This window comes from Pseudophryne corroboree, chromosome 1, assembly GCF_028390025.1.
Source record: "Pseudophryne corroboree isolate aPseCor3 chromosome 1, aPseCor3.hap2, whole genome shotgun sequence".
Classification (NCBI taxonomy): Eukaryota; Metazoa; Chordata; class Amphibia; order Anura; family Myobatrachidae; genus Pseudophryne; species Pseudophryne corroboree.
The window spans coordinates 613,711,039-613,999,396 of NC_086444.1; the positions used below are offsets into that span (position 1 = coordinate 613,711,039).

The following is a 288,358-nucleotide window of genomic DNA, read 5'->3' on the forward strand; positions in this document are numbered from 1 at the left end:
CGGATCCTAAGGGAAAAAGGCATTCCGGAAGAGGTCATTCCTACCCTGGTCAAAGCCAGAAAGGAGGTGACCGCACAACATTATCACCACATGTGGCGAAAATATGTTGCGTGGTGTGAGGCCAGGAAGGCCCCACAAAGAAATTTCAACTCGGTCGTTTCCTGCATTTCCTGCAAACAGGAGTGTCTATGGACCTCAAATTGGGGTCCCTTAAGGTTCAAATTTCGGCCCTGTCGATTTTCTTCCAGAAAGAATTGGCTTCAGTTCCTGAAGTCCAGAAGTTTGTCAAGGGAGTATTGCATATACAACCCCCTTTTTGTGCCTCCAGTGGCACTGTGGGATCTCAACGTAGTTCTGGGATTCCTCAAATCACATTGGTTTAAAACCAGTCAAATCTGTGGATTTGAAGCATCTCACATGAAAAGTGACCGTGCTCTTGGCCCTGGCCTGGACCAGGCGAGTGTCAAAATTGGTGTTTTTTTCTCAAAAAAGCCCATATCTGTTTGTCCATTCGGACAGGGCAGAGCTGCGGACTCGTCCCCAGTTCTCTCCCTAAGGTGGTGTCAGTGTTTCACCTGAACCAGCTTATTGTGGTGCCTTGCACCTACTAGGGACTTGGAGGACTCCAAGTTGCTAGATGTTGTCAGGGCCCTGAAAATATGTTCCAGGACGGCTGGAGTCAGGAAAACTGACTTGCTGTTATCCTGTATGCACCCAACAAACTGGGTGCTCTTGCTTCTAAGCAGACTATTGCTAGTTGGATGTGTAATACAATTCAGCTTGCACATTCTGTGGCAGGCCTGCCACAGCCAAAATATGTAAATGCCCATTCCACAAGGAAGGTGGGCTCATCTTGGGCGGCTGCCCGAGGGGTCTCGGCTTTACAACTTTGCCGAGCAGCTACTTGGTCAGGGGCAAACACGTTTGCTAAATTCTACAAATTTGATACCCTGGCTAAGGAGGACCTGGAGTTCTCTCATTCGGTGCTGCAGAGTCATCCGCACTCTCCCGCCCGTTTGGGAGCTTTGGTATAATCCCCATGGTCCTTTCAGGAACCCCAGCATCCACTAGGACGATAGAGAAAATAAGAATTTACTTACCGATAATTCTATTTCTCGGAGTCCGTAGTGGATGCTGGGCGCCCATCCCAAGTGCGGATTATCTGCAATACTTGTACATAGTTACAAAAATCGGGTTATTATTGTTGTGAGCCATCTTTTCAGAGGCTCCGCTGTTATCATACTGTTAACTGGGTTTAGATCACAAGTTGTACGGTGTGATTGGTGTGGCTGGTATGAGTCTTACCCGGGATTCAAAAATTCCTCCCTTATTGTGTACGCTCGTCCGGGCACAGTACCTAACTGGCTTGGAGGAGGGTCATAGGGGGAGGAGCCAGTGCACACCACCTGATCGGAAAGCTTTACTTTTGTGCCCTGTCTCCTGCGGAGCCGCTATTCCCCATGGTCCTTTCAGGAACCCCAGCATCCACTACGGACTCCGAGAAATAGAATTATCGGTAAGTAAATTCTTATTTTTAGTTATCCCTTACTTGGACGATTCCCTGATAAGGGTAAGATCCAGGGAACAGTTGGAGGTCGGTGTAGCACTATCTCAGGTAGTGTTGCGGCAGCACGATTGGATTCTCAATATGCCAAAATCGCAGCTGATTCCGACGACTCGTCTTCTGTTCCTAGGGATGATCCTGGACACAGTCCAGAAAAAGGTGTTTCTCCCGGAGGAGAAAGTCAGGGAGTTATCCGAGCTAGTCGGGAACCTCCTATAACCGAGCCAAGTCTCAGTACATCAATGAAAGGGTTCTGGGAAAAATAGTGGCTTCCTACGAAGCAATCCCATTCGGCAGATTCCACGCAAGAACTTTCCAGTGGGACCTGCTGGACAAATGGTCCGGGTCGCATCTTCAGATGCATCAGCGGATAACCCTGTCACCAAGCACAAGGGTGTCTCTCCTGTGGTGGTTGCAGAGTGCTCATCTTCTAGAGGGCCGCAGATTCGACATTCAGGACTGGGTCCTGGTGACCACGGATGCCAGCCTGCAAGGCTGGGGAGCAGTCACACAGGGAAGGAATTTCCAGAGCTTATGGTCAAGCCTGGAGACATCACTTCACATAAATATCCTGAAGCTAAGGGCCATTTACAATGCTCTAAGCTCAGCAAGACCTCTGCTTCAAGGTCACCCGGAGTTGATCCATTCGGACAACATCACGGCAGTCACCCACGTAAACAGACAGGGTGACACAAGAAGCAGGAGGGCAAGGCAGAAGCTGCAAGGATTCTTCGCTGGGCGGAAAATCATGTGATAGCACTGTCAGCAGTATTCATTCCGGGAGTGGACAACTGGGAAGCAGACTTCCTCAGCAGACACGACCCCCACCCGGGAGAATGGGGACTTCACCCAGAAGTCTTCCACATGTTTATAAAACTCGACAAGTATTGCGCCAGGTCAAGGGACCCTCAGGCAATAGCTGTAGACGCTCTGGTAACACAGTGGGTGTACCAGTCAGTGTATGTGTTCCCTCCTCTGCCTCTCATACCCAAGGTACTGAGAATTATAAGATGGAGAGGAGTAAGCACTATATTCGTGGCTCCGGATTGGCCAAGAAGGACTTGGTAACCGGAACTTCAAGAGATGCTCACAGAGGATCCGTGGCCTCTACCTCTAAGAAGGGACCTGCTCCAGCAAGGACCCTGTCTGTTCCAAGACTTACCGCGGCTGCGTTTGACGGCATGGCGGTTGAACGCCGGATCCTGAAGGAGAAAGGCATTCCGGATGAAGTCATTCCTATCCTGATCAAAGCCATGAAAGATATAACCGCAAAACATTATCACCGCATTTGGCGAAAATATGTTGCGTGGTGCGAGGCCAGTAAGGCCCCGACGGAGGAATTTTCAACTAGGTCGATTCCTACATTTCCTGCAAACAGGAGTGTCTATGGGCCTGAAATGGGGGTCCATTAAGGTTCAAATTTCGGCCCTGTCGATTTTCTTCCAAAAAGAACTAGCTTCAGTCCCTGAAGTTCAGACGTTTGTGAAAGGGGTACTGTATATACAGCCTCCTTTTGTGCCTCCAGTGGCACCTTGGGATCTAAATGTAGTTTTTGGGTTCCAAAAGTCACATTGGTTTGAACCACTTAAATATGTGGAGTTAAAATATCTCACATGGAAAGTGGTCATGCTGTTGGCCCTGGCCTGGGCCAGGTGCGTGTCAGAATTGGCGGCTTTATCCTGTAAAAGCCCTCATCTGATTTTCCATTCGGACAGGGCGGAATTGAGGACTTGTCCTCAGTTTCTCCCTAAGGTGGTTTTCAGCGTTTCACCTGAATCAACCTATTGTGGTGCCTGCGGCTACTAGGGACTTGGAGGACTCCAAGTTGCTAGACGTTGTCAGGGCCCTGGAAATATAGGTTTCCAGGACGGCTGGAGTCAGAAAATCTGACTCGTTGTTTATTCTGTATGCACCCAACAAGCTGGGTGCTCCTGCTTCTAAGCAGACTATTGCTCGTTGGATTTGTAGTACAATTCAGCTTGCACATTCTGTGGCAGGCCTGCCACAGCCAAAATCTGTAAAAGCCCATTCCACAAGGAAGGTGGGCTCATCTTGGGCGGCTGCCCGAGGGGTCTCGGCTTTACAACTTTGCCGAGCAGCTACTTGGTCAGGAGCAAATACGTTTGTAAAATTCTACAAATTTGATACCCTGGCTGAGGAGGACCTGGAGTTCTCTCATTTGGTGCTGCAGTCATCCGCACTCTCCCGCCCGTTTGGGAGCTTTGGTATAATCCCCATGGTCCTTACGGAGTCCCCAGCATCCACTAGGATGTCAGAGAAAATAAGAATTTACTTACCGATAATTCTATTTCTCGTAGTCCGTAGTGGATGCTGGGCGCCCATCCCAAGTGCGGATTGTCTGCAATACTGGTACATAGTTATTGTTACCAAAAAAAAAAAAAATCGGGTTATTGCTGTAGTGAGCCATCTTTTCTAGAGGCTCCTCTGTTATCATGCTGTTAACTGGGTTTAGATCACAAGTTATATGGTGTGATTGGTGTGGCTGGTATGAGTCTTACCCGGGATTCAAAATCCTTCCTTATTGTGTATGCTCGTCCGGGCACAGTATCCTAACTGAGGCTTGGAGGAGGGTCATAGGGGGAGGAGCCAGTGCACACCAGGTAGTTCTAAAGCTTTACTTTTGTGCCCGGTCTCCTGCGGAGCCGCTGTTCCCCATGGACCTTACGGAGTCCCCAGCATCCACTACGGACTACGAGAAATAGAATTATCGGTAAGTAAATTCTTATTTTTACAGAATCATGCATAATTATGTCCTGTCTTTCCAATTTCATTGGGTAGGAGGGATCTAGGTTGGGCTATGATGGGATGTGTAGTTCTACAACAGCTGGAGGGACACATATTGTGGATTATTTCTAGGATTGCTAAATCAAGCACATAGGATATGTACAAGTATTCTTATGGAGTTAGATAATTCAAATGCATGCAGCAACTGAAATCATAGAGATGTTACTTTTGCCACCAGGCCTTTAAAAACAAGACTTTGTGGTAGTTTTATAATTAAGGCATAAAGAAAAAGCTACAAAACAATATATGCAGCATACACTTAATCAGTTTTCAGTGCAGCATGAGCATTTTATAAGCACATTATGGGTTACAGTGGCTGCAGAGTATCTCTCTCTATAGTATAAATTATTACAAAGTACAATATTAAGTAGTTTACTTTGACTTTTTAGGTGATCACAGTACAGGGAGCGGGCTTATACTCAGAGCTACTGGTGTTTCCATTGGAAATCTGACATGCATCACCTGCGGATTACAAAACACCATGCAAGCCTTCAATTAGTAAATCTAGCAATTTTGAGTGGAAGTCTAAACCACTGGTGGTGCACAATGGGGGTCATTCCGAGTTGTTCGCTCGCTAGCACATTTTAGCAGCATTGCACACGCTAGGCCGCCGCCCTCTGGGAGTGTATCTTAGCTTAGCAGAATTGCGAATGAAAAATTAGCAGAATTGCGAATAGAAATTTCTTAGCAGTTCTTGAGTAGCTCCAGACTTACTCCTACACTGCGATCAGCTCAGCCCGTTTCGTTCCTGGTTTGACGTCACAAACACGCCCTGCGTTCGGCCAGCCACTCCCCCGTTTCTCCAGACACTCCAGCGTTTTTCCCTGACACGCCTGCGTTTTTTAGCCAACGCTGGGAAAACGCCGAGTTGCCGCCCAGAAACGCCCCTTTCCTGTCAATCATTTACAGAACACCAGTGCGACTGAAAAGCGCCGCAGACGCTACAGCAAAACAGCTAAGTTTTTAGTAAAATAACTAAGCGCATGCGCTCTACGTACCATGCGCATGCGCAGTTAGCGACTAATCGCAGTATAGCTAAAATCGGCAATGAGCGAACAACTCGGATTGACCCCCAATGTTTCAAGCCACCGCACAAAAGATGCTTAGTAAATTTACCCATAGGAAATGCTAAAGTCATGATTCAGCTGGGGGTCATTTATGAATGCTTGGAACTACCGTCAGTGCTTCCTTTATAGGGCTTAAATCAGGGGTGGCCAACCAGTCAGAGACAAAGAGACAAAAAATCATGTTAGGTATGTCAAAGAGCCGACATCGAGGCGAAGGCGTGCATATAAAAATAGGGTGTGACCTTGTGCCTGCTAGGCCTTGCCCCTGGTATAAAATACATTTAAAAAACAAGATCCCCATAAAATAAATCTTTAAAGATAGATCCAACATAAAATACATTGAAAAAAATAGGATTTTAATACCTACCAGTAAATCCTTTTCTCTTAGTCCGTAGAGGATGCTGGGGACTCCAAAAGGACCATGGGATCCGCAGGAGTTGTGGGCACTTTAGGACTTTAAATGGGTGTGAACTGGCTCCTCCCTCTATGCCCCTCCTCCAGACCTCAGTTATAGGAACTGTGCCTAGAGGAGACGGACATTTCGAGGAAAAGGATTTTGTTAAACTAAGGGTGAGATACCTACCAGCTCACACCGTACAACATGGTCTGTAACTACAACCAGTTAACAGCATGAACCAAAACGATCAGCAACAGGCTGACCTAAACCAAAACACAACCATTGTGTAACATAAGCAAGTACTGCAGATAGAGTCCGCACTGGGACGGACGCCCAGCATCCTCTAGGGACTAAGAGAAAAGGATTTACCGGTAGGTATTAAAATCTTATTTTCTCCTTCGTCCTAGAGGATGCTGGGGACTCCAAAAGGACCATGGGGTTTATACCAAAGCTCCAGACCGGGCGGGAGAGTGCGGATGACTCTGCAGCACCGATTGAGCAAACATGAGGTCCTCATCAGCCAGGGTATCAAACTTGTAGAATTTTGCAAAAGTGTTTGAACCCGACCAAGTAGCTGCTCGGCAAAGTTGTGATGCCGATACACCCCGTGCAGCCGCCCAAGACGAGCCCACCTTCCTAGTGGAATGGGCCTTCACTGAATTCGGTAACGGCAATCCAGCCACAGAATGGGCATGCTGAATCGTATTACAGATCCAGCGTGCAATAGTCTGCTTAGAATCAGGAGCCACAACCTTGTTGGAAGCATACAGGATAAACAGCGCCTCTGTTTTCCTAATACGAGCCGTTCTGGCTACATAAATTTTCAAAGCTCTGACCACATCGAGCGACTTAGAATCAGCCAAGGTTTCAGTAGCCACAGGTACCACAATAGGTTGGTTCATGTGAAACGAAGAAACCACCTTTGGGAGAAATTGTTGACGAGTCCTCAATTCCGCTCTATCAACATGGAAAACCTTGCGGACGCCAAGGCCAATAGCATGACCACTTTCCAAGTGAGAAATTTCAACTCAACCTTTTGTAAAGGTTCAAACCAATGTGACGTCAGGAACTGTAACACCACGTTAAGGTCCCATGGAGCCACCGGGGTGCACAAATGGAGGTTGTATGTGCAGTACCCCTTTCACGAAAGTCTGTACTTCTGGAAGCGAGGCCAATTCCTTTTGAAAGAAAATAGATAAGGCTGAAATCTGCACTTTAATGGAGCCTAACTTTAGGCCCACATCCACACCTGCTTGCAAAAAATGGTGAAAACGACCCAGCTGAAATTCTTCCGTAGGCGCCTTCTTGGATTCGCACCAAGACACATATTTTCTCCAAATACGGTGGTAATGCTTCGCCGTTACCTCCTTCCTAGCTTTCAGGAGAGTCGGAATGACCTCTCCGGGAATACCCTTTCGAGCTAGGATTTGGCGTTCAACAGCCATGCCGTCAAACGGAACCGCGCTAAGTCTTGGAACACGCACGGTCCTTGCTGTAATAGATCCTCTCTCAGAGGAAGAGCCAGGGTTCTCCTATGAGTAATTCCTGAAGATCCGGATACCAGGCCCTCCGTGGCCAATCTGGAACAACGAGTATCGCCTGAACCCTTGTTCTTCTTATGATCCTTAACACCTTTTGGATGAGTGGAAGTGGAGGGAACACATAGACCGACTGAAACACCCACGGTGTCACCAGAGCGTCCACTGCTATTGCTTGAGGGTCCCTCGACCTGGAACAATATGTCTGAAGCTTCTTGTTGAGGCGAGACGCCATTATGTCTATTTGAGGCAGTCCCCAACGACTTGTCACTTCTGCAAAGACCTCTTGATGAAGACCCCACTCTCCTGGATGGAGATCATGTCTGCTGAGGAAGTCTGCTTCCCAGTTGTCCACGCCTGGAATGAAGAACGCTTACAGAGCCCTTGCATGTTTTTCCGCCCAGCGAAGAATCCTTGTGGCCTCCGCCATCGCCGCTCTGCTCCTTGTTCTGCCCTGGCGGTTTATGTGCGCCACCGCTGTTATGTTGTCCGACTGAATCAGGATGGGTAGGCCGTGAAGGAGATGTTCTGCTTGTAGGAGGCCGTTGTAAATGGCCCTTAATTCCAGAATGCTTATGTGCAGACAAGCTTCTTGGCTTGACCATTTTCCCTGGAAATTTTCCCCCTGTGTGACTGCTCCCCAACCTCAGAGACTCGCATCCATGGTTACCAGGACCCAATCCTGGATCCCGAACCTGCGACCCTCTAGAAGGTGAGAACTTTGGAGCCACCACAGGAGAGAAATTCTGGCCCTGGGGGACAGGCTTATCCTCCGGTGCATGTGTAGATGGGACCCGGACCACTTGTCCAACAGGTCCCACTGAAAAGTCCTGGCATGAAACCTGCCAAACGGAATGGCCTCGTAGGCCGCCACCATTTTCCCCAGCACTCGAGTGCATTGATGAATCGACACTCTTGCCGGTTTCAGAAGTTCCTTGACCATGTTCTGGATTTCCAGAGCTTTTGCCAATGGAAGAAAAACTCTCTGAAGATCCGTGTCCAGAATCATGCCCAAGAACGACAGCCGTGTTGTCGGAATCAACTGTGACTTTGGCAAATTTAGGAGCCAGCCATGTTGCTGCAGAACCGTCAGGGAGAGCGCAACGTTTTTTCTTAACTGCTCCTGTGATCTTGCCTTTATCAGGAGATCGTCCAAGTATGGGATAATTGTGACCCCTTGCTTGCGCAAGAGCACCATCATTTCTGCCATTACCTTGGCGAAAATCCTCGGGGCCGTGGAAAGACCAAACGGCAACATCTGAAATTGGTAGTGACAATCCTGAACAGCGAACCTCAGGTACGCCTGATGAGGAGGATAAATGGGGACATGTAGGTAAGCATCCTTTATGTCGACTAACACCATAAAATCCCCCCCCCTTCCCTCCAGACTGGAGATCACTGCTCGGAGAGATTTCATATTGAATTTGAAACTTTTCAAATACAGATTGAGGGATTTTAAGTTCAGAATCGGTCTGACCGAGCCATCCGGCTTCGGGACCACAAACAGGCTTGAATAAAACCCTTCTCCCCGTTGTGACGGGGCTACCTCGACAATGACTCGCTGCTGATACAGCTTTTGTATTGCCGCACACACTACCTCTCTTTCCGGAAGAGAAACTGGCAAGGCCGATTTGAAAAATCGGTGTGGAGGCACGTCTTGAAACTCCAGTTTGTATCCTTTGGTCACAATTTCCAGCACCCAAGGATCCAGGCCCGAGAGAACCCAGACCTGACTGAAGAGCTGAAGACGCACCCCCACCGATGCGGACTCCCGCAGGGGAGCCCAGCGTCATTCGGTGTACTTGGCAGAAGTCGGGGAGGACTTCTGCTCCTGGGAGCCTGCCACAGCCGGCGATCTTTTTCCTTTTCCCTTACCTCTTGCCGCAAGGAAGGATGACCCACGTCCTTTCCGGAATTTTTGTGACCGAAAGGACTGCATCTGGTATTGAGGCATTTTCTTTTGCTGTGGAGGAACAAAAGGCAGAAAAAAGGACTTACCCGCGGTAGCTGTAGAAACTAGGTCCGCGAGGCCTTCACCAAACAAACTCCATCCTTATAGGGCAGAGCCTCCATAGCCTTCTTAGAATCAGAATCACCATTCCATTGATGAGTCCACAACGGCCTCCTAGCCGAGATTGCCATGGCATTGGCCCTTGATCCCAAGAGGCCAATATCTCTCGCAGTCTCATTTAGATAGACTGAAGCGTCCCTGATATGACCTAGTGTCAAAAGCACGCTATCCCTATCCAGGGTGTCCATTTCAGATGACAAGGTATCTGCCCACTTTAGGAAACGGATATGCCATAGCAATTCTCCTGGGAATCTGCCACCTCCTGTATGGAGTTTCCCAGGCCCTTTCAAAAAGAGCGTTCAGTTCATGAGAGGGAGGAAACGTTACCTCCGGTTTCTTCCCCTTAAACATACAGACCCTTGTCTCAGGGACAGCGGGGTCTTCCGTAATATGTAACATGTCTTTTATCGCCACAATCATGTATTGAATACTCTTAGCCACCCTAGGGTGCAACTTTGCATCATTATAGTCGACACTGGAGTCGGAATCCGTGTCGGTATCAGTGTCTGCTATCTGGGTAAAAGAACGTTTTTGGGACCCCGAGGGGGTCTGAGTGTGTGGCACCACCTCGCCCATCGATTGTCTCCATGCTTGGTTCTGAGACTCCGATTTGTCCAACCTCTTATGCAACAATGCCACACTTTTATTTAAAACACTACACATCTCAACCCAATCAGCAGTCGGCAGTGCCGACGGAGTCACTCCCTCATTCTGTTCAGCCCACACGCGAGCCTCCTCCTGGGGAGAGCATTCAGCTTCTGACATGCCGACACACGCGTACCGACACCCCCAAACACACTGGGCTAAAGGGGACAGACCCACAGTAAGGCCTTTCAGAGAGACAGGGAAGGAGTTTGCCAGCTCACACCCAGCGCCCCAAGAATTAAACAATGCCCCAGACCTATAAGCGCTGTTTTACAATAATAACATTAATAACCAACACCAAATTTTCGTGCCCCCCCCCCCCTTGTTTTTAACACCCTGTTTGTGACAGCAGTGAAGGGCCAGGAGCAGCGTCTCTGCAGCAAGCTGTGTAGAGAAAATGGCGCTGGTCAGAGCTGGAGGACAAAGCCCCGCCCCCTACATGGCACGCTTATGTCCCGCAATTTTTTTATACTGGCGGGGGTCTCCTAACAGTGCCTCCGCACTGTATATACATGCCAGTCCTTATTTTTGAGGTTTTTATTGCTGCCCAGGGCGCCCCCCCTGCACTCTACACCCATGTAGTGCCTGTGTGTGCGGGAGCAATGGCACGCAGCGCGACCGCTGCACGTTACCTCAGGAAGGCTGAAGTCTTCTGCCGCCTTCACTGAAGTCTTCTTTGCTTCGGTTACTCACCTGTCTTCTTTCTTCAGGCTCTGTGAGGGGGACGGCGGCGCGGCTCCGGGAACGAGCAGCTAGGTGACCCAAGTGATCAGACCCTCTGGAGCTAATGGTGTCCAGTAGCCTAAGAAGCAGAGCCTTTCAACTCACAGAAGTAGGTCTGCTTCTCTCCCCTCAGTCCCATGATGCAGGGAGCCTGTTGCCAGCAGCGCTCCCTGAAAATAAAAAACCTAACAAAAGTCTTTTTAGAGAAACTCAGTAGAGCTCCCCTAGTGTGTGACCAGTCTCCTCTGGGCACAGAATCTAACTGAGGTCTGGAGGAGGGGCATAGAGGGAGGAGCCAGTTCACACCCATTTAAAGTCTTAAAGTGCCCATGTCTCCTGCGGATCCCATGGTCCTTTTGGAGTCCCCAGCATCCTCTAGGACGAAGGAGAAAGCCACTTCTACATAAAAGAATAAAAAAAAGACAGGTCCACATAAAATATATTGAAGAAGCCAGATTCACATAATACCTTTCAGCCAGCATTCTCCTGTCACTTCAGCCAGCACCCTGCTCTGTCACTCCAGCCAGCTGCCCCATGTGTCAATCCTGCTAGCACCCTCCTATGTCACTCCAGCCAGCCCCCTCATGTGTCACTCCAACCAGCTCCCCCTTCTGTCACTACAGCTCACCCAACCCAACTTGTGCCATTGCAGCAGCCACTTGTGTGTCTTCTGTATGTCTCACCTTTAGTATCTGGCACCCTCAGTTCTCAGTCCCTTTAGTGCTGCTGCATGTCTGTCTAGAGGGCAGTGGTTTCCAGATCTGTTGTGGTCAAGTGACTTTAGCGTGTCGGGAGCCACCTTTGAATAAAGAAAGAGCCGCATGCGGCTCAAGAGCCACAGGTTGGCCACAGCTGGTTTAAATGGTGCCTATCTGCAGTACTGAATAAAGGTAATGTGTGCATTGGTTAGAAAGAAAAAAAATAGGATTTTGATAACCTACCGGTAAATCCTTTTCTCCTAGTCCGTAGAGGATGCTGGGGACGACGTCAAGACCATGGGGTATAGACGGGATCCGCAGGAGACATGGGCACTCTAAAGACTTTTCATTGGGTGTGAACTAGCTCCTCCCCCTATGCCCCTCCTCCAGACCTCAGTTGTAGGAACTGTGCCCAGGGAGACTGACATTTCGAGGAAAGGAATTACTTAACTAGTGGTGAGATATCTACCAACTCACACCCTCAACCATGCCGCACACATGGCATTCAACATAACACACGCCAACAGGCATGAACTAATTGCAGCAACATGCTGAAACCAAGATAACACAACTTGTGTAACTGTAATAACTAAACTGCAGGTAAAGTATGCACTGGGACGGGCGCCCAGCATCCTCTACGGACTAGGAGAAAAGGATTTACCGGTAGGTTATCAAACTCCTATTTTCTCATACGTCCTAGAGGATGCTGGGGACGACATCAAGACCATGGGGTCTATACCAAAGCTCCAGTACGGGCGGGAGAGTGCGGATGACCCTGCAGCACCGATTGACCAAACTTTAGGTCCTAATCGGCCAAGGTGTCAAACTTGTAGAACTTAGCAAATGTGTTTGACCCTGACCAAGTAGCTTGCTCGGCAAAGTTGTAATGCCGAGACCCCCCGGGCAGCCGCCCAGGATGAGCCCACCTTCCTAGTGGAGTGGGCCTTTACCAACGTCAATAACGGCAATACAGCCGTAGTATGAGCTTGCTGAATCGTATTTATAATCCAACGTGCAATAGCCTGCTTGGAAGCAGGACAGCCAATCTTGTTGTGATCATACAGGACAAACAGAGCCTCTGTTTTCCGTATACGAGCTGTTCTAGCAACATAGGTTTTCAAAGCTCTAACCACATCTAGAGACTTTGAATCAGTGAATGTGTCAGTAACTACTGGCACCACAGTAGGTTGGTTTATGTGAAAAGCAGAAACCACCTTAGGAAGAAAATGTTGTCGAGTTCGCAACTCTGCCCTATCTTCATGGAAAATCAGGTAAGGCCTCTTGTGAGACAAGGCCTCTTGTGAGACAAGGCCCCCAATTCAGACAGCCGCCTTGCGGATGCCAATGCCAAAAGCATCACCACTTTCCAAGTGAGAAACTTCAACTCTGTCTTTTGTAAAGGCTCAAACCAATCCGACTGAAGGAACTGCAAAACCACGTTAAGGTCCCATGGTGCCACTGGAGGCACGAATGGAGGCTGGATGTGCAGAACCCCTTTCACGAAGATCTGAACCTCTGGAAGAGAGGCCAATTGTTTTTGGAAGAACACTGACAAGGCCGAAATCTGGACCTTGATTGATCCCAATCGTAGGCCCGCCTCCACACCATCCTGCAAAAAATGGAGAAAACGTCCTAAGTGAAACTCTTCCGAAGGAGCCTTCTTGGATTCACACCAAGACACATATTTTATCCAAATACACACACGGCCCCTGCTGCATCAGGTCCTCCCGAGGAGGAAGAGGCCGAGGATCTCCTATGAGTACTTTTGGGATCAGCGGAAGTGGAGGGAAAACATACACTGCCGGAAACACCCACTGGGTCACCAGTGCATCCACTGCTACTGCTTGAGGGTCTCTCGACCTGGAACAGTATCTCTGAAGCTTCTTGTTGAGACGAGACGCCATCATGTCTATTTGAGGAAATCCCCAAAGACTTGTCACCTCTGCGAAGACTTCTTGGTGGAGACCCCACTCTCCTGGATGGAGATCGTGTCTGCTGAGGATGTTTGCTTCCCAGTTGTCTACTCCCAGAATGAATATTGCAGACAGAGCTTGTAGATGTTTTTCTGCCCAGCGGAGGATTTTTGTTGCCTCTGCCATTGCCGCTCTACTGTTCATTCCGCCCTGCCTGTTTATGTATGTGACTGCTGTTACATTGTCCGCCTGGATCTGCACGGGACGGTCTTGAAGAAGATGTACCGCTTGTTGAAGGCCGTTGTAAATGGCTGTTAGCTCCAGAACGTTTATGTGAAGGCAGGCTTCCTGTTGTGACCAACGTCCCTGGAAGTTTTCTCCCTGAGAGACTGCTCCCCAGCCTCGGAGACTTGCATCCGTGGTTACTAAGACCCAGTCCTGAATCCCGAACCTGTGTCCCTCTAGCAGGTGAGAGCTGTGCAACCACCACAGAAGCGAAATCCTGGTTTTTGACGACAGGATTATCTTTCTGTGCATGTGTAGGTGTGACCCCGACCATTTGTCCAACAGGTCCCACTGGAATACTCTTGCATGGAACCTGCCAAACTGTATAGCCTCGTAGGCCGCCACCATCTTCCCCAACAACCGAATGCACTGATGGATCGACACACTTGATGGTTTCAATATCTGTTTTACCATTTTCTGGATTTCCAGAGCCTTTTCCAGCGGAAGAAATACTCTCTGAACTTCAGAATCATCCTGAGGAAAGACAACCTTGTCGTCGGTTCCAACTGTGACTTTGGGTAATTTATGATCCACCCGTGTTGTTGGAGTATTGACAGGGAGAGGGATATGTTTTGTAATAACTGCTCCCTGGATCTCGCCTTTATCAGGAGGTCGCCCAGATAAGGGATTATATTGACTCCTTTCTGACGGAGGACCATCATCTCCGCCATCACCTTGGTGAATACCCTCGGCGCCGCGGAGAGACCGAAAGGTAACGTCTGGAATTGGTAATGGCAATCCTGAATCGCGAATCTCAGATAAGCCTGGTGAGGAGGATAAATGGGAACATGCAAGTAAGCATCCTTTATGTCCACCAACCCCAAGTAGTCCCCCTCCTCCAGACTGGCAATCACCGCCCGAAGTGATTCCATCTTGAACTTGAACCTTTTCAGGAAGAAATTCAGATCTTTTAGATTTAAGATCGGTCTGACCGAGCCGTCCGGCTTCGGAACGACAAAGAGGCTTGAATAAAAAAACCCCGCCCTTGTTGTGACAACGGTACCAGGACTATGACCTAGTCTTGACATAATTTTTGGATTGCCGCTGTTACTGCTTCTCTCTCTGGCGGAGAAGCTGGCAAGGTCGATTTGAAAAATCGGCATTGGGGAACATCTTGAAACTCTAGTTTGTATCCCTGGGATACTATTTGCAACACCCAGGGGTCCAGGCCAGATAGAATCCAATCCTGGCTGAAGAGTTTGAGACGTGCCCCCACCCGAGCGGCCTCCCGCAAGGGAGTTCCAGCGTCATGCTGGGGATTTGGCAGAATTAGGGGTAGACTTTTGCTCTTGGGAACCTGGAGCCGGTGTGGGCTTCTTACCCCTTCTCCTACCTGCAAAGAAGGGTGAACCTCTCGTCTTTTTGCATTTATTGGGCCGAAAGGACTGCATTTGCGGGTGATAGGTCTTTTTTGCCGCTGCAGGCAAAAATTTTGACTTACCTGCGGTAGCCGCCGAGACTAACTCATCTAGGCCATCGCCAAATAAGGCCTCACCTTTATATGGGAGAGCCTCCATGTTTCTTTTGGAATCTGCATCCGCGTTCCACTGGCGAATCCATAAGGCCTGCCTAGCCGATACTGCCATGGTAGCAGCTTGTGAACTCGAGTCCAATATCCTTCATTGCTTCCAGCATGTAGGCGGCAGCGTCCTTGATATTCCCTAACCTAAGGAGTATCTCATCTTTATCAATCGTGTCAATTTCTGATGACACGCTTTCTGACCATTTTTTAATAGCGCGACTCACCCATGCGCAGGCAATAGTGGGCCTGAGCAGTGTACCATTGGTAACATAAATGGATTTCAATGTCGTTTCCATTTTGCGGTCTGCCGGCTCTTTAAGAGAAGCCGTGCCAGGAGCAGGGAGAATTACCTTCTTTGTCAACCTGGAAAGTGCACTGTCTAATACAGGGGGTGACTCCCATTTTTTCCTGTCTTCAACCGGGAAAGGATGAGCTATGTGAATCCTTTTGGGAATACGATTTTTTTTATCAGGATTCACCCACATCCCTTCAAACAGAGCATTTAGTTTGTGTGAAGGAGGGAACGTGACTTTGGATTTCTTTTCCTTACATAAATAAGCTTTCTCCTGAGGTACAGGAGTGCTTTCTGTAACCTCCAACACGTCCCTTATAGCCACAATCATATATTGTATACTTTTTGCCAATTTATGATCTATCTCTCTGGATTCACTATCGTCGACACAAGGATCAGAATCCGTGTCGGTATCAGTGTCTACAACATTTGCAAATGGTCTCTTATGTGACCCAGAGGGGCCGCCCGCATAAGGAATAACAGTATCCTGAAAAATCACATCTTCCACAGATTTTCTCCAGCATGCAGCCTTAGATTCAGACTTATCCAATCTATGGTTAATCAGATGCATACTGTCACGTAGCTCTTTCATCCATGCAGGCTCTTGGTGTGCCGGTAGCGCCACCACATTACAACTCTGTGTCCCTAAAATGGCTTCCTCCAGGGAGGAACTCCCTGCCTCAGACATGCCTCACGCTTGTACAGCACTCACAGACACACTGGGACTTATTTGGGGACAGACCCACAGTAAAATCTGTCAGAGGGACACAGTATAGGAGCAGCCAGCTCACAACCCCAGCGCCTGTATTTAATGTCTGTGAACACAGAATGCCCACTGACATGCAGCGCTCTTTACACAATAAAACACATTTGTAAAGCACCCAAATCGCTTTGTGCCCCCCTTATTTACACCCTGAATACTTGTAGTCAGAAGTGGAGGAGGACCAGCTATATCTCTGCAGCCTGAGAGAAAATGGTGCTGAGCAGTGTGCTGGCTGCCTGAGGAAGAAGCTCCGCCCTTTTTACCTCAGAGACTGTTTGTAATATTTATACTGGCGGGGGTAGGGCTGTGCCTGGGCATCTTATGCCCCCTATTAGCCAGTTTATAGTGGTATTTTGCTGCCCAGAGCGCCCCCCCGCACCGCCTGTGTGTGTGGGCAGCAATGGCGCGATGCGCTCCCGCCAGCCGCGTCGTACCTCAGCCGTCACTTACTTGATTGAAGTTCAATCTTCTGATACTCACCTGTCTTCTGGCTCTGTGAGGGGGTGACGGCGTGCTGTGGGAGTGAGCACCTAGACATGGCTAGCGTTCAGTTCCTTTCAGGAGCTAATGGTGTCCTGTCAGCCAGAAGCAGAGCCATAAAACTCTGAGGAAGTTGGTTCTGCTTCTGCCCCCTCAGTCCCACAAAGCAGGGAGTCTGATGCCAGCAGATCTCCCTGAAAATAAAAAACCTAACATACAGTAAGTCTTTTCAGAGAAACTCAGTAGAGCTCCTCAGAGTGCATCCAGTCGACCTGGGCACATTTCTAAAACTGAGGTCTGGAGGAGGGGCATAGAGGAGGAGCCAGTTCACACCCAATGAAAAGTCTTTAGAGTGCCCATGTCTCCTGCGGATCCCGTCTATACCCCATGGTCTTGATGTCATCCCCAGCATCCTCAAGGACAGGCTTTTTCAACCAGTGTGCCGTGGCACACTAGTGTGCCGCGACCAGTTGCAAGGTGTGCCGCGGAGCCAGAGCAGCTTCCTGCACCTTCAGAGTGAACTGTTGGCCCAGTCTCTTCTTAGAGGATCAGTCATGCTTCGACCGTGACCTATGCCTTGAAGACGCGGCAGTGTGATATCATAGGTCACGGACGCTGTGTCTCACCACCCAGCCAGCCCACCCGTCTGCATACACATCTTCCAGTTCCTGTCTGCATACATAGCTTTCCTTGCCCACCTACGTCCACACTTGCCCGACCGTCGACTGCTCAGTATTCGCAGAACTCCACTATGAACAACCCCCGCCACTGAGGGACAGGGAGGAGGACAGCTGAAAGGTAGGGACTAATATTTGTTATTTTATTTCTCCTGTGGGGAGCAATAGGATTTATGTGAGGAGAATAAGGATTTATGGATTTATTGAGGGAATAATGTGAATAATTCATGTGGGGAGCAATAGGATTTATGTGGGGAGAAATGTGATTGATTTATGTGTGAGCAACATGATTTATGTGGGGAGCAATGCGATTGATTTATGTGGGGAGCAATAGGATTTAAGTAGGGAGCAACATGATTTATGTGGCGAGCAGTGTGATTGTTTTTTCTGTGTAGGCCAATGTGTGTTTTTTTCTGTGGGGAACTGGTGGTGTGCCTTGGCAATTTTAAAATATTGTTTGGTGTGCCGCAAGTAAAAAAAGGTTGAAAATCACTGCTCTAGGACGTATGAGAAATAGGAAATAAAGAGTGAAGCTGGGCATACACTATACAATTATTTGGCAGATCATCTGCCAGATTCGTCTGGTTGGAATGAAAATCTGGTAATGGATGATAGCAACTGACAATCGACCATTTGCTCCCAAACACTGGAAAACGGACAAAACCTGTCATTGTATTAATGACAGTTTTTGTCCATTTTTCTGGTGTTTGGGAGCAATTGGTCGATTTGTCAGTTGCTCTTATCCATTACCAGATTTTCATTCCAACCAGACAAATCTGGCAGATGATCTGCCAAATAATTGTATAGCATACCTCCCAACATGACCCTCTCTAGGAGGGACACTATGCTCTGATTCTGGACTTTTCTCTTAATGTAAGATTGCCATCACCTGTGTTGAGCAGGTTACTGGATAAGAAAGGTGGTTCAGCACAGGTGATGACAATCATATATTAACAGTGAAGTCCAGGAGCAGAGCATTCTGTCCCTCCTGGAGAGAGTCATGTTGGGAGGTATGGTATAGTGCACAGGTTCTCAAACTCGGTCCTCAGGACCCCACACGGTGCATGTTTTGCAGGTAACCCAGCATGTGCACAGGTGTATTAATTACTCACTGACACATTTTAAAAGGTCCACAGGTGGAGCTAATTATTTCACTTGTGATTCTGTGAGGAGACCTGCAAAACATGCACTGTGTGGGGTCCTGAGGACCGAGTTTGAGAACCTGTGGTATAGTGTATGCTCAGCTTTAGTCAATAGCTATAGGGCAAAGGTTCTCAAACTCGGTCCTCGGGGGCACACACACTGCATGTTTTGCAGGTCTCCTCACAGAATCGCAAGTGAAATAATTATCTCCACCTGTGGACCTTTTAAAATGTGTCAGTGAGTAATTAATACACCTGTGCACCTGCTGGGTTACCTGCAAAACATGCACTGTGTGGGGTCCCCCCCGTCCCCTCGCTCAGCACATTGCGCTGTGCTGAGCGCTCTGTTAAGATCGCTCAGCACACATCTCTCCCGTCAGTACCCCCTCTTTAGTTAAACTGGAAACCTGGGCGTCTAAATGGGGAATGAGGTTTAATATAGACAAATGCAAAGTTGTGCATTTTGGAAAAAAAAACCACACATGCTTCCTACACTCTAGATGGGGAAAATATAGGGGTAACTATGGTGGAAAAAGATTTGGGGTTGCTCATAGATAATAGGCTTAATAACTGTACACAATGTCAAAATGCAGCAAAGAAGGCAAGTAAAGTGCCTGCGTGCATAAAACGGGGCATAGAGACAAGGGACAAAGATGTAATCCTGCCACTGTACAAGTCATTGGTACGTCCGCACCTGCAATATTGTGTTCAGTTCTGGGCACCGTATTATAAAAAAAGATATCGGGGAACTAGAAAGAGTTCAAAGAAGAGCTACTAAACTGATAAAAGGGTTAGAGTCTCTGCAGTACGAGGAAAGGCATGCTAGGTTAAATATGTATACACTAGAAAAGCGGCGTCTAAGAGGAGACATTATTAATATCTTCAAATATGTAAAGGGTAATTACAAGGAGCTAGCAGCGGATTTGTTTATTAAAAGAACTCTATATAGAATGCGTGGGCAACTCGCTTAGAGGAGAGGAAATTCCGTACACAACATAGGAAAGGGTTCTTCACGGTAAGGGCAATAAAGATTTGGAACTCCCTGCCGGAGAGAGTACTAATGGCAGACTCTGTAAATGTATTTAAAAGCAAATTGGACAAATTCCTGACTGGTAAATGTATCCAGGGCTATAGCATTTAACGTATTGACATTACATTATCCGGGAGTGGTAAGAATCAGTGTTTTCATTTGGTACTAAGCCATTACTTCAGCAGGCACATAATATGAATAGATTAACGCAGAATACAGGTTGAACCTGATGGGCAGTTTGCATCTTTTCAACCTCACTGACTATGTAACTATGTATGGTTTTAGTTTTCATGGGGAGGGTGTGGATACTTCTCCAGTCAATCCAATTTAAAGAGAAATAAGGGCCTACAAATGTCTATTTCTAAAGATGTAGAAATATTATGGATCCTTCACAGTAAAATGGTTTTCCTACCCAATACTGCAAGAAGTGAAGAGTTTTCTAGTATAGAGACCACAGATTGCTCTGTGCGTTAACCCAGAACTGCCCACGGTGGTGGGCTGTTAAAAGGTAGGCCTAGGTCAATGAATTAATAAATGTACTTATGTGTTGCCAAAAGGGAAGAAGAAAAAAAATAAGAATTTACTCACCGGTAATTCTATTTCTCGTAGTCCGTAGTGGATGCTGGGTACTCCGTAAGGACCATGGGGAATAGACAGGCTCCGCAGGAGACTGGGCACTCTTTAAAGAAAGATTAGGTACTACATCTGGTGTGCACTGGCTCCTCCCTCTATGCCCCTCCTCCAGACCTCAGTTAGGGAAACTGTGCCCGGAAGAGCTGACATTACTAGGAAAGGATTTGGAATCCAGGGTAAGACTCATACCAGCCACACCAATCACACCGTACAACTTGTGATAACTTTACCCAGTTAACAGTATGAATAACAGCTGAGCCTCATTCAACAGATGGCTCAGAACAATAACCCTATAGTTAAGCAATAACTATATACAAGTATTGCAGAAGTCCGCACTTGGGACAGGCTCCCAGCATCCACTACGGACTACGAGAAATAGAATTACCGGTGAGTAAATTCTTATTTTCTCTGACGTCCTAGTGGATGCTGGGTACTCCGTAAGGACCATGGGGATTATACCAAAGCTCCCAAACGGGCGGGAGAGTGTGGATGACTCTGCAGCACCGAATGAGCAAACTCAAGGTCCTCCTCAGCCAGGGTATCAAACTTGTAGAATTTTGCAAACGTGTTTGATCCCGACCAGGTAGCAGCTCTGCAAAGTTGTAAAGCCGAGACCCCTCGGGCAGCCGCCCAAGAAGAGCCCACCTTCCTCGTGGAATGGGCTTTTACTGATTTAGGATGCGGCAGTCCAGCCGCAGAATGAGCCTGCTGAATCGTGCTACAGATCCAGCGAGCAATAGTCTGCTTAGAAGCAGGAGCACCCAGCTTGTTGGGTGCATGCAGGATAAACAGCGAGTCAGTTTTTCTGACTCTAGCCGTCCTGGAAACATAGATTTTCAGGGCCCGGACTACGTCCAGCAACTTGGAATCCTCCAAGTCCAGAGTAGCCGCAGGCACCACAATAGGTTGGTTCAAATGAAACGCTGATATCACCTTAGGGAGAAATTGGGGAAGAGTCCTCAATTCTGCCCTGTCCATATGGAAGATCAGATAGGGGCTTTTACATGACAAAGCCGCCAATTCTGACACACGCCTAGCCGAAGCTAAGGCCAATAGCATGACCACTTTCCACGTGAGATATTTTAGCTCCACGGTCTGAAGTGGCTCAAACCAATGTGATTTTAGGAAATCCAACACAACGTTGAGATCCCAAGGTGCCACTGGAGGCACAAAAGGGGGCTGAATATGCAGCACTCCCTTGACAAACGTCTGAACTTCAGGCAGTGAAGCCAGTTCTTTTTGAAAGAAAATAGACAGGGCCGAAATCTGGACTTTTATGGATCCCAATTTTAGGCCCATAGTCACTCCTGACTGTAGGAAGTGCAGAAATCGACCCAGCTGAAATTCCTCTGTTGGGGCCTTCATAGCCTCACACCAAGCAACATATTTTCGCCATATGCGGTGATAATGTTTTGCTGTCACATCCTTCCTAGCTTTTATCAGCGTAGGAATGACTTCAACTGGAATGCCCTTTTCCATCAGGATCCGGCGTTCAACCGCCATGCCGTCAAACGCAGCCGCGGTAAGTCTTGGAACAGACAGGGCCCCTGCTGCAGCAGGTCCTGTCGGAGCGGCAGAGGCCAAGGGTCCTCTGAGATCATTTCTTGTAGTTCCGGGTACCAAGTTCTTCTTGGCCAATCCGGAACGATGAGTATAGTTCTTACTCCTCTCTTTCTTATTATCCTCAGTACCTTTGGTATGAGAGGAAGAGGAGGGAACACATAAACCGATTGGTACACCCACGGTGTCACTAGAGCGTCCACAGCTATCGCCTGAGGGTCCCTTGACCTGGCGCAATATCTTTTTAGCTTTTTGTTGAGGCGGGACGCCATCATGTCCACTTGTGGCCTTTCCCAACGATTTACAATCAGCTGGAAGACTTCTGGATGAAGTCCCCACTCTCCCGGGTGGAGGTCGTGCCTGCTGAGGAAGTCTGCTTCCCAGTTGTCCACTCCCGGAATGAACACTGCTGACAGTGCTATCACGTGATTCTCCGCCCATCGGAGAATCCTTGTGGCTTCTGCCATTGCCATCCTGCTTCTTGTGCCGCCCTGTCGTTTTACATGGGCGACCGCCGTGATGTTGTCTGACTGAATCAGCACCGGCTGGTTTTGAAGCAGGGGTTTTGCTTGACTTAGGGCATTGTAAATGGCCCTTAGTTCCAGAATATTTATGTGTAGGGAAGTCTCCTGACTCGACCATTGTCCTTGGAAGTTTCTTCCCTGAGTGACTGCCCCCCAACCTCGGAGGCTTGCATCCGTGGTCACCAGGACCCAGTCCTGTATGCCGAATCTGCGGCCCTCGAGAAGATGAGCACTCTGCAGCCACCACAGCAGAGACACCCTGGCCCTCGGGGACAGGGTGATCAGCCGATGCATCTGAATATGCGATCCGGACCACTTGTCTAACAGATCCCACTGAAAGATCCTTGCATGGAACCTGCCGAAGGGAATTGCTTCGTAAGAAGCTACCATCTTTCCCAGGACTCGCGTGCAGTGATGCACCGACACCTGTTTTGGGTTCAGGAGGTCTGTGACCAGAGATGACAACTCCTTGGCCTTCTCCTCCGGGAGAAACACCTTCTTCTGTTCTGTGTCCAGAATCATACCCAAGAACAGCAGACGCGTCGTAGGAACCAGCTGCGACTTTGGGATATTCAGAATCCAGCCGTGCTGTTGTAGCACTTCCTGAGATAGTGCTACTCCGACCAACAACTGCTCCATGGATCTCGCCTTTATAAGGAGATCGTCCAAGTATGGGATAATTATAACTCCCTTCTTTCGAAGGAGTATCATCATTTCGGCCATTACCTTGGTAAATACCCTCGGTGCCGTGGACAGACCAAACGGCAACATCTGGAATTGGTAATGGCAGTCCTGTACCACAAATCGGAGGTACTCCTGGTGAGGTGGGTAAATGGGGACATGTAGGTAAGCATCCTTGATGTCCAGTGATACCATATAATCCCCCTCTTCCAGGCTTGCAATAACCGCCCTGAGCGATTCCATTTTGAACTTAAACTTCCTTATATAAGTGTTCAAGGATTTCAAATTTAGAATGGGTCTCACCGAACCGTCTGGTTTCGGTACCACAACATTGTGAAATAGTAACCCCGTCCCTGTTGGAGGGGAACTTTGATTATCACCTGCTGGAGGTACAGCTTGTGAATTGCCGCCAGTACTACCTCCCTGTCCTTGGGAGTAGCTGGCAAGGCTGATTTGAGGTAACGGCGAGGGGGAGACGTCTCAAACTCCAGCTTGTATCCCTGAGATACCACTTGTAGAACCCAGAGATCCACCTGTGAGCGAACCCACTGGTCGCTGACGTTCCGGAGACGGGCCCCCACCGCACCTGGCTCCACCTGTGGAGCGCCAGCGTCATGCGGTGGACTTAGTGGAAGCAGGGGAGGATTTTTGTTCCTGGGAACTGGCTGTCTGGTGCAGCTTTTTCCCTCTACCCCTGCCTCTGGGCAGAAAGGAAGCACCTTTGACCCGCTTGCCTTTCTGAGGCCGAAAGGACTGTACTTGATAATACGGTGCTTTCTTAGGCTGTGAGGGAACCTGAGGTAAAAAAGTCGACTTCCCAGCTGTTGCTGTGAATACGAGGTCCGAGAGACCGTCCCCAAACAATTCCTCACCCTTATAAGGCAAAACCTCCATGTGCCTTTTAGAATCAGCATCACCTGTCCACTGCCGAGTCCATAATACTCTCCTGGCAGAAATGGACATTGCATTAATTCTAGATGCCAGCCGGCAAATGTCCCTCTGTGCATCCCTCATATATAAGACTACGTCTTTAATATGCTCTATGGTTAGCAAAATAGTGTCCCTGTCAAGGGAATCAATGTTATCAGACCATGCTGCTGCAGCACTACACATCCATGCTGAAGCAATAGCAGGTCTCAGTATAGTACCTGAGTGTGTATACACAGACTTCAGGATAGCCTCCTGCTTTCTATCTGCAGGCTCCTTTAAGGCGGCCGTATCCTGAGACGGCAGTGCCACCTTTTTTGATAAGCGTGTGAGCCTAAGGGATGTCTCCCAGCGTAACCTATCCGTTGGCGGGAAAGGGTACGCCATTAGTAACCGCTTAGAAATCACTAGTTTCTTATCTGGGGAACCCCACGCTTCTTCACACAATTCATTTAACTCATCAGATGGGGGAAAAGTCACTGGCTGCTTTTTCTCCCCAAACATAATACCCTTTTTTGTGGTAACCGGGTTAATGTCAGAAATGTGCAACACATTTTTCATTGCCGTAATCATGCATCGGATGGCCCTTGTGGATTGTACATTTGTCTCATCCTCGTCGACACTGGAGTCAGACTCCGTGTCGACATCTGTGTCTGCCATCTTAGGTAGCGGGCGTTTTTGAGCCCCTGATGGCCTCTGAGATGCCTGGGCAGGCGCGGGCTGAGATGCCGGCTGATCCAAAGCTGCGTCATCGAACCTTTTATGCAAGGAGTTGACACTGTCGGTTAATACCTTCCACATATCCATCCACTCTGGTGTCGGCCCCGCAGGGGGCGACATCACACTTATCAGCACCTGCTCCGCCCCCATGTAAGCGTCCTCATCAAACATGTCGACACAGCCGTACCGACACACCGCACACACGCACAGGGAATGCTCAGACTGAGGACAGGACCCCACAAAGTCCTTTGGGGAGACAGAGAGAGAGTATGCCAGCACACACCAGAGCGCTATATAACAGAGGGATTTACACTATACACAAAGTGAATTTTCCCCCAATAGCTGCTTATATCACAATTTGCGCCTAAATTTATGTGCCCCCCCCTCTCTTTTTTACCCTTTCCGTAGTGTATACTGCAGAGGAGAGCCTGGGGAGCGTCCTTCCAGCGGAGCTGTGAAGAGAAAATGGCGCTGGCTGTGCTGAGGAAGATAGCCCCGCCCCTTCAGCGGCGGGCTTCTCCCGCTTTTTTAATAATAATAATGGCGGGGGATTAGGCACATATACAGTTTAGAACTGTATTATGTGCATTTTGCCACTTAAGGTATACAAATTGCAGCCCAGTGACCGGAGCAAGTGGTGTGCTGTGGGAGCAATGGCGCACAGCTGCAGTGCTGTGCGCTACCTTATTGAAGACCGGAGTCTTCAGCCGCCGATTTTCTCCGGAATCTTCCGTCTTCTGGCTCTGCAAGGGGGACGGCGGCGCGGCTCCGGGAACGGACGATCGAGGTCGGGCCCTGTGTTCGATCCCTCTGGAGCTAATGGTGTCCAGTAGCCTTAGAAGCACAAGCTAGCTGCAAGCAGGTAGGTTTGCTTCTCTCCCCTAAGTCCCACGTAGCAGTGAGTCTGTTGCCAGCAGATCTCACTGAAAATAAAAAACCTAACAAATACTTTCTTTTTAGTGAACTCAGGAGAGCCCACTAAGTGCATCCAGCTCTGGCCGGGCACAGATTCTAACTGCGGTCTGGAGGAGGGGCATAGAGGGAGGAGCCAGTGCACACCAGATGTAGTACCTAATCTTTCTTTAAAGAGTGCCCAGTCTCCTGCGGAGCCCGTCTATTCCCCATGGTCCTTACGGAGTACCCAGCATCCACTAGGACGTCAGAGAAAACAAACTGGTTACACTGGCAAAGGATTGCTAAAGCTCTCAATCAGCCATCCTGCATATTGGCTAGGAGCTTGAGGGATTTTAGGTGCGAGGTATGCAAGGGGAATTAGACCGATCGATATAAACACACACAAATGTGTTCTCATGCACGCAGCCTCAATATAGCATGTGGCGCAAAAAGTGCCAGGCGCAAACTGCACAGCATGGTGTAGTGCAGTGACTCTTTCTTCAAATTTGCATTGCAGATGTAGCGAAATATCACTTACTCTATACCAGAGGGGATCCGGTCTGAAGATCGACAGTATCTAGGTCGACAATGTTTAGGTCGACCACTATAGGTCGACAGTCACTAGGTCAACATGGATGGAAGGTCGACAGGGTTTCTAGGTCGACATGTGCTAGGTCGACAGGTCTAAAGGTCGACATGAGTTTTTCACTTTTTTTTTTTTTTTTTTTATACTTAACGATCCACGTGGACTACGATTGGAACGGTAATCTGTGCAGAGCGAAGCAGTAGCTGAGCGAAGGCACCATGCCCGAAGCATGGCGAGCGAAGCGAGCCATGCGAGGGGACGCGGTCCACTAATTTGGGATCCCGGTCACTCTACGAAGAAAACGACACCAAAAAAAACAAAAGCCCTCATGTCGACCTTTAGACCTGTCAACCTAGCACATGTCGACCTAGAAACCCTGTCAACCTTCCATCCATGTCGACCTAGTGACTGTCGACCAATAGTGGTCGACCTAAACATTGTCGACCTAGATACTGTCGATTTGATGAACCACACCCATACCAGAGACACCGGGCTGTGACTTAAGACACAGGAATTAGTTTTAAATATGTACAAAGTATCAGATGAAACACATCCGAACTTGGCAGTAAAAAAAAACTTCAGCGGCTGCATTGTAGCACGTATACAGATTCAGACACAGATTCTCAAGTGTTGCATAACAAATTAATCAGTGCAGATTCATGAAGCAGCTTTGTTACATCACATTGCGACCAAGACGCACATTTGAGCAAAAAAGATGCTCAGCACAAGCCAAGTTGTACGGCTCCTGGCATGTTGAGAAGGGCTGCTTGGCGTGACTGCGGAAAAAGTGTATGTGGACACATCTGTATACTGCATATTTTATGATGACCTTTCATTGATTTTATTAGGTTACCATTTTGCTGCTGTCATTAAGAAAACACATTGCATAGAGTAGGATTTACAACGGACATGGTAAGCAGTGCCCCACTGCCACCAGCACTTCTTACCTTAGCAGGCAGAATGCTTATCTCAGACTGAGGGCCATATGTACTAATAGGGTGCAACTTGGCAAAAACGTTGATTGTCTCAGTGATTTTTCTTTAAAAATTTTTTTTTAAATCCTGCAGAATTACAAAAAAATAAAATAAAAAAATCTTCACTTTTGCCAAACTGCACCTTTGTACCACTAAACTATAGTACATTTCGGTGCGACATCATAGACGCGCCATAATCCCAGCGTAATACTGACATGGAGGGGCAGCAGCCAGCAACTTCACATGAGAAGCTGCTGGCTAATTATCCTTCATATCTGTGGCCAGATTTCCTTATGAGGGTGCCACAGGGCCATTAGAAACACTGGATGAGGGATATTATGTTACTCCACACGGAGAGATCCGCGTTTAAAATCTAAGCAATCTGACTAGATTGCTTAGATTTTGAGCATGGATCTGCCGTGTGTATGCCCCCAGCGATAGCGATGTGCAGGGCTATCGCCGGTGCTAGATTGAGCCTGCACCACACATCTCTCCTGTCAGTACCCCCCTTAAGTGTTGTATGCACCACTAACAAATGGAACACTATAGGCTTGCCTTACAGTAGTACCAACATTGTCTAGAGCAGTGGTTCAAACACTTTTTACTACCGTGATACAATGACAAGTGAAATCCACACACGCAATATTAAAGATATAAAACTAAATGTAAAATTACCTGATTGTATTAATAAAAACACCCGCTTCCTTTCCCTGTACTCTTCACCTACCCAAAACCCAGCAGTTTTTTTTTTTTTTTACATAACCCCAACACACACACACACACACAAAACCCGCATCCAAGACAACTGCGGGAAGATGCAGTCAGTGGAGTGGGGTGAGAACATGGAAACCAGAGCATGAAACCCTTGACAACAAGCCAATAATTTTAAATCAGAAGCCTTACTGTGGGGCATAATATATAATGGGCATTGCGGTATGTGGCATAATGTATCACAGGCATTGCGTTGTGTGGTAGTGTTCCTTCTAGGCTGTTTCAGCAGGGTGCTGCACCCTGCCCATTTTTGAAATGTGAAAAAGCACCCTGCCCTTTTTCAGTGCACCCTGCAGGATCATAAATCGCCCCCTTGTATACAGAATGCAACAGTCAGAGTGCATGTTACAATGTTGTCGTCTACTCCTTGCCTACCTCTGAAATTAGAACACAATTTCTATCCTTAGCCAATTGGATGGCAGAGGAGTCTCTGATCAAGAGGGAAAGAACAGGGTAGGCAGTGAGGCATGTACTACAATAAAAAGAAAAAGTGAAAAATGTAACTTATCCTGCGCTTGTCTTTGTTTCCATTGACAGTAATCAGATGCTCAATGCAGATTTTGTTGAAGCATAAAAGAATTAAAAAGAGTGGATATAGTGAAGCACAATTTAATACATATAAAATTCATATGACACACTTATAAAATCCAAACACATAATCATAGCAGCAAAAAGTTGAATTAAAATGTATTGCACAGAAATCCCCATGAGCAAACAAGACTGGTGGATAATTACCAATGTGTATAGAACTGTAAAAACAGTTCTAAACCAGCATGCAGGTTTTTGTTTTGGAGGATCCCGGGAATCCCCTCAGTCCTCGTATGACTGGAACCAAATGGCAAGTCCTCCAGTATGCTGTCCCACGGCTTCTAAGCATTCCACCGACGCGTTTCTACTCCGAACATGAGTCTTTTTCAAGGTGTAGTGTTCACAATACTGCTGCCTCAGTACTGATATTTAAACTTTCAATTAGCCAGTCAGAACGTCACCCACTCAGCTGGACCCTATACACAACTGATTCTATAAAGTCCCATGGTCCTTTGTGGTGGGTGACGCTCTGTTGTGATTCCCGGCTGCATCATCCGTCTAGCGCTTGTTTTGTTTCCATAGCGACTGACACTTCCGCGCCGTCTAGCGCTTGCTTATCTCAATAGCGACGGTCACTTCCTGTATTACTTCCGGGTCGCGGTAGCGCTGTGGATCTTCACCGCACGGATTTTCTCAACCTCTGCTTAGCAGATAGACATATCGTTCCAAAGTTCTACTGGCCGCATGTTTTGTACTCTCATAATTATTTAAATAATCCAGAGGGAGTCGGAACACAGGTCTCACCTGGGGTTCGTCCCGGAGCCGCGCCGCCGTCCTCCTCACAGATGCCGAAGATAGAAGCCGGATAGAGAAGGCAGAAGACATCTTAGGCGGCAGAAGACATCAGATCTTCATGAGGTAAGGCGCGCAGTGGTAAGCTGCGCGCCATTGCTCCCAGTCACACACACAGAGCAGCACTGAAGGGTGCAGGGCGCAGGGGGGGGGGGGGGAGGCGCCCTGGGCAGCAATAAACCTCACATTTTGGCACAAATACAGTTGGATTAGACTGCGGAGGCAGTAAATCTATGATCCCCGCCATTTTATGAAAAAATCACTGGGACCGAAGCCCGCCGTCGGGTGGGCGGGGCTTGATCCTCAGCACTAACCAGCGCCATTTTCTCCACAGAAGCTGCATGAGGAAAACGCTGGCTCCCTGGTCTCTTCCCTGCTGAACTCACAGGCTGGAAAAAAGAGGGGGGCACATTAGCGACGCAGTGAGTGGGAATTGGTATATTATATATAAAAAAAGCGCTATCTGGACATATTTTTTCCAGTGTTTTTAAGCGCTGGTGTGTGCTGGCATACTCTTTCTCTGTCTCTCCTTAGGACCTGGTTGGGGTTTTGTCCCCTTATAGGTTAATCCCTGTGTGTGTCGACATGTCTGAGGCAGAAGGCTTCTCCAAGGAGGAGGTGGAGCAAATAAGTGGTGTGTCCCCGTCGGTTGTGCCGACTCCAGATTGGATGGACATGTGGCATATGTTGAATGCAAGTGTGGCATCTTTACATAAAAGGCTTGATAAGGCTGATTTAGGGGGGACATCAGGGGGTCAATCCTCAGATTGGACCGACTCACAGGGCCCATCGGGGTCTCAAAAGCGTCCCTTAACACATGATTCCAGTGTCGACTATGACGAAGTAAAATTGCACCCTAGGGTGACTAAAACCATTCAGTGTATGATTGTGGCAATAAGGGATGTGTTGCATATTGTGGATGAACCCTCGGTCCCCGACACAAGGGTACACATGTTTAAGGAAAAGAAACAGATTATTAACTTTCCCACATCTCATGAATTAAATGAATTATTTGGAAAAGCTTGGGGGACTCCAGATAAGAGACCGCAGATCCCCAAAAGAATTTATATGGCATACCCTTTCCCTAAGCAGGACAGGGAGATTTGGGAATCACCCCCCACTGTGGACAAAGCTCTGACGCGCTTGTCCAAGAAAGTGGCGCTACCGTCTCCTGACACAGCAGCCCTTAAGGACCCTGCAGATCGCAGGAAACTACCTTAAAGTGTATTTATTCTCATACGGGTGCTGTGCTAAGACCGACAATTGCGTCGGCATGGGTGTGTAGCGCAATTGCAGCTTGGACAGATGAGCTGACAGATCAATTTGATAATATGGATAAGGATACTATATTCCTAACTCTAGCCCATATTAAAGACGCAGTCTTATTTATGAGGGATGCTCAAAGGGACATTGGATTGCTATCTTCTAGGGCCAATGCCATGTCTGTCTCAGCGAGAAGATCCTTATGGACTCGCCAATGGACGGGTGATGCGGATTCCAAGAAACATATGGAAGTACTACCCTATAAGGGGGATGTATTGTTTGGGGATGGGCTGACGGACCTGGTTTCCACAGCTACAGCAGGTAAATCAAATTTTTTACCATATATTCCCCAACAGCAAAAGAAAGTAACACCCTATCAGATGCAGTCCTTTCGGTCGCACAAGTCCAAAAGAGGTCGGGGATCCTCTTTCCTCGCCAGAAGTAAGGGCAGAGGCAAGAGAGCACCTGCTGCGGCAGGTGCCCAGGAACAAAAGTCCACACCGGCTGCTCCAAAACCCACAGCATGACGCTGGGGCTCCCCTGAGGGAGTCCGCACCGGTGGGGGCACGTCTTCGACTTTTCAGTCAGGCCTGGGTCAGTTCGGACCTGAATCCCTGGGTGTTGGAAATAATTTCCCAGGGTTACAAATTGGAATTCGAGGAGGTGCCCCCGCGCCAATTTTTCAAATCGGCCCTACCAGCTTCCACATCGGAAAGAGACGTAGTGTTAGCTGCAATTCAAACGCTGTGTATACAGCAAGTGATAATCAAGCTTCCCCTGCACCAGCAGGGAAGAGGTTACTATTCAACCCTATTTGTGGTCCCGAAACCAGACGGTTCGGTCAGACCTATTTTGAATCTGAAATCCCTAAACCTGTACATAAGAAGATTCAAATTCAAAATGGAATCTCTCAGAGCGATAATAGCCAACATGGAGGAGGGGGAGTTTATGGTGTCTCTGGACATAAAGGATGCGTACCTTCATGTCCCCATATATGCCCCCCATCAGGAATACCTGAGATTCGCTGTACAGGATTGTCATTACCAATTTCAGACGTTGCCGTTTGGACTCTCCACGGCCCGAGGATTTTCACCAAGATAATGGCGGAAATGATGGTGGCCCTGCGCAAGCATGGAGTCACAATTATCCCATACTTTTATCCTGATAAAAGCGAGATCAAGGGAGAAATTGCTGAACAGTGTGGCGCTCTCGTTGAGAGTGCTCCAGCAACACGGTTGGATTCTAAATCTACCGAAGTCACAGTTGATTCCGACAACTCGACTACCGTTCCTAGGTATGATACTGGATACGGAACAAATGAAGGTCTTCCTCCCAATAGAGAAAGCCCAAGACATACAGAACATGGTCAGAGACCTGCTAAAACCGAAAAGGGTGTCAGTTCATCAATGCACTCGAGTTCTGGGGAAAATGGTGGCGGCCTACGAGGCCATTCCCTTCGGCAGGTTCCATACAAGGACTTATCAATGGGACCTTCTGGACAAGTGGTCCGGGTCCCATCTGCACTTACATCGGAAAATAACTCTGTCCCCAGGGACCAGAGTGTCCCTCCTGTGGTGGTTGCAAAGTGCTCACCTCCTGGAGGGTCGCAGGTTCGGAATTCAGGATTGGATCCTGGTTACCACGGACGCGAGCCTCCGAGGATGGGGAGCGGTCACACAGGGAAAACATTTTCAGGGTCTTTGGTCAGACCAGGAGTCCTGTCTACACATCAATGTGTTGGAACTCAGGGCCATTTACAACGGCCCTCGACAAGCGGAGAGTTTTCTTCGAAACCTACCGGTTCTGATTCAATCAGACAATGTCACAGCAGTGGCTCATGTGAACCGCCAAGGTGGGACAAAAAGCAGAGTCGCGATGGCGGAAGCCACAAGGATCCTTTGCTGGGCGGAAAATCATGTAAGCGCTCTGTCAGCTGTCTTCATTCCGGGAGTGGACAACTGGGAAGCAGACTTCCTCAGCAGACACGATCTCCATCCAGGAGAGTGGGGACTTCATCAAGAAGTCTTTGCAGACGTAACACGTCTTTGGGGAACTCCTCAAATAGACATGATGGCGTCACGCCTCAACAAAAAACTTCGGAGGTATTGCGCCTGGTCTCGGGACCCTCAGGCAGTAGCAGTAGACGCTCTGGTAACACCGTGGGTGTTCAAATCGGTCTACGTGTTTCCTCCTCTTCCTCTCATCACAAAAGTGTTGAGGATCATAAGACGAAGAAGAGTACAGACGATACTCGTTGTCCCAGTCTGGCCTCGAAGAGCCTGGTACTCGGATCTACAAGAGATGCTCACAGGAGATCCCTGGCCTCTTCCTCTGAGGGAAGACCTATTGCAGCAGGGGCCCTGTGTATTTCAAGACGTACCGCGATTACATTTGACGGCATGGCGGTTGAACGCCGAATCCTATCGAAAAAGGGGATTCCGGAAGAGGTCATCCCTACTTTAATAAAAGCTAGGAAGGAGGTGACGGTAAAACATTATCACCGTATCTGGCGAAAGTATGTGTCTTGGTGTGAGACCAAGAATGCACCTACGGAAGATTTTCATCTGGGTCGTCTTCTCCACTTCCTACAGACAGGAGTGGATATGGGCCTGAATTTAGGCTCTGTTAAGGTACAGATTTCGGCCCTCTCGATTTTCTTTCAGAAGGAATTGGCTTCTCTTCCAGAAGTCCAGACGTTTGTAAAGGGAGTGCTGCACATCCAGCCCCCTTTTGTGCCTCCAGTGGCACCATGGGACCTGAACGTGATGTTGCAGTTCCTAAAATCACACTGGTTTAAACCGCTTAACAAGGTTGAGTTGAAATTTCTTACCTGGAAGGTGGTCATGTTGTTGGCCTTCGCATCAGCAAGGCGAGTGTCAGAATTGGCGGCTTTGTCACACAAGAGCCTCTACTTGATTTTTCATGTGGATCGAGCTGAATTGAGGACACGTCCGCAATTTTTGCCTAAAGTAATTTCTTCGTTCCATATGAATCAACCTGCTGTGGTGCCTGTGGCTACAAGTGACCTGGAGGATTCCAGATCCCTGGACGTAGTCAGGGCCTAAAAAATTTATGTAGCCAGGACGGCTAGAATTAGGAAAACAGAGGCTCTGTTTATCCTGTATGCGGCCAATAAGATTGGCGCTCCTGCTTCGAAGCAGACTATTGCTCGCTGGATCTGTAATACGATTCAGCAGGCTCACTCTACGGCTGGATTGCCGGTTCCAAATTCGGTTAAGGCCCATTCCACTAGGAAGGTGGGCTCTTCTTGAGCGGCTGCCCGAGGCGTCTCGGCTTTACAACTTTGCCGAGCGGCGACTTGGTCGGGGTCAAACACTTTTGCTAAATTCTACAAGTTTGATACCCTGGCTGATGAGGACCTAGCGTTTGCTCAGTCGGTGCTGCAGAGTCATACGCACTCTCCCGCCCGATTGGATGCTTTGGTATAAACCCCATGGTCCTTACGGAGTCCCCAGCATCCTCTAGGACGTAAGAGAAAATAAGATTTTAAACCCACCAGTAAATCTATTTCTCCTAGTCCGGAGAGGATGCTGGGCGCCCGTCCCAGTGCGGAAACTCCAAGACTTGTATATAGTTGTTGCTTACATAAGGGTTATGTTACAGTTGACATCGGTCTTGGACAATTACTGTAGTTTGTTCATACTGTTAACTGGTTATGTATGTTCCAGGTTACATGGTATGTTTGGTGTGGGCTGGTATGAATCTTGCCCTTGGATTGCTAAATCCTGCCTTGTATTGTCCATCTCCTCTGGGCACAGTTCTCTAACTGAGGTCTGGAGGAGGGGCATAGAGGGAGGAGCCAGTGCACACCCATAGTCAAAGTTCTTTTTAGGTGCCCTATCTCCTGCGGAGCCAGTCTATACCCCATGGTCCTTACGGAGTCCCCAGCATCCTCTACGGACTAGGAGAAATAGATTTACCGGTAGGTTTAAAATCGTATTTTTTTGCCAAGTACGTGGATTACAAAACAGAAGAGGACAGATCTACACTGGATTTTGGCGAGTATAATTTTATTTTCAGGTACCCCGTGGATTCTACTTGGAGAAGTGGACAGAGTCGGCGTGTGAACATAGGTAAGTATGTGTGTGTCGGCATGCATGTATGTAATAAAGTTTTACTTTCACGGTGTCTGTGTACTGTTTTTATTTGGGTATTTTTTTGCAGTAGAACTACAAGTACCAGCGGGCCCGTTTCCCCCCCGCATGCTCCAAGTACCAGCTTGCGGGGGAGGCTTGCTGGGACTTGTAGTTCTGCTACAAAAAACAATATTCTTTTATTTGACACAAGGCTATCAGCCCCCCATCCGCAGCCCTTGGATGAGGGGGGACAGCCTCGGGCTTCACCCCTGGCCCTTGGGTGGCTGGAGGTGGGGGACCCCTTGATTTTTATGGGGTCCCCACTCCTCCAGGGTACCCCGGCCAGGGGTGACTAGTTAGTGATTTAATGCCACGGCCACAGGGACCGATATAAAAGTGTCCCCCGGATGTGGCATTATCTCTGACTAGTGGAGCCCGGTGCTGGTGTTAAAAATACGGGGGACCCCTATGCTTTTTGTCCCCCGTATTTTTTGCACCAGGACCAGACGCAGAGCCCAGTGCTGGTCGTAAAAACACGGGGGATCCCCTGTCAATTTCCCCCCCCGTATTTTTACAACCAGGACCGGCTCAAAGAGCCCGAGGCAGGTTATGCTTAGGAGGGGGGACCCCACGCAATTTTTTTCTGGGTTTTTTAAACACTTTTGTGCCGTCCAAAAAGTCGAATCCAGGACGCAATTGTTCCGTTTTTCTGACAGCGGGACTGTCGAATCCGTTTTTTATTGAATATGTCGAATTCGGGTCCCGGCGGGAGGGTATGTGACTTGTCGAATTGTGTCGAATTTAAAAATGGTCGAATTCCAGCCGGAATTCGACCGCAATTGCATATACCCCATAATGTATCATGGGCACAGCAACAACACTGTACTAATTAAATCCATTGTTGTTTTTCATTAAATGACCTTCAATTTTTCAATTATGAGCCAACTTTTTTTTTTTTTTGCCAAACATTTTAGTAGCTTTTTAGGCAGATTGATTTTTCTCGAGTAGCTAACATCCTAATTAAAAGTTTGGAGATCACAAATATAAGCATAAAAATGTTTTAGTAACCAGTCATGGAAATTTAATATTTACAAATATGTTTAAATATTTTTTGCAGATAACCTACAGATTTTTCAACCACATAATCATCTTTTTTTAAAATATTTTTCCAGCTTTTAAAACTGTAATTTGCTGATGCTGTAGACATGCCGCAGCTTACAATAGAGCAGTGGTTCCCAAACTTTTTTTTAATCATGGCGCCCTAGAGTATTAACATTTTTTCATGGCACCCTGAGGTCAAAAGTTTCTTTGAGAATTTTAGAAAATAATAAGTAAATTATGTTTGTGTGTCATCCTCAGTTTCCTTAGTGCGTTGCGGGACAATATTTGCTTCTGTATGTCCTCATATTTTATTATTGGCAGCTACCAGCACTGGTTTTGTCTGTTACTTTGCTCAAAAATAGTTTGAATTGGTCTTGGACTACCAATCCAAGGCACCCCTGCTAGTGTCCTGAGGCACCCCAGGGTGCCTAGGCACACAGTTTAGGAACCACTGCAATAGAGTATTACCGCTTCAGCAACTCCTTGGCTAAAAAGTCTTGGTTCAACAAAACATTATCTGATTTATCCGTTTCCTTAAGACAATGGTGGTCATTCCGAGTTGATCGTAGCCCTGCAAGCTACGATCATGTCCATAGACATGCGGGGGGACGCCCCACATGTCAGTGCCGCCCCCCCCCCTGCAGAAGTGCAAAAGCATTGCACAGCGGTGATGATATTGCACTTTAGGAGTAGCTCTCGGCCAGCGCAGCTTTAGCGGACATGCGCCGACGCAGTTCTGACCCGATCGCGCCGCTGCAATAAACTGCAGCGTGCGATCGGGTCAGAATGACCCCCAATGTCTAGGTGAACTGAGAAAAAGAGGAAGATAATTTATCTAAAGCAGGTAGCAATTTTAGAGATGAAAGTATAGTCAAGATCAGTAAGGTGAGGGGAAAGCAGAATATCAAATAAAAACACATTTATGGTGGCGTATACATCCATTTTAATGGCACGCTATCACAACCCCAACCCCCTCCCTCATTTTACTTAAACAGGTCAATGTATGTGAAACACAGAGTGTTTTTTGTATCTAGAAAATAAGCCTAGTGTTGTGAGGTAGTCTTCATGTATGGCACCATACTTACTGAAACGTACTTGTTTCTGACCTTATCTTACCTCTTGTGTTTCCCCCTTAGCACAGCCTTCTTTTGCATATACACACAATAAATTGTAAGTGAGTGTGAAAGGGGATTAAACTGTATGGGAAAGATAAAACCAGGTAGGGCTTTAGTTCGAGTTAACTGCCCTAGGCACTGTAAATAAATCTGACAAATTAATAATCATACAATCCCAGTCCTCAGTTATTTCAATTGGGAAACACAGGCAGTTGGTAATGACCAACTAAAAAGGAAATAAATGAACAAATAATTCTATACTGACTTGATGAAAAGTGCGGTAATGGACACACCACCTCTGACAAAGTTTAAACGCTGTAAATATTCTGCAGAATATAAAAAGCAGCAGTTTTTCTACACTTCTATTGCTTATAAAAGAGAAAAGTCAGATGGAATGAGATTATTAGTTATTTCTAAGCATCAATGGTTATAGCTGTGCTAATAAATAAGTGCTTTGACCATGATATTTATTGACAAATCAGTTCTGTAATTATGTCTGTTAAATAATTTGCCATGCTCTCTTTGCATGAGAGCCTTGGACATTTTAACCAACTCCAATACCAATGGTAGCCTGGTATGAAAAACTAATATTTTATACATTTCAAAATCACATTAACAATAATTAATTTTCCATCACCGTTTTTGTCATCCACGTGGCACACACAACTTTTTTTTTTCTTTCTAAAAGCTCATTTTCCATGGTGCTTTATGTTAACATGAACAAATATCACCCCCCCCCCCCCCCCAAAAAAAAAAAAAAAAAAAAGTCTTCCGTTCAAAGTACAATCTACATATCCTACACATACTCCAGCTTCCCTGAGAGGTGTGTCCAGCTACTGTCTTCTCTCTTTGGAGTGGTATGAAGAAGGGTGAAAGCGCCTCAAGTCCAAACAGCATCTGGTTAGGGAGCATTGTAGGTGGCATGTCGTTGGTTCATGGGATTCTCAGGAGACTTCATCCATTCCTTCTTTAAAAGTTGTTTGAGCTGGGACAGCCTCATATTAGGATTCTCTTGCTTCAGACGTGGCAGATTTAATTCCTCAAATGCTGTGAAGGCAGCTTTTAATCGTCGTTCAGGGTGACGGTCAAGCTCCTTGCTGACACTTTGGGCAGAAAGAGAAAGGCATAGTTCACAGATGGCTTAGACTTCGTATCCCTACTTATAAAGCAGTTATAATAAGAAAAATTCTATTCAATGACAGAGAAAAAGCCTAGAGAAAAAGTAATTGAACATCATATGGGAGAAAGTGTTTCCTTTTCAAGCTGTCCCAAGTGTTAAGATGTATTGCACAGGGAATAGTTTGAATTCTAATTATTTCCATGTGAATACTATGCTTAGCACAGAGAAAGCATCTGTTTTAGCAGCATCTGGAAATAAAACATTTACATTATGAGCAGTAAATGAGGAAAACCATTATATACACTACCGGTCAAAAGTTTTAGAGCACTCATTTTTCCAGTTTCTACTACATTTTTAACCCAGTGAATTACCAGAAACAAATAAATAAATAAATAAATAAAAATCACATACACACACACCTGTTCAAAAGTTTGGGGTCACTAAGAAATTTCCTTTTTTTTTTTTTTTTTTTTTTAAAGAAAAGCACTTTTTTTCAATGAAGATAACAGTAAAGTAATCAGAAATACACTCTATGCATTGTTGATGTGGTAAATAACTATACTAGCTGCAAAAATCTGTTTTTTAATGGAATATCTACATACAGTAGGTGTATAGAGTCCCATTTCCAGAAACCATCACTCCAGTATTCTAATGGTACATTGTGTTTGCTAATCGCGGTAGAAGACTAATGGATGACTAGAAAACCCTTGTGCAATTATGTTAGCACAGCTGAAAACGGGTTTGCTCGCTACAGAAACTATAAAACTGGCCTTCCTTTGAGCTAGTTGAGTAGTATCTGGAGCATCACATTTGTGGGTTCGATTATACTCTCAAAATGGCAAGAAAAAGAGAACTTTCATGTGAAACTCGACAGTCTAGTCTTGTTCTTAGAAATGAAGGCTATTCCATGCGAGAAATTGCCAAGAAACTGAACATTTCCTACAACGGTGTGTACTACTTCCTTCAGAGAACAGCACAAACAGGCTCTAACCAGAGTAGAAAGAGAAGTAGGGGGCCCTGGTGCACAACTGAGCAAGAAGACAAGTACATTAGAGACTCTAGTTTGAGAAATAGACGCCTCAGAGTTCCTCAACTGGCAGCTTCGTTAAATGGTACCCGCAAAACGCCAGTGTCAACGTCTACAATGAAGAGGCGACTCCGGGATGCTGGCTTTCTAGGCAGAGTGGCAAAGAAAAAGCCATATCTGAGACTGGCCAATAAAAGGAAAAGATTAATATGGGCAAAAACACAGACATTGGGGGTCATTCCGAGTTGTTCGCTCGTTATTTTTTTCTTGCAACGGAGCGATTAGTCGCTAATGCGCATGCGCAATGTCCGCAGTGCGACTGCGCCAAGTAAATTTGCTATGCAGTTAGGTATTTTACTCACGGCATTACGAGGTTTTTTCTTCGTTCTGGTGATCGTAATGTGATTGACAGGAAGTGGGTGTTTCTGGGCGGAAACAGGCCGTTTTATGGGTGTATGCGAAAAAACGCTACCGTTTCTGGGAAAAACGCGGGAGTGGCTGGAGAAACGGAGGAGTGTCTGGGCGAACGCTGGGTGTGTTTGTGACGTCAAACCAGGAACGAAACTGACTGAACTGATCGCAGATGCCGAGTAAGTCTGGAGCTACTCAGAAACTGCTAAGAAGTGTCTATTCGCAATTCTGCTAATCTTTCGTTCGCAATTTTGATAAGCTAAGATTCACTCCCAGTAGGCGGCGGCTTAGCGTGTGCAAAGCTGCTAAAAGCAGCTTGCGAGCGAACAACTCGGAATGACCCCCATTGGACAGAGGAAAATTGGAAAAAAGTGTTATGGGCAGGATGAATTGAAGTTTGAGGTGTTTGGATCACACAGAAGAACATTTGTGAGACGCAGAACAAGTGAAAAGATGCTGGAAGAGTGCCTGGGGCCATCTGTCAAGCGTGGTGGAGGTAATGTGATGGTCTGGGGCTGATTTGGTGCTGGTAAAGTGGGAGATTTGTGCAAGGTAAAAGGAATTTTGAATAAGGAAGGCTATCACTCCACTTTACAACGCCATGCCATACCCTGTGGACAGCGCTTGATTAGAGCCAATTTCATCCTACAACAGGACAGTGACCCAAAGCACACCTCCAAATTATGCAAGAACTATTTAGGGAAGAAGCAGGCAGCTGGTATTCTGTCTGTAATGGAGTGGCTAGTGCAGTCACCAGATCTCAGCTGTTGTGGGAGCAGCTTGACCGTATGGTACGCAAGAAGTGCCCATCAAGCCAATCCAATTTGTGGGAGGTGCTTCAGGAAGCGTGGGGTGAAATTTCTTCAGATTACCTCAACAAATTAACAGCTAGAATGCCAAAGGTCTGCAATGCTGTAATTGCTGCAAAGGTAGCATTCTTTGACGAAAGCAAAGTTTGAAGGACAAAATTATTATTTAAAAAAAAAAATAATATTTCTAACCTTGGCAATATCTTGACTATATGTTCTATTCATTTTGCAACTCATTTGATATATAAACTGCTAGAGGTTTAAAAAGTAAAGTTTAGATTAGCAAAAACTAACTAGGATGCAAGTAATGGGTTAAGGACTTTGCAGATGTTCAGCAGCAATGAAAGAGAGACTTGAATGGGCACTTAAACACCACCAGTTTAATAATGAAGACTGGAAGGTCGTCGTATGCAACAATGAATCATTGCGCATCGGGTTTGTACGTCGTTGAGTAAGCAAAAGGATGGTTCCTCAGTGTGTGGGTTTTATATATTAAGTATGTTTACACCCAAATTTAAATGGACAATGGTTTTAGTAGCATAACTCCTCTTTTATGTTTCGGGCTTGAACACACTCGAGGGACACCAACAGTCAAATATGGAAGCGTGTGGAGTTAGGGCTCTTTTGCTGGATCCCAGTTTGGCGACTTGCATATACTGTAGTGACTGGAACCCTGATCCAAAAAGGCTACCATAGCATTCTGCAGTTCCATGCAATACCCTCTGATCAATTCCTAGGTGGTCAAAAAACAGCAAAAAAAAAAAAAAAAGACCCAAAACATACCTCCAGGCTATATCAGAACTACAGTACCTTAGAAGAAAAGATCAAGATAGTAGAAATCAAATCAAGTAATGGCACAGTCTCCAAACTTAGGGGGACATGTACTAAGCAGTGATAAAAGTGGAGAAGTGAGCCAGTGGAGAAGTTGCCCATGGCAACCAATCAGCATTGACGTAACATTTACAATTTGCATACTATAAAAATATACAGAGCAGCTAATTGGTTGCCATGGGCAACTCCTCCACTGTACCTCGCAGAAAAAGATTTAACAAAGGTAAGTTCTTACCATAAATCTCCTTTTCTGCAGTGGGGTACACTGTGATTCCACAGGGAATTACATTGGGGATGTCCTAAAGCAGTTCCTCATGGGAAGGGAGGCACCGTAGCGAGCACAAGAACCCAGCGTCCAAAGGAGGCATCCTGGGATGCGGAAGTATCGAAAGCATAGAACCATATGAACGTGTTCACTGAGGACCACGTAGTCGCTTTGCACAATTGTTCAAGGGTCGCACCACGGCGGGCCGCCCAAGAAGGTCCAACAGACCAAGTAGAATGGGCTTTGATGGTAGCAGGAGCTGGAAGGCCTGTGCAATAACCATTATAATCCATCTGGCCAAGGTCTGCTTATTCGCAGGCCAGCCATGTTTGTGAAAACCAAAGAGAACAAAGAGGCAATCATATCTCCTAGGCGAAGCCGTTCTCTTCACCTAAATACGGAGAGCCTGTACCACATCCAAAGACCGCTCTTTGGAGGATAAACCAGGAGAGACAAAGGCCGATACCACAATCTCTTGGTTAAGGTGGAAAGATGATACCACCTTAGGAAGATAACCAGGGCGAGTTCTAAGAACTGCCCAGTCACGGTGAAAAATCAGAAAGGGTGACTGACAGGATAAGGCACCCAAGTCGGAAACCTGTCTAGCAGAGGAAATAGCCAGCAAAAACAAGACCTTAAGAGTAAGCCACTTATGGTCCACACACTCAAGATGTTCAAACGAAGACTCTTGTAAGGCATCCAGAACAATCGACAAATCCCAAGGAGCCACAGGAGGAACATAGGGAGGTTGAATCCGTAAAACACCCTGAGTGAATGTATGAACATCAGGCAGAGTCGCAATTTTGCTCTGAAACCATATCAACAAGGCAGAAATATGAACCTTGAGGGAGGCCAGACAAAGGCCTAAGTCCAGGCCCTGTTGCAGGAAAGCCAAGAGTTTGACAGTACTGAACTTGTATGCATCATAATTCTTAGCTGCACACCAGGTGAACTAAGAATTCCAGACCCTATGATAAATCCGAGCAGAAGCTGGCTTACGGGCCTTCAACATAGTTTGAATGACCGCCACAGAAAACCCTTTGGCCCTCAGAACTGAAGCTTCAAGAGCCACGCCGTGAAAGCCAGTCGGGCCAGATCCTGGTAGACACAAGGGCCCTGAACGAGGAGGACTGTGCGTTGCGAAAGTAGAAGAGGACATTCTATCGAGAGACCCTGTAGGTCTGAGAACCAATGCAGTTTGGGCCACGCCGGAGCGATTAAAAGTAGTATTCCTCCTTCTTGCTTGAACTTCCTTATTACCCTGGGCAGGAGTGACACCGGAGGGAACACATACGGCAGCCGAAAGTTCCATGGAATTGCCAGCGCGTCCACGAACGCTGCTTGAGGATCCCTTGTCCTTGCTCCGAAGACCGGAACCTTGTGATTGTGTCGAGATGCCATCAGGTCCACATCTGGTAGGCCCCACTTGTCCACTAGAAGTTGAAAGACCTCTGGATGAAGGCTCCACTCTCCGGCGTGCACGTCCTGACGACTGAGGAAGTCCACTTCCCAGTTGAGGACCCCCGGAATGAACACTGCCGATATGGTTGTTAGATGGCGTTCTGTCCAAAGAAGAATCTTTGACACTTCCATCATTATCATGTGGCTTCGAGTGCCGCCTTGATAATTTATGTACGCCACCGTGGTGGCGTTGTCCGACTGTACTTGAACAGGCCTGTTCTGTACCAGAGTCAGGGCCAGTTTCAAAGGATTGAACACTGCCCGCAACTCCAGAATGTGTATGGGGAGGAGAGATTCCTCCCTGGTCCACCGACCGTGAAGAGAGTGCTGCTCGAACACCGCGCCCCAACCCCGCACACTGGTATCCATCGTTAGAAGTACCCAGTTGGAGATCCAGAAGGGACGACCCCTGCTCAATTGCTGGTCCTGTAGCCACCAGGTCAGTGACAGGCGAACCTCCGAAGTCAAGAAGATCATGTGCGTCATGATCCGGTGAGGCAGGCCGTCCCATTTGGAAAGGATTAATCTCTGCAGAGGGCGGGAATGAAATTGAGCGTACTCCACCATGTTGAAAGCCGACACCATGAGGCCTAGTACTTGCATCACCAAGTGTACCGACACACGTGGACGAGATAGGAAGCATCTTATCTTGTCCTGAAGTTTCAGGACTTTCTCTGGAGACAAGAACAATAATGCCCTCAGGTGCACAATGCTCTGAGCAGAGACCAGTGAGGATTTCTTCCAGTTGATGAGCCACCCGTGGGCTTGCAGGAATTGAACCGTCGGTTCCAGGTGACGGAGGAGAACCTCTGGAGAGTTCGCCAGGATCAATAAGTCGTCCAGATACGGCAGGATCCTGACACCCTGACGGCGGAGCAGAGCCGCCATGACCTTGGTGAAGATTCTTGGAGCCGTGGCCAGACCAAAAGGTAATGCCTGGAATTGAAAATGTAGTTTGCCAATAGCAAACCGCAGGTATTGCTGATGCGACATGGCAATAGGTATATGTCCATTAGGGATTGTACCACCAAATGGAGTGTTTTTGCTTTTACCAGATCCGAAGGGATGTTTGTTGATCAAAACTTGCGAGGGGGACGTTTCTAGAAAGATATGGCGTATTCGTGAGTGACGACTTCCTTTACCCAGGCGTCTGAAGTGGTCTGTAACCATACCTGAGCTAACCCCAGAAGTTGGCCTCCCACCCTGAGGTCCCCCAGGGGGAGGCTCGCCCCGTCAAGCAGCAGGCTCGTCTATTTTGGAAGCAGGCTGACGGGCAGCCCAGGAACGTTTAGGTTTGGGCTTAGTGGATTTGGAAGTGTGAGCCTGTTTCGTGTACGCCTGACCCTTTGCTTTACTTGGAGGTCGAAAGGAGTGAAAGGAAGTACTTTTAGCCTTCAGAGCCGAAAAATTAGTACTAGGCAGACAGGCCGTCAGCAACAATCTTGTTGAGATCTTCCCCAAAAAGGATGTTTCCCTTAAAGGGGATCACCTCCGAGGTCTTTTTAGAGTCCAGATCTACAGAACAAGACCACAACCAGAGAATCTGGCGAGCCAGAAAGGACGTAGTAGACGCTTTAGCCACAAGGACACCGGCATCAGATGCCGCCTCCTGAATATAATGAGAGGCTGTAATAATAAGATTTTACTCACCGGTAAATCTATTTCTCGTAGTCCGTAGTGGATGCTGGGACTCCGTAAGGACCATGGGGAATAGCGGCTCAGCAGGAGACTGGGCACAACTAAAGAAAGCTTTAGGACTACCTGGTGTGCACTGGCTCCTCCCACTATGACCCTCCTCCAGACCTCAGTTAGGATACTGTGCCCGGAAGAGCTGACACAATAAGGAAGGATTTTGAATCCCGGGTAAGACTCATACCAGCCACACCAATCACACCGTATAACTCGTGATACTATACCCAGTTAACAGTATGAAATATAACTGAGCCTCTCAACAGATGGCTCAACAATAACCCTTTAGTTAAACAATAACTATATACAAGTATTGCAGACAATCCGCACTTGGGATGGGCGCCCAGCATCCACTACGGACTACGAGAAATAGATTTACCGGTGAGTAAAATCTTATTTTCTCTGACGTCCTAAGTGGATGCTGGGACTCCGTAAGGACCATGGGGATTATACCAAAGCTCCCAAACGGGCGGGAGAGTGCGGATGACTCTGCAGCACCGAATGAGCAAACTCTAGGTCCTCCTCAGCCAGGGTATCAAACTTGTAGAATTTTGCAAATATGTTTGACCCCGACCAAGTAGCTGCTCGGCAAAGTTGTAAAGCCGAGACCCCTCGGGCAGCCGCCCAAGAAGAGCCCACCTTCCTCGTGGAATGGGCTTTCACTGATCTAGGATGCGGCAGTCCAGCCGCAGAATGTGCAAACTGAATCGTACTACAGATCCAGCGAGCAATAGTCTGCTTTGAAGCAGGAGCACCCAGCTTGTTGGGTGCATACAGGATAATAGCGAGTCAGTTTTCCTGACACTAGCTGTCCTGGAGACATAAATTTTCAGGGACCTGACTACGTCCAACAACTTGGAATCCTCCAAGTCTTTAGTAGCCGCAGGCACTACAATAGGTTGGTTCAAATGAAAAGCTGATACCACCGTAGGGAGAAACTGGGGACGAGTCCTCAATTCTGCCCTATCCATATGGAAAATCAGATAAGGGCTTTTACATGACAAAGCCGCCAATTCTGACACACGCCTGGCCGAAGCCAAGGCCAACAGCATGACCACTTTCCACGTGAGATATTTCAAAGCCACGGTTTTAAGTGGCTCAAACCAATGCGACTTTAGGAAATCCAACACAACGTTGAGATCCCAAGGTGCCACTGGAGGCACAAAAGGGGGCTGAATATGCAGCACTCCCTTAACAAATGTCTGAACTTCAGGCAGTGAAGCCAGTTCTTTCTGGAAGAAAATCGACAGAGCCGAAATCTGGACCTTAATGGAACCCAATTTTAGGCCCATAGTCACCCCTGACTGTAGGAAGTGCAGAAAACGGCCCAGCTGAAATTCCTCTGTTGGGGCCTTCCTGGCCTCACACCACGCAACATATTTTCGCCATATGCGGGGATAATGGTTTGCGGTCACTTCTTTCCTAGCTTTAATCAGCGTAGGGATGACTTCCTCCGGAATGCCCTTTTCCTTCAGGATCCGGCGTTCAACCGCCATGCCGTCAAACGCAGCAGCGGTAAGTCTTGGAACAGACAGGGCCCCTGCTGCAGCAGGTCCTGTCTGAGCGGCAGAGGCCATGGGTCCTCTGAGATCAGTTCTTGAAGTTCCGGGTACCAAGCTCTTCTTGGCCAATCCGGAACAATGAGTATAGTTCTTACTCCTCTTTTTCTTATTATCCTCAGTACCTTGGGTATGAGAGGAAGAGGAGGGAACACATAAACCGACTGGTACACCCACGGTGTCACCAGAGCGTCTACAGCTATCGCCTGAGGGTCCCTTGACCTGGCGCATTATCTTTTTAGCTTTTTGTTGAGGCGGGACGCCATCATGTCCACCTGTGGCCTTTCCCAATGGTGTACAATCATTTGGAAGACTTCTGGATGAAATCCCCACTCTCCCGGGTGGAAGTCATGCCAGCTGAGAAAGTCTGCTTCCCAGTTGTCCACTCCGGAAATGAACACTGCTGACAGTGCTAACACATGATTTTCCGCCCATCGGAAAATCCTTGTGGCTTCTGCCATCGCCATCCTGCTTCTTGTGCCGCCCTGTTGGTATACATGGGCGACCGCCGTGATGTTGTCTGACTGGATCAGCACCGGCTGGTGTTGAAGCAGGGGTCTAGCCTAACTTAGGGCATTGTAAATGGCTCTTAGTTCCAGAATATTTATGTGTAGGGAAGTCTCCTGACTCGACCATAGTCCTTGGAAGTTTCTTCCCTGTGTGACTGCCCCCCAGCCTCGAAGGCTGGCATCCGTGGTCACTCTGCAGCCACCACAACAGCGACACCCTGGCCCTTGGAGACAGGGTTATCAGCCGATGCATCTGAGATGCGACCCGGACCACTTGTCCAACAGATCCCACTGGAAGATCCTTGCATGGAACCTGCCGAATGGAATTTCTTCGTAAGAAGCTACCATCTTTCCCAGGACTCGCGTGCATTGCTGCACCGACACCTGTATTTGTTTTAGGAGGTCTCTGACTAGAGATGACAACTCCTTGGCCTTCTCCTCCGGGAGAAACACTTTTTTCTGTTCTGTGTCCAGAACCATACCCAGGAAGGGTAGACGCGTCGTAGGAACCAGCTGCGACTTTGGAATATTCAGAATCCAGCCGTGCTGTTGTAGCACTTCACGAGATAGTGCTACTCCAGTGATACCATGTAATCCCCTTCGTCCAGGCTTGCAATAACCGCCCTGAGCGATTCCATTTTGAACTTGAACCTTCGTATATAAGTGTTCAAGGATTTCAATTTTAGAATGGGTCTCACCGAACCGTCTGGTTTCGGTACCACAAACATTGTGGAATAGTAACCCCGGCCTTGTTGAAGGAGGGGTACCTTGATTATCACCAGCTGGAAATACAGCTTGTGAATTGCCGCCAGTACTACCTCCCCTTTCTCCGAGGGCAGCAGGCAAGGCTGATTTGAGGTAACGGCGAGGGGGAGTCGCCTCGAACTCCAGCTTGTATCCCTGTGATACTACTTGCAGAACCCAGGGATCCACCTGTGAGCGAGCCCACTGGTCGCTGAAGTTCCCGAAACGCGCCCCCACCGCACCTGGCTCCACCTGTGGAGCCCCAGCGTCATGCGGTGGACTCAGAGGAAGCGGGGGAAGATTTTTGATCCTGGGAACTGGCTGTCTGGTGCAGCTTTTTTCCCTCTTCCCTTGACTCTGTGCAGAAAAGAAGCGCCTTTGACCCGCTTGCTTTTCTGAAGCCAAAAGGACTGTACCTGATAATACAGTGCTTTCTTAGGCTGTGAGGAAACCTGAGGTAAAAATTTTTCTTCCCAGCTGTTGCTGTGGATACGAGATCCCAGAGACCATCCCCAACAATTCCTCACCCTTATAAGGCAGATGTGCCTTTTAAAGTCAGCATCACCTGTCCACTGCCGGGTCCCTAATACCCTCCTGGCAGAATGGACATTGCATTAATTCTGGATGCCAGCTGGCAAATATCCCTCTGTGCATCCCTCATATATAAGACTACGTCTTTAATAAGCTCTATGGTTAGCAAAATAGTATCCCTGTCCTGACAGGGTAACAGACCACGCTGCAGCAGCACTATCCATGCTGAGGCAATTGCAGGTCTCAGTATAGTACCTGAGTGTGTATATACAGACTTCAGGATAGCCTCCTGCTTTTTATCAGCAGGCTCCTTCAAAGTGGCCGTATCCTAAGACGGCAGTGCCACCTTTTTTGACAAACATGTGAGCGCCTTATCCACCCTAGGGGATATCTCCCAACGTGACCTATCCTCTGGCGGGAAAGGGTACGCCATCAGTAACTTTTTAGAAATTACCAGTTTCTTATCGGGGGAACCGACGCCTCTTCACACACTTCATTCACTAATCTGATGGGGGAACAAAACACTGGCTGCTTTTTCTCCCCAAACATAAAACCCCTTTTTTGTGGTACTTGGGTTAATGTCAGAAATGTGTAACACATTTTTCATTGCAGAGATCATGCAACGGATGTTCCTAGTGGATTGTGTATATGTCTCAACCTCGTCGACACTGGAGTCAAACTCCGTGTCGACATCTGTCTGCCATCTGAGGTAGCGGGCGTTTTTTGAGCCCCTGATGGCCTTTGAGACGCCTGGGCAGGCGCGGGCTGAGAAGCCGGCTGTCCCACAGCTGTTACGTCATCCAGCCTTTTATGTAAGGAGTTGACACTGTCGGTTAATACCTTCCACCTATCCATCCACTCTGGTGTCGGCCCCACAGGGGGCGACATCACATTTATCGGCATCTGCTCCGCCTTCCACGTAACCTTCCTCATCAAACATGTCGACACAGCCGTACCGACACACCGCACACACACAGGGAATGCTCTGACTGAGGACAGGACCCCACAAAGTCCTTTGGGGAGACAGAGAGAGAGTATGCCAGCACACACCAAAGCGCTATATAATACAGGGATTCACACTACCCACAGTGATTTTTCCCTTATAGCTGCTATAATACACAATTTTGCACCTAAATTTAGTGCCCCCCCTCTCTTTTTAACCCTTTGAGCCTGAAAACTACAGGGGAGAGCCTGGGGAGCTGTCTTCCAGCTGCACTGTGAAGAGAAAATGGCGCCAGTGTGCTGAGGGAGATAGCCCCGCCCCTTTTTCGGCGGACTTTCTCCCGCTTTTTTATGGATCTCTGGCAGGGGTAATTTTCACATATATAGCCTCTAGGACTATATATTGTGATTTTTTTTGCCAGCCAAGGTGTTAATATTGCTGCTCAGGGCGCCCCCCCCCCCCCCAGCGCCCTGCACCCATCTGTGACCGGAGTGTGAGGTGTGCATGAGGAGCAATGGCGCACAGCTGCAGTGCTGTGCGCTACCTTGTTGAAGACCGAAGTCTTCTGCCGCCGATTTTCAGGACCATCTTCTTGCTTCTGGCTCTGTAAGGGGGACGGCGGCGCGGCTCCGGGACCGGACGATCGAGGTCGGGCCCTGTGTTCGATCCCTCTGGAGCTAATGGTGTCCAGTAGCCTAAGAAGCCCAAGCTAGCTGCAAGCAGGTAGGTTCACTTCTTCTCCCCTTAGTCCCTCGTAGCAGTGAGTCTGTTGCCAGCAGATCTCACTGAAAATAAAAAACCTAAAAGTATACTTTCTTTTCTAGGAGCTCAGGAGAGCCCCTAGTGTGCATCCAGCTCAGCCGGGCACAAGATTCTAACTGAGGTCTGGAGGAGGGTCATAGTGGGAGGAGCCAGTGCACACCAGGTAGTCCTAAAGCTTTCTTTAGTTGTGCCCAGTCTCCTGCGGAGTCGCTATTCCCCATGGTCCTTACGGAGTCCCAGCATCCACTTAGGACGTCAGAGAAAATATATGAAAGACACTGTCTAGCATTATCAGGAAAATCAGAGGGTACCTCCGCTTCAACTTCCTGAACCCAGGCTTCAACAGCCTTTGCAGCCCAAGCCGCAATAGTGGGCCTATGCACAGCTCCTGCAAGAGTGTAAATAGACTTCAAGCAACCCTCCACACGCTTATCCGTCGGTTCCTTCAGAGAGGTGATGGTAGTGACAGGCAGAGCAGATGACACCACCAGACGCGCGACCTGTGAGTCCACCAGTTGCGGTGTTTCCCAAATTTTACTTAACTCCGCAGCGAGGGGATAACGAGCTAGCATCTTCTTAGACGGGGAGAATTTCTTTCCTGGATACTCCCAGAATTCCTGACGCATGTCAACCAAATGGTCAGAATGGGTTAAAACTAATTTAGTAACCTTCTGACGTTTGAACTTATCAGGTTTTAGAGGTATCTGGAGGTTCTGCGTCATCATCAATTTGAAGAATCAGTCTGATAGCCTCCAAGAGGTCAGGAACATCCACCTGTGTAATAGATTCCCCATCAGAAGCATCTGTATCAGTGTCTGAGGGTTCAGTATATACGCCATCTTCATCGGATGAAGTATCAAAAACGTGTGGATTGTGAGGAAGTAATGGCCCGCTTAGAGGACACCTTGGTCCTAGGCGGGCAAGGGTTAGGTTTTGTTTAGCCAAAGATTGAATTAATTGCTGTAACTGAGTGGACATATTATCTGCCCATGGCAGATTAACTGCAGGGACAATATGTGGCTGTAATGGCACAGGAGGTCCCACAGAGGGCGCAAGTCTAGTTACTAGCGTAGTCAGTAAATTAGAAAAAGCAGCTCAAGGTGGGTCTTGGTGTGCCCCTGGTGCTGCAGACTGACTCAGGGTATAGAACCCCCGGTACCTGGACCCTCAGCTGCAATGCTTTCCTCAGATAAATCCGTGGCACCAGCACTTCATGACATAGGATCACCCATGGATCTACAGCCCTGTTTAGCAAGTAACCTCAACCGCTGACCGCAAAGTTCCCACCATTGAATATAATGGAGCGGCATAGTGCTATGCGCCGCCTGACAGCTCAGATGCGCACAGCCAATCAAGAGAGTGTTACGACGTGGCGCTCCCTGATTGGCTGAAGGAACCCTCTGTGACAGGAGTCACGGGGTTCCCGGCATTCGGGGAAAGGAGTCCCATGTGTAAACATGGGACCCCTTTCAGTGCGTGGATCGGGTTTTGCGTTTTCTTATTTTGCCAAGTACGTGGATTACAAACAAGAAGAGGATAGATCTACACTGATTTTTGTGAGTATAATTTTATTTACAGGTACCCCGTGGATTCTACGTGGAGAAGGGGACCGACACTTCGTGTCAACATAGGTAAGTATGTGTGTGTCGGTGTGCATGTATGTAATAATAAGAATTTACTCACCGGTAATTCTATTTCTCATAGTCCGTAGTGGATGCTGGGAACTCCGTAAGGACCATGGGGAATAGACGGGCTCCGCAGGAGACTGGGCACTCTAAAAGAAAGATTAGGTACTATCTGGTGTGCACTGGCTCCTCCCTCTATGCCCCTCCACCAGACCTCAGTTAAGGAAACTGTGCCCGGAAGAGCTGACACAACAAGGAAAGGATTTGGAATCCAGGGTAAGACTCATACCAGCCACACCAATCACACTGTACAACTTGTGATAACCATACCCAGTTAACAGTATAAACAACAACTGAGCCTCAGTAACAGATGGCTCATAACAATAACCCTTTAGTTAAGCAATAACTATATACATGTATTGCAGAGAGTCCGCACTTGGGACGGGCGCTCAGCATCCACTACGGGCTACGAGAAATAGAATTACCGGTGAGTAAATTCTTATATTCTCTGACGTCCTAGTGGATGCTGGGAACTCCGTAAGGACCATGGGGATTATACCAAAGCTCCCAAACGGGCGGGAGAGTGCGGATGACTCTGCAGCACCGAATGAGCAAAGGCAAGGTCCTCCTCAGCCAGGGTATCTAACTTGTAGAACTTAGCAAATATGTTTGAACCCGACCAAGTAGCAGCTCGGCAAAGCTGTAAAGCCGAGACCCCTCTGGCAGCCGCCCAAGAAGAGCCCACCTTCCTTGTGGAATGGGCTTTTATCGATTTAGGATGCGGTAACCCTGCCGCAGAATGAGCTTGCTGAATCGTGTTACAGATCCAGCGCGCAATAGTTTGCTTTGAAGCAGGAGCACCCAGCTTGTTGGGTGCATGCAGAATAAACAGCGAGTCAGTTTTCCTGACTCCAGCCATCCTGGCTACATAGATTTTCAAAGCCCTGACTACATCCAGTAACTTGGAGTCCTCCAAGTCCCGAGTAGCCGCAGGCACCACAATAGATTGGTTCAAATGAAACGCTGATACCACCTTAGGGAGAAATTGGGGACGAGTCCTCAATTCTGCCCTGTCCATATGGAAGATCAGATAAGGGCTTTTACATGACAAAGCCGCCAATTCTGACACACGCCTAGCCGAAGCTAAGGCCAATAGCATGACCACTTTCCACGTGAGATATTTCAGCTCCATGGTCTTAAGTGGCTCAAACCAGTGGGATTTCAGGAAATCCAACACAATGTTAAGATCCCAAGGTGCCACTGGAGGCACAAAAGGGGGCTGAATATGCAGCACTCCCTTAACAAACGTCTGAACTTCAGGCAGTGAAGCCAGTTCTTTTTGAAAGAAAATAGATAGGGCCGAAATCTGAACCTTTATGGACCCCAATTTTAGGCCCATAGTCACTCCTGACTGTAGGAAGTGCAGAAATCGCCCCAGCTGGAATTCCTGTTGGGGCCTTCCTGGCCTCACACCAAGCAACATATTTCCGCCATATGCGGTGATAATGATTTGCTGTCACATCCTTCCTAGCTTTTATCAGCGTAGGAATCACTTCATCCGGAATGCCCTTTTCCGTTAGGATCCGGCGTTCAACCGCCATGCCGTCAAACGCAGCCGCGGTAAGTCTTGGAACAGACAGGGCCCCTGCTGTAACAGGTCCTGTCTGAGAGGCAGAGGCCATGGGTCCTCTGAGATCTTTTCTTGTAGTTCTGGGTACCAAGTTCTTCTTGGCCAATCCGGAACGATGAGTATAGTTCTTACTCCTCTCTTTCTTACTATCCTCAGTACCTTGGGTATTAGAGGAAGAGGAGGGAACACATAAACCGACTGGTACACCCACGGTGTCACTAGTGCGTCCACAGCTATCGCCTGAGGGTCCCTTGACCTGGCGCAATATTTTTTTAGCTTTTTGTTGAGGCGGGACGCCATCATGTCCACCTGTGGCCGTTCCCAACGGTTTACAATCTGCGTGAAGACTTCTGGATGAAGTCCCCACTCTCCCGGGTGGAGGTCAGGTTTGCTGAGGAAATCTGCTTCCCAGTTGTCCACTCCCGGAATGAACACTGCTGACAGTGCTAGCACGTGATTCTCCGCCCATCGAAGAATCCTTGTGGCTTCTGCCATCGCCATCCTGCTTCTTGTGCCGCCCTGGCGGTTTACATGGGCGACCGCCGTGATGTTGTCTGATTGAATCAGCACTGGTTGGTTTTGAAGCAGGGGCTCTGCTTGACTCAGGGCGTTGTAAATGGCCCTTAGTTCCAGTATATTTATGTGTAGTGAAGTCTCCTGACTTGACCACTGTCCTTGGAAGTTCCTTCCCTGAGTGACTGCCCCCCATCCTCGGAGGCTTGCATCCGTGGTCACCAGGACCCAGTCCTGTATGCCAAATCTGCGGCCCTCGAGAAGATGAGCACTCTGCAGCCACCACAGCAGACACACCCTGGCCCTTGGGAACAGGGTGATCAACCGATGCATCTGAAGATGCGATCCGGACCATTTGTCCAACAGATCCCACTGAAAGATCCTTGCATGGAACCTGCCGAAGGGAATTGCTTCGTAAGAAGCCACCATCTTTCCCAGGACTCGCGTGCAGTGATGCACCGACACCTGTTTTGGTTTCAGGAGGTCCCTGACCAGAGATGACAATTCCTGGGCCTTCTCCACCGGGAGAAACACCTTCTTCTGTTCTGTGTCCAGAATCATGCCCAGGAAAAGCAGACGCGTCGCAGGAATCAGCTGCGACTTTGGGATATTCAGAATCCAGCCGTGCTGTTGCAACACTTCCCGAGAGAGTGCTACGCTGACTAACAACTGCTCTCTGGACCTCGCCTTTATAAGGAGATCGTCCAAGTACGGGATAATTATAACTCCCTTCTTCCGAAGGAGTATCATCATTTCGGCCATTACCTTGGTAAATACTCTCGGTGCCATGGACAGACCAAACGGCAACGTCTGGAATTGGTAATGACAATCCTGTACCACAAACCTGAGGTACTCCTGGTGAGGTGGGTAAATGGGGACATGCAAGTAAGCATCCTTGATGTCCAGCGACACCATAAAATCCCTCTCTTCCAGGCTTGCAATAACCGCCCTGAGCGATTCCATTTTGAACTTGAACTTCCTTATATAAGTGTTCAAGGATTTTAAATTCAGAATGGGTCTCACCGAACCGTCTGGTTTCGGTACCACAAACATTGTGGAATAGTAACCCCGTCCCTGTTGAAGGAGGGGAACCTTGATTATCACCTGCTGGAGGTACAGCTTGTGAATTGCCGCCAGTACTACCTCCCTTTCCCTGGGAGCAGCTGGCAAGGCTGATTTGAGGTAACGGCGAGGGGGAGTCGCCTCTAACTCCAGCTTGTATCCCTGAGATACAATTTGTACAGCCCAGAGATCCACCTGTGAGCGAACCCACTGGTTGCTGAAGTTTCGGAGACGCGCCCGCACCGCACCTGGCTCCCCCTGTGGAGCCCCAGCGTCATGCGGTGGACTTAGAGGAAGCGGGGGAGGATTTTTGTTCCTGGGAACTGGCTGCCTGGTGCAGCTTCTTTCCTCTACCCCTGCCTCTGGGCAGAAAGGATGCGCCTCTGACCCGCTTGCCTTTCTGAGGCCGAAAGGACTGTACATGATAATACGGTGCTTTCCTAGGCTGTGAGGGAACCTGGGGTAAAAAAGTTGACTTCCCAGCTGTTGCTGTGGATACGAGGTCCGAGAGACCGTCCCCAAACAACTCCTCACCCTTATAAGGCAAAACCTCCATGTGTCTTTTAGAATCAGCATCACCTGTCCACTGCCGAGTCCATAATACTCTCCTGGCAGAAATAGACATTGCATTAATTCTAGATGCCAGCAGGCAAATGTCCCTCTGTGCATCCCGCATATATAAGACGACGTCTTTTATATGTTCGATGGTTAGCAAAATAGTATCCCTGTCGAGGGAATCAATGTTGTCTGACAGGGTATCAGCTGTCACATCCATGCTGAAGCAATAGCAGGTCTCAGTATAGTACCCGAATGTGTATACACAGACTTCAGGATAGCTTCCTGCTTTCTATCCGCAGGCTCCTTTAGGGCGGCCGTATCCCGAGACGGCAGTGCCACCTTTTTTGATAAGCGTGTGAGCGCCTTGTCCACCCTAGGGGATGTTTCCCAACGTAACCTGTCCGTTGGCGGGAAAGGGTACGCCATCAGTAACCTCTTAGAAATCACTAGTTTATTATCGGGGGAACTCCACGCTTCTTCACACAATTCATTTAATTCATCAGATGGGGGAAAAGTCACTGGCTGCTTTTTCTCCCCAAACATAATACCCTTCTTGGTAGTAACCGGGTTAACATCAGAAATGTGCAATACATTTTTCATTGCAGTAATCATGCATCGGATGGCCTTTGTAGACTGTACATTTGTCTCATCCTCATCCACACTGGAGTCAGACTCCGTGTCGACATCTGTGTCTACCATCTGAGCTAGCGGGCGTTTTTGAGCCCCTGATGGCCTCTGAGACGCTTGGGCAGGCGCGGGCTGAGATCCCGGCTGTCCCAAGGCTGCTGCGTCATCGAACCTTTTATGTAAGGAGTTGACACTGTCTGTTAAGACCTTCCACATATCCATCCAATCCGGTGTCGGCCCCGTCGGGGGCGACACCACACTTATCTGCCCCTGCTCCGACCTCCACGTAACCCTCCTCATCAAACATGTCGACACAGCCGTCCAGACACACCGCACACACACAGGGAATGCTCTGACTGAGGACAGGACCCCACAAAGTCCTTTGGGGAGACAGAGAGTATGCCAGCACACACCACAGCGCTATATAACACAGGGATTTACACTATAATGAGTGATTTTTCCCAATAGCTGCTTATTATCCTATTTGCGCCTAAATTTATGTGCCCCCCCTCTCTTTTTTACCATTCTCGTACAGGATACTGCAGGGGAGAGCCTGGGGAGCGTCCTTCCAGCGGAGCTGTGAAGAGAAAATGGCGCTGGTGTGCTGAGGAAGAAGGCCCCGCCCCCTCAGCGGCGGGCTTCTCCCGCGTTTTGTATAGCTTAATGGCGTTTTTTTTTTACACATATACAGTTTCCCAGACTGTATTATGTGTATTTAGTGCCAAAAGGTATTCTTATTGCTGCCCAGGGCGCCCCCCCCCCAGCGCCCTGCTCCCTACAGTGACCGGAGTGTGTGGTGTGCAGTGGGAGCAATGGCGCACAGCTGCAGTGCTGTGCGCTACCTTAATGAAGACCGGAGTCTTCTGCCGCCGATTTCATTTCTGGCTCTGCAAGGGGGACGGCGGCGCGGCTCCGGGAACGGACGATCGAGGTCAGGCCCTGTGTTCGAACCCTCTGGAGCTAATGGTGTCCAGTAGCCTAAGAAGCACAAGCTAGCTGCACGCAGGTAGGTTTGCTTCTCTCCCCTCAGTCCCACGTAGCAGTGAGTCTGTTGCCAGCAGATCTCACTGAAAATAAAAAACCTAACAAATACTTTCTTTCTAGCAAGCTCAGGAGAGCCCACTAGGAGCACCCAGCTCTGGCCGGGCACAGATTCTAACTGAGGTCTGGAGGAGGGGCATAGAGGGAGGAGCCAGTGCACACCAGATAGTACCTAATCTTTCTTTTAGAGTGTCCAGTCTCCTGCGGAGCCCGTCTATTCCCCATGGTCCTTACGGAGTTCCCAGCATCCACTAGGACGTCAGAGAAAAAGTTTTACTATCACGGTGTGTGTGTGTACTGTTTTTATTTGGGTATTTTTTTTGCAGTAAAGCTACAGGTACCAGCGGGCCCGTCCCCCCCCCCCCCCGCATGCTGGTACTTGTGGTTCTCCAAGTAAAAGCTTGCGGGGGAGGCCTGCTGGGACTTGTAGTTCTGCTACAAAAAACAATATTCTTTATTTTGGTACTTGGCTATCAGCCTCCCATCCGCCGCCCTTGGATGGGGAAGGGGGGGGGGGGGGGGGGGGGGACAGCCTCGGGCTTCACCCCTGGCCCTTGGGTGGCTGGAGTGGGGGGACCCCTTGATTTAAGGGGTCCCCACTCCTCCAGGGTACCCCGGCCAGGGGTGACTAGTTGGGGATTTAATGCCACGGCCGCAGGGACCAGCATCTCATTATCTCTCCAGCTAGTGGAGCCCGGTGCTGGTGTGAAAAATACGGGGGACCCCTACGTCTTTGTCCCCCGTATTTTTTGCACCAGGACCGGACGCAGAGCCCGGTGCTGGCTGTTAAAATAGGGGGGATCCCCTGTCAATTTCCCCCCCGTATTTTTACAACCAGGACCGGCTCAAAGAGCCCGAGGCTGGTTATGCTTAGGAGGGGGGACCCCACACATTTTTTTTTCTTGATTTTTTTAAAACACTTTTGTGCCGTCCATGAAGTCGAATCCAGGACGCACACTATCGTCAATTGGTCCGTTTTTCGACAGCGGGACTGTCGAATCAGTTTTTTATTGAATATGTCGAATTCGGGTCCCGGCGGGAGGGTGTCTGACTGTCGAATTGTGTCGAATTTAAAAACGGTCGAATTCCAGACGGAATTCGACCGCAACTGCATATACCCCATTATTGGGAAGCGTAACCTTAGGGTGTAATATACAATATAACCAAAGTACCTGACAAATAGGAAACCCTGTATAGTGTGAGTGCAAAGCAGAGCACAAACAGAGAATTTAAGAGGTATATGGTGACTGAAACACACAGAGAAAAATACCAAAGTAGTATATCCTGTGAAACACTATATTATATAAGAACCCTGACGCACTTAGCAGAATATAGCGATATGTGTGAGATACACGGAATAGAGACCACACAGCAGCTATTGGCACACACAGTCACATGTACAATGCAGAAATTATTACAAACAACAATAAAACTGCACTGGACTAGCAATACTAAGTAACTGGACTACTAATTAAAGCTATTTATGTATACTGATATAACAATGCACAAGTATCCTGGATGTATATCATAGGATACTTGTACTAAATATCCCTGTAGTTATGCACTTGTTCTCAACTAACACTGTCTAAACGACATGTAGAATATTTAAGTGTCCTTTAAATGCACAGTGCTGATGAGGCAGGAGGCTTTACCGAGGAGACATTGCCCAGCAGTCCCAGGATCAGCGCAGCTCTGTGTAATGGTGCCAAAACGCTGACATGGAGTGAGGGAGGAGAGAGAAGCAGCTCCAGGGCGGGAATATTTGCAGTAAATGGCGCCTGGGGCTGGGGGAGAGGCTACAGGTCAGCGCCCTTTCCCATCTGCTGGCCTTCACCACCAGGTACTGCGGGACCTATTGAAAACGGACTATGAGAAATCCGACCTGTGCCCCTTGCCCTGGTGGTCTAGTGGGGTCCCTGTACGGTCACGCCAGCGCGCTGTCCATCTCCGGAGACCGCGCCGGATCGAGATTTCAGCGTGTCCCGCCTGGGGGACCCTCTTACCTTCTCCCAAAGATGCGGCCACGCGATCCAGGAGAGGGTGGGTATGTGCCTGAAGTGACCGGAGCCCTCCACTGTAAGTACCCAACAACCAGGATGCGGGAGTATATAGCGCCGCTGAGGGAGGTGAGGGAGCCGCAGCACGATATGTCAGACTGACATATAGCACTTCTAAGTGCCTGTGCTGCGGCCCTTGAAGTCTTCTTTTCGTCAAAAAGCTCTTTCCAGGGCTGCCTAGTGCTGCCCCCCGTTAGCAGCCTGCACTGCAGGCACCAACTTACAAACTGAGCTCCAGTGCCTGGAGGCGGGGATATAGAGGAGGCGGCGCTATGCATCCTGGGAACAGTCAAAGCTTTTAGCCTGTTGGTGCCTCGGATCAAGATCCAAATCTACACCCTGATGTAATTCCCTGTGGAATCACAGTGTACCACGCTGCAGAAATATCTCTATCTATCTATCTAGGTGTGTGTATATATCTATAAATACATATCAATCTATGTGCTGCCAAAACAGCTCTGACCCATAGAGGCATGGACTCCACAAGACCTCTGACGTGCCCTGTGGTATCTGGCACAGAGATTCTTGTAGTCCTGTAAATTGTGTGGTGAGGCCTCCACAGCTCAGTTTTGTTGTTTCAGCACATCCCACAAATGCTCAATCGGATTGAGATCTGCGAAATTTGGAGGCCAAAACACCTTGAACTCTTTGCAAAATAGTCAGGAATGGTTTGAGGAACATGACAGTGTTGCAGGAAGCGCATTATCTCGCTTAAAGAGGCCAGTTCCATTAGCGAATTCCATTGCCACAAAGAGGTGTACTTGGTCTGCGACAGTGTTTCGGTAGGTGGTCTTGTATGTGTCAAAGTAACATCCATATGAATACCAGGACCCAAGGTTTCCCAGTAGCATACTGCACAGAGCATCACACAGTCTCCACCGGCCTGACTTCTTCCCGTAGTGCATCCTGGTGCCATCTTTTCCCCAGGTAAACAACGCACACACACCTGGACGTCCACATGATGTAAAAGAAAACATAATTCATAAGATCAGACCACCTCTTTACTTTGCTCCATGGTCTAGTTATACGCTCACTTGCTCATTGTAGGCGCTTTCGATGGTGGACAGGGATCAGCATCGGCACACTGATTGGCCTGTGACTATACAGAAAGCTTTAATGCACTCTGTGTTCTGACACCTTTGTATCACAACCATCAACGTCAAGTACTAACTTCACTTGCTGCCTAATATATAGCACCCCTTGACTGGTGCCATTATAGCGCGATAATCACTGTACCCACTTCACTGTCAATGGTTTTAATGTTATGGGTCATCTGTATGTATGTATGTATGTATGTATGTATGTATGTATGTATGTATGTATAGATAACTATACACATAGTGGAGCCCGGATGGCTATAATTAAACTTTTTCAGAGCTGTCTGTAGCTTGTTCTAACAATCAGAATGGCACCAAATTTGGTAGGAAGACCAATTAGGACATAGGAAACCGGATCCGCCAAAAAAAGAGCAAAAAGTTGCAAATAGAGGGAATATGACGATGTGCAATGTGAAAATAAGTTATACTGTAATATAAAGACACATGAACAAGACTAAATTGTAATGAATGATTACCTTTATTGCATTACATTAATAACAGCAATAAAAGGTCTGATCTGCAACTTTCCACACTATTTTTTGATAAAAGAGGTTTCAATGGCAAGCTAAACCCCAAAAACTTGAGGCAGCAGCCACATAAGTGATGCATGTGGCTTCAAAAAAAGGTTGATAATTCAATTAAAATAAACCAGATCACTATTATTTGGTAAGATGACTGCTAACTTGCCTGTGCATCCCATCTTATTCTAACAGACCAGAGACAGAACAAAATTCTATTTCTTGGCACAATCAAATCTGTGCACGTTACATAGTCTATATGAACACAGACCATGGGGTAAATTTACTAAGATCGGGGTTCTATTTAAGATGTGAAGTTGCCCATAGCAACCAATCAGATTTTACTTCTCATTTATGTAGCACCTTCTAGAACATAAAACTTGGAATCTGATTGGTTGCTTAGGGCAACATCCCATTTTAAATAGAACTCCCATCTTAGTAAATGTACCCCCATAAGTGCACTACTGGGGCAAGTAGGAGAATTGGCCTGTGCACAGACAGCATTAGATCAATGTCTAATTGTAGACTAAGGGCCGTATTCAATAGCTGTCGGAAAGAAGGCAGCTTCCAACAGATTTCTGTCGGAAGGGGTTCCGACCTATTCAAAGAAAGCATTTTTTTTGGACATGTCGGGAATTTCCGACTTGTCGGAAAACACGTTGATCGGCGGAATAGGCGCCGATCCACATGCATTTTATAGGCCCCCTTTCCCACAATCTCAATCCGACTTTAAAAAAAAGTCGGATTGAGCAGGGCGTCCCCCAGGCAAGGCTCCTTACTCCTGGCAGCGCCTCCCCCCGCCGCTGCTGACATGTCCCCCGCCGCCAGCTGCCGCAGTCAGCTGCCCCCCTACCGCCGCAGTCAGCCCCCCCCCCCCTTCCCGCCACCACTGTCAGCACATGGGGGGGATAGGTGTCATCTGGGGGGTCCCCCTGGCTACCTGATGAAGGGCAGCTGCTCCGGTCCCGGGGAGGAAGAGCCATGCTGCTGCTGACCCGGGCGCCGTCAGCAGCAGCAGCGGGGATCTGGGTGGGCAGCAGCAGCAGTGGACAAATCTGACAGTCGGATTTGGGAGCATATTGAATAGGTCATTGTTGGATCCTTTCCGACAATGCTTGTCAGAAAGGATCAGATACCCTAAAGGTGGGTACACATGGTACGATGTGTACCCACCCATGCGTCTCATTCTCCTCGGCCCGACATATCGGGCGGCCATACACAAGGAACGATCCCGTACAATACCGGCCCGCCCGCCCCCGCATAGCGCTACATGGGATCAGCAGCTGCTTCCCTTGATCGTTTGAACATGCAGAAACATCAGGGGAAGCGACAGACGACCCCACGGGAGCACGCCATGCACAATATTGTGCATACACATGTAACGATTGGTTATCTGATCGATCGGGAATGCCCTGGGAACGCTGCGATCACTGGACAAATTGTTCCATGTGTATGCACCATTACTCTTGATGGCTTGCCGGACAATCAAATTAAGGATTAAGAAACCGTGCTCTTGTACGAAAGTGTACTACCAACCTTAGTGCAGCAATGGCATCGTCTACAGATCGTGCTTCAACCTCCCCTTCTTCCAACATGCGACGGTTTACATTTTCTTCCAGTGGCATGTCTAGGTGTGTCTTGGGTTTTTCGACAGGTACTAGGAAAAAAGTTAGCTACAGTAGTTAGCTTTAAGACTTTGAATGCAAAGATAGGACAGTTGTGTCCTCACTATATTATTCTAACCTTTTTCTTCCTCCTCTTTGTGCAGAGTTTCTTCTATCTGAGCCTTTGTCACCTTAGTGGGTGCTGCAGCTTTTGCCTGTTTACTCTTAAGCCTGGCATCCTCCTCATCTAACAAGCGTTGGCTTTCCTTCTTTCTCTCTAACTGCTCCAGACGACGTTTTTCCTTTTCCTCCTGACAAAATAAAAATACTGTATTTTAATACCGTAATCATAATAAAATAAAACCAAAGAAATCACTCAAAAAAACTAAGATGAAGTATCATTTCTCCAAACTTCCTGTTTCTATAAAAAGTAATATATCTAGCAAAATTTCTAAATAACTAACGGATATGACGCTTCATAGTAAACTTACAGGGAGAATTTATTTTACATAAGGGTCATGCCATGTCAATGATGCAATAAAAATTACCTTACCATTTGCTTTTATTCTCTGCACAAATGAGCCGCGATAACACATGGGTATGGGCACTTATTTCAAAAACCCATGTGTTATTGCCCACAAACGGGATTTTTTCAACCAGAAAAAAAATGGGCTTTAATAGGATAGCCTAATAAGTCACCATCGGGCGGCAAAAAATGAACAAGGCTAATAGTATACCTCCCTTAGATGGATATTCCAGCTTTTACATTAGACAAATAATTTATAAGGATTTATTTTTTCAATTTCAGAGAAAAAATAATTCCTATTGTAATCTAATATACCGTAAATGAAACCAATTTATAAAAAAATATATATTTTTTTGTGCTTGGCAGTGTGTTGTTTTTATACTCTTATTTGCATCCTTATAAGACTATTAAAAATAAAAAAGTGTTCAAATACACATATTATATGTCAGTTAACCACTGCATATATCTGGTTGTATCGACCAGCAATTTTCCAAGCATCTTTTTCTCATGAATACTGCAAAGAGCAAATTCACCTGGAATTTAGCAATTGTACACTGTAATAAGTTATTAAAAAAAAAAAAGAAAAAAAAAAAGAAAGAAAGAAGCTTTTGACAGCATTCAAGTTTCTTAAAACACAGAGCCTATGTAAGAGAGGTCAAACTACTACATTCTGTCTCCTTTCCACCATTATAGAACAAACTAAGTGCCTAATTCAGACCTGATCGCAGCAGCAAATTTGTTTTCTAATGGGCAAAACCATGTGCAGTGCAGGGGAGGGGGCAGATATAACATATCGCACCAGCCAATCATTATGGGTTTGAAAAATGACAGTTAGGAGCTGATTGGCTGGTGCGTTATCACCTTCCACTTATAACTGCTTTATCACTTCTCCAGGCTTCATATATCTGCCCCTCAGTCCTTGAGGCACCCTAGCTGTCCAGGTTTAAGGCTATCTATGCTTGTGCACAGAGGGTAAAAACAAACTGACTGTGGCACTAATTAAGCCACCATTGCTTAAAAATTAAAACCTGTAATCTTAGGGTGCCATGAGAACGGAGTTTGGGAAACTATGGTGTAAGGAATATGTGCTAGATTTTGATATTAGAATACTGCTGCACAATACAGGAATGCGGGACTAATCCTGCTAACAATTAATGGACACTGGATACACACGAAAAGGATATTTATAAAACAGTAACTAAACTTGGTAATGTATTGTACCATATATGCTAAACTGCTTATGTTACATGTAAGACTGTCATTAAAAAAATGCTGTTAGAGACTCTTTATAGTCTTAAAATGATGCATTCACATTCAATTGTCTCGGATGTAAGTACAGTATCTTGATCCCTGTGTTGTGTTGAATGCATAAATGTATAGCAGTTATAGCAGTCAGCAAGTGAGCTGGAAGGAAATTATGTGTACTGCAAATGTGACTGAAGTCTCATGACTATGATTCATACAATGGTATGATTGTGAATATATAGTGATATATACATCTAGCTCAAAGTCCAACTGAATAGTGGGCCTGATTCAGAGTTATACACAATTTTGATGTTTACACAGTTGACTATTGGCCGACTGCGGATGCATCGCAGTCGCACTGTCCACGCACCAAAGTACCTTTGCGATATCGCTTGCAATGAGGATTTATTCGCAAAGTGATTGACAGGGAGCGGTTATGGGGAACTGCAGCAAAAATGCAGGTGTGTTGTGAATGTTTTGGGGGCTTGTCTCTGCCTATATCTGCACTCTCCTATGCAGAAAACATGGCTGCAGCCTCTTCGTTCCTGTGGCTATTCTGCCTCACCATAGGGTCACTCAGATGGCGTTTATCAGAGGATCTGCGAACACCGATGTGCATGGGTAGGAAGCTAATGATATATGCGAGGCCGCTGGTTGGCATCTCGATCCCTTTCCTTCCGACTACAGCATCACCATATTTTTGCACATGCGCTGCATACGGGATTGGAGATGTAATAGGTGGGCGTGTAAAGACACATCCCTGAGTGGTCTGGAAGCGTAAAGGTACATGCATCTGAGACACATATAAGGGCAAGACCGGTTCACAGGAAAGAGCTTACATTCTGTGATATGGTTACTTACTGTATGATGTGTGCTGTAAATGTTTACATCCTGCTATGCTGCCTGTTAATGTGCATTTAGGTATTCCCTCATCACGTCAGTGAAGATACACAGAGGCGTAATGGTAAGACTTATGCTGGCCATACATTGGGACGACCAGCATCCGATCCCTCATACGATTTCCTTCAATACCACTGGGAGCCCCTGGCATACGATTTGGAGTTTTACGTGTATACAATGAAGCATACAATCTATCAATCGACTGTGAGCCTCACAAAAGCACAAGATCACCTGGAAGGAAATGCCACTCAAAAATGATGCTGATCGTATACAATGTATTGTATGTGCATAAAACAAGGTACTATGTGCATACGATTAGGACTGATAATATGGGCTACACATATGATCCGAGGATGTGACATTCGACCCATGGGGCTGCGCATTGCATCGTAATGCTTTTGACACTGTTGACCACTCTCTTCTCATACAAACACTACAATCCCTAGGTCTTCAGGACACAGCCCTCACTTGGTTTTCATCTTACCTATCTAATCGCTCTTTCAGTGTTCACTTCTCTGATTCTACCTCCTCTTCTCTACCTCTATCAGTTGGAGTACCGCAAGGCTCAGTCTTAGGTCCTCTGCTTTTCTCAATCTATACCTCCTCTCTTGGTAAACTAATCTGCTCCTTCGGATTTCAGTATCATTTGTACGCTGATGATACTCAAATCTACCTAACCTCCCCAGATTTGTCACCATCTGTATTGGCTTGTGTCACTGGATGCCTGTCTGCCATTTCATCTTGGATGTCATCTCGCCACCTCAAACTCAACATTTCCAAAAACAGAATTATTTTCCCACCAGCTAAGGGTAGTTACCAACCTGATATCTCCATAACTGTTGACAATGCAACTATCCACCCTACCCCACAAGCTCGTTGCCTAGGTATCACCCTTGACTCTGAACTGTCCTTTGTTCCACACATTCAATCTGTCTCTAAATCATGTTACATGCACCTTAAAAACATATCCAAAATACGCCCTTATCTTACACAAGACACTGCAAAAACTCTAATCCATGCACTCATCATCTCCCGCATTGATTATTGTAATAGTCTCCTTACTGGTCTTCCCAAACATAGGCTCTCACCACTTCAATCCATTTTAAATGCAGCTGCAAGGCTAATCTTCCTCGCCAGACGTTCTTCGTCTGCTGATCCGCTCTGTCAGTCCCTCCATTCGTTACCGGTATTCTACCGTGTCAAATATAAAATACTTTTACTTACATACAAGGCTATTAACCAAACTGCACCATCATACATCTCTTCACTCATCTCAAAATATCTCCCTACCAGACCTCCCCGCTCTGCACAAGATCTGCATCTCTCATCCACATGTATTACCTGTTCCCACTCAAAATTACAGGACTTTACCCGGGCTTCACCCACTCTGTGGAATGCACTCCCACGCACAATAAGACTCTCCTCTAGTCTCCAAACCTTTAAACGTTCCCTGAAAACTCACCTCTTCAGACAAGCCTACCAAATTTCAGACCCACACACAACCTTCAATGGTTCCCTATCCAGTTACATCCCTTCTGTACAGTCCACATAACCTCACATTTTGTCGTCCAACATTGCTGGGTGATCATATCATACAACCCATTAAGAATCTAGCAATCTGGGGAACCATTATGTAACAGGTAGCATCTATCCTTGTGTATCAATGCCTATTTCCCTATAAATTGTAAGCTTGCGAGCAGGGCCTTCCTACCTCTATGTCTGTCTGTCTTTGCCCAGTTTTGTTCTATAACTGTTCTAATTGTAAAGCGCAACGGAATATGCTGCGCTATATAAGAAACTACTAATAAATAAATAAATAAATAAAATAAGTAATCATACCAAAAAGATGTACGAAGTGCACACAATGCATCATATGACTTAAATCCCATTCCCTACGGTCCCGTAGGAAGCTTCCAAAAGAAGAAAGCCTGGTGACATCCCAAAGGTGTATAAGAGTTTAAACTTGAGAGGTTCCTTTAAATTGCAGAAGCCGGAAATCCTTGTGACCCCATATCAGCAGTGGGTAAGGGGATAATAATTTTAGCAAAGATGCTCTGATCAGACCCTTTATTTGAATAAGACAATAACGTCATCTGAAACAGCCATTCATACAGCGTGTAAGGAGTGATACAAAAATATAAGTTTCACTATTATCAATCTCATGCTTTCATGTGTTTTAGCACCAAATACAAAGAATTATATGAGTGCTTTATGTTATATCTTTAGAAAGGTGGTTGGTGTTTGTTATGAATATAATATGGTGTTTTTAATAGGACAAGAATGGGGAAATAAATCTATATATATATATATTTATTTTTTAATTCAAGGGAAAGAAAAAAAAGAAATTTTTTATATATATATAAATATATATAACAGATATGTTCCGTGTGTGTCAGTATTCCTGATGGGATCCGGTCTGAAGATAGACAGTATCTAGGTCGACAATGTTTAGGTCGAACACTGTAGGTCGACAGTCACTAGGTCGACATGGATGGAAGGTCGACAGGGTTTCTAGGTCGACAGGTCTAAAGGTCGACATGAGTTTTTCACATTTTTTCTTTTTTTGAATTTTTTTCATACTTAACGATCCACGTGGACTACGATTGGAACGGTAATCTGTGCCGAGCGAAGCGAAGGCACCATGCCCGAAGCATGGCGAGTGAACGCGGTGCACTAATTTGGGATCCCGGTCACTGTACGAAGAAATCGACACCAAAAAAAAAATAAAAAAAAAAAATCCTCATGTCGACCTTAAGACCTGTCGACCTAGAAACCCTGTCGACCTTCCATCCATGTCGACCTAGTGACTGTCGACCTACAGTGGTCGACATAAACATTGTCGACCTAGATACTGTCGATTTTATGAACCACACCCTTCCTGACATAGGTATATTTTACAAGCAAGGGTGTATAGATTGTAAGCTTGCGAGCAGGGCCTTCCTACCTCTATGACTGTTTGTTATCACCCATTTTGTTATTGTTATTTCAAATTGTAAAGCGCAACGGAATTTGCTGCGCTATATAACAAACTGTTAATAAATAATGTTTGCGTCTTCATATTGAGACAATGGTGTTTCACCTTGTGTGTTAAACTATATAATCCATGTTACACATTGGTATTTTTAAGTTATTTCTAAAACTCAAAATTGAGGCAACAGTGCCCCCTGCTGTTTCTTAGCATTTATGTACAGGTTGTAATATGAACTTTGTACATATGAAATATGTTTACTCAGGAGTTCTCCAGCCTAAGAGAAATTTTCAATGTAAAGCAGCCTAGACAGCCTGGATGAAACACGGACTGCAGAAGTGCCAGGATGATCTGAATATAACTCAGCCTCTAGACACAGAGGGCGAGGTTCCTGAGTATGCTGATGTGATTGCTGTATTGAACATCTGCTGAATTGATCAATAATCTTAGTTAAGTATACAATAAATTCATATTTATATATATTCAAGTTATTTGTTGGAAGTACTTTTCTGGGAATCCACCCATTTGGGTTAACTCAAACTTAACCCACCTGTAACAGCGTGTCACTGTACTGAAAATAATTTGACGAGGAGCAGAAAGGAAGGAGGGAGACTCTTGGGTTGTTAAACATTTGGAAAGAATTGGAGTTGGAGTTTTGGCTTCTGTCAGATTCTAGGACGACTATTTACGCAGCTTGCTCCATCATGAGCCACCAGTTGTTCGGCGGCCCACTTTATCCACGGCTGTAGGGTGTCTGGCAGCCATACCGTATCACACTGCTAGAGGGTTCATGGCCAAGCGGTTGGGATCTGCAAAGCTGTCACTGTGAAGATACATCACATCCAGCTTGGCCCAGGATAAAGAACGTTAAGAAATAACAGGAGTTGCATCCTATGGAAATCCTGCTTGTACTACAGGTCTGAGTAGACATCACAACTGAAAAGGGGGTGAAGGGCACTCTGGATGTATTGATATTATCTAGCATTAATGTATGTAGTGAATATATCTGGATATAAATCAGTTAATCTTTACATTGATACTCTGAGTACTGTGTAATAAAGGTATCTGAGCACAAAGTGGGTCTACCTCATCAGGGGAGAAAGTGCACATTTATGTCCACAAAGCCTACTTGTACACCTGAGGAAACAAACCATGAAACTTTATAAGTAGTGACAGTACAAGTCACAGAATGGTACGCTTAGTAGTTTCACCACACACAGAGTGCCACTTACTGAATAAAACTCATCTATATTATTACATTGATTTGCTTAGGTATAAAATCTGCTTTTGGCTTGCCTTATTACCAGTTATACAGTCGGTTTCTTATGTCTATGCTACATAGACATAAGATTGTATAAATTGATTTTCTTGAAAAATATTTTTTTCCTTAATAAAGTGTCAAATGTGGTCCCGATGCTTTTTTTTTTTAATGCAAAATTCAACTATACATGCTTCAAAACTGACTTCTGTCAGGCAAAGTCCCTTTTAAAAAGGGAGTGATTATTTGGTTTGCAGTTATAAAAATAAAATTTGTTTGCTGTAAGCTGTGAAATTACATCAATTACAGCATTTTAAACTACATTTTCCAGACTCCCTATTTATAAACACACTCCCCACACAGTGAAGTTTGCAGTTTTCTAGATTTCTAATTTTCAATCCCTGTAGCACAGAACACTTGTGTGATGTAAAAAAGGTATAAAATTGCAGACAAAAGCAGTTTTAGAAATACCAGATGTCACTCTCAGGGTTTGGGAAATGCCAAGGACAACCATTCAAGCGGTACATTAGTGTCTGGAAGCTGGGGAGGAGTTCTGGCCCTGGCCCAAAACCGGAAAGTAGCGATTCCATGTCTGGCTTTAACACTATATTTCACTTGGTCTATGTACTGTATGTCCAATAATGCACGGATAATTCATATCCATGCTACAGGAATGTACCTAGTATCTGTTGTAGCACTAGTGTGTCTGCTTGTAGAGCTCAACAATTCGTACAATTCTAGTTTCTGATCTTTCTTCAACAACTCACCAAATACTCCTTACAATCTAAGTGAGGTATGGTCATACATTCAACATACAGTAGGTTTGGAGACAGGCTTGCTGCCAAGACAAATGTGATGTTGTGATGGGATGCAATAATAAGATTTTAAACCTACCGGTAAATCTTTTTCTCGTAGTCCGTAGAGGATGCTGGGACTCCGTAAGGACCATGGGGAATAGACAGGCTCCGTAGGAGACATGGGCACTTTAAGAAAGACTTTGGATCTGGGTGTGCACTGGCTCCTCCCTCTATGCCCCTCCTCCATACCTCAGTTAGAGAAACTGTGCCCAGAGGAGACGGACAGTACGAGGAAAGGATTTTTGTTAATCTAAGGGCAAGATTCATACCAGCCACACCAATCACACCGTATAACCTGTGATATACTATCTAGTTAACAGTATGAACAACAACATATCATCGGTCCAAAACCGACGAAATTATAACATAACCCTTACGAAAGCAATAACTATATACAAGTCTTGCAGAAGTAGTCCGCACTTGGGACGGGCGCCCAGCATCCTCTACGGACTACGAGAAAAAGATTTACCGGTAGGTTTAAAATCTTATTTTCTCTAACGTCCTAGAGGATGCTGGGACTCCGTAAGGACCATGGGGATTATACCAAAGCTCCCAAACGGGCGGGAGAGTGCGGATGACTCTGCAGCACCGATTGAGCAAACAGGAGGTCCTCCTCAGCCAGGGTATCAAACTTATAGAACTTTGCAAAGGTGTTTGACCCCGACCAAGTAGCAGCTCGGCACAGCTGTAGTGCCGAGACCCCTCGGGCAGCCGCCCAAGGCGAGCCCACCTTCCTAGTGGAATGGGCCTTAACCGATTTTGGTAACGGCAATCCTGCCGTAGAATGCGCCTGCTGAATCGTGTTACAGATCCAGCAAGCAATAGCATTGAAGCAGGGCCGCCAACCTTGTTGGCTGCATACAGGACAAACAGTGCTTCTGTTTTTCTGATCCTAGCCGTTCTGGCCACGTAAATCTTCAAAGCCCTGACCACATCAAGGGACTCGTAATCCTCCAAGTCACGTGTAGCCACAGGCACGACAAAAGGTTGGTTCATATGAAAGGATGAGACAACCTTTGGTAGGAATTGAGGACGGGTCTGCAATTCCGCTCTATCCATATGGAAAACAAGATAGGGGCTTTTATGTGATAAAGCCGCTAATTCCGAAACTCGCCTAGCCGAAGCCAAGGCTAACAACATGACCACCTTCCAAGTGAGATATTTCAACTCCACTGTTTTAAGTGGTTCAAACCAATGTGACTTAAGAAAACTTAACACCACGTTAAGGTCCAAAGGCGCCACCGGAGGCACAAAAAGAGGTTGAATATGCAGTACTCCCTTCACAAAAGTCTGTACTTCAGGTAGAGAGGCCAATTCCTTTTGAAAGAAAATGGTTAAGGCCGAAATCTGAACTTTAATGGAGCCTAATTTTAGGCCCAAATTCACTCCAGTTTGTAGGAAGTGAAGAAAACGGCCTAGATGGAATTCTTCCGTAGGAGCATACCTGGCCTCACACCAAGAAACATATTTTCGCCATATTCGGTGATAATGTTTAGATGTCACGACCTTCCTAGCCTTTATTAACGTAGGAATGACCTCATCCGGAATACCTTTTTCCGCTAGGATCCGGCATTCAACCGCCATTCCGTCAAACGCAGCCGCGGTAAGTCTTGGAACAGACAGGGACCCTGTTGCAACAGGTCCTGTCTTAGAGGAAGAGGCCACGGATCTTCTGTGAGCATTTCCTGCAGATCCGGATACCAGGTCCTTCGTGGCCAATCCGGAACAATGAGTATTGTTCTCACTCCTCTTTTTCTTATTATTCTCAACACCTTGGGTATGAGAGGAATAGGAGGAAATACATAGACCGACTGGAACACCCACGGTGTCACTAGGGCGTCCACAGCTACCGCCTGATGATCTCTTGACCTGGCGCAATACCTTTGTAGCTTTTTGTTGAGACGGGACGCCATCATGTCTATTTGGGGCAGTCCCCACCGACTTGCAATCTGTGCGAAGACTTCCTGATGAAGTACCCACTCTCCCGGATGCAGGTCGTGTCTGCTGAGGAAGTCTGCTTCCCAGGTGTCCACTCCCGGAATGAACACTGCTGACAGTGCGCTTACATGATTCTCCGCCCAGCTAAGAATTCTGGTGGCTTCCGCCATCGCCACTCTGCTCCTTGTGCCGCCTTGGCGGTTTACATGAGCTACTGCGGTGACGTTGTCTGACTGAATCAGAACTGGTCGGTCGCGAAGTAAGGTCTCCACTTGACGTAGGGCGTTGTATATGGCCCTTAGTTCCAGGATGTTGATGTGAAGACAAGTCTCTTGACTTGACCAAAGGCCTTAGAAATTTCTTCCCTGTGTGACTGCTCCCCAACCTCGGAGGCTCGCGTCCGTGGTCACCAGGATCCAATCCTGAATGCCGAATCTGCGGCCCTCTAGAAGGTGAGCACTCTGCAGCCACCACAGGAGAGATACCCTGGCCCTGGGGGACAGGGTGATCCGCTGATGCATGTGCAGATGTGACCCAGACCATTTGTCCAATAGGTCCCATTGGAAAGTCCTTGCATGGAACCTGCCGAAGGGAATGGCCTCGTATGTCGCCACCATTTTTCCCAGGACTTGAGTGCAATGATGTACTGACACTTGTTTCGGCTTCAACAGGTTCTTGACTAGAGTCATGAGTTCCTGCGCTTTTTCTATCGGAAGAAAAACCCTTTTCTGGTCTGTGTCCAGAATCATGCCCAAGAAGGGCAGGCGAGTCGTAGGATTCAGCTGCGACTTTGGAATATTGAGAAACCATCCGTGTCGCTGTAACACCTTCAGTGAAAGGGATACGCTGTTCTGCAACTTCTCCCGTGATCTCGCTTTTATGAGGAGATCGTCCAAGTACGGGATAATTGTGACACCCTGCTTGCGCAGGAGCACCATCATTTCCGCCATTACCTTGGTGAAAATTCTCGGGGCTGCGGAAAGCCCAAACGGCAACGTCTGAAATTGGTAATGACAATCCTGTATCGCAAATCTCATATACGCCTGATGAGGATATATGGGAACATGCAGGTATGCATCCTTTATGTCCAGCGATACCATAAAATCCCCCCCTTCCAGGCTGGCGTTGACCGCTCTGAGCGATTCCATCTTGAACTTGAACCGTTTTAAGTAAAGGTTCAGGGATTTTAAATTCAAAATGGGTCTGACCGAACCGTCCGATTTCGGGACCACAAACAGGGTTGTGTAGTACCCCTTCCCTCTCTGAAGCAGGGGAATCTCGGCCACCACTTGTTGAAGACACAATTTTTGAATCGCATGTAACACTATCTCCCTTTCCAGGGGAGAAGTTGGTAGTGCCGATTTGAAAAACCGGCGAGGAGGCAACTCTTCGAATTCCAGCTTGTATCCCTGGGAAACAATTTCCAGTGCCCAGGGATCCACCTGTGATTGAACACAGATGTGGCTGAAAAGTCGAAGACGTGCCCCCACTGGAGCAGACTCCCTCAGGGGAGCCCCAGCGTCATGCGGTGGATTTTGCAGAGGCCGGGGAGGACTTCTGTTCCTGGGAACTAGCTGTGTTGTGCAGCTTTTTCCCTCTGCCCTTACCCCTGGCAAGAAAGGACGATCCACGTACTCTTTTGCTTTTATTTGAACGAAATGACTGCATTTGATAATGAGGCGCTTTCTTAGATTGTGAGGGAACATAAGGCAAAAAATTCGATTTACCTGCCGTAGCTGTGGAGACGAGGTCCGAGAGGCCCTCTCCAAACAATTCCTCACCCTTGTAAGGCAAAAACTCCATATGCCTCTTTGAGTCGGCATCACCCGTCCCCTGTCGGGTCCATAAGACTTGCCTAGCAGAAATGGACATAGCGTTTATTCTGGAACCCAGTATACTAATGTCTCTGAGCATCCCTCATATATAAGACAGAATCTTTTATATGCCCTAGGGTCATTAAAATGGTATCCTAATCAAGGGTCTCAATATCCGCTGATAAAGAATCTGTCCATGCTGCTACAGCACTACAAACCCAGGCAGACGCAATTGCCGGTCTGAGTAACGTACCAGAATGTGTGTAAATGGACTTCAAGGTAACCTCCTGCTTGCTGTCAGCAGGATCCTTGAGGGTAGCTGTATCTTGGGATGGGAGCGCTATCTTTTTGATAAGCGTGTCAAAGCTTTGTCTACCCTAGGGGAGGATTCCCACCGTATTCTGTCCTGTGACGGGAAAGGATACGCTATTAGAATCCTTTTGGGAATCTGCAGTTTTTTGTCTGGAGTTTCCCACGCTTTTTCGCATAATTCGTTCAGCTCATGTGAAGAGGGAAAGGTGAGCTCAGGTTTCTTTCCCTTATACATGTGTACCCTCGTGTCAGGGACAGGGGGTTCCTCAGTGATATGCAAAACATCTTTAATTGCGATAATCATATATCGAATACATTTAGCCACCCTTGGCTGCAATTTTGCATCATCGTAGTCGACACTGGAGTCTGAATCAGTGTCGGTATCTGTGTCAACTATTTGGGATAGTGGGTGCTTCCGAGACCCCGAAGGTCCCGGCGACATTGGGACAGACATGGGTTGACTCCCCCTGACTGTACCCTAGCTTCAGCTTTGTCTAATCTCTTGTGCAATAAATTAACATTAGCACTTAAAACATTCCACATATCCATCCAGTCAGGTGTCGGCGCTGCCGACAGAGACCTAATATTCATACACTCCCCCTCCTCCTTAGGTGAGCCTTCAACCTCAGACATGTCGACACAAGCGTACCGACACATCACACACACACAGGGAAGCTCTTTTCTGAAGACAGGTTCCCCACCAGGCCCTTTGGAGAGACAGAGAGAGAGTATGCCAACACACACCCCAGCGCTATATGACCCAGTACAAAACACAGAATGTTTACCCAGTAGCGCTTTTGTAGAATGTATTTGTGCCAATTATGTGCCCTCCCTCTACTTTAAAACCCTCTTTCACCGTGTGTCAAGCAGGGGAGAGTCCGGGGAGCTTCCTCTCAGCGGTGCTGTGGAGAAAAAATGGCGCTGGTGAGTGCTGAGGGAGAAGCCCCGCCCCCTCGGCGGCGGGCTTCTGTCCCGCTCAAATTTCCTAACAACATGGCGGGGGCTCTTTTTATACATGTATAGTGCCCAGCTGTACATGTATATATGTGTATTTGCCACAGGAGGTGTTTATTGCTGCCCAAGGCGCCCCCCCCTGCGCCCTGCACCCTTACAGTGACCGAAGTGTGTGAGGTGAATGGGAGCAATGGCGCACAGCTTCACTGCTGTGCGTTACCCCTCTGAAGATCAAGGTGTCTTCTGCCGCCTCTGAAGTCTTTTCCTCACATACTCACCCGGCTTCTCTCTTCCGGCTCTGCGAGGAGGACGGCGGCGCGGCTCTGGGACGGACGGCGAGGGTGAGACCTGCGTACCGATCCCTCTGGAGCTAATGGTGTCCAGTACCCTAAGAAACAGAGCCCTGAAACTCAGAGAAGTGGGTCTGTTTCTCTCTCCTCAGTCCCTTGATGCAGGGAGCCTGTTACCAGCAGGCATTTACCTGAAAATAAAAAACCTAACTAAAATACTTTCTTTTACAGGAAACTCAGGAGAGCTCCCTGAAAGCACCCAGTCTCCACTGGGCACAGTATTAAACTGAGGTCTGGAGGAGGGGCATAGAGGGAGGAGCCAGTGCACACCCAGATCCAAAGTCTTTCTTAAAGTGCCCATGTCTCCTGCGGAGCCCGTCTATTCCCCATGGTCCTTACGGAGTCCCAGCATCCTCTAGGACGTTAGAGAAAATAACATAATGCTGACATTTACAATGTTGGCATTCATAATCAACACATTGTCGATAGTCATGTCATCATCTGCAGAATGCTGACATTCTGTATGGAACAGAGGGTTAGGGTTCAGCCACGGGAGGAGAGCTTAGGAACTAGGGGGAGGGTTAGAGTTTAGTGACATTATTGCTGGGCCCGAAATACACCGCTAGAGCTGCCGGACCAGGTAAGTCGCCACTAGACTACCAAAGAATGTTCTCAACATTCTAATCATGTCAACATTATGGGTGGAATTCAAATGTTTGAAAAGTCGGTTGGGTGTCTGTTTTTTCCTGTCTATTAGATAGAAAAAAACAGACACCCAGCTGACTTTTCAAACATTTGAATCTCCCCCTATGAATGCTAACAAAATATACAAACACCCTATTGTGATATTGTGGGTAGAGTATGACAAGAGTTAAAGGCGTAATCTAGTTAAAAGCAGCATTTTCACTGCTACAGTGATGTAGAATGGCAAACATATTCATCATACATAAGATATTATTGTACCACAGAAATATATATGGCAGAGTCACATTATTATAACCACCTCCTACATTTGAAGACGGCAACGCGTAGCCCATGAAGTATGTCACGTGGCGTGCGCTGGCTTGGTGGGTATATAAGGTGTGCGAAAAGCCGTCTGCACACATCACTCGTTGCTGTCTTGAGTAAAAAAGGGACAATTTATCCAAGTTGCAGGAAGGGATAATTATTGGCTTTCAGGCCAAGGGTTGCAGTATTCCTGAAACAGCGCAGTTTGTGAACTGTTTGCGTGCTGCTGTGGTGAAGGTGTATCGTGACTGGACAAATAGCACCATTGCGAATAACAGACGTGGAAACTGCGGTGCACCACGTGCCACTGATGCGAGCTACGAAGGTGCATGAGAGCTGACTGTCTATCTATATAATAGATATGTCTTGAAAAGCTTTAGTGCAGCTAAAATGTGACTCATATAGAAAGAATAGCCACACATAGGGAAGTATCCAATTAGACCAGAAAATTTTTCGCCCGCGCAAAAAGGAGGGGTTTTAGCAATTTAGGATTTGTTTTTGTGGCCAATTGGATAGTCTAAGGAGCAGTTATATAAGATACCGCCCATAGCTAATAGGATACTTCCCGTAGCTTTATAATGATGTGAAAGAGAGAGAATATACAGTAAAGCATTAAGGCACAGAGGTGCTGTTAGAACCTGTAGACAGTATGGTAACTGCTGGAAACCCCATATTATGCAGGCAATTTCAAATACAAAACCCAGAAAAACATGGGGAGCAGCTGGAACTGAACTAATGAAACTGCGTGATAGAGAAACACCAGCAGCAAATACAGCTAGCAACTTGCAGAAACTGTTTATGACAAATTTAAAGAGCTTCTGAAACTAAGATTTCATACAAACATGGGAGGAATACATTATTTAAAAGATGCTTTTAAGTTAATACCAATTAAACAGGTCACTGTCTGTAGAGCACATTGCAGTCTGGTGGACCTCAAGTGATTCAGCGTCCATCTGTATCCTGGTGTCAAATTGCTATGCACACTTAATGATGTGTCTTTTGCATTATTAACACCAGTTCTATAGCTGTCTGATCAAGTGTTTAATAAACGCTCCACTCCGAAAGAAGACAAAAGAAGCGATGACACGGGTAATGTGGTAAACAATGTTCAAAGCGGAATGTAGTTTACCCACACATAAAAGTATATTGTGCAAGTTCACCAAATAAAAAAAGTAACCAAACGGCAACAGCATATTTACCATATAAACAAAATATTGAGGGTAAGTGTTGTCGTATATAAACAGAGCAGTAAAAACAAAGAGGAATTTTGCTACTATGTATTCCCATTAGTTGTTGTGAGCCAATGTTTTCCAAACTATAAGATGGTGTCCCCAGAAGCATATATGGGGATTATCCTCCAGCCATTTTATTAATTGCTGTGTATAATGAGATAGTGGAAAGAAGAGATCCCACTTAACTCAATTTCCATGTATCATATTGAGTAAAACATTACCATGAGAGCAGGTTTAAGTTTTCCCTGTTAAAAATCCACCAGTGTGAATACCACCACCTAGAGTGAACTAGCTGCTAAAATTTTATTTTTTGAAAACTATATTTAAAATAAATAGGATTTTAATTACCTACCGGTAAATCCTTTTCACGTAGTCCGTAAGGGATATCTGGGAGACTTAGTACGATGGGGTATAGACGGGGTCCAAAGGAGCCAGTGCACTTTACTGGGTGTGCTGGCTCCTCCCCTTTATGCCCTCTCCCACAGGCAGATATAGGTAAAACAGTGCCCAAAGGAGAAAGGACATACTGTACTTGAGAGAAGGAACATAACAATAAGTGGCGAAATTTACACACCAGCACACCACAAACATAAAACAACCAGCAACGGCTGGAAACAACAAACAGCAACAGCTGAACAGGTAACCAGAAAAGAGAACCTGCAGAAAAGTCAACGCACTGAGGCGGGCGTCCAATATCCCTTATGGACTACGAGAAAAGGATTTACCAGTAGGTAATTAAAACCCTATTTTCTCTAGCTTCCATAAAGGATATTGGGGAGACTTAGTATGATGGGGTTGTCCCAAAGCTTCCAGAACGGGTGGGAATGTGCAGAGAATTCTGCAGCAACACCTGCCCAAACAGGGTATCCACTTTGGCCAGGGTATCAAACTTGTGGAAATTCACAAAGGTGTTCTTGCCCGACCAGGTAGTTGCAAGGCCGAGACTCCACGGGCAGCTGCCCAGGAAGAGCCCACCGATCTTGTAGAGTGGGCCTTCAGAGACTGAGGAACAGGTAAGGCTGCCGACACATAGGCCTGTTAGATAGTAAGTCTAAGCCAACGAGCAATGGACTGCTTCAAAGGACAACCCTTTTTCTGCGCATCATAGAGCACGAACAAGCAATCAGTCTTTCTGATCCGAGCCGGTCACTTGATATAGATCTTCAAGGCTCGCGCAGCATCCAATGCCTCCGGAGGAGCAGAAGTGCCAGAACTTGATGGAACCACAATAGTTTGGTTCAAGTGGAACGCAGAGACAACCTTCGGCAGGAACTGCAGCCTAGTCCTGAGCTCCGCTCTGTCCTCGTAAAAGACCAAGTATGGACTTTTACAAGATAAGGCCCCCAATTCTGAGACACGTCTAGCAGAAGCCAGGGCCAGTTACATCACAGTCTTCCACGTGAGGTACTTGTCTTCTACAGTCATCAGAGGTTCAAACCAGGAGGACTGTAGAAATTCCAACACTACATTCAAATCCCAGGGTGGCGTGAGCGGCACAAAATGAGGTTGAATGTTAAGTACTCCTTGCAAGAAGGCATGCACTTCTGGCAATACTGCATATTTCTTCTGGAAGATAATTGAGAGGACCGAAATCTGGACCTTAATGGAACCCAGGCGTAAGCCCTTATCCACACCAGCTTGCAGGAAACGGGGGAAACGTCCCAAGTGGAACTCTGCAGGCGGATACGAGCGTTCCTCGCACAAAGAGACATATCTCCTCCAGATATGATGATAGTGTTTAGACGTCACAGGTTTCGTGGCTTGAACCATGATAGCAATGACTCTTTGGGAAAGACCCCTGGGAGCTAGGATGTTCCGCTTAACCTCTATGCCGTCAATCGAAATCGCCATAAGTCCAGGTAGACGAAACGGTCCTTGTTGAAAAAGATCTTCTTAGTGGTAGAGGCTAAGGGTCCTCAACGGACATGTCCAGAAGACATGTACCACGCCCTCCGAGGCCAATCCGGGGAAATCACTGCCTGAACTCCTTGATTTCTGATTTGCTTGAGCACCCCTGGGAGCAATGGAATCGGTGGAAACCGAAAGGCCAGCCGGTAAGGCCAAGGTGACTTCAGTGCATCCAATGCCTTCGCATGAGGGTCCCTGGTTCGTGAGCAATACCAGTGAAGCTTCTTGTTGAGTTGAGAAGCCATCATGTCTATTTGTGGACAGCCCCACTGGTCGATGGTCTGCTGAAACACCTGATGGTGGAGCCCCGACCCCCCGGGTGAAGATCGTGACGACTCAGGAAGTCCGCTTCCCAGTTGTCCACTCCCGGAATGAAGATTGCTGACATTGCCCAGAGGAGTATCCTTGACACCTCTCGCATGCAGGCTCTGCTTTTTGTCCCTCCTTGCCGATTAATGTACGCCACTGCTGTGGCGTTGCCCTACTGTACTTGGATCGCGTGATCATTGAGTAGAGGAGAGGCCTGAAGCAGAGCATTGTATATTGCCTGAAGTTCCAGAATGTTGATAGGAAAGAGGGCTTCGTGAGCTGGCCACCTGCCCTGGAACTGAGCCCCTTGGGTGACAGCTCCCCATCCTCTCAGACTCGTACCCGTCATGAGGAGGATCCAATCCTGAATCCCGAAACTTCGGCCTTCCAGGAGAATGGAGGACTGCAGTCACCACAGGAGGGAAATCTTGGCCTGAGATGACAGCCGTATCATCCGGTGCATCTGCAGATGTGATCCGGACCACTTGCTCAGGAGATCCAATTGAAATGTTCTGGCATGGAACCTCCCATATTGGATCGCCTGGTATGAGGCACCCATCTTCCCCAACAATCTTATGCAGAGATGGATAGATACTCGAGCAGGTCTGAGTACCATGCGGACCATCTCCTGAAGTGTTCTCTCCTTGTCCTCCAGGAGGAACACCTTCTGGGCCACAGTATCCAGTAACATCCCCAGGAACAGGAGCCTCTGAGTTGGCTCCAGGTGGGACTTCTGTAAATTGAGAATCAACCCATGGTGTGATAGAAGTTGGACAGTGCGGTCGATATGGAGCAATAAAAGCTCCCTGGATCTTGCCTTTATCAGGAGATCGTCCAGGTAATGGACAACATTGACCCCCTGGTCCCAGAGCTGGAACATCATCTCCGCCATTACCTTTGTGAATACCCTCGGAGCTGTGGACAGGCCGAAGGGTAGTGCCTGCAACTGGTAGTGATCGCCCAGTAGGGTAAACCTCAGATATGCCCGATGAGGTGGCTAAATTGGAATATGAAGGGAAGATAAGGGTTCAAGGACTTCAGATTCAAAATGGGCCTTACCGAACCGTACGGCTAAAGTACCACAAACAGGTTGGAGTAATAACCCTTTCCCCGTTGTTGTATTGGTACTGGAACAATGACGTGGACTGGACCAACTTTTGGATGGCCTGTTGCAACGTAACTTGCGTATCCTCCAAATCTGTCAAGCTTGATTTAAAAAATTGTTGGGGAGGAGCACCGTCGAACTCCAGCTTGTAGCCCTATGAAATGAGGTCCCTTATCCAGGAATCCTGGCAGCTGCTTTCCCAAATGCAGCTGAAGTGATGCAGTCGAGCCCCCACCTCGAGATCCTCTCGGGGTGGGTGGACACAGTCATACTGAGGACTTTGTGGAAGCAGAACTTGCGCTCTGTTCCTGAGAACCGGTGTTTGCAGGTTGTCTTGTCTTACCTCTGGTGCCTCTAGCCGCATTGAAGGCACCTCTGGCCCTAGACCGAAAGGACTGAACAGACGGCCCCGGGTAGGAATGCCTAGCCGGCGGGGCACCAGAGGGTAGAAACGTGGATTTACCCACAGTAACTTTAGAAATCCATGTATCCAACTCAACCCCAAAGAGCCATTCCCTAGAAAAAGGGAAAGATTCCACACTGCGCTTGGACTCTGTATCCGCTATCCATTGATGCAACCACAAGGCCCTGCGCACCGACACTGCCATGGCAGAGGTCCTAGCATTAATATTGCCCATCTCCTTGAGCGAGTCATACAGGGCGCGTGCAGTGTCCTGAATGTGCTTCAGGAGAGTCACCATAGTGACCAGAGGCATATCCCTGAATTTGAGAAGCCCACGTGTGAATGGCATGGGTCATCCAGCAATCCCGCTATGACTGGCCTTTGCGATACAGCTGCTACAGTGTAGACAAACTTTAGTGTAGTCTCTATTTTTCTGTCCCCAGGGTCCTTTGCGGTAAAGGAGCCTGGGGCAGGCAGCGTTGCCATTTTTGACAGTCGAGAGACTGATACGTCAACCCCCGGAGGTTCATCACAGAATTTCCTACCTTCAGGAGCAAATGGGAAAGTATGCAAAAAATAGGATTTTAATACCTACCGGTAAATCCTTTTCTCTTAGTCCGTAGAGGATGCTGGGGATGCTTCCAGAACCATGGGGTATAGACGGGATCCGCAGGAGACATGGGCACTTTAAGACTTTCAAAGGGGTGTGAACTGGCTCCTCCCTCTATGCCCCTCCTCCAGACTCCAGTTATGGGAACTGTGCCCAGGGAGACGAACAATTAGAGGAAAAGGATTTATTTAATTTTTAAACTAAGATGAGATACATACCAGCTCACACATCAAACACGCCGTACAACATGGCATTCAACAACAACGCATGCAACGGCATGACCAATATCAGCCACAGACTGACTGAACTTAACTCAACACGAGTGTAACCATAACCAAACTGCAGATACAGCCCGCACTGGGACGGGCGCCCAGCATCCTCTACGGACTAAGAGAAAAGGATTTACCGGTAGGTATTAAAATCATATTTTCTCATACGTCCTAGAGGATGCTGGGGATGCTTCAAGAACCATGGGGTTTATACCAAAGCTCTAGAACGGGCGGGAGAGTGCGTATGACTCTGCAGCACCGATTGACCAAACAAGAGGTCTTCCTCAGCCAGGGTATCAAACTTGTAAAACTTTGCAAAGGTGTTTGAACCCTACCAAGTAGCAGCTCGGCAAAGCTGTATTGCCGAGACCCCCCGGGCAGCCGCCCAGGAAGAGCCCACCTTTCTGGTAGAATGGGCTTTCAACGATTTCGGTAACGGCAATCCTGCCGTAGAATAAGCCTGCTGAATCGTATTACAGATCCAGCGCGCAATAGTCTGCTTGGAAGCACGAGCCCCAATCTTATTGGGAGCCCAGAGGACAAACAGAGCCTCTGATTTCCTAATCTGCGCCGTTCTGGCGACATAGATTTTCAAAGCTCTAACCACATTGAGAGACTTCGATTCCGCCAAGGCGTCAGTAGCCACTGGCACCACAATAGGCTGGTTTACGTGAAATGATGAAACCACTTTTGGCAGAAATTGCTGACGAGTTCTCAACTCCGCTCTATCAGCATGGAAGATTAAATAGGGGCTTTTGTGAGACAAAGCCGCCAACTCAGATACCCGCCTTGCGGATGCCAAGGCCAACAACATGTCTACTTTCCAAGTAAGGAATTTTAACTCCACCTTACGCAAAGGTTCAAACCAATGAGATTGCAGGAACTGCAATACCACATTAAGATCCCACGGTGCCACAAATGGAGGTTGGATGTGCAGCACGCCTTTCACGAAGGTCTGAACTTCTGGAAGGGAGGACAATTCTTTCTGAAAAAAGATTGATAAGGCCGAAATTTGTACTTTAATGGAGCCTAACTTCAGGCCCGCATCCACACCTGCTTGCAAAAAATGGAGCAAACGCCCCAGCTGAAAATCCTCCGTAGGAGCCTTCTTGGATTCACACCAAGACACATATTTCCTCCAAATGCGGTGGTAATGCTTTGCCGTTACTTCTTTTCTAGCCTGAAGAAGTGTGGGAATGACTTCACTGGGAATGCCCTTTCGGGCTAGGATTTGGCGTTCAACCGCCATGCTGTCAAACGCAGCCGCGGTAAGTCTTGATACACGCACGGTCCTTGTTGTAACAGGTCCTCCCGTAGAGGAAGAGGCCAGGGATCTTCTATAAGCAACTCCTGAAGATCTGGATACCAGGCCCTTTTTGGCCAATCCGGAACAATGAGTATCACCTGAACCCTTGTTCTTCTTATAATCTTTATCACCTTTGGAATGAATGGAAGTGGAGGGAACACAGACCGACGGAAACACCCACGGTGTCACTAGGGCGTCCACCGCTATTGCTTGAGGGTCCCTCGACCTGGAACAATATCTCTGAAGTTTCTTGTTGAGGCGGGACGCCATCATGTCTATTTGAGGAATTCCCCAACGACTTGTCACTTCTGCAAAAGACCTCTTGATGAAGACCGCACTCTCCTGGATGGAGATCGACACGATCTGAGGAAGTCTGCTTCCCAGTTGTCCACTCCTGGTATGAAGACTGCTGACAGAGCGCTTGCATGTCTCTCCGCCCAGCGAAGAACTTTTGTGGCCTCGGCCATCGCCGCTCTGCTCTTTGTTCCGCCCTGGCGGTTTATGTACGCCTCTGCTGTTATGTTGTCTGACTGAATCAAGACGGGCAGACCGCGAAGAAGATGTTCCGCTTGCAGAATGCCGTTGTAAATGGCCCTTAATTCCAGAATGTTTATGTGCAGACAAGCTTCCTGGCTTGACCATTTTCCCTGAAAGTTTCTTCCCTGTGTGACTGCACCCCAACCTCAGAGACTTGCATCTGTGGTCACCAGGATCCAATCCTGAATCCCGAACCTGCGTCCCTCCAGAAGGTGAGAACTGTGCAGCCACCACAGAAGGGAGATCCTGGTTTTGGAAGATAGGATTATTTTCCGGTGCATGTCCAGGTAAGACCCGGACCACTTGTCCAACAGGTACCACTGAAACACCCTGGCATGGAACCTGCCATACGGAATGGCCTCGTAGGCCACCACCATCTTCCCCAGCAACAGAGTGCATTGATGAATTGACACTCTTGCAGGTTTCAGAATCTGTTTTACCATGCTCTGTCCAGAGCCTTTTCCACTGGAAGAAAAAATAAGAATTTACTTACCGATAATTCTATTTCTCATAGTCCGTAGTGGATGCTGGGGACTCCGTAAGGACCATGGGGAATAGCGGCTCCGCAGGAGACTGGGCACATCTAAAGAAAGCTTTATCTGGTGTGCACTGGCTCCTCCCCCCATGACCCTCCTCCAAGCCTCAGTTAGGATACTGAGCCCGGACGAGCGTACACAATAAGGAAGGATTTTGAATCCCGGGTAAGACTCATACCAGCCACACCAATCACACCGTATAACCTGTGATCTGAACCCAGTTAACAGCATGATAACAGAGGAGCCTCTGAAAGATGGCTCACAACAATAATAACCCGATTTTTGTAACAATAACTATGTACAAGTATTGCAGACAATCCGCACTTGGGATGGGCGCCCAGCATCCACTACGGACTATGAGAAATAGAATTATCGGTAAGTAAATTCTTATTTTCTAAACGTCCTAAGTGGATGCTGGGGACTCCGTAAGGACCATGGGGATTATACCAAAGCTCCCAAACGGGCGGGAGAATGCGGATGACTCTGCAGCACCAAATGAGAGAACTCCAGGTCCTCCTCAGCCAGGATATCAATTTTGTAGAATTTTACAAACGTATTTGCTCCTGACCAAGTAGCTGCTCGGCAAAGTTGTAAAGCCGAGACCCCTCGGGCAGCCGCCCAAGATGAGCCCACCTTCCTTGTGGAGTGGGCATTTACAGATTTTTGGCTGTGGCAGGCCTGCCACAGAATGTGCAAGCTGAATTGTACTACAAATCCAACGAGCAATAGTCTGCATAGAAGCAGGAGCACCCAGCTTGTTGGGTGCATACAGGATAAACAGCGAGTCAGATTTCCTGACTCCAGCCCTCCTGGAAACATATATTTTCAGGGCCCTGACAACGTCTAGCAACTTGGAGTCCTCCAAGTCCCTAGTAGCCGCAGGCACCACAAATAGGTTGGTTCAGGTGAAACGCTGAAACCACCTTAGGGAGAAACTGAGGACGAGTCCTCAATTCCGCCCTGTCCGAATGGAACATCAGATAAGGGCTTTTTCAGGATAAAGCCGCCAATTCTGACACGCGCCTGGCCCAGGCCAGGGCCAACAGCATGACCACTTTCCATGTGAGATATTTTAACTCCACAGATTTAAGTGGTTCAAACCAATGTAACTTTTGGAACTCAAAACTACATTGAGATCCCAAAGTGCCACTGGAGGCACAAAAGGAGGCTGTATATGCAGTACCCCTTTTACAAACGTCTGAACTTCAGGGACTGAAGCTAGTTCTTTTTGGAAGAAAATTGACAGGGCCGAAATTTGAACCTTAATGGACCCCAATTTCAGGCCCATAGACACTCCTGTTTGCAGGAAATGTAGGAATCGACCCAGTTGAATTTCCACCGTCGGGCCTTACTGGCCTCGCACCACGCAACATATTTTCGCCAATTGCGGTGATAATGTTTTTGCGGTAACATCCTTCCTGGCTTTGATCAGGATAGGGATGACTTCATCCGGAATGCCTTTTTTCCTTCAGGATCCGGCGTTCAACCGCCATGCCGTCAAACGCAGCCGCGGTAAGTCTTGGAACAGACAGGGTCCTTGCTGGAGCAGGTCCCTTCTTAGAGGTAGAGGCCACGGATCCTCCGTGAGCATCTCTTGAAGTTCCGGTTACCAAATCCTTCTTGGCCAATCCGGAGCCACGAATATAGTGCTTACTCCTCTCCATCTTATCAATCTCAGTACCTTGGGTATGAGAAGCAGAGGAGGGAACACATACCCTGACTGGTACACCCACGGTGTTACCAGAGCGTCTACAGCTATTGCCTGAGGGTCCCTGGACCTGGCGCAATACCTGTCGAGTTTTTCCCAACGGTTTATAATCATGTGGAAGACTTCTGGGTGAAGTCCCCACTCTCCCGGGTGGAGGTCGTGCTGAGGAAGTCTGCTTCCCAGTTGTCCACTCCCGGAATGAATACTGCTGACAGTGCTATCACATGATTTTCTGCCCAGCGAAGAATCCTTGCAGCTTCTGCCATTGCCCTCCTGCTTCTTGTGCCACCCTGTCTGTTTATGTGGGTGACTGCCGTGATGTTGTCCGACTGGATCAACACCGGCTGACCTTGAAGCAGAGGTCTTGCTAAGCTTAGAGCATTGTAAATGTCCCTTAGCTTCAGGATATTTATGAAGCGATGTCTCCAGGCTTGACCATAAGTCCTGGATATTCCTTCCCTGTGTGACTGCTCCCCAGCCTCGCAGGCTGGCATCCGTGGTTACCAGGACCCAGTCCTGAATGCCGAATCTGCGGCCCTCTAGAAGATGAGCACTCTGCAACCACCACAGGAGGGACACCCTTGTCCTTGGTGACAGGGTTATCCGCTGATGCATCTGAAGATGCGACCCGGACCATTTGTCCAGCAGGTCCCACTGGAAAGTTCTTGCGTGGAATCTGTCGAATGGGATTGCTTCGTAGGAAGCCACCATTTTACCCAGAACCCTTGTGCATTGATGCACTGAGACTTGGCTCGGTTTTAGGAGGTTCCTGACTAGCTCGGATAACTCCCTGGCTTTCTCCTCCGGGAGAAACACCTTTTTCTGGACTGTGTCCAGGATCATCCCTAGGAACAGAAGACAAGTCGTCGGAACCAGCTGTGATTTTGGAATATTGAGAATCCAACCGTGCTGCAGCAACACTACCTGAGATAGTGCTACACCGACCTCCAACTGTTCCCTGGATCTTACCCTTATCAGGGAATTGTCCAAGTAAGGGATAACTAAAATTCCCTTCCTTTGAAGGAATATCATCATTTCGGCCATTACCTTGGTAAAGACCCGGGGTGCCGTGGACCATCCATACGGCAGCGTCTGAACTGATAGTGACAGTTCTGTACCATAAACCTGAGGTACCCTTGGTGAGAAGGGTAAATTTTAACATGAAGGTAAGCATCCTTGATGTCCCGAGACATCATGTAGTCCCCTTCTTCCAGGTTCGCAATCACTGCTCTGAGTGACTCAATCTTGAATTTGAACCTCTGTATGTAAGTGTTCAAAGATTTTAGATTTAGAATCGGTCTCACCGAGCCGTCCGGCTTCAGTACCACAACAGTGTGGAATAATACCCCGTTCCCTGTTGCAGGAGGGGTATCTTGATTATCACCTGCTGGGAATACAGCTTGTGAATGGCTTCCAAAACTGTCTCCCTGTCAGAAGGAGACATCGGTAAAGCCGACTTTAGGAAACGGCGAGGGGGAGACGTCTCAAATTCTAATTTGTACCCCTGAGATATCACCTGAAGGATCCAGGGGTCTACTTGCGAGTGAGCCCACTGCGCGCTGAAATTCATTGAGACGGGCCCCCCACCGTGCCTGATTCTGCTTGTAAAGCCCCAGCGTATACTGAGGGCTTGGCAGAGGCGGGAGAGGGTTTCTGTTCCTGGGAACTGGCTGATTTCTGCAGCCTTTTTCCTCTCCCTCTGTCACGGGGCAGAAATGAGGAACCTTTTGGCCGCTTATCCACGAAAAGACTGCGCCTGATAATACGGCGTCTTCTCATGTTGAGAGGCGACCTGGGGTACAAACGTGGATTTCCCAGCTGTTGCCGTGGCCACCAGGTCTGAAAGACCGACCCCAAATAACTCCTCCCCTTAATAAGGCAATACTTCCAAATGCCGTTTGGAATACGCATCACCTGACCACTGACGTGTCCATAACCCTCTACTGGTAGAAATGGACAACGCACTTAGACTTGATGCCAGTCGGCAAATATTCCGCTGTGCATCACGCATATATAGAAATGCATCTTTCAAATGCTCTATAGGCAAAAATATACTGTCCCTATCTAGGGTATCAATATTTTCAGTCAGGGAATCCGACCACGCCAACCCAGCACTGCACATCCAGGCTGAGGCGATTGCTGGTCGCAGTATAACACCAGTATGTGTGTAAATACATTTTAGGATACCCTCCTGCTTTCTATCAGCAGGATCCTTAAGGGCGGCCATCTCAGGAGAGGATAGAGCCCTTACAAGCGTGTGAGCGCTTTATCCACCCTAGGGGGTGTTTCCCAACGCACCCTAACCTCTGGCGGGAAAGGATATAATGCCAATAACATTTTAGAAATTATCAGTTGTTATCGGGGGAAACCCACGCATCATCACACACCTCATTTAATTTCTCAGATTCAGGAAAACTACAGGTAGTTTTTCCTCACCGAACACAATACCCCTTTTTGGTGGTACTCGTATTATCAGAAATGTGTAAAACATTTTTCATTGCCTCAATCATGTAACGTGTGGCCCTACTGGAAGTCACATTTGTCTCTTCACCGTCGACACTGGAGTCAGTATCCGTGTCGGCGTCTATGTCTGCCTTCTGAGGTAACGGGCGCTTTATAGCCCCTGACGGCCTATGAGACGTCTGGACAGGCACAAGCTGAGTAGCCGGCTGTCTCATGTCAACCACTGTCTTTTATACAGAGCTGACACTGTCACGTAATTTCTTCCAACAGTTCATCCACTCAGGTGTCGACCCCCTAGGGGGTGACATCACTATTACAGGCAATCTGCTCCGTCTCCACATCATTTTTCTCCTCATACATGTCGACACAAAAGTACCGACATACAGCACACACACAGGGAATGCTCTGATAGAGGACAGGACCCCACTAGCCCTTTGGGGAGACAGAGGGAGAGTTTGCCAGCACACACCAGAGCGCTATATATATATATATTTACAGGGATAACCTTATATAAGTGTTTTTCCCCTTATAGCTGCTGTATAGTTAATACTGCGCCTAATTTGTGCCCCCCTCTCTTTTTTAACCCTTCCTGTAGTGTAGTGACTGCAGGGGAGAGCCAGGGAGCTTCCCTCCAACGGAGCTGTGAGGGAAAATGGCGCCAGTGTGCTGAGGAGATAGGCTCCGCCCCTTTATCGGCTGCCATATCTCCCGTTTTTTTATGTATTTTGGCAGGGGTTAAATGCATCCATATAGCCCAGGAGCTATATGTGATGCATTTTTTGCCATCCAAGGTGTTTATTATTGCGTCTCAGGGCGCCCCCCCCAGCGCCCTGCACCCTCAGTGACCGGAGTGTGAAGTGTGCTGAGAGTAATGGCGCACAGCTGCAGTGCTGTGCGCTACCTTGTTGAAGACAGGACGTCTTCTGCCGCCGATTTTCCGGACCTCTTCTGCCTTCTGGCTCTGTAAGGGGGCCGGCGGCGCGGCTCTGGGACCCATCCAAGCTGGGCCTGTGATCGTCCCTCTGGAGCTTATGTCCAGTAGCCTAAGAAGCCCAATCCACTCTGCACGCAGGTGAGTTCGCTTCTTCTCCCCTTAGTCCCTCGATGCAGTGAGCCTGTTGCCAGCAGTTCTCACTGAAAATAAAAAACCTAAACTAAAACTTTCACTAAGAAGCTCAGGAGAGCCCCTAGTGTGCACCCTTCTCGTTCGGGCACAGAGATCTAACTGAGGCTTGGAGGAGGGTCATGGGGGGAGGAGCCAGTGCACACCAGATAGTCCTAAAGCTTTCTTTAGATGTGCCCAGTCTCCTGCGGAGCCGCTATTCCCCATGGTCCTTACGGAGTCCCCAGCATCCACTTAGGACGTTAGAGAAAAACTCTGTAATTCTGCATCCAGAATCATACCCAGGAACGACAGCCGTGTCATCGGAACCAACTGTGATTTTGGCAATTTAGGAGCCAAACATGTTGTTGCAGAATCGTCAGTGAGAGCGCAACGTTTTTCAGCAATTGCTCCTTGGATCTCGCCTTTATGAGATCGTCCAAGTACGGGATAATTGTGATTCCCTGCTTGCGCAGGATAACTATAATTTCTGCCATAACCTTGGTGAAAATCCTCGGAGCCGTGGACAGACCAAACGGCAACATCTGAAATTGGCATTGACAATCCTGAACAGCAAACCTCAGGTATGCCTGAAGTGGAGGATATATGGGAACGTGTAAGTAGGCATCCTTTATGTCGACCGACACCATAAAATCCCCCTCCTCCAGACTGGAGATCACTGCTCGGAGAGATTCCATCTTGAATTTGAATTTCTTTAGAAAGAAATTGAGGGATTTTAGGTTCAAAATCGGTCTGACCGAGCCATCCGGCTTCGGGACCACGAACAGACTCGAATAAAACCCTCCCCCTGTTGTGACAGGGGTACTGTGACAATGACTTGATTTTGACACAGCTTTAGTATTACAGCGCATACTACCTCCCTTTCTAGAAGAGGGGGCAGTCTTGAAACTCTAATTTGTACCCTTGGGTTACTATTTCTACTATACAAGGATCCAGGTCCGAGCGCACCCAGACCTGACTGAAGAGTTTGAGACGTGCCCCCACTGGTGCGGACTCCCGCAGAGGAGCCCCAGCGTCATGCGGTGGATTTGGTAGAAGCCGGAGAGGACTTCTGCTCTTGGGAACTTGCCACAGCCTGTGACCTTTTTCCCTTTCCTCTTCCTCTCGCAGCAAGGAAGGAGGACCCACGTCCTTTTTTGTATTTATTGGACCGAAAGGACTGCACCTGATAGTGGGGCGTTTTCTTTTGTTGTGCAGGAACATAAGGTAAAAATGATGACTTACCCGCGGTAGCCGTAGATACCAGGTCAGTGAGGCAGTCACCAAACAAGACCCTACCGTGAAACGGTAGAGACTCCATAGTCTTCTTAGAGTCAGCATCAGCATTCCATTGATGAATCCACAATGCCCTCCTAGCCGAGACTGCCATGGCATTGGACCTTGATCCCAAAAGGCCAATATCCCTCGCAGCTTCTATTAAATATGCTGCAGCGTCCCTGAGATGACCCAGAGTCAAAGTCACGCTATCCCTGTCCATGGTATCTGTCTCAGATGACAAGTTATCTGCCCACTTTTCAATAGCGCTACTCACCCATGCCGAAGCAACGAACCCGTAGTGACATAAATGGATTTTAGAGCTTTGTCCACCGTGGGGGTTGACTCCCACTTTTCCCTGTCCCCAGAGGGAAACGGATATGCCACTGGAATTCTTTTGGGAACCTGTACCTTCTTGTCAGGATTTTCCCAAGCCTTTTCAAAAAGAGCATTCAGTTCATGAGAGGGAGGAAACGTTACCTGAGGTTTCTTTCCTTTAAACATACAGACCCTAGTATCAGGAACAGCAGGGTCCCCTGTGATATGCAATACTTCTTTTATCGTCATCATGTACTGAATGCTCTTAGCCAGTTTAGGATTTAATCTGGCATCACTAAAGTCGACACTGGAATCAGAATCCGTGTCGGTATCTGTATCTGCTATCTGGGTAAATGCACGTTTCTGTGACCCCGAAGGGGTCTGAGCTAGTGACAATGCATCCTCCATGGATTTTCTCCATGTCTGGTTCTTAGACTCGGATTTAGCTAATCTCTTAGTCAACTGAGCCACATTTGCATTCAAAACACTCAACATATTTACCCAATCAGCCGTCGGCGGTGCCGACGCGGTCACTCCCACAGTCTTTTCTGTCCCCACTCCAGCCTCCTCCTGGGAAGAGCACTCAGCCTCAGACATGTCGACACACACGTACCGACACCTGCAATCACACTGGGGCTATAGGGGACAGACCCACAGCAAAGCCTGTTAGAAACACACAGAGGGAATTTGCCAGCTCACAACCCAGCGCCTATCCCGGTACTGAAACTTTATATGCAATGCCTCAGACCTGTTAGCGCTTTCATAATAAAGATAACCGCACCAAATGTACTGTGCTCCCCCCTGTTTTGCACCCTGATACTTGTACAGCAGTGTGGAGGTCAGGGCCAGCGTCTCTGCAGCTTCTGTGAAGAGAAAATGGCTAAGCCACGCCCCCTCACCGGCGTGCGTCAGTCCCGCTCATTTTAGCATATTTATACTGGCGGGGGTCTATATTAAGTGCCCAGGCACTTTTCATATAACTTTTACCAGTTTAATTCAGGTCTACATGCTGCCCAGGGCGCCCGCCGCCCGCCCCCCCCAGCGCCCTGCAGCCTGTTGGTGCCGCTGTGTGTGTGGGAGCATGGCGCGCTGCGCGGTACCTCAAGACCTGAAGTCTTCTGCCGTCACTGAAGTCTTCGATTCTTCTTTTACTCACCCGGCTTCTTTTTTCTGGCTCTGCAAGGGGGGTGACGGCGCGGCTCCGGGAACAAGCAGCTACTGTAGGCGTACCAGGTGATCGGACCCTCTGGAGCTAATGGTGTCCAGTAGCCTAAGAAGTAGAGCCTTTGAACTCACAGAAGTAGGTCTGCTTCTCTCCCCTCAGTCCCACGAAGCAGGGAGCCTGTTGCCAGCAGAGCTCCCTGAACATAAAAAAACCTAACATAAGTCTTTTTTCAGAGAAACTCAGTGGAGCTCCCCTGTGTGTGACGTGTCTCCCTGGGCACAGAATCTAACTGGAGTCTGGAGGAGGGGCATAAAAGGAGGAGCCAGTTCACACCCCTTTTAAAGTCTTAAAGTGCCCATGTCTCCTGCGGATCCTGTCTATACCCCATGGTTCTTGAAGCATCCACAGCATCCTCTAAGACCTATGAGAAATCTTTTTGACACTTGGTATTTTTCGTCTGGATTTTTCCAGGCTAACTTAAACAGGTCATCTAACTCTGCAGATTCAGGGAAAGTGACAAAAGGCTTGTTTGTGTAAAGAAACACGACTGCTGTGACGCAGCGTACTCTAGAGGGAGCTTTAACACGTCCCGTATAGCCAGAATGAGGGGTTCAATACCCTGAACAGAAGTGGAATAACTAACGGGATCCAAGTCTTCTCATCCTCATCTGAATCAGAGAGTAAAGCAGGTAAACCACACTTATGTGGTCCTGAGTGACAGAGGGAGGGCTGTGTAACATCTGCCCTGACAGCTAAGTCTGCAACAGCCTGTTGTATTAGCTGAGTTTTTTGAACATTAGCAGTGAATTGTGATGACATATCAGACATATTTTAAAGGGCCCCTAGCCAGGAAGGCTCTTGACCCTCTCCCCCAGCCCCCTCACTGAGTTGTGAAGATTGGCTGCATTGTTCAAATGAAACAGAATCAGATGATAAGGGAGAGAATCTGGTGTGGCATACACTGAAGTTTGTGTTTACCCATGTTCACAGTAAATCACAATGACATACAAATACACACAGACAGTAATACTTATCAAGCCTGCCCTTACTGTATGTGAGAGGGAGATATATAGAGAGAGGAGACCAGCATATCCTAGCTACACAGTCCTAGTGAGGCTGTCAGCTTATCATATCACAGTGAAAACCTATGCTTTCTGTCCTCTATAGGACACAGATTGTGTACAATAGCGGCTCTCCCCCTTTGCTACACCCTGTACCAGTTTTCCAGCAAGTCTTGAATGTCAGGAGGAGCTGTGTGAGCCTGCTGCTGCTGCAGTAAGCAGAGGAAGGCGCCAAAATGCTGCTGGTTCCGCTCTGAGGTAGCTCTCCCCCCCCCCCCCCCCCCGCAATGGCGCCAGAGCTACAGAGTTTTTTATATTGGCAATGTCTCCGAAAGTGCTTAAAAACATCACACAAATGCTAATTTAAGCCACCGATAGCCAGTCTACACAGGTAGCTATAGCGGGTTTCCCCCGGGAGGGTCCCGTATGCCTCCCCTGCATGTCAGCCGCACCTTGAACCGGGGGACCCTCCAAGCGGGGCCCCCGATTTGTACTCACCACTGTAGTCACCTTCAGGCTAGTGTTAGCTGTCGAAATCGCAGCACGCTGCACATACCTAAGGCGCAGTGCCCCGCTGAACAAACAACCTCTCAGGACGGTGGTCCTGCAATGGGGAAGCGGCTCTGACACCTCGCAAGGCCAGTGAAAGTGCAGGTATGCTGTTGCCCAAACAGCATACCGAAAATAACAAAGATTTAAAAATAAGAATTTACTTACCGATAATTCTATTTCTCGGAGTCCGTAGTGGATGCTGGGGTTCCTGAAAGGACCATGGGGAATAGCGGCTCCGCAGGAGACAGGGCACAAAAAGTAAAGCTTTCCGATCAGGTGGTGTGCACTGGCTCCTCCCCCTATGACCCTCCTCCAGACTCCAGTTAGGTACTGTGCCCGGACGAGCGTACACAATAAGGGAGGAATTCTGAATCCCGGGTAAGACTCATACCAGCCACACCAATCACACTGTACAACCTGTGATCTGAACCCAGTTAACAGTATGATAACAGCGGAGCCTCTGAAAAGATGGCTCACAACAACAATAACCCGATTTAGTTAGCAATAACTATGTACAAGTATTGCAGATAATCCGCACTTGGGATGGGCGCCCAGCATCCACTACGGACTCCGAGAAATAGAATTATCGGTAAGTAAATTCTTATTTTCTCTATCGTCCTTGTGGATGCTGGGGTTCCTGAAAGGACCATGGGGATTATACCAAAGCTCCCAAACGGGCGGGAGAGTGCGGATGACTCTGCAGCACCGAATGAGAGAACTCCAGGTCCTCTTTTGCCAGGGTATCAAATTTGTAGAATTTTACAAACGTGTTCTCCCCCGACCACGTAGCTGCTCGGCAAAGTTGTAATGCCGAGACCCCTCGGGCAGCCGCCCAAGATGAGCCCACCTTCCTTGTGGAATGGGCCTTAACAGATTTAGACTGTGGCAGGCCTGCCACAGAATGTGCAAGTTGAATTGTGCTACCAATCCCACGAGCAATCGACTGCTTAGAAGCAGAAGCACCCAGCCTTGTTGGGTGCATACAGGATAAACAGCAAGTCAGATTTCCTGACTCCAGCCAACCTGGAAACTATATTTTCAGGGCCCTGATAACATCCAGCAACTTGGAGTCCTCCAAGTCCCTAGTAGCCGCAGGTACCACAATAAGCTGGTTCAGGTGAAACGCTGACACCACCTTAAGGAGAAACTGGGGACGAGTCCGCAGCTTTGCTCTGTCCGAATGGACAATCAGATATGGCTTTGTGAGATAAAGCCGCCAATTTTGACACTCGCCTGGCCGAGGCCAGGACCAACAGCATGGTCATTTTCCATGTGAGATATATCAAATCCACAGATTTGAGTTGTTTAAACCAATGTGATTTTTTAGGAATCCCAAAACTACGTTGAGATCGCCCAGTGCCACTGGAGACATCAAAGGGGCTGTATATGCAGTACTCCCTTAACAACTTCTGGACTTCAGGAACTGAAGCCAATTTCTTTCTGGAAGAAAATCAACAGGCCGAAATTTGAACCTTAATGGACCCAATTTGAGACCCATAGACACTCCTGTTTGCAGGAAATGTAGAAATTAACCTAGTTGAAATTCTTCCGTGGAGCCTTCCTGGACTCACACCCTGGCACATATTTTCACCTAAGTGGTGATAATGTTGTGCGGTCACCTCCTTCCTGGCTCTGACCAGGGTAGGGATGACCTCTTCCGGAATGCCTCTTTCCCTTAGGATCCGGCGTTCACCCGCCTTGGCGTCAACGCAGCTGCGGTAAGTCCCGGAACAGACACGGTTCTTGCCGAATCAAGACCCTTCTTAGTATCTCTTGAAGTTCCGGGAACCAAGTCCTTCTTGGCCAAACCGGAGCCACGAGTATAGTTCTTACTCCTCTCCTTCCTATCATTTTCAATACATTGGGTATGAAAAGCAGAGGATGGAACACATACACCGACTGGTACACCGACGGTGTTACCAGAGCGTCCCAGCTATTGCCTGAGTGTCTCTTGACCTGGCGCTTCAGGTGGGACGCCATCATAACCACCTTTGGTCTTTCCCAACGGTTTACAATCATGTGGAAACTTCCAGATTAAGTTTCCACTTTTCCGGGTGGAATTCATTTATGCTGAGGAAATCTTCCCAGTTGCCCACTCCCGGAATGAACACTGCTGACAGTGTTATCACATGATTTTCCGCCCAGCGAAGAATCCTTGCTGTCATTGCCCTCCTGCTTCTTGTGTCGCCCCGTCTGATAACGTGGGCGACTGCCATGATGATGTCCTACTGGATCAGCACCGGTTGACTTTGAAGCAGGAGTCTTCCTAGGCTCAGAGCATTGTAAATTGCCCTTAGCTCCAGTATATTCATGTGGAGAGAAGTCTCCAGACTTGACCACACTTCCTTGGAAATTTTTTTTCCCTGTGTGACTACTCCCCAGCCTCTCAGGCTGGTATCCGTGGTCCCCAGAACACAGTCCTGAATGCTGAGTGTGCTGCCCTCTAAAAGATGAGCACTCTGCAGCCCCCACAGAAGAGACACCCTTGTCCTTGGAGACAGGATTATCCGCTGATGCATCTGAAAATGCGATCCGGACCATTCGTCCAGCAAATCCCCTGAGATCTGCCGAATGGAATCGCTTCGTAAGAAGCCACCATTTTTCCCAGGACTCCTGTGCATTGATGCACTGATACTTGGCCTGGTTTTAGGAGGTTTCTGACTAGGTCAAATAACTCCTTGGCTTTTTCCTCCCGGAGGAACACCTTTTTCTGGACTATGCCCAGAATCATTCCTAGGAACAGCAGACGTATCGTCGGAAAACAGCTGCGATTCTTGGAATATTTAGAATCCAGTCGTGCTGTCGTAGAACTACTTTAGATAGTGCTCTTCCGACCTCCAACTGTTCTCTGGAACTTGCCCTTTTCAGGATATCGTCCAAGTAAGGGATAATTTAGATGCCTTTTTTCTTTGAAGAAACATCTTTTCGGCCATTACCTTGGTAAAAGGCCCGGGGTGCCGTGGATAATTCAAACGGCATCGTCTGAAACTGATATTGACAGTTCTGTACCACGAACCAGAGGTACCCTTGTTGAGAAGGGCAAATTTGGACATGGAGGTAATCCTTGATGTCCAGGGACACCATATAGTCCCCTTTTTTCCGGTTCGCTATCACTGCTCTGAGTGACTCCATCTCGATTTGAACCTTTTATGTAAGTGTTCAAAGATTTCAGTTTAGACTATGTCTCACCAAGCCGTCTGGCTTCAGTACCACAATATAGTGTGGAAAAATAATACCCTTTTTCTTGTTGTAGGAGGGGTACTTTGATTATCACCTGCTGGATATACAGCTTGTGAATTGTTTCCAATGCTGCCTCCCTGTCGGAGGGAGCCGTTGGTAAAGCAGACTTCAGAAACCTGCGAGGAGAAGATGTCTCGACTCTCCAATCTGTACCCCTGGGATAATACTTGTACTATCTAGGGGTCAACCTGCGAGTGATCCCACTGCGCGCTGAGACTCTTGAGACTACCCCCCCACCTTGAGTCCGCTTGCACGGCCCCAGCATCATGCTGAGGACTTGGCAGACGCGGTGGAGGGCTTCTTGTCCTGGGAAGGGGCTGCCTGCTGCAGTCTACTTCCCTTACCTCTATGTCTGGGCAGATATGACTGGCCTTTTGCCTGCATGCCCTCATGGGAAAGGAAAGATTGAGGCTGAAAAGACGGTGTCTTTTTCAGCTGAGATGTAACTTGGGGTAAAAAGGTTGGATTTCCCAGCTGTTGCCGTGGTCCCCAGGTCCGATGGACCGACCCCAACTAACTCCTTCCCTTTATACGGCAATACTTCCATGTGCCGTATGGGATCTGTATCACCTGACCACTGTCGTGTCCATGACATCTTCTGGGTGATATGGACAACGTACTTATCTTGATGCCAGAGAGCAAATATCCCTCTGTGCATCTCACATACATATATATAGAATGCATCCTATTAAATGCTCTATATGAATAAAATATTTTCAGTCAGGGAATCCGACCAAGCCAACCCAGCACTGCATCTCCAGGCTGATGGCGATCGCTGGTCGCAGTATAACCACCGTATGTGTGTATATACTTTTTAGGATATCTTTCCAGCTTCCTATCAGCTGGCTCCTTGAGGGCGGCCGTATCTGGAGACGGTAACGCCACTTGATAAGCGTGTGAGCGCCTTATCACCCTAAGGGGTGTTTCCCAACGCGCCCTAATTTCTGGCGGGAAAGGGTATAACGCCAATATTTGCTATCGGGGTAACCCCACGCATCATCACACACTTCATTTTATTTTATCTGATTCAGGAAAAACTACAGGTAGTTTTTTCACTCCCACATAATACCCTTTTTTGTGGTACTTGTAGTATCAGAAATATGCAACACCTCCTTCATTGCCCTTAACGTGTGGCCCTAATGAGAAATACGTTTGTTTATTCACCGTCGACACAGGATTCAGTGTCCGTGTCTGTGTCTGTGTCGACCGACTGAGGTAAATGGGCGTTTTTAACGCCCCTGACGGTGTTTCTGAGACGCCTGGACCGGTACTAATAGTTTGTCGGCCGTCTCACGTCGTCAACCGACCTTGCAGCGTGTTGACATTCTCACGTAATTCCCTAAATAAGCCATCCATTCCGGTATCGACTCCCTAGAGAGTGACATCACCATTACAGGCAATTTCTCCGCCTCCTCACCAACATCGTCCTCATACATGTCGACACACACGTACCGACACACAGCACACACACCGGGAATGCTCTGACAGAGGACAGGACCCACACTAGCCCTTTGGGGAGACAGAGGGAGAGTTTGCCAGCACACACCAAAACGCTATAATTATATAGGGACAACCTTATATAAGTGTTTTCCCTTATAGCATCTTTATATATATCTCAATATCGCCAAAATCAGTGCCCCCCCTCTCTGTTTTAACCCTGTTTCTGTAGTGCAGTGCAGGGGAGAGCCTGGGAGCCTTCTCTCCAGGCTTTCTGTGAGAGAAAATGGCGCTGTGTGCTGAGGAGATAGGCCCCGCCCCTTTTTCGGCGGGCTCGTCTCCCGCTATTTAGTGAATCTTGGCAGGGGTTAAATATCTCCATATAGCCTCTGGGGGCTATATGTGAGGTATTTTTCGCCAAAAAAGGTTTTCATTTGCCTCCCAGGGCGCCCCCCTCCCAGCGCCCTGCACCCTCAGTGACTGCCGTGTGAAGTGTGCTGAGAGGAAAATGGCGCACAGCTGCAGTGCTGTGCGCTACCTTTAGAAGACTGCAGGAGTCTTCAGCCGCCGATTCTGGACCTCTTCTTACTTCAGCATCTGCAAGGGGGCCGGCGGCGCGGCTCCGGTGACCATCCAGGCTGTACCTGTGATCGTCCCTCTGGAGCTGATGTCCAGTAGCCAAGAAGCCAATCCATCCTGCACGCAGGTGAGTTCACTCCTTCTCCCCTAAGTCCCTCGTTGCAGTGATCCTGTTGCCAGCAGGACTCACTGTAAAATAAAAAACCTAAGCTAAACTTTCTCTAAGCAGCTCTTTAGGAGAGCCACCTAGATTGCACCCTTCTCGGCCGGGCACAAAATCTAACTGGAGTCTGGAGGAGGGTCATAGGGGGAGGAGCCAGTGCACACCACCTGATCGGAAAGCTTTACTTTTTGTGCCCTGTCTCCTGCGGAGCCGCTATTCCCCATGGTCCTTTCAGGAACCCCAGCATCCACAAGGACGATAGAGAAATAAACTGAAGAAAACGCTCTGGAGCTGCATCCTCTCCTGAGGGCACTTTTTTTCTAAACTGTCTGTGGGAGGCGGCATAGAGGGGAGGAGCCAGCACAACCAGTGAAGAAATTTAAAGTGCATCGGCACCTTTGGACCCCGTCTATACCCCATTGTACTAAGTCTCCCCGATATCCCTTATGGACGCTAGAGAAAAAATAAAAATAGGAATTTGGTACCTACCGGTAAATCCTTTTCTCGTAGTCTGTAGAGGATGCTGGGGTCCACATTAGTACCAGGAGCCATTGGCACTTTAAGAGTTTGAGAGTGTGGGCTGGCTCCTCCCTCTATGCCCCTCCTACCAGACTCAGTCTAAAAACTGTGCCCGAGGAGACGGACATCTTCGAGAGATTGATTATACACAGATAGTGGCGAGATTCACACCAGCTCACACATACAAGGCAAAACAAGCTAACTAGCTTGAAACTCAGCAACCGCTGAAACATCACTTACCAAGTTCCAATGCAGTACTTAACTAAAAACAACGTTGTACTGAACCAAATAACCACTACAGGAAAACGAAGCGCCGGGCGCCCAGCATCCTCTACGGACTACGAGAAACGGATTTACCGGTAGGTAATTAAAATCCTATTTTCTCTTACGTCCTAGAGGATGCTGGGGTCCACATTAGTATCATGGGGATGTACCAAAGCTCCCAGAACAGGAGGGAGAGCGCGAAGGCTCCTGCAGGACTGATTGACCATACTTTAGGTCCTCAGAGGCCAAAGTATCGAACTTGTAGAACTTAGCAAACGTGTTCGACCCTGACCAAAGTTGCCGCTCTGCTAAGCTGTAAAGCCGAGACACCCCGGGCAGCTGCCCAGGAAGACCCCACCTTACGAGTAGAGTGGGCCTTAACCGATTTCGGACACGGCAATCCTGCCGTAGAATATGCAAGCCGGATCGTGAACCTGATCCAGCGAGAAATCGTCTGCTTAGAAGCAGGACACCCAATTTTCTTGGGATCATAAAGGACAACCAGAGAGTCCGATTATCTGTGACGAGCAGTCCTCTTCACATAGATCCTCAAAGTCCTCACAACATCCAAGGACTTTGATGTAATCGAGGAGTCAGTAGCCACTGGCACCACAATAGGTTGGTTGATATGAAAAGCCGATACAACCTTTGGAAGGAACTGCTGACGGGTCCTGAGCTCAGCTCTATTTTTATGGAAGTTTAAATAGGGGCTCTTACAGGACAAAGCCGCCAATTCCGACACGCGTCGAGCAGAAGCTAAGGCCAACAAAGTGACAGCCTTCCACGTGAGAAACTTAACCTCAGCCTCCTGTAAAGGCTCAAACCAATCCGATTGCAGGAACTGCAACACCATGTTAAGATCCCAGGGTGCCGTAGGCGTCCCAAAGGGAGTCTGGATGTGTAGAACCCCTTTCAAAAAGGTCTGGACCTCAGGGAGGGCAGCCATTTGTTTCTGAAAGAAAATGGATAAGGCTGAAATTTGGAGCTTTATGGATCCGAACGCAGACCCATATCCACACCTGCTTGCAGGAAGAGGAGAAACCGCCCAAGTTGAAACACCACCGTAGGAAATTTCTTGGATTCACACCAAGACACATATTTTTTTCCAAATGCAATGGTAATGTTTAGACGTTAACCCTTTCCTAGCCTGTATCAGGGTAGAAATAACCTTGCTTGGAATACCCTTTCGGGCTAAGATCTGGCGTTCAACCGCCAAGCTGTCAAACGTAGCTGCGGTAAGTCTTGATAAGCGAACGGCCTCTGCTGCAGCAGGTCCTCCCGAAGAGGAAGAGGCCCACTCTTCTAGCAGTAGATCCAGAAGATCCGCGTACCAAACCCTTTTTGGCCAGTCCGGAGCAATGAGTTTTAGAGCCCTTGGAAAGAGTGGAAGTGGAGGAAACACGTACACCGACTGGAACACACATGGAGTCACTAAGTCCTGATAGGCGAACGGCCCCTGTTGCAGAAGGTCCTCGCGAAGAGGCCATGGATCTTCCAGCAGTAGGTCCAGAAGATCCGCATACCAAGCTCGCCTTGGCCAGTCCGGAGCAATGAGAATTGCCTGAACCCTTGTTCTCTTTATGAGCTTTCGAATTCTTTGAATGAGTGGAAGTGGAGGGAACACGGAGTTACCAGGGCATCCACCGCCACTGCTTGTGGGTCTCTCGACTTGGAACAGTACCTCTGAAGTTTCTTGTTGAGACGTGAGGCCATCATGTCTATTTGAGGCACGCCCCAACGACTGGTCACATCTGAGAACACCTCCGGATGGAGGCCCCATTCTCCTGGATGGAGATTGTGTCTGCTGAGGAAATCTGCTTCTCAGTTCTCCACTCCTGGAAGGAAGATCGCTGACAGTGCCAACGCGTGCCTTTCTGCCCAGAGGAGGATTCTTGTCACCTCTGACATCGCAGCCCTGCTTTTTGTTCCTCCCTGCCGGTTTATGTAGGTCACCGTCATCACATTGTCCGACTGTACTTGAATGGCCCGATCTTGTAGAAGATGAGCCGCTTGGAGAAGACCGTTGTACACGGCTCTTAGTTCCAGAATGTTTATTGGAAGAATGGCTTCCTGATTTGACCATCTTCTTTGGAAGGTTTCCCCAACCTCGGAGACTTGCATCCGTGGTCAGAAAGATCCAGTTCTGGATTCCGAACCTGCGGCACTCCAGAAAGTGAGGCATCTGCAACCACCAGAGGAGAGAAATCCTTGACTTTGGTGAGAGATGTATCTTCTGGTGCATGTGCAGATGAGATCCCGACCATTTGTTTAGGAGATCCAGCTGGAAGGGTCGAGCATGGAATCTCCCATACTATAGAGCCACGTAGGAGGCAACCATCTTCCCCAGAGGGCGAATGCACTGATGAACAGATACCCGGGCAGGTTTCAAGACATTCCGGACCATGGATTGAATCACCAACGCTTTTTCCCCAGAAACACCCTCTACACTTCCGTGTCGAGAATTATCCCCAGGAAAGACAATCTCCTTGTCGGCTCCAGATGTGATTTTGGAAGGTTCAGGATCCAACCATGATTCCTGAGCAGTTGAGCCGTAAGATCAATGGACTGCAATAACCTCTCCCTGGACACTGCCTTTATCAGTAGATCGTCCAGGTATGGAATTATGTTCACTCCCTGCCCGCGGAGGAGAACCATCATCTCTGCCATCACCTTGGTGGACACCCTCGGTGCCGCGGAGAGACCGAACAGCAGTGCCTGGAACTGAAAGTGACTGTCCAACAGTGCGAAACGGAGATAAGCCTGATGCGGCTGCCAAATTGGAATGTGGAGGTAAGCATCCTTGATATCCAGGGATACCAGAAACTCCCCCTCCTCCAGACCCGAGATTACCGCTCTCAGAGACTCCATTTTGAATCTGAACTCCCTCAGATAGGGGTTTAACGATTTCAAATTCAAAATTGGCCTGACCGAACCATCCGGTTTCGGTACCACGAAAAGGTTTGAATAGTAATCCTTGTTGTGCATATGAGGTGGAACTGGGACAATGACCAGTGACCCTTCCAATTTTTGGATGGCTTCCTGTAGGATAGCCCTGTCTGCCAGCAAAGCTGGTAAGCCTGATTTGAAGAATCGGGGAGGCGGAAGTTTTTGAAACTCCAGTCTGTACCCCTGGGACACAATATCCTGTACCCAGGGGTCCAGACCAGACGACACCCACACATGGCTGAATCGTCTGAGCGTCGCCCCCACTGGCCCCTCCTCCAGGCCGTGCGGTCCGCCATCATGCTGAGGATTTTGATGTACCAGAAGCAGGCTTCTGGTCCTGGGAGCTTTTTGGATTTTGCTTGTTCTATCTTGTTTTAGGAGTCTGAAAGGACTGTGACGTAGCTGAAGAAAAGGGCTTCTTCGTAGCAGGCGCAGCAGAAGGAAGAAAAAGTGACTTACCCGCAGTTGCCTTGGAAATCCACGCATCTAGCGCTTCCCCAAATAGAGCCTGACCTGTGTAGGATAGGTACTCCACGCCTCCCCTGGATTCCGTGTCAGCAGACCATTGGCGCAGCCAGAGTCCTCTACGAGCTGAGACCGACATGGAAGATATCCCAGCAGCCATCGAACCCAGGTCTTTCATGGATTCCACCGTAAATCCTGCAGAATCCTGTATGTTATGTAAGAACAATTCAACGTCACTTTTATGCACTGTATCCAATTCCTCAAGTAATGTGCCAGACCATTTTACTATAGCTTTAGAAATCCATGCACAGGCAATAGTAGGCCGTAGTATTGCCCCCGAAGCCATGTATATGGACTTGAGCATAGTGTCAATTTTGCGATTAGCCGCTTCTTTCAACGCGGTAGATCCCGGGACAGGTAAAACCACCTTCTTTGACACTCTGGGCACCGATACGTCAACTATAGATGGGTTTTCCCATTTCTTTCTATCATCCTCAGGGAAGGGGAATGCCACCAGAACCTTTCTGGGGATCTGGAATTTTTTCTCTGGGTTTTCCCAGGCTCTCTCAAATAATAAGATTTTACTTACCGATAAATCTATTTCTCATAGTCCGTAGTGGATGCTGGGACTCCGTAAGGACCATGGGGAATAGCGGCTCCGCAGGAGACAGGGCACAAAATAAAAGCTTAAGGATCAGGTGGTGTGCACTGGCTCCTCCCCCTATAACCCTCCTCCAAGCCTCAGTTAGGATACTGTGCCCGGACGAGCGTACATAATAAGGAAGGATATTGAATCCCGGGTAAGACTCAAACCAGCCACACCAATCACACCGTACAACTTGTGATCTGAACCCAGTTAACAGTATGAGTTAGCAAGGGAGCCTCTGAAAAGATGGCTCACAACAATAATAACCCGAATTTTTGTAACAATAACTATATACAAGTATTGCAGACAATCCGCACTAGGGATGGGCGCCCAGCATCCACTACGGACTATGAGAAATAGATTTATCGGTAGGTAAAATCTTATTTTCTCTGACGTCCTAGTGGATGCTGGGACTCCGTAAGGACCATGGGGATTATACCAAAGCTCCCAAACGGGCGGGAGAGTGCGGATGACTCTGCAGCACCGAATGAGAGAACTCCAGGTCCTCCTCAGCCAGGGTATCAAATTTGTAGAATTTAGCAAACGTGTTTGCCCCTGACCAAGTAGCTGCTCGGCAAAGTTGTAAAGCCGAGACCCCTCGGGCAGCCGCCCAAGATGAGCCCACTTTCCTTGTGGAATGGGCTTTTACTGATTTTGGCTGTGGCAATCCTGCCACAGAATGTGCAAGCTGAATTGTACTACAAATCCAACGAGCAATCGTCTGCTTAGAAGCAGGAGCACCCAGTTTGTTAGGTGCATACAGGATAAACAGCGAGTCAGATTTTCTGACTCCAGCCGTCCTGGAAACATATATTTTCAAGGCCCTGACAACGTCAAGCAACTTAGAGTCCTCTAAGTCCCTGGTAGCCGCAGGTACCACAATAGGTTGGTTCATGTGAAATGCAGAAACCACCTTAGGTAGAAATTGAGGACGAGTCCTCAATTCCGCCCTGTCAGAATGAAAAATTAAGTAAGGGCTTTTATATGATAAAGCCGCCAATTCTGACACACGCCTGGCTGAAGCCAAGGCTAACAGCATCGACACCTTCCATGTGAGATATTTTAAGTCCACAGTGGAAAGTGGTTCAAACCAATGTGACTTTAGAAAACTCAACACCACATTGAGATCCCAAGGTGCCACTGGAGGCACAAAAGGAGGCTGTATGTTTATATGAAGAGATGTTTCCATGCTTGACCACAAGCCCTGGAAATTCCTTCCCTGTGTGACTGCTCCCCAGCCTCTCAGGCTGGCATCCGTGGTTACCAGGATCCAATCCTGAATGCCAAATCTGCGGCCCTCTAGTAGATGAGCACTCTGCAGCCACCACAGGAGAGACACCCTTGTCCTTGGCGACAGGGTTATCCGCTGATGCAGATGCGATCCGGACCATTTGTCCAGTAGATCCCACTGAAATGTTCTTGCATGGAATCTTCCGAATGGAATCGCTTCGTAAGAAGCCACCATTTTTCCCAGGACCCTCGTGCACTGATGCACTGAGACCTGGCCTGGTTTTAGGAGGTTCCTGACTAGCTCGGATAACTCCCTGGCCTTCTCCTCCGGGAGAAACACCTTCTTCTGGACTGTGTCCAGAATCATTCCTAGGAACAGTAGACGTGTCGTTGGAATCAGCTGCGATTTTGGAATATTTAGAATCCACCCGTGCTGACGTAACACTACCTGAGATAGTGCTACTCCGACTTCTAACTGTTCCCTGGATCTTGCCCTTATCAGGAGATCGTCCAAGTAAGGGATAATTAAAATGCCTTTTCTTCGTAGAAGAATCATCATTTCGGCCATTACCTTGGTAAAGACCCGAGGTGCCGTGGACAATCCAAACGGCAGCGTCTGAAACTGATAATGACAGTTTTGTACTACAAACCTGAGGTACCCTTGGTGAGAAGGGTATATTGGGACGTGGAGATAAGCATCTTTGATGTCCAGAGACACCATATAGTCCCCTTCTTCCAGGTTCGCTATCACTGCTCTGAGTGACTCCATCTTGAATTTGAACCTTTTTATGTAAGTGTTCAAGGATTTCAGATTTAAAATTGGTCTCACCGAGCCGTCCGGCTTCGGTACCACAAACAGCGTGGAATAATACCCCTTCCCTTGTTGCAGGAGGGGTACCTTGATTATCACCTGCTGGGAATACAGCTTGTGAATGGCTTCCAAAACTGCCTCCCTGTCGGAGGGAGACTTTGGTAAAGCAGACTTCAGGAACCGACGAGGGGGAAACGCCTCGAATTCCAGTTTGTACCTTGAAATTCTTGAGACGGGCCCCCACCATATCTGAGTCTGCTTGTAAAGCCCCAGCGTCATGCTGAAGACTTGGCAGAAGCAGGGGAGGGCTTCTGCTCCTGTGAAGCGGCTGCATGGTGCAGTCTTTTTCCTCTTCCTCTGCCCCGGGGCAGAAAAGAGTGGCCTTTTGCTCGCTTGTACTTATGGGAACGAAAGGACTGAGTTTGAAAAGACGGTGTCTTTTTCTGCTGATGTGGAGTGACCTGGGGTAAAAAGGTGGATTTTCCAGCCGTTGCCGTGGCCACCAGGTCCGATAGACCAGCCCCAAATAACTCCTCCCCTTTATACGGCAATACTTCCATGTGCCGTTTGGAATCCGCATCCCCTGACCACTGTCGCGTCCATAACGCTCTTCTGGCAGAGATGGACATAGCACTTACTCTTGATGCCAGGGTGCAAATATCCCTCTGTGCATCACGCATATATAGTAATGCATCCTTTAAATGTTCTATAGTTAACAAAATATTGTCCCTATCCAGGGTATCAATATTCTCAGTCAGGGAATCCGACCATGCGACTCCAGCACTGCACATCCAGGCTGAGGCGATTGCTGGTCGCAGTATAACACCAGTATGTGTGTATATACTTTTTAGGATATTTTCCAGCCTTCTATCAGCTGGTTCTTTGAGGGTGGCCGTATCAGGAGACGGTAACGCTACTTGTTTAGATAAACGTGTGAGCGCCTTATCTACCCTAGGGGGTGTTTCCCAACGCGCCCTAACCTCTGGCGGGAAGGGATATAATGCTAATAATTTTTTAGAAATTAGCTGTTTTTTATCGGGGGAAACCCACGCTTTTTCACACACCTCATTTATTTCCTCTGATTCAGGAAAAACTATTGGTAGTTTTTTCTCACCCCACATAATACCCTTCTTTGTGGTACTTGTAGTGTCAGAAAGGTTCAATGCCTCTTTCATTGCCGTGATCATGTAACGTGTGGCCCTACTGGACATTACGTTTGTCTCGTCACCGTCGACACTAGACTTAGTATCTGTGTCAGGGTCTGTGTCGACCCACTGAGGTAACGGGCGTTTTAGCGCCCCTGACGGTGTCTGAGACGCCTGGACAGGCACTAATTGATTTGCCGGCTGTCTCATGTCGTCAACAGTTTTTTGCAAATTGCTGACATTATCACTTAATTGTTTAAATACAATCATCCAGTCAGGTGTCGACTCCCTAGGGGGTGACATCACCAACACAGGCAACTGCTCCGCCTCCACATCATTTTCCTCCTCATACATGTCGACACACGCGTACCGACACACAGCACACACACCGGGAATGCTCTGATAGAGGACAGGACCCCACTTAGCCCTTTGGAGAGACAGAGGGAGAGTCTGCCAGCACACACCCAGCGCTATATATATATATATATATACAGGGATAACCTTATATAAGTGTTATTCCCTTATAGCTGCTGTTATTATCGTTATTTGCTGCCAAAAATGCCCCCCCTTCTCTTTTTTACCCTAATTCTGAAGCAGGACTGCAGGGGAGAGTCAGGGAGCCGTCCTTCCAGCGGAGCTGTGAGGGAAAATGGCGCTTGTGTGCTGAGGAGATAGGCTCCGCCCCTTCACGACGTCCTTATCTCCCGCTTTTTTGTGTAAAAATGGCAGGGGATTAAAATACATCCATATAGCCCAGGAGCTATATGTGATGTATTCTTTTTGCCACCTAAGGTATATTGTTATATTGCGTCTCAGGGCGCTCCCCCCCAGCGCCCTGCACCCTCAGTGACCGGAGTGTGAAGTGTGCTGAGAGCAATGGCGCACAGCTGCGGTGCTGTGCGCTACCTTAGTCTGAAGACAGGATCGTCTTCTGCCGCCGATTTCACCGGACCTCTTCGCTCTTCTGGCTCTGTAAGGGGGCCGGCGGCGCGGCTCCGGGACCCATCCAGGCTGAACCTGTGATCGTCCCTCTGGAGCTAATGTCCAGTAGCCTAAGAAACCCGATCCACTCTGCACTCAGGTGAGTCCGTTTCTTCTCCCCTTAGTCCCACGATGCAGTGAGCCTGTTGCCAGCAGGACTCACTGAAAATAAAAAAACCTAAACTAAACTTTTATTCTAAGCAGCTCAGGAGAGCCACCTAGATTGCACCCTTCTCGGCCGGGCACAAAAATCTAACTGAGGCTTGGAGGAGGGTCATAGGGGGAGGAGCCAGTGCACACCACCTGATCCTTAAGCTTTTATTTTGTACCCTGTCTCCTGCGGAGCCGCTATTCCCCATGGTCCTTACGGAGTCCCAGCATCCACTAGGACGTCAGAGAAATAGCATTTAACTCTTTAGACACAGGAAAGGTTAGTGAGGCTTTCTTATTATCCGTGAAGTAAGCCTCCTCAACCTGCGCAGGTATTGCGTCAGCAATATTTAACACATCTCTAATGGCTTCAATCATCAACTGCCCCCCTTTTGCAAGAGATGCCGCCCCCCTCACAGTCTACCGTGTCAGAGTCAGTATCCATGTCGTCTTGCATAATCTGAGCAAGAGCACGCTTTTGAGAGTGAGTGCCAGGGGGCCCTGAAGGTGCCGACCCGGACCAAACAGCCATAGAGTTCTGTAAAACCTGAGTTGCAGTTTCATTCTGTGCTACCCTAGTAGAAATCTGAAAGATCATACTCTTAATAGAGGTTGACCACTCAGGTTCTCTTATTGGAATCTGTGCTAAACCAGAGCAATCCTGATTACATGGAATGGAATCATCCTGAGAGGACATCTCATCTGCAGCATATGACACAGTGTCCCTAGACATGGTGGCTTTTTGTGAGACAGCAAACACCCCCCTCCCCCCACCCACACAGGCAAATGGCAGACAGAGTTTCCCCACTGAGAATGCCAAGAGAGACACAGAGTTTGGAGCCAACCCACACACAGCGCTTTTAAAGATAAAAGGACACACCTTACCAGCGCTGTGTACCTTAAGAGGTTACACAGTCTATTACACAGCCCCCCCCCCCCCCCCTTCTACAACCCCCTGGTACCGTACAGATAGCTGGAGTTGATGTGGAGGGACAGTTCTCACCTGTCAGCATCTCTGCATGCAGGAAAGATGGCGCTGAACGCTGCTGGGTCCGCTCTGAGAAGCTCCACCCCCTTTCATGGTGCTGCTTCCCGCTTTGATTTGAATGTTATACTGGCCTGAGGTATGTGCTAGCGGTGATCTGGGGTCCCCGACAGGCTTTCCGACCAGTGTAGGGTGTAGGCGCCGTCTCAGGACGCCCTCACAGCGCCGCACCAAGTACCGCTGAGCCCTGGAGTGCAGTTAGTACTGCGCTCCCTACCCTGATGCCGCCATCTTCACACCGGCTCCCCGCTTGACAGGGGGGCCGGTGACTAACTCGCCACCAAAGTCTTCTGGCTCTGTAAGGGGGTTGACGGCATGCTGCTGGGGTGAGCGATCCCCTGTGACCACGAACGTTCGATCCCCTCAGGAGCTCAGTGTCCTTTTAGCGGAGATAGTAGCTCAGACCCCTTAGGACGGACACTACTCTCCCTCCCCCCCCCCCCCCAGTCCCACGAAGCAGCGAGGCTGTTGCCAGCAGCCTCCCTGTGCCTAAACTCTATTGAAAAAATAAAACTAAAGAAACTCCTATGGGGCTCCCCTAGCTGTGATCGGCTCCTCCGGGCACATTTTCTAAACTGAGTCTGGTAGGAGGGGCATAGAGGGAGGAGCCACTCTCAAACTCTTAAAGTGCCAATGGCTCCTGGTGGACTAGTCTATACCCCATGGTACTAATGTGGACCACAGCATCCTCTTGGACGTAAGAGAAAGTAGGGATAATATTTTAAAGGTAAAATTGTCAGGACACAATGGAGGGAAGGTTTGGAGGCCGGGGGCTGTTTAGGAAGAACAGCAGCACGGTTGGCCCCAGGGGGCTTACAGGAGAAGAGAGTGTTAGCTGGGGAGTGGAGGACAGCAGTAGGGGGGTTACAGCCAGAACAGAGGGGGGGGGGCGGGGGGGGGATTAAGCAGGAAATCAGAGGGAGTGCTGAGAGCGAACAGAAAAATAGAGCAGGAGGTAAAGGATGGAGGATAGAGAACACAGGAAAAAGGAGAGCTGAGGGGATAATTCTGTTTGGATATGGGAGGTGGAGTGACAGTCCATGGTGGCAAAGCATACAGCTTCTAGTGATCTGGTGTTCCGGTAGAGAGGATGGTGGGAGCGGACCCTCGGACCAAGCTCAGCAGAAGAAGGAATTGGATCAGCTGACACGATAAACCAGGTGCAGTCAACAATTTCGAGGTGTGTGTTTGTATACAGTTAGTTTACTTTTTTTTTTTTATTAGATCTTACACTGTGTGTTTGTAGTATATATGTTTGTAGTATATATACCAATGCCGGAAAACAGACACTGGTCAGGACAGTGCTGGAAAGCAGAGACACCCCTTGCAAAGCCAACGCCGGAATCTCGACAGTCTGCATCCCGAACTGAACTATATCAGGGCTAGTTAGGGTTAGGCCTTGGGTTGGGGTTAGGCAGTATAGGGGAGGTTAGGGTTAGGCTTCAGGGAGGGAGGGTTAGAGATAGGCTGCGGGGGGGGGGGGGGGTTTTCAGAATACTTACCTAGTAGCAGGTGTTAGGATTCTGTGCATCGGAATACTGCCGTCGGCTTTCTGTCCGATGGAATCCCATACCTAACCCATATAATTATAATTCTATCTATCTGTCACACACACCTCAGTCTCAGACCTGCCCTGTCCCACCCTCCACTGAGTCAGGCCACACCCACACCCCCTATCTGCTGTTTTTAACACACACACACCCCTGTTGCTCTGGCAAAACGCTGGGAGGGGCCTTTAGAAATTTTGCTGTGGGGCTAACAAAGGTCTAAATACACCCCTGCTAATACCCCTCCTAATTCTACTGACACCCTTACACCCGACGCTCCATGCCCTCCTGCTCCTGCTGCCTATACACCTAGCTCAGCAAAGCCACTGCTGCCTGCCTCTCTCTCTCTTTTTCACTCATTTGCCTCAGCCATACCCAGAGTATACAGTTTTCAGTGCTGTGGAAGGTCGAATTGCCGTCTCCTTTACACACTCATCTATTCACTTATACGCTGTCCAGTCCAAGAAATACAAAGTTCTAAATTAATAATGCAGAGAATGCAGCATATCGACTTATTAGGGACCAGTGACAATGCTGTTAAACAATATTCTTTGATAGGATGAGAAATATTTGGAACACACAAAATGGTATGTCCAAATATGTGGGCGTCGGTTTACTTTAAATGTGACAGATTTTAAGTCTACTTCTAAAAGACCTAGGATGTGATTCAGGTTTGTACGCAATGCCGACGAGATTATTGGTAGACTGCTCACTCACCAAGGCACAATTGTGATGTCGCTCTCCATCAGTAATGAAAATATAGTGCTATTGTTTGTTTGAGGGAGGGGGCCCCAAACTGGTATCTTGCCTAGGGCCCTAAGAGGTGTAAACCCGACCCTGCCCCAGGGTGCCTATGCACACATTTTAAGAACTACTGCTCTAGCTTATAAACATGCTCTTACACATGCTTTGGATGTTAATGACACTGCCTGACAAAACAAAAAAAAACAAAAAACTGTTCCCGGCAAAATGCAAGAAAACAAAAACACCTCTATGAAGTGCACTTCCTCTCTGCCATTTTCTCCACCGACTCCCTAGCCTCTAGGATCCATTTTAAACTCCCCACCCTCTTTTCACTCTCTCATGTCAATGACTGCTGGCTCTCCTACTCACTGATAAACGCCCTCACACTACCCTTAACATATGGAACGATCTCCCTCATTCTATCACTCTACCAACATCCACTGCTTTAAATGCTCCCAGAAAACTCACTTATTCACCCTAGCTAACTGGATCACTGTCTGATCTGGTCTTACCTTCCACAACCTAACCCTTTTTTGTCTCCCCAATATCCCCACTCCTCCATATCTTTTAGACTGTAAGATTGCGTAAGCAGGGCCCCCTTTCCTCTTATGTCATGCTTCCCCTTAAGTCCACTATCTGTCAACCGTTATATGCTATAATTATACGTATACTAGAGTATAAATTTGAATGTTATTCAGTTATTTTGTTTAATCTGTTTTATATCTTTGCTCTGTACGTCACTGCAGAAATTTGTTGCACCTCAAATTGTAATAATAATAAAAAATAATAATAGACGAAAACTAAGAAAATAGGATTTTAATACCTACTGGTAAATCCTTTTCTCTTAGTCCGTAGAGGATGCTGGGGACTCCGTAAGGACCATGGGGTATAGACGGGATCCGCAGGAGACATGGGCACACTATAAGACTTTGAATGGGTGTGAACTGGCTCCTCCCTCTATGCCCCTCCTCCAGACCCCAGTTAGAAAACTGTGCCCAGGGAGATGGACATTTCGAGGAAAGAATTTATTGTTTAAACACGGTGAGTGTCATACCAGCTCACACCACGAACATACTGCAGAACGTGGCATTCAATAGAACACCAGCCAACGGCATGAAAAAATACACAGCCACATGCTGATAAAATATGTAACACAACCTGTGTGTCAACCCAATCAATAATAAGATACTGCACGCCATGGCATGAACAACGTCAGCAACAGCCTGACAGAATAGAAACACCACAAGAGTGTAACCATAACCAATAACTGCAGACACAGTACGCACTGGGACGGGCGCCCAGCATCCTCTACGGACTAAGAGAAAAGGATTTACCGGTAGGTATTAAAATCCTCTTTTCTCATACGTCCTAGAGGATGCTGGGGACTCCGTAAGGAACATGGGGTTTATACCAAAGCTCCAGACCGGGCGGGAGAGTGCGGACTACTCTGCAGCACTGATTGAGCAAACAAGAGGTCCCCATCAGCCAGGGTATCAAACTTGTAGAGCTTAGCAAAAGTGTTTGAACCCGACCAAGTAGCCGCTCGGCAAAGTTGCACCGCTGAGACTCCTCGGGCATCCGCCCAAGAAGAGCCCACCTACCTAGTAGAATGGGTTTCCACCGACTTCGGTAACGGCAATCCAGCCGTAGAACGAGCATGCCAAATCGTATCATAGATCCAGCGTGTAACAGACTGCATAGCCGCAGGCGCCCCAAACATGCTGGGAGCATACCGGACAAACAGAACCTCTGTTTCCCCAATCAGAGCCAAATTGGCGACCTAAATATTTAAAAGCCCTGACTTCATCGAGAGACTTTGAATCAGCCAATGCTTAATTAACCACAGACATCAACATAGGCTGGTTTCTGCGAAACACAGAAACCACTTTTGGCAGAACTATTATCCGAGTTCTCAATTCCGCTCTATCCACATGGAAGATCAAACAGGGGCTCTTGTGAGACAAAGCCGCTACTTCAGACACCCGCCTTGTGGACGCCAAGGTCAATACAGCATGACCACTCTCCCAGAGAGAAATTTTAACACAACCTTTCATAAAGGTTCCAATCAGCGTGACACAAGAAACCGCAACACCATGTCAAGGTCCCACGGTGCCAATGGGGCACAATTGGAGGTTGGATGTGCAGTACTCCTTTCACGTAAGTCTGAACTTCCGGAAAGGTGGCCAATTTTTTTTTAAACAAAATTTATAAGGCCAAAACTGCACTGAAATGGAGTCTAACTTTAGGCCTGCCTCCACACCTGCTTGCCAAGAATGGAGAAGAACGACCCAGCTGAAAGTCTTCCGTAGGAGCCTTCTCGGATGTACACCAAGACACATACTTACGTCAAATACGGTGGTAAGGCCTTTGCTGTTACTTCTTTTCTAGCCTGAAGAAGTGTGGAAAACGACTTCCTAGGGAATACCCTTTCGGGCTAGGATATGGCGTTCAACCGCCACGCCGTCAAACACAGCCGCGGTAAGTCTTGATACACGCCCGGATCTTGCTGTAACAGTTCCTCACGTAGAGGAAGAGGCCAGGGATCTTCTATGAGAAATCTTGAAGAACTGGATACCAAGCCCTCCTTGGCTAGACCGGAACAATGAGGATTGCCTGAACCTTTGTTCTTCTTACGTTTATCACCTTCAGAAAGAGTGAAAGCGGAGGGTACACATAAACCGACTGAAAACACCCAAGGTGCCACGAGGGCGTCCACTGCCATAGCTCGAGTGTCCCCTGACCTGGAACAATATCCCTGAGGTCTCTCGTTGAGGCGAGACGCCGACATGTCCAATTGAGGCACTCCTCAAAGACTTGTCACTTCTGTGAAAACTTCTCGATGACGACTGTATTTCTCCCAGATGGAGATCGCGTCTGCAGAGGAAATTAATTTCTCCATCGTCTACATCCAGGACGAAGACTGCTACTATAGAGTTTACTTGTCTTTCCGCCCAGCGGAAAATTTTTTCGGCTTCTGCCATTGCCGCTTTGCTCCTTGTTCTGCCCTAGCGGCTTACTTACGTCACTGCTGTCAAGTCATCTGACAGAACTGACACGGGCAGATCACGAAGAATGTGTTAGTTGAAAATAGCTCTTAATTCAAGAAAGCTTATTGCAGACAAGCTTCCCAGCTTGACCTTTTCCTCTGAAAATACTTCCCTTGGAAAGACTGCTCCCCAGCCTCGGAGATCTGCATGCATGGACACCAGGATCTAATCCTGGATCCCGAACCTTCGTCCCTCTAGGAAGTAAGACTGTGCAGACACCACAGGAGCGATATCCTGGCCATTAGGATTATATTCCGGTGCATGTGCAGGTGAGACCCAGACCATATTTTCAACTGGTCCCGTGAAAACCACTCTGGCATTTGACCTGCTCACCGAACAGGCCTCTTAGGCCGCACCCATCTTCTTCATCAACGGAACATATTGATGGATTGTCACTGCAAATCTGATCCGACTCTGGATCCTCAGACCTCTTTCCACAGGAAAACACAGAACCTCAACCGTTCAGTATCTACTCTGATACCCACCTCCGACATCCGCGTCGTTGGGAACAACAGCCATTCCCTGTGTTGAAGAACAGTCAGAGAGAAACAACGATTTGAACCACTTGTTTCTTAACATCGCCGTAATCAGGAGAGCGTCTCAGTACAAAATAATAATGGCTCTTACTATTGAAAGAAAACCATCGTACTGCCAACACTCCGGTGAAATGGCAAAGACAATCCTGGATATCAAACCAGGTTTGCTGAATGCTGAGAAAAACGCGTTTACACCCTTTTTCTACCTTTACGTGCTGGAGCTGCCTGGCCTGAGAGATTCCATCCTGTAGTTCAACTTCGTAAGTAGAAATGTTTCTAACAGGGAAAACAGGACAAAGTCCTGAACCTGACGCAACTCTGGTATGGCGTCGCGTACTACCTCCCCTTCCAGAGGGGAATCGGTAAGATCCATTTGAAAAATCAGTGCGGGGAATCATCTGTAAACTCCAGTATGACCCCCTTTGGATTCTATTATTAACTCCCAGGTCCAGGTCCATTCCCGGACTGACGGAAGAGCCTTAGACGAGTTCCCACCGGTGTGGGCTCCAGCCAGATAGACCCAGCGACATGCGGTGGATGTGGTAGAAACAGAAGACAATATCCGCTTCTACGAACCTAACAAGGCTGCAGAGCTCTTACCTTTTCACCTTCCACTATCTACACAGAAAGGGAAAAAAAGAACGGCATCGAACCGGTTAAAATTACTGCATCCCACAAAAGAATGCGTCACCAACCGTTGTGAGGGAATCTAACTCAAGAAGGTAGACTTACCAGTGGTATCTGCCAAGAGTGACTTAACAGCGGTACACCGTCACAGGGAAAAAACTCCAGTATGTCTCGGAGTCAGCCTCAGCATTCCCCCGGTCACACCTCCTGTATACGCACGGCAGCCAGCCGCAATGTTATAGAGAAGAACCAACATAAGAAACATCCCCTCTCTCTCTAGGGTAATTCTATCAGATGCCTTTCGGAATACAAGCACTCCCCCATGCGCATGTAATGCAAATAACTTCACAGCATATAAATAAAATATCACTTAGCTTCCTGTATACGATCCTTTGTGACAGAGCCCCGTGCCGGCCAGGAGTTGACTTTCACAGTATTCTATCCGCGGCGGGAAAAGAATAAACACTCGGACTCCTCGTGAGGATCTGAGACCAACTCTTCACGGCCGACCTAGAGCTTTATCAACAGAGCGACCAGCACATGAGAAGGAATACTTTTACTTCAGCATTCATTAGAAATCGTAATATGAATATACATATTGTAATACACATATACACACACATATCAAAAAATAATAATAATTATATATATATATATATATATATATATATATATATATATATATATTATACATATAAACAGATTGTCCGGAACCGTCGGGTCCCTAGTGACATTAATGTGTTCTGAATGTGTATGACCATGTACTGAATGCCCAAGTTGTGGATCTAACCAGGAAGCCTTATGGTCGACAGAAAAACCTAGTATTCGTCGACAGCAGGGAGTAGTAACCAGGCAAAATAACATTCTTGCGACCCCGAGGGGTCCGAGGGAAGTATACATATATAATTTTAATCTCACTTCCACACAAATACTACCATGTCTGTGCTCGAGCTACAGGTCCATGGAACAGTACCATACATATAAAAATATATACAGGTTAGTTACAGCATGTTAATTTACACCCAGTAATAACAGTTGGTGCCGACAGGGTCACCCACATACTACTGTGTCTCCCTTACAGTGTTTACTTTTGAAAATCATACAACTACCGACCTGCTGACACTGCATCTACTGAATCAAGTATCAACAGGAGTCGGCAATGCCGACAGAGATTCCCATAGCTGTTTGCGACATAGCACTCACACATGTCGACACGTGCAGTAAAAAGCTATAGTGGGTATATCTGACAGGGAAAACACAGACATATATGCACAACTCAATGATTACATGCCCATTATCTAAGATAGTGCTATATTTCATTCTATATTGCACTAATCACTGTGCCCCCCCTTCGTTTACACTGTACACACTGTTTTGGTGGGGACCGTGGAGAAAATGGTGCTGTATCATGTTGTGAGGGCTAAGCCACGCCCCTTCTCGGCGCGCTTCAGCCCCGCTATTATTTTAGCGTTTTATGCTGGCAGGGGTCCGTATACAGTGCCTATGCACTGTATACATGTTTAGCCAGGCTTAATGGAAAGATATATTGCTGCCCAGGGCGCCGCGCCGCCCCCCCTGCGCCCTGCACCCTTGTAAAGCCGTCGGTGTGTGGGAGCAATGGCGCACAGCGCGACCGCTGCACGGTACCTCTGGGACTCTGAAGTCTTCTGCCGTCACTGAAGTCTTCTGTTCTTGTAATACTCACCCGGCTTCTTTCTTCTGGCTTCTGTGAGGGGGGTGACGGTGCGGCTCCGGGAACAAGCAGCTAGGCGCACCAAGTGATCGAACCCTCTGGAGCTAATGGTGTCCAGTAGCCTAAGAAGCAGAGCCCTTAACTCAGAAGAAGTAGGTCTGACTTCTCTCCCCTCAGTCCCACGAAGCAGAGAGCCTGTAGCCAGCAGGTCTTTCTGAAAATAAAAAACCTAACATAAAGCCTTTCAGAGAAACTCAGTTGAGCTCCCCTAGTGTGTGTCCAGTCTCTCCTGGGCACAGAATCTAACAAAGGTCTGGAGGAGGGGCATAGAGGGAGGAGCCAGTTCACACCCATTCAAAGTCTTATAGTGGGCCCATGTCTCGTGCGGATCCAGTCTATACCCCATGGTCCTTACGGAGTCCCCAGCATCCTCTAGGACGTATGAGAAATAATGTGTAAATCTAAAATCCCTGTAACACTAAGCAAATGTGTTAGTGAACTTTAAAAACTAACTGACCCTACACACTGGGCGATTACACTGAAAGATATGAACGATCTCGTTCATTAATGAACGGTATATCGTTCATATCTTCATAAACGAGCCGGAAACGTTGGTGCCGGCTCGTTTATGCCTGCAAGCCAATATAGACAGCATCGTCCATATTAGCATGCAGGGCTATGCCCCCCCCCCCCTTCCCCGGCCGGGTTGTCTGTATCGGCCGCCAGGCACCTCGACGGCCAATTGGTCAGTGTGTAGGGTCCTTAACTCACATCAATCTCTCACACTTTTGAATTAATCTGTTGAATGGCAATCCATGTAGCATGGTAAGCTTAAAAACCACAGTACACTGGGTGCTAACATTTTCAGCTATACATTTCTGTCATGGCACCAGGGATTAAATAATTATAAAGCATGTAGTGTGAAAAACAACTCGCTAGAGTCATCTGCGGAAAGCAGGAAAACATTGAAAGTAGACTGCTTATTTACAATGGAAGGAAAAAAAGTCACAAATTACAAATAAAATCAGTGACCTATTTCCAGTCACATAGAACTTTCTCCCTTTAAATGCAAGACATCCACTACAACAAAAAGACAGGGTGGGGTAATAGGAAACCAAGTGGTTTCTAATGTACAAAGTACTGTAGTGGGGAATTTAAATGGAGGATCCTGAGGGGTCAGGAAGATAAAATCTCTCTGGCTGTCTTTATGAATGGCCAGAGAGCATGCTGTTCCAGTGCTTGTCCATTAGCTTAGCCTCCTATCACCAAAGTCTTAGAAAACTAGTTTGACTAAACAATATATAGAAATTAGTCTGCTACAATGGTACAGTACCCTGCAGCAGCCAATTATGCCCCAGTTAAACATTATTTTTTTAGCGGTGAAATGTCCTATATTCTTTTAACTCTTAATTAGAAGAACAAAATTGGACTTCAGAAGCAGTAATGACACATACCAATGTCTATATGCCACAATGATCTGTAACGATTAAACCAATTATGAATGGATAATGTCTGTTGTGAAACCATAAAGTTGCAAGGTAAAAGTAGTGCAAAGAATAGCCAGCTGTGGAAAAAATACAGAAGCAGCATGTAGACAAATTCAGAACAGTCGTAATGGTTTACACATGCTGCCATAATAACATACTGCCACCTATCACCATTAACTCAGCCATCCATCCACAAATATCCATACCGCCTCCTCTTCATCACCAACAAAATGTCCCAGAACATAGAGCAATCGCATCTAAATGAAGGTCGTATTCACGCAATCAACAAGAAAATACTGACCTGAGCCAGGTATCTATATAAAAAAAAAGTCCCATACAAGAAAGATTTTGCATTACAGAGAAATGTTCACGACTGACATTTATGTAGTTATCAAAACTTGGAGACAAAGTACCAACGAATCAGCTTCTGTCATTCACAGGTTCTGCATGAAAAAGGACAGTAGCTGACTGATTGGTACTTTATCACTCTCCCAAGATTTGAAATATCTATATTAACTTAAACTCACTACGAAAGAATACTATGAAGGACATACTGTATCCACGTGACTTAAGTTTCATAGCTATGTAGGAAAGGCTTAACAGAAAAGATAACGCAATCACCTTCTCCGTTAAAGCCCAACTCTTACAACACTGAAAGCCATTGCTAGCTACAGCATTTAACGTTTTCTGCTATTCAGGTAGCAGTAAAAAATAAGATTTTACTCAGCGGTAAATCTATTTCTCGTAGTCCGTAGTGGATGCTGGGAACTCCGAAAGGACCATGGGGAATAGCGGCTCCGCAGGAGACTGGGCACAACTAAAAGAAAGCTTTTAGACTACCTGGTGTGCACTGGCTCCTCCCACTATGACCCTCCTCCAAGCCTCAGTTAGGATACTGTGCCCGGAAGAGCTGACACAATAAGGAAGGATTTTGAATCCCGGGTAAGACTCATACAAGCCACACCAATCACACCGTATAACTCGTGATACCATATCCAGTTAACAGTATGAAACATAACTGAGCCTCACAACAGATGGCTCATAACAATAACCCTTTAGTTAACAATAACTATGTACAAGTATTGCAGACAATCCGCACTTGGGATGGGCGCCCAGCATCCACTACGGACTACGAGAAATAGATTTACCGGTGAGTAAAATCTTATTTTCTCTAACGTCCTAGTGGATGCTGGGAACTCCGAAAGGACCATGGGGATTATACCAAAGCTCCCAAACGGGCGGGAGAGTGCGGATGACTCTGCAGCACCGAATGAGAGAACTCAAGGTCCTCCTCAGCCAGGGTATCAAATTTGTAGAATTTAGCAAACGTGTTTGCCCCTGACCAAGTTGCAGCTCGGCAAAGTTGTAAAGCCGAGACCCCTCGGGCAGCCGCCCAAGATGAGCCCACTTTCCTCGTGGAATGGGCTTTTACTGATTTAGGATGCGGCAATCCAGCCGCAGAATGCTCCAGCTGAATTGTACTACAAATTCAGCGAGCAATAGTCTGCTTAGAAGCAGGAGCACCTATTTTGTTGGGTGCCTACAGGATAAAAAGCGAGTCAGTTTTCCTGACTCCAGCCGTCCTGGAAATATAAATTTTTAAGGCCCTGACTACGTCCAGTAACTTGGAATCTTCCAAGTCCCTAGTAGCCGCAGGCACTACAATAGGTTGGTTCAAGTGAAAAGCTGATACCACCTTAGGGAGAAACTGGGGACGAGTCCTCAATTCTGCCCTATCCATATGGAAAATCAGATAAGGGCTTTTACATGACAAAGCCGCCCATTCTGACACACGCCTGGCCGAAGCCAAGGCCAATAACATGACCACTTTCCACGGGAGATATTTCACATCCACAGTTTTAAGTGGCTCAAACCAATGTGATTTTAGGAAACTCAACATCACGTTGAGATCCCAAGGTGCCACAGGAGGCACAAAAGGGGGCTGAATATGTAGCACTCCCTTTACAAATGTCTGAACTCCAGGCAGTGAAGCCAGTTCTTTCTGGAAGAAAATCGACAGAGCCGAAATCTGGACCTTAATGGAACCCAAGTTTAGGCCCATAGTCACTCCTGACTGTAGGAAGTGCAGAAAACGACCCAGCTGAAATTCCTCTGTTGGGGCCTTCCTGGCCTCACACCAAGCAACATATTTTCGCCAAATACGGTGATAATGGTTTGCGGTTACTTCTTTCCTGGCTTTTATCAGCGTAGGAATGACTTCCTCCGGAATGCCCTTTTCCTTTAGGATCCGGAATTCAACCGCCATGCCGTCAAACGCAGCCGCGGTAAGTCTTGGAACAGACAGGGCCCCTGCTGTAGCAGATCCTGTCTGAGCGGTAGAGGCCATGGGTCCTCTGATATCATTTCTTGAAGTTCTGGGTGCCAAGCTCTTCTTGGCCCATCCGGAACCACGAGTATCGTTCTTACTCCTCGTTTTCTTATTATTCTCAGTACCTTTGGTATGAGAGGCAGAGGAGGGAATACATAAACCGACTGGTACACCCACGGTGTCACTAGAGCGTCCACAGCTATTGCCTGAGGGTCCCTTGACCTGGCGCAATATCTAGTTTTTTGTTTAGGCGGGACGCCATCATGTCCACCTGTGGCCTTTCCCAACGGTTTACCAACAGTTGGAAGACTTCTGGATGAAGTCCCCACTCTCCCGGGTGTAGGTCGTGTCTGCTGAGGAAGTCTGCTTCCCAGTTGTCCACTCCCGGAATGAACACTGCTGACGTGATTTTCCGCCCATCGGAGAATCCTTGTGGCTTCTGCCATCGCCATCCTGCTTCTTGTGCCGCCCTGTCGGTTTACATGGGCGACTGCCGTGATGTTGTCTGATTGGATCAGTACCGGCTGGTTTTGAAGCAGAGGCCTTGCCAGACTTAGGGCATTGTAAATGGCCCTCAGTTCCGGAATATTTATGTGTAGGGACGACTCCTGACTTGACCAAAGTCCTTGGAAATTTCTTCCCTGTGTGACTGCCCCCCAGCCTCGAAGGCTGGCATCCGTGGTTACCAGGACCCAGTCCTGTATGCCGAATCTGCGACCCTCTTGAAGATGAGCACTCTGCAGCCACCACAGTAGAGATAACCCTGTCTCCAAGGACCAGGGTATCAGCCGATGCATCTGAAGATGCGATCCCGACCACTTGTCCAAGAGGTCCCACTGAAAGGTTCTTGCATGGAACCTGCCGAATGGAATTTTGCTTCGTAAGAAGCTACCATTTTTCCCAGGACTCGTGTGCAGTGATGCACCGATACCTGTTTTGGTTTCAGGAGGTCTCTGACTAGAGATGACAGCTCCTTGGCTTTCTCCTGCGGGAGAAACACTTTTTTCTGTTCCGTGTCCAGAACCATCCCCAGGAACAGTAGGGCGTGTGGTAGGAACCAGCTGTGACTTTGGAATGTATAGAATCCATCCGTGCTGTTGTAGCACTTCCCGAGATAGTGCTACTCCGACCAACAACTGCTCCTTGGACCTCGCCTTTATAAGGAGATCGTCCAAGTACGGGATAATTAAAACTCCCTTTTTTCGAAGGAGTATCATCATTTCTGCCATTACCTTGGTAAAGACCCTCGGTGCCGTGGACAGTCCAAACGGCAGTGTTTGGAATTGGTAATGGCAATCCTGTACCACAAATCTGAGGTACTCCTGGTGAGGATGGTAAATGGGGACATGTAGGTAAGCATCCTTGATGTCCAGGGATACCATGTAATCCCCCTCCTCCAGGCTTGCAATAACCGCCCTGAGCGATTCCATCTTGAACTTGAATTTTTTTTTATGTATGTGTTCAAGGATTTCAAATGTAAAATGGGTCTCACCGAACCGTCCCGTTTCGGTACCACAAACCGTGTGGAATAGTAACCCCGTCCTTGTTGAAGTAGGGGCACCTTGACTATCACCTGCTGGGAATACAGCTTGTGAAATGCCTCTAGCACAGCCTCCCTGCCTGAGGGAGTTGTCGGCAAGGCAGATTTGAGGAAACGGCGGGGGGGGGAAACGTCTCGAATTCCAGCTTGTACCCCTGAGATACTACTTGAAGGATCCAGGGATCCACCTGTGAGCGAGCCCACTGATCGCTGAAATTTTTGAGGCGGCCCCCCACCGTACCTGGCTACGCCTGTGGAGCCCCCGCGTCATGCGGTGGACTCAGAGGAAGCGGGGGAAGAATTTTGATTCTGGGAACTGGCTGACTGGTGCAGCTTTTTCCCTCTTCCCTCGTCTCTGTGCAGAAAGGAAGCGCCTTTGACCCGCTTGCTTTTCTGAAGCCGAAAGGACTGTACCTGATAATACAGTGCTTTCTTAGGCTGTGTGGAAACCTGAGGTAAAATTTTTTCTTCCCAGCTGTTGCTGTGGATACGAGGTCCCAGAGACCATCCCCAAACAATTCCTCACCCTTATAAGGCTCTATGTGCCTTTTAAAGTCAGCATCACCTGTCCAGTGTCGGGTCTCTAATACCCTCCTGACAGAATGGAAATGCATTAATTCTGGATGCCAGCCGGCAAAATATCCCTCTGTGCATCCCTCAAATATAAGACGACGTCTTTAATATGCTCTTATGTTCGCAAAATAGTATCCCTGTTTGACAGGGTCACAGACCACGCTGCAGCTATCTGCAGGTCTCAGTCTAGTACCTGAGTGTGTAAATACAGACTTCAGGATAGCCTCCTGCTTTTTATCAGCAGGTACCTTCAAAGTGGCCGTATCCTAAGACGGCAGTGCCACCTTTTTAGACAAACGTGTGAGCGCCTTATCCACCCTAGGGGATATCTCCCAGCGTAACTTATCCTCTGGCGGGAAAGGGTACGCCATCAGTAACTTTTTAGAAATTACCAGTTTCTTATCGGGGGAACCCACGCTTTTTCACACTTCATTCACTCATTTGATGGGGGAACCAAACACTGCCTGCTTTTTCTCCCCAAACATAAAACCCTTTTTTAGTGGTACTTGGGTTAATGTCAGAAATGTGTAACACATTTTTTATTGCCGGGATCATGTAACGGATGTTCCTAGTGGATTGTGTATATGTCTCAACCTCGTCGACACTGGAGTCAGACTCCGTGTCGACATCTGTGTCTGCCATCTGAGGGAGCGGGCGTTTTTGAGCCCCTGATGGCCTTTGAGACGCCTGGGCAGGCGCGGGCTGAGAAGCCGGCTGTCCCACAGCTGTTACGTCATCCAGCCTTTTATGTAAGGAGTTGACACTGTCGGTTTATACCTTCCACCTATCCATCCACTCTGGTGTCGGCCCCACAGGGGGCGACATCACATTTATCGGCATCTGCTCTGCCACCACATAAGCCTCCTCATCAAACGTGTCGACACAGCCGTACCGACACACCGCACACACACAGGGAATGCTCTGACTGAGGACAGGACCCCACACAGCCCTTTGGGGAGACAGAGAGAGAGTATGCCAGCACACACCAGAGCGCTATATAATTTAGGGATTAACACTATATTGAGTGAATTTTTCCCAATAGCTGCTTGTATATACAATATTGCGCCTAAATTTAGTGCCCCCCCTCTCTTTTTAACCCTTTGAGCCTGCAAACTACAGGGGAGAGCCTGGGGAGCTGTCTTCCAGCTGCACTGTGAAGAGAAAATGGCGCCAGTGTGCTGAGGGAGATAGCTCCGCCCCTTTTTCACGGACTTTTCTCCTGCTTTTTTATGGATTCTGGCAGGGGTATTTATCACATATATAGCCTCTGGGGCTATATATTGTGATATATTTGCCAGCCAAGGTGTTTTTATTGCTGCTCAGGGCGCCCCCCCCCCCCCCAGCGCCCTGCACCCTCAGTGACCGGAGTGTGAAGTGTGTATGAGGAGCAACGGCGCACAGCTGCAGTGCTGTGCGCTACCTTGGTGAAGACTGATGTCTTCTGCCGCCGATTTTCCGGACCTCTTCTTGCTTCTGGCTCTGTAAGGGGGACGGCGGCGCGGCTCCGGGAACGAACACCAAGGCCAGTTCCATGCGGTCGATCCCTCTGGAGCTAATGGTGTCCAGTAGCCTAAGAAGCCCAAGCTAGCTGCAAGCAGGTAGGTTCGCTTCTTCTCCCCTTAGTCCCTCGATGCAGTGAGCCTGTTGCCAGCAGGTCTCACTGTAAAATAAAAAACCTAAAATAAACTTTCTTTCTAGGAGCTCAGGAGAGCCCCTAGTGTGCATCCAGCTCGGCCGGGCACAGAAATCCAACTGAGGCTTGGAGGAGGGTCATAGTGGGAGGAGCCAGTGCACATCAGGTAGTCTAAAAGCTTTCTTTTAGTTGTGCCCAGTCTCCTGCGGAGCCGCTATTCCCCATGGTCCTTTCGGAGTTCCCAGCATCCACTAGGACGTTAGAGAAAATAAAAATCAAAATCCTGAAAAAGACTTCCCTTATATAACTCCATCTGAGAATATGGTTATATGAGGAAATTCCTTGTTTCAGCTGAAAGTCATACTACTTCCCTCCACACACTCTTCGGTGAAAACGCCACTTGGGAAACAAAGGCGCGTGTAGGGAAGGGAGCAGTATTTATGCAAGGCAGACAGGAAGGGATATATAAAAAAAAAAAAGGGCACACGCAGAGCACAACCGTCTTTTTGGGCAACCAGCAACCGCTGTTCTGGGAAGATTTTTCTACATAGCTTGGAAAACTTTTGAGAAAAATGACAGTAATCTTCTCGAAGTTGGCCGAAAATAATTGTGCCAATATCTACATGATTGCTGAATAGACTGTGTGAAGAGTAGAATCTGTACTAACACACAAAGTTGTAACACTTGAAATGCTGCCACCTCCTCCAATTGCAGTTATCGTTAAAGAGGCTGGGGACTTCTTGGTGCAAAAGCTCCTCACCGGTTGCCTGGAGTACTGAATATATTGTGAGCGCAGTGTAACCTGAATCCAAAAACCTTTGGTACTAATTACTGGAAGATTACGCAAAAAAATAAAATAAAAAAAATGTCCTATTGTAACATTTTTATAAATAATCTTAATCTATTGCTATTTTACACCTTTTTTCTAATTTGACTGCTAGAAGCACTAGGAGTCAGCAGGGTTTATTGTAAACAACCAGAGTTGATTGTAAATGATGTTAAGCTATGGATAAAACTGTTCTGGACATCAAACCCTATAAGAAGATTAAAAGGATTTTTAATGAATTGTGATACAAATGCCAAATCTCATATTGAACAAGAACTGAAGCCAGAAGTAATATCATACTTCAAAATACTGAAATTAAAAATTCTTGTCCCTATAGGAGAATTTTAATCAAATGCCTCAGGCGAGCATCTCATGACAGAGGGTGCAAGACAACAGACACTAGTTTTGTTAGTTGAAATGTTACTAGACAATTTTTGTTCTCTGCGTGGTTAATTAATGCGAGCACATAAGCACAATTTAAAAAGTGCATGGAATACAGGTAATTTTCAGTTCTGAATATGATAACATCCAGATGGGGCCTCCATTCAGGATACACATTTGTATTTGATTTCTGAAGTTGTGCATCACTCGGTGGTCATTTGCGGAGTTATTGCTGCAATTTCTTGACTAAGCGCACTTTTGTCTGACTACGTTAACAAGGATTATTTTCGTTATTGGGTGGAAAACAATCATCATCTTCATGAAAGACCTCTACATCTGGTCACACTACTGAGCAGATGTGTCTGAGGGGGCTCTCCCTAGGGTCCAGCCTTCCATCCTCTGGACCATGTGGTGTTCGCCGGGGAGCCCCCTGCACTGGCGTGCCACTAACCTATGGCTTCACCTGCTGCCTTGCTTGTCCTGGCCAGCCACAGAGACCGCCATTTTCCCCATGCGCTGTTTTGCCCCAGGCAACCCTCTTGAACCCCACTGTTCTCTGGGCCCTCAGGCCCCACTCATCTCCTGCAGCCGGGGCTGTGGAGGTGCTGGGGCACCTGGCCCGCTGCCATCTTGTCCACGTGGCTCCTCTACTCCAGGCGCCTATGTTGCCCACTGGGATCTTCTGTTGGACCTACCCTGCTGCCGTTTCTGGACCCAATGATGGGTTCTTTCCTTTGGGATATATATCTAGAGCGTGGGACTCCACCCTGAGCAAACTGGACCCATCCGTTAGGAACAGGCCTCTGGAGTAGTACGTGCTGCTGGCTCCATTTTGAAAATCTGTCTGCCACCTCCGTTATCCTCCTGATGCCTCTGGACAGTGCCTGCCAATCCACTTCTGTTTGTGGCTCCGTTGGAGATGATGGACCCCTTTGATGCTGCCCTATGGCCTCACCTCTTCTGGAAAACACAGAGACCGGGCCTACCACTGAGAACATTGGGACCCCTCAAAGTGAGCACACTAGGAATGTCCTCTGAGCAAGGGAGGGGTACACAGTGAACAGCCTCACAAGAAACTTTTCTACTGGACACTATTGGGCTACCCACATTCTCATATCTGCCTGAGATCAGGATATTTATATAGCAGTTTATGGGGGTCATTCTGACCCGTTCGCTTGCTGCGTTTTAATGCAGCAGAGCGAACGGGTCCCAAAGGCCGTAGCAGGGATGCGATCGCCTCTGCCTGATTGACAGGCAGAGGCGATCGCTGGGCGGGAGGGGCGGAACGGTGGCGTTTGGCCGCCGTTTCGTGGGTTTCGTCCGGCCAACGCAGGCGTGGCTGGACTGAACGGGGGGCGGGCCGCAGTGGCTGCGTGACATCACACTCAGCCACTGTGGGCCGGGGAGCGATGAGTAGCTCCCGGCCAGCACGCTAAAGCTGCGCTGGCCGGAAGCTACTCTTGAAGTGCAAAAGCATTGCCGCTGTGCGATGCCTTTGCACTTCTGCGAGGGGGGCTGAACTTACATGCGGGGCGGGCTAGCCCCGTGCTGGGCGTCACCCCCATGTCAGGGAAAAAGATCGTAGCTGTGCTAAATTTAGCACAGCTACGATCAACTCGGAATGACCCCCTATGACCAGTGCGTATTATCATGGTTTGCCTCCTTTAGTCTGTTATATACAATTGTTTCTGGTCAGAAAATGTGTTTCTGATGTCAGGACCAGCACCGGTAGGCAAGTCGCCTTACTGTACACCACCAGTCTCTGAGCTGGTGAAAGCTATGTATTACTTTTGTTGTTCACTGTTTCTTCAACATGTTTTTTACCTTGTACTCCTATAGCCACTGTATGTTATGCCAGTATGCTGTATTGCCACTGATTGTACACCCTGCCAGCAGCAGCCAACGCAGTGTACCCCAGATGTTCCTCCATGGGCAGGATGTACTTGTGGATCTATTAATACAGGGTATATCCAACTATTACACACGCCAGTTTTCCCAAATATGCATTGGGTCCTTGTATGGCTTATCTACCACAGCATAACCTTTGTAATGTGCTCAACATGGCTGCCTCACCAGGCATGCTCATGGATAGGATGACAAATTACATGAATCGGACAGTTATGCTGGGACCTAACCCTAGTGCTAGGACGCTACAACCACCCATCTCTTCTAGGTGTGACCCAGGGTAATCTCACATAGTGCAACCAAGATGGCTGCCTTACCTGGTACCTTTCATGGGTGGAATATATAACCAGTAGAAATTATTACCCAAAATGTCTGCACCAACCCTGTATTATGCTTACTGTGCTCTTTAGGTTAAGTTGTTGTTAATTATTTCTATATGGTTTTTAACTTGCTGTAATTCTAATGCCTTTGTACCATCTTTTAAGTGTATGCGATACGAGTCCTGCTGGATAAAGCGCTATATAAAATTAAATTATTATTACTACACAGCGGGAACATCTGAAAGCTGAAGTCTACAAACATCAACCAAGTACCATTAATCAACTGAAGGCTACTATACACCATGAAATAACGATATCATATTCAAAACCAATTGAAAATCAACTGTATTCAATGCACTTTTAGATTATATACTAACAATTTTAATAGGATTAACCATTTTAACCTTGTTTTCTGTTAACTTTTTTTTGCCTCACACTCTGTGTGTGTGTGTCCACAGTATATTATATCTATATATCTAAGATAGATAGACAGATATAAATATAACCGTAGATCTCGCACTCCATGTGAATATACAACACCGTCCGGTGCGGCACTCATGACTCTTTCAATGAAAACAGAGTGTATATATAGTGTTCACTCTAGGTACAGGGTGCTGATCAGTGAGGGCATATTTACATTCTGAAGGGAACATTTTTAGAAGTGATGTTATGCTACAGAAGAGATACATGATGTTTTTGGAGGACAAAATATAAGACAAGGCATTTGGTATTTACCAGTTCTCTTTCTCTCTCTCTGGCTTTATCTGGGGGAGACTTCCTACCATAGGATTAATGAGGGAATGAGGAGTCAGCACTTGAGTTAACTCTTTAGGGGTATATAAGCTACTCCCCTCCAACCCATTCCTCAGTTTGAACTTAAAAAACTTCAAGGAGAGATTGAGAAAAAGCAAACAGCATCCTTCTCATACACACAACCAATAAAAGGAAGTATTGCTCAGATGAAGTCAGAGAAAGATTTATCTGGTATGTACCAAAAAACAGGATTTTATATACCTACCGGTAAATAATTTTCTCTTACTCCGTAGAGGATGCTGGTGTTCCATTTAGTACCATGGGGGTATAGACGGGTCCACTAGGAGCCACCGGTACTTTAAGAGTTTAACAGTGTGGGCTGGCCCCTCCCTCTATGCCCTCCTACCAGACTCAGTCTAGAAACTGTGCCCGAGGAGACGGACATACTTCGAGAGAAGGAAATACACAGATAGTGGTGAGATTCACACCAGCTCACACATAATAAAAGGAAAACCAAGCTAACCACTGAACCAATAATACTTAACAATACTTAACCAATACTTAATAATACTTAACCAAGTAACAAGCAGGAATACGAAGCACTGGGCGGGCGGGGGCTCAGCATCCTCTACGGCAGAGGTTCTCAAACTCGGTCCTCGGGAGCCCACACAGTGCATGTTTTGCAGGTAACCCAGCAGGTGCACAGGTGTATTAATTACTCACTGACACATTTTAAAAGGTCCACAGGTGGAGCTAATTATTTCACTTGCGATTCTGTGAGGAGACCTGCAAAACATGCACTGTGTGGGCCCCCGAGGACCGAGTTTGAGAACCTCTGCTCTACGGACTACGAGAAAAGGATTTACCGGCAGGTATATAAAATGCCGTTTCCTCTTACGTCCTAGGGGATGTACCAAAGCTCCCAGGACGGGAGGGAGAGTGCCGAGGGTCCTGCAAAACTGATAGACCAAACTGTAGGTCCTCAGAGGCCAAAGTATCGAACTTGTAGAACTTAGCAAACATGTTCGACCCTGACCAAGTAGCTGCCCGGCAAAGCTGAAGGGCCGAGACACCCTGGACAGCCGCCCAGGAAGAACTCGCTGTACAAGGAGAGTGAGCCTGTACAGAACTTGGAACCGGCAATCCTGACGTAGAATAAGCATGCTGGATACTAACAGGATCTCAAACGACTTGCTGGCAGCGCCTAAATAGGTAGACACTAATTGCAATCACACCTGAGCGCTGCCGAAAAAGGCACTGTGCATGTGCCTATGGACACAACAATAGAGAAAGAAAAACGGCTGCGCTTGGGGTGTTGCAAATAGATGTAAATAGTGAAGAGTTGACAATCTTCTATAAAAAATGATTTATTATAATATAAAATACATCAACAAAGAATGAAATTAATCATATATAAAAGGATTAATGATTATACTCTAAAACACCGTTATATAGACACACAGTATCAAACCGAAGCTTGTATTTAGAATCCTCCTGATTCAGAGTGTAAAATTGATATTCTCTGAGGTTGTAACAATAATGTAACTAAATAGTTACAGTTTTACTCTCTGCAGTGTGTTGTGACTAGAAGTATGTAGAAACAACAGAACTTTTTCTCCAATAATTGGAGAGGGAAAGAGGGCCCAGCGGTCAAGTATGCAATAAACAGTATACAATGTTACCTCTCCTAGGGGCTGATGTTACCGAGCGTCCTCGGTAAAGTCCTGTATAAAGCCCACAGTGCGATACTAGGTAGAGGAGTTCAATAAGGAAATAGTTATCCAAGTTTGCTCCTGAGCCTGTAAGTCCCGGATGTAGGACTGTTGCCAGTGTATTCCCTAGGGCTGGTGGAAATCCTTTTAGTGCCCTAAGCGTAGGGAATACCACATCTTCCAGGACATCAAAGGAGCACATGCTGTAGCCACTAATTGCAGAGAAAATTAGCAGTTGTAGCATTAACCGGAGCCGTTGCTGGCACTGGATTGATGGAGACTGAAGCGCTGTCCCACGGCCAATTAGCAGGTGTAGCATTAACCGGAGCCGTAGCTGGCACTGGATTGATGGACACTGAAGCGCTGTCCCACGGCCAATTAGCCGTTTAGATGATACAAGCTGGCGTCTCACTGTCAGATGTTACCATCAGAGAATACGGACTGGCGTTGTCCCGCTGTCAGACACAGCCGTCAGATGATATATGCTGGCACTGTCCCGTGGCCAATTGCAGCCGTCAGACAATGTAGGCTGGTGCCGTGCAGAGACTGTATTGGAATCACCATGCAGATAAAAGAATCTCCGCTGTAGGCAGGTTCCTTAGAGCTGTGATGCCGGTGAGTTAGAGTCGGAAGGGAGGAGCCTAACGCGTTTCGTCACGATTAACGTGACTTTTTCAAAGGAATACTACCTCCACTGTGTTCATCCTATATATAGCATTAATACGCATACTGCCAGGTGCGGCTGATAAAAACTAATTATAACACAAACAAGAAGGTCAACTCTCCATTATTTAACAGCTAAATAGCTATCCGTGTATTGGTTTATTAAGATTTAAATATCCATATAAATACACCAGGGGAAAGGGATGAAGGAAAAAGAAAATAACAAAAAAGAAAAAAAGATTTTGTATATAATTTACAATTTACCTTATATTAAATAAAGAACCAAATATTGTAAATACAATATCAGATGATATGCAGTGGCACGGGAGATCGAGGATATCATAAGATCCGGTTTTACATGGATCATACTGAAAATAGTATTAGTCTTTCATGACATAATCAGAACAGACACAGAAGGTATAGTTTTGCATAGATCATACTAAGAATAATATTAGTCTTACACAACATAATAAGAAAAAACACAGAACAGATTTTCATTGACTATTATCAGTAACTTGGTTCTATTATTACTTCACATGGACTATGAAAATATTAAATGAGATTAATTTTATATAGAATAGAGCTTGTCCTATATTAATTATAAATAGAAATGTCATAACCCCTAATGCAGCGATTTTCAACCGCTGTGCCGCGGCACACTAGTGTGCCGTGAGCGATATCTAGGTGTGCCGCCGCCAGTCAGAGATGCTCCCCGCCGCTGCCCGCCAGACAGACCAGATAGCCGGCGCCCGCCGCAATCAATAGCCGGCTCGGGCAGCGCTGTGCTGTGTGCACTTCCGCGTACGTGACCTATGAGTCATGCACGCGGAAGAGCACACTGCACAGCGCTGCCCGAGCCGGGTATTGATTGCGGCGGGCGGCAGCTCTCTAATTGGCCACGTCTCATTCCTGCCTGCAGTGCCTGCTCGCCCGCTCACTGGCCTCTCCACGCCGCATTCCTGCCTGGAGCTCCCGTCCGTCCACTGGCCACTGCAGCTTCTCCATCCGTGCTGCCATCACAGCATTACAGCTGCAGGTTTTAAATTTAAAATAAAAAATGTCTTTATTTATGTAAGCAATGTTTGGAATCACTGGGGGGGAGGGGGGGGGGATGTGAACAGCAGGGATTATTATTGGGGGCAGTGAGTGCAATTACTGGGGGGACAGTGTGTGGTAGAATTACTGGGGGAACAGTGTGTGGCATTATTAAGGAATAGATATGTTTTACTGACAAACGGGATGTTGGCTGTCAGTATACAGACAGCGGCATCCCGTCTGTTTAATTACTGTGGGGGCCAATGTGTTTTTTTTTTCCCGTGGTGCACTGATGGTGTGCCTTGGCAATTTAAAAATCTTATGAGTGTGCCACGAGTTGAAAAAGGTTGAAAATCACTGCCCTAATGGGATGGCACTTCTTATATGATGATGCATTTATACTAAACGATATAGAGGAGACAGCGGGCCATAAACCAGAAACCCCCCCACACCCAGAGATAACATGGAGACCCATATAGAGATGAGCATGCACATAAGTACATGTGTACTTATGTGCATGCTCATCTCTATATGGGTCTCCATGTTATCTCTGGGTGTGGGGGGGGTTTTTGGTTTATGGCCCGCTGTCTCCTCTATGCATCATCATATAAGAATGCATCATCATATAAGAAGTGCCATCCCATTAGGGGTTATGACATTTCTATTTATAATTAATATAGGACAAGCTCTATTCTATATAAAATTAATCTCATTTAATATTTTCATAGTCCATGTGAAGTAATAATAGAACCAAGTTACTGATAATAGTCAATGAAAATCTATTCTGTGTTTTTTCTTATTACGTTGTGTAAGACTAATATTATTCTTAGTATGATCTATGCAAAACTATACCTTCTGTGTCTGTTCTGATTATGTCATGAAAGACTAATACTATTTTCAGTATGATCCATGTAAAACCGGATCTTATGATATCCTCGATCTCCCATGCCACTGCATATCATCTGATATTGTATTTACAATATTTGGTTCTTTATTTAATATAAGGTAAATTGTAAATTATCTACAAAATCTTTTTTTCTTTTTTGTTATTTTCTTTTTCCTTCATCCCTTTCCCCTGGTGTATTTATATGGATATTTAAATCTTAATAAACCAATACACGGATAGCTATTTAGCTGTTAAATAATGGAGAGTTGACCTTCTTGTTTGTGTTATAATTAGTTTTTATCAGCCGCACCTGGCAGTATGCGTATTAATGCTATACATAGGATGAACACAGTGGAGGTAGTATTCCATTGAAAAAGTCACGTTAATCGTGACGAAACGCGTTAGCCTCCTCCCTTCCGACTCTAACTCACCGGCATCACAGCTCTAAGGAACCTGCCTACAGCGGAGATTCTTTTATCTGCATGGTGATTCCAATACAGTCTCTGCACGGCACCAGCCTACATTGTCTGACGGCTGCAATTGGCCACGGGACAGTGCCAGCATATATCATCTGACGGCTGTGTCTGACAGCGGGACAACGCCAGTCCGTATTCTCTGATGGTAACATCTGACAGTGAGACGCCAGCTTGTATCATCTAAACGGCTAATTGGCCGTGGGACAGCGCTTCAGTCTCCATCAATCCAGTGCCAGCTCCGGTTAATGCTACACCTGCTAATTGGCCGTGGGACAGCGCTTCAGTCTCCATCAATCCAGTGCCAGCAACGGCTACGGTTAATGCTACACCTGCTAATTTTCTCCGCAATTAGTGGCTACAGCGTGTGCTCCTTTGATGTCCTGGAAGATGTGGTATTCCCTACGCTTAGGGCACTAAAAGGATTTCCACCAGCCCTAGGGAATACACTGGCAACAGTCCTACATCCGGGACTTACAGGCTCAGGAGCAAACTTGGATAACTATTTCCTTATTGAACTCCTCTACCTAGTATCGCACTGTGGGCTTTATACAGGACTTTACCGAGGACGCTCGGTAACATCAGCCCCTAGGAGAGGTAACATTGTATACTGTTCATTGCATACTTGACCGCTGGGCCCTCTTTCCCTCTCCAATTATTGGAGAAAAAGTTCTGTTGTTTCTACATACTTCTAGTCACAACACACTGCAGAGTAAAACTGTAACTATTTAGTTACATTATTGTTACAACCTCAGAGAATATCAATTTTACACTCTGAATCAGGGGGATTCTAAATAAAAGCTTCGGTTTGATACTGTGTGTCTATATAACGGTGTTTTAGAGTATAATCATTAATCCTTTTATATATGATTAATTTCATTCTTTGTTGATGTATTTTATATTATAATAAATCATTTTATATAGAAGATTGTCAACTCTTCACTATTTACATCTATTTGCAACACCCCAAGCGCAGCCGTTTTTCTCTCTCTAATGCTGGATACTAAGCCTGATCCAGCGAGTAATCGTCTGCTTAGAAGCAGGACACCCAATTTTGTTGGGATCATAAAAGGACAAATAGTGCATCCGACTTTCTGTGACGAGCAGTTCTCTTCACATAAATTTTTTAAGCCCTCACAACATCAAAGGACTTTGACGTAGTCGAGGTGTCAGTAGCCAATGGCACCACAATAGGTTGGTTGATATGAAAAGCCAACACAACCTTTGGAAGAAATTGCTGATGCGTTCTGAGCTCAGCTCTATCCTCATGGAAAATCAAGTAGGGGCTCTTATGCGACAATGCCCCCAATTATGACACACATCTTGCAGAGGCCAATGCCAATAGTTTGACCACCTTCCAAGTAAGAAACTTTACGTCCACCTCCTGTAAAGGTTCAAACCAATCCGATTGCAGGAATTGCAGCACCACATTAAGATCCCAAGGAGGCACAAAGGGTGGTTGGATGTGCAGAACCCCTTTCAAGAATGTCTGAACCTCAGGGAGAGCAGCCAATTGTTTCTGGAAGAAAATGGACAAGGACGAAATCTGGACCTTTATGGAGCCTAAGCGTAGGCCCACATCCACACCAGCTTGCAGAAAGAGGAGAAAGTCCTAGTTGAAACTCCATCGCAGGAAACTTCTTGGATTCACACCAAGACACATACTTTTTCCAAATCCAATGGTAATGTTTAGACGTTACTCCCTGCCTAGCTTGGATCAGAGTAGGAATGACTTTGTTCGGAATGCCCTTCCGAGCTAAGATCTGGCGTTCAAACTCCATGCCGGCAAACGTTGCCATGGTAAGTCTTGATAGGCGAACGTCCCCTGTTGTAGAAGGTCTTTGCGAAGAGGAAGAGGCCTCGGATCCTCCAGCAGTAATTCGAGAAGATCCGCGTTCCAAGCCCTTTTTGGCCAGTCCGGAGCAATGAGGATCGCTTGAACTCTTGTTCTTTTTATTAGTTTGAGAATCCTCGGGATGAGTGGAAGTGGAGGGAACACCTACACTGACTGGAACACCCATGGAGTTACCAGGGCATCCACCGCCACTGCTTGTGGATCTCTTGACCTGGAATAGTACCTCTGAAGCTTCTTGTTGAGGATAGAGGCCATCATGTCTATCTGAGGAACACCCCATCGGCTTGTTACCTCTGTGAACACCTCCGGGTGGAGGCCCCATTCTCCTATTGGGAGATCGTGTCTGCTGAGGAAGTCCGCTTTCCAGTTGTCCACTCCAAGAATGAAGATCACCGACAGCATCACCGCGTGCATTTCTGCCCAGAGGAGGATTCTTGTTACCTCTGATATGGCAGCTCTGCTCTTCGTTCCGCCCTGTCGATTTATGTAGGACACTGCCGTTACATTATCCGACTGAACTTGAATGGCCTGATCTTGCAGAAGATGTGCCACTTGTAGAAGACCATTGTATATGGCCCTTAGTTCCAGAATGTTTATTGGAAGGATGGTTTCCAGATTTGACCTCTTTCCTTGGAAGTGTACCCCCTGGGTGACTGCTCCCCAACCTCTGAGACTTGCATCTGTGGTTAGAAGGATCCAATTCTGAATCCCGAACCTGCGTCCCTCGAGTAGGTGAGAAGATTTTAGCCACCAGAGGAGTGAAATTCTGGCTTTTGGCGACAGACGTATCCGCTGGTGCATGTGAAGATGTGATCCTGACCACTTGTCCAGGAGATCCAGCTGGGAGAACCTTGCATGGAATCTTCCGTACTGCAGAGCCTCGTAGGAGGTTACCATCTTTCCCAGTAGGCGAATGCACTAATGAACCGATACCCGGGCTGGTTTCAGGACATCCCGGACCATTGATTGGATCACCAACGCTTTCTCCACTGGTAGAAACACTTCCTGTACGTCTGTGTCAAGTATCATCCCCAGGAAGGGCAGTCTCCTTGTTGGCTCCAAATGTGACTTTGGAAGGCTCAGGATCCACCCATGATCCCGGAGTATTTGAGTTGAGAGAGAAATACTCTGCAACAGCCTCTCCCTGGAAGATGCCTTTGTTAGGAGATCGTCCAGATATGGAATAATGTTCACTCCCTGCTTGCGGAGGAGGAGCATCATCTCTGCCATGACCTTGGTGAACACCCTCGGTGCTGTGGAGAGGCCAAATGGCAAGGTCTGGAACTGATAGTGACAGTCCTGTAGTGCAAACCTTAGACAGGTCTGGTGAGGCGGCCAGATCGGAATGTGAAGGCACGCATCCTTGATATCCAGGGAAACTAGAAATTCCCCCTCCTCCAGCCCTGAGATCACTGCTCTCAGAGACTCCAACTTGAACTGTAATACCTTTAAGTAGGGGGTTCAATGACTTCAGGTTCAGTATTGGTCTTACCGAACCGTCCGGTTTCGGTACCACAAACAGGTTTCAGTAGTTACCCTTGTTTTTTTGGAGAGGTGGAACTGGAACAATGACATTTGTTTGTACCAATATTTGAATGGCTTCCTGCAGGATTGTACTTTCTGTCAGCGAAACTGGTAAGCCTGATTTGAAGAATCTGTGAGGTGAGAGTTCCTGAAACTCCAGTCTGTACCCCTGGGCAACAATATCTTTTACCAAGGGGTCTAAGGCATGATGACACCCAGATGTGACTGAAATTTTTTAGTCTCGCTCCCACCTGCCCGATCTCCAGGCTGGGAGGTCCACCGTCATGCTGAAGATTTTGAGGAAGCAGAACCTGGTTTCTGTTCCTGGGAACCTGTTTTTTGGATTTTCCCCGACCTCCCCTAAAGGTGGTGGGGGCACCCTTGGATTTTTTTAATTTTGCGGTCCGAAAGGACTGCAGTGTAGGTGTAGTATATGTTTTCCTAGCCAGTGCAGTTGCGGAAGGAAGAAAGGTCGACTTACCCCCACCCCAGTTGCCTTGGGTAGCCACGTAACCAGTGCGACCCCAAATAGGGCCTCACCTGTGAAGGGTAGGTTCTCCACACTTTTCTTGGATTCTGCATCTGCAGTCCATTGGCGCAGCCACAATCCTCTGCGTGCCACGACTGCCATGGTTGTGGCCCTTGCGTTAAGCAGGCCCAGGGCCTTCATGGCTTCTACCATGAAGCCTGCGGAATCCTGTATGTTACGTAAAAACAATGCAATGTCACTCTTATCCATGGAATCTAATTCATCAAGTAAGGTGCCTGACCACTTTACTATGGCCCTAGAAATCCACGCACAAGCAATAGTGGGTCTCAGAGCCACTCCCGTAGCAGTGTAGAACGATTTGAGCGTAGTCTCAATCTTGCGGTCAGCCGGATCCTTAAGGGAGGCTGAGCCAGGGACAGGTAAGACAACTTTTTTTGACAATCTAGATACAGAAGCATCCACTATAGGTGGGCTTTCCCACTTCTTCCTATCCTCTTCAGGGAAAGGGAAAGAAATTAGTAATCTTTTAGGGACTTGGAATTTTTTCTCTGGGTTCTTCCAGGTTTTTTCAAATAGAGAGTTCAACTCCTTAGAAGCAGGAAAGGTAAGCAAGGATTTCTTATTTCAATTAAAATAATTCTCCTCTTCCTGAACAGGTACCTTCTCAGTAATATGCAAAACATCCCTAATGGCTTCAATCATCAGTTGCACCCCTTGGCAAGGGCTGCATCCTCCTCTTGCATATCTCCATCACCGTTCCCTGTATCAGAGTCGGTATCAGTGTCAGCTTGCATTATCTGTGCAAGTGTATGTTTTTGTGGGTATGTAGGTGGGTTGAGGGATGCAGTAGTAGAGGCTGAATACATCATAACCTCCACAGATTTTCTCAAAAACTGCATCTCCTTCTCAGTATGAGATTTTGTAGAAATACTGGATATCATCCCCCTTATGGAATCCACACAGGCGGATTCGGACCCAGAAGGTTGAGTCCTCAGGTGAAGATATACATTCTGCAGTACAGGACCCACAGTCCCTAGACATGGTAATGTGAGATACAAGCACCCTTACACACACACACACACAGGAAATTGTCAACACAGTTTCCCCCAGAGTACTTTCAGAGAGTCACAGAGTATGACGAGCCAGCCACACCGCGCCCTTTCAGGCTGTTAGTATGATAACAGTCCGGCGCTGACTAACTATCCTTAACAGGGTAGCTAGTAGCATTATCACACTCTTCCCCCCCCCCCCCAATCTATAGCCCCATGGTACCACAGAGGTGCTGGAGTTATGTGGAAGGGATAGCGCTTCCCTGTCAGCATCTTATGTGGAGATCTGCAGCGAGAAAATGGCGCTGGTGAGCCGCTGGTCCGCTCTGAGAGGAAGCCCAGCCCCCTGCAATGGCGCGCGGCTTGCCGCACTTTGATAGTTATACTGGCCTGAGGTATTATTGTTAACAGTGGGATTAGCCTCTGTTAGCTCGACCAGTGTAGGGTTTATCGCGCTGGCTCAGGACGCCCCTCAATAGCGCCTACATACTGTACATGCTGCTGAGCCTTTCTGGAGCGCAGCCTTCAGAGCTGCACTCCTAACCTTGTGCCACCTTGTATACCCATCGGCAACCCGCTAACCGGGACGCCGGCGCTGTACTCACCACTCTTCTATCTTCTGGTTCTGTTAGGGGTGCCGGCGTGCTGCGGGAGTGTGCGGTCGCCTCGTGGGCTTGCGGACATTTCCCTCAGGAGCTCAGTGTCCTGTCAGTGGAGTAATGTACCATTAACTCTTTATTAAGTTGGTTCATTACTCCCCCCTAAGTACCACGAAGCAGGCAGACTGTTGCCAAACAGCCTCCTGTAAACTAACACACTCTAGAAAATAATAAAACTAAGAAAACTCCTAGAAGCTCCCCTAGCTGTGATCGGCTCCTCCAGGCACATTTTCTAAACTGAGTCTGGTAGGAGGGGCCAGCCCACACTGTTAAACTCTTAAAGTGCCAGTGGCTCCTAGTGGACCCGTCTATACCCCATGGTACTAAATGGAACCCCAGCATCCTCTAGGACGTAAGAGAAAATAGCTTTCTTTCATCTGGGGGACACTTCTTATCATGGGGATGTACAAAAGCTGCCCCTAGGTGAGGGTGCGTTCAGTCTCATCTGAACTTTATGCTTTACATCTAAAGTCAGATTCACTGGACGCAAACTTATGAAAACTGTAGAATAAATGAATCGAGGACCATGTAGCTGCTCTATATAACTGCTTCCCGGATGTCCCATTCCACGCTGCCCATTAAGTCCCCACTGAACAAGTAGAATGAGCTGAAATCTTAACTGGAACAGGCCTATCAGCCCCTGTATATGCCTGCTTAATTGTGCCAGTAATACATCTGGCTATGACTTGCTTAGATTCTGGTCAACCTCTTTTTTTTAGCATCATAAAGAATGAACAAAACTAATCTGTTTTCCGAATACTGGCAGTCCTATTTAATTAAACTCTCAAAACTTTAAACACCCAACAATGAAAATTTTTCTTTGCCAGCTGCTTTATTAAAATAGGGTAAAACTAGTTCTTAATTGAAATGAAAATCAACCACTTTAAACTGAAAATAAGGACTTGTATGTCACACTGCCCTAACTTCATGGATGACATAAGCCCCATATACACTAGGCAATATTTCCAATAATATCACTCAGAAAGGGCTTTATTACCGTTAACGATGCGCGGTCCTGCACTTCATTAACGACACCCTCCCGCTTGTCATTAACAACCCCCTCCATGAACATGTACAGATGAGGAAGGTCCTTGTTAACGACAGCCATGCTGCGCCGTCATTCCCCCCGCCGCTCCCTTCCATGCACTTGCCGATGCCGGCACCCCGCCGGGTCCCTGACAATTACGGGTCCCCGACATTTAAAACATTCAACACATCTAACCAATCAGGTGTCGGCGTTGCCGACGGAGACACCACAATCATCTGCCTAACCTCCTCCTTAGATGAGCCTTCCGCTTCAGACATGCCGACACACGTGTACTGACACCCCCACACACCCAGGGATATATCTATATGGAGACAGTTCCCCAATAAGGCCCTTTGGAGAGACAGAGAGAGAGAGAGTATGCCAGCACACACCCAGCGCCACCTGACACTGGAAACAAAATTCCCAGGTAAAACAGCACTTTTATATAAATATATATATATATATATATATATATATATATATATATATATATATATATATATATATATTTATATATATACACACACTCACTGCGCCAATTAAATGTGCCCCACCCCCTCTTTTTTGCCCTCTGTCACAGTGTTCAGCAGGGGAGAGTCCGGGGAGCCAGCTTCTCTGCAGTGTGCTGTGGAGAAAATGGCGCTGGTTAGTGCTGGAGGATCAAGCTCCGCCCCCTCAGCGGCGGGCTTCGGTCCCGCTCAAATTTCCAATACTGGCGGGGGATTATTTCATATACTGCCTCCGCAGCATACATATATGTTAGCCAGTCCCTAGAGGTTTATTATTGCTGCCCAGGGCGCCCCCCCTGCGCCCTTCAGTGCCCGCTGTGTGTGTGTGTGGGACCAATGGCGCGCAGCGTTACCACTGCGCGTTACCTCTGAAGTCTTCTGCCGCCTTTGAAGTCTTCTTTCTTCTTATACTCACCCGGCTTCTAGCTTCCGGCTCTGTGAGGAGGACGGCGGCGCGGCTCCGGGTCGAACGGCGAGGGTGAGACGTGCGTTCTGACCCTCTGGAGCTAATGGTGTCCAGTAGCCTAAGAAGCAGGGCCTATCATTTAAGTAGGTCTGCTTCTCTCCCCTCAGTCCCATGATGCAGGGAGCCTGTTGCCAGCAGTGCTCCCTGAAAATAAAAAACCTAACAAAACTCAGGAGAGCTCCCCTGTAGTGCACCCAGTCTCCTCTGGGCACAGGATCTAACTGAGGTCTGGAGGAGGGGCATAGAGGGAGGAGCCAGTGCACACCCATCTAAAAAGTTCTTTATAGTGCCCATGTCTCCTGCGGAGCCCGTCTATACCCCATGGTCCTTACGGAGTCCCCAGCATCCTCTAGGACGTAAGAGAAATAAATGTACAACTGTTATTTAAAAAGGTGTGAGCAGAACAGAGTCAGGAGAGCAGTCCTGAGCTTCAATCTCTGAAAGCCTGCTGCAGGACACAGGCTCAGAGTATATTTATAATAAAAGTATGGATTTTAAATGTATTTAAAGATAAAATGCACTTGCCTTTCTGCCTGATTGTCTACAGGGAATCCGGAGCTCTCTGTGGGCTGCTGGGTCCCCCTGACCACTTCCCATGGCCAGGAGACTCTGCCCATCTCTGGAGCACAGTTTCAGGATAGAGATAGTGAGTTTGGTCCCTTAGCAGATTAACGCCGGGTACACACGGCGCAATGCAGGAAATGCCCGACATTGACTATTCACTATATTCAACGATATAGTCAATGTTGGGCTGCCTGCAGAGTCTGTTTTTCCATGTGATGCCGATCCCGCGGGACCGCGCATCGGCATTGCAAGGAATTTCCACACAGTGCGATATGCACTATATTTTCTTCCGTGTGTAGGCCACAGTGTGTAGGCCCCTTAAGATGGTTTTGGAGGGAACCTTCCTCCACTCCGGACAAGTCGACACCTGGGCTGTTCCTTACACCTCAGGTGGGCTTAGGCACAGATGAATGATCAATCCCCACTGTCCATTGGGGACAATGTTAAAGGTGTCTAGGGCATGCAAGACACATGCACTTAACTTGGTAAAGACAAAAGGGTGGAACTATCCCCTGTGGTATTGTATGTTGGAGTAAGGGAGAAAAAAAAAAAAAAAAAGAGGTGGTCTGAGAACCCTCAGTTGTACATCTTCTGTGACATCTTGTAGTGTGGAACTGCTGATAACATCCCTATGCTGTATCCCCTTGGAAAAGGGAAGGATCTTTTTTAAGACCATTGGAGCAATAAACACCTTGCCTACCAGATGCCCTTCATCTTGCGACTAACAGGAATGCGACACGCAGTCCTGTTCTCCGCTTGTATTGGTTTGAGCCCAGCATCTCCAAGCTATACGCTCTCCCAACTACAATGGTCAGTGTCCAGAGGAGGTCAACCAACACAGTAAGGAGGCATGGCAGCAGCGTATCCTGGCATACACAGCAGCAAGAGGTAACAGGTGCCCGTGGTAGGAGCCCGAGTAGAAACGTAGTTCCAGGTGCCACGTGGTAGGAGCCTGAAAGTGGCAGCAAAATTACCCACCCACTTTGCAGTGGGTGGAGTAAATAACAATTGGCTGTTGGGCGCAAAACATTAATACATTAAGAAATGTGTCACTGAGCTCTAGGGCCATGCTGGGTGCAATTCTGTCACTATATAAACTCCAGAGTAATAGACCAGTCACCACTATAACAATTGCAGAAAAAGAACATTTTTCAAATAAGGTTTGACTGAAAAAGACTCCCCTAAACCCTTGTGTAAATCTTCTCTCTAGTGGAAATGAATTTTTAAAAGTTGATACAGAGCAGAAATATCTATTTGGGCATACTGCAGCTTGCATCCTTCAACATATACATCCCTTTAGTTTTTAGCCTTACAACTCATCCCATTCTGTTTTCTTTCATTTTACTAATGTATCTACAGAATGTCATCTTTTTTTTCCTGTTACTGCTTTAGTACAATTTATTGTATTATGGACTGGATTCAATTAGTCGCCTTAATTAACCGCTAATTGGTCTGCTAGGGCTATTCAATTACAGCCCGCAGGCTGCACTTAACACTGATTTCTGCTCAAGAATGAGGGAGGCTTGAACAGAAATCTGCAGTAAGTGCTCTTAATACAGGTGCTGCAAACGTGTTAACCCATATCTCTGGGTAAAAGCCAGAGGCTACCACCCTTCTGACCATGGATAATTGAATCTGGACCTTAGTTTCTTTTAGACTAGGTTTACAATCACACACCAATCATGTTTGTTATACGCAGTGTTCTCAGTACTTGTAACAACTGCCACTTCTTTTACAAAACCATTTTTGCTCTTTCCTCCTTTTTCTTTTAATAACCTACCTGGCACAAAGTTCTAAAGCAATGCGTAGTGCGTTTTTGAGGCTGTACCTTGAGACATGCTTTGAGAAAATATATTGCATGATATATCTAATTTGAGACAGGGTTGAGATCTTGTGCATACAGTAGGAAACAAAAGTGGAGGGGAGGGGCTAGCAACTAACAGGTGCCTGTGCGCGAAGATTCATTTCTAATAATGTGTGTTGGAGGACAGGCGGCTCTCTCCGATACGACAATATACATAATAAAGTGAGTGAGAGCTCAAGTTCAGATGTATGTGTGAGATCAAATATGATATGAGATACAGAGTAGGTGTGTAATACTTTACTTATGAAAATACATGGACTGATACATACAAGCAGGTAGCAAATGATGAAGTAAATTAACGATATCAGCTGTGATAGCAAGCGAATAGGAAAAAATACATAACAAGTTTTCAAAACTAATGATAATACAATGATACAATCTAATAATGAGGGTAAGGACTAGAGCTAAGCAAACAAGGTTTTGAGAACTATTTATAGGGGATGTCAGACATTCAAACGGCACTGAAGTAGCAATACTTGCATTTCAGGAAAGTGGTGACCCGCATCTCCTGTTATATAGAGCTCACCCAAGACCCGTGCCGTGGGTGCTGATGATTGGCAGATGTAAATAGGATGTTAATTACCTACCGGTAAATCCTTTTCTCGTAGTCCGTAGAGGATGCTGGGGTTCCATTTAGTACCATGGGGTATAGACGGGTCCCTTGGGAGCCATGGACACTTTAAGAGTTTACTAGTGTGGGCTGGCTCCTCCCTCTATGTCCCTCCTAACAGACTCAGCCTAGAGACTGTGCCCGAGGAGACGGACATACTTTGAGAGAAGGAATACACAGATAGTGGTGAGAAACACACCAGCTCACACCGAATTGAAAAACCATGCTGACCATCATGCAACATGGAGAAACCATGCCAACCAGCATGCAACATGAAGAAATCATGCTAACCCGCATGAGACATGAAGAAACCATGCCAACTACCGTGCAACATGAAGAAACCATGTTAACCAGCAAGCAACTAACCAGCAGGAACTAGAAGAAACCCTGCTAACCAGCATGAAATAGGATCAGCAACAACTGAACCAATACTTAACCAAGCAACTATGCAGGAAAACGAAGCACAGGGCGGGCGCCCAGCATCCTCTACAGACTACAAGAAAAGGATTTACCGGTAGGTAATTAAAATCCTATTTTCTCTTACGTCCTAGATGATGCTGGGGGTCCATTTAGTACCATGGGAATGTACCAAAGCTCCCAGTACGGGAGGGAGAGTACTGAGGCTCCTGCAGAACAGATTAACCAAACTTTAGGTCCTCAGAGGCCAAAGTATCGAACGTGTAGAACTTAGCAAACATGTTCGACCCTGACCAAGTAGCTTACTCGGCAAAGCTGTAAAGCCGAGACACCCCGAGCAGCCGCCCAGGAAGAACCCACTTTACGAGTAGAGTGGGCCTGAACAGATTTTGGACACGGCAAGCCTGCCATAGAATAAGCATGCTGGATAGAAAACCTGATCCAGCAAGAAATTGTCTGCTTAGAAGCAGGACACCCAACCTTGTTGGGATCATAAAGGACAAACAGAACATCTGACTTTCTGTGACGAGAAGTTCTCTTCACATATAGTTTCAAAGCCCTCACAACATCCAAGGACTTTGAGTAATCGAGGTGTCAGTAGCTACTGGCACCACAATAGGTCGGTTGATATGAAAAGCTGACACAATCTTTGGAAGAAATCGCTGACGCGTTCTGAGCTCAGCTCTATCCTCATGGAAAAACAAGTAAGGGCTCTTGTGTGACAATGCCCCCCTGTGACAGCCTTCCAAGTGAGAAACTTTACGTCCACCTCTTGCAAAGGTTCGAACCAATCCGATTTCAGGGACTGCAACACCACATTAAGATCCCAAGATGCCGTAGGAGGCACAAAAGGTGGTTGGATGTGCAGAACTCCTTTCAAGAATGACTGAACCTAAAGGAGGGCAGCCAATTGTTTCTGGAAGAAAATGGATAAGGACGAAATCTGGACTTTTACGGAGTCCAAGCGTAGGTCCACATCCAAACCTGCTTGCAGAAAGAGGAGAAAACGTCCCAGATGACACTCCTCCGTAGGAAACTTCTTGGATTCACACCAAGACGCTTCCTAGCCTGTAGGAATGACCTTTTTTGGAATGCCTTTCCAAGCTAAGATCTGGCGTTCAACCTTCATGCCGTCAAAAGTAGCCGCAGTAAGTCTTGATAAGCGAACAGCCCCTGTTGAAGAAGGTCCTCGCGAAGAGGACTCGGATCCTCCAAGAGTAATTCCAGAAGATCCGCGTACCAAGCACTTCTTGGCCAGTACAGAGCAAAGAGGATCGCCTGAACTCTTGTTCTTGTTTTTTTTTATTAGTTTGAGAATCCTTGGGATGAGTGGAAGTGGAGGAAACACATACACTGACTGGGACACCCACGGAGTTACCAGGGCATCCACCGCCACTGCCTGTGGGTCTCTTGACCTGGAACAGTACCTCCAAAGCTTCTTGTTGAGGCGAGAGGTCATCATGTCTATCTGAGGTACACTCCAACGGCTTGTTACCTCTGCGAATACCTCCGGATAGAGGCCCCAATCTCCTAGATGGAGATCGCGTCTGCTGAGGAAGTCTGCTTCCCAGTTGTTCACTCCCGGAATGAAGATTGCTGACAGCGCCAGCGCGTGTCTTTCTGCCCAGAGGAGGATTCTCGTTACCTCTGACATTTCAGCTCTGCTCTTCGTTCTGTCTTGCCTTTTTATGTAGGGCACCGCCCTGACGTTGCCCAACTGAACTTGAATGGCTTGATCTTTCAGAAGATGTGCCGCTTGTAGAAGGCCGTTGTATATGGCCCATAGTTCCAGAATGTTTACCAGAATGAGAGCTTCCTGACTTGCCCACTTTCCTTAGAAGTCCTTCCCTTGGGTGACTGCTCCCCAACCTCTGAGACTTGCATCCATGGTTAGAAGAAACCAATTCTGAATCCCGAACCTGCGGCCCTCGAGTAGGTGAGAAGTTTGCAGCCACCAGAGGAGTGAATTTCTGGCTTTCGGCGACAGGCGTATCCGCTGGTGCATGTGAAGATGTGATCCCGACCATTTGCCCAGGAGAGCCAGTTAGAAGAACCGTGCGTGGAATCTTTTGCACTGTAAAGCCTCGTAGGAGGCTACCATCTTCCCCAGAAGGTGAATGCACTGACGAACTGATACCCGGGCTGGCTTCAGGACATCCCGGACCATTGATTGGATCACCGAGCGCTCACTTGCGTTATAAATATTAGCAACTACCATAATTGGAACACTAACTAGAGAAAAAATAAAATAAAATAAATAGTCTGTTTACAGATATCAGCTAAGACGGAGCGGGGGAGGTGGGTGAACTACTTGGTGGCATATTCTGCATTGCTCCAATTGTGTCACAAGACTCAATTATGTATTTGTTTATTAACAGTTACTTATGTAGCGCACACATATTCGTCCTCACTTAGAGACTATGGGCGATATTCAATTGCATATCGCGCCCGATCTCCCATCTAAAGTGACAGGAGATTGCAGGGGCAATATTCAACTGTGCCTCTTTTTTGCTCTGATCGTGCCCATAGAGGTTGGGTTTAGCCGCTTAAAGCAGCTAAACCCAAACACAGTGCTGGGCACGATCATGAAAAGTGCAGCTTGGTGCCCACACAAGTCACTTTTTCGCGCATTTTAGCTCGCCACCCTGTGGCCTGCCAGCTGAAATGCAGACGCCGGCAGCAATCACGCCTGAACGGAGCTACAATTGAATTGGTCAGTTTGGGCACCATCTAATGGCTGCTGGCGTGATAACATTTGTATTCCGTCCAATGTCATCAGACATTCCCACATGCACACTCACACAGTATACACTTGTGTTAAAATTCAGACAGAAGCCAGTCTATATATTTTTGGAGTGTGGGTGGAAACTGGAGCACCTGGGCAAAACCCATCCAAACATGATGAAAACCCACAAACACCACACATACAGTGTCTTTGCCAGGAAATGAACACATGGCTGTGAGGCAGTTGTGCTAATCACTACACCAACTATCAAACTGTGTACCAAGAGAAAATATTGCTTGGTGATTGCAAACACTCCTGTACTACAGAAAAATAACGGAAACCAGGGAAGGCAATAGATATCCCCCAACCTGGCAGCCAATAATTTATGGGCACCCATTTTAGAAACAGGGGTTTCCCATCTTTCAAATGATGGATCCTCAAAATACTTCTTGGCTGGTGCCTGTTAACAATGATACTCTGCACTACAGAGAATACATGGTTTTTTTTTTTATAATTTACCCACAAATGAAAAAGAGCAATTTTCTTTTTCTTTTTCCAATTCTGTGATCCCTTAGCAGCTACTGTCTAGTACTCATCAGGAAAAAAACACCATGCACTGAAGAAGAAAATGTCCTATCTCCATATACCGTCCTGCTCACACATTGGTACAGCCCTGTTTGAAAGAGGGGAGTATACTGTCTCCAAATCTTGATAGATGTTCCCCTAAATTTCCAACAGTGGTGGTGCTGAGGGGGTGATCTAAAGCACATACCTCACCATTTTGTGAGAAATAAAAATGTTCTCATTTAGTGCTTTAAGTTATTTAATATATAAAGAAAATTATAGGCCACTGGGCAACTATATTTTTCCTACACATAGTAAGCATTTAAATCAAGACATTTTTGTGAAAAAATAGGATTTTGGTTACCTACCAGTAAATCCTTTTCTCGTAATCCGTAGAGGATGCTGGGGTCCACATTAGTACCTTGGGGATGTACCAAAGCTCCCAGAACGGGAGGGAGAGCACGGAGGCTCCTGCAGAACTGATTGACTGAACTTCAGATCATCAGAGGCCAAAGTATTAAACTTGTAAAACTTTGCAAACGTGTTCGACCCAGACCAAGTTGCAGCTCGGCAAAGTTGCAATGCCGAGACACCCCGGGCAGCCGCCCAGGAAGACCCCACCTTACGAGTAGAGTGGGCCTTAACATATTTTGGACACGGCAGTCCTGCTATAGAATAAGCGTGCTGGATAGTGAACCGAATCCAGCGAGAAATAGTCTGCCTAGAAGCAAGACACACAATCTTCTTGGGATCATATAGGACAAACACAGAGTCTGACTTTCTGTGACGAGAAGTTCTCTTCACATAGATCTTCAGAGCCCTTACAACATCCAAGGACTTTGATGTAATAGAGGAGTCAGTAGCTACTGGCACCACAATAGGTTGGTTGATATGAAATGCCGACACAACCTTTTGAAGAAACTGCTGACGTGTCCGGAGTTCAGCTCTATCTTCATAGAAGATCAAGTAAGGACTTTTAGAGGACAAAGCCCCTAATTCTGACACACGTCTAGCAGAAGCTAAGGCCAACAACATGAACGCCTTCCAAGAAAGAAATATGACCTCAACCTCCTGTAGAGGTTCAAACCAATCCGACTGGAGAAACTGCAACACCACGTTAGGGTCCCAAGGCGCCGTAGGCGGTACAAAGGGAGGTTGCATGTGCAGAACTCCCTTCAAAAAAGTCTAAACCTCAGGGAGGGCAGCCAATTGTTTCTGGAAGCAGATGGAGAAGGCCGAAATTTGGACCTTCACAGATCCCAACCTCAGGCCCATATCCACATCTGCTTGCAGGAAGAGGAGAAACCGTCCGAGTTGAAACTCCACCGTAGGAAACTTCTTGGATTCACACCAAGAAACATATTTCTTCCAAATATGATGGTAATGTTTAGAAGTGACCCCTTTCCTAGCCTGTATCAGGGTAGGAATGACCTTCTTCGGAATGCCCTTTCGAGCTGGTATCAGGCGTTCAAATTCCATGCCGTCAAATGTAGCCACGGTAAGTCTTGATAGGCGAACGGTCCCTGCAGCAGCAGATCCTCCCGAAGAGGAAGAGGCCTTGGCTCTTCCTGCAAGAGATTCAGAAGTTCCGCGTACCAAGCCCGCCTTGGCCAGTCCGGAGCAATGAGGATCGCCTGAACCCTTGATCTCCTTATGAGCTTTAGAACTCTTGGAATGAGCGGAAGAGGTGGAAACACATACATCGTCCGGAACACACACGGAGACACCAGGGCGTCCACTGCCACTGCTTGTGGGTCCCTCGACCTGGAACAATAGCGTTGAAGCTTCTTGTTGAGACGAGAGGCCATCATGTCTATTTGGGGTAACCCCCAAAGGTCTGTAATTTCCTTGAACACCTCCAGACGGAGACCCCATTCCCCTGGATGGAGATCGTGTCTGCTGAGGAAGTCTGCTTCCCAGTTGTCTACTCCCGGAATGAAGATTGCTGAGAGCGCCAATGCATGTCTATCTGCCCAGAGGATGATTCTTGTCACCTCTGACATTGAAGCTCTGCTCTTCGTTCCGCCCTGTCGGTTTATGTAGTCCACTGTCATTACATTGTCCGACTGCACTTGAATGGCCCGATTTCTTAGAAGATGGGCCGTCTGAAGACCACCGTTGTAGACGGCTCTTCGTTTCAGGAGGTTGATGGGCAGGCCGGCTTCCAGACTTGACCACCTTCCTTGGAATGATTCCCCCTGAGTGACTGCTCCCCAGCCCCGAAGGCTCGCATCTGTGGTTAGAAGGACCCAGTCCTGAATCCCGAACCTGCGGCCCTCCAGAAGGTGAGGCAATTGGAGCCACCAGAGGAGTGAAATCCTGGCCTATGGCGACAAACGAATCCTCTGGTGCATGTGGAGATGAGATCCTGACCACTTGTCCAGGAGATCCAGTTGGAAGGCCCAAGCATGGAACCTCCCGTATTGGAGAGCCTCGTAAGAGGCCACCATCTTTCCCAAAAGGCGAATGCAGTGATGAACTGACACCCGGACTGGCTTCAGAACATCCCGGACCATTGTTTGTATCACCGCCTTTTCCTGTGGAAAAAACACCCTCTGTACCTTCTGTGTCCAGGATCATCCCCAGAAAAGACAAATCTCTGGGTCGGTTCCAAATGTGACTTTGGGAGATTCAGAATCCAACCGTGGACTCTGAGTAGGTGCGTTGTGAGAACAATGGACTGCAACAGCTTCTCCTTGGACGAAGCCTTTATCAGCAGATCGTCCAGATATGGAATGATGTTCACCCCTTGTTTGCGGAGGAGAACCATCATCTCTGCCATCACCTTGGTGAACACCCTCGGTGCTGTTGAGAGGCCGAATGGCAGGGCCTGGAACTGGAAATGACAGTCCAATAATACGAAACGGAGATAAGCGTGATGCGGCAGCCAAATCGGAATGTGGAGGTACGCATCCTTGATATTCAGGGATACCAGGAATTCCCCCTCTTCCAGACCTGATATCACCACCCTGAGAGACTCCATCTTGAACTTGAACTCCTTTAGAAAGGGGTTCAGTGATTTTAGGTTCAGAATGGGCCTGACCGAACCGTCCGGTTTCGGTACCACAAAAAGGTTCGAATAGTAACCTGTGGTTTGTAAATGAGGAGGAACTGGTACAATGACCTGTGCCTCCACCAACTTCTGGACAGCTTCCTGTAGTACAGTTCTGTCTGCCAGTAGAAATGGCAAGCCTGATTTGAAAAAAATCGGTGAGGAGGGAGATTTTGAAATTCCAGCCTGTATCCCTGGGACACTATCTATCACCCAGGGATCCAGGCCGGATGAGACCCAGACGTGACTGAACTGTCCGAGTCTCGCCCCCACCCGCCCCACCATCATGCAGAGTACTTTGGCGTACCTGAAGCAGGCTTTTGTTCCTGGGAACCTGCAGCAGCAGGTTTCTTGGATTTAACGCGACCTCCCCTAAAGAAGGTATTGGACGGTTTCGCCTTTCTAGGCTTGTTATGCCGAAAGGACTGAGATGCTGATGAAGAGAAGTGTTTCTTCGGAGCAGGAGCAGCAGAGGGACGAAATGGAGACTTACCCGCTGTAGTCGTGGATATCCACGCATCCAAAGCTTCCCCAAAGAGAGCCTGACCTGTGTAGGGTAGGGACTCCACACTTTTCCTGGATTCTGCGTCGGCAGACCACTGGCGCAGCCACAGTCCCCGACGAGCTGAAAAAGACATGGAAGAGATCCCCACAGCCATGGAACCCAGGTCTTTCATGGATTCTACCATAAAACCTGCTGAATAGTGAATGTTACACAAAAACAATTCAACATCCCCTCTATCCATCGTATCCAAATCCTCTAGTAAGGCAGCCGACCACTTTACTATAGCCCTTTTAATCCATGCACCAGCACTAGTGGGATGTAATATGGCCTCTGAAGCAGTGTACATTGATTTAAGTGTGTTATAAATTTTTCTATCAGCCGGCTCCTTTAAGGAGGTAGATCCTGGAACAGGTAAAACCACCTTTTTTGAAAGTCTGGACACAGATGCGTCAACAATAGGCGGGTTTTACCATGTTTTCCTATCCTCCTCAGGAAATGGAAATGCCACCTGGACCCTTTTAGGGATCTGGAATTTATTCCTCCGGGTTTATCCATGCTTTTTCAAATATAGCATTCAATTCCTTTGACGCAGGGAAGGTTAGCGAGGCTTTATTTTCAGTGAAAAAAGCCTCAACCTGCTCAGGTGTGGTATCATTTACATTTAACACATCCCTGATAGCCTCTATCATCAACTGCACCCCCACAGGATGCGACCAGTCAGACAGAGAGTGTTAGCAGCGGCAGGGAAGATAAACTTCCCTCCGCTGCTGCTGTCAGAGGGACTGGAAGGTCCCTCTGCCTCCCTGCACTCTCCCCCTGTGCCTGCCGTGCTGCCGATCACTGCTGATTGGTCAGCACAGCAGGACCCCCCCCCCCTCCAGCGGCTGCAGACAATTGCAGCCGCTGGGGAGTGTAAATGAACCCTCCCAAGCCACCCCCAGACCCCCCCTGTATACCTGCAGGCTGTCCCGGCTTTCAAAATGAAAACCGCAATGGTCGCGATGTTCCCGATCAATGTTTCGATTTTTTTTGGGGGGGGGGGGAGAGATATAAAAAAAAAATTGAAAAAAAAAATATATATTTTTTTTTTTAACTAAAATCATTTGGGATAGGGTTAAATTCATGTTCTTCACCTAGTTCACTCATAAAAAAAAACACGACATTTTCAGAGCGGTTTTCGGTGAAATAAATCGTCAGTTAAGTGGTTAAAGAACTGAAGGCTGCTATACGACAAGAAACGAAGACATTCAAAACCAACTGAAAATAAACTGTATTCAGTGCACTTTTAGATTATGGGGATAATTCAGACCTGAATGCTGCTGTGCGTTTTCGCACAGCGGGCGATCAGGTCTGAACTGCGCATGCCAGAGATGCGATCGGCATTCACTGGGCGGGAGGGGGCAGGCCAGTGGTGCTGGGCTGCCGTTTTGGGGGCGCAGTTCGGGCAACGCAGGCGTGCCCAGAAAGTGTGGGGGGTGGGCAGCGGCGGCTGCGTGACATCACACGCAGCCGCTGCGTGACATCACACGCAGCCGCTGCGTGACATCACACGCAGCCGCTGCGTGACATCACACGCAGCCGCTGCGTGACATCACACGCAGCCGCTGCGACACGGAGAGCGACGGGTAGCTCCCTGCTAGCGCGCAGGAGCAGCGCTAGTAGGGATCTTTTCTTCAGGTACAAAAGCATCGCCGCCGTGCTAAATTTAGCACATCTACGATCAAGTCTGAATTACCCCCTATGTAAGAGCATTACTGGTAGAGTTCTTTACTTTGAATGGCAAGTCAAAATTGAACAGCATTTACCATGCCGTGTGTGTGTAAAAAAACAAACATATTATATATATATATATATATATATCTATATCAACAGCGAGTGGATGGTACAGCACTCCAAGCGTCTCAATAAATCAAATTCAAACCAACATAGGGAATGACAACGTTTCAGTGCTTTTAATATAGCACTTTCGTCAGGTCAGCATACAGACAAGTGAATAAACGTACCTTATAACAGCCACAAATCATCCGGAAGACGCCAGTCACCGGAAGGCGGGTCCCCCGCCCGCTCCGGCCGGCGCTCAGGCGATGACGCCCATAACGGCTCCGTCATCACAGTGCTCCCCATCACCAAGACAACGGGATACACACTGTTGAAACATAGTTGCGCAATCCTCTATCATTATAGCAACACTCCCAATATTTAGACTAATGTAGCAATAACAATTCACCCTATGTTACACATGAGAAAAAAGCTTAATACCATTTAAATACAAAGAGCGTAACACATTGATGAGCATTTGTAAAGAGAATATCCACATATTATACTCAACCTAAAGACTGCTAACAGACACTTTCTCTATATCGGGAATAAACACAAATTGCCACATTATTTCTAAAGAGGTCTAGGTAGTTGCTAAAACATTAAAAGAAACAGCTAAGGCCAATATGATCATTCAAGCTTCTTGGATGTACTGTATCCAATCTATGAATCCACTGTGATTCAAGTTGTAATAATCGTCTGCCACGATCCCCACCTCTAGGCAGGGGTTGGACCTGATCGATCATTCGTTAACGTAATGATACCAGGGGGTGACGAGCCTGGCTAAAATGTCTATTGGGGCCCTTTCTTGGGGCCCTGTCTTCCTTCAAATCTAGAGGTACGGGTCGTTATATCGGTACAAACCAGGATGGTTCGTACCGATATAACGACCCGTACCTCTAGATTTGAAGGAAGACAGGGCCCCAAGAAAGGCTGCTTTAGGTGCACTTGCACCACGTGCCAGTTCCTGATTGCTGGGGACACATTCCAGGACCCACACTCTGGCCGTACATTTTACATTAAACATCGATTTACCTGTTCATCAAAATTTGTGGTATACCAACTTATATGCCCCTGTGGGCTGTCATATGTCGGTAAGACCGAACGTATGTTCAAGGAACGTATGGCAGCCCACAGGTCAGCAATTAAAGCCGCGATCAGTAAGGGGGATAGCGAACAGCCGTTGGCTAGACATTTTAGCCAGGCTCGTCACCCCCTGGTATCATTACGTTAACGAATGATCGATCAGGTCCAACCCCTGCCTAGAGGTGGGGATCGTGGCAGACGATTATTACAACTTGAATCACAGTGGATTCATAGATTGGATACAGTACATCCAAGAGGCTTGAATGATCATATTGGCCTTAGCTGTTTCTTTTAATGTTTTAGCAACTACCTAGACCTCTTTAGAAATAATGTGGCAATTTGTGTTTATTCCCGATATAGAGAAAGTGTCTGTTAGCAGTCTTTAGGTTGAGTATAATATGTGGATATTCTCTTTACAAATGCTCATCAATGTGTTACGCTCTTTGTATTTAAATGGTATTAAGCTTTTTTCTCATGTGTAACATAGGGTGAATTGTTATTGCTACATTAGTCTAAATATTGGGAGTGTTGCTATAATGATAGAGGATTGCGCAACTATGTTTCAACAGTGTGTATCCCGTTGTCTTGGTGATGGGGAGCACTGTGATGACGGAGCCGTTATGGGCGTCATCGCCTGAGCGCCGGCCGGAGTGGGCGGGTGACCCGCCTTCCGGAAGACGCCAGTCACCGGGTGATTTGTGGCTGTTATAAGGTACGTTTATTCACTTGTCTGTATGCTGACCTGACGAAAGTGCTATATTAAAAGCACTGAAACGTTGTCATTCCCTATGTTGGTTTGAATTTGATTTATTGAGACGCTTGGAGTGCCGTACCATCCACTTGCTGTTGCTTCCTCGTTCAGGCACCCAGCGCATAACTACTATTGACGGGAGAGCCGGACCTCCAGCTATATATATATATATGTATATATATATTTAAACAGAATACGCAAAACACATCCTATGATTGCCATGTCCAAAAGTGGTTCATACAGACATCTTAAGAGTTTGTCATCTCTGGCAGGTCCCTTTTGTTAAATACAGTCTCTGAATAACCTGTTAATCCCCTGACTCACACCTGTTTACCTGGGAGAGGCTTGACGGTTCATGTAATTATCATGCTCGCATGCTAATGAGGCTCAGTTGTCAATCTGCCATGGTGGGAATCGAAACACATGACCACAGTGCTGTGAGGCAGTAATGCCAACCATATGGGGACAGCCAAATGTATTGTTTTCAGCTGAACTGGACTTTTGTATTGCTGGACATACACCTTTAGATAAAATTATCTGTCAGATCGACATGATTACCACATCCATATACTGGAGGACAGACTAGATGGTCCAAGTGGTCCTTATATGCTGTCAAATTCTATGTTTCTATGTAATATAGTTACCATACACTGGCAGATTATGGCAACGGTATTGACTGCTTTCAGATAGTTGAAATAGGGGAACCAATTAGCTGCTCTTTTGGACATGCTGGATGATTTTGAATGTGTGACAGACTGATGATTACCACTCAGTCACAGCAATACACTGTTCAATTATCAAACTGATTTTTGGCTGTTCGGGATGATAATTGAACAGTGTATGCCCAGCAAAAGCTACAGCACCAAACAACCATCCATCAAATTATTGTTCTGCCCTGGCAGATTGGAAAATTACATCTTGTGGTGCCATAACTCCAGAGAGACCCCTTATTAAAAAGAGCAGCTAATTTGCCCATCCTGTGTGACTAAAACAGTTGATACTTGTCAATTATACTGACTGAAAGACTGAAGTGTTTAACTTGTGTTACCAAACATCTGTCTTAGTAAGGCTACCAGTTCTATAGGTCAACAAAAAGTTACAAATGTTCTACCGCCATGTCATTCACCATGGTTAGCAAAGCAGTGGATGTACTTCCCTAGGACCTCCGCTATTTTTGCTATACAGCTGTTCAATTAAAAGATGCTGTGGGGGCCTTTGCTGAAGAGCTTCAAATGTGTTGCTAAAATGCCATGCAAGAAGAGGGATCTGATACACGCTCTGACATAGCAGTCAGGGTGCTGGATCCCACCTTTCCCATGGTTTTCGTACAGCACGTATGAAGTTCACCACAGGAAGTCAAAAGTACACGCAATACATTTTCAACACACAGGAAATGTGCCACAAAGAATTATTTGTCTGGTGCAGGGAGTATTTTGGAGAACTCATTTAGGTGGTTTGTGGTTGTTCAAAGAATACATAAATGAACATTCATAGTGTATCACATATATGTGTAGAACTATTCAATAAAATCTTTAAATAAGCCTTATACCTAAAGATGAGTCTACTTTTTTAGGAGTAGACAATCACGTATTTTTTGGGGGGAGCTGGAGTTCTACCAGTATGGATTCCGAGTGGCTTTGATCCTCCTCTCCACAGATGTATCCCCAAAAAAGAAAGATAAAAAACCTCCAATGGTGCAATATCTTTTATTTGCTGTGCTAAACATATAAGACAGGGATAAGGGTGGTCTCTCACCATATGAAGTGGTCTACAAAGTAGACAAAAACAGCAGGTTTTAAAAGGTGTTCACATTCGGGCGTCCCCGGAACTGGCTGCTCCACTCCACAGATGATGTCCCAACCGTCTCCCTCACAATAAAAGAGTCTGTGGAGTGGAGCAGCCAGTACCGGGGACGCCCGAATGTGAACACCTTTTAAAACCTGCTGTTTTTGTCTACTTTGTAGACCACTTCATATGGTGAGAGACCACCCTTATCCCTGTCTTATATGTTTAGCACAGCAAATAAAAGATATTGCACCATTGGAGGTTTTTTATCTTTCTTTTTTGGGGATACATCTGTGGAGAGGAGGATCAAAGCCACTCGGAATCCATACTGGTAGAACTCCAGCTCCCGCCAAAAAATACGTGATTGTCCACTCCTAAAAAAGTAGACTCATCTTTAGGTATAAGGCTTATTTAAAGATTTTATTGAATAGTTCTACACATATATGTGATACACTATGAATGTTCATTTATGTTTTCTTTGAGCGCCTCTGGATTCTAATGGCATCTCTCTGACCATATCGATTTCTGGAGTGTGGGGTGACACTTCTTTGTCCATTTCCTGAAATCAGAGGCAGCCATCACTGGCGCACGGTATCTTATCATCATTATCATTTTCGGTTTGTGATTGTTGTACAACTAGAGAGAGAACTGGAGTAACCTATGAGTTACATCATTTTTTAACTCTACTTATATATTTTTTCCTTTGACTCATCTCTATCTCTCATACCTTCCTCTGCCCTTTGCGCATAACATGCTTGTCGTCATCCTGCCAAAATGCATCTTCCAGCGCCTGCTGACGTTTTGCATCAGCCACAGCCTTTGCCTCAGCCTTCCGGGCACGGGCAGCAGCAGACTTGGTGTTTTCACTCTGAAACTTTTTGGGCATCCCTTAGCTGAAAAAGTCAGGTACAAGTGTTAGTTTCAGTCAAATACCGGAGGCTTAACCATCACTTTCTAGTACATACTCTCCACACAGCGCTTTATTACTGACAGTAACAACTTCCCATAACCAAATGAATTGGGGTTTGATTTGCACGAGGGCCACGTAATGTATATCTTCGTGCCATACAATATTATACTGTATTACATGCCCTACAAGGAGTATGGATACGCGTTTTCTCCTTGGCAAATCAAGGCCCATTGCCATAATGTATGGGCCAAGAACACCCCTCATTTCTCTCCTGCCTTCTGATACGTGCATTACAAAATGTTAGAGTAACCCAAGCAGACCACTGTGGATCACTTCCATATTGCCCCCATAGACAAATAGAACTGCAGCCATCAGACCGCAGGGGACCTGTCACTGTCACCCGAGTCTCCTTCCGCTCCCTTACATTAATAATACTGCCCGTTACTGCTGCTCCCCGCACTACACTGATTGCCGCGGCTGCTCACCCTCCTGCTCCCACTGTCTGTGACACACACCTGGGATTCTTCACGGCTTCCGCCCCCACTTCGGTCGCTCAGTGAGATCAGCAGTCAGCGCCGGAGCACAGCCACTACACGCGACAAGTTCTTCCGGTACCATCGAGTCATGCGCGCCCCACTGCCGGAGTGCTATGGAGGCGCGCTCATGGTGCGCGTGTACGCTCTCCCAGACTCTCAGACTCTCAGACTCTGTCTCAGACTCTGTCTCGGCAGCGCACTTTCCACTTGTGCCTGTGCTGCTGTTTCAGGGTCGCCCAGCGGCTGTCACACAGGGTACTTGACCAATGCTTCTGCATAATTCCCAACATGACCCTCTTTAGGAGGGATGGAATGCTCTGCTTCTGGTCTTTCTTCTTAATTTGTGATTGGTTGACATGCATTAGGTCAAAATGGTCGATAGGTCGACATGTACTAGGTCGACATGAGGTTTTTTTACTTTTTTTGGTGTAATTTTCTTCATAAAGTGACGGGGAACCCCAGTTAGTGCACCGTGTCCACTCTCATGGCTCGCCATGCTTCAGGCAAGGTTACTTTTCCCATTCATAGTCCACGTGGATCGTAAAGTATGAAAATGTTAAAAAAAATGAATTTTTTGGGGAAAAACTCATGTCGACCTTTTTCCATGACGACCAAATTCATGATTAATTGATCTGCAGATATATCTATGGACAGATCGGGGAATGTGCTGTGCATACACACTGCCCGATCCATCGGGACTGACGTCATAAACTGGGCAGGCGTGTAAACGCGCCCGCCCAGTTAAGCTGTCAATCACCGCCGGCTGCCGCAGCATATGTACTCGCAGTCAGCTGATCCCCCATACACACGCAGCGATTTGCCAATATATCAGTATATATAATGGCCATTGGCTGTGCTGCAAGGCCAACGCACTATCACTGGCCGACGGACGTGAGATATATTTAGCGGCCAATATATTGGCCAGTTGTTACTGGCCATAAGTCAGTCTGGCTATCACCAGCCGGGACTCTGTATTAGGTTGTTGCCCCATGAAAACCATTTTGTCTTATTAAAGCTCACTTGTGTATTCGACTGTTTTGAAGATAAATCCAGTTGAGAGTGTATCTAAAGCTGGGTGCACATGGAAAGATTTGCACTAATACATCTGCCAGATCTGGCTGGCTGGAATGAAAATCTGGTAACGGATGAGGGCAAATAACAATTGGCCACCAATTCACCAGGGGGCTCACTACTGGGTACTCTGGGTTCACAAGCTGGCGGGGCTGAACCGGAGTGGGTTAATGCTCTCAAAGGAATGATTTCCACTCTTTCTACAAAATTGTCCTGTAATGAGAAAGCGACGCAACACTTAAAACAAATTGTGGATGAGTTTATGAACAGAGACTCAGTCCCCAAAACAGCGTCTAAGTCCCCTCCCATTTGTCTGCAAACGCGATCTCTGTCCAATATCCTGCAATCTGATGCTGATGGGTCAGACTTGGAGGAGGGTGAGGTAGACTTGGAGTGGGGGGGATGTGGCTCTGTCACAGGGAATAGAGGCTGTTATAGAGGCTATCAGAGATGTTCTGTATATTTCTGATAAGGTGTCAGAGGAGAGTGAGGAATCTTATTTTAAGAAGTCCTCAGTTACTTTTCCTGTGTCAAAGGAATTGAATACCCTGTTTGAAGAACCATGGGTTAATCCTGATAGTAACTTTCAGATCCCTAAAAGGTTGCTCTCATCTTTTCCTTTTTCTCTGGAGGATAGGAAAAAATGGGAAAATCCACCTATAGTGGACGCATCAGTCTCTAGGTTGTCACGTAAAATTGTATTGCCTGTTCCCGGTGCAGCCTCCCTAAAAGACACTGCTTATTGAAAAATTGAGACTACACTCAAATCATTGTACACAGCTGCTGGGGTGGCCCAAATACCCACTATTGCATGTGCGTGGATCACTAAAGCCATTGCGAAATGGTCAGGTAACCTAATTGAGGGGTTAGATTCCTTATCTAGGGGTAATGTTGTCTTACTCCTGCAACATATACAGGACTCTGCAAACTTTATGGTGGCGAACGTGTGAATAAGTAAAGAAATAGGCGCTATTAACCATCAAATGTTGCAGGTGTCCTTATCAAACAAGGAGCGATACTGTATTTCTGGTACCACAATTTTATTAAAACATAAAGTGCATATGCAAAACATTTTTCTCTGACGTCCTAGTGGATGCTGGGAACTCCGTAAGGACCATGGGGAATAGACGGGCTCCGCAGGAGACTGGGCACTCTAAAGAAAAGATTAGGAACTATCTGGTGTGCACTGGCTCCTCCCTCTATGCCCCTCCTCCAGACCTCAGTTAGAATCTGTGCCCGGCTCGAGCTGGTTGCACACTAGGGGCTCTCCTGAGCTTCTAGTAAAGAAAGTATTTATTAGGTTTTTTATTTTCAGTGAGATCTGCTGGCAACAGACTCACTGCTACGAGGGACTTAGGGGAGAGAAGCGAACCTACCTGCTTGCAGCTAGCTTGGGCTTCTAGGCTACTGGACACCATTAGCTCCAGAGGGATCGAACAGAGGCCCAGCCTCGGTCGTCCGGTCCCGGAGCCGCGCCGCCGTCCCCCTTGCAGAGCCAGAAGACGGAAGATATCCGAGGACAAAATCGGCGGCTGAAGACTCCGGTCTTCATTAAGGTAGCGCACAGCACTGCAGCTGTGCGCCATTGCTCCCCATGCACACCACATACTCCGGTCACTGATGGGTGCAGGGCGCTGGGGGGGGGGGGGGCGCCCTGGGCTGCAATTAGATTACCTTACAAAATGGCAAAAATACACATAATATAGTCTAATAAACTATATATGTGTAAAAATCCCCTGCCATAATATTAATATAAAGAGCGGGAGAAGCCAGCCGAAAAAGGGGCGGGGCTATCTCCCTCAGCACACTGGCACCATTTTCTCTTCACAGCTCCGCTGGAAGGACGCTCCCCAGGCTCTCCCCTGCAGTTTCCAGGCTCAATAGGGTAAAAAAGAGAGGGGGGGCACTAAATTTAGGCGCAATACTGTGTATTATAGCTGCTATAGGGAAAAATCACTTTGTGTAGTGTAATATCCCTGTGTTATATAGCGCTGTGGTGTGTGCTGGCATACTCTCTCTCTGTCTCCCCAAAGGACTTTGTGGGGTCTGTCCTCAGTCAGAGCATTCCCTGTGTGTGTGCGGTGTGTCGGTACGGCTGTGTCGACATGTTTGATGAGGAGGCTTATGTGGAGGCGGAGCAGGTGCCGATAAATGTGATGTCACCCCCTGAGGGGTCGACACCAGAGTGGATGGATATGTGGAAGGTATTAACCGACAGTGTCAACTCCTTACATAAAAGGCTGGATGACGTAACGGCCGTGGGACAGCCGGCTTCTCAGCCAGTGCCTGCCCAGGCGTCTCAAAGGCCATCAGGGGCTCAAAAACGCCCACTACCTCAGATGGCAGACACAGATGTCGACACGGAGTCTGACTCCAGTGTCGACGAGGATGAGACATATACACAATCCACAAGGGGCATCCGTTGCATGATTACGGCAATAAAAAATGTGTTGCACATTTCTGACATTAACCCAGGTACCACTAAAAAGGGTATTATGTTTGGGGAGAAAAAGCAACCAGTGGTTTTTCCCCCATCAGATGAGTTGAAAGAAGTGTGTGAAGAAGTGTGGGCTTCCCCCGATAAGAAACTGGTGATTTCTACAAAAGTTACTGATGGCGTACCCTTTCCCGCCAGAGGACAGGTTACGCTGGGAGACGTCCCCGAGGGTGGATAAAGCGCTCACACGCTTGTCAAAAAAGGTGGCACTGCCGTCTCAGGATACGGCCGCCTTAAAGGAGCCTGCGGATAGAAAGCAGGAGGCTATCCTGAAGTCTGTATATACACACTCAGGTACTATACTGAGACCTGCTATTGCTTCAGCATGGATGTGCAGTGCTGCAGCAGCGTGGTCTGATTCCCTGTCTGATAACATTGATTCCCTTGACAGGGACACTATATTGCTAACCATAGAGCATATTAAAGACGTAGTCTTATCTATGAGAGATGCACAGAGGGATATTTGCCGGCTGGCATCTAGAATAAATGCAATGTCCATCTCTGCCAGGAGAGTATTATGGACTCGGCAGTGGACAGGTGATGCGGATTCTAAAAGGCACATGGAGGTTTTGCCTTACAAGGGTGAGGAATTGTTTGGGGATGGTCTCTCGGACCTCGTTTCCACAGCAACAGCTGGGAAGTCGACATTTTTACCTCAGGTTCCCTCACAGCCTAAGAAAGCACCGTATTATCAGGTACAGTCCTTTCGGCCCCAGAAAGGCAGGCGGGTTAAAGGCGCGTCCTTTCTGCCCAGAGGCAGGGGTAGAGGGAAAAAGCTGCACCATACAGCCAGTTCCCAAGAACAAAAATCCTCCCCTGCTTCCACTAAATCCTCCGCATGACGCTGAGGCTCCACTGGTGAAGCCAGGTGCGGTGGGGGCCCGTCTCCGGAACTTCAGCGACCGGTGGGTTCGCTCACAGGTGGATCCCTGGGTTCTACATGTGGTATCTCAGGGATACAAACTGGAATTCGAGACGTCTCCCCCTCGCCGTTACCTCAAATCGGCCTTGCCAGCCACTCCCCAGGACAGGGAGGTAGTACTGGCGGCAATTCACAAGCTGTACCTCCAGCAGGTGATAATAAAAGTTCCCCTCCTTCAACAGGGAAGGGGTTACTATTCCACACTGTTTGTGGTACCGAAACCAGACGGTTCGGTGAGACCCATTCTAAATTTGAAATCCTTGAACACTTATATAAGAAGGTTCAAGTTCAAAATGGAATCGCTCAGGGCGGTTATTGCAAGCCTGGAAGAAGGGGATTACATGGTATCACTGGACATCAAGGATGCTTACCTGCATGTCCCCATTTACCCACCTCACCAGGTGTACCTCCGTTTTGTGGTACAAGACTGCCATTACCAATTCCAGACGTTGCCGTTTGGTCTGTCCACGGCACCGAGGGTATTTACCAAAGTAATGGCCGAAATGATGATACTCCTTCGAAAGAAGGGAGTTATAATTATCCCATACTTGGACGATCTCCTTATAAAGGCGAGGTCCAGGGAGCAGTTGTTGGTCGGAGTAGCACTATCTCAGGAAGTGCTACAACAGCACGGCTGGATTCTGAATTTTCCAAAGTCGCAGCTGGTTCCTACGACGCGTCTGCTGTTCCTGGGTATGATTCTGGACACAGAACAGAAAAAGGTGTTTCTCCCGGAGGAGAAGGCCAAGGAGTTGTCATCTCTGGTCAGAGACCTCCTAAAATCAAAACAGGTGTCGGTGCATCACTGCACGCGAGTCCTGGGAAAGATGGTAGCTTCTTACAAGGCAATTCCATTCGGCAGATTCCATGCAAGGATCTTTCAGTGGGATCTGTTAGACAAGTGGTCCGGATCGCATCTTCAGATGCATCGGCTGATCACCCTGTCCCCGAGGGCCAGGGTGTCTCTGCTGTGGTGGCTGCAGAGTGCTCATCTTCTCGAGGGCCGCAGATTCGGCATACAGGACTGGGTCCTGGTGACCACGGATGCAAGCCTCCGAGGTTGGGGGGCAGTCACTCAGGGAAGAAACTTCCAAGGACAGTGGTCGAGTCAGGAGGCTTCCCTACACATAAATATTCTGGAACTAAGGGCCATTTACAATGCCCTAAGTTAGGCAAGACCCCTGCTTCAAAACCAGCCGGTGCTGATTCAGTCAGACAACATCACGGCGGTCGCCCATGTAAACCGACAGGGCGGCACAAGAAGCAGGATGGCGATGGCAGAAGCCACAAGGATTCTCCGATGGGCGGAAAATCACGTGATAGCACTGTCAGCAGTGTTTATACCGGGAGTCGACAACTGGGAAGCAGACTTCCTCAGCAGGCACGACCTCCACCCGGGAGAGTGGGGACTTCATCCAGAAGTCTACCAACTGATTGTAAACCGTTGGGAAAGGCCACAGGTGGACATGATGGCGTCCCGCCTAAACAAAAAGCTAAAAAGATATTGCGCCAGGTCAAGGGACCCTCAAGCAATAGCTGTGGACGCTCTAGTGACACCGTGGGTGTACCAGTCGGTGTATGTGTTCCCTCCTCTTCCTCTCATACCAAAGGTGCTGAGGATAATAAGAAAGAGAGGAGTAAGAACTATACTCATCGTTCCGGATTGGCCAAGACGGACTTGGTACCCGGAACTGCAAGAAATGATCTCAGAGGACCCTTGGCCTCTGCCTCTCAGACAGGACCTGCTACAGCAGGGGCCCTGTCTGTTCCAAGACTTACCGCGGCTGCGTTTGACGGCATGGCGGTTGAACGCCGGATCCTGATGGAAAAGGGCATTCCGGTTGAAGTCATTCCTACGCTGATAAAAGCTAGGAAAGATGTGACAGCAAAGCATTATCACCGCATATGGCGAAAATATGTTGCTTGGTGTGAGGCTATGAAGGCCCTCACAGAAGAATTTCAGCTGGGTCGTTTTCTGCACTTCCTACAGTCAGGACTGACTATGGGCCTAAAATTGGGTTCCATTAAAGTCCAGATTTCGGCCCTGTCTATTTTCTTTCAAAAAGAACTGGCTTCACTGCCTGAAGTTCAGACGTTTGTTAAGGGAGTGCTGCACATTCAGCCCCCTTTTGTGCCCCCGGTGGCACCTTGGGATCTCAACATTGTGTTGGATTTCCTAAAATCACATTGGTTTGAGCCACTTCAGACCGTGGAATTAAAATATCTCACGTGGAAAGTGGTCATGCTTTTGGCCTTGGCTTCGGCTAGGCGGGTGTCAGAATTGGCGGCTTTGTCCTAAAAAAGCCCCTATCTGATTTTCCATATGGACAGAGCAGAATTGAGGACGCGTCCCCAATTCCTTCCTAAGGTGGTATCAGCGTTTCATTTGAACCAACCTATTGTGGTGCCTGTGGCTACTCGGGACTTGGAGGCCTCCAAGTTGCTGGACGTAGTCTGGGCCCTGAAAATCTATGTTTCCAGGACGGCTAGAGTCAGAAAGACTGACTCGCTGTTTATCCTGCATGCACCCAACAAGCTGGGTGCTCCTGCTTCTAAGCAGACTATTGCTCGCTGGATCTGCTCCACGATTCAACTTGCACATTCTGCGGCTGGACTGCCGCATCCTAAATCAGTCAAAGCCCATTCCACGAGGAAGGTGGGCTCTTCTTGGGCGGCTGCCCGAGGGGTCTCGGCTTTACAACTTTGCCGAGCTGCTACCTGGTCGGGATCAAACACGTTTGCAAAATTCTACAAGTTTGATACCCTGGCTGAGGAGGACCTTGAGTTTGCTCATTCGGTGCTGCAGAGTCATCCGCACTCTCCCACCCGTTTGGGAGCTTTGGTATAATCCCCATGGTCCTTACGGAGTTCCCAGCATCCACTAGGACGTCAGAGAAAATAAGATTTTACTCACCGGTAATTCTATTTCTCGTAGTCCGTAGTGGATGCTGGGCGCCCATCCCAAGTGCGGATTGTCTGCAATACTTGTATATAGTTATTGCCTAACTAAAGGGTTATTGTTATGAGCCATCTGTTAGTGAGGCTCAGTTGTTATTCATACTGTTAACTGGGTATTGTATCACGAGTTGTACGGTGTGATTGGTGTGGCTGGTATGAGTCTTACCCGGGATTCCAAATCCTTTCCTTATTGTGTCAGCTGTTCCGGGCACAGTTTCCCTAACTGAGGTCTGGAGGAGGGGCATAGAGGGAGGAGCCAGTGCACACCAGATAGTACCTAATCTTTTCTTTAGAGTGCCCAGTCTCCTGCGGAGCCCGTCTATTCCCCATGGTCCTTAGGGAGTTCCCAGCATCCACTACGGACTACGAGAAATAGAATTACCGGTGAGTAAATTCTTATTATTTCATGCAAAAACAAACATTCAACATATTAAAAAGAATATCACCGTAGGTTCTTAAAGTGTCAGTGCAGGGTTTGGATGTGCAAAGTATCTCACCAATTTTAAGGGGTGCGGTGGGCTAAGCTTGGTTTAAAAGCAAAGAAAAGGTCCCGGGCTTGGAAGCACGGCACCACCGCAGTTGGCATAAAAGGATCCCCAAGGCAAGTCTCTCCAGCACCGATCCACTTCTAAATCACAGCAAGTCCGTGTGATACGTTTCGGTCATATTGGACCTTTTTCAAGAACGGATACTTTGCACATCCAAACCCTGCACTGACACTTTAAGAACCAATTGTGATATTCTTTTTAATATGCTGAATGTTTGTTTTTGTATGAAATAAGTGTTTTGCATATGCATTTTATGTTTTAATAAAATTGTGGTACCAGAAATACAGTATACAGACTCCATGGGTCTATCAGATGGTGTACGTGTTTCCTCCACTTCCTCTGATCCCAAGAATTCTAAAGCGAATAAAAAGGGAAAAGGTTCAAGCAATACTCATTGCTCCGGACTGGCCAAGAAGGGCCTGGTACGCGAATCTTCTGGAGATGCTCCTCGAAGATCCATGGCCTCTACCTCTTCAGGAGGATCTTCGGCCCATTCATCTATCAGGACTTACCGCGGCTACGTTTGATGGCATGGAAGTTGAACGGCTGATTCTAGCCAGGAGTGGGATCCATAAAAAGGTTATCCCGACTGATCCAAGCCAGGAAGGGGGTAACGTCTAAGCATTACCACCGTATTTGGAAGAAATAAGTCTCTTGGTGTGAGAGCAGGAATTATTCTGCGGTGGAATTTCACCTGGGGCATTTTCTGCAGGCAGACGTGGATGTGGGCCTGCGTCTGGGCTCCATAAATGTCCAGATTTTGGCCTTATCCATTTTCTTTAAGAAACAATTGGCTTCTCTCTCTGAGGTCCAGACGTTCTTGAAAGGTGTTCTGCATATCCAACCTTTTTTTGTGCCTCCCACGGCACCATGGGATCTCAAGTTGGTGCTGCAGTACCTCCAATCGGACTGGTTTGAACTGTTACAGGAGGTGGACATAAAATATCTTACGTGGAAGACCGTCACACAGTTGGCCTTGGCTTCAGCAAGACATGTTTCAGAGCTGGGAGGCTTTGTCTCACAAAAGTCCCTATTTCATTTTCCATGAGGACAGATCTGAACTCAGAACTTGTCAGCAGTTTCTTCCTATAGTGGTGTCCGCATTTCATATCAACCAACCTATTGTGGTTCCGGTTGTCACCGACACCCCTGCTACCTCAAAGTCTTTGGATGTTGTGAGTGCTTTGAAGGCGTGTGTGAAAAGAACAGCTCGTCACAGAAAAACGGACTCGCTGTTTGTTCTTTATGATCCCAATAAGATTGGGTGTCCTGCTTCAAAGCAGACAATTGCACGCTGGATAAGACTTACTATCCAGCATGCTTATTCCACCGCAGGTTTTCCATGTCCAAAATCTGTACAGGCCCACTCTACCAGGTTGGTGGGTTCTTCCTGGGCGGCTGCCCGGGGTGTCTCGGCTTTACAGCTCTGCCGAGCAGCTACTTGGTCAAGTTCTAACACGTTTGCTAAGTTCTACAAGCTCGATACTTTGGCCTCTGAGGACCTTCAGTTTGGTCAATCAGTTCTACAGGAACCTCAGCACTCTCCCACCTGGTTTGGGAGCTCTGATATATCCCCATGGTACTAAATGGACCCCAATATCCTCTAGGACGTAAGAGAAAATAGTATTTTAATTACCTACTGGTAAGTCCTTTTCTCGTAGTCCGTAGAGGATACTGGGCGCCCACCCAGTGCATCGTTCTTCCTGCACTGTTACTTGGTTAAGTAATGTTGGTTCAACCGTTGCTGTTCCTGTTTCAAGTTTGGTTTGCTTGGCTTTCCTCTTGTTGTGTGTGCTGGTTCAAAATCTCACCACTATCCTTATCTATCCTTCTCTCAAAGTATGTCCGTCTCCTCGGGCACAGTTTCCTAGACACAGTATGGTAGGAGGGGCATAGAGGGAGGAGCCAGCCCATACTATCAAATTTTTAAAGTGCCCATGGCTCCTAGTGGACCTGTCTGTACCCCACGGTACTAAATGGACCCCAGTATCCTCTACGGACTACGAGAAAAGGATTTACCGGAAGGCAATTAAAATCCTATTTTTAATTCCAACCAGGCAGATCTGACAGTTATCTTAATCTTTCCATGTATACCCAGCTTTACTGAAGTTTTTTAACTATACCCAGGGCTGTTTCTAGCCAATTTGGCTCCCAGTGCGAGATTTCAAAATGCCCCCCCCCCCCTCCCCATTGACATAAAAAAAAAATGTGCCCACCCTCCACCCATAGCTATAAAAAGATAATGCATGTGCACGCTCCCGGCAAAGGGGCGTGACATTGTTAAAATGGGCGTGATCTAATTAAAGTGGGCGTGGCCTCATCTGATATCATCACGGTCACCACAGGAAAAAAAAAATCAAAAGTCCCCATTTTACACAGTATGGCAGGCAAGAGTCCCCATTTTACACAGTGCGGCAGGCAAGTGTCCCCATTTTACACATTACGCAGGAAAGACTACCCATTTTACATATGGCAGGCAAGAGTCCCCATTTTACACATTACAGCAGGCAAGAGTCCCCATTTTACACATTGCGGCAGGCACGTGTCCCCATTTTACACAGTATGGCAGGCAAGAGTCCCCATTTTACACAGTATGGCAGGCAGGTGTCCCCATTTTACACAGTACGGCAGGCAGGTGTCCCCATTTTACACAGTACGGCAGGCAGGTGTCCCCATTTTACACAGTACGGCAGGCAAGAGTCCCCATTTTACACAGTACGGCAGGCAAGAGTCCCCATTTTAAACAGTACGGCAGGCAAGAGTCCCCATTTTACACAGTGCGGCAGGCAGGTGTCCCCATTTTACACAGTACGGCAGGCAGGTATCCCCATTTTACACAGTGCGACAGGCAAGTGTCCCCATTTTACACATCATGGCAGGCAAGCGCAATGTTCGCAGTGCGTCTGCGCCAAGTAAATTTGCCAAAAAGTTAGGTATTTTACTCAAGGCTTAACGAAGAAATTTCTTCGTTCTGGTGATCGGAGTGTGATTGACAGGAAGTGGGTGTTTCTGGGCGGAAACTGGCCGTTTTATGGGTGTATGCGTAAAAACGCTGCCGTTTCTGGGAAAAACGCGGGAGTGGTTGGAGAAACGGGGGAGTGTCTGGGCGAACGCTGGGTGTGTTTGTGACGTCAAACCAGGAACGAAACTGACTGAACTGATCGCAGTGGCAGAGTAAGTCCCGAGCTACTCAGAAACTGCAAAGAAATTTCTATTCGCAATTATGCGAATCTTTCGTTCGCAATTCTGCAAAGCTAAGATTCACTCCCAGTAGGCGGCGGCTTAGCGTGTGCAAAGCTGCTAAAAGCAGCTAGCGATGGAACAACTCGGAATGAGGGCCATGGTTTTGCCCAACTGCTAACAAAATTGCTGCTGCGATCAACTCAGAATTAGGCCCATTGAGTGACCATTTGCAAAAAAAAGATGTACAAACCAATTAAGGAATTATTATTATAGGAATTATTAGCATACCTGTGGTATCTTCTTTGTCCTTTATCTATATATATCTATAATATAATAAATATACTCAGTCTCTGCACAATCAGTTCATCCAGAGTTCCTTTGTTTCTGATCAAAAAACCTCCCACTGCAGCTCATTCCCACTCCGAGCCACCGGAGTATATTGAATAGGTACTGTGCAAAGATGAAAATGGAGAGCGCACACGTCAATGTAGTAACAGTAACACTTTATAAAAAGTAAATATCCACATACATGAAGGTTTAAAATAACTTGTATTACGGGATCGTTCTGCAAATACAGCCATCAGTCTGCTTCTCTGCTTGGCCGGTCTCTTACGCCAGCTCAGGACCCAGCGGGTGACGTCACGAACGTCCACGTTGTTTAAGCCACGTCCTACGTGTTTCGGGCAATCAGGGACTTCGTCAGGGGATGTGGCTAGTCTCCATCGATACCATTTTATACCGGCTTTAATTGGCGTCACACGTTATCACTTGATAATTAATCGGCTGCTACCAAAATGTGTATAACAACCAATACCATTACATAGAAGGGAATTAAGTCACCGATACATAGTATTTACATCTAGCAGAAAGTTATGTCTCCAAACCCCATAGATCTTATTCCTCTAGATTCAAATTTATACACAAATTTAGTTGTAAAGTTCAATAATGCTATGTGTTAATAATTATTTAGCACCTGCGTTTGGAGACTTAACTCTTCGCTGTACCGCGCATTTAATACATCAATAAATACCGTTAAAAAGAGACAATTCAATACAAAAAAGACAGTTCTATAATAAAAACAAGGACAGACCAATAAACTCATCATTAAATTTCATTCCAGTCATTACTCTAAGAGTATATATGCAATACACAATTTTTAATGCTACATTTCATAACGTTTAAGACCAAACCATTAGAGGATGTCAGCCTGGTCTAAGCCACTGCCACTGCCACCCATGGATTCAGACCAAACGCTAATTTTAACCATGAAGAAAAGGAACTATATCACAACCTTCGTTTAAACCCAGTGGTGCGAATGTATTTAGGGTATAGATCCAGTATGTTTCTCTTTGTGTTAGTTTTTGAAGGATATCACCTAAAAAGGTGATATCATAAAAAAACTATCACAATAGGGACCAATAGTGTAATACGTTTTATATAAACACATTTATTTAAACATGGTCCATTAAACATGGGCAGTACGGAATGTGTAATGGTTAGCATTACTGCCTCACGGCAATGAGGTCATGGGTTCGATTCCCACCATGGCCCTAAATGTGTGTAGTTTGTATATTCTCCCCGTACTTGCGTGGGTTTCCTCCGGGTGCTCCGGTTTCCTCTCACAATCCAAAAATATACTGGTAGGTTAATTGGCTTCCCACAAATTAACCCTAGCGTGAATGTGTGTTTACATGTGGTAGGGAATATATATTGTAAGCTCCACTGGGGCAGGGACTGATGTGAATGGCCAAATATTCAATGTAAAGCGCTGCGGAATATGTGTGCGATATATAAATAACTGGTAATAATAAAATAAATAAGTAAGGAATTGCCAGTACAATATCAAAAAGTAAGACAGCTTATCTGTGAAATGCAGTCTCAGTCCACAAGATGTGTGTCAGTCAACGCATTTCGTCTGATACTTACAGCTGGACTTCCTCAGGAGTGTAGTGGTATAGGTCCACTAAACATATACTTATACCCCTATCATTTAATCTTAATTTGGGGAATAGAATTAAGTAGATGGAGTGCGCTGTCAACGGCAGCCCGTACAGGGAAGGTCAGTTCCCACAATGGTAGATACAAGCAAGAAAAAGAAAAGTACTGGCGCCGGCTGTGATTCAAAAAACAATATAAAAATATAAAATATATATTTTAATACACATTCATCTACAAGAGAATAATCTATCCCTCACGGGTAAAACAACACTGATAGAATATATTAAATTAATTCTGTAGGATACCACAAAGGTTAACCCTTTTGTAAGAAATGTCCACAGTTCCTGGCTAGGACACTATTCCACATTTGCCCACAAGTTTAGTTGGTGTAAGAGCATTTTACCAGACTTGCTTCCGGATATAAGTCCCCTAGGAGTCCCATGCAAATAGGGTCCAGATGGCAGATGGGGATAAGTCCGGGTCTGTGAAGAACTTGTGCCGGAATTTGATCCAGTGGATGCCAGTAGGTCCAACACTGATATATTCTATCAGTGTTGTTTTACCCGTGAGGGATAGATTATTCTCTTGTAGATGAATGTGTATTAAAAGATATATTTTATATTTTTATATTGTGTTTTGAATCACAGCCGGCGCCAGTACTTTCTTTTTCTTAATTTGGGGAATAATCTGGTTATCTGGTTTTCCAGAAGTGACGTCACCGGATAACCTGCTTATTTGATATTGTACAAGCAATTACTTACTAATGGACCATGTTTAAATAAATGTGTTTATATAAAACGTATTACGCTATTTGTCCCCCCGCTTTTTTATCTCTTATATATGAGGTGAAATCTATGAATGACTACCAAGATATCACTGGCATTGACAATACTGACATCGAAACTTGTACCAGAACCGTGATATTGTGTTGTTTACATTCTATCAGGCGGTGGTTGGAATTCCACCATTAACGGTACACCTCCAATTCACTAGGGTGTCACTGAAGGTGAAAGTTAGCTAATGCCTATGATATCACACTAGGGTCGCCCATTTTCAATTATTTTTTTCAGATTTTGTGAAGGTCTGTTTGAACAGCAAACCACTTGGAAAAAATGGCATAGAGGAAGGGGGAGTGTGTTGGAAGACTTACTTTGAACTCTCATATAGGAACAGGACTTTCCTGCTGTAAAGAAGGAAAGAAGGCGTAGCGCCTGTTAACACTTTGTTACTATATATGGGACACATTGGTGGGGCAGTGGATGTCTATACTCACAAAATAAGTTGTCTTGTTGCTCTTGGCAACGTGCTGTGGCAGGGGGCTGCTTCGGTCTGCAAAGTGCAGTAAAATGGTGCCAGGGAGGGTCCAGGGAGAGGCTTTATTACCATATCGTTCACACCACTCATATTGGACATCTTTCTTGCGGTTTAGTATCGGTGACTTTAGGCAGGATTAGCCGAGCAGGCTGAATGAAGGTCTTTTTCATAGATCTTCTAAGGAGGTTCCACAGGTGCCCTAGCTGTTTACTTGTTAGAGTGGTTGCGTTGGCGGGGCCTGTACGTCCGTGGATGAACGTCTGGCGGAAACCCGGATAGGAAGACTGTAGACTGGGGTAACTGAGACTCACTGAGAGAGATGGTGACTCGGAGAGGTCAGCATGCGAGGAGAAATAACCAGGTGTAGATCCAGCGATTCAGGCGAGAACTCAGGAAACAGGATGCTTTAGAAGCAATGCTGTGGAGCACAGAGAACTAGCACACACAAGGCTGTGTGAGAGACATTGCACTGGCAATTGCTTACCCAGAAATCCACAGATTTATGCCTGCAGACTGTTTCCCATTGGTTTTGCAAACCTTGCGGTGACTGAGTGTTTTAGATTAGCTGACCCTTCCAAGGCGGCGACGCCCATCCCAGACCCCTGCAGCTGGAAGCTGCACAAACGTTTGCTGCTGCCTCTGAGACCTCTTCTCCCAGACATGCCTGTAAGTCGTGCCCTTCGCCAGTAGCCCGCACCTGCACCGGAGGGAGTGCGCCAGAGCGTCCGGACAGGTAAGTACCGCTGGTCCCGGAAACCGACCCGCCGGACCGTGACAACCTGCTTCTAACGAGTGCACGTGCGCGCATCGTTCCTCATTCACTGTGTACACATGAGGCGATGTGAACTATCAGATCGTTCGATCCCGTCATTATCGCTCATATCAATGGAGAAAATCTTCTAGTGTGTATGGGCCTTTATACCAGTTTCATATCTCTTTTAAGTCCTGTTTAGGATGTGTACGTGGTTCCTTCACACGTAGTGGATATGCTAATGGGACAAGTATGCTAATGGGACTGCTGCAGGGATTTGTACAGAGATGCCCACTGATGGTGTCGATGATCCGTTGCTTGCATACAAAGATGCACTATCGGTTGCTATGGTTGCTCAGAATGTTAATTACAAGTGGCATACAAATTTGCAGTCACAGCCTCAGACATACCCCTGAAACTGTTGCAACGCCCCGCTACTTCCCACAAATGGCCACTACCTGTCACTTTACTGCGTCAGTCGGCACTAATCAATTACTGCACATGCAACTCTGAGGCATGTGTAGTAGAAAAATGTCCAACTGTGCAAACATTGCCACTGCATCCTTTGCATCAAGTTGTATATACATGTTGAGTATCCCATATCCAAATATACCAAAATACAGAATATTCCGAAATACAGAATTTTTTGAGGGAGAGTGAGATAGTGAAACCTTTGTTTTCTGATTTCTCAATGTACACAAACTTTGTTTAATACATGAAGTTATTAAAAATATTGTATTAAATGACCTTCAGGTTGTGTGTATAACGTGTATAGGAAACATAAATGAATTGTGTGAATGTACACACACTTTGTTTAATGTACAAAGTTATTGAAAATATTGGCTAAAATGACCTTCAGGCTGTGCGTATAAGGTGTATATGAAACATAAATGCATTCTGGTGCCATGATATCAAATTATGGTATGCAATTATTCCAAAATACGGAATAATCCGATATCCAAAATACCTCTGGTCCCAAGCATTTTGGATAAGGGATACTCAACCTGTACTGTCTTTTCTATATTATTTACCTGGCCTGGCAAACCAAAACAAACAATAAATGACCGTAGTAGAACAAATTCATTAATTCTACACAATACAATATGTTCGGAATACACCCCTTAATTTACGTTTATTCATTAACAGTTATTTATAAATAATATCTAGTCATTCATATCAGTCCCTACCCTAGCGGGGTTTAAAAAAAGATAGGATCAGTTCCATGAGGAGTGAGTAAAGGCAGGCACACACTAAACGATTTTGAACCAATAAAGATAAAGATTTCCCTTAAAATTTTCCCAGCTGCAGAATGAAAGGTAAAGAGCATACACACTGAATGGGGTTGGTATCGCATGGATATAGTTGACATGGATTAGGTCAACATGGTTGAAAAGTCAACCTGTAAAAGGTCGACATGGCAATGGTCAACACACAAATGTTCGACACAAGTTTATTTAATTTTTTATTTAAGGCTGAATTTCCTCAGTCTGAGCACCTTATTGAACTCCTGCATAAGGCTTGGAATATTCCTGGTAAAAAGTTTCAGCTGCCAAAGCACCTGGCTTCGTTTTACATTATTCCAGCGGCTGATTGTGTTAGGTGGGAGGTTTCTCCAGCCGTGGATTCTCATATAGCATGTCTGGTTAAAACCTCTACTTTACCAATCCCTACAACATCTTCCTTAAAGGAGACTATGGATAGAGGAATGAAGCATGTCTCAAATCTATCTATTCCTGTACAGGAGCTATTACTCTGCCTGCTATGGCCGCTGCCTGAGTTGACAAGTCCTTTGAGAGCTAGGCAAAGGCTCTGAAGGAAGGACATTCCTCTGAAGTTTCCCAGGAAATAATGTCCCACATCATGCATATCATGGATGCAGCCTCGTAGCTAGGGGAAGCAGTTATGGATACTGGTCTCTTGGCTTCTAGGACGTCTGATACCTCAGTGGTAGCCCGCAGCATGCTCTGGTTATGCTCATGGAAAGCGGACACGGATTTCAAAAAGGCCCTGGAATTACTAACTCACAGGGGATATCCAATTTGGCATAGAATTGGACAAGATTGTGGCTACGTTGGCAGCCGGCAAAACTGCTTTCCTGCTCTCAGCATCTACATTACGGTCTTGGACATCTACCTTTCGGTTCTTTCATCCCCAAGGCAAAACTAAAGGTCAGTCCTTTCCTCGGCAGTCAGCTTCTACAAAGACCACCAAGCCCAGGGCTAAGCGGGCCTGGGCTACCAGACATCCAACTACCAAGTCTGAAGACAAACCCACAGCCTGACGGGGCGGGCCTCCTCCTGGGGGATCCCAGGGTGGAAGGCCCACTTGTTCCATTCTCACAGACCACCACAGACACCTGGGTGCAATAAGTGGTGTCTCACAGGTACGTGCTCGTTCCAGAGATGCCCCCTCAACAATTCTTCTGCACAAGCCCCCTATTAGACCCGAGCAAGGCCTTGGCCCTCCAGCAGGTCATTCAGTCCCTGCTGCAATCAGGGGTTGTGATTTAAGTCCTTTTGTCACAACGTGAGGCAGGTTTTTACTCTTTCCTGTTCCTGGTTCAGAAACCAAATGGATCTCATTGACCTATCCTCAATCTCAAATCCCTCAACAGGTTTATCAAGGTAATGGAAACCCTCAGCTCTATTGTTCTAGCTATAGAACCTGGGGATTTTATGGTGTCCCTGGACATCCAGGATGCTTATCTGCATATACCTATAGCACCCTCTCATCAGTGATTTCTATGGTTTACTGACCTTCAGCAACATTTCAAGGTTCAGGAACTGCCCTTTGGTCTTTCTACTGCTCCCAGGGTCTTTAACAAAACTATGGCTGTTATGACGGCGCAGCTGCGTCATCAATGGGTCATAATACTCCCATACCTCGATGACCTGTTGATCCTTGCACACTCTCTGGAGGTCCTTCACCGCCATCTTCAGCTGGCCATTGTCTCCCTGCAAAACGACAGCTGGCTAATCAACTGGAAAAAGTCATCCTTTATGACTTCTCAAAGAATGTTACATCTGGGAGCTCTCCTAGATTCTGAGGCGCATAGCCTTTTCCTGCCAGCAGACAAAATCTCCATACTACAGCAACAAGTGCGCAGGTTGCTTCATAGACGCCAAGTGTCAATCCACTTAGCCATGCAGGTCTTGAGGTCCATGGTCTCCACTTTCAACATGGTGGAGTACGCCCAGAAAACCGCATCTGATTAGGTCCCAGATGATGGCCCTCTCTCCAGAAGTTTGTCTGTCTCTAGCTTAGTGGCTCCACACGTCCCACTTGGACAAGGGTCAAGTCTTCTGGATCCTGAATTGGATACTCCTGACTACGGATGCCAGTCTCCACGGATAGGGGGCAGTGTCCGGTAAACACTACTTTCTGGACCATTGGACTCCCACCGAAAGTTGCTTACCAATCTACATCCTAGAACTTTCTACAGAGCACTTACTCTGGCACGGGACATTCTCCAGGGCAGACCGTACCAGGTCCAGTTTGACAACGCCACTACGGTGGCCTACCTCAACCATCAGGAAGGCACTTGCAGTTGGCTGGCAATGCTGGACGTGGCTCACATTCTCTGCTGGACCGAACACCATCTCCCGGCCATCTCTGCGGTGTTTATCCCCAGGATCCTCAACTGGAAAGTGAACTTCCTCAGCCATGCAGTGAGTGGGCTCTACACTCAGCGGTCTTCCAGCTTTTGGTGGACAAGTGGGGCCTTCTGGATGTGGACCTTGTGGCCTCCCGACACAACCACAATGTTCCCATGTACGGGTCCAGTACAAGAGATCCCGAAGCAACCTTCGTGGATGCTCTGACAGTGAAGGGGACCTTCCGGCTGGCTTACCTCTTCCTTCCAGTCTCCCTTTTGCCGCGGGTCCTTTGTAAATTCAAACAAGAAGGGGGCACCATCCTGCCGGTAGCTCCGGCCTGGCCCAGAAGCCATTGGTTCTCCGATTTTCAGAATCTCTCCATAGATGCTTCCTTTCCACTTCCACTACGACTGAGCATGCTGTCTCATAGTTCCTGTCTACACCTGGACCTAGCTCATCTCGGACTTTGATGGCGTGGCTCTTGAGTTTCTCCTAAGGTCCAGACCATGCTCAGAACGCGGAAGCCAGCCTAAGCCCGTATCTATTACTGGGTATGGCTTACATACTTCCAGTGGTGCTCTTTAAGACACTACGACCCTCTGGTTATTAGAGTTTCCTGAATCCTGGCCTTTCTTCAAACTGGATTGGATCTCGGACTCTGCCTGGCCTCTCTGAAAGTGCATGTCTCTGCTTTGTCACTCTGGTTCCAGTGCAGGATTGCTCCACTGCGGGATGTTCGCACCTTTCTTCAGGGTATCCTCCGTATTCAACCTCCCTCTGTCCCCCCAGTAGCTCTATGGAATTTGTCAATGGTTCTTAAAGCACTTCAAGAGCCTCCATTTGAACCCCTGGAATCAGTCGACCTTAAATGGCTAATGGCAAAGACTATTTTCCTTTTGACTCTTGCATCGGCCTGACTGGTGTCAGATTTGTGGGCGCTCTCCTGTCACTTTCCCCTTTTTGATCATTCATCGGGACAGGGATTTTCTGTGAACTCATCCTGGATCACTTCCCAAGGTGGTCTCACATTTCCACCTTAATAAAAATGATCGTGGTACCAACCTTCCACTGCCTTGGACCTCTTGGTGGGAGAGGCCTCCTTGGATGTGGTCTGTGCTCTTCAGATCTAAGTGGATTGTACCAGTTCCATCCAGAAAACGGATTCCTTCTTTGTCCTCTACGGATTCTACAAGAGAGGCTTATTGATTTATGGAATCATATTTATGAATATTAATATTTAATATATCATATATGGTATTTAATATATGGATATATTTTAATTAATATGCGTTTATCATATATATCTGCAAATATATTATGTCAGGCTTACTAAGTGGCTGATAAATATATGCAGTCCTTATACATATGACTTATGAAATTATGAAGTTAAGATTCCTTAAAGAGAGTTCAAGCTTGAATATTACCGCTCCTTTTATATGATTATTTATTTACAGGCAGATCAAATCGTACAGAATAAGATATACACAGTAGTGATATATATATTAATACTAATTATCTATGCTTCCTTAGTTATATAACATAAAACAACATGACATAAGTTTCACAGTTTCAATTACTAACATAAAGTGTATACTTGCAAGTTACAGATCCTTTCCTTCTGCATCTTCTTCATGACTTCTTCTCTTCCTGACTGACTCTCTAGCTACCAGACCTACCTCTTTTTATGCCATATTTTACTAATTCAAACTAACATATTCTCACAGTTTCCAATGGAATAGATAATTATAGGTTTGCCAGATTCCAAGGTGTCATAAAACAAACATGCCCAACAAACATCCCCAAGCAAGGAGAGCATTGTAAAATCCGGAATGTCTTTTCATCCAAAGTTCTGTTGTATTGACACATTTTACCTGAAGTCATTTAGACCATGTTTTATCAATAAATGTGATCTCTTTTTGTAGTAGCTAATGTAAGCTACTGTTTCATGACCCATGATCTGACCTATAACTGGACCATTGACCAGCTAGTTTTATAATTGCCAAAGGTATTGTAAATCTTGATTCTGATCTAAATGTACACCTGTGGATTCCAGTGTCCATTTGATTGTAAATGCATTCTTTGTTATAATGTGACCTCTCTAGCCTTACTTATGGCTAGAGCAGAATAAACCTGTTCCCTACACTATGTTTTACCATCTTGCAGTAAAATCACAAATATGTACAGTATACACACAATGTAGTTTTGTAAATTACTTAAACATTTAACTTATACACATACAAACCCAATTCAGCTAAACATTACCTCATACATTCAAACTTATTTCATATCTGTTCCTTACTATATATATCCACTATACTATTCACTATGGTTACATCACCTATTTATAATGAATTATATTTTAATTCAGACAATATCCATTGCCCTAATATTATACTGAGTGGGGACAATTACCTATATGGCAACAGGCTGGCTAGCTGACAAACAGACTATGGCCAGATGTCTTTGCATGACTATCTCAAAGGCCTACACACAGGCTGACCTCCCTGTGCTGCACACAGTCTCTGCTTATTGTACTCGCTCTATGGGTCCTTTGTGGTCAGCCCGCCGTGACGCATCTGCCGAACACCTCTGCAAGCGGCCAACTGCTTTGGGACATCCCCATTGTCTCCCCTGTGGAGCCCTATGGACCCTGAAGAAGAAAATGAGAGTTATGGTAGCCCTACCTTTATTAACTCTCTTTCTTCGAAGTCTATACAGTCCACAGGGCGCCCACCCTGATGCACCTGGGTTCTGTGTTCTTATCTCTTGGTCATTTGCTCCCTTCTCTGCTGCGTGAGAGTGGGATTCTTGTATGTAATAGTCTTCCTTCTCTCCTATCCTGCTCCTGCCTTGGGCTTATTGACAAAACTGACATGCCTCTGGCTGTGGGAGGGGTATGGGTGGAAGGACCAGAGCATCCTGGTATATGTAAAGCTTTAACTGTTTGGTGCTGGTCCTAACCACCACCTACACCCCATTGTCTACCCTGTGGACCCTATGCACTTTGAAGACAGAGAGTTTACATAGGTAAGTCTACCATAACTCTCCTTTTTGCAAACATATGCATCATAATCTGCATAAGACGTAATTAGAAGTGTTTGAAAGAATCTGCAAAAGGTATAATACAAGTAGACATAGGTGGATGAGCTGGGAGTTAACTATTTTGGAGTGACTGTTCACGACAGATAGAAGGATAGAGAAGGTTTGTTTGTTACCTGGAAATAAACATGCAGAGTTTGTTAACTGTAAATCCACTTTAACCTCCAAGCTTGCCTTGACTGGCTTATAAAACAAATATTTTCATTACCATACATTGAATAAGCTGCTGCAGGGCAAGATTACACAATTCGAAAAAAAATAACTGTTTCACAATGCACTTTAAAAAACATTTCCTATTGGACATGACCTAGCTGTCATTCTGATGAGACGTGTTCACCCTGACCTCACTGCAGGGTTAATTAAATTCTTAATCATCCATGAGTTTACCCCACTCATTCACCGATATTTTACTTGTACAGTCTTAGCATCCCACAACACCGTAGTACTATTTGGGGCTGCTAACAGGGTTATTGTTTAGGGCTCACCTATCATGTCTCGGACCACACAGTTCTGCATTTCACCTGCACAGGATACATGGCCCTTGTGTCTTCCACATCCTCAATGCATCAATAGTGAAGCTTCTGAGATCTTTGTTGGTCACTTTAAGATATGGGATCAGCTTCTGGGGATGATTCAGATGTGATCGCTAAGCTGCTAAAATTGTCCTGCGATCAGATAGCCGCCACCCAAGGGGAGTGTATATTCGCCGTGCAAGTGTGCGATCACATGTGTGCGCCAAGCAGCTAAAAATCCCTCAGTCAGCGTACAGCTGCAAATCCATTCCCATCTCACTCACCAGTGAATGATTTTTACCAGTGTGTGCAGTCTGTGCGCAGCCTAGGACTTACTCCTACAGTGCGATCAGAATGGGCTGATCGGGGCCGGAGCTGACATCACACACCCTCCCTGAAAACACTTGGAAACGCCTGCGTTTTTCCTGATACTCCCAGAAAATGGTCAGTTACCACAAACAAATGGCCTCTTCCTGTCAATCAGCATGTGAATAGCTGTGCGATTAGAATTTTCACACCAGCCTGTCGCTGACTGGCGATGCCTGTTGTTTGCCAACGTGCGTGCAAATTGAGGTACTTGGCAGTTAATGGCTGATCGACCGCTGTGGGAAAACGCACAGCAGCGATAAGGTCTGAAACGGGCCCTCAGTCCGCTGCCATTATTCACTACTTTGTTTCACAGACCACTATGCGACCTCTAACAAACGTAGGGAATCCCGTTTAAGTATATTTTATCAGTCTCTAACAAGCTTACTACTCTTGGGGCGGGATGTAATGAACTCCGAGTCCGGCGGCTGTGCGGGATGCCTGCCTAACTCAGATATTTTTTTTAAAGGGACAGTCATGTACAAGGCATGGTTTAGCCTTGTACATGATTGCCCTTTAAAAACATCCGAGTTCGGCCGGCATCCGACACTGTGGCCGAACTCGGAGTTCATTACATCCTGCCCTTGGTATCTGTTTGTGCCCGGTTGAGGCCTGCATCCGGCAGGGATGTGCTGTGCGGTAAATGGCTCAGGAGGTACTGGCTAGTCCCAGAGCCAGTTTTACACACAAACTGTTCATGTGGGCATTATACATAGGTGCAGCAGTATAAACTCCTGGAAATTTGGTGAGTTTTGATCAGAGATGTGCGGAAAAAATAGGCACCAGCCAAATACTTTTTGCTCCAGAGTTTTCACTATAAAAATGATTACAATACTACAAAGAAGATATTTCTAATACAGGTTGAGTATCCCTTATCCAAAATTCTTGGGACCAGCAGTATTTTGGATATGGGATTTTTCCGTATTTTGGAATAATTACATACCATAATGAGATATCACGGCGATGGGAGCCAAGTCTAAGCACAGAATGCATTTATGTTTCATATACACCTTATTATACACACAGCCTCAAGGTAATTTTAGCCAATATTTTTAATAACTTTCTGCATTAAATAAAGTTTGTGTGCATACACACAATTCATGTATGTTTCATATACACCTTATACACACAGCCTGAAGGTCATTTAATACAATATTTTAATAACTTTGTGTATTAAAGAAAGTTTGTGTGCATTGAGCCATCAGAAAACAAAGGTTTCATTATGTCACTCTCACTCAAAAAAATTCCGTATTTCGGAATATTATGTATTTCGGAATATTTGGATATGGGATACTCAACCTCTATATTCTTTGTATTTTTCATATAGTTTACATATTCAAAACTCTGGCGTATACGTTAGGATGACAAGGAAGGCTCTGTCTCACCCCACTGCACTTCACTGCCACCAAGCTCCTGAATCCATGGAAATCGGAAAAACCAGAAGGTTGCTCAGTGTTTTCAGTGTTGGCAGCTTCCTCCTTTCTGGAACCAGCTCATGTGGGGTGCTGACTTCTCAGTATTGCAGTATCCAAAGGGCTTGAAGCCACTATCTTGTGTAGACATAGAACAATTACTTCCATACCTGCAAAAGGAATCGGTATGTGATCCCTGCAATTGGAATGCCAGCGGTCACAATACTGATGCCAGCATTCCGATGGTCCAGATCCAGATAGGGGCGAGGTAAGTATTTAAACTCTCCCCTACCCCGCTAAACCTCCCTTACTACAACCTAATCCTAATCTCCCACCTTAGTGCCTATCCCTTACATCCCCCTTTTGGTGCCTAACTTTAACCACCCTCCCAGCAGCCTAACCCTACTCCCCCCTCGCAGCTTCACACTCCCCAGCCAAACCCTAACCCTCCCAGCTATACTTACCTTTGGATTTCCAGCTGTTGGGATCCTTGCCAGTTCTGGATTGCCGTATTAGTGTTCTGATAGAATGTTGTGATTCCAGAGTCAGTATTTCGGCCGCCAGAATCCCAACAGCCGGTATCCTGAACATATACCCTGCAAAAATAGATTGGATCAACTTTTACACCCTCCTATGGCCGACACTAAATAATGTATAATGCAATTATATTGATGTGTACTCTAGTTACCCTTCTCCTTGGACATATTCCACTCGCACTTTGCTCCAGTTATTCAGGATTTCCTAGCTACCAAATAGGACCATTACAGCATTAAGAACTAAGTTGACCACATTACTATTTCTTGGATCCTTTATGCCGTTATCTAGTACCAGGCATCCATTTTGTTGTTACTGTTTAGCATTTCTAAAGAATTCATTGAGTTTTTTGCAGATAGTACAAAGATCCATATATTCCGAAGAAGTTGAGTTTCGTCCACTTACAGTCGACACTAATATCTCTGCAGACCTCCTGCCTGCCTGAAATCCTGTGCTTTAATAGTCTCTGCCTTAGTTATCTGTCTTTTGATAAACAGACTAGTACAGCCCTAAGTTGGACTCTCTTCCCCTCCACTTTGGGTATCATTTAGATGTGGTTGGAGTTGCTATCACTTCCAAGGAAGCAGCAGTGATAGTTCTGTATTGTAAAGCAGCAGGACTCAGGAGGTGTCTTTTACAAGCAAACGCCTCCTACTGCAGAAGTGTCTGAGCTGCGTTCTAGGATGCAGCATCGGATCTCTCTCACATCATCTCCTATGACGGAGATCCCTGGCATCTTACCTCCCTCTAAACAGCGGCGACAGTCTGCTGCCGTCCTGCTTCCAACATTTCCAGACCCATTCGTACACGTGCAGAACGGGTCCTGTGCATGCACAAAGTAGCGATATGTGGTACTTTTCTGCATGACACAGCAGCGACCGGACCTGAATGAGGTCCCGCATTTCTGAACGGTAAGTCACTTGATTTGAATTGTGTACTGCTCTTTCCCCACAAGAGGGAGTCTTCAAACTGTTCTTTCTAATTCACCAACTCAAAGCACTCGTATTGTGCATTGGAAATACACTTGCCTTAAATTCTCTCCTTACCCAAACCTCTTAATTGTTCTATTGCATTTGGGATCTAGAGGTGTGTGATAATTTCTATTCCTCAAGTGGACAAATCATAAAGCACTGGCAAAAGTGATAAACTGGAGATATGTTTGTCCCAGATTTCTGGTTAATGGGGATTATTCAGCTTGCATCGCTATTTGCAGAAAATTGCAAATGATAGGTATACTGTTTGGAAATAGAGTAGTGTATAATCAGTGTTGTTGTTTTAAAACTATCACTGTACAGTAACACACACACACACACACACACACACACACACACACACACACACACACACACACACACAAAAAACCTAGCAAAACATTATCAGTCTATTATAAATGCCACACTCAAGAAAATCTTGGGTAACAATACTGTGCAGTTCCTCTGCTTTGCCTGTTGTGTCGCTCTCCATATAGGTGCCTTCCAAACATCTCACACTCTTTACTTGTGATTAACCTCAGGCAGAAATTCTCAGCGCATACCCTGTTAGGCGCTTATAAAGATACAAAAACATGCAGTTCTATAGATAAAATCACTTATTTCTGCAGCGGGGTACACTGGTATTCCACAGGGAATAACATTGGGGGGTGTAGAGTTGGATCTTGATCCGAGGCACCAACAGGCTAAAGCTTTGACTGTTCCCAAGATGCACTGCACTGCCTCCTCTATATCCCCACCTCCAGGCACTGGAGCTCAGTTTGTAAGTCGGTGCCTGCAGTGCAGGCAGCTAACAGGGAGGGCTGCGCTAGGCAGCCCTGAAAAGAGCTTTTCTGACAAGACAGAAGACTTCAAGGGCCGCAGCATAGGCACTTGGTGCTATATGTCATACTGACATATCATGCTGCGGCTCCCTCACCTCCCCCAGCGGCGCTGTATACTCCTGCGCCCTGGTTGCTGGGTACTTACAGCGGAGGCACTCCGGTCTCATCAGGCACACATACCGCCATGGCAAGGAGCACTGGTCGGTTTTACTAAAATCCGTTTAGTATAGGCTCCATAGTACCCGGTGGTGAAGTCCAGCAGAGGGGATAAGGCTCTGACCTATAGCCCCTCCCCCGGCCCCAGGCGCCATCTACAGCAGATGTTCCCGCCCTGGAGCTGCATCTCTCTCTCTCTCCCTCACTCCCTGTCAGCGTTTGGGCGCCATTACACAGAGCTGCGCTGATTCTGGGACTGCTGGGCACTGTCTCCTCTGTAAAGCCGCCTGCCTCATCAGCGCTGTGCATTTACAGGACACTTAAGTATTCTACATGTCGTTTAGACAGTGTTAGTTAAGAACAAGTGCATAACTACAGGAATATTTAGTACAAGTATCCTGTGATATACATCCAGTATTTACTGTGCATTGTTATATATGTATACATACATAGCTTTACTTAGTATTGCTAGTCCAGTGCAGTTTTATTGTTGTTTGTAATAATTTCTGCATTGTATATGTGACTGTGTGTGCCAATAGCTCTGGTTCCTATTCCGTGTATCTTACACATTGCTATCCTTATATTCTGTACCCTGACAGGGGCTAAGTGCATCAGGGTCTTATATATATATAGTGTATCACAGGATAAACTGTTTGGTATTTTTCAGTCACCATATACCACTTAAATCCTCTGTTTGTGATCTGCATTTGCAATCTCACTCCACAGGGGTTTTTTGTCAGGTACTGTGTCTGGCTATATTGTACTGTTACGCCCTAGAGCTACATTCTCCAATAATGTCTGCGTCACAGGGCGGGAGATCCGTGGCTGATCCTGCGTCATGCAGTGCTGACGCCGCGGATTTATCTGAGGAAAATATTCCAGCTGAGGGTCCAGGTATCGGGGGTTCTGTACCCCTCGGTCAGCCTGCAGCACCGGTGGCACACCTAGACCCACCTTGAGCTGCTTTTTCTAAATTACTGACTACGCTAGTAACGAGACTTGCGCCCCCTGTGGGACCTCCTGTGCCTGTACAATCACATATTGTCCCTGTTGTAAATCCTCCATGGGTGGATTCTATGTTGACTCAGTTACAGCAGTTAAATCAGTCTTTGGTTAAACAAAAGCCTGACCCTCGCCCCCCTAGGACCAAAGGGTCATCTAAGCGGGCCATTTCTTCCTCACAATCCACGCATGTTTCGGATACTTCATCTGATGAAGATGGCTTATATACTGACCCATCAGACACTGATACAGATGCTTCTGATGGGGAATCTACAACACAGGTGGATGTTCCTGACCTCTTGGAGGCTATCAAACTGATTCTTCAGATCGATGATGAAACTGAACCTCCAGATACTGTGCATCTAAGAAACCTGATAAGTTTAAATGTCAGAAGGTTACTAAATTAGTTTTGCTACATTCTGACCATTTAGTTGATATACATCAGGAATCCTGGGAGTCTCCAGGAAAGAAATTCTCTCTGTCTAAAATGATGCTAGCTCATTATCCCCTCGCTGCAAAGTTAAGTAAAAACTGGGAAACACCACCTCCGGTGGACTCACATGTTGCACGTCTGGTGGTGTCTTCTACTCTGCCTGCCAACTTCTGTGGTTCTCCCAGGTATGGTTACAGACGACTTCAGATGCCTGGGTGAGGGAAGTCGTCACTCACGGATACGCCATCTCTTTCAAGAAACATCACCCTCACCAGTTTTGCTCGACAAATATCCCTTTGGATCCGTTGAAAGCAAAAACTCTACATTTGGTGGTACAATCCCTCCTGGACACAGGAGTGATAGTGCCGGTGCCTCTCGCTCAGAGAGGCAGGGGGTACTAGTCAAGGCTGTTCCTAGTTCCGAAACAGAGTTGATCCTCACGGCCCATTCTCAACCTCAAGTCTTTGAACAAATTTGGGAAGGTATCCAAATTCCGTATGGCAACTCTTCCGTATGGCAACTCTGATCTGGCCTTGGAGACCAAGGACTATATGGTATCCCTGGACATACAGGATGCTTACCCATGTCGCATCAGCAATATCTGCGGTTTGCTATTGGCAACCTACATTATCAATTCCAGGCCATGCCTTTTGGACTGACCACGGCTCCGCAAATCTTCACCAAGATCATGGCGGTCATGACGGTCCTTCTCCGCCGTCAGGGTATCAGGATCCTGCCGTATCTGGACGACTTGTTGATCCTGGCGAACTCCCCAGAGGTTCTCCTCTGTCATCTGGAACTGACGGTCCAATTCCTGCAAGCCCACGGGCGGCTCATCAACTGGAAGAAATCCTTACTGGTTCCTGCTCAGAGCATGGTGCACCTGGGGGCGTTACTGGACACACAACCAACGGTTGTTCTTGTTTCCGGAGAAGGTCCTGAAACTTCAGGACAGGATACGATGCTTCCTCTCTCGCCCACGTGTGTCGATACACTCGGCGATGCAAGTACTAGGCCTCATGGTGTCGGCTTTCGACATTGTAGAGTATGCTCAATTTCATTCTCGCCCTCTGCAGTGGTTAGTCCTCTCCAAGTGGGATGGCCTGCCTCACCGGATCAGGTCTCACATGATTTCCTTGACTCCAGAAGTTCGTCTGTCTCTGAGTTGGTGGCTCCAGGACCAACGATTGAGCAGGGGTCGTCCCTTCTGGATCTCCAACTGGTTCCTCCTAATGACAGATGCCAGTCTGCGGGGTTGGGGCGCGGTGTTGGAGCAGCACGCTATTCAGGGTCGGTGGACCAGGTAGAAATCACTCCTTCCAATAAACATTCTGGAGTTGCGGGCAGTGTTCATTGCTCTGAAACTGGCCCTGCCTCTGGTACAGAACAGGTCTGTTCAAGTACAGTCGGACAACGCCACCACGGTGGCGTACATAAATCATCAAGGCGGCACTCAAAGCCGCATGGCAATGATGGAAGTGTTAAAGATTCTTCTATGGGCGGAACGCCATCTGCCAGCCATATCGGCAGTGTTCATTCCGGGGGTCCTCAACTGGGAAGTAGACTTCCTCAGTCGTCAGGACGTACACGCCGGAGAGTGGAGCCTTCATCCGGAAGTCTTTCAACTCCTAGTGGACAAGTGGGGCCTAGACTTGATGGCGTCTCAACATAATCACAAGGTTCTGGTCTTCGGAGCAAGGACAAGGGATCCTCAAGCAGCGTTCGTGGACGCACTGGCAATTCCATGGAACTTTTCGGCTACCATACGTGTTCCCTCCCGTGTCACTCCTGCCCAGGGTAATAAGGAAGTTCAAGCAAGAAGGAGGATTACTACTTCTAATCGCTCCAGCGTGACCCAGACGGCAATTGGTTCTCAGACCTTCAGGGTCTCTCGATAGAGCGTCCTCTTCTACTTCCGCAATGCCAAGACCACCTCGTTCAGGGCCCTTGTGTCTACCAGGATCTGGCCCGACTGGCATTGATGGCGTGGCTCTTGAAGCTTCAGTTCTGAGGGCCAAAGGATTTTCTGAGGCGGTCATTCAAACTATGTTGAAATATCATAAACCGGCTTCGGCTCGGATATATTATAGGGTCTGGAAGGTGTGCGGCTAAGAATTATGATGCATACAAGTTCAGTACTGCCAAACTCTTGGATTTTCTGCAACAGGGCCTGGACTTCGGCCTTCGTCTGACCTCCCTCAAGGTTCATATTTCAGCCTTGTCGGTATGGTTTCAGAGAAAAATTGCGACTTTGCCTGACGTTCATACTTTTACTCAGGGTGTTTTACAGATTCAACCTCCCTATGTTCCTCCTGTGGCTCCTTGGGATGTGTCGGTTGTTCTGGATGCCCTACAAGAGTCTCTGTTTTAACCTCTTGAGTCTGTGGACCTTAAATGGCTTACACCTAAGGTTTTATTTTTGCTGGCTGTTGCTTCTGCTAGATGGGTTTCAGACTTGGGTGCCTTATCCTGTCGATCACCCTTTCTGATTTTTCACTGTGACCATGCGGTTCTTAGAACTCGCCCTGGTTATCTGCCTAAGGTGGTGTCGTCTTTCCACCTTAACCAAGAGATTGTGGTTCCGGCCTTTATCTCTCCTGGTTTGTCCTCCAAAGAACAGTCTTTGGATGTGGTACAGGCTCTCTGTATATATGTGAAGAGAACTGCCTCCCTTAGGAGATCTGATTCTCTATTTGTCGTTTTTGGTTTTCACAAACGTGGCTGGCCTGCAGATAAGCAGACCTTGGCTAGATGGATTAGAATGGTGATTGCACAAGCTTATGTACAGGCTGGTCTTCCAGCTCCTGCTACTATCAAGGCCCATTCTACTCGGTATGTTGGACCTTCTTGGGCGACCCGCCGTGGCGCGGCCCTAGAACAATTGTGCAAGGTGGCTACGTGGTCCTCAGTGAACACCTTCATCAGGTTCTATGCCTTTGATACTTCCGCCTCCCAGGATGCTTCCTTTGGACGCCGGGTTCTTGTGCCCGCTACAGTACGTCCCCTCCCATAAGGAACTGCTTTAGGACATCCCCGATGTTATTCCCTGTGGAATACCAGTGTACCCCGCTGCAGAAAAGGAGATTTATGGTAAGACTTAACATTGTTAAATCTCTTTCTGCGAGGTACACTGGGTTCCACAGGGCGCCCACCCTGACGCACTTAGCTTCTTTGGGTTTATATGGCATTAGCCGCTGGTACCTTCTCCTGTCGTGAGAATGTGGTTATATGTGGCTACTAACTACTGTTGTCTCTTTTACCTGCTACTGCATTGGACTGGTTAACTAAACTGAGCTCCAGTGCCTGGAGGTGGGGATATAGAGGAGGCAGTGCAGTGCATCCTGGGAACAGTCAAAGCTTCAGCCTGTTGGTGCCTTGGATCAAGATCCAACTCTACACCCCGATGTTATTCCCTGTGGAATCCAATGTACCTCGCAGAAAGAGATTTAACAATGGTAAGTCTTACCATAAATCTCCTTTTATTTATGTTAATTACTCCATCATTTAATAAATATTATGTTGACTAGCTACCAGCCTATTAAAATGACAGAACAACATAACAATATTGCCAGCGCTGGTGGCTGTGCACGCTTGAACGAAGCAACACTTGAATTGCCCTTTCCATCCCATTTAGCGGTTTTTAGCATGCAAAACACTTGAATTCCCCCCAAAGAGGTAAGGAGCATTGTTAGCCTTTTATTATATAGGATAATACGTTATCATCCAGTTATATTTCAATCTGTAAGGACCAGCTGCTAAAACTTTATAAGACCTAGGTGTTTTACTCACCCTGTAACATAGAATGTGATGGCAGATAAGAACCGCTTGGCCCATCTAGTCTGTAAGTGCAGCTGTCCAGGGTGTTGTGACCCTTCTAGCAGTGTTCATGTTAGTGGGGCATTACATTGGGGGTAATTCCAAGTTGATCACAGCAGGAATTTTGTTAGCAGTTGGGCAAAACCATGGGGGTAATTCTGAGTTGATCGCAGCAGGATTTTTTTTAGCAGTTGGGCAAAACCACGTGCACTGCAGGGGAGGCAGATATAACATGTGCAGAGAGAGTTAGATTTGGGTGGGTTATTTTATTTCTGTGCAGGGTAAATACTGGCTGCTTTATTTTTACACTGCAAATTAGATTGCAGATTGAACACACCACACCCAGGCCCTCATTCCGAGTTGTTCGCTCGGTAATTTTCTTCGCATCGCAGCGATTTTCCGCTAATTGTGCATGCGCAATGTTCGCACTGTGACTGCGCCAAGTAAATTTGCTAAGTAGTTTGGTATTTTACTCACGGCATTACGAGCTTTTTTCTTCGTTCTGGTGATCGTTGTGTGATTGACAGGAAGTGGGTGTTTCTGGGCGGAAACTGGCCGTTTTACGGGAGTGTGTGAAAAAACGCTGCCGTTTCTGGGAAAAACGCCGGAGTGGCTGGAGAAACGGGGGAGTGTCTGGGCGAACGCTGGGTGTGTTTGTGACGTCAAACCAGGAACGAAACTGACTGAACTGATCGCAGTGGCAGAGTAAGTCTCGAGCTACTCAGAAACTGCTTAGAAATTTCTATACGCAATTTTGAGAATCTTTCGTTCGCAATTTTGCTAAGCTAAGATTCACTCCCAGTAGGCGGCGGCTTAGCGTGTGCAATTCTGCTAAAAGCAGCTTGCGAGCGAACAACTCGGAATGAGGGCCCCAAATCTAACTCTCTCTGCACATGTTAAATCTGCCTCCCCTGCAGTGCACATGGGCCCTCATTCCGAGTTGTTCGCTCGCTAGCTGCTTTTAGCAGCATTGCACACGCTAGGCCGCCGCCCTCTGGGAGTGTATCTTAGCATAGCAGAATTGCGAACGAAAGATTAGCAGAACTGCAAATAAATAATTCTTAGCAGTTTCTGAGTAGCTCGAGACTTACTCCTACACTGCAATCAGCTCAGACCGTTTCGTTCCTGGTTTGACATCACAAACACGCCCTGCGTTCGGCCAGCCACTTCCCCGTTTCTCCAGACACTCCCGCGTTTTTACCTGACACACCTGCGTTTTTTAGCAAACGCCGGGAAAACGCTGAGTTGCCGCCCAGAAACGCCCCTTTCCTTTCAATCATTTACTGAACACCAGTGCGACTGAAAAGCGCCGCAGACGCTACAGCAAAACAGCTACGTTTTTAGTAAAATAACTAAGCGCATGCGCTCTGTGTACCATGCGCATGCGCAGTTAGCGACTAATCGCAGTATAGCGAAAATCGGCAACGAGCGAACAACTCAGAATGACCCCCATGGTTTTGCCCAACTGCTAACAAAATTCCTGCTGCAATCAACTTGGAATTACCCCCTTTGACCGAGCACATGTGTTGGAACAGTCTGCGGTGCTGTGGTCCTTTCACAGTTTCCTTGTTCCTAGGGCTCTTCAGCAATGGGCATAGGTAGTTAAATAAACAGCACTGACTTTGTATGCCAGAACTTGGGCTCTGTGTGCAAGTCACAGCTGCTGGAACCTTTTATCTCCATCCGCATCTCCATGTTGGCAACTAGCTGAGGGGTCTACCTGATCTGTCCTACCAGAGCACTTGACAGTCAGTATCGGGATCGATGTTCTCCACTCAACACGTTTCGCCTAACAGGAAGGCTTCTTCTGGATTGTGGAGTAATCTATTCTCCCTGCTCTCACATTATACTAATGGGGCTTTACTCTGCACCCATCCTCTCACCAGCAACCTGTAATAGGTGTATAGTTTTCGCCTATTTTATTAGTGCAGCTCCTACATAATTTTATTCATTCTATACTTGGTAACATGGTTGCCTGGACTTATTGTCTAATTAAGCAGCTGATGCTGCACCTGTCTTTGACTAAAGGTGCGTACACACGCACCAATGCAGGCTAATGGCCAATACTGACTATATTGTGCCCGGAGGCGTGTCGACTATATTTTCTTGTGATTCCGATCCCACGGGACCATGCACCGGTATTGCAAGTGCATACACACGTGCAATATGCACTATGTTTCTGTGCGAGATGTACTATATTATCCATATCGCATGGAAAATCACACCGTGTGTATGCAGCTTATCTTAACTATGTCCCACAGTGAGCTCTCTGCTGGATCATGCAGTCTATTAAATGGTGTGCCTGTGGCAAAACTCCTCGTGTCAGCTTCCTGAAATCTCTGGCTAACTTCTGATCATGCTGTAACTGCTCCTAGGACTTCTCATTATCTCTACAAGCATTCAGGTTCTATAGCCTCTTGCTTATTTACACTTAACAGTGCACTTCTGTTCATTGCCATTATTAAAATACTTGTATATCGGCATTCTTCAGTGCACAACATATCAATATTTTCCTTTTTTTGTGTAATCAGTTTTCTCATACGTCCTAGAGGATGCTGGGGATGCTTCAAGAACCATGGGGTATAGACGGGATCCGCAGGAGACATGGGCACTTTAAGACTTTAAAAGGGGTGTGAACTGGCTCCTCCCTCTATGCCCCTCCTCCAGACTCCAGTTAGATTCTGTGCCCAGAGAGACTGGTCACACACTGAGAAGCTCTACTGAGTTTCTTGGAAAAGACTTTATGTTAGGTTTATTATTTTCAGGGAGCACTGCTGACAACAGTCTCCCTGCATCGTGGGACTGAGGGGAGAGAAGCAGACCTACTTCTCTGAGTTCAAAGGCTCTGCTTCTTAGGCTACTGGACACCATTAGCTCCAGAGGGTCTGATCACTTGGTACGCCTAGCTGCTCGTTCCCAGAGCCGTGCCGTCACCCCCCTCGCAGAGCCAGAAGAAAGAAGCCGGGTGAGTAAATTAAGAACAGAAGACTTCAGTGACGGCAGAAGACTTTGTGATTCTGAGGTACCGCGCAGCGGCCGCACTGCGCGCCATTGCTCCCACACACAAGCGGCACTACAAGGGTGCAAGGCGCAGGGGGGGGCGCCCTGGGCAGCATGTATACCTCAGATAAAAACTGGCAAAAGAGATATTAAGTGCCTGGGCACCTAATACAGATCCCTGCCAGTCAGGGCCGGTTCAAAGGCGCTCTGCGCCCCGGGCAGGAAAAGGGGCGTGTCCTAATACAGGGGGCGTGGTCAGTTACGGCCCCTGTACATTGCTAGCGCCGCTTGAATGCTGAGCGGTGCGCGATGACGTCATCGCGCACCGCACAGCAAAAGGTCCTCTCCACGAAGGGAAACTAGACGCATAGCGTCTAGTTCCCTTCGTGGAGAGGACCTTTGCTGTGCGGTGCGCGATGACGTCATCGCGCACCGCTCAGCAAAGTTACTCTCCACGAAGGGAAACTAGACGCATAGCGTCTAGTTCCCTTCATAGGAGGCGGACGGGGACAACAGCGGGCAGGGGGCAGCGGAGGCGGACGGGGGACACAGCTCGCAGCAGTGGCGGATCTTGCCATGGTGCGGCGCCCTCCGGATGGCGCCAGCGCCCTCCGGAAGGCGGCGCCCTGGGCAAAAGTCCTGCTTGCCCGTGGCAAGATCCGCTACTGCTGCCAGTATAAATATATAGAAAATAGCAGGGCTGAAGCGCGCCATTAAGGGGGAGTGGCTTAGCCCTCACAGCTCTATCCAGCACCATTTTCTCCTCAAAAAGCACTGCTGAACAGATCACAGTGAAAAACGGGGGGAGGGGGGGGGGCACAGTTGTTTAGTGCAATATGTATAATGAATATGGTGTAAATAGAGCTGGTAAACGTCGGCTGTGTTTCCCTGACAGAAAGTACTGGGTCTATTCCTTGCAGTCGGCATGTCTGAGGCTGAGGGCTCTGCCACAAACGGCTATGGGAATGTCTGTCAGCACTGCCGACTCCTGATGGTACTTGGTTCATGTATATAAGTGTCAACATGTCAGTAGATGTATGCTTTCCAATGAGAAATCTATATGGGAGACACAGACGTGTGTGGGTGTCCCTGTCGGCACTGACTAATCTGACTGGGTAAAAAAATTGACATGATAATGTGATGCATTTCAGAAATCTATACCTGTATGTGTATATATATATATATATATATATATATATATATATATATGTATGGTACGGTTGCATAGATCTGTGACTCGAACACAGACGTAGTAGAGGGCGTAATATTAATAATATATTTCCCTCAGACCCCTCGGGGTCGCAAGAATGTTATTTTGCCCAGTTACTACTCCCTGATATCGACACGAATACTATTTCTAATGTCGAACATGATGTTTCCTGATCAGATCCACAACATTGGCATTCAGTACATGTTTCATACACATTAGGAACGTATTAACGTCACTAGGGACCCTGCTGTTCCTGACAAAAATATCTGTGAGATATATTTATATAGATATTTGTGTGTATATGTGTATTTAAATGTGTATATTCATATTACAATTTATAATGAATGCTGAAGTAAAGTTATTCCTTCTCATGTGCTGGTCGCTCTGTTGAAAAAGCTCTAGGTCAGCCGTGACAAGATGGTCTCAAATCCTCACGAGGAGTCCGAGTGTTTATTCTTTTCCCGCCGTGGATAGAATAAAGTGAAAGTCAACCCCTGTTCTGCACGGGGCCCTGTCCCAAAGGATCGTATACAGGAAGCTAAGTGATATTTTAATTATATGCTTTGATTATATTTGCATTACATACGCATGGGGGAGTGATTGTATTCGGAAATGGTCGGTTAACTTGTCATCCGATATAATTACCCTGGGGAGAGATGGGATACTCCTTAAGTTGGGTCTTATCTAGAACATTGCAGCATACTGCCGTGTGACTACAAGAGGTATGGGACTCTTGGGTTCGCGGGCCAATTCCATGGCGGTCTCGGCTAGGAGGGCGTTGTGGATTCACCAATGGAATGCTGAGGCTGACTCAGAGAAGTACTGGAGTATCTTCCCTATGAAGGTGAAACCTGGTTTGGGGATGGCTTTGTTAAGTTGATCTCGGCAGATACCACTGGTAAGTCTACCTTCTTGAGCTATGTTCCCTCACAACGGTTGGTGACGCATTTTTTGTAGGATGCAGTCATTTTGACCGGTTGGATACCGTTTTTTCCCCTTCTTTGCAGGTAGAGGAAGGTGAAAAGGTAAGAGGTCAGCAGCCTTTTCAAGTTCGCAGAAGCAGAAATCGTCCTCTGTTTCTACCACATTCACCGCATGTCGCTGGGTCTATCTTGCGGGCGCCCACACCGGTGGGAACACGTCTAATACTCTTCAGTCAGTCCTGGAATGGACATGGACCAGTGAGTTAAGAATAGAGTCCAAAGGGGGACATACTGGAGTTTCCAGATGATTCCCCTCACTGATTTTTCAAATAGATCTTACCAATTCTCCTCTGGATGGGGAGGTAGTATGCGACACCATACAAGAGTTGGGTCAGGATCAGGACATTGTCCTGCTGTCCCTGTCACAAAAAAAAAAAAAAGCTGTTATTCAAGCTTTTTCGTGCTTCTGAGCCCGGACAGCTCGGTCAGAACAGTCCCAAAAAGATTTCTACTTAATAAGTTGAACTACAAGATGGAATCTCTCAGGGCAGGGATCTCCAATCTGTAAAAGAAGAAAGAGGGTTTAAGTGCGGTTTCTTCCACATTATGCTTACCTGGGTTTGCTATTCAGGATTGTCATTGCCATTTCACCAGAGTGATGGCAGTATGATGGTTTTCCTTCAATAGTAAGATCCATTATTATTCTGTAGTGGGACGCTCTCCTGACTACGGCGAGGTCAAGAAACAAGTGGTACAAATCGTTGTTTTCTCTCTGACAGCTCTTCAACACAGTGGTTGGCTCCTGAACTTGCCAGAATCACTGTTGATCCCAATGACACGGATGTCGGAGTTGGGAATGAGGTTAGGTACAGAACTGTTGAGAGTTTGATTTTTCCAGTGGAAAGAGATCTGAGGATCCAGAGTCGGATCAAATTTGCAACAGTGTAAATCCATCAATACGTTCCGTTGATGAAGAAGATGGTTGCGGCCTACGAGGCTATTCGGTGAGCAGGTTAAATGCCAGAGTGGTTTTAGCGAGACCGGTTGGACATGTGGTCCGGCTCTAACCTGCACATGCACCGGAAAGTAATCCTATTTTCCAGAACCAGAATATCTCTCCTGTGGTGGCTGTACAGTTCTCACCTCCTAGAGGGACGAAGGTTCGGGATCCAGAATTAGATCCTGGTGTCCATGGATACAAGTCTCCGAGGCTGGGGAGCAGTCTTTCCAGGGGAAGAATTTCCAGGGAAAAAGGTCAAGCCGGGAAGCTTGTCTGCAATAAGCATTCTGGAATTAAGGGCTATTTACAATGGCCGTCTGCAAGCGGAACATCTTCTTTGCGATCTGCCCATCTTAATTCAGTTGGACAACTTATCAGCAGTGGCGTAAGTAAACTGCTAGGGCGGAACGAAGAACAAAGCGGCAATGGCAGAAGCCACAAGAGTTTTACACTGGGCGGAAAGGCATGTAAGCGCTCTATTAGCGGTCTTCATTCCGGGTGTAGACAACTGGGAATCAGACTTCCTCAGCAGACACAATCTCAATCCAGGAGAGTGGGGTCTTCATCAAGTGGTTTTCACAAAAGTGACAAGTCTTTGGGGAATTTCTCAAACAGACATGATGGCATCTCACCTCAACAAGAAGCTTCAGAGATATGGTCCCAGGTCATGGGACCCTAAAGCAATAGCGGGGAACGCCCTGGTGACACCGTGGGTGTTTTCAGTTGGTCTATGTGTTCCCTCCATTTCCACTCTTTCCGAAGGGATAAAGATCATAAGAAGAACAAAGGTTCAGGCGATCCTCATTGTTCCGGACGGGCCAAGGAGGGCTTGCTATCCAGATCTTCAAGAATTATTCATCGAAGATGCCTGGCCTCTTCCTCTACGAGAGGACCTGTTACAGCAAGGGCCGTGCGTGTATCAAGATAAACCGCGGCTGCGTTTGACGCCATGGCGATTGAACGCCATATCCTAGCCCGAAAGGGTATTCCCAGTGGAGTCATTCTTACACTGCTTCAGGCTAGAAAAGAAGTAACGGCGATGCTTTACCACCGTATTTGGAGAAAATATATGTCTTGGTGTGAATCCAGGAAAGTTCTAATGAAAAAATTTCAGCTGGGGCGGTTGCGCCATTTTTTGCAAGCAGGTGTGGATGCGGGCCTAAAGTTAGGCTCCATTAGTGTACAAATTTCGGCCTTATCTCTTTTCTTTCAGAAAGAATTGGCCTCCCTTCCAGAAGTTCAGACCTTCGTGAAGGGCGTGCTGCACATCCAACCTCCCTTTGTGCCCCCTGTGGCACCGTGAGATCTTACGTGGTGTTGCAATTCATTCAATCTCATTGGTTTGAACCATTGTGTAAGGTTGAGTGAAATTCCTTACTTGGAAAAGTGGTCATGCTGTTGGCATTGGCATCTGCAAGGCGGGTGTCTGAATTGGCGGCTTTGTCTCACAAAAGCCCCTATTTAATCTTCCATGCAGATAGAGCGGAGTTGAGAACACATCAGCAGTTTCTGGCAAAAGTGGTTTTGTCGTTTCACGTAAACCAGCCTATTGTGGCTACTGACGCCTTGGCGGAATTTTCTCGATGTGGCCAGAGCTTGGACAATCTATGTCGCCAGAACGGCTCAGGTTAGGAAAACAGAGGCTCTGTTGTCCTGTGGGCTCCCAACAAGATTGGTGCTCCTGCTTCCAAGTAGACTATTGCACGCTAGATCGGTGATACGATTTAGCAGGCTCATTCTACGGCGGGATTGCTGTTACCGAAATCGGTGAAGGCCCATTCTACCAGAAAGGTAGGCTCATCCTGGACGGCTGCCGAGGTGTCTCGGCATTACAGTTTTGCCGAGCTGCTATTTGGTCGGGATCAAACACCTTCGCGAAGTTTACAAGTTTGATACCCTGGCTGTGGAGGACCTCTTGTTTGGTCAATCGGTGCTGCAGAGTCATCCGCACTCTCCCGCCCGTTCTAGGGCTTTGGTATAAACCCCATGGTTCTTGAAGCATCCCCAGCATCCTCTAGGACGTATAAGAAAATAGGATTTTGATACCTCCCAGTAAATCCTTTTCTCTTAGTCCATAGAGGATGCTGGGCACCCATCCCAGTGCGTACTGTATCTGCAGTCATTAGGTATGTTTACACACATGGTGTGTTGTGTTTAAGTCAGCCCGTTGCTGACGATATTCAGGCCATAGCATGCGTTATGCTGTTACTGGTCGTGTTTACACACATAGGTTGTGTTACGTTTTATGTCAGCGTATTGCTGCATATTCTTAATGCTGTCGGCTGGTATTCTATTGAATGCAACGTTCTGCGGCATACTGGAGGTGTGAGCTGGTAAAATGCTCACCGTGGTTTAACAATAAATTCTTTCCTCAAAAAGTCTGTCTCCGTGGGCACAGTTCCTATAACTGGAGTCTGGAGGAGGGGCATAGAGGGAGGAGCCAGTTCAAACCCCTTTTAAAGTCTTAAAGTACCCATGTCTCCTGCGGATCCCGTCTATTCTCCATGGTTCTTGAAGCATCCCCAGCATCCTCTACGGACTAAGAGAAAAGGATTTACCGGTAGGTATCAAAATCCTATTTTTATTGAAAAGATTGAGAAGTACATTCCACTGCATACTGAAAAAAAAAACAAGCATCATATAAGTAAAATTACTCTGCACAGCGAGTAGCATTCTAAACAGATACTTTAAGTATGTCAAGGACAACAACAAGGTTTCAGGTTAGACGTGAACTCGATACAATAAGGTCCTTCTCATTGCCATGTAGGGTGAATTTATTTCAAATGGAGTAGGAAATGGGGAAAGGGAAAAAAGAAGAATGAAAGAAAGAAAGAAAGAAAGAAAGAAAGAAAGAAAGAAAGAAAGAAAGAAAGAAAGAAAGAAAGATTGACCTAGACCAGAGGAAGCTCAATATAGGTAAAGTATGGTAAAACTGCTTAAGATGAGTTATCTTGTTTCAGTTCATTAGCTGTAAAGATACAATCTTTTTAGGCCTACGAAGATTTGTATTCTAGCCAAGGAAGCCAGATGGCCGTACATTCAGATAGTTTGGCTATTGAGGTTAAAAGAATATTCTCCATAGTCATGTAATATTCAATTCTAGAAAACCGGGTTTTGCATGTAGGCGGATTAAGAGATCTCCATGTATAAATATTTTAATGTTAAGAATATGGTGATATTTATAGTTTAATATATGTGTGTACATATGGTAGAGGGAAGTGTGCTGGTGCTGTGCTGGATTTGCTGCACAGGTATGCAGCGTTATGCAGGGACAGGGCAGGAGAGACTGTTTTACAAGTGTCTCGTGCTCCTGGGGTCATATGCACAAAGAAGCACCGCATGCTGTAGAAGGGGGCCGGGCAGTGTGCAAACCCGCGCGCCGGTAGACAGGGGCTGTGTGCAGAAGGGACCCGCGTGCCGGTTATGGGGGGAGCATATAAAAGGTGCTCCCCGCTGGCACAAGTCAGTCTGCAGTTCCCCTGCTAGAGTCCACGCCTGGTGCCTCACCGCTGGAGAGGGCTGTAAGCGCTGTAAACATACAGCAGCAGGTGAGGTCCAGGGAGCGGTACCCACGCAGGCTAGGCGGCTGCCTTGGCAGGAGAGCGGGGCTGACTGCGCTGGTCAGGCGGTGGAAGGAGACGTTAGCTTACCCTCCTCTTGTGATGGCGGCATCTCCACTGGCCAGGTCCCGCTTTCTGGAGCCTCTCCGCTGGCGGTAGCAGCATCATCTCTGGCAGAGTCCCGTTGCCAGTGCTGTATGTCAGTCCTCCTGGCAGCAGAGATCCAGGGAGGTTGGCAGCTGGGTCCCGGGGACGTTTACTGTCCAGGGGGGAGGAGCAACAGCTTAGACAGACGAGCCAATAGTGATCTGAGAGGAGGAGTCGGGGGAGTGTCACCTCACAGCACAGAGGTGTGGAAGTGTAAGTACCACTATAAGCTATCACACTTACACATATAAATGATAGTGGGCAGCGCTCAGCGAAGCATAAGTTGCAGACTACAAGAGAAGGCATGGCATTGATTTAACAGCCTGCAGCATTTACTATATACTTACTGTGGTACTAATTATATCAGCTGCTGAGGTTTATATTCAAGGGAAAGCATACTAAGGGACTGTGGGACCACGATAGTATGAAGATAATATGTGTTAAAGAAAGTGGGAAAGTTTAACAGAGACACTGCATTATACGGTACAAAGGAGAGTAGGACACAGTACCCATATATGTGCAGACTGTATGAAGTATTTTTCCTCTTAGCCGCAGCCAGGATGAGGAGCTGAGATTTTGTAATTGCCATAAACTTTATACTGTAAGGGTATTACAAGCTTATGATACAGTAGTTATAACCACCATAAAAGTTGGAACTGATAAGAGACTAAAGGTCCCAGGACAATAAACCCATAATTAATATTGGTCTTGCATATGGCTATAAAGGAGACCATTCCCTACACTGACTCCACTTATGACTAATGCTAGGGAACAGGAAGCCAGCTAAAGTGAATGTTTAAATTATTGCACTAAAGATATACAAAGTCAGTTAATTCAGAGGGAACTGTTCTGTTACTGCAACTAACAGCCATCTGGATGTAAGGAGAAGTATCTAGTTTAAGGATACATTAAAGAGTATCAGTCTGCAATTAGTCTCCGGCCACCTGGAGATGGAAAGATATTTCTACAAGAAATTGCAGACACTGTTGCTGGCCTGGTTCTGGAACATCAAAGATGGCTCATCCTCGGGGATTTCAATGCATGGGTGGATGATGAGCTCTCACGCCTTGGCCAAGACCTCCTGTGCACAATGAATGGTCTGGGCTTCACACAGGTCGTTCCCTCTGCCACACATAAAAGTGGTCACACTCTCGACCTTGTCTTTCAGATTGGATTAGAAGTCACTGACCTAAAAATAAACACAGTCATCTGGTCAGACCACTACTCCCTCTGGTTCTCAGTTGCAACCCCTCAAATAAGATCTCTGCCCGTGGAGTTGACCAGGGATCGTCCAAGGAGGGGTATGACTCCCCAGGCTCTTGCAGCAAATCTGGATCTCTCTGCTATACTGGGTGCCTGTGAAGATCCCTGTTCCCTAGTCCGTTATTATAATAGGGATGTTATGGCTGCAATTGATGTTATTGCCCCTGTGCGTTTAAGACCTCGTAAACCACAACGTCAAGCTCCATGGTTCGACAACAGTGTTAGTGAGCTCAAGAAAAGGGGGCGTAGACTGGAAAGACGATGGAGGAAGACTAACCTAGTGGATGACAAAATAAAATTAATAAAGCATAACGAAGAATATCAATCGACAATCACTCGTAAGAAGGCACAGTTCCTGTCAAATGAGATCACAGCAGCAAACAATAGGCCAGCTCAGCTTTTCCGCACAGTGGAGATGCTTTGCAAGCCAGCATGCCTGCAGACTGATGAGACCCTCTGCCAGGCAAGATGCAACGATTTTGCAAACTTCTTTGCAGATAAAATATCCACCATCCGGGCTGGAATCTCCACAGTGCCATCAAAGGAGTGCCAAACTACAAAGCCTGCCAATATAAGCTACCTGCCTTCATGGACCAGCTTTGACCCAGTGGATGTAAAGGACACTGCTGAAATTGCTCGAATTTTGCGTCCCACCACCTGTGATCTGGACCCAGCCTCAACCAAGCTTCTAATAGGTTGCATGGATATAATTGGTCCTGTCTTTACAAAAATTGTTCAATGCTCTTTGCAGACAGGCATTTTTCCTGGACCCCTAAAGGAAGCAATTGTTAGACCGCTTCTTAAAAAACCTAATTTAGATCCCGACTGCATGACCAACTACAGACCGGTATCAAACCTTCCTTTCCTAGGAAAGGTTATTGAGAAAGTCGTTGCAAATCAACTGGAAACCCGCCTGACAACCCATGATATTTATGATCCATTTCAATCAGGATTCAGGAGAAGACATAGCACTGAAACAGCCCTGGTGTGTGTGTTAAATGATCTTCTGATGGCAAAAGACAGAGGTGACTGTTCAATATTAATCCTTCTGGATCTCTCGGCAGCATTTGATACCGTGGACCATGGGCTTCTGATTGAGCGACTGATACATTTCTGTGGTCTGGATGGCACAGTCCTAAGCTGGTTCAAATCATTTCTCACAGGCAGGTCACAGAGAGTATCATCTGGATTATACTCATCACCACTAGTGCCATTGCCATGTGGTGTCCCACAAGGTTCTATACTATCCCCCATGCTTTTTGCAGTATACATGCTCCCATTGGGCGAAATAATCAGGCACCATGGCCTGGTCTACCACTGCTATGCAGATGATACACAACTGTACTTGTCCTTTGCTCCGGGCACTGATAACCCAATAGCAACCCTAAATGGCTGTCTAGCTGAACTACAGGAGTGGATGAGCGCCAGTTGGCTGCGACTGAACCCGGATAAAACAGAGGTCCTTTTGATACGACCGCAACATCAAAGGACAAGACTGCAGCATAGCCAACGAACTGGACTTACACTGGGGGATTCAGAATTACAGACCAGTGATCGTGTGCGGAATCTTGTCGTTGTCCTGGATGGTGGCTTGACACTTAAACATCAGATATCAGCCACAATCAAATCCTCATTCTTTCACCCGAGGAACATAGCCAGAATCAAGCACTTAATTCCCTCAGATGACATGCCAAAAGTCATACATGCATTTGTATCATCTCGTTTAGACTACTGTAATGCCCTCTACCTTGGTCTACCAGCAAAAGAATTGCAACGCTTACAGCTGGTGCAAAACACAGCTGCCAGGCTATTAACCAACCAGCCCCGTTCTAGCCACATAACACCCATCCTCTACTCCCTTCACTGGCTGCCTGTACGATGGCGAATCATCTTCAAGATTGGCTTACTGAGTTTCAAAGCATTACATGACCAAGGCCCAAGGTACCTGAAACAGCTTCTGACCCCATACTGCCCCACTCGATTACTGCGATCTGTAGATGAAGGACTTTTAGCAGTACCTAGAATCTACCGTAATTCATCTGGGGGTCGAGCTTTTAGTCATGCGGCTCCGACTCTATGGAACTCACTTCCCCGCACAGTGCGAGAGGCCCCAACTATAGAATCCTTCAAAAGTAGACTCAAGACTTTTCTGTTTACTCAAGCATTTCCATAGTGTCCCTTTTAGTATCTTCATGCTTCTGTATTTTATGAAAATGTACTTCATTATTTTCTGTACTATATTATGCTATGTATCTGTTAAGCGCCTTGAGTCCTATTGGAGAAAGAGCGCTATATAAATAAAATTATTATTATTATTATTAATTATTCAGGGTTCCATAAATGTACATTGTTACTGACTGAAACATGAATTGCAGCTGTCAAAGTATGTGTTAAAGCTACTTCAGATAAATTCCTATAGCTTCTAACCTACATGCAATGTATGAAGGGCTAATTTTTTCCCAAAAGAGTACCCGGGTCACTCAGAATTTTCAGTCATAGGAAGAGTGTTTTTATTGCATGCAGAATTTCTGTATAGACCTCTAGGGGACTAGTGGGGGAGATATATTATATATTTTAATTGTCATTGTGTTTGGAAAATTGTTATCTATGAATACAAATTGGTGGTATTCAATGAAAGAATACTTACCTGTAATATATGTGCATGGGAGCTTTATTGAGTCCTGATCATCCTGGTCACTAGAAAGAAGAACAGGTACATGGTTATGTATATGTTATGATAGAGTGAGTGTTAAGACAGATCACATGTATTATATTTACATCTCACTGGCTTACCCAAGCAAGCCTAAAACATTTTCATTAGCTTGGGTGGAGGCAGGCTCGGCGTTACCCGCTCAGCAAAGGGATGTAGAGCAGGTAGGCGCCAGGCAGGAGAGGCGCTGTACCTCCTCTGCATCCCCGCTGTGCGCCTGGGCCCCCTGCTGCTGCCAGCCGCTGTGCCTGTCACTGCATGACAGGAGGCGGCGCCGGCAGCTGGAAGTCTCCTCTCCCCCTCCCCTCCTGTGACAGATCGGATGGAGGAGCGGAGCTACACGGATGGAGGGGGTGGAGCTAAATGGGTGGAGGTGGCGGGGCTACACTGGACCATCAGACTGCAGTGCCACAGAGGAGGACATGCTGCTCCAGATCCTGCCAGCCAGGGAGAGTAAGTGAGAAAGTATGTGTGTGTGTGTGTGTGTGTGTGTGTGTGTGTGTGTGTGTGTGTGTGTGTATATGTATATATGTATGTATGTATGTATGTGTATTTATGTATGTGTATGTGTGTGGGGGAGGGGTGTGTGTGAATAAACTGCACTTCCTGTTGGCATTACATGTAAACTGCGCTACTACTGGGGTGTTGCATGTAAGCTGTGCTACTACTGGGGCGTTACTACTGGGGCATTACATGTAAGCTGCGCTACTACTGGGGTGTTTCTACTGGGGTGTTACATGTTATCTGCATTATTACTGGGGCGTTGCTACTGGGGCATTACGTGCAAGCTGCGCTACTACTGGGGTGTTACGTGCAAGCTGTGCTACTACTGGGGCGTTACTACTGGGGCATTACGTGCAAGCTGTGCTACTACTGGGGCGTTACTACTGGGGCATTACATGTAAGCTGCATTACTACTGGGGCATTACATGTAAGCTGCATTACTACTGGGGCGTTATGTCTAAGCTGCGCTACTACTGGGGCATTACTACTGGTGCATTACGTGTAAGTTGCACTACTACTGGGTTTATTATGGGTAAGCGGTGCTACTACTGGGGTCATTATGTTTAAGCGGCGCTACTACTGGGGTAGTTATGTGTAAGTGGCACTACTACTGGGGTCATTATGTGTAAGCAGTGCTACTACTGGGGTCGTTATGTTTAAGCGGCGCTACTACTGGGGTCGTTATATGTAAGCGGCGCTACTACTGGGGTCATTATATGTAAGCAGTGCTACTACTGGGGTCGTTATGTTTAAGCGGCGCTACTACTGGGGTCGTTATATGTAAGCGGCGCTACTACTGGGGTCATTATATGTAAGCAGTGCTACTACTGGGGTCTTTATATGTAAGCGGCGCTACTACTGGGGTCATTATATGTAAGCAGTGCTACTACTGGGGTCGTTATGTGTAAGTGGCACTACTACTGTGGCGTTATATGTAAGCTGTGCTACAACTGCGGTGTTATGAGTAAGCAGCACCACTACTGGGGGTGTTTTAAATGGGGGTATAATTGTATGGCCATGCCCCTCCCTTGTGAGACCACATCCCTTTTTTGATGTGCGCTGTCCCTTTGTAAAGTATGGGAGGGCACAAATATATAGGGGGTAATTCCGAGTTGATCACAGCAGCAAATTTGTTAGCAGTTGGGCAAAACCATGTGCAGTGCAGGGGGAGGCAGATATAACATGTGCAGAGAGAGTTAGATTTGGGTGGGGTGTGTTCAATCTGCAATCTAATTTGCAGTGTAAAAATAAAGCAGCCAGTATTTACCCTGCACAGAAATAAAATAACCCACCCAAATCTAACTCTCTCTGCAAATGTTATATCTGCCTCCCCTGCAGTGCACATGGTTTTGCCCAATTGCTATCAAAAATCCTGCTGCGATCAACTTGGAATTACCCCCATAGTTTGCAGGGGGGCGCCGAACACCCTAGCACCGGCCCTGGGTGGAGGCACAGAAATTGGGTAATCATCCATGAGATAACACATAAACAGACTTTCTGCAGCAGTGTACATTGGTTTCCACAGGGAAAACATTGGGGTGTAGAGATGGATCTTGATCCACAGGCACCAACAGGCTAAAGCTTTAGACTGTCCCAAGATGCATTGGGGCCTCCTCTATAACCCCGCCTCCAGGCACTGGAGCTCAGTTTCGAGTAGGTGCCTGCAGAAGCAGGTCATTTAACAGGGGGGCTGCACTGGGCAGCCCTGAAAAAGCTTTTAGAAGACTTCAAGGGCCGCAGCACTTACATGTCAGGATGACATTATGTGCTGCATCTCCGTCACCTCCCCAACGGCGTCGCATACTCTCGCTGGCTCTGTTCCCGGGTACTTGTGGCGGAGACGCTCCGGCTTTATGCACACGGTCGCAGATGCTCTCCTGGTTCGTGTGGCTGCTACAGAAGGGAGGAAGTAAGAGGGTCCACCAGGTGGGACCCGCCATTAAATTGCGTTCTGGTCGCAGTCTAGGAAGACAGACTGCGATGCTGGTGTGGACACTGTAACAGAGCAGGGACCCCACTAAATCGAGAAATTAAAAGACAAAAGACCTTTTTGAAAGCACTCTTTTTGGGTATTTATGATATGTTTTAATGAGGAAAAAGCTATATGGATAGATAAAACTTAAGCTTTATTTAGTTCATGAATAAAATACTGATCAAAGTGGTCGGTAAACACAACTAATTGTGTTATTTAAAAAAACTTGATTGCCTTTTTAACAAATAAGTTTCAAGATACAAAAAAAGGTGAAAATATCGAAGGAAAAGGTATAAAGGATTCCTGTATATCTATAAATTTAAGGTATTCAAAGTATCACTGAGTGCATTGGGATAAAATTCATGACTCTTGTTGTTAAGCAGATTTTAACACTCCTGGAAATGGAGCCTCAGAATGGGCTGAGAGACAGTAAAGAAGAAGTAGTAGTCTCCTAGAAAGAGACTTTTGTCTTTTTCTTTCTCTTCTTCCATTGTAGTCTAATCTACAAATTTCCAGGGAGCACCGCCAATCAAATACTGTTCAGAATCAGTTCAATAACAGTTTACATATTGGTTACTTTATACTTACATCTATACACATATTTTAGTTCATATCGTATTTTTCCTGGCTAGTGCGGACGCACACAAGAAATTCGTGCACAGCCCAATTATATCCACCAGGGCAGAGTACAGGGCCGTAACTAGGGGGGGGCTAAGGGGGCATGCGCCCCGGGTGCAGGAATTGAGGGGGCGCCAAGGAGTTACTGAGGAGCAGGATTGTTTTTTTGTTTTTTTACTGGCAGTGCTGTGTTGCTCCAGTGAGACAGTAGACAGCTCCCAGGGCAATGTATCTGACCCACCTGTCTGCACGCAGATGGCTCCGATGCTGTGCGGGTGAGCTCCAGTACCTGGGATCTCTCCTATGGTGGTCATTCCGAGTTGTTCGCTAGCTGCATTCGTTCGCTGTGCAGCGATGAGGCTAAAAAAATGGCACTACTGCGCATGCGTATGCACGCACGACATACTTTTACAGCGAACGATGTCGTTTCGCACAGGGTCTAGCGATGCTTTTCAGTCGCACGGGCTGCCGCAGAGTGATTGACATGAAGTGGGCGTTTCTGGGTGTCAACTGACCATTTTCAGGGAGTGTTAGAAAAAACGCAGGCGTGGCTGGGCGAACGCAGGGCGTGTTTGTGACGTCAAATCCGGAACTGAATGGTCTGAAGTGATCGCAAGTGCTGAGTAGGTTTGAAGCTACTCTAAAACTGCACAAAATCATTTTGTAGCCACTCTGCGATCCCTTCGTTCACACTTCTGCTAAGTTAAAATACACTCCCAGTGGGCGGCGGCATAGCATTTGCACGGCTGCTAAAAACTGCTAGCGAGCGATAAACTCGGAATGACCATCTATGTTGGCTTCTGTCTTAAATGCTCTTCTTTGCCATGCAGTGATGTGACTAGCGTGCAGTGCACCGTACAAGCTATAGAAGCGCACTGTGCTCCCTGTTAGCAGTATCAACCTCCGCTTTGCCTCCTAGATGTGGGGATTTGGTGTAGCTTATAGGGGGGTGTAGTACAGTGATGTAGTGTACCATATAGGGTATGTAGTGTAGTAATGTATTGCAGTATATAGGGGCATGCAGTGCACTGATGTGGTGTAGCATATAAGGGGATGTAGCGTAGTGATGTAGTGTAGCATATAGGGTATGTAGTGCATTGCATAGGGGCATGTAGTGTAGTGATGTAGTTCAGCGTGTAGGAGATGTAGTATAGCAGCTGTGGCCAACCTGTGGCTCTTGACCCGCATGCGGCTCTTTCTTTATTCAAAGGTGGCTCCCGGCACGCTAAAGTCACTTGACCACAACAGATCTGGAAACCGCTGCACTCTAGCCAGACATGCAGCAGCACTAAAGGGACTGAGAACTGAGGGTGCCAGATACTAAAGGTGAGACATACAGAAGACACACAAGTGGCTGCTGCAATGGCACAAGTTGGGTTGGGGGGGCTGTAGTGACACACGAGGGTGGACTGTAGTGACAGAAGGGGGAGCTGGTTGGAGTGACACATGGGGGGGCTGGCTGGAGTGACATAAGAGGGTGCTAGCAGGAGTGACACATGGGGCAGCTGGCTGGAGTGCAGTGGCGGATCTTGCCACGGGCAAGCAGGACTTTTGCCCGGGGCGCCGCCTTCCGGAGGGCGCCGGCGCCATCAGGAGGGCGCCGCACCATGGCAAGATCCTCCACTGTCAGTGTGCGCCCCCGCTGTGCCCCCCCTCCCGCTGTGAGAAGGGAACCAGACGCTAAGCGTCTGGTTTCCCTTCGTGGCGCTGGTCCTCCCCCGCTCTGAAGGGAATCAGACGCTAAGCGTCTAGTTTCCCTTCATGGAGAGGACCTTTGGTGTGCGGTGCGCGATGACGTCATCGCGCACCGCACAGCATTGTGGCATAGACGCTAGGGGTCATAATTGACCTCTAGCGCTTATGCTGTGCTATGGGAGAGACGGATCCGAGGAGAAGAGCGGCGCCGGTCTGCAGGGTCTGGAAACAGGAGCGGGGTACAGTAAGTATACTTTTTTTTTTTTTTCCCCCAGCGGCGCTACAAATGGGGGGCGTGACTGACCACGCCCCCATGTTAAGCCACACCCCTAAATTTTGCCCGGGGCGCCGAAAGGGCAAGAACCGGCCCTGCTGGAGTGACACAGCAGGGTGCTGGCTGAAGTGACAGAAGAATGCTAGCTGAAGGGTATTATGTCAATCTGGCTTCTTCAATATATTTTATGTGGACCTGTCTTTTTTAATTCTTTTATGTAGAAGTAGCTTTTTCAATGTATTTTATGTTGGATCTGTCTTTAAAGATTTAATTTATGGGGATCTTGTTTTTTAAATGTATTTTATACCAGGGGCAAGGTCTAGCAGGCACAAGGTCACACCCCATTTTTATATGCACGCCTTCGCCTCGATGTCGGCTCTTTGACATACCTAACATGATTTTTTGGCTCTTTGTCTCTGACTGGTTGGCCACCCCTGTAGTATAGTGATGTAGTGCAGTGGATAGGGGAATGTAGTGCAGTTATGAAGTGTTATGATCAGTAGCGGATCTTGCCACGGGCAAGCAGGACTTTTGCCCGGGGCGTCGCCTTCCGGAGGGCGCCGCACCATGGCAAGATCCGCCACTGTGCCCCCCGCTGCCGCTGTGTCCCCCGCTGGTCCCCCCGCAGTGAAGGGAACTAGACGCTATCCGTCTAGTTTCCCTTTGTGCAGAGGACCTTTGCTGTGCGGTGCGCGATGACGTCATCGCGCACCGCACAGCATTGTAGGACTGGCACAGACGCTAGGGGTCATGATTGACCTCTAGTGTCTATGCTGTGCTATGGGAGAGATGTCATGAAGTCTCTCCCATAGATCCGACGAGAGGAGCGGCGGCAGAGGAGGTCTGCAACGGCCGGGACTCGGAAGCAGGGATTGTAAGTATCCTTTTTTTTTTTTTAAGCGGCACTACTGGGGACACAAATGGAGCTACTGGGGGCACAAATGGCGCTACTGGGGGCACAAATGGGGGCACAACTCTACAGGGGGCGTAGCTGACCACGCCCCTGTATGAAGCCACGCCCCTATTTTCCGCCCGGGGCGCCACAAGGGCTAGAACCGGCCCTGGTTATGATATAGTGCAATGTACACACAGAGGAGCATGTAGTTGAACACGCTCGTGGGGCATGTGACGCATAGGGCATGTGAGGCACATAGGGGAATATTGTCCAGTAGTATCCCCTTTTTTCAAAATTTTTGATAATCTGATAATTTTAGTCTGATAGTTTTTTTTTGTTTTTTGTGTGCTTTGTTTTTTTTTTTAGAGGGGGGGGAGGGTGCCAAATTACTGCCTTGCCCCGGGTGACGAAAATCCTAGTTTCGGACCTGCAGAGGAGTACAGGTCTGATATGTTAATATCCACTTTTTTAAGACTCCATAGTACCAGGTGGAGAAGTCCAGCATAGGGGAGAAGGCACTTGACATGTAGCCCAGCCCAGGGCACCATTCTACTAGTGAGGGTTTCCGCCCTGGAGCTGCCTCACACTTTCCCTCACTCCCTGACTGAGACGCTGTGGGCCATTTTCTAAAATAGCTGTGACTGGTCTCCGGGGCTGCAGGGCAAGGTCTCCCTTATAGACCCACCTGTACATCAGCGCTGTGGTTTTACAAACACTTAAGTATTCTACATGTCAATATCAGTGCCGTAACCAGGCATTTTATTGCTGTGTGCAAGAAACGGCATTGGCGCCCATGCAAGATAGGGGCAGTGTGCGCTGTAGGCGCGTGTAAAATGTATAGGGACGTGGCTTCATGGGGAAGTGGTGTGGCCACAAAATAATACCAATTCATACTACGGTGCACAGTAGTCTCCATTCAAATTGCGCTGCACAGTAGCGCCACTACACCAGGTAGAGCCCCTTTTACACATTACGGCAGACAGCGTCCCCTCTTTACACATTATGGCAGACAGTCCCCCTTTTTATACATTACGGCAGCCAGTCCCCCTTTTTACACATTACGGCAGTCGCAGACAGCGCCTCCTTTTTACACATTATGGCAGACCGTCCCTCTTTTTACACATTACGGCAGACAACATCCCCCTTTTTACACATTACGGCAGACTGCGTCCAATTTTTACACATTTTGGCAGTCCCCCTTTTTACACATTACGGCAGCCAGTCCCCCTTTTTTCACATTACGGCAGCCAGTTCCCCTATGTACACATTACGGCAGACAGCGTCCCCTTTTTACACATTACTGTTGTAAATACCAAATTGCTTTTTAACAAATATTTAAAATGCCCACTCTAATATATAATGCAGACGCCAGGCGCATCTTATTACCATATATACGATAAAAGCGCGCTGTACATCTCAAAACACTACATTCCTTAAGAGAAAAGAATACACCCACACATTATCTGAGTTCCAAAGCTCATTGATATATATATATATTTGTTATTAAAAGGATATGGATTCAATATATTACAATGTACAGTATACATATAGTTATATGGTTACAATTTATACAGTAATCAGTTAATACAAAATACATACAGTTAAAGGCCAGCATACAATACCATTCCCTCAATGCATCCTCCTCTTAATATCTCTCTCTCTCTCAGCAAATAAATACAGGAATTGATCTAGAAGCACCTCCATCATCGTCTGGCACAAAACAGCAACTGGCAACTGTGTGTCTCTGTAATGTGTTATCTAGTTTTGGGGGAGGGAACTTTCTCATTCATGATGAGTCACTAGTCTGTTCGTATGCTAAACAGGTTCAGCCTTGAAGACATCAAAAGGGGCTGGCATGAGTTTCCTGTCCAATGTCCTAATAACAGTGATTTTAGCTTTCATACATTTAATCATAACTATTTGTTGCAATGTCCTACAACTTAATAACAAGTATCAAATGAATCTACACATTAATCTGCTTGCTTTAATACTAAATATGACGGGTCTATCTTGTTTCGTTTCAATAATACACATACATGACATTACTCCATTATAATAAGATTTTAAACCTACCAGTAAATCTTTTTCTCCTAGTCCGTAGAGGATGCTGGGGACTCCGTAAGGACCATGGGGTATAGACGGGCTCCGCAGGAGACATGGACACTCTAAAGACTTTAGAATGGGTGTGCACTGGCTCCTCCCTCTATACCCCTCCTCCAGACCTCAGTTAGAGAAACTGTGCCCAGAGGAGACGGACAGTACGAGGAAAGGATTTTTGTTAATCTAAGGGCAAGATTCATATCAGCCCACTGTCACGATCCGGGTATCTGGACGCCATTTCTTACCCATCAGATGCCTCCTAAGGCTGGCTCAGCGCTCCAGGACCGGATCCCATCTGTTATCCTAATGTTCACATTCCTGCATCCTCTCCTGTCTCTCTGAGACGCTGTCACAGTAACGCCTTATTACAACTGGCATGGCGTCTCCCGCGGCCTCCGCCGCCGTCCCTGAGCTTCTGCATGCAGAGTGTCAGAGTGGCGATTACGTCAGCCGCGGCCTCCGCTGTGTCCGCGTGGTTGGATGTGCACTTGTCAGCCTGGCGTCTCCTGTCTCCAGTGGCCGGCGCCGCCATTACTGTTTTCATTACCACATGGATTACAAACCAAACTTCCCTCCAAGTGTCTGCATGGGCGCAGCCATCTTGGATTCTGTCAGCTGATCATTTCCACCAATCTGTTCTCAGTATTGATAATCTGCATAATTGCCTAGCCAATCCCTTCCTTGCTGCAGGTATAAATACACTGTGCCTGAGCAAGGAAGGCGTCAGTGCTTTGGTTGTCAAACCTAGTTCCTGTTTGTCTCTCTCCTGTGATTGTCTTCCAGGTTCCAGCTCCTGTCTCAAGACTTCCACCATAGAGACCCGCACCAGCATTCCACCTGCGGTGTAGCCTGACTCTCCAATCCATTGTGGATTCATCTGTTTCCAGCTACAACATTACCTGCTTCCAGCTCAGCTTCCAGCAGAGTACAGCTTCCCTTAAAGGGCCGGTGTCCTTTCTACACTTTACCACTCTCCACCGGTATTATTATTTCTCCGCTCTCAAGTTCTACATTTCAGTTCATATTTCATCGCTCCCAAGTTCATTTATTATTTAACTGGTTCCAGCCAGTATCCACTCCGTGCTAACAACAGTCTGGTTCCAGCCAGTATCCACAGCAGCTGTTTTATCTTCAGCAACCCAGCTTTTCCTGGAACACCAGCTGGCACAATCCTGGGTTATCTCCATTGCTACAGTCGGGCCTGGTAAGGACTTTCCATCTAGAAGATCATAAGAAATATCTCACACTACCAGTGCCCTGTGGCTCCTGCCATCCTGTAGTACCCAGGAACTGTATTTATTCTTTGCTGACTTTTACGTTTTCTTTTACTGCTGCTGTGTTGCGGAGTTGTCATAATAAACATCATTGACTTTTATCCAAGTTGTCGTGGTCACGCCTTCGGGCAGTTATTATTCATGTTACTTACATGTCCAGGGGTCTGATACAACCTCCCAGGTTCCGGTACATCTCAGCCCCTACATCTGAGGCTGCCTCCCGTCAGCTCAGGCTCTCAGTTGTGACAGTAAGCACTGACCTAATGAATCCAGCCGGAGACCAGGATCAAGCGGCCAGGCCGATGCAAGAACTGGCAGCCCGACTAGAACATCAGGAGGCTGCACAGGGCCACGTCATCCGCTGTCTCCAGGATCTCTCTACTCGGCTGGATGGGATTCAGACAACTCTCCGTGGATCAGGCGCGTCTGGTGCGTCAACCACAGTGACTCCAGCTATAACCCCACCCACCTTACCCATTTCTGCTCCACGTCTTCATCTTCCAACGCCAGCAAAATTTGACGGATCTCCAAGATTCTGCAGGGGATTTCTCAACCAGTGTGAGATTCAGTTTGAGCTACAACCTGGCAATTTTCCCAGTGACCGTACAAAAATTGCCTACATTATTTCTCTTCTCAGTGGCTCAGCCCTTGATTGGGCATCACCGTTATGGGAGAGGTCCGACACCCTGCTATCTTCCTACACTGCCTTCGTGTCAACATTCAGGCGCATCTTCGACGAGCCAGGCCGGGTAACCTCAGCTTCATCCGAGATTCTCCGTTTACGCCAGGGGTCACGTACTGTAGGACAATATCTGATACAGTTCCAGATCCTGGCATCCGAACTGGCATGGAACGACGAGGCCCTGTATGCTGCATTCTGGCATGGCTTATCTGAGCGTATTAAAGATGAGTTAGCTACCAGAGACTTACCTTCTAAGTTAGATGAGCTAATCTCACTCTGCACGAAAGTTGATTTACGTTTCAGAGAGAGAGCAACTGAGCGTGGAAGATCATCTGCTCCAAAATCTTCTGCTCCTCCTCCTCGTCAACTGTCACCATCTAAAGATGAGCCCATGCAACTTGGCCGTTCCCGTTTAACTCCTGCTGAGCGCCGAAGACGTCTCTCCGAGTTTCTCTGTCTCTATTGTGCAGCTCCGTCTCACACCATTAATGCCTGTCCCAAACGTCCGGGAAACTCCAAATCCTAGCTCGCCAAGGAGAGGGCCGGCTAGGAGTAATGATCTCCTCTCCATCTCCTCAAGATTGTAATCTCCCAGTCTCGCTTCAAGTTGCTCAACGTTATCGGAACGTCATTGCCCTCCTTGATTCCGGAGCAGCTGGGAACTTTATTACCGAAGCCTATGTTAAACGGTGGTCCCTACCCACCGAGAGACTTCCTTCGTCCATTTCTTTAACTGCCGTGGATGGCAGCAAAATTTTTGATGCAGTCATTTCTTTAAGGACTCTACCAGTTCGTCTGAGAGTGGGAGTTCTTCATTCCGAACTTATTTCTTTTTTAGTGATTCCAAGAGCCACACATCCTGTGGTCCTGGGCCTTCCATGGCTCCGTCTTCACAATCCTACAATTGATTGGACAACTACGCAAATCCTGGCATGGGGTTCCTCCTGTGCTGAGACATGTTTGTTTAAAGTATTGCCTGTCTGTTCTTCCTCCCCCAGGTCGTATGATGTTCCACCTCCTCCATATCAAGATTTCACGGATGTGTTCAGTAAAGCTTCTGCTGATATCCTTCCTCCTCATAGAGAATGGGACTGTCCGATTGATCTCGTTCCAGGGAAGGTTCCACCTCGAGGCCGAACTTATCCGTTGTCTCTGCCTGAGACGCATTCTATGGAGGAATATATTAAAGAGAACCTAGCAAAGGGGTTCATTCGACCTTCTTCTTCTCCAGCCGGCGCAGGCTTCTTTTTTGTAAAAAAGAAAGATGGTGGTCTGCGGCCGTGCATCGACTACAGAGGTTTGAACGACATTACCATCAAGAACCGTTATCCTTTACCCCTGATTACTGAGCTCTTTGACAGAGTTAGCGGAGCTACCATCTTTACAAAGCTGGACTTGCGAGGTGCATACAATCTCATCCGGATCCGTGAGGGTGACGAGTGGAAGACCGCCTTTAACACCCGTGACGGACATTATGAGTACCTCGTCATGCCCTTCGGATTGAGCAATGCTCCAGCTGTCTTCCAGCATTTTGTCAATGAGATCTTCAGAGACATTCTATATCGTCATGTCGTGGTCTATCTAGACGATATCCTCATTTTTGCCAACGATTTAGAGGAACATCGTTTTTGGGTTAAAGAGGTTCTGTCCCGTCTCCGTGTCAATCATCTCTATTGCAAATTAGAAAAATGCGTCTTTGAAGTCAAGTCCATTCCGTTGCTAGGGTACATTGTGTCCGGTTCCGGACTAGAGATGGATCCTGAGAAACTACAAGCAATCCAAAATTGGCCGGTACCCTTAACCCTCAAAGGGGTCCAGAGGTTCTTAGGGTTCGCCAACTATTACCGAAAGTTTATACGAGACTTTTCCACCATTGTGGCGCCTATTACTGCTTTCACTAAGAAGGGTGCTAACCTGTCCAAGTGGTCTGAAGAAGCCATGCAAGCATTTCATCTTTTAAAACAAAGGTTCATCTCTGCGCCTGTTCTGAAACAGCCTGACATCGACTCTCCTTTCATCTTAGAGGTGGATGCCTCCTCCGTTGGAGTAGGAGCGGTGTTATCTCAGAGGGCTAAAGATGGCCATTTACACCCTTGCAGTTTCTTCTCCCGGAAGTTCTCCCCAGCTGAGCGCAACTATGCCATTGGCGACCAAGAGTTGCTAGCCATCAAGCTCGCTCTAGAAGAGTGGAGGTATCTGTTGGAGGGAGCTTCTCATTCAATCACCATACTTACAGACCACAAGAACCTTTTATACCTGAAGGGCGCACAATGTCTCAACCCTCGTCAGGCCAGATGGGCACTTTTCTTTTCCAGGTTCGACTTTAAACTCCAGTTCTGTCCGGGCTCTCAGAATCGCAAGGCCGATGCCCTTTCCCGCTCATGGGAGCAAGAAAATGAGTCAGAGTCTTCAGACAAGCATCCTATTATAAATCCGTTGGCATTCTCCACGGTAGGGATGGACTCTACGCCCCCATCAGGGAAAAGTTTTGTGAAGCCAATGCTAAGGAAGAAGCTCATGCATTGGGCCCATGCTTCCCGTTTTGCCGGACATACAGGTATCCAAAAAACCCTGGAGTTTATCTCTAGGTCCTATTGGTGGCCAACTCTGAAAAAGGACGTCTTGGAGTTTATTGCATCTTGCCCAAAGTGTGCCCAACATAAAGTATCCCGCCAGTCGCCTGCGGGGCAACTGGTTCCACTATCCGTTCCCCGTCGACCATGGACCCACTTGTCGATGGATTTCATTACAGACTTACCCATGTGCAACAAGTTCAATACCATCTGGGTGGTAGTTGACCGGTTCACCAAGATGGCACACTTCATTCCTCTCACCGGTCTTCCGTCAGCTTCCAAGTTGGCTCAAGTATTCATACAAGAGATCTTCCGACTCCACGGTCTTCCTGAAGAAATTATCTCAGATCGAGGAGTTCAATTCACAGCCAAATTCTGGCGAAGTTTATGTCAAGTCCTCCAAGTCAAGCTAAAGTTTTCCACGGCTTACCATCCTCAGACCAATGGTCAAACCGAGAGGGTGAATCAGGACTTGGAGGCCTTCCTCCGCATCTATGTGTCCTCCTCTCAAGATGACTGGGTTCAATTACTTCCCTGGGCCGAGTTCTGTCATAACAACCAGTATCATTCTTCATCTGCTTCAACACCATTCTTCACTAACTTTGGATTCCACCCTAAAGTTCCTGAGTTCCAACCGCTTCCAGCAACTTCTGTTCCCGCAGTGGATATCACCTTGCATCAGTTTGCCAATATCTGGAAGAGCGTACGATCAGCTCTGCTCAAGGCATCGTTCAGGTACAAGAAGTTTGCGGATAAGAAGCGTCGAGCAGTTCCTGCTCTCAAGGTGGGTGATCGGGTATGGTTATCCACGAAGAATTTGAGGTTAAGAGTTCCCAGTATGAAGTTTGCACCTCGCTATATCGGTCCTTTCAAGATTGAACAAGTCATCAATCCTGTTGCTTACAGACTCCAGTTGCCTCCCTTCTTAAAAATACCCAGGACATTCCATGTTTCCCTGTTGAAACCGCTGATCTTGAATCGGTTTCATTCCTCACTTCCTCCAACTCCGAAAGTCCAAACTCAACGAGGCGTTGAGTATGAAGTGGCCAAGATCCTGGACTCACGTCACCGTTACGGTCAACTACAGTATCTTATTGACTGGAAGGGTTACGGCCCTGAGGAACGTTCATGGACCAATGCTTCTGATGTCCATGCTCCTGCCTTGGTCCGGAGATTCCATTCCAAGTTTCCTCAAAAGCCAAAGAAGTGTCCTGGGGCCACTCCTAAAGGGGGGGGGGGGTGCTGTCACGATCCGGGTATCTGGACGCCATTTCTTACCCATCAGATGCCTCCTAAGGCTGGCTCAGCGCTCCAGGACCGGATCCCATCTGTTATCCTAATGTTCACATTCCTGCATCCTCTCCTGTCTCTCTGAGACGCTGTCACAGTAACGCCTTATTACAACTGGCATGGCGTCTCCCGCGGCCTCCGCCGCCGTCCCTGAGCTTCTGCATGCAGAGTGTCAGAGTGGCGATTACGTCAGCCGCGGCCTCCGCTGTGTCCGCGTGGTTGGATGTGCACTTGTCAGCCTGGCGTCTCCTGTCTCCAGTGGCCGGCGCCGCCATTACTGTTTTCATTACCACATGGATTACAAACCAAACTTCCCTCCAAGTGTCTGCATGGGCGCAGCCATCTTGGATTCTGTCAGCTGATCATTTCCACCAATCTGTTCTCAGTATTGATAATCTGCATAATTGCCTAGCCAATCCCTTCCTTGCTGCAGGTATAAATACACTGTGCCTGAGCAAGGAAGGCGTCAGTGCTTTGGTTGTCAAACCTAGTTCCTGTTTGTCTCTCTCCTGTGATTGTCTTCCAGGTTCCAGCTCCTGTCTCAAGACTTCCACCATAGAGACCCGCACCAGCATTCCACCTGCGGTGTAGCCTGACTCTCCAATCCATTGTGGATTCATCTGTTTCCAGCTACAACATTACCTGCTTCCAGCTCAGCTTCCAGCAGAGTACAGCTTCCCTTAAAGGGCCGGTGTCCTTTCTACACTTTACCACTCTCCACCGGTATTATTATTTCTCCGCTCTCAAGTTCTACATTTCAGTTCATATTTCATCGCTCCCAAGTTCATTTATTATTTAACTGGTTCCAGCCAGTATCCACTCCGTGCTAACAACAGTCTGGTTCCAGCCAGTATCCACAGCAGCTGTTTTATCTTCAGCAACCCAGCTTTTCCTGGAACACCAGCTGGCACAATCCTGGGTTATCTCCATTGCTACAGTCGGGCCTGGTAAGGACTTTCCATCTAGAAGATCATAAGAACTATCTCACACTACCAGTGCCCTGTGGCTCCTGCCATCCTGTAGTACCCAGGAACTGTATTTATTCTTTGCTGACTTTTACGTTTTCTTTTACTGCTGCTGTGTTGCGGAGTTGTCATAATAAACATCATTGACTTTTATCCAAGTTGTCGTGGTCACGCCTTCGGGCAGTTATTATTCATGTTACTTACATGTCCAGGGGTCTGATACAACCTCCCAGGTTCCGGTACATCTCAGCCCCTACAACTGAGGCTGCCTCCCGTCAGCTCAGGCCCTCAGTTGTGACACCCACACCATCCACACCGTATAACATGGAATATACGAACCAGTTAACAGTATGAAACAAAACAGCATCAGCCCGAGACTGATCAAAACTGTAACATAACCCTTAAGTAAGCAAAAACTATATACAAGTCTTGCAGAATTTTAGTCCGCACTAGGAGAAAAAGATTTACCGGTAGGTTTAAAATCTTATTTTCTCTTACGTCCTAGAGGATGCTGGGGACTCTGTAAGGACCATGGGGATTATACCAAAGCTCCAGACTGGGCGGGAGAGTGTGGATGACTCTGCAGCACTGATTGAGCAAACATGAGGTCCTCATCAGCCAGGGTATCAAACTTGTAGAATTTTGCAAAAGTGTTTGAACCCGACCAAGTAGCTGCTCGGCACAGCTGTAAGGCCGAGATGCCTCGGGCAGCCGCCCAAGATGAGCCCACCTTCCTAGTGGAATGGGCCTTTACCGAATCTGGTACCGGCAATCCAGCCGCAGAATGAGCCTGCTGAATCGTTGGCTGCATACAGGACAAACAGTCCCTCTGTTTTCCTAACCCGAGCCGTCCTGGCTACATAAACTTTTAAGGCCCTGACTACATCAAGAGACTTGGAATCCTCCAAGTCCCCGGTAGCCACAGGCACCACAATAGGTTGGTTCATATGAAACGATGAGACCACCTTAGGCAGAAATTGAGGACGAGTTCTCAACTCAGCTCTATCCACATGGAAAATCAGATAGGGGCTTTTGTGAGACAAAGCCGCCAATTCGGACACCCGCCTCGCAGATGCCAAGGCTAACAACATGACCACTTTTCCAAGTGAGAAATTTCAACTCAACTGTTTGAAGAGGTTCAAACCAGTGTGACTTGAGGAACTGTAACACCACGTTAAAGTCCCATGGTGCCACTGGGGGCACAAAAGGAGGCTGGATGTGCAGCACTCCCTTTACAAAAGTCTGGACTTCTGGGAGAGAAGCCAATTCCTTCTGAAAGAATATAGATAGGGCCGAAATCTGTAACTTAATGGAGCCTAACTTCAGGCCCATATCCACTCCTGTCTGTAGAAAGTGGAGAAAATGGCCCAGGTGGAAATCTTCCGTAGGAGCATTCTTGGCTTCACACCAAGAAACATACTTCCTCCAGATACGGTGATAATGTTTCACCGTCACCTCCTTCCTAGCCCTTATCAGAGTAGGGATGACTTCCTCCGGAATACCTTTCCCAGCTAGGATTCGGTGTTCAACCGCCATGCCGTCAAACGTAACCGCGGTAAGTCTTGGAACACGCAGGGCCCCTGCTGCAACAGGTCCTCCCTGAGAGGAAGAGGCCATGGATCTTCTGTGAGCATCTCCTGAAGATCTGAATACCAGGCCCTTCGAGGCCAATCTGGAACAATGAGTATTGTCTGCACTCTTTTTCTTCGTATGATTCTCAATATTTTGGAGATGAGAGGAAGAGGAGGGAATACATAGACCGACTGAAACACCCATGGTGTCACCAGGGCGTCTACTGCTACTGCCTGAGGGTCCCTTGATCTGGCACAATACCTCCGAAGCTTCTTGTTGAGGCGTGACGCCATCATGTCTATTTGTGGAAGTCCCCACTGACTTGTTATCCCCGGAATGAAGACTGCTGACAGAGCGCTTACGTGATTTTCCGCCCAGCGCAGAATCCTTGTGGCTTCCGCCATTGCCACTCTACTCCTTGTCCCGCCTTGGCGTTTTACATGAGCCACTGCTGTGATGTTGTCTGATTGAATCAGAACCGGTAGGTCGCGAAGAAGATTCTCCGCTTGTCGTAGGCCGTTGTATATGGCCCTTAATTCCAGTATGTTGATGTGTAGACAAGCCTCCTGGCTTGACCATGTTCCCTGAAAATTTCTTCCTTGTGTGACTGCTCCCCATCCTCGGAGGCTCGCGTCCATGGTCACCAGAACCCAGTCTTGAATGCCGAACCTGCGACCCTCTAGAAGGTGAGCACTCTGCAGCCACCACAGGAGAGACACCCTGGCCCTGGGGTACAGGCTTATTTTCTGATGAATTTGAAGATGGGACCCGGACCACTTGTCCAGAAGGTCCCACTGAAATGTCCTCGAATGAAACCTGCCGAAGGGGATGGCCTCGTAGGTCGTCACCATTTTTCCCAGTACTCCAGTGCATTGATGGACTGACACTCCTTTCGGTTTTAACAGGTCTCTGACCATGTTCTGGAATTCCTGGGCTTTTTCCATCGGGAGAAAAAACCCTCTTTTGTTCCGTGTCCAGAATCATGCCTAAAAAAGATAGCCGAGTCGTTGGAACCAACTGTGACTTTGGTAGATTTAGAATCCAGCCATGTTGCAGCAGCACTCTCAGGGAGAGCGACATGCTTTTCCGCAACTGATCTCTCGATCTCGCTTTTATCAGGAGATCGTCCAAGTACGGGATAATTGTGACTACCTGCCTGCGCAGGAGCACCATCATTTCCGCCATTACCTTGGTGAAAATCCTCGGGGCTGTGGAAAGCCCTAACGGCAACGTCTGAAACTGGTAATGACAGTCCTGTACAGCGAATCTCAGGTACGCCTGATGAGGGGGATATATGGGGACATGAAGGTATGCATCCTTTATGTCTAGTGACACCATAAAATCCCCCCCTTCCAGGCTGGAAATAACCGCCCGGAGCGATTCCATCTTGAATTTGAACTTTATCCAGTACAGGTTTAGGGATTTTAGATTTAGAATGGGCCTGACAGAGCCATCTGGTTTTGGAACCACAAACAGGGTTGAATAGTACCCCTTCCCTTGTTGAACTAGGGGAACCTTGACAATCACTTGCTGTTGATACAGCTTTTGAATTGCCGCTAAAACTATCTCCCTCTCTGGGGGGGAAGCTGGTAAAGCCGATTTGAAAAATCGGCGCGGAGGCACCTATTCGAATTCCAGCTTGTATCCTTGGGATACAATTTCCATCGCCCAAGGATCCACATCTGATTGAACCCAGATGTGGCTGAAGAGTCGAAGACGTGCCCCCACCGGCGCGGACTCCCTCAGTGGAGCCCCAGCGTCATGCAGTGGATTTAGTAGAAGCCGGGGAGGACTTCTGCTCCTGGGAACTAGCCGTAGCAGGCATTCTTTTCCCTCTACCCTTACCTCTAGTGAGGAAGGAAGAGCCCCAACCTCTTCTGGACTTATGCGGCCGAAAGGACTGCATCTGATACTGTGGTGTTCTCTTCTGCTGTGGGGGAACATAAGGTAAAAAAGTAGATTTATCCGCAGTAGCTGTGGAAACCAGGTCCGCGATACCTTCCCCAATAAAACCTCACCCTTGTAAGGCAAAACTTCCATATGCCTCTTTGAGTCGGCATCACCCGTCCATTGGCGGGTTCACAGGGCTCGCCTAGCAGGAATCGCCATGGCGTTGGCTCTCGAACCTAGCAGCCCAACGTCTCTCTGAGCATCTCTCATATATAAGACTGCGTCTTTAATGTGACCTAAGGTAAACAAAATGGTATCCCTATCCAGGGTATCAATGTCAGCTGACAAGGTATCTGTCCAAGCTGCTACAGCGCTACAAACCCAAGCCGACGCTATTGCCGGTCTGAGCAAAGCACCCGTATGTGTATAAATTGATTTTAAGGTAGTTTCCTGTCTGCGATCAGCAGGATCCTTGAGGGCTGCCATGTCTGGAGACGGTAGCGCCACCTTCTTGGACAAGCGCGTTAAAGCCTTGTCCACCCTGGGCGAGGATTCCCACCGTACCCTGTCCTGTGCAGGAAAAGGATACGCCATAAGAATCCTCTTGGGAATCTGCAGTTTTTTGCCTGGAGTTTCCCAAGCTTTTTCAAATAACGCGTTCAGCTCATGAGATGGGGGAAAGGTTACCTCAGGTTTCTTTTCCTTAAACATGCATACCCTCATGTCAGGGACAGAGGTGTCATCTGTGATATGAAAACATCTTTTATTGCAATAATCATATAATGAATACTTTTGGCCACCCTTGGGTGTAACCTCGCATCATCGTAGTCGACACTGGAGACAGAATCCGTGTCGGTATCAGTGTCTGCTACTTGGGACAGGGGACGTTTCTGAGACCCTGAAGGGCCCTGTGACACAGTCAAAGCCATTGATTGACTCCCTGTTTTATCCCTGGACTCTGCTTTGTCCAATCTCTTATGTAATAAAGACACATTTGCATTTAAAACGTTCCACATATCCAACCAATTAGGTGTCTGCATTGCCGACGGAGACACCACAATCATCTGCTCCACCTCCTCCTTAGAAGAGCCTTCTGCTTCAGACATGCCGACACACACGTACCGACACCCCCACACACTCAGGGATATATCTATATGGAGACAGTCCCCCAATAAGGCCATTTGGAGAGACAGAGAGAGAATATGCCAGCACACACCCAGTGCCACCGGACACTGGAATAAAATCCCAGTTAGTACAGCGCTTTTTTATATAAATATATAAATACACTCACTGCGCCAGTTAAATGTGCCCCCCCCCTCTTTTTTGCCCTCTGTAACCGTGTTCAGCAGGGGAGAATCCGGGGAGCCAGCTTCTCTGCAGTGTGCTGTGGAGAAAATGGCGCTGGTTAGTGCTGGAGGGTCCAACTCCACCCCCTCACCGGCGGGCTTCGGTCCCGCTCAAATTATTTATACTGGGCGTTGTTTTTTTTTCACTATACCGCCTCTGCAGTATCTAAACTATCTGCCAGTGTCCCTTGAGGTTTATATTGCTGCCCAGGGTGCCCCCCCTGCGCCCTGCACCCTTACAGTGCCCGCTGTGTGTGTATGTGTGGGATCTGAAGTCTTCTGCCACCTTTGAAGTCTCCTTTTCTTCTTAATACTCACCCGGCTTCTATCTTCCGGCTCTGTGAGGAGGACGGCGGCGTGGCTCCGGGACGAACGGCGAGGGTGAGACCTGCGTTCCGACCCTCTGGAGCTAATGGTATCCAGTAGCCTAAGAAGCAGAGCCTATCATTTAAGTAGGTCTGCTTCTCTCCCCTCAGTCCCACGATGCAGGGAGCCTGTTGCCAACAGTGCTCCCTGAAAATAAAAAATCTAACAAATAGTATTTTTCAGAGAAACTCAGGAGAGCTCCCCTGCAGTGCACCCAGTCTCCTCTGGGCACAGGATCTAACTGAGGTCTGGAGGAGGGGCATAGAGGAAGGAGCCAGTGCACACCCATTCTAAAGTCTTTAGAGTGCCTATGTCTCCTGCGGAGCCCGTCTATACCCCATGGTCCTTACGGAGTCCCCAGCATCCTCTAGGACGTAAGAGAAATAATGTTAAATCATTATGATGTCTGGCGCTTGATATTATTATAATTATGTACTGTATGAAATAAGTGACGAATACATCTCTCTGGCATGTCCGTGTAAATGCGTGTGTTACCATATATTGCTGTGCTCGTATTCGCAAGTATATGTTATGCACACCAGTGCCTGCAGGAAAGTACTAGTGTCAGAACTGTTATGCACTCCAGTGTCTGCAGGAATGTACTGGTGTTTGAACTGTTATGCAAAACAAATGGACTCACAGACAAACTGGGGAATATGACATAACGTACACAGAAGGTGATAGGGTAACAAAATACACACACAGTGAACAGAGAAGCCCAGAGGCTAAGGAACTGGGTATCTCCCTTGTATTAGAACTGCTCAGATGTAAAAAGCAAGATGTTGTGTTTTAATACGTAGAGAACCCGAAATGCTGTTGCTAAGGGCAACAGCAAAACCCTAAAGGGTTACCAACGGGTGTGGCAGTAAACTCCTTGGTCAGAGATGGAATGATAGACACAAGGAGAGCCTCCACAATCCTGATTCTCACTTGCAGTGCACAGGTTTAAGCTTACTGCCACTAAACTGACCCCTGACACCTAGCACAGTGAGACAGGATTAGACCGGCAAGTGTTAGAATACAGCCGCAAACTTGCTAAGTTCACAGAGTAATAACAGAACCCCAGCAAGCTAAACGACTGACTCCAGTCTTACTGCTAGGTCTGGATTGGCAGAGTGTAATACCAAATCCCCAGGCCTATTTGCAGTAAGCAACAAACAAATACAAAGCTACACAGTACTGGCTAACTTTCATGAACTGACTAACCAACAGAGATTCAGCAGCATCTGCTTACCCTGAAAAGAGGCCTTATAAAGCAGGTGCTGTCCACGCCCCACTCAGACCTCACAGACTGTGAGCACAAAAACCAGCACCGGATCCCCTGCCGTGCACAGAGCCTATAACCACTGCACAGCAAAAGACCCGAACCGGAGTATCAGCTGCGCTCAGGTTACTCCACTAGCACTTGTCTCCCGGTTGCCATGACGACGTGGCAGCACAGGGCAGGAGACCCTAACAGTATAGCGACTTATTTGTAGAGTTTGTATGTTCTTTCTATGTAATATTTTTGACTTCGACAGTCCACCCTTTGGCAGCAAACAATAACTGCTATTAATTATTAACATAAGATAAAAATATTTCAGACAATAATCGGTGACCTAGACACAAGTATGTATTCATTTCGCAAATCAGACACTTGACTATATTTGGGGAAGACAGGGAGGAGGACGAGACATTCTTTATAGGCACTCGGCGGTCACGGGACCACTGGTTGGGTGTGGAACAACATTCAACCTATAGAGAATGCTGGGACAGTGCTTTAGCCTATAATGTCTGATTTGCAATGAACATTTCACACATACATGTACCTACGTCTTGTACACTGATGTTTGGATTCGATTGAGGTTCTGCTGGGTAGATGAAGAAGACACAAACAAATCGTGAAAGTGACATATTAAATTGTCATGATCTACATATTTCTATCATTTTCTGAACATTGTTTCCATTTCTGGAACGTATGCTAGGTCTGTTTAATAATTGAACAAGGGTTATAAGTAGTGTCCTTCCTATATAACATAAACCTTCGGAGTTCGGGGAGAGCCACTCATAAACCTTTCTTCCACATATATTAATGAGCAATGTCTCAATGTGTGAATAGCCATTGTCTGATTGTTCCTGATTACCTCCGAACTCCATAACTACTACTTTCTGGCTTTAACAAACTGATCGGCTAATCCTGGGATCCTATAAGGAAATCACTCCTTCCTCCAGAACCAGTTCCAGTCCCACACTAGCCTCCTCATAAAAATAGAATGTCCTGGAAAAAAAATGTTTGTCAGTGGGAAAGAGAGAAAAGAGAAATAGAACAAAACAACTCTTGTTCATAACAAATCAATTACAATGACTGGTCTTTCTGCAATCCTTTAGTACGCTCAGGTAGTGTTCAACAGTGCCGCCTCTCAGTCTTCACGGAACAGAGTCTCTGGTGATACTTTTGCGATCTCACTCCATTTACGAGTTCCTTCTGGACTACCGACTTTCCTGCAATGGGAATCGTGGACTCAAGTCTCTCTCTCGGCTACTTTCACTGGGATAGTGCTGTCAACAAAACTTGGTAGGGTCCTTCCCACCTTTCTATTAGGCAACCTGAGCGTAAGAACAATCACACAGTCTCTTGGTTCACAATCAAGACAGTTAGCATTTGGCATACCAGCAATCAACAGTTTCAAGTTCTTTTGTCAAGTTCTCAAATGCTGGCTCATCTCAATAAGGTACTGTACTGTCACCTCATTGGTGTATTTCTTATCATTGTGCGGATCAATCATGACATGAGGTTGTCTTCCAAAAACAACCAAAAAGACACAATTACCAAAACAAAAACAAATTTCGAAGAGGGTGATTTGTTAAGTGAAGATCTGGGAGTGGTTCAATAGTACAATTTCAAGCTTTGCTCCTACTTCTAGGGGTACCATTATCTACACACAAAATTCTGCGCAATTTTTCTTTGCGGTAAACACAGCAGCATCCGTGGTGGCAGGAAATGCCTCTACCCAGTTTGAGAAAACATCAGTGCACACCAATACATAACAATAATTCCTAAAGGGTGTTAACTGTACGAAGTCATTGTGTGTTTGCAATGTAGAGTACCATGAGCATAACTAAAAAAAAAAAAAACATCTCTAGAGGAGCGAAAGAAGAAGAAAATGAAAAAGAAAATGTCAGGTTTGTCATTCACCAACAGGCATATCAGTGTCTATACAAAATTTCCCTTCACCAGTATTCTCATCCTTCCTCCACCCTTTGTGCATAATAAGGCACACTGCAGTAATACTGGTGTTATCCTGTTGGGATATACTGGGTTCGGGCAGAACTCTGAAGGACCTAGGCATGTGGAGTTTGAACTGTAATTGGGTCCATGTATTGTACCACCCTGTGTGAACGCAAAAGATGAAGAGGAAACTGTAGAGAAACAGAATAGAGGTTGGTGACAGATGAGTTTGTAGAGGTGGAGAAGATTTTATAAAAATTTGACAACTGGATTGGGCACTACGGGGAAGTGATTCTCTACGTGGTGTACTTCCCTTAAAAAAAAATCTGTGTTTATCATATCGCTATTGGGACTATCCCAGCCATCAATCCAGTGTCCTGTCCATCCTAAGTTCATAGGGAACCCGGTATCTGTGAGATAATTTCCTCTACGTGTGATGGACATGCATCTAGAACAGTAGAATGCGACATTAGCCTTTGAGGGGTGTCTAGTATATCTTGTACTTCTTGAGCATGGTTCTCCGGTATATCCAAGAAGACACCCTCTATACAATATATGACACACCGCATTTTACACAATAAGTCTCTGCCGAGCAGATTAGTCGGATCCGATGCAGCCAGCAGAAAATAAGAATTTACTTACCGATAATTCTATTTCTCATAGTCCGTAGTGGATGCTGGGGACTCCGTCAGGACCATGGGGAATAGCGGCTCCGCAGGAGACAGGGCACAAAAAGTAAGCTTTTAGGATCACATGGTGTGTACTGGCTCCTCCCCCTATGACCCTCCTCCAAGCCTCAGTTAGGTACTGTGCCCGGACGAGCGTACACAATAAGGAAGGATCTTGAATCCCGGGTAAGACTCATACCAGCCACACCAATCACACCGTACAACTTGTGATTTGAACCCAGTTAACAGTATGATAACAACGAAGAAGCCTCTGAAAAGATGGCTCACAACAATAATAACCCGATTTTTGTAACAATAACTATGTACAAGTATTGCAGACAATCCGCACTTGGGATGGGCGCCCAGCATCCACTGCGGACTATGAGAAATAGAATTATTGGTAAGTAAATTCTTATTTTCTCTAACGTCCTAGTGGATGCTGGGGACTCCGTCAGGACCATGGGGATTATACCAAAGCTCCCAAACGGGCGGGAGAGTGCGGATGACTCTGCAGCACCGAATGAGAGAACTCCAGGTCCTCCTTAGCCAGAGTATCAAATTTGTAAAATTTTACAAACGTGTTCTCCCCTGACCACGTAGCTGCTCGGCAAAGTTGTAATGCCGAGACCCCTCGGGCAGCCGCCCAAGATGAGCCCACCTTCCTTGTGGAGTGGGCATTTACAGATTTAGGCTGTGGCAGGCCTGCCACAGAATGTGCAAGTTGGATTGTGCTACAGATCCAACGAGCAATCGTCTGCTTAGACGCAGGAGCACCCATCTTGTTGGGTGCATACAGGATAAACAGCGAGTCAGATTTTCTGACTCCAGCCGTCCTTGAAATATATATTTTCAATGCTCTGACAACGTCCAGCAACTTGGAGTCCTCCAAGTCGCTAGTAGCCGCAGGCACCACAATAGGCTGGTTCAAGTGAAAAGCCGAAACCACCTTAGGCAGAAACTGAGGACGCGTCCGCAGTTCTGCCCTGTCCGAATGGAAAATCAGATATGGGCTTTTGTACGATAAAGCCGCCAACTCTGATACTCTCCTGGCTGAAGCCAGGGCCAGTAGCATGGTTACTTTCCATGTAAGATACTTCAAATCTACCGATTTGAGCGGCTCAAACCAATGGGATTTGAGAAAATCCAAAACTACGTTGAGATCCCACGGTGCCACTGGAGGCACAATCGGGGGCTGTATATGTAGTACACCTTTGACAAAGGTTTGTACTTCAGGCACTGAAGCCAATTCTTTCTGGAAGAAAATCGATAAGGCCGAAATTTGAACCTTAATAGACCCCAATTTGAGGCCCATAGACAATCCTGCCTGCAGGAAATGTAGGAATCGACCCAATTGAAATTCCTCCGTTGGGGCCTTCTTGGCCTCACACCACGCAACATATTTTCTCCAAATGCGGTGATAATGTTGTGCGGTCACTTCCTTCCTGGCTTTAATCAAGGTAGGAATAACTTCCTCTGGAATGCCCTTTTCTTTTAGAATCCGGCGTTCAACCGCCATGCCGTCAAACGCAGTCGCGGTAAGTCTTGGAACATACAAGGTCCCTGCTGAAGCAGATCCCTTCTTAACGGTAGAGGCCACGGCTCTTCCGTGAGCATCTCTTGAAGTTCCGGGTACCAAGTCCTTCTCGGCCAATCCGGAGCCACGAGTATTGTTCTTACTCCCCGTAGCCGTATAATTCTCAGTACCTTTGGTATGAGAGGCAGAGGAGGAAACACATACACGGACTGGTACACCCACGGTGTTACCAGAGCGTCCACAGCTATTGCCTGAGGGTCTCTTGACCTGGCGCAATATCTGTCCAGTTTCTTGTTGAGGCGGGACGCCATCATGTCCACCTTTGGTTTTTCCCAACGGTTCACAATCATGTGGAAGACTTCTGGATAAAGTCCCCACTCTCCCGGGTGGAGGTCGTGTCTGCTGAGGAAGTCTGCTTCCCAGTTGTCCACTCCCGGAATGAACACTGCTGACAGTACTATGACATGATTTTCCGCCCAGCGAAGAATCCTTGCAGCTTCTGTCATTGCTTTTCTGCTTCTCGTGCCGCCCTGTCTGTTTACGTGGGCGACTGCCGTGATGTTGTCCGACTGGATCAACACCGGCTGACCCTGAAGCAGCGGTTTTGCCAGGCTTAGAGCATTGTAAATCGCTCTTAGCTCCAGTATATTTATGTGAAGAGACGTCTCCAGGTTTGACCACACGCCCTGGAAGTTTCTTCCCTGTGTGACTGCTCCCCAGCCTCGTAGGCTGGCATCCGTAGTCACCAGGACCCAGTCCTGTATGCCGAATCTGCGGCCCTCTAACAGATGGGCACTCTGCAGCCACCACAGAAGAGACACCCTTGTTCTTGGTGACAGTGTTATCCGCTGATGCATGTGCAGATGCGATCCGGACCATTTGTCCAGCAGATCCCACTGAAATATTCGTGCGTGGAATCTGCCGAATGGAATTGCTTCGTAAGAAGCCACCATCTTTCCCAGGACTCTTGTGCATTGATGTACTGACACATTTCCTGGTTTTAGGAGGTTCCTGACAAGTTCGGATAACTCCCTTGCTTTCTCCTCCGGGAGAAACACCTTTTTCTGAACAGTGTCCAGAATCATTCCCAGGAACAGCAGACGTGTCGTCGGGGTCAATTGAGATTTTGGAAGATTCAGAATCCACCCGTGTTGTTGAAGCACTACTTGGGTTAGTGCTACTCCGACTTCCAGCTGTTCTCTGGACCTTGCCCTTATCAGGAGATCGTCCAAGTAAGGGATAATTAATACGCCTTTTCTTCGTAGAAGAACCATCATTTCGGCCATTACCTTGGTAAAGACCCTAGGTGCCGTGGACAAACCAAACGGCAGCGTTTGAAACTGATAATGACAGTTTTGTATCACGAACCTGAGATACCCTTGGTGTGAAGGGTAAATTGGGACATGCAGATAAGCATCTTTTATGTCCAGGGACACCATGAAGTCCCCTTCTTCCAGATTCGCTATCACTGCTCTGAGTGACTCCATCTTGAACTTGAATTTCTGTATGTACAGGTTCAAGGATATCAGATTTAGAATAGGTCTTACGAACCGTCCGGCTTCGGTACCACAAATAGTGTGGAATAATACCCCTTTCCCTGTTGTAGGAGGGGTACCTTGACTATCACCTGCTGAGAATACAGCTTGTGAATGGCTTCCAATACCGTCGCCCTTTCTGAGGGAGACGTTGGTAAAGCAGACTTTAGGAACCGGCGAGGGGGAGACTTTTCGAATTCCAACTTGTAACCCTGAGATACTACCTGCAGGATCCAAGGGTCCACCTGTGAGCGCGCCCACTGTGTGCTGAAAATCTTTAGTCGACCCCCCACCGCCCCTGAGTCCGCTTGCACAGCCCCAGCGTCATGCTGAGGGCTTTGTAGAAGCCGGGGAGGGCTTCTGTTCGTGGGAAGTAGTTGCTTGCTGCACCCTCTTACCCCTTCCTTTGCCTCTGGGCAAATATGACTGTCCTTTTGCCCGCTTGTTCTTATAGGAACGAAAGGACTGCGGCTGAAAAGACGGTGTCTTTTTCTATTGGGAGGTGACCTGAGGTAAAAAAGTGGATTTTCCGGCTGTTCCGTGGCCACCAGATCCGATAGACCGACCCCAAATAATTCCTCTCCTTTATACGGCAATACTTCCATATGCCGTTTGGAATCCGCATCACCTGACCACTGTCGCGTCCATAAACTTCTTCTGGCAGATATGGACATCGCACTTACTCTCGATGCCAGAGTGCAAATATCCCTCTGAGCATCTCGCATATAAAGAAAATCATCCTTTAATTGCTCTATAGTCAATAAAATACTGTCCCTATCCAGGGTATCAATATTTTCAGTCAGGGAATCCGACCACACCACCCCAGCACTGCACATCCAGGCTGAGGCTATTGCTGGTCGCAGTATAACACCAGTATGTGTGTATATATTCTCTTCAGGGTAGTTTCCAGCCTCCTATCAGCTGGATCCTTGAGGGCGGCCGTATCAGGAGACGGTAACGCCACTTGTTTTGATAAGCGTGTGAGCGCCTTATCCACCCTAGGGGGTGTTTCCCAGCGCACCCTAACCTCTGGTGGGAAAGGGTATAATGCCAATAACTTCTTTGAAATTAGCAGTTTTCTATCGGGGTTAACCCACGCTTCATCACACACGTCATTCAATACCTCTGATTCTGGAAAAGCTACAGGTAGTTTTTTCACACCCCACATAATACCCCCCTTTGAGGTACCTGCAGTATCAGAGATATGCAAAGCCTCCTTCATTGCCGTGATCATATAACGTGTGGCCCTATTGGAAAATACGTTTCTTTCTTCACCGTCGACACTAGATTCATCTGTGTCGGTACCTGTGTCGACTGACTGAGGTAAGGGACGTTTTACAGCCCCTGACGGTGCCTGAGACGCCTGGACAGGTACTAACTGGTTTTCCGGCCGTCTCATGTCGTCAACTGACTTTTGCAGCGTGCTAACATTATCACGTAATTCCATAATTAAAGCCATCCATTCCGGTGTCGACTCCCTAGGGGGTGACATCACCATTACCGGCAATTGCTCCGCCTCCACACCAACATCGTCCTCATACATGTCGACACACACGTACCGACACACAGCAGACACACAGGGAATGCTCTTATCGAAGACAGGACCCCACTATCCCTTTGGGGAGACAGAGGGAGAGTTTGCCAGCACACACCAAAGCGCTATAAAAATGTATATAAACAACCCTAAAAGGTGTTGTTTCTGTTATATGCGCTTAATATATAAAAATATCGCCAAAATATGCCCCCCTTCTCTGTTTTACCCTGTTTCTGTAGTGCAGTGCAGGGGAGAGTCCTGGGAGCCTTCCTCACAGCGGAGCTGAGCAGGAAAATGGCGCTGTGTGCTGAGGAGAATAGGCCCCGCCCCCTAAAACGGCGGGCTCTTCTCCCGGAGTTTGCGATATATGGCAGGGGTTAAATACATCCATATAGCCTCAAGGGCTATATGTGATGTATTTTAGCCATAGAAAAAGGTATTATACATTGCTGCCCAGGGCGCCCCCCCCAGCGCCCTGCACCCTCAGTGACCGCTGGTGTGAAGTGCGCCGACAACAATGGCGCACAGCTGCAGTGCTGTGCGCTACCTTATGAAGACTGAAAGTCTTCTGCCGCCTGTTTCCGGACCTCTGGACCTCTTCAACTTCGGCATCTGCAAGGGGGGTCGGCGGCACGGCTCCGGGACCGGACTCCATGGCTGGGCCTGTGTTCGATCCCTCTGGAGCTAATGGTGTCCAGTAGCCTAAGAAGCAAATCCATCCTGCACGCAGGTGAGTTCACTTCTCTCCCCTAAGTCCCTCGTAGCAGTGAGCCTGTTGCCAGCAGGACTCACTGAAAATAAGAAACCTAAAAAACTTTTTCTAAGCAGCTCTTTATGAGAGCCACCTAGATTGCACCCTGCTCGGACGGGCACAAAAACCTAACTGAGGCTTGGAGGAGGGTCATAGGGGGAGGAGCCAGTACACACCATGTGATCCTAAAAGCTTACTTTTTGTGCCCTGTCTCCTGCGGAGCCGCTATTCCCCATGGTCCTGACGGAGTCCCCAGCATCCACTAGGACGTTAGAGAAAAGAATGTTTGGTTTGCAAGGGCCCTATCGTAATCTCTGCAGGTCTACTCAAAGGGTATTGTTGCACCGTTCCTGTTACTCCCAATGCCCGAATCTGTGTTTTCTATATGGCTCGCGATTCCTTACTATATGTCCCTTGATCCCGTCTATGTGTTTAATATGAGCGCCGGAAATTTTTCGGGTTTTGTGTTTTGGTTTTGGGTTCGGTTCCGCGGCCGTGTTTTGGGTTCGACCGCGTTTTGGCAAAACCTCACCGGGTTTTTTTTGTCGGATTCGGGTGTGTTTTGGATTCGGGTGTTTTTTTCAAAAAACACTAAAAAACAGCTTAAATCATAGAATTTGGGGGTAATTTTAATCCCAAAGTATTATTAACCTCAAAAAACATAATTTCCACTCATTTTCAGCCTATTCTGAACACCTCACACCTCACAATATTATTTTTAGTCCTAAAATTTGCACCGAGGTCGCTGTGTGAGTAAGATAAGCGACCCTAGTGGCCGACACAAACACCGTGCCCATCTAGGAGTGGCACTGCAGTGTCACGCAGGATGTCCCTTCCAAAAAACCCTCCCCAAACAGCACATGACGCAAAGAAAAAAAGAGGCACAATGAGGTAGCTGACTGTGTGTGTGAGAAAGATAAGCGACCCTAGTGGCCGACACAAACACCGTGCCCATCTAGGAGTGGCACTGCAGTGTCACGCAGGATGTCCCTTCCAAAAAACCCTCCCCAAACAGCACATGACGCAAAGAAAAAAAGAGGCGCAATGAGGTAGCTGACTGTGTGAGAAAGATAAGCGACCCTAGTGGCCGACACAAACACCGGGCCCATCTAGGAGTGGCACTGCAGTGTCACGCAGGATGTCCCTTCCAAAAAACCCTCCCCAAACAGCACATGACGCAAAGAAAAAAAGAGGCACAATGAGGTAGCTGACTGTGTGTGTGAGAAAGATAAGCGACCCTAGTGGCCGACACAAACACCGGGCCCATCTAGGAGTGGCACTGCAGTGTCACGCAGGATGTCCCTTCCAAAAAACCCTCCCCAAACAGCACATGACGCAAAGAAAAAAAGAGGCGCAATGAGGTAGCTGACTGTGTGAGAAAGATAAGCGACCCTAGTGGCCGACACAAACACCGGGCCCATCTAGGAGTGGCACTGCAGTGTCACGCAGGATGTCCCTTCCAAAAAACCCTCCCCAAACAGCACATGACGCAAAGAAAAATAAAAGAAAAAAGAGGTGCAAGATGGAATTGTCCTTGGGCCCTTCCCACCCACCCTTATGTTGTAACTATAAACAAAACAGGACATGCACACTTTAACCAACCCATCATTTCAGTGACAGGGTCTGCCACACGACTGTGACTGAAATGACGGGTTGGTTTGGACCCCCACCCAAAAAGAAGCAATTAATCTCTCCTTGCACAAACTGGCTCTACAGAGGCAAGATGTCCACCTCATCATCATCCTCCGATATATCACCGTGTACATCCCCCTCCTCACAGATTATCAATTCGTCCCCACTGGAATCCACCATGTCAGCTCCCTGTGTACTTTGTGGAGGCAATTGCTGCTGGTCAATGTCTCCGCGGAGGAATTGATTATAATTCATTTTAATGAACATCATCTTCTCCACATTTTCTGGATGTAACCTCGTACGCCGATTGCTGACAAGGTGAGCGGCGGCACTAAACACTCTTTCGGAGTACACACTTGTGGGAGGGCAACTTAGGTAGAATAAAGCCAGTTTGTGCAAGGGCCTCCAAATTGCCTCTTTTTCCTGCCAGTATAAGTACGGACTGTGTGACGTGCCTACTTGGATGCGGTCACTCATATAATCCTCCACCATTCTATCAATGGTGATAGAATCATATGCAGTGACAGTAGACGACATGTCCGTAATGGTTGTCAGGTCCTTCAGTCCGGACCAGATGTCAGCATCAGCAGTCGCTCCAGACTGCCCTGCATCACCGCCAGCGGGTGGGCTCGGAATTCTGAGCCTTTTCCTCGCACCCCCAGTTGCGGGAGAATGTGAAGGAGGAGATGTTGACAGGTCGCGTTCCGCTTGACTTGACAATTTTCTCACCAGCAGGTCTTTTAAACCCAGCAGACTTGTGTGCGCCGGAAAGAGAGATCCAAGGTAGGTTTTAAATCTAGGATCGAGCACGGTGGCCAAAATGTAGTGCTCTGATTTCAACAGATTGACCACCCGTGAATCCTTGTTAAGCGAATTAAGGGCTCCATCCACAAGTCCCACATGCCTAGCGGAATCGCTCTGTCTTAGCTCCTCCTTCAATGTCTCCAGCTTCTTCTGCAAAAGCCTGATGAGGGGAATGACCTGACTCAGGCTGGCAGTGTCTGAACTGACTTCACGTGTGGCAAGTTCAAAGGGCATCAGAACTTTGCACAACGTTGAAATCATTCTCCACTGCGCTTGAGACAGGTGCATTCCACCTCCTATATCGTGGTCAGTTGTATAGGCTTGAATGGCCTTTTGCTGCTCCTCCAACCTCTGAAGCATATAGAGGGTTGAATTCCACCTCGTTACCACCTCCTGCTTCAGATGATGGCAGGGCAGGTTCAGGCGTTTTTGGTGGTGCTCCAGTCTTCTGTACGTGCTGCCTGTACGCCGAAAGTGTCCCGCAATTTTTCTGGCCACCGCCAGCATCTCTTGCACGCCCCTGTCATTTTTTAAAAAATTCTGCACCACCAAATTCAAGGTATGTGCAAAACATGGGACGTGCTGGAATTTGCCCAGATGTAATGCACGCACAATATTGCTGGCGTTGTCCGATGCCACAAATCCACAGGAGAGTCCAATTGGGGTAAGCCATTCCGCGATGATCTTCCTCAGTTGCCGTAAGAGGTTTTCAGCTGTGTGCGTATTCTGGAAACCGGTGATACAAAGCGTAGCCTGCCTAGGAACGAGTTGGCGTTTGCGAGATGCTGCTACTGGTGCCGCCGCTGCTGTTCTTGCGGCGGGAGTCCATACATCTACCCAGTGGGCTGTCACAGTCATATAGTCCTGACCCTGCCCTGCTCCACTTGTCCACATGTCCGTGGTTAAGTGGACATTGGGTACAGCTGCATTTTTTAGGACACTGGTGACTCTTTTTCTGAGGTCTGTGTACATTTTCGGTATCGCAACCCTAGAGAAATGGAACCTAGATGGTATTTGGTACCGGGGACACAGTACCTCCAACAAGTCTCTAGTTGGCTCTGCAGTAATGATGGATACCGGAACCACGTTTCTCACCACCCAGGATGTCAAGGCCTCAGTTATCCGCTTTGCAGTAGGATGACTGCTGTGATATTTAATCTTCCTCGCAAATGACTGTTGGACAGTCAATTGCTTGGTGGAAGTAGTAAAAGTGGTCTTACGACTTCCCCTCTGGGATGACCATCGACTCCCAGCAGCAACAACAGCAGCGCCAGCAGCAGTAGGCGTTACACGCAAGGATGCATCGGAGGAATCCCAGGCAGAAGAGGACTCGTCAGAATTGCCAGTGACATGGCCTGCAGGACTATTGGCATTCCTGGGGAAGGAGGAAATTGACACTGAGGGAGTTGGTGGGGTGGTTTGCGTGAGCTTGGTTACAAGAGGAAGGGATTTACTGGTCAGTGGAGTGCTTCCGCTGTCACCCAAAGTTTTTGAACTTGTCACTGACTTATTATGAATGCGCTGCAGGTGACGTATAAGGGAGGATGTTCCGAGGTGGTTAACGTCCTTACCCCTACTTATTACAGCTTGACAAAGGGAGCACACGGCTTGACACCTGTTGTCCGCATTTCTGGTGAAATACCTCCACACCGAAGAGCTGATTTTTTTGGTATTTTCTCCTGGCATGTCAACGGCCATATTCCTCCCACGGACAACAGGTGTCTCCCCGGGTGCCTGACTTAAACAAACCACCTCACCATCAGAATCCTCCTGGTCAATTTCCTCCCCAGCGCCAGCAACACCCATATTCTCCGCATCCTGGTGGACTTCAACACTGACATCTTCAATCTCACTATCAGGAACTGGACTGCGGGTGCTCCTTCCAGCACTTGCAGGGGGCGTGCAAATGGTGGAAGGCGCATGCTCTTCACATCCAGTGTTGGGAAGGTCAGGCATCGCAACCGACACAATTGGACTCTCCTTGTGGATTTGGGATTTCGAAGAACGCACAGTTCTTTGCTGTGCTTTTGCCAGCTTGAGTCGTTTCATTTTTCTAGCGAGAGGCTGAGTGCTTCCATCCTCATGTGAAGCTGAACCACTAGCCATGAACATAGGCCAGGGCCTCAGCCGTTCCTTGCCACTCCGTGTGGTAAATGGCATATTGGCAAGTTTACGCTTCTCCTCCGACAATTTTATTTTAGGTTTTGGAGTCTTTTTTTTTCTGATATTTGGTGTTTTGGATTTGACATGCTCTGTACTATGACATTGGGCATCGGCCTTGGCAGACGACGTTGCTGGCATTTCATCGTCTCGGCCATGACTAGTGGCAGCAGCTTCAGCACGAGGTGGAAGTGGATCTTGATCTTTCCCTAATTTTGGAACCTCAACTTTTTTGTTCTCCATATTTTATAGGCAGAACTAAAAGGCACCTCAGGTAAACAATGGAGATGGATGGATTGGATACTAGTATACTATATATACAATTATGGACGGACTGCCACGGTTAGGTGGTATAAAAAAACCACGGTATAAAAAAACCACGGCATAAAAAAACCACGGTATAAAAAAACCACGGTATAAAAACCACGGTATAAAAAAACCACGGTATAAAAAAACCACGGTATAAAAAAACCACGGTATAAAAAAACCACGGTATAAAAACCACGGTATAAAAAAACCACGGTATAAAAAAACCACGGTATAAAAAAACCACGGTATAAAAAAAACCACGGTATAAAAAAACCACGGTATAAAAAAACCACGGTATAAAAAAACCGCACTGTACACTGGTTGATAAAGAGATAGTAGTATACTCGTAACAATTAGGATGACACTATGACGGTATAAAGAATGAAAAAAAAACCACGGTTAGGTGGTAGGTATATAATAATAAATAATACAATTCTGGTCGGACGGACTGCCTGCCGTGTGCCGACACAGAGGTAGCCACAGCCGTGAACTACCGCACTGTACACTGGTTGATAAAGAGATAGTAGTATACTCGTAACAATTAGGATGACACTATGACGGTATAAAGAATGAAAAAAAAACCACGGTTAGGTGGTAGGTATATAATAATAAATAATACAATTCTGGTCGGACGGACTGCCTGCCGTGTGCCGACACAGAGGTAGCCACAGCCGTGAACTACCGCACTGTACACTGGTTGATAAAGAGATAGTAGTATACTCGTAACAATTAGGATGACACTATGACGGTATAAAGAATGAAAAAAAAACCACGGTTAGGTGGTAGGTATATAATAATAAATAATACAATTCTGGTCGGACGGACTGCCTGCCGTGTGCCGACACAGAGGTAGCCACAGCCGTGAACTACCGCACTGTACACTGGTTGATAAAGAGATAGTAGTATACTCGTAACAATTAGGATGACACTATGACGGTATAAAGAATGAAAAAAAAACCACGGTTAGGTGGTAGGTATATAATAATAAATAATACAATTCTGGTCGGACGGACTGCCTGCCGTGTGCCGACACAGAGGTAGCCACAGCCGTGAACTACCGCACTGTACACTGGTTGATAAAGAGATAGTAGTATACTCGTAACAATTAGGATGACACTATGACGGTATAAAGAATGAAAAAAAAACCACGGTTAGGTGGTAGGTATATAATAATAAATAATACAATTCTGGTCGGACGGACTGCCTGCCGTGTGCCGACACAGAGGTAGCCACAGCCGTGAACTACCGCACTGTACACTGGTTGATAAAGAGATAGTAGTATACTCGTAACAATTAGGATGACACTATGACGGTATAAAGAATGAAAAAAAAACCACGGTTAGGTGGTAGGTATATAATAATAAATAATACAATTCTGGTCGGACGGACTGCCTGCCGTGTGCCGACACAGAGGTAGCCACAGCCGTGAACTACCGCACTGTACACTGGTTGATAAAGAGATAGTAGTATACTCGTAACAATTAGGATGACACTATGACGGTATAAAGAATGAAAAAAAAACCACGGTTAGGTGGTAGGTATATAATAATAAATAATACAATTCTGGTCGGACGGACTGCCTGCCGTGTGCCGACACAGAGGTAGCCACAGCCGTGAACTACCGCACTGTACACTGGTTGATAAAGAGATAGTAGTATACTCGTAACAATTAGGATGACACTATGACGGTATAAAGAATGAAAAAAAAACCACGGTTAGGTGGTAGGTATATAATAATAAATAATACAATTCTGGTCGGACGGACTGCCTGCCGTGTGCCGACACAGAGGTAGCCACAGCCGTGAACTACCGCACTGTACACTGGTTGATAAAGAGATAGTAGTATACTCGTAACAATTAGGATGACACTATGACGGTATAAAGAATGAAAAAAAAACCACGGTTAGGTGGTAGGTATATAATAATAAATAATACAATTCTGGTCGGACGGACTGCCTGCCGTGTGCCGACACAGAGGTAGCCACAGCCGTGAACTACCGCACTGTACACTGGTTGATAAAGAGATAGTAGTATACTCGTAACAATTAGGATGACACTATGACGGTATAAAGAATGAAAAAAAAACCACGGTTAGGTGGTAGGTATATAATAATAAATAATACAATTCTGGTCGGACGGACTGCCTGCCGTGTGCCGACACAGAGGTAGCCACAGCCGTGAACTACCGCACTGTACTGTGTCTGCTGCTAATATAGACTGGTTGATATTTAAAGAGATATTAGTAGTATACAACAATACTATACTGGTGGTCAGGCACTGGTCACCACTCCTGCAGCAAAAGTGTGCACTGTTAATTAATATAATTGTACTCCTGGCTCCTGCTAACAACCTGCAGTGCTCCCCAGTCTCCCCCACAATTAATTATAAGCTTTTAATTTATACATTGATGACTGTGCAGCACACTGGGCTGAGCTGAGTGCACACAGACTGAGTCACACTGTGTGACTGACTGTGCTGTGTATCGTTTTTTTTTTCAGGCAGAGAACGGATATAGCAGAGAGAAGTGAACGGATATATTATATTAAATAAAAGTTAACTAGCAACTGCACTGGTCACTGACTGTGGTAAACTAACTCTGTCTGCGACTCTGCACAATCTCTCTCTATCTAATCTATCTATCTCTATTCTAATGGAGAGGACGCCAGACACGTCCTCTCCCTATCAATCTCAATGCACGAGTGAAAATGGCGGCGACGCGCGGCTCCTTATATAGAATCCGAGTCTCGCGAGAATCCGACAGCGTCATGATGACGTTCGGGCGCGCTCGGGTTAACCGAGCAAGGCGGGAAGATCCGAGTCGCTCGGACCCGTGGAAAAAAAAGTGAAGTTCGTGCGGGTTCGGATTCAAAGAAACCGAACCCGCTCATCTCTATTAATAATGTGGCTTGTTTTCTCTGTCTAGGGGTCTATATTGACTGTGTGTTCTACTCAGAGCTGGCCCTAACCAATATGATGCCCTAGGCAAGATTTTGGCTGGTGCCCCCTAGCACCGCCGCTAGTTCTGCAGGACATGCCTGGCATGAGTCAGCTGGCAGTTCTGCTAACGTTGGGACGCCTTTTGTTTATGAAAATGCATCTTATTTGCATTACTATGTGGCTAGGATGCACACGCAGCTTTTGCTGATTAAAATTATATGCAGCATGCCTATATTCTGTGTGCGACTGCAGCTATATCTGCATATGAAATGCTACATTACAGTGATTTCCACAGAATATAGGCATGCCGCATATCATTTTAATCAGCAGAAGCTGCTGGTGCCCCTAAGCATACCAAATGCCATAGGCATTTGCCTAGTTTGCCTATGCCTAGGGCCAGCTCTGATTCTACTACTCCTACAGTGTCTGGCAAAATGCCCTTTCTTCCTACAAGTGTAACATATTATTGACCATTAGGGATCTGGGGTTTGGACTGATTGGTCTTTCCTGTATGTGCCAGTATACTTACCGTCCTCAACCTCTCCACCTGTTGTTCTCTGCGCCTAACACTATTCTTGTGATGTTCAATAGCACACTATCTAAGATTAGCTACTGTGACCCCTTTCCAATTTTGCAAATAAGTCTGCACCCTGACACTCAATGCCTTATTGAGCCCGTCCATTTGCACAGAGACAGCCACCTCCCATTTGCCGAATTAGTGTTTACCAGTGATCTTATCCAGATGGAGAGTTTTCTATTACTGCAAAAGACAAAAAAAAAAAAGTTTAACAAGCTTCTAGGTCATGCGAAGTATTCATTCAATCCTCATCCCGTATTAAGGGGTCTGTACATGGTCCAACAAACATTTCCGAGCTCATCTTGACTAGGGTCATTACTAGGAATGAATACTTCTTATATGGTGACTGAAAGAAATACCCAGGGGTTACCTGGTCTCTGTCCGCTTTCCTACTGGCAAATACTAATGTGCGGCAGGTTTTTCTCCATTTCTGACGTTACTTTCTTGATTTTTTTTGTTTTATTTTTGGGTTTTACTATATATGTACACGAATGATACCATACTTACCTGTTCCACTGGTCTCAGCCACTTCCCCCACAGGCTACTGCTCTTCTTTTACCAGTTGGGTACTCCTCTGGGTGCATGAGAAATGGCTGAAAACAATCAGGTCACCTTCTCCTCCTAAATAAAACTTCAACATTCATTAGTAGTACATATATAGGTTACAGTCATATTTTTCATATTTTTCATATTTTCTATAGTTTGTATGCTGGCCGTAACTGCTTCCACATCTACATAAGGCGGTGTACTTGCATTCTCTCTTTTTCTTCCTACTTGTTTATTGTTGCTACAAGTTCAAACAGTTCTTATATTTCCATTCTTGTCTTATATGACTTTGGTTAGACATACCACCTGCAATACCTTAGGATCAAATTCACCAACCCCTCTTGCTGCCACAGGTTTAAACAATTTGTATGTCTGACCCTTTGTTTTCTGGATTTTATCAGACATATCCTTATCCTTAAGTTCTGCAATACCTCTGGTTCAAAGCTGCCTACCCTAGGGAATGGTACCCTATCTTTGTCAGTCATACGTAACCATTCATTGCAAAAAGCCTCCGTGTGTGAACCATATTTTTCACACATAATAAACCTTGCTGACCCTTTCGGCCGCAATTCTGACCTTCTTGATCCTAATTCTTCTGCCTGAACCCTGCACAAACGTCTCTCACTTGAGCAACTGGCTCCCATATTTGTGGGTCTTTTTAATAACTAAAAAAATTCCCACAAACCCCAAAATACTCAATGTAAGTAGACAGTGGAAGTATCTCCGAGAGCCTTCCACTTGCTCTCGCCCACGTTGGCCGGTACTACCATACACTGTCGATAGCGAAGGCGATGTACCCAACTTATGGCTCCTATCAGACCTTACAGCACCGTAATTTCTTTCGGTGGAAGTTCTGTTGGAATATTTTCCTGAGAGAGGCAGCGAAAAATTCCTTTTCGGTATCTTTCAACTGGAATTGTTTGTAGGGTGAAAAACAGAGAAATTAGATAACTATCCTTCACCCTTTCCAGTGGAAGCCCATCAGGGAGATTTCCCGACGTTATCAAATAAAAACCCCTTTGTCTATACAATCATGTCTGCGTATGCTCTTCCACAGCGCATATGACACAATGGTATCACGTTGTGATGTGTAGAACAAACGGACATGCGATGCAATCGCACAGCCTATAGATACTAGTTATCTATATGCCCTAGGATTGCTGTAGACCACCTGACCTAGACCACTCCAGATCACTTAGTTGTATGGGACACTTAGACCACTTCAGATCACTTAGACCACTTAGTTCTAATCACGCAAGGTAGCGAACCCTACGCCACCGGGCCTCTACTAACCCAGTGTTACCACTTCAGCCACTTAGACCACTTCAGTTCCTAGGTTCAGCTTCACTCACTCCGCTTTCACTCACTCAAATACGCTTTGTTTTTCTGTACAGAAAATTTTCACTCGTTCTGATCAGCAGATTTACTCCCAGAGGCAATACAGTTTAAACAAAAGTTTTATACTAATCTGCTTTAGAAACCGGGTAGTTTTGTGCTATTGTAGCATGGCTACTATCCCACCTTAATTGAACAAATATTGTGTGGTTTTATTATGCACACACAACCCTACGCAAGCTTGCGTAATTACGCAACTGTGCGTACCCCTATGCCACGTGTGCGGCCTTGCACCATGTGCACGTTTTTGTACGCTGTCCTCACGTTCCATACCACGTGTACCAATGTGCGTACACAACAAACCACACAGTCTCTATAAATGTGAGCAATACTAACTATAATCGCTCACTTAACACAACACCCAGTTTTTTCTCAACAACCAGGCCAGAACTGCATTTCATGTCTATAATTACTCCCTTAAATACTGTTATTTCAAATTTACCTATATAGCAACAAATGTATCCGATTTCACACAGATCTATAATGACTGCAATAATCTATAATTTAAATGATATGATTCAGATTGGATAGCTATCTTGCAGAACATACACTGATATAAATATACACATAATTATAATAATATTATATATATGTACCATTCACTGGTCTCCTATGAGACACCTTACCTCTTATTTGCATATCAAAGCTATTTGCTTTTCACTACTAAAAAAAAGCAGTTACACAGGTTAATTTGCATTTCAATGGCTATCCTCCCTAGTAAGCAGATTCTACAAGTCTTGGAAGGAAAAAAAAACAAAAAACAAAACCCTTTCTTTCCTTTTTCTATATGTGTGCAACATTTACTTTCACTAGGCCCAATTGAAACTATTTGTAATTGACTATGGCATGAGTTAAATAAATGCATTGGTAACTCATAAATGTTGTTTGATGTGACAAAGGAAACTGATTGTTCTGAGCAAACTGAAAATCAGCTATTTAGAAAATGATCTTCCTAAAATGGCCACTGCTCCTTCCCCTTCCACATCCATGAGGTTTACACAAGATGGTGGACAGGCCATGTGGTTAGTCCAAAATGGAGGACAGACCATGCGGCTTCCTTTGTCACAAAGAAATCCCAAATCATACAAGCACCAGAAGTTATTTTAGGCCTTAGTTTAAAAAAAAAAAAACTATATCAAAGCTATGCAGCAACTTTTAAATGTACTTTTAAATCTACTTAACAGATAAACAATCCAATCTGAATCAAACACAATATGACTGATTTGAACTTTGTTTTGCAACAATAAAAATACATTTTAGCATCTTAAATATTATGAGAAACACATTGTCCCTTGAATTTTCATATCATTGGCTTACTGCTAACACAACAGAACACACGGATATGATTTTCTCAGCGTCAGGATGCGTCCACCACAAGCTGATCGACCACAGCATCGCGTTTATAATGTACAGTGCATCATTAGCACCATGATATCCCGTAAGAGCCCTCATCTGTAAATACCAAATTGCTTTCTAACAAATATTTAAAATGCCCACTCTAATATATACTGCAGACGCCAGGCGCATCTTATCACCATATATACGATAAAAGCGCGCTGTACATCTCAAAACACTACATCCCTTAAGAGAAAAGAATACACCCACACATTATCTGAGTTCCAAAGTTCATTGATGTATATATTTGTTATTAAAAGGATATGGATTCAATATATTACAATGTACAGTATACATATAGTTATATGGTTACAATTTATACAGTAATCAGTTAATACAAAATACATACAGTTACAGGCCAGCATACAATACCATTCCCTTAATGCATCCTCTTAATATCTCTCTCTCTCAGCAAATAAATACAGGAACTGATCTAGAAGCACCTCCATCATCGTCTGGCACAAAACAGCAACTGGCAACTGTGTGTCTCTGTAATGTGTTATCTAGTTTTGGGGGAGGGAAATTTCTCATTCATGATGAGTCACTAGTCTGTTCGTATGCTAAACAGGTTCAGCCTTGAAGACCTCAAAATGGGCTGGCCTGAGTTTCCTGTCCAATGTCCTAATAAGTGATTTTAGCTTTCATACATTTAATCATAACTATTTGTTGCAATGTCCTACAACTTAATAACAAGTATCAAATGAATCTACACATTAATCTGGTTGCTTTAATACTAAATATGACGGGTCTATCTTGCTTCGTTCCAATAATACACATACATGACATTACTCCATTATATAATGTTAAATCATTATGATGTCTGGCGCTTGATATTATTATAATTATGTACTGTATGAAATAAGTGTCGAATCCATCTCTGTGGCATGTCTGTGTAAATGCGTGTGTTACCATATATTGCTGTGCTCGCTGCGCGTATTTGCAAGTATAGCGACTTATATGTGTAGAGTTTGTATGTTCTTTCTATGCAATATTTTTGACTTCGACACGGTAGACAGCGTCCCCCTTTTTACACATTACGGAAGACAGCTTCCCCCTTTTTACACATTATGGCAGACAGCATCCCCCTTTTTACATATTACGGCAGACAGCGTCCCCTTTTTACACATTACGGCAGACAGCATCCCCCTTTTTACACATTACAGCAGGCAGCCTCTCCCTTTTTACACATTATGGCAGACAGCATTCCCCTTTTTACACATTGCGGCAGACAGAATAGATAGATAGATAGATAGATAGATAGATAGATAGATAGATAGATACTTACCATCTCTCCCCGCTGGCTCAGGCTTCTCGGTGCTGGCAGCTCTGGATGCAGGGGAGAAGGAGGAGGAGGGAGGGGGACTAGAGCCGCAGCAGCGCAGTGTAATTGGTGGTGGTGCCACTGCAGCGTTCCCTCTCATTCCGCATTGGCTGCCCGACGCCGCTGTGAATGCTGGGATGACGGAAGCATCAAGAGTTCCAGTGCCCCCCAGGCTACTGGAACTCTGCATATATATATGTGTGTGTGTGTGTGTGTGTGTGTGTGTGTGTGTGTGTGTTCATATAATAATCCAATGAAATTTTATTGTCATGAAAATAATCTGCATTGCAAATGTGACTATATGTACCTGTATCTGCTATGTGATTTTACTGTGGTGTATCCCAGATTATGTCTATCACTGTATACTTTACCCTAGGGGACTAGGTGCGTCTGGGCCAATATATAGTGCGTCACAGTATTTACCTATTACGTGTATTCTACTATGTACTCAGTCACATAATACCTGATTTATTCACAGGTATTGTGTACTGAGTACTCAGTCACATGCTAACTGATTTATTCGCAGGTATTATACTCTGTCTGGCTTCATCGTACTAATACGCTCTTTGTTGCATTTGTGTATGTCTAAAATGTAGGGCAGTAAATCTGGGGGCGCTCCTGCATCTTGCAGAGCATGCGCAATGGATTTACCTGAGGGGAAAGCTTTGTGTAACGGTCTGTGTACTAGGGGAGTCATTCCGAGTTGATCACTAGCTGCTGTTGTTCATAGCGCAGCGATCAGGCTAAAAATCTGCATTTCTGTGCATGCGTATGGACCGCAATGCACACGCGCGACGTACGGGTACAAAGTCCTTTGTGGTTTTGCACAGGTTCTAGCAACGTTTTCATTCGCACTGGCGGCCGCAAGAAGATTGACAGGAAAGGGGTGTTTCTGGGTGTCAACTGACCGTTTTCAGGGAGTGCTTAGAAAAATGCAGGCGTGCCAGGGAAAACGCAGGCGTGGCTGGGCGAATGCTGGGCGGGTGTGTGACATGAAAAGCCAACCCACCAATGTTAGAATCAACGCATATGTAGAGTAACAACAGGGCTGGTCTTGTTTTGCACAAAATGTTTTTGCAGGCGCTCTTCTGCACAGGCGTTCGCACTCCTGCAAAGCGAAAATACACTCACCGGTGGGCGGCGACAATGCATTTGCGTGGCTGCTAAAAACTGCTAGCTAGCGAACAACTCGGAATGACCACCTATGTCTCATACATCTCCCAGTTAGTCCGCAGCTTCTGTAACCAATTAGAAGCCGTCCTGGACAGCGTTCTCAAAACTACTGGGTATTCTAGTTGAACGCTTTATGCCCTCTATGGGACCACCTGTCACATTACAGTCACTGATGTCCCTACGGTTACTTCGCTTTGGGCGGGAAAATTTTTGCCTCACAGGTTGCAGTGTATGACTCATTCCTTGGTCAGGCAAAACTCAATGCCAGGCCACTCCTGTGGCTCTGGGTCTTCTCAAGTGGGCTGCTTCCTCCTCCCTATCCAATAATCTCTGATATCTTATATGAAGATAGGGGGAATATGCTGTCCTGTCTGCCCCTATATTAGGTGTTGCTGACAAGGATTCTTCATTGCTATATGATGCCACTACTCTTTTGATTACTAGTAAGCAAATCCTTCAAATCACTGATGATAAGTGGATTCCCTTACTGTGGTTAAGCAAACGGATATATTCACATGTCAGAAGGTAATTAAAACGTTATTAGCACAATCTGACCATTAAGTGGACATCCGACAAGACCCCTGGTCTAATCCAGGGAAGACATTCCCCCTGTCCGCAATGGACATTAGCTTGCTATCCTCTCCCTGCAGAGTTATATAACAAGTGGGTAATTCACTACTAGTGAACTAATGTGTCGCCCATCTCGGGTGCCTGTCATCACTGTCCCCTCAATGTAGGTTGCAACAGGTAAGTGTGTGGATGGATGCCTAAAGTCTATTACTCCCTTACAGGTGTTGTACATAGACCACAATTGCATCCTCTTGGGGCTGCCAAGTAGGTTGAAGACTGGATCAGGCATTAGAGGATGAGCTGCCCGAGGATATATATGACAATGCCAGACATTCTCTGTCTCACAATACCACCGTCACATTTTTTTACACCAGGAGGCATCCCCTGAGGCGGGTGTGTCGACTGCCAAGGCATCATATATGTCTGTCCTAGCTCGCCGTATTCTGTGGTTGAGGTCATGGAAGGTGGAACTGGACTCCAAAAGTCCTTGGAGGTTTTTCCCTTTACTGGGGGCACCCTACTTGGGGAAGATCTAATTAAAAATTGGGTCTGGAGCGGCGATTACTATGTCTGCCTTTCTCTCAAATGCTACTCCTGCACAGAGGGCAAAAGGTACCACTTTTCCCTGCTTTCGTCCTCAAGGGAAAGCAAAGGTCAGGCATACCCAAGATTATATCGTGCTCCCAAAAACCACTAAACCCAAGTCCTAACAATCCTGAGCAGCCCATCTACCTGCTTCTAAACATGACAAACCTGCTGCATGATGGCACAGGCCTCCCCCTGGGGGTCCCCAGGGTGGGAGGCTGACTTCTGCGATTCACCCAGGTCTGGTTAATGACAACTTCAGATGCATGGGTGCAAGAAGTTGTCTCATGGGTACACAGTCTCTTTCAAGAGGCGTCCCCCTCACCAGTTTTGCACAACTGTTAACCCTTCGGATCCGTTAAAGGCGCAAGCTCACAATTGATTGTGACTTCCTTCCTGTATACAGGAGTGGTGGTGCCGGTACCTTGAGAGAGACAGTGTTATGCTAAAGCATCTATCAGCCATTTTGTATAACTGTAACCATTTTGGAGATGCTTCAGGCTTCATAATGAATTATGAGTAATTCTGACATTTCATAAGTTAGAAAGAATTATCTATTAAACACAAGGTTAGGTTGATTTACTGGAACATACTGTGAAACAGTCTACTGGGGGAGTACAGACTCATTCCGAAGGACAGGAAGGAGGGGGGTAACCATAAGAGCATCTACCAAGGTTCCTTGTTTCTCAGAAATGATTCTTATGTTTTGTCTGTGACATAGAAGTGCTTGTGTAACCAGCTTTTTGCCTATATAAACCCTAGACAAATAAACTAATGAAGCCTCATTTTGCTGAACATAACCTTGTGTCGTGTTTACTTTCTGAGTCGCCCAATCGATTGATAAAGGTATTGAACAGACAACCAAAGGAAGTTGCTACAGGAGTCTATCTCTAACATTACATGGGCGCTCGTCCCGGGATCACTGAAGCTCCTGCCAGCAGATGACGACGAGACTGATGATCGTATACAACCACTGACAAACTCCGGGTGAGTAATCTTAACTTTGATTTTCAACTTGATTGCTCTCTCAGTGTCTGTTTATTATCTACCAGTCTGTACATCTATGTGCAGGTAGTATACGTGATATAAAACCCATTTGTCTGTGATTTTAGTTTTGTTGGTACCGTTAAAACAGGTTTTGCTACAGTAGTAGGTTGTCATATTAATTCTGATATATTAAAACAGTTTATTGGCGGGGCTTATCCCTATTTTCTACAGTTTTTACCTGTCAATCATTTGCCACCTGAATTTATTTCTATCTGTCCAAAGAGTTTAAAATTATTAGAAAAAGACATTAGAAATATTATTGAAACTGCGTATTATCTTTTATTACTTATCATGACTGTATGTGACTGTATTGTATAACGCACGATTGTACATTCCTTCCACTACAAACGCTAATTTTATTTATAATATCTTTGTATGTACAATCCATGATGTCTCAATAAAAAATTGTTAAAAAAAAAAAAAAGAAATATTATTGAAAAAGGTAATCCATATGAATATAAAAGGCATATGACTCAGTGGTTAAAATCCTCTTTGTGGACTAAGTAGAGTCAAGTCAGTAATATCAAAGGTGGTCATTCCGAGTTGTTCGCTCGTTGCCGATTTTCGCTATATTGCGATTAGTCGCTTACTGCGCATGTGCAAGGTTCGCAGAGCGCATGCGCTTAGTTATTTTACACAAAAGTTAGGTATTTTACTCATGGCATAACAAGGATTTTTCATCGTTCTGGTGATCGTAGTGTGATTGACAGGAAGTGGGTGTTTCTGGGCGGAAACTGGCCGTTTTCTGGGCGTGTGCGTAAAAACGCTGGCGTTTCTGGGAAAAACGTGGGAGTGTCTGAAGAAACGGGGGAGTGTCTGGGCGAACGCTGGGTGTATTTGTGACGTCAAACCAGGAACGAAACTGACTGAACTGATCGCAATGGCTGAGTAAGTCTGGAGCTACTCAGAAACTGCTAAGAAATTTCTATTCGCAATTCTGCTAATCTTTCGTTCGCAATTCTGCTAAGCTAAGATACATTCCCAGAGGGCGGCGGCTTAGCGTGTGCAATGCTGCTAAAAGCAGCTAGCGAGCGAACAACTCGGAATGAGGGCCAAAGTCTTGTTTTGTTGTGTCAGAAATTAAGATCCAAATAGTTTGCTTCATTTGCCCTTTTCATTGTTGTTTAGTTATCTTTCCCATAAAGATATCCCATAGAAGTATAAATTGAAAAAAAGTGCAATTTTTAAAAGGGAAAATTTTCCAGAGAAGGGTACACTCGACCCTGCTCAATGGAGAAGGTTTCAGATAAATAACAAACATTGGATTAAAAGAAGGGGTTTTTCTGACACTGTTAAGATTTGGCAAACTGTATCACAGGAAATAGATGATGAATTAAGACAAAGAAAAGATATTTTTGAGACAAGCACTATAGTTTCACCCCCACCATATGCCACCACCACCGGGTGTGTCACCACAGCCGACTCTGACAGTAGAAACGGCGCAACCAGTTACAGTATACCCAGATATAAATGAAGCTATAGTAGGAATCAAGAAAATGCAAGTACAAGATCTCCCACAGAGAATATGTGAATACTGCAATAAATGTGTCCCACAGGGATATGAAAAGCATCCCTTTTGCGAAAATTGGGTCAGTCCTGATAACCCACCATGTAAACCGGACAGTAACCCCACCTGTAAGTTACCCAACAACCCTCCCAGAGAGAAAAGAATGTTGAGCCGTCTAAAAAACTATAATACTAGTCCTGAAAGGGAACAACAGCCAGCAGCAAGGAAACGGCTCAACAGACCACTAGCTGAAATACATTATACTGATCCTGATTAAGCTGCAGCTTTACAAAATTATGTTATGCCTGTAAGATTACAGAGAGCAAATAACCCTTGTTTTGATGCAGGGGAAAATGCATCAGACGCTACTGGGCTGCAAAAACGCTGCAAAGGCTTCTCTGGGGTGGATATCTTCATTGGCATAAGTAGGATAACGGGGAAGTGAAACAACCTGCGACCTGAAGACACTGTCAAGATCCTGGCAAGTCTGCCCGATGTTTTAAAGTAGCATTAATTTAAAAGGCAGGAAAGGCCAGCCTGCCCATCAGCCTAATTGCTGCCACCAATACCGGAACCTCCAGTCACGCTTGCATCAGAAGAATAGGGTAAGTCAGGGATAGTTATACCCCAAGAGACTGTGCCCTTCTGATTAAATGTCCTAAAGCTCCAAACTAATTATCCTTAAAGGAGCTGTAAACATTGCACTCTACCCGCATCCCCCCCCTTTTTCCCCATTTTATTTTACTTTATTATTTATTTCTTTTTTATCAATTTTTTCTTTATTATTTTATTTTTATTTTTATTTATATTTAATTTTTTTATTTTCATATCTTTATTTTCACTAAGTATTTTTACAGAACACTATACATTAGCACACACAAGCGCTCGGTTCAACAAAAATTCTAACAATCACAAATAAACAACCTGAGCAGCTTTTCCTTCACAGCGCAGCAAACTATATCAAATTTAAACTCAAGACATATTGATCAGGAACATTACACACCATGGTTCCAATCAGACATGTTAAGAATTGTAAATAATTTGCCCGATTTCAAGAAAAATCCAGCTGCATACCTTAAGCAAATCACACAGGTGTCTAGCATTTATAGACCATGTTGGATCGATTTAGAACAGATCCTCAGAGCTTCATTAGGTACTGGAGAATATTCATTAATAGAACAACTACCTAATTGTGAGGAGGAAGGAATGCTATAGAGAATGTGCCTAATCCCGAGGACAGATATACCAGGGAAAGTGGTCAAAAATGACTAGCTAGGTTACAATGGAGATGTTTTGCAATACAAGAAACAGCACCCGCCTCACCAGACATTGGTGGTCATTCCGAGTTGTTCACTCGCTATCAGTATTTAGCAGCCGTGCAAATGCTATGCCACCTCCCACTGGGAGTGTATTTTAGCTTAGCAGAAGTGCGAACGCAAGGATCGCAGAGCGGCTACAAAATAATTTTGTGCAGTTTCAGAGTAGCTTCAGACCTACTCAGCACTTGCGATCACTTCAGACTATTCAGTTCCTGTTTTGACGTCACAAACACGCCCTGCATTTACCCAGCAACGCCTGCGTTTTTTCCTGGCACGCCTGCATTTTTTCGAACACTCCCTGAAAACGGTCAGTTGACACCCAGAAACGCCCTCTTCCTGTCAATCACTCTGCGGCCAGCAGTGCGATTGAAAAGCTTTGCTAGACCTTGTGTGAAACGACGTCGTTTGTTGTATTAGTACGACACGCGTGCGCATTGCGCTGCATACGCATGCGCAGAAGTGCAGTTTTTTTGCCTGATCGCTGCGCAGCGAACGAAAGCAGCTAGCGATCAACTCGGAATGACCCCCCATTGTGCAAAAAACACACAGTACGGCAGTATTATGATAAACTTGTTGTAAGACAAGAAGATGAAGGATATCCAGTAAGTAATGCTGCAGGAGCAAGAATGTTAAATACAAAGTTTTTAAATGGTTTATAAAATGAATTATGATCTCAGCTTTTCCAGATCCGACCAGAAGCTATGACGATGTTACAAGTCCTGGAAGGCACAGAAGATGTAGAAAGGGAAAAGAAAGAAAAGCGTACGTCCAAGGCTCCTGTTGTCACTGTCCACCTAGTACAGGGTCAGGAAAAAAGGTGGACCCCCAGAAACAAGGTAAACCCTGTATGACAGCACCAAAAAGGAGGGTCCACACCCCACCCAATTAGAGATGGAAGAAGCAATCAAGCAATTAAAAGCAGCAATTGCCTCATCTCCAGCCCTAGGACTACCTGACTACAGTAAACCTTTTACCTTGTATTGTCATGAAGAAGGAGGCCATGCACTGGGAGTCCTCACGCAAACTCATGGACTAAAACAAAGACCAGTGGCCTACCACTCAAGTAAACTTGACAACATTATTCAAGGAGCACCCACCTGCATAAGAGCAGTGGCAGCAGCAGCAGTCCTAAAAGACAAGAAGCACAGACATAGTGCTCAATCATGAACTTATCATCCAGGTACCACATGCAGTTACAGAAATTCTTCAACAAGCAAGAACCAAACACCTGTCAGCAGCAAGGCTGACCAAGTATGAAGTAGCGCTGCTAAGTGCAATGAATGTGACCATCAGAAGATGTACTACCCTCAACCCAGCAACCCTTTTGCCAGCATTAATAAATAAAGGTGTTGAATCTCAAGATTCAAAAGGAGGGAGAAACAGATTATCTTCCCTATTGATGGATCAGCAAGAAGATGATGATGAGGACCAGGAAGATGGTCCAGAAATGGAAGAAGAGGATATTTCTAATAATAATGTTTATTTCTTTCATGAATGTGTGGCTTTAATGGAACAAGAAACTCAACCCTTGCCACATGTTACAGATACAGCCCTACCCAATGCTCAGCATGAGCTATATGTGGATGGTTCAAGGTATGATGAGGATGGAACTCCTATACAGGATATGCAGTGACCACTGAACATGAAGTTGTGAATTCAGGATCCTTACCATCCCACCTATCAGCACAAGCAGCAGAACTAGTGACTCTTACTAAGGCATTGGAGTATGCTGAAAATACCACAGCCAACATATACATGGACTCAAGGTACGCTTGGGGCGTGGCCCAAGATTATGGGCAAATATGGAAAAGTAGAGACTTTAAGACCGTAACAGGAAAACAGATACAACATGCTGATCTAATTAGAGACTTGTATAAAGCACTTGACAAACCACTAAAGGTTGCCATCATCAAAGTACAAGCACATGCACAGAACCAATCAAAAGAAACACGAGGCAACAACCTGGCAGATGAAGAAGCCAAAAGAATGGCCAAACAGCCAGCAAAGGAAACAGTTTATAGTGCACAAACAGAAGAAACTAAAGAAGAAGATGAACCTCAAATGCCTGATCTACAGGATTTGAAGAAACTTCAGGAACAAGCTGGACCTGAAGAAAAGGCCTCTTGGGAGAAAAGAGGGGCCAAGCAAGAAAAAGAAACCGGCCTATGGAAAGCAGAAGGCAAAATATGTCTACCAAGAAGTTTATATCCACCCATGTGTCAGGTCAGTCATGGACTTACACACCTGGGAAAAGATCAGATGGGAAATGTAGTCACAGAAATATGGATAGCTCCAGGATTCTACCCAGCTGCAGACAGATTTGTACAGGCTTGTTGGATATGTGGAATCTCCAATCCAGGGAAACAGGTCAGAATACCTCTTGGGGCAATTCCTAAAAGCGATTTCCCATTCCAGCGACTACAAATCGACTACATCCAAATGCCAAGAGTAGGGATCTATGAGTACAGCTTGGTATGCCTGGACACCTTCAGCAAATGGATAGAGGCTTGGCCAGTGGCCAAAGCAACAGCCAGGAAAATCATTTCAGAAATTGTTTGCAGATATGGAGTACCAGAGACTATTGAGTCAGATAGAGGCACTCATTTCACAGGAGAAGTAATGACACATATCATGCAAGATAGAGGGAAAAGTTGGTTAGAGTGTTTACCAATAGCTTTGTTCAGTATTAGAACCACACCCAGTAAAGCCACAGGTTATTCACCTTATGAAATCTTGTTTGGTGGCATGCCTAAGATAGGATGTTATTATCCACAAGAGTTACATCATAAACACGGTGATTTGACTGCTTATATAAAAAATAAAATGAAAATATTTTTCCACAGGCAGACAGGAAAAAAAAAAAAGCAAATTATACTTACCGATAATTTCATTTTTCCGAGATACTTCATGGCAGCCCTTACTCTTGGGATTGTATCCTATTCCTAAACTTAGACAGGGAGTTATTTTTAAAACACTTTAGGACCACCCACCTTGGGTATATAGCCCTGCTCTTCCTCTTCCTCCATTAGTCTTTTGAGTGTCTCCTGTGACCAGGCTATATCAATACTCCACTAAGGGAGGGTATATTGTGGGCTGCCATGAAGTATCTCGGAGAAATGAAATTATCGGTAAGTATAATTTGCTTTTTTCTCCTACACTATTTCATGGCAGCCCTTACTCTTGGGATATACCAACACTCAATATAGGGAGGGCAATGAAAACACAAGAGACAATTTGTCAATGCTGAAATTTATAATTTGTTTATTTCAATGCCGCATCAAAAATACGTTTTCCAAAGTGCGCATCAATAACATCTACCGCATAATGACTAGAGAATGTATGAATGGAAGACCATGTGGCTGCTGCACATATATCCTTCGCCGAGAGTCCTGCCTTCTTAGCCCATGAAGCTGCCACGGCCCTGGTAGAGTGTGCCTTTAGCTGTTCCGGAACCTCCTGACCATTCTGTATGTAAATAAACGCCAGGAGTTCTGTAATCCATCTGGAGATGGTCTGCTTCGTCGGTTTTTCACCCTTCCTTGCACTTGAATATAACACAAAGAGGTGTTTTGTCTTACGGAACTCTTTCACTCTGTCCAGATATACTGAGATTGATCTGACTAAATCCAAACTATGCATTCTCTCCTCCTCCTCATTCTGCGGATGCGGGTAGAATGATGGTAACACAATATCCTGATTCAAATGGAAATCTGACACCACCTTAGGCAGAAAATCTGGATTAGTTCTTAGAACAAGCCTACCCGGGAGGAAGTTAAGATAGGGTTCCTCGGACCACAGAGCCTGTAGCTCTCAAACTCTTCTGGCCGATTTAATGGCCACCAGAAATACTACTTTCCAAGTTATAAATTTCATTGAGACGTCCTGTAATGGTTCAAACGGAGACAACATTAATGAATTTAAAACTAAATTCAGATCCGACGGAGCGACAACCGACCTAAAGCGAGGTCTTATCCTTTTAATTGCTTGACAGAACTTCTTCACTAGGTTCTCGTCAGACAATCTCCGCTCCAACAGGACACTCAGTGCTGCTATTTGGACCTTGATAGTTGATACTGCCAGCCCTTTCTCAAAACCATCAAACAAGAATTGTAGGACCTGTGACGCCTCTGCTTTCTGCGGGTTAAATCTTGAGCCAGACCAGGAAATGAAAGTTTCCCATACTCTATAGTAGACCTCAGAGGATACCCTTTTCCTCGACTGAACCAGCAAACTAATGACTTGCTCAGATAGACCTTTGTCTTTCAATAATTGCCGTTCAATTTCCATGCCGTCAAATGAAGTTGTTGCAAATTCGGGTACAGCAATGGACCCTGATGTAACAGATCCGTTATTAGCGGCAACGTCCAAGGTTCCCCTGCTGCCATCCTTAGTACTGAAGGAAACCACACTCTCTTCGGCCAATATGGGAGAACTATTATGACCTGCGCCCTCTCCTCCCTGATCTTCCTTAGGATACGCGTAATCATTGGAAACGGAGGAAAAACATATGCTAGTCTGAACCCCCATGGGAGAGAAAAGACATCCACCCCGCCTGATCCTGGAAGATGATATCGGGAGAAGAACAGAGGAACCTTCGCATTGATGTGCGTGGCCATCAGGTCCACCTGTGACTGGCCGAACTTCTGTACAATCTGATTGAACACTGTGTCGTTCAATTCCCACTCTCCTGGTAGCACCTCTTGTCTGCTGAGGAAATCTGCCACAGAATTGTCTACTCCAGGAACATGTAGCGCTGATAGGGATTCGAGATGACCTTCCGCCCAACGCAGTATGTTTGATACCTCTTCCATTAACACATGACTTCTGGTGCCTCCTTGCCGATTGAGATAGGCTACCACTGCTACGTTGTCTGAAAACACCCTGAGATGTTTCCCCTGTAACTGTTTCTGGAAATATTTCATCGCCTTCCACACAGCTCTCATTTCCCTGTGGTTTGAAGACAATCTTTTCTCTCGCTGGCTCCACCTTCCTTGGCAGTTCTGTTGCAACAGGTGCGCCCCCCAACCAACTGCACTTGCATCTGTCGTTAAAATGAGGAAGTGACGATCCGACAAAGACGTTTTCCTGCCGACCAGTTCCGTCTCCATCCACCAGTCTAGGGAACATCTTGCCCTTTGACCTAACCTTATGCGATAATTCAGGGAATAACGTCTTCGACAATAACTTAGGACTTCTAGCTGAAGATCACTCATCCGCCATCTCGCCCAAGGTACCACATCTATGGAGGAGGCCATCATTCCTAAAAGACTCATCCCCTGACGCAGAGTCACACTGTTGCACTCCCTTAGCAAAGAAGCCAGATTCCGAATCTTTGAGCATCTTTCTTCTGAAAGACCTATTGTGTAATTGGCAGTATCCACCTGTACACCGAGAAACTGAATCTCTTGCCTTGGTTCTAACCGGCTTTTCTCCCAATTTATTAACCAGCCATGCTCTTGTAGGATCTGCAGTGTCACATCTAACGCCATTTTTACTTCTTGACTCGACTCTCCGCACACCAGTAGGTCGTCTAGATATGCCCAAATTGCTATTCTTTGTCCTCTTATTATGGTCAGCAGTGCCGACAGCACCTTGGTAAATATCCTTGGAGACGACTTTAGACCGAAAGGAAGGCATGTAAACTGAAAATGCTTGCCCATGACGCAAAACCTCAGGTACTTTCTGTGCTGCTTGTGTACAGGCACGTGAAAGTAAGCATCCTTTAGGTCTATGGACGCTAAGAAATCCTCTTTCCTTACCCCCCGACAGAATGGATTTCATCGTCTCCATACGAAATTTTTTCGTCTTTATGTATTCGTTGAGCTGTCTGAGATCTAGTATCGTCCTGAAATCTCCCGACGCCTTTCTTACCAGAAATATTCTGGAATAGAATCCGCTCTTTCTTTCTGAAGGCGGGACAGACTCTACTGCATTCGCCCTGATCAATTTTCCCAAACTGTCCTCCAGGGCCTTTAATTCTAGACCTACAGCTGGGCTTCTCGAACTTACAAATTTGTCCCTTTTAGGAACCTCTGAGAATTCTATCCGGTATCCCTGAGATATCACATCCAGTACCCAAGCGTCTTGAATTGAATACTGCCAGAGACTGACAAACTTCCTTAAATTGTTGTTTAGGGGAAGGAAACGGAAATTTATTTCTCTTGTCCTGAGGTAACTTCGCTGACTTACCCCCTGACATCTTTTGTATAATGGCCTCTAGCTTATTTCCATATAATAGGGAACCCTCATACGGTAAGGACACCAACTGGTTCTTGGAATGCATATCTGCGGACCATGATCTAAGCCATAAAGCTCTTCTAGCCATTACACCTGCCGCCATGGATTTTGCTGCAAAATCTAACACATCCAAAGAAGCTTCACACAGATACTCTATGCCTTTGAGCATGATACCTAGACTTCTCTGCAAATATTGCCTCGATATTTTTTCCTCAATATCTGTGGACAACAATGCTCCCCAAACTCTCAACGCTCTGGAAACAGACGCAACAGCCACACCAGACTTCAAAGATACTGCTGAGGACATATGTAATTTCTTCAGCGCACTCTCCATACGCTTATCCATGCCATCTTTCAGGACAGCTCCGTCCTCTAACAGAATCGTAGTTTTAGACACCATTTCTGCCACTGCCGCATCAATCCTAGGCACTGTATACCAGCCCACAAATTGTTCATCCTCCACCGGGAACATCCGATCTACTCGCTTAACACTGCCAAGTCTCTTATCAATGTTTTGCCACTCCTTAGACATTACATCCTTCAATGCTTTGTGAACCGGAAAACATCTGCTCTTTTTGGATTTATCCCCAAACAAAATATCCTTATCTTCATCTCCTTTATCCTTCTGCTTATAGTTCATGGTCTTAAATATATTCTTTAAGAGACTGTCAACAAGATCCAAATTAAACTCTCTATCCTCCTCCTTCTCTTCTGACTCCGAACTAGAGAAAGCCTGATAATCAGCAAAACTGCAAATAGAGGCTAACTCGTCACGAGAGTCAATACTAGCCAGGGATCTAGATCTTTTATTTCCCTGCAAATCAGCCAGCTGTTCTTTAGTAACAAAGGACCTCTTCATCCAGTCCTTCAATTCCTGAATCTGACTGGACTGACTGGCCTGCTGAATGTCACTCTGTATACAGTCCTCACAGAACTTCACATTCTCAGTAGAAGAAAAACTCTTATCACATGCTGCACATTGTATATCCATATGCCTCTTCTTACATAGTCTCTTTTTAGGTGGAGACCCACTACAAAAATGAACAGCAGTAGCACCATATTAAAATCCTAACTACCTAGGAAAATTAGACCTGAGAAAAGAACATGTCCTCTATGAGGACTTACCTCTTTTGGGCACTCATCGGCTTATGGGGAGAAGGCTCTTTATCCATCCTGCTGGTAAGCATAGATCCTGCCCAGCTTATAGGAGTTTCTCACTCCTAGTGTGCAGCGCCATTATTTAAACTAAACTAAAACACCATAGAGAGCGGCGCGGAGCAGACCATCCCAGCTTACAGGACGGCCGCTCCAGCACTTCCACCCGCCAACTGCCGCACGCTGTCTCTCACAGCGCTTCTGCCCGCCAGCCGCACTTCCCCTTCATCCCGCTGCCCTTCCGGCCACCCGCACTTCCGGTCCCGCCGGAGATACAGGCGCTGCGGCGAGCGGACCAAACTGCACCCGGGGAGATGGCTCCAGACAGCGGTGGGAGGGAGAGGGACCAGCAGCAGATACATAGCGGGCGGACACCTTAAAGCTGAAAGCGGGGACTTACAGAATCGCTCCAAGCACACTTTGCCTTCTCCAGGGAGCCACCATCTCCCAGAACAGCCACACAGAGGTGTATCACTGGGAATAGAGGTAATCTTAGTAGTAAAACAGCATCATCCCCTGTCAAGCTAGGAGACAGGAAAAAGACTAATGGAGGAAGGGGAGGAGCAGGGCTATATACCCAAGGTGGGTGGTCCTAAAGTGCTTTAAAAAAATTCCCTGTCTAAGTTTAGGAATAGGATACAATCCCAAGAGTAAGGGCTGCCATGAAGTAGTGTAGGAGAAAGAGAATTTACCACTTATGTGGGGGCACTCTTTAAGTGTGTTGTTAATACTTAACTTTACATTTTTATTATGCTTAATAAAAGAGTAGTAATAGGTATAATTTATTCTAAAAAGACTGCATTTGTCCCCTACTCCAGGGAATACAATTGGAATATAATTTATTTATGGTAATCAATTGGGTGAAATATAGACTAGTGTTGGGGTTTTATTGCAAAGGAATTTTTTTTACCTATGCATCCCCAAAGGGCTATCTTGGTTGTAGGAATTTTAATATCTGTATATTAATGTGTCTCCTGCAATTTATGCAATGAATTTTACCAAGAGTTCAGAGAGAGAGATATATGTGTATATATATATATATATATATATATATATGCGTGCATATGTATCCATAGCCTGCATCAATTTTCTAGAGCCAGAATAAATACATATTTTTTATCCAGTATCCACATATAAAAAGTAAGATTAGAATGCATTTGAGCTCAGCACAGTTGTTATCACTCCAACATTGATACTTTGTATGTCTTTAACAAGCACCCAGTTGTGTATATATATATATATATATATATATATATATATATATATATATATTTATCAATGTGTATCAGTTATAGCATTTTTTAGATAATTGTCTTCTTAGATATTGTATGCATTAGTTTGCAGAATGAACTATATGACTGACAGATAGAGACTAGAGCCATCTATCCCACAACTTCTATTGTCTTCCCATGTGCTGGTACAGTGAATGGGAGGTGAGGTGGTTAACGGGATGGCCCTAGTTGAAAGGAGAAAATTGGCACTTCTGCTGTTAGGGCACTGACAGCATTTGGCACTCTGTGCCCTGGGTGCAGAGAGAGATCACAATTGGCATTGTATATCGAGATTGCATCGAGCTGAGACAGTGATACAAATTGGACACTTCATAAGGTATTTCGGAGTTCTCTCATTGGGGCACGGAGGCGGATGATGCTCTGCAATGACTCGAGGGTTGACAGAGTGCCAGACGCTGCCAGTGCCCTAACACCAGAAGTGCCACTTTTCTCCTTTCAACTAGGGCCATCCCGTTAACCACCTCACCTCCCATTCACTGTTCCAGCACATGGGATGACAGTAGATACCTCTTTAAAAGGGGACTGACATGTACACCAACCCAAAATACATACCAGTCTCTAGTATGTAAGAAGTGAGGTATCAAACCCACTAGATCTTGTGTTAAGCAAGTTAAAGAAAAGATCATGAAATCTCCAGGGTTTCAAAGATACCAGTTAGTTAAGAAATGCTGGGCTCACATGGGCCCACATCTGGAAAAGGAGAGGAATGGACATTTGTCCTAATTACATATGAAGAATGGACAACGATCCAATTTAATAATACAAATCATACATTGGTAAAAGCAGCAGCTAAACAGTTTGCATTTCTGAATCCACCTCAATTAAAGGCACATATGATTATCCCAAATGTATCCTTTTGTTTTGAGCTAAAGAATCCCCAGCAAGGTGAAAGTATGACAGGGCCAAGAAAAACTTTTCTGGGAAGCTTTTTCCCATGTACCAAAGCCCCTTTCCGAGTAGGTCACAGGTCAGGAAATACCAAGGCATATAATGCCCCGTTCATCCTAAAATGGAATATGACTAAAAGAATAGCAAACATAGGTGTATGGCCAGGTCCTGGTTTTCCTAATTGGATGAACATAACCGGAAGTAATGCTACAGCTTTCATAGTTAATCAAACCATGATAGGAGAAGGTTTGCAAAACTTTAGAAAAATCTGGACTGGAACTCCCCCTTTACTACCTGAACACCTATATTTTTTGTGTGGGAAAAATGCATATAAATGGCTTCACTATGGTGGTTATGGAAATTGTACCATAGGATGAATAGTGCCCACGGCCAGAGTAGTTAAGCATGAGGAACTAAAAGATCTAAAAAGAGGTCAGGAAGGCCATGTTAAAGAACACGGTCCAATCGTACGTCATAGACGAGAAGTAAACACAGCTGGTAAAGGACCAAAAAGTTAATTTATGTACCATGGCACCAGCGTATGAGTTTCTTGGATTTCTTCGGAGCAAACACATATTATAGGGTAGAGTCTCTTGCAGAGCTATTAGACAATATTACTGAAATTTATGATTACACTTTTAGATATGTAGGAAGAGAACTCCAAGAAGTTAAAAAGGAGCAGTTACAACATAGACTAGTATTGGACTATTTAACAGCACCAACAGGAGGATATTGCATGACCTTATATACCCAGATGAGTATAATGTGTTGTACGTATATCGCTAATGAAACAGATAACGCACAAGAAGTAGTCCAACGACACGTCCGAGAAATAGAAGATGAGAAGCAGGCATATGCCAACAAACATAATACCCCTGACTCCCTGGAGGGGACTTGGGGTGAGGGAGGATGGCTTTGCTGGTTAAACCCAGCAAATTGGTTCAGTGGAATCAAGGGCTGGATTGTTGGAATTCTAATGTTCTTGCTAAAAATTGTTGGCTTAGCAATTGTTATATATCTGTGTTTTAAGATACTATGGCCAATATTTACTAATATTCGTGTTTGAGTCGGTTTGTGTAGTGTTTAAACTCGTTTTGTATCGGGTGCATTTTCATGCAACTTTTTGAATCCATATACGCAAAGTAACGAAGCAGTCGACTTTATTGTTTTCGTGTTTTCCGATGTCGATGCCAGTCGTTTTTTTTTGGCACATTTACGGCCGTCATTGTCGTTTGCGTACGTGTTTTTGTTGTATTTGCAGGTTTTTTTTCTAAGTTAAACTCGGCAGGGTTTTTTTCCCCCCGCGGCCGCATTTTTACTTTCAGTTTCGATTTTCATCCCCGTTCGTGATTGGTTGTGTTTCAGATGGTAGGAGTGTCTGTGCGCAACCATATAAATACACCCCAAACCGTCCGCACCTCGTGGGTTTAGTTAGTGGTGAGGAGGAGGGAGGTTGTGCTGTGGAGGTAGGTGAATTTGTGTTTTGAAGAGGAGTGGTGGTAGCGATTTCTGAGTGTGGTATTGTGTTTGAAAGTCGTCTTGTCATTCTTGTTGTCTTGTATTTTGTGGTTTTGTCTCATTTGTAGTCCAAGTTATTTTTCTTTATAGTCCCTTGTCAGTGTTTCTGTGTGTGTGTGTGTGTGTGTCATGACTGAGGTTTTTGTGAACCCGGTGTAGTGAAGTCTGTGCGGGCGACTGGAGGATTATGTGAATACTACCACTGACCTGGTTTCTGAAATGCTGTGGACTCTGGGTTCCCTCCGGTGACTGGGAAGAGGAACCGCAGCAGAGATGGCCGAATCTAGGTTCTCCTCATGCAGGATTAGGTCGGCAGACAGGAGGCATGCTGAAGGTCTCCTGAAAGACAGAACTGGAAAGGCACTGATGAATCAGTGAAGAATACCAGGTATAATTGTGCTAACGGGGTGCTTGGAGACACTGAGGTGCTTGCGGACACTGAGGTGCTTGCGGACACTGAGGTGCTTGCGGACACTGAGGTGCTTGCGGACACTGAGGTGCTTGCGGACACTGAGGTGCTTGCGGACACTGAGGTACTTGCGGACACTGAGGTGCTTGCGGACACTGAGGTGCTTGGAGACACTGAGGTGCTTGGAGGCACTGAGGTGCGTGGAGGCACTGGGGTGCGTGGAGGCACGGAGGTACTGAAGCACGGAGATGCTGGAAGCACGGAGGTACTGAGGCACGGAGGTACTGAGGCACGGAGGTGCTGAGGCACGGAGGTGCTGAGGCACGGAGGTACTGAGACACGGAGGTGCTGAGGCACGGAGGTACTGAGGCACGGAGGTACTGAGGCACGGAGGTACTGAGGCACGGAGGTGCTGAGGCACGGAGGTGCTGAGGCACGGAGGTACTGAGGCACGGAGGTACTGAGGCACGGAGGTACTGAGACACGGAGGTGCTGAGGCACGGAGGTGCTGAGGCACGGAGGTGCTGAGGCACGGAAGTACTGAGCTCTGGAGATCCCAACTACGACAGTAGTAAAACTGAAACACGACAACTGTGGTTTTAGTGGAGAACACGGAATTCTGTACTGTGCCTTTAAGACAAAACACTGCAGCTGTGCCTTTACATTGAGACTCAGGGAAATGGTGAAATCAATGGCAACACAAAAGTAAACCATACGGTAACAAGGGAACAGAGTTTCCACAGGAACTTAGGTACAAAGGTTACCTTTAGGGAGCTCAGCTTTTCAGACTCACACAAGGCTGTATGTGACACAAGGAACTGGCCCAGATTGCAACTCAGCCTCCTGATTTATACTTCCTGGTCCTTGAAGATTGGTGGGCAGGATTAGGTGATGTCACTGACATGTGACTACTCTAGCCAAGGCTGTGATGTAGAATGAGGCCTAGCAGGCCAAGAGAACACTGAAGCCTGGACTTCTGCAAAACACAGGATGCTTGCTTTTAGATTACTGAATTCAGCCTCACACAGGAGATCACCACAGGTGGAGCTGATTACCTCTCAGGCAGAGAACTCAGGAATACTCATAGTGCTGACAAGCTGTTTAACTCCGTGAGTGAAAAGACACAGGATCCAGGACAGATGGCAGGGGTAAGTCACCAAATATAAACCTACAGTCAGGATTGTGACAGTATCCCCCTCTTCAAGGGTGGACTCCGGACACCCATCTTGAATCTTAGAGGAACTTGATGAATAACTTGTACACAAAGCTTCTAAAAAGTGGAAACCAGAGGGACCAGAACAAAACTTAAGCTGGATTCTTTAGAAGTCTTCCTGATCTTCATCTTCAGAACAGGTAGACCATCCATCATAGACAAGACTGGAATTTCCTTCATCCGAAAGGACTGAGGAATAAACTGTAGAAGGTTCCAAAGGTTTAGGACTAAATTCTTTAACTACAGCGTTACTAAAAGTCTGTAAGTCATGGAACACAGGATCATTACTCTCAAAGAGCATGTTGGCCCACTCCAAAGCTCTTCCTCTGAATGCCAGGAACAGATATCGAGTAACGTTGGAAGGAGTTATTGCACCTAAAGGATCAGACTCCATCCGAGAGAGAAATTGTTCAACCAGAGCGGCATATTGCAATAAATCTCCATCAAAGAAAATAGATGGAAAACCATCAGACGAAAGCTTAGAGGATGAAACTGAAGGAAGCTTTGGCTGGACGAGTAGGACTGGATTGGATCCGAGGATACTTGAGTTGGCTGGAGCCAAAGGAGACGGACCAGGCTGGTCCTGGAGTATTGCTGGACCGGCTGTAACCGGGACGGACTGACCAGGCAGAGCCTGGAGTATTGCTGGACCGGCTGGAACCGGGACGGACTGACCAGGCTGGGCCTGGAGTATTGCTGGACCGGCTGGAACCGGGACGGACTGACCAGGCTGGGCCTGGAGTATTGCTGGACCGGCTGGAACCGGGACGGACTGACCAGGCAGGGCCTGGAGTATTGCTGGACCGGCTGGAACCGGGACGGACTGACCAGGCAGGGCCTGGAGTATTGCTGGACCGGCTGGAACCGGGACGGGCTGAGCCCTTTCTTCACAGGGCTGGGCTGAGGCAAGAGCCCCCACTTCACGGGGCTGGGCTGAGGCAAGAGCCCCCTCTTCACGGGGCTGGGCTGAGGCAAGAGCCCCCTCTTCACGGGGCTGGGCTGAGGCAAGAGCCCCCTCTTCACGGGGCTGGGCTGAGGCAAGAGCCCCCTCTTCACGGGGCTGGGCTGAGGCAAGAGCCCCCTCTTCACGGGGCTGGGCAGCACTCTGTAGAATCTCTGGCTGGGCAGCACTCTGTAGAATCTCTGGCTGGGCAGCACTCTGTAGAATCTCTGGCTGGGCAGCACTCTGTAGAATCTCTGGCTGGGCAGCACTCTGTAGAATCTCTGGCTGGGCAGCACTCTGTAGACTCACTGGCTGGGCAGCACTCTGTAGACTCACTGGCTGGGCAGCACTCTGTAGACTCACTGGCTGAGCAGCACTCTGTAGACTCACTGGCTGGGCAGCACTCTGTAGACTCACTGGCTGGGCAGCACTCTGAAGACTCTCTGGGGCTGGACGCTCTGAAGACGCCCCTCCTGGGGCTGGACGCTCTGAAGACGCCCCTCCTGGGGCTGGATGCTCTGAAGACGCCCCTCCTGGGGCTGGACGCTCTGAAAACGCCCCTCCTGGGGCTGGACGCTCTGAAAACGCCCCTCCTGGGGCTGGACGCTCTGAAAACGCCCCTCCTGGGTCTGTGGACACGGACTCCTCTGTGACTGTAAATGGCTTGAACATTCTTCTCTGGACACTCAACTTGGGATAAGGTCTTTTAACCACCGGACCCCAGTCATAAATTTGAGTCTCTCTCAGAAGAGTAGCCTTCTTGATACCCCCGTCAGCAGCAGAAGAATCGGATACTGTGGATGACTTGTAGACATGAGCACTATGATACTGAGATTTGTCACTATTACCTGGCTTGCGAAGAATGCAGTCTTTAACAAAATGACCAGAATTTCCACAGTAAAGACAGAGATGTAGCTCCTTACGCCGCTGACGTTCAGCTTCAGAGAGCTTGGGCCGTGGATAGCTCTGATGAAAAACTTTCCCTTGCGCAGAGGAAGAGACTCTATTAACTGGATGGGACAAAACAGGATCAACAACGTTGGTAGTATTCCTGAGGAGATCAGGCATCACAGAGAGAATACTAGACAAAAGTTCTTGTAACTGTAGTAACATCTGGTAGAAAATCTGCAGTTGGTCAGGAGTCTTAGAGCAGAAGGTCATAGAATCTCTGGAGGACGAATTCCGCTGCAGACACTGTGCCAATCGATGCTGAGTCGACTCCAGACCTTCCAAGCGTCCTGCAATATTGCTTAGGAGGTCATGCGTCAGACTAACACTTTCGGCCGGGTCCATGGGGCCAGTTCCTACTGTCATGACTGAGGTTTTTGTGAACCCGGTGTAGTGAAGTCTGTGCGGGCGACTGGAGGATTATGTGAATACTACCACTGACCTGGTTTCTGAAATGCTGTGGACTCTGGGTTCCCTCCGGTGACTGGGAAGAGGAACCGCAGCAGAGATGGCCGAATCTAGGTTCTCCTCATGCAGGATTAGGTCGGCAGACAGGAGGCATGCTGAAGGTCTCCTGAAAGACAGAACTGGAAAGGCACTGATGAATCAGTGAAGAATACCAGGTATAATTGTGCTAACGGGGTGCTTGGAGACACTGAGGTGCTTGCGGACACTGAGGTGCTTGCGGACACTGAGGTGCTTGCGGACACTGAGGTGCTTGCGGACACTGAGGTGCTTGCGGACACTGAGGTGCTTGGAGACACTGAGGTGCTTGCGGACACTGAGGTACTTGCGGACACTGAGGTGCTTGCGGACACTGAGGTGCTTGGAGACACTGAGGTGCTTGGAGGCACTGAGGTGCGTGGAGGCACTGGGGTGCGTGGAGGCACGGAGGTACTGAAGCACGGAGATGCTGGAAGCACGGAGGTACTGAGGCACGGAGGTACTGAGGCACGGAGGTGCTGAGGCACGGAGGTGCTGAGGCACGGAGGTACTGAGGCACGGAGGTACTGAGGCACAGAGGTACTGAGACACGGAGGTGCTGAGGCACGGAGGTACTGAGGCACGGAGGTACTGAGGCACGGAGGTGCTGAGGCACGGAGGTGCTGAGACACGGAGGTACTGAGGCACGGAGGTACTGAGACACGGAGGTGCTGAGGCACGGAGGTACTGAGGCACGGAGGTGCTGAGGCACGGAGGTGCTGAGGCACGGAGGTACTGAGGCACGGAGGTGCTGAGGCACGGAAGTACTGAGCTCTGGAGATCCCAACTACGACAGTAGTAAAACTGAAACACGACAACTGTGGTTTTAGTGGAGAACACGGAATTCTGTACTGTGCCTTTAAGACAAAACACTGCAGCTGTGCCTTTACATTGAGACTCAGGGAAATGGTGAAATCAATGGCAACACAAAAGTAAACCATACGGTAACAAGGGAACAGAGTTTCCACAGGAACTTAGGTACAAAGGTTACCTTTAGGGAGCTCAGCTTTTCAGACTCACACAAGGCTGTATGTGACACAAGGAACTGGCCCAGATTGCAACTCAGCCTCCTGATTTATACTTCCTGGTCCTTGAAGATTGGTGGGCAGGATTAGGTGATGTCACTGACATGTGACTACTCTAGCCAAGGCTGTGATGTAGAATGAGGCCTAGCAGGCCAAGAGAACACTGAAGCCTGGACTTCTGCAAAACACAGGATGCTTGCTTTTAGATTACTGAATTCAGCCTCACACAGGAGATCACCACAGGTGGAGCTGATTACCTCTCAGGCAGAGAACTCAGGAATACTCATAGTGCTGACAAGCTGTTTAACTCCGTGAGTGAAAAGACACAGGATCCAGGACAGATGGCAGGGGTAAGTCACCAAATATAAACCTACAGTCAGGATTGTGACAGTGTGTGTGTGTGTGTGTGTGGGTGTGTGAGTTGTGTAGTGGAGGAGTGTGTTGTTTGTCTTTTTTTTTCCTGTGTTAACTGTTTACACACACAATTATGTCCCGGGCCAAACACAGCAGGCTACCCCGCCACGAAGATTATCGTCCGTATGTTCTGTCCCCCCACTCCAAATTTTGGACACACCTCCAAGGCGTCATCCACACTCCCCTCATCTTGATTGTGAGTATCAAACTGTAAAAAATGTGTTAAAATTCAGTACGTAATCAAAATATTTCATAACCGCATTAAGTCAAAACACATCAAATACTTACCGCAGTAAGTAAAAGCTGAAATGTAATCCAAGCTAAATGTCCTTGTCCACATCCAGTAAAGATATGTATGTCCACTTGAGCCATACAGTATGACATTGTGTGTAAGATGCTGCAACAAAAAAGCATGTTTGTTTTTTTTGAAAAAAGTAAAGTTGTTTTTCAACATTTCACATGTGTGTTTGAGGTAACATTGCAAAATACATATAAAAACATTACTATGTTTGAATGAACAAAGCTATAAGGTAAGACATTATGTATTCCAATGTGTTTTTATGGTGGAGTATGTGTGAACTACAATAAAACTAGAGTGTTTGCTTTCACAATTAAGTAACCAGACACATTTGCCACAAACAGGCATATGTATGTATTTAAGCTATGAGTGATGATGTTGCTAGGCAGAATAGTTGAAAGCAACAGTGAATCACATGTGTTCCATGGGGTAAATTTACTAAGATGGGCATTCTATTGAAGATGGGATGTTGCCCATAGCAACCAATCAGATTCCAGGTATTATCTTCTAGAAGGTGCTAGATAAATGAGAAGTAGTAGCTGATTGTTTGCTTTGGGCAACATCCTATCTTAAATAGAACTCCCATCTTAGTAAATTGCCCCCCATGTGTAGTGATTTGTTTACATTTCTCAAACATATGGATAGCTAACGGAGAATTGTTTAACATTTCAGCTTCTAGTCCTGGGAACAGCATCCCTTGAGCTGTCACAAGCACCCTCCTGAACATAACACCACCCGGATGAGGACAAGTACTACAAGCTCCAGAATGACAGTTTGCTGCAGGGTGCAGGTCCTGTCTGGCGTTCTAGGGTCCGGACCATTCTGGTTTTTACCCAATCCCCCAAAAAAACTTACAGGAGATAACACTGTCCCAACTACAGGAAAAAAACTAATATAATGGCCTCAATAGGAATAAATAAAAAACATTGGCCACTACAGGTAAAATAAGACACACCCAAAGGGGGGGGAAACAAAACTTAATAGCTGCAATAGGAAAAAAATATTGGCCCTACACTCTCTCCCCGGCACCCTATCACACTCACACATTCCGTCCCCCTGCACCCTATCACACTCACACATTCCGTCCCCCTGCACCCTATCACACTCACACATTCCCTCCCCCCGCACACTATCACACTCACACATTTCCTTCCCCTGCACCCTATCACACTCACACATTCCCTCCCCCCGCACCCTATCACACTCACACATTCCCTTCCCCTGCATCCTATCACACTCACATTCCCTCCCCCGCCACCCTATCACACTCACACATTTCCCCCCCCGCACCCTATCACACTCACACATTCCGTCCCCCTGCACCCTATCACACTCACATTCCCTCCCCCTGCACCCTATCACACTCACACATTCCGTCCCCCTGCACCCTATCACACTCACATTCCCTCCCCCGGCACCCTATCACACTCACACATTCCCTCCCCCCGCATCCTATCACACGCACACATTCCCTTCCCCTGCATCCTATCACACTCACATTCCCTCCCCCGGCACCCTATCACACTCACACATTCCCTCCCCCCACACCCTATCACACTCACACATTTCCTTCCCCTGCACCCTATCACACTCACACATTCCCTCCCCACGCACCCAATCACACTCACACATTCCCTTCCCCTGCATCCTATCACACTCACATTCCCTCCCCCGCCACCCTATCACACTCACACATTCCCTCCCCCCGCACCCTATCACACTCACACATTCCGTCCCCCTGCACCCTATCACACTCACATTCCCTCCCCCTGCACCCTATCACACTCACACATTCCGTCCCCCTGCACCCTATCACACTCACATTCCCTCCCCCGGCACCCTATCACACTCACACATTCCCTCCCCCCGCACCCTATCACACTCACACATTCCCTTCCCCTGCATCCTATCACACTCACATTCCCTCCCCCGCCACCCTATCACACTCACACATTCCCTCCCCCCGCACCCTATCACACTCACACATTTCCTTCCCCTGCACCCTATCACACTCACACATTCCCTCCCCCCGCACCCTATCACGCTCACACATTCCCTTCCCCTGCATCCTATCACACTCACATTCCCTCCCCCGCCACCCTGTCACACTCACACATTCCCTCCCCCCGCACCCTATCACACTCACACATTCCATCCCCCTGCACCCTATCACACTCGCACATTCCCTCCCCCTGCACCCTATCACACTCACACATTCCGTCCCCCTGCACCCTATCACACTCACATTCCCTCCCCCGGCACCCTATCACACTCACACATTCCCACCCCCCGCACCCTATCACACTCACACATTCCCATCCCCTGCATCCTATCACACTCACATTCCCTCCCCCGCCACCCTATCACACTCACACATTTCCTCCCCCCGCACCCTATCACACTCACACATTCCGTCCCCCTGCACCCTATCACACTCACATTCCCTCCCCTTGCACCCTATTACACTCACACATTCCGTCCCCCTGCACCCTATCACACTCACATTCCCTCCCCCGGCACCCTATCACACTCACACATTCCCTCCCCCCGCACCCTATCACACGCACACATTCCCTTCCCCTGCATCCTATCACACTCACATTCCCTCCCCCGGCACCCTATCACACTCACACATTCCCTCCCCCCGCACCCTATCACACTCACACATTTCCTTCCCCTGCACCCTATCACACTCACACATTCCCTCCCCACGCACCCAATCACACTCACACATTCCCTTCCCCTGCATCCCATCACACTCACATTCCCTCCCCCGCCACCCTATCACACTCACACATTCCCTCCCCCCGCACCCTATCACACTCACACATTCCGTCCCCCTGCACCCTATCACACTCACATTCCCTCCCCCTGCACCCTATCACACTCACACATTCCGTCCCCCTGCACCCTATCACACTCACATTCCCTCCCCCGGCACCCTATCACACTCACACATTCCCTCCCCCCGCACCCTATCACACTCACACATTCCCTCCCCCCGCACCCTATCACACTCACACATTTCCTTCCCCTGCACCCTATCACACTCACACATTCCCTCCCCACGCACCCAATCACACTCACACATTCCCTTCCCCTGCATCCTATCACACTCACATTCCCTCCCCCGCCACCCTATCACACTCACACATTCCCTCCCCCCGCACCCTATCACACTCACACATTCCGTCCCCCTGCACCCTATCACACTCACATTCCCTCCCCCTGCACCCTATCACACTCACACATTCCGTCCCCCTGCACTCTATCACACTCACATTCCCTCCCCCGGCACCCTATCACACTCACACATTCCCTCCCCCCGCACCCTATCACACTCACACATTCCCTTCCCCTGCATCCTATCACACTCACATTCCCTCCCCCGCCACCCTATCACACTCACACATTCCCCCCCCCCGCACCCTATCACACTCACACATTTCCTTCCCCTGCACCCTATCACACTCACACATTCCCTCCCCCCGCACCCTATCACGCTCACACGTTCCCTTCCCCTGCATCCTATCACACTCACATTCCCTCCCCCGCCACCCTATCACACTCACACATTCCCTCCCCCCGCACCCTATCACACTCACACATTCCATCCCCCTGCACCCTATCACACTCGCACATTCCCTCCCCCTGCACCCTATCACACTCATACATTCCGTCCCCCCGCATCCTATCACACTCACACATTCCCTTCCCCTGCACCCTAACACACTCACACATTCCGTCCCCCGCACCCTATCACACTCACACATTCCCGGAACCCTATCACTCACACACATTCCCTCCCCCCACGGTCTGCTTACTATCACACTGACACACTCCGTCCCCCTGCGGCTTGCGCTCTATCACACTGACACACTTCCTCCCCCAGCACCCTATCACACTCACACATTCCGTCCCCCTGCACCCTATCACACTCACACATTCCCTCCCCCTGCACCCTATCTCACACACTTATTCCCTTCCCCTGCACCCTATCACACTCACACATTCCGTCCCCTGCCCCCTATCCCACTCACACATTCCCTTCCCCTGCACCCTATCACACTCACACATTCCGTCCCCTGCACCCTATCACACTCACACATTCCCTTCCCCTGCACCCTATCACACTCACACATTCCGTCCCCTGCACCCTATCACACTCACACATTCCCTTCCCCTGCACCCTATCACACTCACACATTCCGTCCCCTGCACCCTATAACACTCACACATTCCCTCCCCCCACGGTCTTCTTACTATCACACTGACACACTCTGTCCCCCTGCGGCTTGCGCTCTATCACACTGACACACTCCCTCCCCCTGCGGCCTGCGCTCTATCACACTTACACAGTCCCTCCAACATGCGGCCTGCACGCTATCACACTTACACAGTCCCTCCCACATGCGGCCTGCACGCTATCACACTGATGCACTCCCTCCGCCTGTGCCCTGCGCTCTATCACACCTACGCACTCCCTCCCCCGCGGCCTGTGCTCTATCACACTGACGTTCTCCTTCCCCCCGCGGCCTGCACTCTATCACACTGACGCTCTCCCATCTCCCGTGGCCTGCGCTCTATCACACTGATGCACTCCCTCTGCCTGTGGCCTGCGCTCTATCACACCTATGCACTCTCTCCCCCCTGCAGCCTGTGCTCTATCACACTGACACACTTCCTCACCCTGCAGCCTGCACTCTGTCTTACTGACGGGTGTAGTACTGGTGACCGGCGGTCTCCTGACCGCCGGTCACCTTACCGACGCCGGGATCCCGGCGGGGAGGGGCGAGTGCAGCAAGCCCCTTGCGGGCTCGCTGCGCTCGCCACGCTGCGGGCTCGGTGGCGACCTGCGGTCGCTACGGGTTCTATTCCCCACTCTATGGGTGTCGTGGACACCCACGAGTGGAAATAGTCCCTGTTGGTCGGCATGCCGACCATCGGGATAGTGAGCCGTCGGGCTCACGGAGGAGGTCATATGACTGTCGGTCAGCTGACCGGCGGTCACATGAATACCACCCTTACTGACACTCTCCCTCACCCTGCAGCCTGCGCTCTACCTCACTGACGCTCTCTCTCACCCTGCGCTCTATCACACTGACGCTCTCCCTCCCCCCTGCAGCCTGCGCTCTATCTTACTGACACACTTCCTCACCCTGCGCTCTATCTTACCGACACTCTTCCGCAGCCTGCGCTCTATCACACTGACGCTCTCCCTCCCCCTGCAGCCTGCGCTCAATCTCACTGACACACTTCCTCACCCTGTAGCCTGCGCTCTATCTTACTGACGCTCTCCCTCCCCCTGCAGCCTGCGCTCTATCTTACTGACACACTTGCTCACCCTGCAGCCTGCGCTCTATCTTACTGACGCCCTTCCGCATCCTGCGCTCTATCACACTGACGCTCTTCCTCCCCCTGCAGCCTGCGCTCAATCTCACTGACACACTTCCTCACCCTGTAGCCTGCGCTCTATCTTACTGATGCTCTCCCTCCCCCTGCAGCCTGCGCTCTATCACACTGACACACTTGCTCACCCTGCAGCCTGCGCTCAATCTCACTGACACACTTCCTCACGCTGTAGCCTGCGCTCTATCTTACTGACGCTCTCCCTCCCCCTGCAGCCTGCGCTCTATCTTACTGACACACTTGCTCACCCTGCAGCCTGCGCTCTATCTTACTGATGCCCTTCCGCATCCTGCGCTCTATCACACTGACGCTCTTCCTCCCCCTGCAGCCTGCGCTCAATCTCACTGACACACTTCCTCACCCTGTAGCCTGCGCTCTATCTTACTGATGCTCTCCCTCCCCATGCAGCCTGCGCTCTATCACACTGACACACTTGCTCACCCTGCAGCCTGCGCTCAATCTCACTGACACACTTCCTCACGCTGTAGCCTGCGCTCTATCTTACTGACGCTCTCCCTCCCCCTGCAGCCTGCGCTCTATCTTACTGACACACTTACTCACCCTGCAGCCTGCGCTCTATCTTACTGACGCCCTTCCGCATTCTGCGCTCTATCACACTGACGCTCTCCCTCCCCCTACAGCCTGCGCTCAATCTCACTGACACACTTCCTCACCCTGTAGCCTGCACTCTATCTTACTGACGCTCTCCCTCCCCCTGCAGCCTGCGCTCTATCTTACTGACACACTTGCTCACCCTGCAGCCTGCGCTCTATCTTACTGACGCCCTTCCGCATCCTGCGCTCTATCACACTGACGCTCTTCCTCCCCCTGCAGCCTGCGCTCAATCTCACTGACACACTTCCTCACCCTGTAGCCTGCACTCTATCTTACTGATGCTCTCCCTCCCCCTGCAGCCTGCGCTCTATCACACTGACACACTTGCTCACCCTGCAGCCTGCACTCTATCTTACTGACGCCCTTCCGCATCCTGCGCTCTATCACACTGACGCTCTTCCTCCCCCTGCAGCCTGCGCTCAATCTCACTGACACACTTCCTCACCCTGTAGCCTGCGCTCTATCTTACTGACGCTCTCCCTCCCCCTGCAGCCTGCGCTCTATCACACTGACACACTTGCTCACCCTGCAGCCTGCACTCTATCTTACTGACGCCCTTCCGCATCCTGCGCTCTATCACACTGACGCTCTTCCTCCCCCTGCAGCCTGCGCTCAATCTCACTGACACACTTCCTCACCCTGTAGCCTGCACTCTATCTTACTGATGCTCTCCCTCCCCCTGCAGCCTGCGCTCTATCACACTGACACACTTGCTCACCCTGCAGCCTGCACTCTATCTTACTGACGCCCTTCCGCATCCTGCGCTCTATCACACTGACGCTCTTCCTACCCCTGCAGCCTGCGCTCAATCTCACTGACACACTTCCTCACCCTGTAGCCTGCACTCTATCTTACTGATGCTCTCCCTCCCCCTGCAGCCTGCGCTCTATCACACTGACACACTTGCTCACCCTGCAGCCTGCACTCTATCTTACTGACGCCCTTCCGCATCCTGCGCTCTATCACACTGACGCTCTTCCTCCCCCTGCAGCCTGCGCTCAATCTCACTGACACACTTCCTCACCCTGTAGCCTGTGCTCTATCTTACTGATGCTCTCCCTCCCCCTGCAGCCTGCGCTCTATCACACTGACACACTTCCTCACGCTGTAGCCTGCGCTCTATCTTACTGATGCTCTCCCTCCCCCTGCAGCCTGCGCTCTATCACACTGACGCTCTCCTTCACACTGCAGCCTGCGCTCAATCTCACTGACACACTTCCTCACGCTGTAGCCTGTGCTCTATCTTACTGATGCTCTCCCTCCCCCTGCAGCCTGCGCTCTATCACACTGATGCTCTCCCTCACCCTACAGCCTGCGCTCTATCACACTGACACTCTCCCTCACCCTGCAGCCTGCACTCTATCACACTGACGCTCTCCCTCACCCTGCGCTATATCTCACTGACGCTCTCCCTCACCCTGCAGCCTGCACTCTATCTCACTGACGCTCTCCCTCATCCTGCACTCTGTCTCACTGATGCTCTCCCTCACCCTGCGCTCTATCACACTGACGCTCTCCCTCACCCTGCAGCCTGTGCTCTATCACACTGACGCTCTCCCTCACCCTGCAGCCTGCGCTCTATCACACTGACACACTTGCTCACCCTGCAGCCTGCGCTCAATCTCACTGACACACTTCCTCACGCTGTAGCCTGCGCTCTATCTTACTGACGCTCTCCCTCCCCCTGCAGCCTGCGCTCTATCTTACTGACACACTTGCTCACCCTGCAGCCTGCGCTCTATCTTACTGATGCCCTTCCGCATCCTGCGCTCTATCACACTGACGCTCTTCCTCCCCCTGCAGCCTGCGCTCAATCTCACTGACACACTTCCTCACCCTGTAGCCTGCGCTCTATCACACTGACGCTCTCCCTCACCCTGCGCTCTATCTCACTGACGCTCTCCCTCACCCTGCAGCCTGCGCTCTATCTCACTGACGCTCTCCCTCACCCTGCACTCTATCTCACTGATGCTCTCCCTCACCCTGCGCTCTATCACACTGACGCTCTCCCTCACCCTGCAGCCTGCGCTCTATCTCACTGACGCTCTCCCTCACCCTGCACTCTATCTCACTGATGCTCTCCCTCACCCTGCACTCTATCTCACTGATGCTCTCCCTCACCCTGTAGCCTGCGCTCTATCTCATTGACGCTCTCCCTCACCCTGCGCTCTATCACACTGACGCTATCCCTCACCTTGCAGCCTGCGCTCTATCTCACGGACGCTCTCCCTCACCCTGCGCTCTATCTCACTGACGCTCTCCCTCACCCTGTAGCCTGCGCTCTATCTCACTGACGCTCTCCCTCACCCTGCACTCTATCTCACTGATGCTCTCCCTCACCCTGCGCTCTATCACACTGATGCTCTCCCTCACCCTGCAGCCTGCGCTCTATCTCACTGACGCTCTCCCTCCCCCTGCGCTCTATCTCACTGACATACTTCCTCACCCTCGTGCTATATTTTACCCTACTCCCTGCAGAAGTTCACAATCAAGACACACACACACACCCACACACACACCCACACACACACACACACACACACACACACACACACACACACACACACACACACACACACACACACACACACACACTGTGTCCTCCTCCATTCACTCTTACCTTACACACTACAGCAGAGTGCAGTCTCACAGGCTGGGCCGTCCCTGGATGATGTGCAGCAGCTTCTCCTCTCCCCTCTCACAGCATGTGAGCAGCAGCCTGCCGTGAGTTCCGTGTAGCTCCGCCCGAGTCCCGTGTAGCTCCGCCCCCAAGTCATGTGTCCGGCTGTGACTGTTCCTGACCTGTATCTCCTGTGCTGCCAGCGGCCTTGCGGCTGCCAGAGCGGCTCCCAGAAGCGTGGGTATGGCTGGCTGCTGGCATCTACGCTGCTGGCAGGAGGGGGCGGCTCTTGCTGTAGCAGGGAATAAAATTCCCTGGCTGCAGCAAAGCAGATCCTGTGGGCCTATTTTGATGGGGGGCCTGGAGCTGCAGCTCCACCCGCCCCATTGTTAATCCGGCCCTGCATCAACCCTCCATCAAACAGAGTGAAAGCAACATCTCGCTGGGATATAGCCTTTAGCGCCATTATAGCTAGACTGTTTGCTTAGATTCGTTAGGCAGAGGATTTGTGATGCCTTAATAGCTCAACTGTAATGTCAGATTATTATAAAAAGGAGGGACTGAGAGAGACAGTGTTATGCTAAAGCAGCTATCAGCCATTTTGTATAACATTAACCATTTTGGAGATGCTTCAGGCTTCATAATGAATTATAAGTAATGCTGACATTTCATAAGTTAGAAAGAATTATCTATTAAACACAAGGTTAGGTTGATTTACTGGAACATACTGTGAAACAGTCTACTGGGGGAGTACAGACTCATTCCGAAGGACAGGAAGGAGGGGGGTAACCACAAGAGCATCTAGCAAGGTTCCCTGTTTCTCAGAAATGATTCTTATGTTTTGTCTGTGATGTAGAACTGCTTGTGTAACCAGCTTTTTGCCTATATAAACCCTAGACAAATAAACTAACACAGCCTCATTTTGCTGAACATAACCTTGTGTCGTGTTTACTTTCTGAGTCTCCCAATTGATTGATAAAGGTATTGAACAGACAACCAAAGGAAGTTGCTACAGGAGTCTATCTCCAAAAACCTCTATCCCAAAGAGGCAGAGGATACTAATCAACCCTGTTTCTAGCACTGAAACCCAATGGGTCTTTCTGGCCTATACTCAACCTCAAATCACAGAACAAGTTTGTGCTCTCAATTGTACTGGCCATGGAACCCGGAGATTATATGGCATCCCTGGATATACAAGATGCTTACCTGCATATACCTATTGCCATATTGCATCAGCAATATCTGCGGTTTGCTGTTGGCAACCTTCACTATCAGTTCCAGGCTCTGCCATTTGGACTGGCCATGGCTCCTCGGATCTTTACCAAGGTTATGGCCATGATGACGGCTCATCTCCATTGCCAGGGAGTAAGGATCCTGCCGTATCTGGATGACCTGCTGATCCTGGCAAACTCCCATGATGTCCTCCTCAGTCATCTACAACTGACTGTAAACTTCCTACAAGCCCACGGGTGGCTCATCAACTGAAAGAAGTCCTCGCTGGTCCCTGCTCGGAGCATGGTGCACCTGAGGGCACTGCTGGACACACACAATCAATGGCTTTTCTGTCCCCAGAGAAGGTCCTGAAGCTTCAGGACAGGATCAGATACTTCCTCTCTCGCTCAAGAGTGTCCATACACTCGGCGATGTAAGTACTAGGCCTGCTGGTGTCGGCTTTCGACATGGTAGAGTACACTCAATTTCATTACCGCCCTCTGCAGAGGTTAATTCTTTCCAAGTGGGATGGCCTACCTCATCAGATCAGATCTCACATGATCTCTTGGACTCCAGAGGTTCATCTGTTGCTGACCTGGTTGCTCCAGGACCAGCAGTTAAGCAGGGGCCATCCCTTCTGGATCCCCAACTGGGTCCTGCTGACTACGGATGCCAGTCTGAGGAGATGGGACGCGGTGTTGGAGCAACATTTTTTTTAGGGTCGATGGACTAAGGAGGAATCACTCCTCTTGATAAACATTCGGGAATTGTGGGCAGTGTACAATGCTTTGTCTCTCTCCCTGCCTATGTTACAGAACAGGCCTGTTTAAGTATGGTCAGACAACACCGCATACCTAAATCGTCAAGGTGGCACTCGAAGCCGCATGGCAATGATGGAAGTGTCAAAAATCCTTAGTTTGGTGGAACGCCATCTGCCAGCAATATCGGCAGTGTTCATTCCGGGTGTCCTCAACTGTCAAGCAGATTTCCTCAGTCGGCAGGACATGCATGCCGGAGTGTGGAGTCTTCCTCAGGAAGTTGTTCAACTCCCAGGGGACAAGTGGGGCCTACCAGTTGTAGACCTGATGGCGTCTCAACACAAACACAAAGGTCCGGTCTTCAGATCAAGTACCAGGGATCCTCAAGCAGCGCTCGTGGATGCATTGTCAATTCCATGGAACTTTAGGCTGCCATACCTGTTCCCTCCAGTGTCACTCCTGCCCAGGGTACTACGGAAGTTCAAACAAGAAGGAGGAATACTACTTCTAGTCGCTCCAGCCTGGCCCAGAAGGCATTGTTCTCAGATCTGCAGGGTCTATCGATAGAATGTCCTCTTCTACTTCCTCAACGCCCAGACCTCGTTCACGGCCCTTGTGTCTACCCGGACCTGGCCAGACTGGCTTTGACGGCGTGGCTCTTGAAGCTTCACTCCTAAGGGCCAACGGATTCTCCGAGGAGGTTATCCAAACTATGCTGAAGGCCCGCAAACTGGCATCTGCGTGGATTTATTACAGGGTCTGGATTTCTTACTCCACCTGGTGTGCTGCTAAGAATTACGATGCATACTAATTCAGTACTTTCAGACTTATGGCTTGTCTACAACAAGGCCTGGATTTAGGCCTTCGTCTGGCCTTACATGGCTCACGGTCAAGGTCCTGTTCCTACTGGCTATTGCCTCTGCCAGGAGGGAGTCCTCTGACTTAGGCACTTTGTTCTGTCATCCACTCTTTCTGATTTTTCACCGTGACCGGGCAGTTCTTAGAACTCGCCCTGTTTATCTACCTTAGGTGGTGTCATCTTTCCATCTTAACCAAGAGATTGTGGTTTCCGGCTTTTATCTCTTCTGGTTTGTCCACCAAAGAGCGGTCTTTGGATGTGGTACGGGCTCTCTGTATATACGTGGAGAGGATTGCCTCTATTAGGTCAGATACTCTTTTTGTACTTTTTGTTTTTCACAAACGTGGCTGGTTTGCGAACAAGCAAACATTGGCCAGATGGATTGGAATGGTGATTGCACAAGCATATGCACAGGCTGGTCTTCCAGCTCATGCTGCTATTAAAGCCCATTCTACTCAGTCTGCTGGACCTTCTTGAGCCGCCCGCTGAGGCGCGTCCGCTGAACAATTGTGCAAAGGTGACTACGTGGTCCTTAGTAAACACGTTCATTAGGTTCTATGCCTTTGATACTTCCATCTCTCAGGATGCTTCCTTTGGACGCCGGGTTCTCATGCCCACTACAGCGCGTCCCCTCCCATGAGGAACTGCTTTAGGACATCCCCGATCTTTTCCCTGTGGAAACCAATATACCCCACTGCATAAAAGGAGATTTATGGTAGACTTACCATTGTTAAATCTCTTTCTGCGAGGTACATTAGTTCCACAGGGCGCCCGCCCTGATGCACCTAGCGTCTATGGATTTGTATGGCATTAGCCGCCGGTCCCTTCTCCTGTCTTGAGAATGTGGTTCTATGTGACTGACCTCTGCCTTCTCTTTTACCTGCTCCTGCGTTGGACTGGATAACGAAACTGAGCTCCAGTGCCTGGAGGCAGGGTTATAGAGGAGTCCCCAATGCATCTTGGGACAGGCTAAAGCTTTTGCCTGTTGGTGCCTGTGGATCAAGATCCATCTCTACACCCCACTGTTTTCCCTGTGGAACCAACGTACCTCGCAGAAGAGATTTAACAATGGTAAGTCATAAATCTCCTTTTGTCTAGAGTGCAAGGGAAGGGTTACATTTGGAGGCAACGATGGAGAGGTTTACTGGGGAAGATATCAATGCTTGGTGTCAGAGGAAGAAAAGAGATCCCAAGAAATGTCTATGTGTGGCAAGGAACTTTTCAGAATTCTCTGATGAGGAGGTAGTTGGAAAGTTAGCCAGATGATACGGAATAATTAGACCCAAGGTTGTAGATAGATGGATAGGAGAATTGGGGTGAATAGCTGCAGTGTTGATAGAGACAGAAAAGGAATTGGAAGCTGATGTAATACCATTAGTTGTAGTGGCCAACGAGGAGATGGGTAGGAGGTGGAATATGACGTGGCCCAATATACGGTAAGATGAGGAAGCAACTAGTGTACATGTATCTGTGTCCTCTCCGGATACCCCCAATAGAGGTGAAGGAAGTGGTGAAAGGAGTGATGCTCAAGATACCAGTGCAAATACCACTGGTTGGCAGTTTGAAATTAAAATGGATAGGGTGGTCACTCAACTAGAAAGGTGGCATTATGAGGGCAGTTATAGGCGACTGCAATTTTTTTTATGGGATTTCACCTGTACCGCTGGGAGAAGAGACGTATGAAGCTTTGAAGGAAGCAGCGGTACAACAAGCAAAAGAAAATATGTAGATGTAGGAGATCTCACCTCCAGGTTACATCATACCAAGAACCAGGAGAGAAATTAAGTGCATTCCTGATCAGATTAGACAAATTATTATACAAAATAGTGGATAAGGGAGGTATAGTAAGAGATAACATGGACAAAAGCCGTATGAAACAGTTATTAAGGGGTGCCTTAACTATAGATCCGGTGACCCAGAAACTAAGATGCTCAGGGGTAAGAGAACCCCCTCCTACATTTAATGAACTGTTGAAAGAGGTGAAACAGGAGGAAGTGTTAATAGAAATGAGAGAAAAAACGGTGAAAAAAGTTAAGGTAGTACAACCAGTAGTGGAAAGCAACGCATTTGAAGAGAAAATATTAAAATTATGGATGATGTGGATGAACAAAATAAAAAGATCAACAAGTTCATTGCAGTACAGAACACGAATGTTGAAGGGTTAATAGGACCTGCCCCTTTATTGGCTGCCAATATAAATGGACACTGCTGTAAAATCTTAGTGGACTGTGGCTCCCAAGTTTCTATTATATTTCAAAATTGGTATAATGAAAATATCCCTGATGTGCCTATTCAGCCCCTAAATGGATTGGTGATTGGGGTTTAAGTGTTGAAAAGTACCCATATTTAGGATACGTGTAAGTTACAATTGGGCTCAGTGAAGATGCAAAAGAAGAGAAAGGGCTACAAACATCACTTATTGTGCTAGTATGTCCGGAGGTTCCTGAGGGGAGAGATGAGCCACCAGTGATCATTGGAACTAACACCAGAATTTATCCATTACTTGCAGAATAGTATAAAGGGAAAGAAAATAAATATAAAATCTTCTGTGCAGACTCACTGGGGTATATTTACTAAGCTCCCGATTTTGACCGAGATGCCGTTTTTTCATCAAAGTGTCATCTCGGTAAATCTCGGTCATTTACTAAACACTAATCACGGCAGTGATGAGGGCATTCGTAATTTTTTGCTAGTTCAGGTAAAAAATTACGAATGAATACACCATCGGTCAAAACGCGGCTGTTTAAGTATGAATCTCGGTCATTTACTAAGAAGTGCAAAGCAAAAAAACACAAAACACTGCCGTGAAAAATTACAACTCGTAAAAAAGTCCTAAAAAAAAACAGACCTGCTTTTTTTATCCGTGATTTGAGATGCATGCAGGGATCCATGAGATCCGTGCATGTATATCAGTGGGAAGGGGTGTGAAAGTGCTTATTTTTGCTAAAAAAATTGCGTGGGGTCCCCCCTCCTAAGCATAACCAGCCTCGGGCTCTTTGAGCCGATCCTGGTTGCAGAAATATGGGGAAAAAAATGACAGGGGTTCCCCCATATTTAAGCAACCAGCATCGGGCTCTGCGCCTGGTCCTGGTCCCAAAAATACGGGGGACAAAAAGAGTAGGGGTCCCCCGTATTTTTAAAACCAGCACCGGGCTCCACTAGCTGGACAGATAATGCCACAGCCGGGGGTCACTTTTATACAGCGCCCTGCGGCCGTGGCATCAAAAATTCAACTAGTCACCCCTGGCCGGGGTACCCTGGGGGAGTGGGGACCCCTTCAATCAAGGGCCCCCCCCCCCCAGCCACCCAAGGGCCAGGGGTGAAGCCCGAGGCTGTCCCCCCCCATCCAATGGGCTGCGGATGGGAGGGCTGATAGCCTTTGTTGTAAAATAAAAGATATTGTTTTTAGTAGCAGTACTACAAGTCCCAGCAAGCCTCCCCCGCATGCTGGTACTTGGAGAACCACAAGTACCAGCATGCGGCGGAAAAACGGGCCCGCTGGTACCTGTAGTACTACCACTAAAAAAATACCCAAAAAAAGACAAGACACACACACCGTGAAAGTATAATTTTATTACTTACATACACACATACATACATACTTACCTATGGCCCCACGCAGGTCGGTCCTCTTGTCCAGTAGAATCCAAGGGTACCTGTTGAATAAATTATACTCACGAGATCCAGGGGTCCAGGCTCCTCGGCAAATCCAGGGTTAATCCACGTACTTGCCAAAAATAAAAAAACGGTGTTCCGACCACGAACTGAAAGGGGACCCATGTTTGCACATGGGTCACCTTTCCACGAATGCCAGAAACCCACTTTGCCTTCTGGCTAAGTGGGTTTCTTCAGCCAATCAGGGATCGCCACGTTGTAGCACTCTCCTGATCAGCTGTGTGCTCCTGTCTTCACTGACAGGCAGCACACGGCAGTGTTACAATGTAGCGCCTATGCGCTACATTGTAACCAATGATGGGAACTTTCTGCTCAGCGGTGACGTCACTTTAGGTCAACCGCAGGGCAGAAAGTTCCCAGCATTGGTTACAATGTAGCGCATAGGCGCTACATTGTAACACTGCCGTGTGCTGCCTGTCAGTGAAGACAGGAGCACACAGCTGATCAGGAGAGTGCTACAACGTGGCGATCCCTGATTGGCTGAAGAAACCCACTTAGCCAGAAGGCAAAGTGGGTTTCTTGCATTCGGGGAAAGGTGACCCATGTGCAAACATGGGTCCCCTTTCAGTTCGTGGTCGGGACACCGTTTTTTTATTTTTGGCAAGTACGTGGATTAACCCTGGATTTGCCGAGGAGCCTGGACCCCTGGATCTCGTGAGTATAATTTATTCAACAGGTACCCTTGGATTCTACTGGACAAGAGGACCGACCTGCGTGGGGCCATAGGTAAGTATGTATGTATGTGTGTATGTAAGTAATAAAATTATACTTTCACGGTGTGTGTGTCTTGTCTTTTTTTGGGTATTTTTTTAGTGGTAGTACTACAGGTACCAGCGGGCCCGTTTTTCCGCCGCATGCTGGTACTTGTGGTTCTCCAAGTACCAGCATGCGGGGGAGGCTTGCTGGGACTTGTAGTACTGCTACTAAAAACTATCTTTTATTTTACAACAAAGGCTATCAGCCCTCCCATCCGCAGCCCATTGGATGGGGGGGGACAGCCTCGGGCTTCACCCCTGGCCCTTGGGTGGCTGGGGGGGGGGGACCCCTTGATTGAAGGGGTCCCCTCTCCCCCAGGGTACCCCGGCCAGGGGTGACTAGTTGGATTTTTGATGCCACGGCCGCAGGGCGCTGTATAAAAGTGACCCCCGGCTGTGGCATTATCTGTCCAGCTAGTGGAGCCCGGTGCTGGTTTTAAAAATACGGGGGACCCCTACTCTTTTTGTCCCCCGTATTTTTGGGACCAGGACCAGGCGCAGAGCCCGATGCTGGTTGCTTAAATATGGGGGAACCCCTGTCATTTTTTTCCCCATATTTCTGCAACCAGGATCGGCTCAAAGAGCCCGAGGCTGGTTATGCTTAGGAGGGGGGACCCCACGCATTTTTTTTTGGAATTTTACATTGTTTAATTTTTTTAAAAAAAAATACGAACCCCAGCACGGATCACACAGATCCAGCCGAGATTGATTGTAAAAAAAAACGGCAGTGTTTTGCTAATCACTGCCGTAAAATTAGGTAAAAAAACACGAATGACATCGACATCGGAAGCAAAGAAAAACCCGAATACGACAGCTTAGTAAATCCATCGTAATCAATTCAAAAAGTTGCAGTTTTACACTGTCGATGTCATTCGTGATTGAACTTTGACCTTTTTACGGAAATTACGAATCTTAGTAAATATACCCCACTGTATCCAGTCTACAGAGGGTATAATCACTTCAAAATATAAATTTGACAAATGTTTCCAGGAGTGATATTCCTTCAGGAGAGAGATCTGCTTTGATTACAGAGCTGAAGTATAAGAGTCAGGTTTTCTCTATTGAGGAATGGGACCTTGGAACTGCTAAGGGGGTGGAACACAGTATCAGACTTATGGATGAGACCCCTTTTAGAGAGCGATCTCACAGGATAGCTCCTACACATTTCAAAGATGTCAGGCAACACCTTAAAGGGCTACTCAAGAATCAAGTCATAATAGAGTCCAGGAGCCCATATGCTTCCCCCATAGTGATTGCTCAGAAAAAAATGGAAATATACGGATGTGTGTTGATTATCGAACGTTGAATCAAAGAACTGTAACCGATCAATACACAGTACCGTACCGAGAATAGATGAAGCCCTAGACTGCATCCATGGGAGCTCTTGGTTTTCAGTGCTTGATCTAAGAAATGGGTTCGACCAAATCCCAATGAAGCCTGAAGATCGTGAGAAGACCACTTTTATATGCCCTCTAGGATTTTTAGCATTTTTACATATGCCCCAAGGAGTAAAAGGAGCCCTGGTTGCTTTTCAGGGGGCAATGGAGAAGACCGTGGGAGATATGAATTATAGGGAGGTCGTAGTGTATTTAGATGATATAATCGTTTTTGGAGCCACGCTAAAAGAACATAATGGGGTATATTTACTAAGGTCCCGATTTTGACCGAGATGCCGTTTTTTCTTCAAAGTGGCATCTCGGTCATTTACTAAGCAAAAATCACGGCAGTGATGAGGGCATTCGTAATATTTTGGAAGTCCTTGAAAAAAATCACGAATCAATACACCATCGGTCAAATACGCCTGCAATTTGGTAGAAATCGGGAATTTACTAAAAAGTGCAAAACACAAACACTGCCGACAATAGCCAAACACTGCCGTGCTAAAATACAAATCGTGAAAAAGTGCTAAAAAAAACCAGACCTGCTTTTTTATCCCGTGTTTGGATAGGCATGCACGGATCCATGAGATCCGTGCATGTTTTTCAGTGGGAAGGGGGGGTAAATGTTATAAATGTAAAAAAAAAAATTGCGTGGGGTCCCCCCTCCTAAGGCAAACCAGCCTCGGGCTCTTTGAGCCGATCCTGGTTGCAGAAATATGGGGAAAAAATGGACAGGGGTTCCCCCATATTTAAGCAACCAGCATCGGGCTCTGCGCCTGGTCCTGGTTCCAAAAATACGGGGGACAAAAAGAGTAGGGGTCCCCCGTATTTTTGAAACCAGCACCGGGCTCCACTAGCTGGACAGATAATGCCACAGCCGGGGGTCACTTTTATACAGTGCCTTGCGGCCGTGGCATCAAATATCCAACTAGTCACCCCTGGCCGGGGTACCCTGGGGGAGTGGGAACCCCTTCAATCAAGGGGTCCCCCCCCCCAGCCACCCAAGGGCAAGGGGTGAAGCCCGAGGCTGTCCCCCCCATCCAATGGGCTGCGGATGGGGGGGCTGATAGCCTTTGTTTGAAGTAATGAATATTGTTTTTAGTAGCAGTACTACAAGTCCCAGCAAGCCTCCCCCGCAA

General features: G+C 47.1%; 1 protein-coding gene across 3 annotated transcripts; it reads right to left on the reverse strand.

Annotated features, from left to right (window-relative positions):
* Positions 1-35,678: 35,678 nt before the first annotated feature.
* Positions 35,679-159,029, reverse strand: CCDC124 (coiled-coil domain containing 124). 3 transcript variants are annotated; one of them, XM_063914411.1, is made up of 5 exons: positions 158,837-159,029; positions 158,139-158,304; positions 61,971-62,142; positions 61,764-61,884; positions 35,679-37,941 (listed from the first exon to the last, which is right to left on the reverse strand). In XM_063914411.1, exons 2-5 carry the CDS (start codon positions 158,295-158,297, stop codon positions 37,740-37,742), a joined length of 654 nt encoding a protein of 217 aa, XP_063770481.1. In that variant the 5' UTR covers positions 158,298-158,304; positions 158,837-159,029; the 3' UTR covers positions 35,679-37,739. The 3 variants fall into 3 exon arrangements, with proteins under 3 accessions (XP_063770481.1, XP_063770482.1, XP_063770483.1); XM_063914412.1 differs by having other exon boundaries at positions 158,807-159,029; XM_063914413.1 differs by lacking the exon at positions 158,837-159,029 and adding an exon at positions 158,746-158,813.
* Between the last annotated feature and the right edge of the window lie 129,329 nt (positions 159,030-288,358).

What these genes read in the sequence shown, in the direction of transcription:
- CCDC124 (XM_063914411.1), bottom strand. Translation starts at nt 158,297, where the DNA reads ATGCCCAAAAAGTTTCAGAGTGAAAACACCAAGTCTGCTGCTGCCCGT. An exon ending in CAAAGAGGAGGAAGAAAAAG is followed by an intron (nt 61,885 to 61,970) that starts GTTAGAATAATA and finishes CTTTTTTCCTAG; the next exon opens with TACCTGTCGAAAAACCCAAG. An exon ending in GATGCCATTGCTGCACTAAG is followed by an intron (nt 37,942 to 61,763) that starts GTTGGTAGTACA and finishes TTCTGCCCAAAG; the next exon opens with TGTCAGCAAGGAGCTTGACC.